The following is a 243793-nucleotide window of genomic DNA, read 5'->3' as shown; positions in this document are numbered from 1 at the left end:
TAACTGTAATGACCTTAAATTGGCCATTAATAAATTTTAAAATATCAGATGTGTAAAAGGTATTAATTTTTTTCCTGAAACAGATGTAGAAGCAGGAAACAATCTTAGGTTCAAGATGAAATTACATAAATTTATGAAGACTAACTTAAGAATTCTCTTCAAATACCTTAGCATCTCTTCAAGCAAGATCTAAGGTTTTCAGGATTTTTTTTTTACAAAATACATGTTGCACAAGCAGCTGGGAAGGGTAAAGGTAAAGGTGTCCCCACACTTACAGTGCAAGTTGTTTCCGATTCTTAGGGTGATGTCTTGCAACGTTTACTAGGCAGACCGTATATATGGGGTGGGATTGCCAGTTCCTTCCCCGGCCTTTCTTTACTCCCCAGCATATGCCGGGTACTCATTTTACCGACCACGGATGGATGGAAGGCTGAGTGGACCTCGACCCCTTTTACCGGAGATTCGACTTCCTCCTTCTGTTGGAATCGAACTCCGGCCGTGAGCAGAGCTTCGGCTGCATTACCGCCGCTTACCTCTCTGCGCCACGGAGGTCACATTTATTATTAGATTTATATCCCACCTTTCCTGCCAGGAGGTCAATGGTGTACCTAGTGCTCCCCCCCCTTTTATCCTCACAACAACCCTGTGAGATAGGTTAGGCTAAGAGACTGACTGGCCCAAGGTCACCAAGTGAGCTTTGTGACTGAGTGGGGATTTGAACCCTCATCAACCAGGTCCTAGTCCAGCACTCTTAACTACTATACTACACTGCCCTTTTTCAAAGGAGAAATGGCAAAAAATATTCATGAACATTTAATGTCTGATCTGATATGTATTATGTCCTCTAACACTGCAAATAAGTACAAAAGAAAATCCAGTACAAAACAATTCCCAGTTATGGATCATCAGTCAGAGTGCTTTTTCCATTCATATTCCATTCATCATGCTGTATCAGGAACTTTTAAAAGACTATTATATGGGGAGGGGGAATTGAGAAAACTCAATGGGCAAGTTTGCTCATACTCAGTTTGAGCAAGGACTTCCCCAGATTAGAGTGATGATAGGTTTTTTGGAACCTGGTTCATTTGCTTGAATGTTCTGGAACAGCCGACTCATAAGTATTTCTTATGTTCTTCATAACAGTACTTCTCAACAATGTTGTTCTTGCTCTTCTTGTGGCATCTGTAATCTGGACTGTGAACTCCGGTATGGAGGGCTGGTGGAACGGCCCTACTTTTTTTTTTTTGTAGAAGTTAATTCTTGATAACACTCCCAGCCCTGTAAAGGTTTGCATTCTTATTTTAGTATGTTCAGTGACTTCTGTTTAAGAACATAAGAAGGGCTCTGCTGGGTTAGACCAAAGGCTGATCTTGTCCATTATTTTGTTCCATAACCAATCTGTTTGAGAAGCCCACAAGCAGCACCTGAGCACAACAACACTCTCCCCATGTTCCACTGGATTACAAAAAGTGTCAGAATTTATGCTTGTCTTAGTGCTGGCTGATGGTAATTGATCTACCTTGTATTCAATGACTGTATCAGGTACATGGATTTGTTTTAATTGCAACCCATTTGCAATGAAGACTGGACAAGAAATGCTTTAAATAAATTAGGCTGCAATCCTAACTATGTGTATCCAGAATTTAGCCTGATTTAATTCAATGGGGCTTACTCCCAGGTAATTGGGATTAGGACTGCAGCCTTATCCATTAATTAATTAAGGCTGCAATGAAACAGACACTTATCTGTGAGTAAGTCCCATTGAACCCAATGGAGTTTACTTCTGAGTAGAAATGTATTGGATTGCAGCGTAAAAGAACTAGTTTTGACCCATTAATTAATTAAAAAGAACTAGTCTCAGCCCTTTCTTTCTAAAACACTAATACTCCAGATATTTAGTGCACTTAAACCCCCCCACATCCCTTCACATTTAATCAAGGCAAAAAAAAGTTTCTCCAGAAATTAACTTCTAGCTCTCGTGATATTCAAGAATAAAATATATTAACATAATTTAAATCCGACAAGTCGGCAATTATGTATGGAGCTCAGTTCCGTGGTCAATCATTTGGGGCGGTGGTGTTACTGTTATTATTATTAGATTTATATCCTGCCCTTCCTCCCAGCAGGAGCCTCCTCCTCTCATTATTAGTACATTACATAAAACCAACGCGAAATACTATTTTGTCTTTTAAAATAGGTTTGAAAAATAAGATGACAGACAAAATAGTTCAGAACTGGAAAGAATAAGAAGCCATAAGAACAGAATAAAGGCTCAAAGCAGAAGAGAAAGAAAACACCACAGCCCGTCCCGCTATATGTAGTCTAGACTCTATTCTTCTTCCTGGTTAGTAGGCGTGTTTTGTCATCAGCTGAGAGGGCGCTTTGCGAACCAGACAGTTTTGTTGTTACAAACATCCGACGCCACGTTCCGCCTTCTGGTTGCCTCCAAACGGCCAATCGGTGTTGGGCGCTGGAAAACAACGTCACTTTTATGCGGCAGCTGTACGAATAGGCATGTGTGAGCGTTAAGGACAGGGATGTTGTCAACGTAGCCTCTACTATCCCTTTCCAAATATTTTTGAACTACCGGAGGTAGCGTTCTATCGCCTTAGGATGTGTCGGATTTGAGTCTCCCGCGCCGCCTCACGGGCCTCAGAGTTTCGGCTCCCCCTTCAACACAAATCAAAGGGCTTCTGGTTACAGGCTGGTTTTTGCCTCACTTGCTTAATCCCTGTGTCCCTTCTCTGGGGGGCAGTGTGAGTGCTACCCATTGAGAAGTACAAAGGAATCCTGCGCTATTGCCCTCCATTATGTCTTCAGCTTCCTCCCTTCCCACAATCCCAGCTGCGGTATTGCAATTTTGCCAGCAAGCTTGGGAGCAGGTGTTTGCAAAAGTGAAGCGGGCTGTCGTGTTCATGGACCCTGCTTGTGCTGAGAGCCTTCACTGGGCGTTTGGAGGAGCCGGGAAGCTACTGGAGGCAGGGGCTCTCAATGTCAAGGAGTTTTCCAGTTTTGAATCCGGTGATTCAGAGCAGCCCAAGGCTGTGTTTGTGGTGGGCAGTTTGCTGAAAGGCAGGACAGTGGACATCATTCGTGACATTGTGAGTCTCAGTAACTTCCAGTATTGTGTAGTTTTCACAGCTGTCAGTCATGCAGTGCACTTGCAGGCCCACAATGCTCCCTGCAGCACTGAGGTCGAAGGTGGCAGCCAGGTGGTCTTTGAACAGTTCGAAGAGAAGCTCTGCCAGTGGATGGGCAACATGAACTACACTGCAGAGGTGCAACATGCCACTTTATTTCTGGCACCCATCTCACCTCACTTGTTTGTAACACCTGCCCTTTCCTTGTTTTTCCCCTTGATGGCTCAGGATTTGAATCGGATCAATAATACTCGACCAGAGAAGAAGAAAATTTCCCACTTGAGTGATGTTGACTTCTCTTCTCTGTCTTCAGAGTTGCAGCTTGAGATCAGATGCTTGGTGTCTAATTTCAACAGCTTATTTGAGTACCTCAGTGTGCGGGAGGAGTGTTTTGCTGTTGGGATGCTAAGTAGGATCATCGCAGGGGATCTGGCAAATTTTGCCCAAGCCAAAACCAGAAGGAAAATTGCACAACATAGAGCTTCTGTAATCTTTATGGACCGGACATTAGATTTGACAGGTAAGAATCTTGATGTTTGGAGTTTAACAATGAGTTACTGTGTAAAGTTGTTTTCACCACACATAAGAATGCTAACCTTTGTATGTGACTCTGCAGTGAGGTATACTTCTAGGGACTTCTCGATGGTACCACTTTTTATAACTATAGTTATCACAATACTGCTGTGGATTGTTTAGAGGACATGGAGTGGGTGAAGGTTAGGAGAAGTAAACCTCAATGGCTGGTTGCGTGGGTGGTGGGAGAAAGAGAGACTGCCAAAATTCAACTGGAGTGCACATTTTATTTATTTATTATTTGATTTATATCCCGCCCTTCCTCCCAGCAGGAGCCCAGGGTGGCAATTTCTCTTCTATAGAAACAGAAGTTCTATTCTATTATTACATTTCTAGTTCACTTTTCCTTCAAGGTGCTCAAGGTGGCAAACAAACATGATTTGTCACGATCCTCCTCCTGATTTTATCCTCACAACAGCTCTGAGAGGTTAGGCTGAGACACAGTGACTGGCTCAAGGTCACCCAGTAAACTTCATGGCTAAGCACAGATTTGAACCCTGGTCTCCTAAGATCCCCTCCAACGCTCTAACCACTACACCATACTGGCTCCCACTTATTCTAAGCTTGGGTGGTGCCTGGGTGCTGGCCTGCTTGCTAGGTGTTTTGGAACTGTACTGCTACTGTTGTGGAGGCTTCAGAACACAACATTCATGTTCATCTACATGAAACCATTGGGTGTGGTCATCCAGAGCTTTGGAGTGCATTGCCATCAGTATGTTGATGACATGCAGCTCTATTTCTCCTTTTCATCTTCTCCAAGTGAGGCTGTCAATGTGCTGAACCAGCGCCTGACTGTGACAATGGACTGGATGAGGGCTAATAAACTGAGGCTCAATCCAGACAAGACTGAGATGCTGCTACTGGGTGATTCTTCTGACCGGATGGTGGATGTCCAACCTGTCCTGGATGGGGTTGCACTCCCCCTGAAGGAGCAGGTTCATAGCTTGGGGGTTCTCCTAGAATCATCTCTATCACTTGAGGCTCAGGTAGCTTCAGTGGCACGGAGTGCCTTCTACCAACTTTGGTTGGTGGCCCAACTACGCCCCTATCTGGACAGGGAGAACCTGGCTTCAGTTGTCCATGCTCTGGTAACCTCCAAGTTACTGCAATGCACTCTACGTGGGGCTGCCTTTGAAGACGGTTCGGAAACTATAGCTTGTGCAAAATGCAGCAGCCAGATTGGTAACAGGGACCAGACGGTTCGAACATATAAAACAGATTCTGGCCCACTTGCATTGGCTGCCTGTATGTTTCCAAGCTTGATTCAAGGTGCTGGTTTTAACCTATAAAGCCTTACACAGCTTAGGGGCGCAATACCTGATGGAACGTCTCTCCCGACACGAATCCACCCATACACTACGCTCAACATCCAAGGCCCTCCTCTGGGTGCCTCCTCTGAGGGAAGGTGGGAGTCTGGCAACAAGGGACGGGGCCCTCTCAGTGGTGGCCCCCAAAATATGGAATGATCTTCCTGGCCTGGTGCCAACACTGTTATCTTTTCGGCACCAGATCAAGACTTTCCTCTTCTCCCAGGCATTTTAGCATGTGTTTTTAAATTGCTTTTTAAATTATTTAAAATTGTGTTTTAAAATTGTGTTTTGTGTTTTTAAATTTGTATATTTGTTTTTAATGTTTTTAATTGGTGTAAACCGCCCAGAGAGCTTCTGCTATGGGGCAGTATATAAATGTAAGAAATAACAATAATAATAATAATGTGCAGAACACTGCCACTGCAGCTCCAATCATTCTTCCAGTTATTGGGCTGAAGGGGGTGATTGGATCTTCATACAGTTTTCTTGCATGTGAAAAGCCCAAGAACCCCAACCTTGGGATAGCAATTGATAGATCACTGATAGGATCAGTAATGTATAACTGACAATGGCTGCTCAATCAATTGTGTATGCTCAACCACTACAGCAGTGGTTCCCTAGTGAGTTATAACCACTGTGTTGCATGGGACAGAGTGAATCGCTACCTAACAGGTCTCACTGCCTGAACTGGTGGAGGTGATCTCAGAGGACAGTCCCAAGCCTTCTAGTCTTTGGGGACATCAACATAAACACCGGGACCACTTTGTCTGGACCAGCTCATAACTTCATGACATAGCAGTCATGGGCTTGTCTCAAATGATATCAGGCCCAATACATATGACAGGAAACACTTTAGATCTGGTTTTCTGTGCTGGAGTGGGGGAAGGGTGTATGTGGGTGGGGGAGCTGGCAATAACTTGGACAGCTCACTATCTGATCAGCTCTGAACTACTTGCTGTTTGTCAGGGATGAGAACCAGTTTGTATGGCCTGCCCCCAGAGGCTTTCTGCTCTCAATGCTTTTCTGAGTCCTTGGGGAGACTTCCTGCAGATTAGGATGACAATCCTAGCTTATTCCTGGAACTGGGAGATAATTAAGCCTGGGGACTTTTACTTGACCTTTGTGGAGTCTCACGGTTTTATGTTGTACCCTATGCTTTTTAACTAGGGTTACCAGACCTCCAGCTTTTGGCTGGAGACTCTGGTTTTTGGGGGTCCTTGTGATGTTCCTGTATTAGTGTAAATAGGGTAAGTGCTGTTTGTATAGGAGATACATGGTAAGTAGAATGAAAGAGGAAGGGGGAGTGAATGGGCAGTAGAATGCTGGATGATTGGCTGAATGTTTAAAATGGCTGACAGTATAAATGAAAGGATGTCAGGTAAATCTGGGTGGATGTGAGGTGGAGGTGGTGAACGTTGGAGTGGATGTTGATAGGTTGTTTTGGTGGGTTTGAGAGAGTTGTTTGTCAGGAGAGCGTGGAGAAGGAGCGGGGTAGAGTTCGGATTAGTATTAGATAAAACCATATGCTTATGTGCCTTATGAAGTAATCTTGTTATCTTTGTTATCTGTGTTATTTAATAAATACTTAATTTGGTTTACCAAAGGCCTGATCCTTGGCTGGGGTTTCACAGACCAGAAGGGAGGGTGAGGTAAATAACCAAGGCTGAAGGGAAACTATAACAAATGGTGGCAGCGGGGAAGGGAAGAATAACACCACAAGTATTCAGAGCAAACAAGAATTATAAGCAGTCTGAGTAAATCAAAGGGATTGGGACAGCTTAAGCACGCAGTCACAGGGGTAACCTAATTGAGGGAGACTCAGGCAGAGTCTCTGGAACTACTGGTTATAGGACGTGACTGGTGGTGCTGCCTAGCAGGGGGATCTGTTGAGATCTGTGCTAGAGCGGGGAGAGAAACCAAAAGAGAGGACAGTCCGGACTGGTGGAGTCCCTGGTGGTGCCTAGTGACAGGCAGTAACCACGAGCAGGTAGGAACCTGACATGGAGAGCCAGGGAAGGACGCCTCACAGGAATTCAGTAAATATATAGCTTTCAGCAACATAAAGAGTACTTTGTACAGGATTGCTTCTGAGTAAACATGCATAAGATTGCGCTACAACAGAAGATCACAAAAGGATTTTGGTATGCATAAAAGTGTACATGTAAGGTTTTTTTAATTCCTTGCAAAATTGTATATTTTTATTTTTCAAATAATTTTTGAACAGAAGTTTTAAAAAGTGTACATGCTTCAGTGTGATACTTTTCTAATTGAGTCAAAGTTTAAATTTTACAGGACTGTGGAAGAGGGCAGCTTATTTGTCTTATTCATAACCTGTTTTGAAAACCTTCCCTATATGATTTTTTTTTCTGGGAGTAAAACTTAACTGCTAATTCCACATACCTGGGAGCTAACCCCGTTGAATTCAGTAGGACTTACTTTTGAGTAGACTTGGTTAGGATTGTGCTGAAAATCAGTGGGACTTTTGAGTGAACATAGAAAAGGATTGTGTTGTAAATCTTTCTCTCCCCCTCCGATCCTTTTTTTTTTTTAAGCAGTAAGGCAGGGCAGGAAATCTATTAATTTGGCAGGAAACTAATAGTTTTTTTAAAAAACTAATAGTTATATTTTTTTAAAAATGTTCTGCAATAGCAAACTGGTTTTGACAATATACTGTTTTATAGGGTGTATGTATTTTTACATCTCCACTGTGTGCGTATATGGAATATTTCCAACAACCCTGTGAGGTAGGGTTGGAAACCAAGGCAGCTCACAACAAGAAATAAAGCCATTTAAAACCCAATAATTGTAAAACAAATATAAAACAGTTGCAAAATGGCTTAAAGTGGCATGCTTCTGAATTTTGGATTGGGTGAGTGAAGTTCCTTATCATCGAATTGCGGTCCCGTGCATGTTTCCCTGTCTGAGTACATTGAATACATTGGGACTTGCTTCTGAGTAAACATGCATAGGATTGCACTATAAATATCTTTACAGGTTGTGTAAATAATAAACATCTTTAACATTCATGCTTATTAAAATATTTCTTCATAATATATCTTGATATGTATCTGATTTCACACTATGATTGTGAATTATTATTTACAAATGATTATTTCTTCTGCATTTTAAGTGTGCCCTTCTTCCTTGGGGTGATCATGGTCCCCCTCTGTTCTTTTCACCCTGAGGGGCAGGTTAGGCTGAGAGATGATGCGTAGCCTATGGTCACCAAGTAAACTTTATAGCTTATTTCCATTTTAAAATTTAATTAAATGATTTATATGTAGGCAAAGTTTATGAAGTAATGGAGATCCACATAATACATTTAAAGCACATCCAACTTGCATTTAAAGCACATGACTTCCCCTAAAGAATCCTGGGAAGTGTAGTTTCCCCCTCACAGTTATAATTCCCACCACCCTTAACAAACTACAGTTCCCAGGATTCTGTAGTGGGATTCATGTGCTTCAAATGTATGTTGAATGTGCTTTAAATGCATGGTGTGGATCTGCCCTTGTATGCTCTGCATTCATTAGTGAATTCAAAAGGACAATTTTAAAATACACGTTTTTTAAAAGGGCTGTAGCTCAGTGGTGGACACATGCTTTGCATGCAAAGGTCCAAAATTCAATCTCTGGAAGAGACTATTGTCTGGAATTTTAGAGAACCAATGCTAGTCCATGTCATCAGTACTGACCTAGATGGTAGCAAATGGCCTAACTCGATACAAAAGAGGAAAGAGACCCACTGGCCGTATTGACTCCAAAATTTATTTATTTATTTTATTTACATTTATATACTGCTTTATTGTAAAAAACCTCAAAGTGGTTTATAGCAGGAATTAAAATAATAAAATTATTGGCAAAAACAGTTAAAGGCAGGTATATAAAAACATTCAAAATAATAAAACCAACAATGAGTTAAAAACAGATAAACAATATCTTCTACATGCCTGGGTAGACTTGCCTAAACAAAAATATTTTTAGAGGTGCCAAAAAAGAGTACAATGAAGGCACCTGCTAATGTCAATAGGCAGGGAGTTCCAGAGCATAGGGGCTGCCACATTAAAGGATCGGTTTCTTGCAACAGCAGAACAAGTACTGTGTGGCACTCGTAACATGGAAAGCGCACCTTGTACTTGGCCTGGTAGCAAATCATCAACCAGTACAGATTTCAGAGGTATTACATGTTGATAGGGTCTCACTCATGTCAGCAATTGTGCCACAGCATTCTGCAATAAATGCAGTCCCTTCTATATGAAGGAGCACCTCCAACATCATCAGGGATGCCGCTCAACAAGATCAGCCTCAAAAGGCCTTCTCTCTATCCCGTCAGTTAAAACAGCTAGACTGGTGAGAACTAGGGAGAGGGCTTTTTCAATTGTGGCCTCCACTTTGTGGAATTCCCTCCCAAATGATCTCCGCCATGCCCCCTCTATGATGAGCTTGCGCCGGGCCTTGAAAACCTGGCTCTTCAGGCAGGCTTTTGGGGTGGGTTAGGTTTTATTATTGTTGAGATTTTTTAATGTTTTAATGTATTTGTATGTTTTTATTTTGTACGTTGCCCAGAGTGGCTAGACAGCCAGCCAGATGGGCGACTAATAAATAAATAAAAAAAATAAGGTTGTGCTGCATGGGGATTTCTGTGACCCTGGCTGACTGGCTGCCAGGATTTTTTTAGTTTTGGTTTTTGGTTAGGAATCCTGACTGGTTGTGGGATGCTTAGTTTTCTGCCTTACTCATAGGAATCTTGTTGTGGTTGGTATGGTATTGCATTTAAGAAATCATCACTGTCTTTCGTTTTTCTTTTTGTATTTGCATTTCATTTACTTTTAAACTCACTCCCTTTCATCCATGGAAGCAATAACAGTGGTTCCATGCACTCCGTTCAACCTTCTTAAAGCCACTGATGATGCACCTCATTGTTTGTTTCTTGCCCAATAGTAGTAAAAGAGAATTCGCATACTGGGCAGCATGGCTGCAATTGTTGTTCCCAAGCTGCTGCCTATGAAGGTAAACCAACATGTGTGCTTCCTCTGTCAATTATATTTACTGGAATTGGGTTGGCTGACGAAGTGAGTTTATACCAGCCCACAGGGGAGACAGAAAAGGGTAGAGAATCTTCTTACTCATTCTCAGACCTTTCTGAAGTGAAGGGTCAAATTTGTAAAGAAATTTGGATGTTAAAAGGTTGGGACAGGACATTTCAGGCAGGGGGTTGCCAACCCTACTTGGATATGGATATCTTTGCAGAGGATCCCTAGTCAAGCTTTACCAACAACAAAATCCAAACCATATCGTCTGAGAAGTAAGTTCTATTGACTTTTGTGGGGTTTAGTTCCTTATTAAGTGTGTTTAGAATTGCCGCCTTTGGGGGCATCCATCTTTACTCCTGACTGCTCCCATCTAACATCTCCCCAACACTAGGCTCCTTTCTTCCTGCAGTGGCCTTTTGGTGACTGGCCTGGCCTGAGGGCATTTAAACCCTTTTTGCCAGAAGTGAGTTGGCTAGATTAAATGTTCCCTACTCAGGCTCCGTCTTTTAGCTAAGATTTCTATCTTAATTTCCAATCAGAGAAATGTTTTTGTATGAATTGTATGCACCAAGCAACTGTGGTTAATGCTTAATATATCATGCTTAATGACATCACTCGGACCCGCCTTCAAAATCTCAGGGTTTGGGATGCTTCTGACCTCGCAACCCTATTTTTAACATCTATATAAAACTACTAGGAGAAGGCATCCAGAGGATTGGTCTGAAATGGCATCAGTATGCAGACAACAACAGCTCTATCTTTCTTCCCTGTTGTATAATCCAAGGGAGAAAGAAAAAAAAACTTAATTAGATGTCCAGTAGTAGTTTTGGGATGAATGAGGGCAAACAAAATGAACCTGAATCTAGACAAGGTGGAAGTACTATGGGAAATCTGTTAATCTGGATGGAGGTTTGCACCTGGATGGATTGCACTTCCCCTAAAGAGCAGGCATGCAGTCTGGAGGTTTTCTTGGACTCCACACTATCTATGGAAGCGCAGGTGGTGGCCAGGAATGTCTTTTATAGGTTTAGATTTGTTCATCAGATGTAGCACTATCTAGAGAAAACAGACCTTACCTCAGTTACACATGCTTTCATTATTTCTAGAGTAATGCACTCAGTGTGGGCTACCATTTCAAGACAATTTAGAATTTCAACTGATACAGAATGCAGTAGCTGGAATGCTGGTGAGGCCAGGCTTTTGGAGCATATTATACCTGTTTTGTACCAGTAACATTGGCTGTCTATTCATTTCCAGACCCAGTTTAAGATAGCGCTTTTAACCTTTGAAGCCTTAGATTGTTTGGAGCTAGGCCTGCACCCGTATGAACCTACCTTGCTTCAGGAACTCTGCTGCCCATTCAGGCTGCATACATACCATGCATTTAAGGCACATGGTTTCCCCCAGAGAATCCTGAGAACTGTAGTTTACCCATCACAGAACTACAGTTCCCAGCACCCTTAACAATCTACAGTTTCCAGGATTATTTGGGGGAAGTTATGCGCTTTAAATGTATGATGTGTATGCAGTATTATTGTGGGATTGTTTGGTAAATTTGTTGTATGTTATTTTTATTTTTTTTAAATTGCTTGTGTTCCACTTTGGAAGGTTCCTGAAAGGCAGATTAGAAATCCTTTTACTAAATAAGTACCAGTGATGATAAACATCATCTTTGCTACCAAAGATTTCTGATAGTAATTCCAATTACTAAGCTGCAATCCTTTGTGTGCTTGCCTGAGAGTATTGTTTGTTTCTACAATTTATATATTTGCTTGAAAATAGATCTTGATGAAATCATGGAACTTGCACCCTTATGGACAGCCATAGGATCAGGCTACATGGGAAAGTGTTCGTAACCAAATCACAGATCTGATAATCTTGCTACTGTGCTTCAACTGGTGTCATAACTTAATTTTGGAAGTGCATATATGATCAGCAAAGAGGAGAGGTGATCAGAACTGTTCTTTCTACTGGAATTTACAATGTAATTTTATACACTTACATTTTACATCACCAGCACTAGGACTGTAGGTAAAACACCTGTACTGAATAAGGCCTTGCATGGATCTCAAGTGGATAAAATCCGGGCATGGCATGGGGTGTGGAAATAGCAAAATTGGTTGTCATCCTGTTTGCATTGTCAGGATCGGCACAGGACCCCAGTTTACAGTCATGAAGAACTGCTCCCTAGAGGAGTCTTAACTCAAAACACAAGATTAACATTAATGTGGATTTCCAATCAGCAATCTGCATATAGTCTTCCTGAATAATAATAATAATAATAAAATTTTATTTCTAGGCCGCCTATCTGGCCGAATTAACGGCCACTCTAGGCGGCGTACATAGACTAAAATATAACATAGAGTAAAATATAACATATAATACAAAACAAAACCCCAGTAGTCTATAGACATCCCGAGCAGCAGATTCACACACACATACACACACACGGTCTCTGGCCCCTTCAGCAGTTGCTGCTTTTGTAGCTGGAGAGAGACAGGGCCCCGCCCTTCCAGGCCAGGTGGAAATCAGCCAGAAATGCAGGGAGCAGGTCTTGCAGAAACTCACACAGGTAGATGGTCTCTGGCCCCTTCAGCAGTTGCTGCTTTTGTAGCTGGAGAGAGACAGGGCCCCGCCCTTCCAGGCCAGGTGGAAATCAGCCAGAAATGCAGGGAGCAGGTCTTGCAGAAACTCACACAGGTAGATGGTCTCTGGCCCCTTCAGCAGTTGCTGCTTTTGTAGCTGGAGAGAGACAGGGCCCCGCCCTTCCAGGCCAGGTGGAAATCAGCCAGAAATGCAGGGAGCAGGTCTTGCAGAAACTCACACAGGTAGATGGTCTCTGGCCCCTTCAGCAGTTGCTGCTTTTGTAGCTGGAGAGAGACAGGGCCCCGCCCTTCCAGGCCAGGTGGAAATCAGCCAGAAATGCAGGGAGCAGGTCTTGCAGAAACTCACACAGGTAGATGAAACGCACATCTGCACCAGGAATACAAAAACGCACAGCTGCACAAGGTCCCCTCCTTCCTATCAGCATTCTAAAGACAGATTGCATGAATTTTGTGATTTATTTGGCTATAGTTTTAAGATGGGATACCTACTCATAGTTCTAGGACTCATGCAAGCACCCCTTGAGTACTTGAAAGCAGCACTGAGAAGGGTAATTTCCTTCAATAATGCTCATTTAAGTCGGTAGGTCTTTTGAGATCCTTTGTAAACAAACTGCTGTGATATTGTTACATTTCTATCCCACCTTTCCTCCAAGGAGCTCAAGGTGGTGTACACCTGTCCTCCCTCTCCATTTTATCCTCTCAACAATCTTGTAAGGTAGGTGGATAAAAATATATGCACTCCTGAGAAGATTTAGCCACCTTTCCAATTACTGCCAAATTACCGTTGTATATAAGAGACCTAGGAACAGTGATCCAATTTTCTGCCACTGTTTGAATGGAATGTGAATTCATTTTATTCTGTCATAGCAAACTTTGTGTTTTTAAACACCTGTCTTTCAAGAAGTCAACTTCTAAAATCTACTTTCTTTGCCATTTTAATATTGGCATTAATATGTTCTTACAGATGCAGTTATAGGATTTTGTTTGTTCTGAACACTTATTTCATCTCATAAACCTTGTGCTAATTCAGTGGATTTTTCTTTTTCAGGAGCAGTTGGTCATCATGGTGACAACCTAGTGGAAAAGATACTCTCTGTCCTTCCTAAACTTCCAGGTCATACGAATGATGTGATGGTCAATATGGTAGAACTTACAAACCTGCAGACTGATGATGCTTCTTGCAGTATTATAGCACCAGGCTGCTTGGCACAACCAAAGTAAGATGCTTCTGTGTATGATAATTTCTTAATACTATGTTTTATTTGAATTATGTACAACTGCCCAGTCTTTGCACAAGTAGATAATTGCTTGTAAACAGGTTTTGCATGCAGATTCCCTTGCTGGGCTGGAAACACCAAATGTAAACTGGATGCATATGTGATTCTGCATTATGACACCAGTCATAATTTGTTTATCTGCTAGTCAGATATTGATCATGTAACTCAAACAACATAATATGATGCTGTTTGAAGTTCATAGGCCATGTCACAAGAGCCATTTTTGTGTAGTTCATTAATGATGTAGATTAAGAACATGTGATGATTATTTACTTTGAGGGACACGTTCCTTCAATATGCAAATTTTTATTATGCATCAGAGTTGCTAGCATCTGAAATTGTGGCTGCCCAGCAGTGATTTTCTTTTGCTGATATATCCCTTTCAGTGCTTGGAAAGTTCATTTGAAAAAGAAACTAGTTCTTATTCAAATTCATTTGATGCAAAAAGGCACTAGTTCACATTTATCCAGATAGCCTTTTTATGAACAAAAATGTCCATCCTCTGCCACTTTTTCCAGAATTTAGAACGTTACAAGCTGCTGTGCTATAGGGTTCAAGATTAAATCAGGGGCCACACACAAATAATGAATGTCAACGGGTGACGTTTTCCCCATAATTGTATTTCCATACTGGAAATTGCTTACTCAGATTAATTTGTGCTAGGCACACAGCTGTTAAAGGCACAAGGCATCATTTGCTTTGTTCCTGTACCTATTGCCGCAAGGTTCTCCTGTTGGAAGAGGACAGTTCTATTCAACAGGGAAGGTAAATGCCTCATTATCCTTTCTGATTGCTTAGAGACATTGATTAAATGACTAAGTGACCTTAACAACAACAGTGCCTCCATATCTGCCTAATAAGCCTTAGAACTTTGGGTCCACATTTTGCTTTCTAACTTGATAGATATCTGATTGACTTACTACTTTTAAAGGAAAGCTATCTATTCCAAAATTAATTAACCTTCAGCTCACTCAGCAATTATGGGACTTGCTTTTGGGTATAGTTCAGAGATTTTTGAACTAGTTCGTTCCAAGTGCTGACCTCTTTAGTCCAAGTTTGAAATCACTTTTCTGTGTATGGGAAGGAAGCATAAATAGCTCTTGGGACAATCACAGATACTGCATTTCAGCTGTTCATGAAATTCTATATTTAATAGTCACATTTTTGAGACTGAACTCAAAGCAACTTACAGAAATAAACATTTAAAAAGTAAAAAAACAAGAGTAAAAACAACCTAAAATCTCACTTTTAATGTGCATAAAAGAGCAGCTCAACCAACCCCACTAAAAATGAACAGAAAGTTAAGGTCCAGAAGCATGGGTGAGTAAAATTGTTTTTGTTTAGTGCCTAAAAACAGATAGTAATGGCACCAGGCCTGCCTCTCTAAGGAGGACATTCTACAATGAGGGAACCACCACTGAGAAGGCCTGCTGTCATGTAGAACCTTTATTTTTGATGTAATATTGCTCTTTCATACATTGTCTCAAGATACAAGAGTGACTTGAATGGTCGCTTTCTATACTCTTAATACACTTAGAGATTTTTTGTGACGATAGTTGTAACTCAGTAGTTGAGCATCTGCTTTGCATGCAAGGAGTCTCATGTTCAATCCTTGGAATCTCCAGGTATGGCCAGAAAAAGAAAGTGCGAAAGTTTGAAGAGACACATGTCAGATTTGCCATTATGATGGAATTAGGAAACTTCCAGATATTGTTGGACTCCAACTCCCATCAGCGCCAGCTAGCATGGGCAATGCTCAGGGAAGATGGGAGTTGAAGTTCAGCAATGTTTAGAACATCATGGGATCTTCAGTTCTGCCCTAATGTGGTGGGTCAACCTCATGGGGTGGATCTAGTAAAAGTGTCTCTGGCTGCCATTGGCTCAGTTGTTCAAATCCTAGATACAGTGCCTTGCAAAAGTAATCAGACCCCTGACCAATGCTATCATATTACTGAATTACAAATGATACATTGTAATTTTGTTCTGTATGATATTTTATTTTGAAACATTGAAACTCAAAATCAATTATTGTAAGGTGACATTGGTTTTATGTTGGGAAATGTTTGTAAGAAACATAAAAATCTGAAACATGTTGCTGGCATAAGTATTTAACCCCTGTGCTGTGGAAGCTCCCAGTTTGAAAGAAATTGCTCTATTGAGGACACAATTATCTTACCATTGGCCTCCACCCGTGATCCATTAAAGTTGCTGTCACATTGTCAGGTTAAAAACCCCACTGTTGAAGGATCATTGGTCAGGTTGGGAATCTGAAGAAAAACGAACACCAAAGAGCATTCTACAGAAGTGAGAGATAATGAAATACAAATGCATAGATTAGGAAAAGGGTAGAAACTAATATCCAAGTGTTTAGATATCCCAGTGAGCACAGCTGGATCAATAATCAGGAAGTGGAAGCTGCATCACACCATCCAGGCACTGCCAAGAAAAGGCTGTCCCTCAACTCAGTGCTCGAATAAGGAGACTTGTGAAAGAAGTCACAGAGAGTTCAACAATCGCTTTGAAGGAGCTACAGAGTTCAGTGGCTGGGAGTGGAGGAATGGTGCACCAGTCAATCATATCAAGAGCTTTGCATAATACTGGCCTGTATGGCAGGGTGGCAAGAAAGAACCTGTTACTCAAAAAGTACCATCTGAAAGCACGTCTTGAGTTTGCCAGGAAGCATGAGAGTGCCCCAGCTGCAATGTGGGAAAAGGTTTTGTGGTCAGATAAGACCAAGATAGAGCTTTCTGGCCAAAACTCAAAGCACTATGTGTGGTGCAAACCTAACACTGCCCATGCCTCAAGACACACCATCCCTACAGTGAAGTATGGTGATGGCAGTATCATGCTGTGGGGATGCTTCTCATCAGCAGGGACTGGGCATCTTGTTAAAATTGAAGGAAGAATGGATGGAGCAAAATACAGGGACATACTGCAAGAGAACCTGCTTCAGTCCTCTAAAAACTGAAGCTTGGGAGGAAATTCACTTTTCAGCAGGACAGTGATCCCAAGCACAAGGCCAAAGCAACATTGGAGTGGCTCAAGAACAAAAAGGTGAATGTCCTATAGTGGCCCAGTCAAAGTCCTGATCTCAAACCCATTGAGAATCTGTAGCGCTGTTTGAAAATTGCTGTCCACAAGCAATGTCCAACTAACCTGAACGACCTGTTAGCGAATCTGCCAAGAAGAATGGGCCAAAATCCCTCCAACACTGTGTGCAAAGCTGGTACATACCTACTCCAAAAGACTTAAAGCTATTATTGCAGCAAAGGGTGGCTCTACCAAATATTAATGTAAGGGGGTTGAATACTTATACAAGCAACATGTTTCAGTGTTTTTTGTTTCTTACAAACATTTCCCAACATAAAACCAGTGTCACCTTACAATAATTGATGTTGAGTTTCAGTGTTTCAAAATAAAATATCATTCAGAACGAAATTACATTGTGCCATTTGTAATTCAGTAATATGAGAGCATTAGTCAGGGGTCTGATTACTTTTGCAAGGCACTGTAGGAAGATAGTGGGGCAAGTGTATAATGGTCGAAGAAAGGAGAGAAAAAGGAGAAATTTAGGGAAAGAAAAGGATGAGTATGAGAGAACAGCTTTCTGGAGGAAGCAATGACCTAGGAAAGGAGTACTAGAATATAAGAATGGCCCAGAAGAAAAAAGGGAATAACGGAAGTTAGTGGGGGGTGGATCTGAGAGGGAAAGGAAAACTGAAATAGACGATGTAGACAGGTTCATAAGACTAGCTGCAGAGAAGGATAAGGCTGGTATCCACATATTGATTTGAAATAATCAGCTACATTTTTGACTGCAGTTAATTAGACTTGTAAAATGCATCCAAAACCGTAACCTGAATAAACATTTAGCATGTCACAGGATCCCCAGCCCCGCCCTAATGTGATAGGTCAACCTCATGGGGTGGGTCAAGTAATAGTGTCCCTGGCTGTCATTGGCTTATTTCAGTGCTGAAATAAGTCCATTTATATTTGAATTGATTTATAGTTTTGGCAACAAACATTGCTATGGGCATTGGCAGCACAGATGTCATTCTTCATAAAATGCTTTTTGAAAGCAATGGAAATTTTCTAGAATTTGTTATTTCTAAATATGTGTGTGAGAGTGAGATATATACATATCCAGTGTGTGAAAGCCACCTTTATAAGGTATTTCAAACTTTAAAAGAGATGTCTCTCTAAGTATTTCAAATCTGTTGGGATAGTGGAAAAAGGAGATCTCCTTACTCTACAGTTTGCTGTATGTAACATTTTTTTAAAAAATGAATGTGTTCCCAGCCAAAACATCTGGGCTTAGTTTATGGAGGCAGCAAACAGATTTAGTGAATATTTATGGTTGGTGTAGTGATATAAAGCAGAGTCTTTCCTTAAATCTTAGGAAACAATGAACTTCTTTAAATATTAAAATTTAAATTATCTGTGCTCTTTACATTATTGGACTTTGAACACAATCATCTGATAAAGTGAAAAATGAAGGAGTATCTTTTGAAATTACTTTAATGATATTAGTCACATGCACATTGTTCTTTTAGCAGGCAATATATTTTTGGAAAGTAAGAATCTTTTTTTTCTTTTTCAGTATATTGTTTATAGATTGTGAAATAAACCTAGCTGTTATGGGTTATAACTATGAAGTTATGTGAACCTTTTAGTAACAATGATATGATGGTAACAAAGGCGGTATTACATCCTATATTTGGGTATCTATGGAAAACTGGCAAAACTGTTATTGGATGCTACAGAGTTGTGCTGAATTCCAATCCAACCATGGGTGGATTGTCAGTGATGAAACAGCATTTGTCTGAGAAACTGGTTCAGAATTCACTCAAATTGCTAAACTATAAATAAATAGTTTAAGATCAGCATGAAAACAAAAAATATGTTTTAATTTTTGTGACGGCAGACAATACTGTGTGTTTTGGGGAAAATCATTTGGTGTATTAATATCCAGAGAAGCTTTACAGTATATATTGGAATAGATTCTTAGGTGTACAAATTAATTCAATAAGTCAGGTTTAAGACCAGAGAAAACAAGAAAGGTAAGAGGTTGGAGTGTTATGTACCAAAAGACAGCTCTTTTCAAATAAAAAACCTTCAGATGGAAGCAAATTCCATATATTCTGTGGTATCAGCATTTGTTTTATATGAATTAAAAAGTGGGGGATGAAAGTAACCAAAAATATTATCAATTACATTATTTAAATCTATGTCTACTCCACATGGACATGAACAAAGTGTTCTGCACACACCAGGAAGCATCCTCTGAATAACTAGCTAGCACATCTGTGAAAATGGACTTGGCAGTGATTACAATCCCTGAATGTAGATTCAGCTGTCAACACCTTGTTTTTGACTGCTCTTTCATCAGCCTTTTCTTTTCCTATTCAGTAACTGTTTGCAGTTTTAAAGCACAAAAGTAGTATGTTTAAAAACTGTTACATACCTAATGAATTATCAAGAAACAGACATCCTATAAAGATCAGAACTTTTTTTTAGCTTAATGCGATCATTACAAAAATTCAATCTGAGATCCCTGATGACAAATAATTCTTCAATGTATGCATTTAATGCATTAATGTTTTTCTTGCTGGATGCTTAAGGTCTAATTGGTCAGGAACAAGTGGGTTTGTGAAATTGAAGGATTATGTTTTTATAGCTTGTTTTTACAACATGTGTAACTGAATCTAAGCTTGTATAAGAAAACATATTTCCGAAACTCAGACCACCAAAGCAATGCTTGCAAGTAAGGGAATGAAATTTGTGGATGCAGCTTGATCAGATTTGGAGATATAGGTGCTGCAGCTGTCTCATAGGCAACCACTCAGAAAATTAACTTTCTAATATTTTGACTCTCCCTTGATATAACTACAGGGCTGGAAGAATCCAAGGTGGGGAACCTGTGCTCCTCCCAGATATTCCTGGACTCCAGTTCCCATCATCCCCAACCATTGTTCATGCTGTCTGGGGCTGATGGCATTTGTAGTCCACCAAATCTGGGGAGCTACAGTTTGTTCACCTCTGCTTTAATGCCTGTTGTTAGGGAGGTATGCTGCATATACTCGTGTCCACTTTCTCTACACCAGCGATTCCCCCCCTGGGGAGCGTTACAGCCTTTCGGAGGGCATTGGTGTGACTACAAACTTTAGGGGGGCATTTGGGTTCATTAGAGGGGCGTTGACATTTGGTGGTCTGATGCAACAGTTGAAGCATTTAAGTTTAATTTTATTTAATACACAAATCATTAATTTTTAAACTGTTTTGTCCCCAGTTAGAATGTATTTAATAGTCTCAATTCATGGAAATAACACTATAAATAGTGTGTGCTTTTTAGTAAAGAAATTCTGAATAGCGGCCAGTGTCATATCAAGGAATGGGGATATTAGCCAAGCCCCGGCACTAGTTAATGTTCCGATGCTGTCTTGAGGGATGTTGGAACCAATCACAAGAGAGTGTTTGATAAGCTGGGTGTATTGGTGGAGGGCACATTCTTCCAGCGGATGCGTGCCGTGTGCAAACGGGTGACACAGACAGTCAGTTATTTGCTAGTTTTCTTCAGGAATGGGACACACTTGCTACCCGTTGTTTCTGTGATGTTTAAATGAACTTGTTTAATGAAACAATGCCGGTAAACTGAATGAGTTTGTTGTTAAGTATATTAAGTATAATAGGAAGCATTGGCATATACTTAATCTGAGGGGGGCGTTGGGCACAAAAAGATTTTGCAAAGGGGTGTTGGGTCGAAAAAGGTTGGGTAACGCTGGTCTACACTGATTATGTCACATCAGCTAGATTGCATAGTACCACAAGCAGCCAGACTGGGCAAAGTTTTCTTCCCTAATGTATGTAAACTGCCATGCATGAAATATGTATACACATTTAGATCCAGGCTAGATTGTTATTCATGTATATTTGTGTTGTTCTAGTCTCTAAATCAAGCATCCAGATCCATTACATTTGAGTGCCCTAGATGAAATCCTAAAATGCTGTCAACTACTTTAATAGAACTTGAAGTTCTTTTTTTAGGCCTCCATCCATTTCCCATATATCCTAAATCAGCCTTCCCCTACGTGGGTCCATCCAGGTGTTTTGCACTACAATTCCCTTCATCCCTAATAATTGCCCATGCTGGTTGGGGCTGATAGGAATTGTAGTCCAAAACATCTGGAGGGAATTGTAAAAATAAAGCCATGCCAATTTGAGCCATAGGATCTTTATCAACAACTGCCAGCAAGGCCTGGGCCAGATCAGGATGCTGAAATGTTGCTTTGTACCTATCTGTGCCTCATATCGATTTAGTTAGTTACAGTGCAGTCCTAACCATGTCTAAAAAAGGTAAAGGTGTCCCCGCACTTATAGTGCGAGTCGTTTCCGACTCTTAAGGTGATGTCTTGTGACGTTTAGTAGACAGACCGTATATATGGGGTGGGATTGCCAGTTCCTTCCCCGGCCTTTCTTTACCCCCCAGCATATGCCGGGTACTCATTTTACCGACCACGGATGGATGGAAGGCTGAGTGGACCTCGACCCCTTTTACTGGAGATTCGACTTCCCCCTTCCGTTGGAATCGAACTCCGGCCGTGAGCAGAGCTTTGGCTGCGTTACCGCCGCTTACCACTACTCAGAAGGAAATCCTGTTGAATTTAATGGGGCTTACTTCTAGGCAAATGGGGTTAGGATTTCAGCCTTAGTTACTAATATATTCTGCTCCGTCTTTCTAGTTCATGTTGAAGACGCTTAAGGGGATCTACATCATATGTTAAAAACACAACTTGCAATATATATTTGAAACTCAAACCAATTGAAACCCATAGCAAAAATAGGTACAAGGTAAAAAAAACACTCTTTGATTCAGAAAATGTAGGGAAAGAGTCAAACAAAAAATGAGTCAAACATCCAGAAGGACAAAGACAAGGTCTTTAAATAGTATTGGGGACCACTAGACTCAGGTGGGCAGAAGCTAGACCAAGATCTACTGGTAGATGCCTGAGTGATTTGTAGCAGATCACATACAAATTCAGGCTCCTTAATCCTTAAACAGTGCAAATAACTTTTTTTTTCTAAATTAGGCTGCTGAAACCGAGAAAGTCAGAAGAAAACACAGGAATGATTTTTTGTGTGACAAAGGACAGTGAGGTCAGTTCTGGGACTGAAAACAAATTCCTGAGCTAAGATGTGCTCAGAGGGGCCCTGTTCCTTAATTCTTAATACCCCATTTGAATCTAGCCTCAGGGTTCCAGAAAAAGTAAAATAGATCTGTCAAGCTTCATAGTTTTTTTTGTATTGGTCATGTTTTCTTGTGACCTTAAATGAAGTCATGAGCTAGTTTTTATTACACATCTTTGTGGTATGAATGTTTTGTATGAAGCAGCCCTTGCAACAAAAAAGTTAAAAAATTGTTATTTCATGATTTTGCCACCTAGTGGCCAGCAAATGGAACTATATTTCTGAGGCCTTCCCTGCTCTACCTGCATAATCCTCCCTCATTATATGTAAAATAATATGGGGATGCTTCCTTGCTGTTTAAAAAATTTGCACAGTGGCATCAAATATTTCAAAGAGATCTGACATAAATTAATACAAGCTTCAGGCTTAATGAAGGTATCATCCTAGCCAGAAAGGAATTGAGCATCTGAGATAGTTAATGCTGTACTTGCCATCTCACTAGTCTTATTTGGTCCTTTGCCCTTCTGTGAGGAATAAAAGATCTAGATATCACAGAAAGTTATGAATTGACTGAGGTGCTTTTGCATGTTGGACAACTGAAGATTATGGTTGGGAGCTGCTGCCATCTACTGAGCGTCTAAAGATACTCTGTTGGAAAATAAATGTGCAACTCTCGTTCAACAAACCATAGCTGAAAGTAACGATGGCTTGGCATTACATTCAAACACAGCCAATATGTAAAAACCTGCAGTCCTAGCCAATTAACTGCTTCATATCATGTGGCTTCCTTATGTTTCACTTTCTGTTGACTCTGACATTAACAGGTTCAACTTAATATTAATGGCCTTGGGTAAAATTAAACAAATGGTGTTTAGATGAAAATAAGAGGAGTGAAAGTCCATGCTTCAGTAAGAATTGCTGAAACATAGTTCTGTTAAATTTTGTCACTGTACTTTTACTAAAGTGAACTGCATTTTTGTTTCATTCTTGATTAGATGTCATCTTCATTATACATGAGCCAGTGGATGATTCTATCTCACTGCCACAATAATTACACATTGTTACAGCATGAGGATTCTACAATGTGCACATTCTTTCTAAAAAATATAAAGTTATTGCATACACTGGCCATTAACAGATATTCAATGTTCTTTCTATTCCTAGATGTGTGTACTTAAAATATTATTGATGAAACGTGCTACTTAGTACATAAATGTATTGTGACCATCTCATCAGGCACAAACTAGAGATGTGAACGTCCTTCATTTTTTATATCTTTTAATATTTTATACCTGTAATATCCACAAATGATGAATCTTAACCTTACAGATTTTCAGTTAAATATTAGCCTTCTATAATGAGTCATCACCTGCAGCTTTTATTTTTATTTAACAAAATTTATTGACAGCTTAATAAAAAATAAATGAATCTAAATAGTTTATGTAGAATAGTATAAAATATTTATCAAAATATTGATAAAATCAGCAAAACTTTAAACAAGTACATATAACAAAAATTTCAAAAACAACTTAAAACAAGTGTACAAAATATAATCATATGTCTGGCAGGCTTGCTGAAACAGTTTATACAGTACATAGCATTAAAAAAAAGTACAGAGGAGGTGCCTCCTGATGTTAATAGACAGGGAGTTCCAGAGGATGGGTGCTGTTACACTAGAAGATCAATTTGTTGCAAATGTGGCACAAGCATTATATAGCACTTGCAAAGGTGCAGATTCCACAGATCAAAGTGGTCAAGTGGACATGTATGAGGTAAATCTATCATTCAGATAAATTGTGTTGTACCTCTACCCAAGATCAATCATAGAAGCAGCAGCACCACCTCTATATTCCTTGCAGTTGTTGTGTTTGTTGTTACGTTGCTGTTGTGTGTGTGTGTGTGTGTGAGAGAGAGAGAGAGAGAGAGAGTGTGTGTGTGTGTGAGAGAGAGAGAGAGAGAGAGAGAGAGAATGAATTGCAGGTGTTTTGTATAAATCTATTAATGGTATAATGCAGAGGTTCCCATCCTAGTGGTCCACAAGGTTCTTTCAGGTGGTCTATGGCCTGCCCACATTAAATATTTGAATTGATTTTTAATTGTATTTTTATTGCTGCTTTTATTTCTTATATTGTATTTTATTGTATTTAATAATTTGAATTCCATGGATTGCAATTTGTAATACAATAAAATACAATATAAGAAATAAAATACAATTAAAAATTATACAGCATCTAGCACGGTGCATTACAATTGCTACAACCAGCGGAAGAATCATTAAGGGAGCAATCCAACTCCCCCTTCTGCTGGGCTGCGGTGAGTTGGATGCTGCAGATCGCCAGCAGTGCCGGGAGGCTCTTGGCTGTGCCGGGAGGCTCTTGGCTGTGCCGGGAGGCTCTTGGCTGTGCCGGGAGGCTCTTGGCTGTGCCGGGAGGCTCTTGGCTGTGCCGGGAGGCTCTTGGCTGTGCCGGGAGGCTCTTGGCTGTGCCGGGAGGCTCTTGGCTGTGCCGGGAGGCTCTTGGCTGTGCCGGGAGGCTCTTGGCTGTGCCGGGAGGCTCTTGGCTGTGCCGGGAGGCTCTTGGCTGTGCCGGGAGGCTCTTGGCTGTGCCGGGAGGCTCTTGGCTGTGCCGGGAGGCTCTTGGCTGTGCCGGGAGGCTCTTGGCTGTGCCGGGAGGCTCTTGGCTGTGCCGGGAGGCTCTTGGCTGTGCCAGCCTCCAGACCTCTGGGGGTCCACGGTGGATAGCCAGCCCGGGGCAAAAGGCCCGAAAACAGGATGCTCTGGAGGCATGGTGGGGGAGGACTTATGCGAGATCCTTCTCTCGTTCAGACCCCTCCCCCAGGTACCTTTCCCCCTTTGAACTTTTGAAATCCCATTCAGACCTGTGGGGAGCGCTTACTCCCTGGGAGGCCTGTTGGCTGGAGCCAGTGCTTTCCAGCCAGCTCATGCACACAGCTCCTGATGGAGCTGGCATTTAGCCATGCTGGAGGCTCCCAAATGGGAGGAGGATCCCACAGAGTTTTCCACTGGCTCCTCCTCTGCCGCCCCCTCCTCCGGCTGCCCGGCAGTTGGATTGCGCCCTAAGTGGTCTACCAAGACCAAAAGCAATTTTCAAGTAGTCTGGGGAGGGGGGAGTTTGGGAACCACTGGTATAATGTCTTTATGGTTGTGTTTTTTAAATGTGTTGTGATTGCTTGAAGACCTTTTGAGTAACAAGCAGCTAACAAATCTACTAAACAGAAATAATAATAAATAGTGGCCAGGACTGGCCGTATTGTTAGGCAGACTAAGGCAGCAATCCAATACATGTCTACTCAGGAGTAAGCTCCATTGGGTTCAATGGAACTTACTCCCAGGTAAGTGTGTATTGGATTGCACCCTAAAGCAGTTGCCTCAGATGGCAGATGTTGGGGTGGTGGCAGTGGGCCTCACTGTTTGTTCTGAGCCTCCCAGCCCCTTCCCTTGGTTCAAAATCAGCTGTGTCTGCTGCAAAGCTTGTCATGCCCCTTGAAACTAGCCTGCTGCCATCAGGTGCAGTGGGAGATCCTATCCCATTGTTGGTGTTGAAGTGAAGGTAAGCAGTCAGCTTCTGGACTTAGAATGGGGAAGGCACTGTCTTGTCTTTTGCCTGAGAAGGCAAAATGTCTTTTGCTGGCTTAAGTCTTGTAAAGAGGGGAGATAGAAAGAGAAAGTGATGTAGATCTAGAAATTAGTGCAATGTTTCTGGTTTGATGTGTGAGTAAAGATCCTGGGTCTGAAAAAGTAGAAAGCTACAGAGTTAAATATATACTATTATCAGTTATATTTCCTGGATTAGCAAAAATAAAAATTCAGCGATGACCTTATGAAGTTACTGCTGGAATTGTAGGGTGTAATAAACAAAGATGGAATGTTTTTCCTTTGTAAACATTTTATTTTCTGGACAGCTGCATTATGTCTCACACATATAGTGACTAAGTATATCGTTATCACAGACACTGAAGTATGCCTTAAAACTTTATCTGGTGTTCTAAATTCAAAGAACGTTTTGTGATTGTGTGTCTGAACATTTTGTATGTGTGCATGTAATGTTCCTTTCAGATAATAATATTAAATAGATAATACAGAGGATTAGGATGCTTGCCCTCTGCCTCAAGTTTACAAGATGTTGGGATGCAGGAAATGTTTACTACAAGCTTAAGATACGGGTTTACTTTTCTGGGTTTGGCAAGTAAAAATACTGCTTTGAAAAGGAGTTGACCACAGCAGGCAAACCTGTGTGCATTTTATCCAATTAAAAATCGCCAGCTGTATGTTGTATGCCTACTCACTCTTATGAAGTTGCTTGGATATGCAACTCTTGACATGTTTTCATATCTGTTATGTGTAAATATCATAGCCCGTATTTTTATAATTAACTTTTATTTTCCTATCTTCTGGCTCACGATTTGGCCAAAGAATAAGTAGAATACAGAGGAGCCCAGATTTCTGTTCAGTACCTTCACCATGACAAGCATTCCATTTTCTTCTGGTGACTGTAACAAAAGAAACCTAACCTCCCTCTCCATCATCCCTGCAGCTGTGCTGAGCTTTGGGTGCATAGCTCAGCTATAAGGAAGCACTCCAAACCCTTCTCCAGCTCCAAGTTGGAAAGGCTGGGTGTTTGGGCACCCAGGGTGGAGGTGCTTTGGTGACCTGCCTGCTTCGTAACAAAACAACCCTTATTCTCCTCCCCGGAGAGGATGCAAGGATCATTGCTGCAGTTGCGCTGAGCTTCTGAAACTGTGAAGATGCTGCATCTTTGTCAACCTCCAAACTTGGGCCTGGAGAAGGGGATTGTCCATTACCTCACACCAGAGGTGCAGTTCAAAGTCGGGGACAAAGCAGGGGATGGGGTAGGATTCTGGTGACCACAAATTTTGACATGGCTACTGAGACCACTCAAAATGTGTAGACTCTTGAGAATTGCACATAGATGAGTCTAAATTTCACTAGTACTTCTAATGCAGCTGGAAACATAGGAGAAATTGTGTGTACTTTGTAAATGTACAATTGCCTGCTCTGGCATGTGTTTAAAACATGTTTTCCAGGGGAAATGAATCATAGTGCATAGTATCTTTCACACTTTTTTTAGAAGCAGCCTTTTGTTTGGGAGTCTGACTTCTGCCATCAGTTGAATAAAACAATACTCACTCACTCCTCAAACTTGCAAACCATTGTTGCCACTTGGATCTGGAAGAACTCCAGGAATGTTATAGCCTTGGGATATTCCCAGATGTTTTCAATTGAAAACCCACTGTCTCCATATACCATGCCCCTGGAATTGTATGTCTAAACCACTTTATCCATTTGCACCAAAAGAATTGTTCTCTTAAAGAAGTAGAAGCCACTGGTTTTCTGAAGATTAACTGATGTATCCAGTTTCTGTTTCCTGATGATCATCTAGTAACTATTGAAGGCTATGTTAAAACTGTCTATCTAAAATTAATCACCTTATAATTGATCTTGCATATATTGCAAAGAGATTAAAGCATCATGGATTTTTCCCCGGCACGTGCTCTTTTGTAGCTATGAAGAAAGGGAATTACAGCTATTAGTATCTATATTCCCTTCTGAACCATAATTTGCCGTGCTTGTACTAAGAAAAAAAGGAAGGTTACCTTTATCTTTAAGCTCAACTGTCAGAAAACTACTTCCTACATACAAACATTGATTCAAAATGAATTGATCCCTTGTGTAAGGGCCTTTTCTTTAGATCAAGGTAACTTAATCCTATCCCTGATAAGAAATCTTACATTACTTGGTATGTGAAACATGTTAGTTAGGTAATGTACCAGAAATCACATTTTCAAATTTTTCTTGCAGTCCTGACTTTTTAAATTTAAGAGTCAAATTGTTGGCTTTATACAGTGATATTTCTGTCTTTCTTGAAAATCTCTTATTCTGAAAAATTATTTTGGATTGATGGATATGAAAGCCTTACCAAGAAAAATTATGTATAGGCACTATTACCTTGAATAGGTTTATGCCAAAAATTAATTTGGTCCACAGTTAGTTCTCATGATGCCTTCTCCAGAGCTAGAAAGATATTTGGAATTACTAGGAGTTAGGACCAAATACGTCTCTCAGATTAATTAGAGTCAGCATCATCTTTGTAGGTTTTGGACAGCTCCATGTCGGGGACTCTTCTAACCCTGGATATATCTGTATGAATGCAGGAAGTCCTTTTCTCTCTATTCTATTGTGCATATAGTCTGTATTTATTACACATAAATTTAGTTGCAGTGTTAAGTAGCAAAGTAGCTACTTCTGGTCATGCAGTCTTATAAATAGGCCTTCTCCGGGTCAACGGTAAAAAAAGTAAAAATTGCCTTCCAATGATCAGGCAAGGAGCACTGGGTTTTTTTTGTTCATTTCAGCCACTAGAGGTATGTATGTTCTGGTGAAACTTTTGTGAACTTATTTGTAAAGCTGAGGTGAATAACTGCTATGGCACTTTATTTTGAAAAAGCATGAAGTGAATGAAATGAGATTTCTGTTATGTTTATTTCCCACCATTCTTTGGTCATGGTAGTCAAGGCAGCATACATTGGGTTCCCAGCGAGGCACTGACCACATCCAGATCTGTTTACCTTTAGCAAGGGCCCTGTATCATGTACCTTCAAAACAGCCCTGGGATGAATAATTTGAGTAATTCATGTGCAGAAAATGTGTGTTACTTCTAAATGGGGCACTGAATACTCAGAAGTTGTTGGTGATAGCTTTATGCATCAAGTTTTGCCAACAGTGGACTAATTGGAGCACTTAATCTTGATATGACAGTTTCTTTAATAGACACAGAAAGTGGGTGAGGGGAAAAGGACTGACATTATTGCTCTGCTTCTAGTGCTATAGCTGTGTCTTTTGGCATTTAAATGAAATAATAACCTCTAACTGTTGAGTGTGTGCCAAAATACACAGCTAAAGTTGAGTCTAGAGCAGATTATGCCATCAAAGTGGCTTGAAGGATTGGAGAGAAATGGGGAAATAAGCTTAAATTACTCAACAAAATACTTACGTTCTCTAATGCTGGCTGGCTAGCTTTTAAATATGTATTTGCATGTTTTCCTTTGAGAAATTATGGGAATTTTAAATACTGTGAATCCAAACAAGTATAATGCTTTGTGACTATTTATTTATTTATTTGTTCTATGTATTATTTGATATATATCCCGCCCTTCCTCCCAACAAGGGCCAAGGGCGGCAAACAAAAGCATAAAAACACTTGAAATCATCATTTAAAAAAGACTTTAAAATATATTAAAACAAAACATCTTTAAAAACATTTTTATAAGCTTTGAAGACATCTTAAAAAAGAAAAAAAAGATTAAAAACATATTGTTTTTAAAAAAGGTTTAAAAATACATTAAAAAGCAATTGCAACACAGATGGGATAAGGTCTCAACTTAAAAGGCTTATTGAAAGAGGAAGGTCTTCAATAGGCGCCAAAAAGATAACAGAGATGGTGTCTGTCTAATATTTAATGGTAGGGAATTCCACAGGGTAGGTGCCACCACACTAAAGGTCCGTTTCCTAGGTTGTGCAGAATGGACCTCCTGATAAGATGGTATCTGCAAGAGGCCCTCACCTGCAGAGTGCAGTGATCGACTGGGTATGTAAGGCATAACACGGTCATTCAGGTAGCCTGATCCCAAGCTGTATAGAGCTTAATAAACTGGAACCTTGAACTTGGCCTGGTAGCAAATGGGCAGCCAGTGCAATTCTTTCAGCAATGGGGTAACATGTTGGCGATACCCTGCCCCAGTGGCCAGTCTCGCCACTGCATTTTGCACCAGCTGCAGCTTTTGGACCAACCTCAAGGGCAGCCCCACATAGAGTACATTGCAGTAATCCAGCCTGGAGGTTACCAGTGCGTGGACAACACTGGTCAGGCTATCCTGGTCCAGAAACGGCCACAACTGTCTTACCACCTGAACCTGGTAAAAGGCACTCCTAGCCACAGAGGTCACCTGGACCTCTAGCAACAAAGATGAACCCAGGAGCACCCCCAGACTACAGACCTGCTCTTTCAGTGGGAATATGACCCATCCAAAGCAGGCAACTGACCAATTATCTGAACTCGGGTACCACCAACCCACAGCGCCTCCATCTTGCTAGGATTCAGGCTCAGCTTATTGGCCCTCCTCCAGCCCACCACCAAGTCCAGGCAGCAGTCAAGGGCTTGCACGGCCTCTTCCGATTCCGATGTTACAGAGAAATAGAGCTGGGTAGCGTTGGCCTACTGCTGACACCTTGCCCCAAATCTCCTGATGACTGCTCCCAAGGACTTCATATAGATGTTAAACAGCACGGGGGACAAGATGGTACCCTGCGGCACCCCAAAGCACAACTGCTGGGGGCCGAAAGACAATCATCCAATGCTATTCTCTGAAAATGACCTTGGAGATAGGATCAGAACCACTGTAAAACAATGCCTCTGATACTCATCTCACCAAGTTGGCCCAGAAGGATACCATGGTCAATGGTATCAAAAGCCGCTGAGAGATCTAGTAAGAGCAACAGGGTCGCACTCCCCCATCCTTCTCCCGATGAAGGTCAGGGTGACCAAGGCCAATTCAGTCCCATAACCAGGACTGATCCCAGACTGGAACTGGTCAAGATAATCTGTTTAATCCAAGTGTACTTGCAATTGCTGCGCCACATCCCTCTCAATCAACTTCCCTGCAGAGCTTGGAAAAGTTACTTTTTTGAAATACAACTCTCATGAGCCCCAGCCAGCATGGCCACTGGATTGGGCTGATGGGAGTTGTAGTTCAAAAAAGTAACTTTTCCAAGCTCTGAGAAGGGGGTATTTGCGACCAGTCGGTAGTTGTGACAGACCAATGAGTCCAGGATGGGCTTTTTCAGGAGTGGTTGGATCACCGCCTCTTTCAGGCAGCTGGAACCACTCCCTCCTGCAATGATGTGTTGACCACACCCTGGATCCATTCGGTCAATCTCCCTCGGTAAGCTTTAATAAGCCAAGAAGGGCAAGGGTCGAGGGGACATGTTGCTGGCCTCATCATCGCAAGCACCTTGTTTATGTCAGGCTGCATCAACTGAAGCCATTCCCAAGAAGTTGCAGCAGACGTTGCACTGGACACCTCATTGGGGACTACAGCAGATATGGATGGGGCATCAAGACTGCTACAGAGGCGAGCAACTTTACCCTCAAAGTGCCTTGCAAACAATTCAAAGTGGGCCTCCGAAGAGTCTAACGCTCCATTTCCTGGAGTTGATGTCAACAGACCCCTGATGATGTGGAAAAGCTCCACCAGACGGCTACTTGAGGATGTGATAGAGGCAGAGAAGTGGGCCTTCTTTGCCACCCTCACCGCCACTCAGTAGGCACAACTATGATATTTTACTTGTGCCCTATCAGCCTCACAGCACGTCTTTTGCCACTTGTGCTCTAGTTGTTGTCTAGCCTGTTTCATTGCTCTTAGCTCACTGGTGTACCAAGGGGCAAACTGGGCTCCACAGTGCCAGAGATGGAACTCAGGGGCAACTGTGTCGAGAGCCCAACCTGCCTCGCTGTTCCACACCGTGACAAGGGCTTCAACAGGGTCACCTGCTCTATCTACTGGGAACTCCCACAGGGCATTCAGGAATCCTGTGGATTCCATTAGTCTCTGGGGGCAGACCATCTTAATTTGTCCACCACCCTTGCAGGGAAGGATTGGAGCCATAAGTCTAAACTTCACCAGGAAGTGGTGTGACCATGACAGTGGGGCCACATCCACCACACCCTATCTTCAGACCACCGTTCCTCCATCTGGAGCAAAAACTAAGTCGAGGGTGTGCCGTGCCCTATACTTCGGGCCAATGACAACTTGAGACAGCCCCATAGTCACCATGGAGGCCATGAAGTCCCAAGCCGGAACACTAGAGGGAGCCTCAGCATGGACATTGAAATCACCCAGGACTATCATTCTGAGCTCCTCCAATATCACAGCCGAGATGGCCTCTGCTGGGCAGCAGGGTGGACAGTACAGCAGCAGCATCCCTAGTTTCCTGTCTCCTTGGCCTGATACCAGGTACAGGCCCTCACAGCCAGCTCCAAGGCAAAGTGGTTTCCTTTTGACAGATACGGAAGTTCTGTAAACCATAGCAACTCCTCCCCCCCATCTGTCCCTGCAGCTTGTGCTGGCGTTGCACCGAGTATCCAGGTGGGCAAAGCTGGGTCAGATCACCTCCTCCCAGCTCACCCAACCAAGTCTCAGTAATGCACACCAAATTGGCACCTTCATCCACAATCAAATCATGGATGAGTGTGGCCTTATTGTGTGCTGATCTGGTGTTAAACAACACACGCAGGCCAATGGGCACAGCATCTGAGTAGCAAGGAACCCATCCATGAGAGGAGTAAGAGGGAGGACCTCGTCTTCTATGGTAATTCATCCCCCCTATGGCTGTACTTCCCTCTACCCGTGATCACTGAAATTGGGGTGGCATTACCCATGCTCCTCCTTACTAAGACTCCTCTTAAACACCTGATATGGACCCAGCAAGTGCTCACCAAAATAACCTACCTGAGCCAATTATCCCAGTAGGCCTCTGCAAGAATTGGGAACAGTCAGACCCACTCAATATTTTTCACACAGGGTACATCTACTCCCCGTCTGTCTCACACTCATGGAGGCCAGCCTTCTGCCAGTTATGGATACTCACTCTGAAGGCATCTGGTGACTTTCTCCTATCAGTCAGTTCACTGCACAGGCTATCACCCTGCACAGAAACTGCACATGAGCCATACGCCCTCCCCACTACCAATCTCCTCCAGATTGGTTAGGAAAACAAAGAAAGAAAAAGAAAGAAAGGAATAGAAGAGAGTGGCGCCCTAGTCCTTGGGACTCCCCAAGGGCTCCCCAAGGGGTGATTTCCCATTGATGTCGCCCCTTCGCTGGCAACCCTGCTGGTGGCAGTCCCGCTGCCCAAGGGCAGCCAGGCTTTTATGCCTCCTGACCCAGCCAGGAGCTGATACAAGAGGCTGCAAGATTAACTGTAGCCTCTCTCTGGAGCAAGGGTCAGGCAGGGGGTCCCAGTCCTTGCAGCACTTAACAGAGACTTCAGCTGTCTCAAAAGACAGCAACCCATAGAAGCAAGCAGCAAGCACCCAGATGCTCAGATACACATTCTCAGGGCAGATCTTCTTCAGTCCCCCCAGTGCTGCAGCTGTTCCCTTAGGAAGCCAGTAATTGTTTGTTGTATCAGATTGCATTTATTAGCCTGAGTGGAAATAGTATTATTTCTTGATCTGTTCTTTGTGAAGGAATTGTTTTCCATGGGAGAATTTTCTACATGGATATTCTTGTCAAATAGGAAACCAGGACGGTCCATAGCCTTGAAACTCTGTAAAAGTGACTAGAAAATGCCACCAGACTGTTTCCCACATATATGTGGCATATCAAGAAGCTGAAAAGGAAGATCAGTCAAGGTTTACTTGTCCCACCTTTATATTATTGACTTCAGTATCCCTGCCACATGCACAGGTGCATTAAGGCATTTCCTTCAATGCACATACTATGTATCTGTGTGTGTGTAAGCCCACATGCTCAATCCCCAACTTTCCCCTTGTTAAATATAGAAGGTCTGCAGGGGCTTCTGCTTGCATTCACTTGAATGTCATAGAACCATCTATGCAGTTACCACCCCTGATAAAGCAGGGTCTCCAATCACTTGAGCAAATATGAGTAGAAGCCTCTGCAGACCAACCTCATTCAACACTGGAAAGTTCAGGGATTGAGGGGAGGCATGATGTGTGTGAGGACGGTGAAGTCCTTCCCCAGCACCACCTGTGAAGCTCTCACTTGTGGCTACCAGCAGACAGGAACGTCAAGTTTTCTTCTTACCCTTTACAGCTCTAGCACAGATTTCAACAAATCCCACTGCTAGGCAGCACCACCAGTCACTTTCTGTAACCAAAACTCCCAGAGACTTTGCCTAAGTTTCTCTATAGCTTGTTACTTTGTTACTGTGTGCCTATGCTGTTCCCAACCCCCTTGTATCTTTATATTTAAAGCATACAACTCTGGGTTGCTCTGGATACTTGACTTGTTACAATATCTCCCTTCACCGCTGCCACCATTAGATACAGATTCTGTTCAGCCTTGGTAATTACCTTGACCTCCCTTCTAGTCTGTATATTCCCCCAGCCAAGGATCAGGCCTTTGGTAAACCAAATAAGTATTTATTTAATATTAGAAATAACAAGATTACTTAAGGAATGTTTCACAAGCGTATGGTTTCATCTATATTCTGTTAGGTACTTGACTTCTTACTAATTGCCTCAGAACTCCGACTCACTCTCAACAACACCACTTCCAAACACCACCTCAACCTCTCTCTCCACCCCTCAATTCACCACCTCCCAGATTCAACTGTCATTCTTCCATTTATACTCCCAGACATTCAAACACTCAGCCAGTCATCCAGCATTCTACTGCTCATGTACTCCCCCCTCCTCTTTCACTCCACTTACCATATGTCTTCTATATAAACTGCACTTACCATATTTACAATATAAGCAGGAACATCAAATTCCCCCCCTTAAAATAACAGCAAAGTATTATTCCTACTCTAGGATTCATACGACGCATTAATAATAAAAAACAAGTCTCTAGGGGAAAATGTCTTTTTGCACCCACGTCTGGGTCACGTCACTGCAGTCCCAGCCATCTGTCTTGAAAGCCCATCGGCTAATACATTGTCCTTGCCTTTTATGAAATTAAAGTCCACCTGGTATTCTTGTAAAGCCCAGGACCACCTCTGCAGCATGGTGTTATTATTTCTCATGGTTTCTAACCATAGCAATGCTCGATGATCCGTTGTCACTGTAAATCTTCGTCCCCACACGTATGGGCGCAACTTGCTCAGTCCCCACATGACCGCTAGGCACTCCTTTTGGACCGACGAATAATTCTATATAAACTGCACTTACCATATTTACAATATAAGCAGGAACATCACAAGGACGTTAAGCTTATGTGTGTGCCCCCACTCCCCATTTTGAGTGTTTGCTTGTTCAGGTGAATGCCCAGGCACAGCTGAAAAATACCTGCTATTGCTATCCCTTTTGTCTTCCTGCTGCCATCACTGAGTTGCAAACAAATAGACTTATTCATCTATTGTCACATAAGTAGCTGGGTATAGCCATGGGGCAAACAGACCAGGAGACTAAGCTTTCAAAGTTAAAGAAATATATAATCATTTATTAACACTTATTATAATATAAAATAATACATTTATCTTCAGGTTGGCTATAAAACAAGACTTTGTTTCATTAAAGCTTCCGTAATGGGTTGTATCCAACACTGCTGTTCCACTTCTGCGGCAGATTTCTGCTTGTGCGACGGAACTCTCCTCTCCTCTCCCTTGCAACAGCTTCCCCCACACACACACTCAAAATCTGCTCCAGAAGGTTGGAAGACCCTTCAGAACAGATCTTGAGGGCACGCAAGGAGAGGAATGGGAAGTCCCTTTGTGCAAGTCCATCTCTGTGCGCACAAAGCGTTGGATACAACCCAATCTTTAGAAAAGTTACATTTACTATTGATTTAAAGGGTGTTACATTAATGATGATAACCATTGCCTTAAAGAGGTGCCTATAGACTGGTTCTATTTTATACCCTTATACCCCCCATTGGCGATCACTCGTGGCGGAGTAAGATTGTCTTCCAAGATAAGGTGTTTAACAGTGGGTTCGTAAGTGACTGTGTAGGCCAATTCTGGATCCACACAGCCTCCCATAGTGAGGACATAGGTTTCCAGATGGAAGATGGTCGCGATGAGGATTTGTTTGATGTGCCTTCCGCTTGGCTCATTTATCCCGTTCGCCCTGTATTTGTGCTTCTTTGAAGTCCACAGCACCTTTGATAATAGCCAATCTCCATTTGGGACATTCATGGGCCAAGACTTCCCAGTTCTCTATGTTCATGTTACATTTTTTAGATTCGCTTTAAGAACATCTTTAAACCTCTTTTGCTGTCCACCGTTATTCAATTTTCCATCCTTAAGTTGGGAGTAAAGTAACTGCTTTGGAAGACGATGATTAGGCATTCGAACAACATGGCCAGTCCAGCGAAGTTGATGTTGAAGGATCATTGCCCTTATACTAAGCTATTAGCCAGTTACCTTTTTTTAGCTCCACCCAGTTCAGTTTGAGGCTGTTCGCAGGACTTCACCTGATGTCTTCCTCTTGCCCACAATTATCTTACAGGCTTTACTTGTCTTTATCAGAAGTCCCCTCTAGACTTCTCACTGTTTCTTGAGATCAACTGCTAACTCCTGACATGCTGCCTTCAGCTCTTCTAAAGGACCACTGCTGAAGGCTTCCTCCCCCTTTGCATATCTTCTTAGCTTCTGCCTTCAGTGATCTCAGCTTTGAGGTATTGGCTCCCCTGGCTGCTACTGCTCTCCACCGAGATTTTCTGTCTTGCCTCATAAGAGTCTCTTCTTTAGTCTCACCAATTCTCTTCTCAGGATCCCAAAGACTGCCCAACTGTCTCTTAAACAGTACTGAGCCTGCCCTTTTGTTGTCTCCAGTTGGAACCCTGCAACCAGTCACTGAAATGCCAAAACTTCATTGGCCTATAATTATGGACTACCAAAGGATTATCCTTTGGGATAATGCTAAAGGGTATATAAGCTGTGTTCTCCAGTCAACTATCGTAACTGAAACCTGATAAATTAGGTAGTCATCTCTTCAGCAACACTGTGAGTTTAAGTGCTTCATGAGAGTATGAACTGAACTCTAATACAATGTATCTCTCTGGCTTTGGCTATGCGCTCTGTGTGGGGCTGCCCTTGAAGACTATTCAGAAACTTTAGCTGGTCCAAAATGCAATGGCCAGGTTACTGGCTGCGGTTCTGTTTAGAACTCTTATGACCCCTGTTTTAAAGCAGTTGCATTGGCTGCCAGTTCATTTCCAGGCCCTATTGGCAATACTGCTCACATTGGCATTTACTATTTTATTTATTTAAAGCCCTAAATTACTTAGGCCCCTAATATCTGAAAAAAGGCCTCCTTCCCTACCGCCTCTTTGGGGTGTTAAGATCATCAGAGTGTTGACCATTGAACGGTACTGTCACTGAGTCAGTTTTCCATCAAGTCTGCAAAACTGTAACTAGGGGGAGTTATGTCTTAGCCCAGTCTGGGAACGGACTGCCAAGGCCGTTGCTATGGTAACCATCTGATAGACTGGGAAAGTTCTAACAGTCTGTAAGTTGTGTCTTCTGAATTATGCCTCTGAACTGAGAGGTTGTCTTCTGTGTTTACCCCCAGAGGGGGGGGGATGACTGAAGAAACTCTACATGTATTTACTCTTAAGCCTTAAGCCATAATGTCTTAATAAAAGACTCTTAACATGCTCTAATGTTCTGAAGAAGTTTCTTGCTCAACTTAACTCCAACGTAATGTATGCTGTTTCACGCAACAACGCACACACCTCCTCTCTCAAAAGTTCAGGGGATGATGGGCAGGGAGAGGACATTATCTGTGGCAGCCCCTTAATTGTGGAATTTCCTCCCCAAAGAGATATGTCAGGCCCCTTCACCACAGGTACATTACAGTTTTTGTTGTGTGCACCTCTTAACTCAGGCCTTTGACACTTGAGGTGCATATTTTTCAGGCCCACCCTATTCTTGTAATTATAATTTGTTTTAAATCATTTTAATGTTGTGTTTTAAATTGTTGTGACACACCATGGGATCTTAGGATGGAGGGCAGGTAACAAATCAAATTATAATAATAGACTTGTTTTGTCCCTTCACACAGTTAACTATTAATAATCTAAATAGTATTTAAAGGACAACATTGATGCAGTTTAACCTCTCTTTCTCCAGAACTACTGACTACTTTACATTTCATTGAGTCATTACCACAGTTTGGTACTTAGCCTTCTACATTGAAACAGAGCTGCAGTTTATCTTAAGAGTAGCATTTCCTGTTAGATTCCAGCGAACTCCAATTGACATTTATTGCAAATCAGGATATATGCATTTTTAATATTTTATTTGAGACAAAAGTCATGTTGGCAATGGATATGATTTCAACCTAAAGCCAAGTTGTAAACTGATATTGCACCTCTTAATCTTCATAAAACATCCTTAAAATGTTGATGAACTATTCAGTACTGTTTACTAAAAATGTGACTGTAGGTGGAATGCCTTTCCCAGAAGAAGCTTGCCTGGGACCTTATGGTTTGGAGAGCACTCTGAAACATGGGGTGGTATTCAGTTGTTAGTCCTACTCAGAGCAGACTCATTGAGATTACCAATTTAGGTTCATTAATTTCAGTGGGCCTACTTTGAATAGGATTTAGTTGAATACAACCCATTATCTTTGAATGCTTTTTGAGCTGTACTATCATATTTCCTTGCAACCAAAGAGATAGAGGAAGGCCTTTTAGTAAACAAAGTTTTCTCAAGTTTCAGAAATTACATCCAACCTGATCCAGCAAAGTGGGCTAACGTCCTAATGTTTGCAAACATGCTTTCTTACCAAATTTTCACTACGGGCATCTCTGATAGTACCAGTAACCTTTTTCAGGGCTTCAGAAGCTGAATCCATGTGACAGGTTTTGGCAAAGTTACCTATGCTGTCCATCTGTTCTGGTGAATCTGTACATGCAGTGCACGCCTAGCTGTGTCTCGGGACCAATCCCTTTTGGTTGAAACAATACATCTCTTGACGTTTTTCAGAACTTTATAGTGATTACCACAATCACAACTGGGTTCAAGATCTCTTCATTTGTAAATCTACATTCATGTTAAATGTTTATTTTTTATTTATTTATTAAACTTGTATACCGCCCCATAGCCGAAGCTCTCTGGGTGGTTTACAATAACTAAAAACAAATACAATTTAAAATACATCTTTTAAAAACAATTTAAAACACCATTTAAAAATTTAAAACAATATAGAACACATGCTAAAATGCCTGAGAGAAGAGGAAAGTCGTCCTCAGTCAAGTTTTCTGGTATATAAATTAGACATCTTTCCCCCTATTCAACTTAAACCTATCTGCTTTACAATTAATACTGTTGTTTCCCTGTTCATTTCCTATCATGTTGAAGTTCATTGTGCATGCAGGTTGCCCAATAAAGCCTTTTATTTTAGTAAGTAACTAATGCTCTTTTTCCCCTAAAGGGAGCTAAATCCACAACTGTAAACAAGTAAAATGAGCTATCTGAATTAAAAATATGCTAGTATTTGACACAGATCCTGGGAAAACACACAATAACAAAAAACAATTGCAGTAAATCAGATGCTTTAAGCATTCTATCTGGAGCTGATAGAAATGTATGAATTACTTAGTCTTAATGACTACTGCAAACTGTTGAACTTACTGTTGTCTGCATAGTCAAAGTAATTGAGGAAATTATTCCTTGCTTACGTTACTTTTAATCTAGGGCATTGTTTGGAACTAAGATGTTGCTGTGTACTTTACTTGGTATCATGCATATCAAAATATTTTGGAAATTTAGGTACTGCATATGTTTTTCCGTCTATTCAATTGTCTGATATCAAAAACTTGCTGCTGCAGCTCTTCTCTAAAAAGTGAGGGAGGATTCAAACAATCAGGTTTATTTTTCCATATGAGGGCTGACATTTGCTGTTGACTTGGAGAATTAAATGTGAACTAAGCTGCTTGAATGTAATAGATTTTTTTGGTGGCTTCTCCAATGCATATCAGTTGCCTTAGATCCCTTCAGAAATTCATTTTCACTGGATTGCTGTCTCTTTGAATAATGAGGAGTTGTGAGCAGGGGAATTGGTTTTCTGAATCCTTATATTGGGGGACCAAATATTTCAGAAAACAGTACCGTATAAGGTTATCTATGCTTGCCTTTTGTAGCCTTTCCCAAACTCATAAAATCCCTGGTCCATTCATGTGAATGCTCTTGCTCAGGGTATCACATATGTACTTTGAATAATCTTAGGCACATCTTTATTCTTTCACATTTTCCATGTCTGAGCCAGGGTCTTCAAAAGAGATCCTAGAGCTGAGCCTTGAAGAACACTGGGAAGCAAGTAGTGTTTATGCAGAGCCTCGGCCTATCATCACTTTGATCATGTTGAGAAAGCTAATGAACATGTGGGCTCTAGTTCAGTTGTCTTAGGAAGCAAGCAACTGTTCTTGGAATATGCAGCTGGTGTTGGCTTCAGAGATTGTCCACCACACAGTGCATTGTAGTCGTCAACCCTTAAGGTATGAAGAGCTGAGTTACAATTGCCAGGTCCAAATATGAATGTTAAATCTATCACCATATATCATTGGGAGGGGGGGACTCTGAATTAACTACTCTTCTTGGGTACTAATTTTATTTTTGACTAAAGGCATCCTGTTCCTTGGTTAGGCAGCTGATTCTGTGTGTAGAAATAAATTTAACTAGGGTCTCTGCTGTTCCCATCTTTGAACTTTTGTAAACAGTAATATGTTTACAAAGCATCATTTTTGATATTGCAAGTCCTCAAATATGCCAGTTTGCCATGTTCTGTATTTGTTTTTTGAGAATACTATTCTCTGCATATTTCTAAACAATTCCCAGTAGTTTTGCAAAGCAAACTTAGCAATAAGTCTTTGCTTTTGCTAAAGACATTCTTGTAGGTATTGATTTTTCTTTTCTTTTAAACATGTAGATCCATGTGATCACAATTAAGATGGACATATTTGAGGCAGAAGATTCATCCTGCACAAAGTAATAATAAATAATATAATAATTTAATTTCTGTGTCGCCTGTCTGGCCAATGGCCACTCTAGGCGACATACATCTTTGTTTCAATAAAATGCATCATAATAAAACAATACAACGATAAAACGATAAAACTATAAACAATGACAGTTCAGAGTACTAGGCAATTTATCATAGTGATTAACTCTCCCCGGAAGTCCCAAAGGCCTGTCTGAAAAGCCAGGTCTTCAAGGCCTGGCGGAATACATTCAGGGAAGGGGCATGCCGAAGATCATACGGGAGGGAGTTCCAGAGAGTGGGGGCCGCCACTGAGAATGCCCTCTCTCTCGTCCCCACCAACCTAGCTGTTTTAGTTGGCGGGACTGAGAGAAGGCCTTGTGTGGCTGATCTTGTGGGGCGGCATAATTGGTGGCGTTGGAGGCGCTCCATCAGATAAACTGGGCCGAGACCGTATAGGGATTTAAAGGTTAATACCAACACCTTGAATTGGGCCCGGAAAACAACTGGGAGTCAGGTAGATCAGGTATTACCAGTAGAAGGCTGATATTTTAGCATGATTCATATAATAGCTCAGGGACTGAAACACATGCAGTATATTCTAGGTCCAATCCCTGGCATCTCTAGTTAAAAGGGCTTTATGTAGCAGGAAACAGTTTATTGGAGCCCTTGAATAGCCGATACTGGATGAAACTGATTTAGTAGAAGGCAGTTTCATATATTTGTATGGTTACATCAGTTAATATGTAGGCACTAGCGTAGTAGTTAGAGTGTTGGACTATGACCTGGGAAACCAGGGTTCAAATCCCCACACAGCCATGAAGCTCACTGGGTGACCTTGGGCCAGTCACTGGCTCTCAGCCTCAGAGGAAGGCAATGGTAAAACCACCTCTGAATACCGCTTACCATGAAAACCCTATTCATAGAGTCGCCATAAATCAGGATCGATTTGAAGGCAGCCATTTTATATAATGAAAGTTGAGGGGGAGTGGGGAGGAAATCTTAACATGTTAATCCTCTCTTGTTTATCTCCCAGTAAAAAAACCCAAAACATAAACACATGGCTTGAAGTTTGGCCGGAGAAAAATCCAAGGGGAAGAACCTCTAATTCTATGGCATAATCTATTCCAGATTTTGTGGGTTAATCTCATGACAGGGTGTTAATCTATAGAGAAACATTCCGAGACATGGGACTTTGATGGGACTCTCTAGTCCGAGAAGTCCAGATTTACCCACACTTGGATCTTATTTCTGTTCCATTACAAGAAAAAAAATCTTTTGCTGGTCATCATTTCCTACCACTCTAAACTGAAAAGTATAATCTTGAAGATGGAAAAGTATACTTCACAGACTAATATCTTTTAAACATTTCTCTAGTTTTAGAAGAGTGGGGTGAAAGGAAGAGGGTAAGACTGAACCGAATTCCAGATACTCAGCCTAAAGTAGTGGTCAAGAGCTAGTGAGAACCTCAGCTGGGCTCCTTGTAGACAACAATCCTGATTTACCTGAAAAGTTGGTTACCTCCTAAGAACATAAGAACATAAGAAGAGCCTGCTGGATCAGGCCAGTGGCCCATCTAGTCCAGCATCCTGTTCTCACAGTGGCCAACCAGGTGTCTGGGGGAAGCCCGCAAGCAGGACCCGAGTGCAAGAACACTCTCCCCTCCTGAGGCTTCCGGCTACTGGTTTTCAGAAGCATGCTGCCTCTGACTAGGCTGGCAGAGCACAGCCATCACGGCTAGTAGCCATTGATAGCCCTGTCCTCCATGAATTTGTCTAATCTTCTTTTAAAGCCGTCCAAGCTGGTGGCCATTACTGCATCTTGTGGGAGCAAATTCCATAGTTTAACTATGCACTGAGTAAAGAAGTACTTCCTTTTGTCTGTCCTGAATCTTCCAACATTCAGCTTCTTTGAATGTCCACGAGTTCTAGTATTATGAGAGAGGGAGAAGAACTTTTCTCTATCCACTTTCTCAATGCCATGCATAATTTTATACACTTCTATCATGTCTCCTCTGACCCGCCTTTTCTCTAAACTAAAAAGCCCCAAATGCTGCAACCTTTCCTCGTAAGGGAGTTGCTCCATTGCACCTGCTAGGCTCAGTGGAGGGTCACAAAAAAGAAGAGAAGCTCTTGCTGGGGCTTGGCCCTTTCAGGATTCACACTCTTTAGGTGGGCAGTTGAGTTTAGGACAGGTAAATTTGACAGAAAGATTCATAAGGCCTCAGTCCAGCTCCAGTCTTTATTGGAGTAAGATGCTCACTTGAAGCTTTCCATGGTGCTATCTTGCTATGGATGGAGCAGAATGCATAACTAACTGCAAACCTAGGATGGCTGTGTTATCATTAAGTACTGGTGTTGTGAATTATCTTTCTGCTTTATCTTAAGTAATGCAGTAGCAAATCCAGAAGTACAGATTCACTTCATGATAGTCATGCCACACCCTTCACAGCTCCCCTCACTCGCTGGCTCTCCATTGTTATCTCCACACTCCTCAGTCCTGCGAGCACCTTCTCCCATGACAATAGATGTCTCTAGGAGCCAATTAGCATGAAAGGGGAGTGTGTTAGCTGCTGAGAAGAGTCTTCTCAGTTGCTGCTGACTCACCTCCTTTCATTATGATTGGCTTCAATCAGCAAGAAAGAACAAGGAAGCATGTTAGCCACTGAGAAGAATCTTCTGACATACTCCCCTATCATGCTGATTGGCTCGTAGGATGCTAGAGACATAGGGACCTGGCTGGGACCCGGCTCCCAAGAAAGCAAAGAGTCTAAGATCCTCTGAGACCCGGGATGACTACAACCCTGTTTATTTTTGTGCATTTCATCTAGAGATGAGGAATCTGTGACACTCTAGATTTGTTGGACTACAGCTCCTATCATCCCTGAGCATTGGCCGATGCTGGCTGGGGCAGATGGGAATTGAAGTCCAACAACAGGCTCTCTGTTCCTCTAAGCTTTACAAAGAGTTGTCAAAGGCTTATCTTCTGCATTTCATAGCCATTTGGCCCCATTGTTTTACATATTTCTACTGTACCTATGTGTGTATATATTTGCCAACTTGAAGATAACATTTCATGGATTTGATGAAATGGGCTCTAGTCTATGTAAGTTTATGCCACAAAGACTAAATCTGTTAGCCGTTAAGGTGCTGAAAGGCTCATTATTTGCTGCAACAGACTAGGACAGCTCCCCTCTGGAAGTTGTTGCTGGGTTCTTTTTGCATCACATCTTCCCTGCATTTCTCCTTCAGCATTAAGTGCCCAAAGAGGAGCCTAAGATGTGCCGTTGTGCACCTTCCTGTAATACTAAAGTGTTGGGGCACAACCAGCTGGGAAGTTCTGCACAATATTATATGTAAAATAAATTGAAGGCTTCCCTGTGAGTTGTGTTTATATTCTTCAAACGATTATCATTGCAGATGAGGGCACCCCAAAGGAACTCGAAACAATTTTTGTACCAAACTGCACTAAGTTCATTGGAGTATAGCTTCCAGAGAACAGTGAGGGTGAGCTACCTAAATAAGATGTGCACAACTTGTGGTTCTCTAAGCTAAATACAGCTCACTAACTATATACAGTGTTCTATTGGAGTGACATTTGTTTTTCCTGCCAGCCTTGGATTGCAAAAGCACAGAGATTGTCAAGTACATGATGGGAGGGGAGAAAGAAAGGTGTCTTTTGCAAGCAAAGGCAGTGGGTGGGATTTCTCCTGCACTCCACCAATGCTCAAAAAGGCACCTTTCTTTCTGCTTGCCTTGGCTGTGCATGCCTGTTCCCAGAAAGAAACACATACACAGCCAAACTGAGCAGAATTTAGCCTCAGCTCCTTAGCTGACAAGTGGGGGCTAAATCCTGTTTTGGCTGCAAGTGGCTGTTTGCACAGCCAAGGCAGAATTGGACCCTGTCCTCCTGCCCATCAGCTGTCATGAATGATGTCAACTGATGGACAGGTGGGCATGGATAGTGGAAAATGGCCTTGTGGACCAATATTGCCCTGGGGGTTGAAGGTTCCTCATGTTGCAGAGTAGCAAAATTAGGTATTTGAGCATCTGAGTGAGCTTTGTATATTTGAATCTTTGCTAAAGATTACACCTTCCCTGGAATTAGTCAGAGAGAGACTTTAAGCTTTAAAATAAGAAATAACTACTTTATTCTGGAAGTATATACTTGATAGGGAAGAGTTCTACATTTAGCTAACTAGCTAAGTTGGAGATACAAACACTAAGCCTAGTGTTTGCCCTCATGCTTGGAGGAGAGGGAGAGACAAAGAGAAGATGTCTGCTCTCCCTCTCAAGAGAAAGGAGAAGGAAGGAGACTGGAAGATGTGGTCAACATCCTAAGCATATCAGTCTAGCAGGAAGGGAGAGTCAGCAGGAGATCAAAGGATAGGTATTAGCCTAGCAATCAAGAGGTCTCCTCTCTAGCTACCATTTTTTAACCCCATGCAGCCTCAAACCACGAGGTCGAGTTGAACCACATATTCCAACACCTCACCCCTGTGGTAGGGCATAATACCTGGCTGTTGGCTTATGTTAGCTTATGTTTTTGCCTCATGTTGTGCAGGCCCCACCTAGACCTTGCTACTCTATATTTTGTATTCTGCAGGTCAGCTTCATTATACATGTTGTTCTATTATCAAGACGGTTACTATTGCTTAGGTGCTTCTGGTTTGGGGTATTAAAGAAATGTCCTTTCAAGTCTTTTTTAGGGTTGTACATTGAATAAATGTGTGTTATATAAGCATAGTGATTAAATTGTGTTAAAATGCATCATTAACACTATTAAAGAATGTCTCAGAGCATTATAAATGCCTGTTGGAGCTGATACTAAAGTTTATAGCTAGCCATGCTGTTTGAACAAGTATATACTCTGGTGGAGTAACTGGGAATTTAAAAAGAACCATTTATTTATCTTACTTGTGTTCTGTCCTTCCTCCAAAGAACTCAGGACTTCCCAACAGTTTTTAGTTTTAGAAAGTGCAGTCATGAAAGTGCAATTAAGAATGCCTAAACTTAATCTAGTTTGGTGTTGCAGTTATTACTCTGAAGGGTTCCAGAGTATTTAAAAGTAAATCTGTAGTGTTGATCATTGTTGACATTCTGAGTAATTTAAACCATCATTTTAACTGTTTTCATCATAATTTTTTGTTCACAAAGTCAACTAAATGAATGCATCGTTATTAAAGTAAGCTACCACATCAACTCCTAGAAATGTAACGATTGAAGATGGAATGACTTTTTTTTAAAAAAAAAGTTGAGCTTTTTCTCTGTACTTGGAAGTAAATGGCCTGTCCACATTACAGAAGTCACTAAGTTCCAGTCAGCTTGCTTGATTTTTAACAGATGTTTGGTGTAAACCTGGGTACTTTTCTTTTTTATACATAGCGATCCAGCTGCAAAAGCTCTGTGGGAGTCATTAATGAATCTCAAACAGAAAGAAGCTGTGATGGAAGTTAGGAGACACCTAGTGGAAGCTGCAAGCAGAGAAAATTTGCCAATCAAGATGAGTATGGGTAAGTCTTGGAGAGTGCCTGTGTGCACGCATGAACAACCAGGTAGTTATGACGTGGAATGTGTTGGCAGTAACCATTCTTCATCTGTGTTGAACCATTTAACAAGTTTAGATATTTCTTAAACTCTAATGTTTCTGAAATTGTTTGGCTTTTAATGAATCCAAGGTTGTTAACATTTGGTGACGGGCCATGTGGTTTCACAATCAATGTTTTCAAGCTTGGTGGTTTATCACTTAGTGTTTTGAAATCAATTTAAAAAGTTAACAGGTGTAGTCTGATTTGCAGGTTGATAATACACTCGTATAAATGTATAATGCCACCTCTTGTCTTTGGCACTTTGAAGTATGAGTCTGGAGAGGGAACAGATTGTTCAGCATCATGTTCCTGTGCCCAAGCATTGAATCTTTTCAAACTCCATTTATGAATGCAGCACAGTTATCAATGTATTCTGTATTCCATGTCTTTGCCTCCAGCCTCCAATATCATAGCTGTCTGCATAGACCAAGGCATAGGTGTATGAGGCATAGGTGACCAGGAATTCCCTGCAGGCAAGTGAACAGGTGACAGAGGAGGGATTGTTCCAAGATAGAAGGCTTCTTTTTTTCTTTCCTAGCCTACTAAGAGGCTAAAGGATTACTTCCCCTCCTCCACAGCCAGCATGGAAACACAAGCTACTAATCTCTTAGCAGGCTATTAGTTTGTTGTTGTTATTCTTGGAGGGGGGGAAGGCTAATTACTTTTGTAAGTTTATTTACAAGGCTGAAATAGGTACTTGGACATCATCTTGCTGGGGTAGCAACTGGATACCCAAGCACCCTGTGCTTCCCATTCTCTTATAATGATGTTGTGTTTTATATATGGCCTTTGCGCCTCCTCTTCTTGAGAGATAATAAACTCTCAGTGGAGGTGGGAGAAATGCAAAGGTTCAGTTTCAAGTGCAATGCTGTGGAAGAACAGGAAGCAAAACATCTATGCATCCTGTTCCTGCAGCCTATGTAAGAACACCTCTGCCTTCATGATGCAGAAGACCAGCATGAGAATATTTCCTGACAAGTTAAAAACAAACAGTTAAGAGGGCTATAAGTACTCTGTGTTGATGACTATTGATTGTTTTAAAACTGAAGATTTTTGTGTAATTGCCATTGAATAGGAAAGCTGAATAATTGAAACACTGATATTTCATTTTCTGAGTGCCTGTTACCTATTTTCTGAATCATCAACTCACCTGGAATTAAAATTTTCATAATCATAAGTTTATATATAAATATGAGTCCAGTTTTTTTTAAATGTCATTGTTCTGTGAGGAGATACTAAGCGATTGTTTAATCATTATTCTGGGTACACTGCAGAATAGGAGACCCAGGCAGATGGAAGCTTACATGATGATATCATCCTCATCCTCATTTGTTTATACATATCCCGCCTTTCAGCCAAAGGCCCTCGAGACGACTTGCAAAAAACACAAATATAAAAATACAATATAAAATACGGCAAAGGCAGCTAGTCGCTCAGCAAAGGCGATGAAACAGCTCACGGATGGATCGGCTTTGGCATGGAAACAAAACACATCTTTGCTGCTGAAGCCACGAGGTATCCTGGCGAGCACATTGTGCGGCACCCTCCTCCCCCGTGCTCTGCCCTTCTCGTTCGCCTCTCGATCGGGTTCCTTAGCCGCCATGAGGTTACTGAGACGCTGGACATGCTCAGGGTCAGTGGGGGGCGGCCGGCTCAACTCCTGGTACATGTCCCAGCAGAGGGGCTGCTGCGCCCAGGGGTCCCACACTGATAGCCTGAAGCACGGCGCAGGAAACTCTTGTACTCGGCCAGGTTTTTGAAGCAGGGCACAGCCCGGTAAGGTGTGTGGGTAAGGCGTGTGCTCTGAGTACAGTGCCAGCAGGGGGATCAAAGTGCGAGGAACTCACGTCCAAATACAAAGTGGGAGATTAGCAAGAAGGTGACTCTTTGGCATGCTCCTGAGAAATCATGCTCCTTTTTCCCCCTGTTGGTGCCCCCCCGTCCTTGCAAGCAGAGGCTCCCGTTTTGCGCGTGCCTCCTCCCCTTCACAAACTGCACTTCCCAGGATTCATTGAAATAAATGTAATAATTTCACACTGCAATTTAGGCATAGGTACAGCTGCTTAGAAATAAATTTGATCTTTCCCCTTGCTCTAGCAATACTCAAAAATCACTTTGTTAGTTAGATAGGTTTTACAGAGCCAGTCTATCATGTCTGAGGTTGCACAACAGTGACCCAAGATATATAGACCCAGATGTAATTGTGAGCAGTACTGAGTTAATTTTGTTATCTGAAAGCATTTGTCCCTTAAGCCATTCAGTAATTCCTTAGCTGTTCCTGAGAAGAATGGAAAAATGTGGAGTAACTAAAGAGTTGATGTTGCCAAAGGCAAGAACATGTAAGTCACCCATATTAGCTCAGTATTGCTTGGAAATAGCTAATGCTGGCCCATTTTGTACAATCTGAAAGTGCCCTTTAACTTTTCCCCCTTCAGCTATTATTATTTACTGAATTTATTAGTCGCCCATCTGGCTGGCTGTGCAGCCACTCTGGGCGACGTACAACATAGGCATACAATACGTAGGCATTAAAAATCTAAAAACAATGAAGATAAAATCTAACCCACCCCAAAAGCCTGCCTGCAGAGCCAGGTCTTCAAGGCCCGGTGGAAGCTCATCATAGAAGGTGCATGGCAGAGATCATTTGGGAGGGAGTTCCACAGGGTGGGGGCCACAATTGAAAAAGCCCTCTCTCTAGTTCTCACCAGTTTGGCTGTTTTGACTGATGGGATAGAGAGAAGGTCTTTTGAGGCTGATCTTGTTGGGCGGCATAGCTGATGATGCTGGAGGCGCTCCTTTAGATAGACTATTAGTTGCTGAAAACAGCGTCTTTGTACATTTAGGAAGGGCAATTCGGAGCCAATTGTGGTGTCAAATGTCTTTCTGGCATGCAGTTATTTTAAACTTGCTTCAGTATCTAAATCCAAAATGTAGCATTAGCATGGGCATTGAACATGCACAGTTTAACTTCAGAAGCTGCTTGAGAATCAGGGTCCCAAATTATAATTTTAGCAGGAGTCATCTACAATCGGTGTAATAAATATTTTGATTCAAAAATTCATAAAAATGTGAAAACTTTCTACATGTTGAACTCTTCAGTGCCAAGGCTGGGTAAAAAGGCTAATCTCTTCACAAGACCTAACAATGATACCAGTTTCAGTAAATTATAATTGTCTTGTAAAAACTGCCCTCAGGCTGCATCTGAACACAACAGTTTCTGTTAGTAAGTTGATAGAGGTGGTTTAAAGATGCACTACTCACTCAATTCCTATATTTTTAAAGATAATTTTAGTCTGTGTGGAGAGAAAAAAAATACAGTAACAGGATCCAACAATCTCACATTATATTCCAGGAAAAAAGTATTATTAGAATTAGTAAAATAACTCCCTGGCCTTCAATTTATTAGACCTCAGACTCTTCTCAACTTCATTTACAACAGGGGGTAATATTTTAACTTTTGTACTTCATATTTAAAGCAGTATCATACCATTTTAAACAGTCATAGCTTCCTCCAAAGAACCCTAGGAACTGCAGTTTGTGAAGGGTGGTGAGAGTTGTTAGGAGACCCTTGTTCCCCTCAGACAGCTACAATTCTCAGAGTGGCTTAACAATCAGTCCTTCTTCCCAGGGAACTCTGGGTTATCATGGAAAACATTATAAAAACAACAAGCCCAGAAATCAATTAAATAAAAGGAGTTATTAAAAAAAAGTTAGAAATGTAGAATATCAGTGATTTATCCATCACTTCAAAATGTAAGTGTTCTTTGCACTTGATGAAAACTGGCTTAGACTTTTAAAACAACTGAGTGGCAAAAAAAATAGCTGTGTTTTTAAGGTTCTATAATTTATCGGTATCCAGAACAAAGCCAGACTGACTGAAAATGGACCTGTTATTTTCTCGTTGGGTTTTATCAGTTTTAGTATTTTAACACGCTTGAGGATATTAGGTTCCAAAAGAAAGTTCTGTTCTGCGTACAACTCCCTAAAACAAAGGAGTCTTGTTCCTTCAGAAGAAGTACTGCTGCTCCCCCCCCCAACCCTCACTTCCTTCACATCCTCACTGGTGATCAGATGCATATCTTAGAATGCTTCTGAAAGTGATGGTTCATGATGCTTTTGTTTAAAGCTTTGCTATTAGCATATTATTTGGCAGCAAAAGACACTTTGCTACAAATGTCCTTCTGTGGCTTCAGAAATGGCTTGTCTTGCTTGGCAGTTTTAACAGAGGACAGTAAATCTAGCCTGAGTCTGAATCCCTTTATTATGTCCCTTTATTGGCATGTTGAATGATGAAAGCTGAAACACCAGGAGGATAACAGAAACAAAGTGCTCTCTTCTGTTGCTCTAACCCTCCATTAATGGAAGAAAGCCCTCTCAGTTCTTTCCTAGTAAACTATGCAGAATGCAACCTGAAAGACTGAAGCATCGCATTAAAGAGCACAAGGCTGACTTAGCCTACAGTAACAATATATTGATACAGCATGCTCTGTGAAAGAGGCTGGGACAGAGCTACTGTAAATCCCTTAAGTAGTTTGAAACTATCAGGCAAAAAAGCGGGGGGGGGGGAGAACATCAAAGGAAGTGGCAGATTTGTTGGGGGTAAAGTATGCCTGAACTTTGTCTGGGAACATGAAAGAATATCCAAAATATGAACAAAGGCAGCAATAGCATCAGTTTTGGATGTTATGAAATGAGGCAAATGGGAAGCACAAGTTACTTGTGCCTCCTGTTCTCTATATCTTTGTAATGCTTGCATTGGAACTTAAGCATCTTTAACTCTTGCATGCACACACACAATGCACAAACTTTTAGTATATCAGATTGCACCAATCCTAATTGGAGATACACAACTTCAAGTATGAACATTCCAGAGAAGCACAGAGAAATGCAACCTACTTAGCGGTGCCTGTCTCCAGTATCATCTCATAGTTTCTGAGGTTTCTCTGAAGTAGAGATGTGAAGGCCCAGAAAAAAACACCAGAAAAAATCAGAACCCCCCCATTTCCCCCTGCTTTTTTCAGAGCCTTCCCCTCCTCCCACCCCCAAATTGTGCTGAGATGTAAAAGGGTATAGAAGCTTGTTTCAATCTGGGCAAACCTTCAGTGTTTGGAAGTCCATCATAAATATGATGGCAAATATGAAGCAGAAATTGACAGTGATAACTGAGAAAATGAGTGATTAAATTTCAATCAGGCATGGTTTCCTCTCCTCTTTTTCTGAGCTCTTTTTATGGAAATGAGTGCTTTAGATCTGCATGACACTGTAGAGGACTAGAGGAGACATAATAATTGCCAGAATACATAATTTTCTTTTTTTGCTAGAACGTTGATGCTTTCTCCTGTTTTTATTGTTTTTTGCCTGCTCCCCATAAACTGGCAAAATGAAGAGATGCTAGGTTCCAGCAGCTTGTGTAAAAAAAGATAAACTAAATTTGTAATTATTATCAGAATAAACTGTACTTCTTATATACCAAACTTGATAATTTAATGCCAAACCAAGTTATACATAATATATGTTATGTTCCTAAAGTAATTCACTAAAACCCTTGCTGTTTAAGAACGTACCTATTATATATGTTACGTGCCTCCAAGTCAATTACGACTTATGGCAACCCTATGAATCAGTGACCACCAAGAGCATCTGTCATGAACCACTCTGTTCAGATCTTGTAAGGTCAGGTCTGTGGCTTCCTTTATGGAATCAATCCATCTCTTGTTTGGCCTTCCTCTTTTTCTGCTCCCTTCTGTTTTTTCCAGCATTATTATCTTTTCTAATGAATCATGTCTTCTCATGATGTGTCCAAAGTATGATAACCTCAGTTTCATCATTTTGGCTTCTAGTGATAGTTCTGGTTTAATTTGTTCTAACACCCAATTATTTGTCTTTTTCGCAGTCCGTGGTATGCACAAAGCGCTCCTCCAACACCACATTTCAAATGAGTTGATTTTTCTCTTATCCACTTTTTTCACTGTCCGACTTTCACATCCATACATAGAGATCGGAAATACCATGGTCTGAATGATCCTGACTTTAGTGTTCAGTGATACATCTTTTCATTTGAGGACCTTTTCTAGTTTTCTCACAGCTGCCCTTCCTAGTCCTAGCCTTCTTCTGATTTGTTGACTATTGTCTCCATTTTGGCTAATGACTGTGCCAAGGTATTAATAATCCTTGACAAGTTCAGTGTCCTCATTGTCAACTGTAAAGTTACATAAATCTTCTGTTTTCATTACTTTAGTCTTTTTGACGTTCAGCTGTAGTCCTGCTTTTGTGCTTTCCTCTTTAACTTTCATCAGCATTCGTTTCAATGTACCTCTAGCCTACAGATATTTCTATCAAACTTTAAAAAGCAGGGAAATTGGGCAGCTATAGTGAATGCACCAGAGGAGCAGGACACCTGACCTCCTCTCTGAAATTTGTACTGCCCTACAAATTTGTAAAAATGCAAACACAATTTGGGATGGTCTTTGGGGAGGAGGAGAAGAGGGAGGGGGAGGGCTGAAGTGGGCATGGGAGGAGGAAGAAGGAAGAGGGGAGGGGAGGAGGAATAGAAAGAAGAGGGGGAGGAGGAAGGAGAGGTGAGAAGAGGAAGGGGGAAGTGAAAGGCAGGCCTCATCATTTGCATGCTTATTGGGTTCAGTGGGATTTCCTCCCCTGTAATCATGCTTAGAATAGGTAAAACTGACTATGGAGGAGGAGGGGGGAGGGGACAGGAGAGGGAAAGAGGAAGGGCAGGGGGAGGGGATTGGAAAGGCGAGGGGGGGAGAAGGAAGCGGGAGGGAAGGGGTAAAAGGGAGAGGATAGGAGGGAGGGGGAGGGCAGGTTTGATCATTTGCATATTTTTTGAGCTCAGTGGGATTTACCATTGAGCAATGTACAATCATGCTTAGGAAAGGTGAAACTGACCTGGAGGAGGGGTAGGTAGGGGGGATGAAGGGGAGGGGTAGAGGGGAGGGGTAGGGGAGGAGCTTGGATGGGTGGGCACTGGGCAGAGGGGAAACCCCTTTCCTTTCCAAAAGGAAAACATTGTAAACAGTATTCTTTTTCAGGATTTTCCTCACTTTTTTATTCTACAGCAGGCACATGTAGTCTCCCACCCAAATTTAAACCGAAGCTGTCGCTGGCCACGTCCACACCAGGCCAGACCAGACAGAGCTACAATCCACAGAAGAGGGGCTGACTGTTAAATTACTCTGGCCACAGGAGCTCTGTCTGGGGAATAGGAGTCTCCTAACAACTCTCAGCACCCTTCACAAACTACACTTCTCAGGATTCTTTGGGGGAAGCCATGACTGTCAAGAGTGAAATAAATGTCTGGACCTGATTAGCCAAGCCAAACAGCTGTGAGTTTGGCTTTTAGAACACTGATGGTACTTACTGTGCATGCCTGACACTATAATAGACTTCAATGTTAAATTTCTTTAATTAAGAATCAGCCAGGCATTTTTTTTAACTTTTAAACTGCAGAAGATGAAGGTGAGAGTATGGGACAAGGTCAGTAATAAGATTACAGGTACTCTGTGAATATGGCTGATTTTTAATTAATTTTAACAAATTATGAGACCACTGACAGAAAAAAGTCTAACAGGGGTCTGGATTTTTTTCCTATTGTTTTACACTTTGAACTCATTGATTCCATCTGAGTGTTTTGTGTAAACTTAGGAGATTGTTAAGCAAGTGTTTCTGAGTTCAGGACTATAAGTTTTGTAAGGTTTTGTTTTGAAATGGGTTTATGGGATGAATCATAATGGCATGGGGGATATTTTCAATTTAACATTGTGGAATGCGAAAAATCCATGCTGGCTTTAGTATACAGCCACTATTGTGGCTGTACAATAAAGCGACTTTGGATTTGTAAAAGATTCTAAAAAAATTGAATATTGTTCCATTCCCCCCCCCCTTGCCATTATTTCTTTGGACAGGGGAACAGGTTTTTTTTCCACGGCTTCATCATTTCAGGGCATCTGTGCTCTGAAGGTAAAATAAGACAATACAAGAGAGATGTGGCTGCCAATGAGACAACTGTCCTATTAAATGCTTTCCACTGTCTCCTCTGTGTCATCCAGCGAAACAGCAACTGTGTGCTATGTCGTCATTGCTCTGTGGTTTTCTCACCCTCACAAGTGATGACAGCTCTTGAATCGAGTGTGTGTGTGGGGGGGGGAGTGCAGTGACGTCACTTTGTGCACTTTTACTTAATAGACATCAGAAGAGAGAGGGAAGGAAGAAGCGGGCTGCTGTTTGTGATGGCAGCCCTGTATCTCTTTAACGAGTTGTTCTTCCCTCAATTTCAAGTTCCTGACTCTCTTCCCTTTAGTTAGGCCCTTGTCCAAAGTGAAGGAACTGCTGATGAGAGAGCATTGAATGCAGTACTTAATGTTGCGTGAGGACTGATGCCATAAATACACATTTATGTGTTTAGACCCATCTCCACGTGCCCCCTTAATCTGAAGCTCAGAGGGTGACCATAACAGTGAGGGCCTATTGAATGGAAACCCTGGGCAAGCTTGCCTGGTGCCCATATTGTTACAGATTTGGCACCAGGGTAAGACATTCATTCTCCCAGGTCTTTTAGGATTTCGTTTTAAGTTCCTGTTATAAGGTAGGTGGTTTTAGCACGGGTGGGGAACCTTTTTAACCCTAAGGGCACGTTCCTTTCTGGACACCCTTCTGAGGTGGGTTGAGCAATAAACATGCCAGTGGTGGGTTGAGCAACAAATGTTGATTTTACCTTTGTACAGTAGGCTAGTTCCTACACACATTCACATACCCCTATCTTTAGCCTCCATCCAGACAATCAAGAGGTATTATCAGATGCATTCAGGGATGCATTCTGGCAAGCCAAAAACGCTTGGAAGTATGAAGGACTACTAAAGGGTATGGCCTGGGGAGAGGTCCGAGGGGCAGATAGAAAGGCCTGGAGGGCCACAGTTGGTCCCCAAGCCTGAGGTTCCACACTCCAGTTTTAGCATATGTATCTGATAGCTATTTAGGTTTTGTGCTGTGTATGATATTTATTGTGCTGGCTTTCAGTTTGGTTGTATGCTGGTTTGTCTCTTAAACCTATAGTGGATTTTTGTGTCATAAGCTTTCACTGTTATGTTTTTATTTGTATTATTTGCTATAGCATCTAGAGCACTGTTTGGGAACTGAATCCAGCTGGCGGCCTGGATTCTGGATCCCTCCACTCTTGGCAGGCCGCTTTAACAGATAGGGAATTTGGTAAGAGGAATTTGAAGTCATTGCCTATCAGCTGATAGGCTGCTTTCTCCAAGCTGCAGCAGGCTTGTTCTCATCTGCAATCAGCTGATTGGCAGTGACAGCAAATTTCCCTTGCCAGTGAACAAACAGGAGCACACTTTAAGCCACGTCTCTACCTGCCCCATAACTTATGTCATGTATGATGTCAGGTGTGGGCTGGGTGGGTGTGATTTCAGGAAACTGCCTTCCAGGCCTGATTAGAACTGTAAAACACAGATTCCCTTTATGTGACATTTCAGAAGTAGAAATAATAATAAATAAACCTGTAGCGAGAGAGAATTTAGCCGTGACAGAAAACGAAGCTTAGTTTACAGCTGAAGAAAAGCATGGATATTGATAAGTTCTACAAAGTTCTACATGCACAAAACTCAGAACTGATGAACCAAGGGAAATAATTTAAGCGGCCTTTGGATTACAGTTTACTTCAGCATTACACACATGATGGGGTAGTGTTCCTGTAGGAAGAAAAGTACTATCTTTAGTGGCTTGACCTTGGAGGGTGAGGAAACATTATTCAGCTGGATGTGATTCGCGGGGCTTAGTTTTCATACCTTTGATGCAGCTTCCAGCTGCAATAAAGCATTGCTTGTCTGAATTTTTTAATCTTAATGTAGATAGAAAACTGAAACCAAAATAAAAATACTATCATTAGGTTAAAAGTATGTGCTGACAAATCTGTAATACATATCATATTTTTGTCCCTAGCTAAATCAATTTTCACTTATACTTATAAACTATTAAAAAAACAGAGGCAAAATCCTGTTAAAAATCCCATGCAGAGACATTACAAGCCAGATATGCTGGTAGTATGTTATCTTTGTGTATTAAATTATGGCTGGCATATGGACACAAAATATTTGGCTGACCTTACTTTTTCTTGTATCAAGGGGGTTTGCTGACAATGGCCATTTTGTTGGCATATCTTCCAACAAAAGTTTGAGATTAGAGATACAACAGCATTCTAATCTCAAACTTTTGTTTTTGGAAGATAGAAAATGCAAATACTTAAAAACATAAATTAATGGCTAAGTATCTTTACATGTCTGGCTGTGGATACTTTTAAAATAAAGCCAATCAAAGAATAATTAAAGGGAAACAAAAGTGTTGATCTTGACAGAGTATTACATATGCATTTAGTATTCAGTGATGTAATTTTACAAATACAGTAGGGCCCCACTCATACAGCAGGTTAGGTTCCAGACCCCCGCCGGAAAGCGGATCAGCTATAGCACGGGGGTCTGGAACCTAACCCACTATTGCACCAGAGGAGAAGAAGATCAGATCTTCCCCTCCTGGGGCGCAATCAGCTCCAGTGGGAGTCTGATCGCGCCAGAAGAGAAGATCGGCTGTAGTGAGCTACAGCTGATCTTCCTCTCCTCAGGCATGATCAGCTGGAGTGTGCAACTCTGACCACCCCCGAGGAGGATAAGATCAGCTGTAGCATGCTACAGCTGATCTTCCCCTCCTCGGGCGCGATCAGCTTGAGCAGGAGTCTGATCACGCGAGAAGAGGAGAAGTTCGGCTGTAGCGCGCTACAGCTGATCTTTCCCTCAGGCACGATCAGCTGAAGTGCGCAAGTCTGACCGCCGCCGAGGAGGATAAGATCAGCTGTAGCACACTACAGCTGATCTTCCCCTCCTCAGGCGCAATCAGCTGGATTGTGGGGAGCTCCAGCCCCCCCTCCAGCTGATCACCCCGCTGGTGCTGTATTAACAGAATGCCGAAAAGCAGGGCCCTACTGTACATTAATTCCAATCCAATACTTGTCTACTGTTGAAGTAACATTTACTTTATTGGACCTGTAGTCACTTTTATGTTGCTTTTGGTCACTATCTTAAAATGCACGTATTAGTATTTTAGTTATTATTCTGATGGCTGCCAAGTGTTTCTGTCTTGAACATCATGCATTGGTTGAATAGTATATAGATTGGTTTCAGGACCCACAAGAAAGGGTAAAAATTCTATTTCAGACGCATGTAAAAAGCAAAGACAGTTGTTAAAGAACTTGGAACGGATTATTGAAAAATGAAAGAATAAACATTATTTTATTAACCAGTAACTTGTATAACATGTTCATAGCAACAGCAAATGCATAGACTGCCACTTTCAAGTGTTACTTGCATGAAGGGAGCGTCATGCAATTACTGGGGTGGGGCACACTCTTGGTTTCACCTTTGGTGTCGGACACACTGCCTCCAGATATCTGCGTGTTAGTATGATTAGACTTTAGTGCAGGTGGGACATTCACTTCCCAGTAAATTGTGTGATTTATTTATTTGTTATATCTATAATCTGTAAAAAAAATCTCTCTGTGTCACCTTAATGACATCTCTTCACTACCTCTCTTAACTGCTTTGGAATATTCTTGTCCATCCCATGCAGTCCCTTGCTAACATTAAAAAAAGTTACAATATTACAGTAGGGTGGTCAGCATTACTGCAGTAACACCTTCTGTATGAAGAAGGTTCTGCAAGGGATGGCTGAGAATTTCACTAAAATAAAACTTGGCGCCAGACTTACTGATTGTCCGCAGGTTCACTATCTTTGCAGGCCAATCCTGAATGTTGTGTTTCCCTGGCTTTTCCCCACACCACATTAAAAGACACACACATTGAACTTTTGTTTGCTAATGTGAAACTGACCAGCCTATGAGGGCTGTGGAGTCGGAGTCGTGGAGTCGGAGTCGGAAGCAATTTTGGGTGGAGTCAGAGTCGGAAGCAATTTTGAGTCGGAGTCTGTAGAAATGTACCGACTCTGGCTTCAAAATAAAATTTAAATATTAATAATTTTAATATAAATCAATATACATTTGCCATTTATGAAGGAGTCAGAGTCAGACAGTAGAAAAATAGGAGCCGGACAATAGAAAAATAGAGGAGTCGGAGTTGAAGGTTTGACGTACCGACTCCACAACCCTGCAGCCTATGTGTTTGCTTTGCTAAGGTTGAACTGACAAGCTTGCTCTTAGCTTTGCAACCTGTGTCTTTTACTTTGCTAATGTGAAACTGACCAGCCTGCGAGTTTGCTTTGCTAAGGCTGAACTGACAAGCTTGCTCTTTGCTTTGCAACCTGTGTCTTTTACTTTGCTAATGTGAAACTGACCAGCCTGCGAGTTTGCTTTGCTAAGGTTGAACTGACAAGCTTGCCCTTTGCTTTGCAGCCTGTGTCCTTTGCTAATGTGAAACTGACCAACCTATGTCTTTGCTTTGGTAAGGTGAAGTTGACCAGCCTGTGTTTTTCCTTTGCGTTAGAGCGATTTCTTGCTTTCTTCCAAGGCTTGGGGGAATCAGATTTGGAAGTGGGGGAAAGACAAGGAAGGAGGATTGGGTGGGTGGGTATTGAGCAGAGGGAAGTCACTTTCCTTTCAGAAAGAAAAACATTTGTAACAATATCATAGTTTTTGGGAGAGTAAAAAAAATAAGAATAAAAGCAAAGGATAACATAAAAATAACCTGAAATGGAACCGCCTGCCAGTTCAATGAAATGCAATCAAACAGACAACAACTACCTGGATGCATGCCAATGCCAAAACTTTCTAAGGATTTAGAGCTTAAATATACATCAAATGCCTTTTCTGATTGTAACTTTTTTCTAGGCTGTACAGTTTCAAAATGCAGGTGGGTGAATCATATGTACAAAAATGCGTGATGGAGTCAAAGAATAGTGCTTGTGAACTAGCTCTGTAGGAAAGTAGAGAATAAGGAGGAGGTAAAATGTAATTGACAACTACAGTTAACAGAAACATCAAAGTGGATGTGAGAAACTCCAGACAGAGATAAGGCTAATTGATTCCCTGGGTAAGTTCTGAAGGCACATAAGCCCACTACCTTGCTGAAGCTAAGCAGGTCTGGGTTTGATCAGTGCCCAGATAAGTGAGTGCTCCACTACCATGGGTTCCATAACAGAAGAAGGGTGGGGTATAAATTTAACAAAATAAAATAATTAACTGGTTGGTCATGTGACAGTTGATCATGGAATATTCTGTACAAAGTGAAATGCACTGCAAGCATTTACAATTTAAATTACTTAAACTACAATCCTAACCCCACTTACTTGGGAGTAAGCCCCATTGAACAGAGTAGGATTTACTTTTGAGTAGACATGGTCAGTATTGTGCTATTTAAGAAGAGGGAAAAATCTAGCCATTGAGTTTAGTTGTTGGAGCCAATCCAGCTACATGTCTTTGTGGTCATAAACCCTTTACCTCTCAACATCTTTCTTAAAGAATTGACTATTCTTCATGTCTTCTGTCCACACTGAGGGCAACTACTTGTGCGTGGGTCAGTTGCAGAAACTTCCAGACCTCTTCTCTGAGTATGGGTCGATACCCCTTCCTCATAGCTTACAGTTTTACCCACATAAATAAGAGAAAGGAAGATCACTTCCTCGGTTCTCTTTCTGACAGCTTCGGATCATGTCTGTAATATCTCCACTGACTTGTTACCATTATTTTCTGCCTCATTGAAGAGTTTTGTTTCTTTTCTGTGTTAACCTAAAGAATAGAAAGTAAAGAAAATCAAGATGAAAAGGACTGTGGTATTTCAGGATGGTGTGGTGGTGTGCCACTGCTGTGATCAATGGCACAATGGGAACTTTTTGAAAAGTGAGCCCTATGCAGTGGAAAGACGTCGCAGCCAAATGATCATTCTCTCTCACAGCCTGTTAGGAAAATAGTGTAACATAACAAATCATCACTTGCAATAGCGTTGTATCCTAGGGTTTACAGTTGCAGGACTTTGTGCCTTAAAATGATATTGTGAGACAGAGTTTTAACATTGAATGATATGTCTGATTCTGATCAGGTGCCATCACAATCAAATTCTATATAATTAACCATCTCCAAATGCAGGCACAGTTCTAAACCAGAAGAAGATGGGTTGGAAAGGAACTGTTTACAGACACAAAAGCTAAAACAGCCTTTGAGGCTTCTGTTCATAACCATTTAGGACCATGGAGGGAAGAAGGCAAAGTGAAAGAGTGGAAGCTTCATTCTGCCACAGTTCCATCTAAAAATAAGCATACAGAAGCACTCTATAAAGCATCGGTGGGTGGGGTAAATCTGTTGGTACAAGAGCTGATATTCTTCTGAATTATCAGTGACTGAGAAATCAGTGTTGGAGAATTTAAGAGACATCATCCCATTGGCTAGAAGTCCACATCTGGGTGAAGAGATAACTTAAGTGTCAGAGGCAATCTTGTCTGTATCTAAAGATGAAGGTTAGTTATAATATCTTTTTTAAAAGCTTTTATTTTATCAAAAAGGTGGAGAAAAAAACAAAAGAAAAAAGTTAGCCCAGTGGTCCTATCCCATAACAACAACAACATTTGAGATTTCAGTGTATAGCTATCAGTGTACATTACATGAATTACATAGATCTGATATCTGAGATGGAAAATCGTAGGAATCCTAGTGTAGCTGAACATGATCTTCTTGGATACATGAGGAATTGCCTTCTCATTCAGTTTTGCCCAGGACTTTAATGAACAGCCATGTGGGATCCTTATTTTGAGCCAAGGGACTGTCACCATTCCAAGAATCATGAAGATTGTTCTACAGTGAAGTGTAGAAGTGACTGGAGAAATAATTTGTGCTCATTGCTTTTATTTTATTTATTATTTGATTTATATCCTGCCCTTCCTCCCAGCAGGAGCCCAGGGCAGCAAACAGAAGTGCTAAAACACTTCAAAACATCATAAAAACAGACCTTAAAATACATTAAAAGAAAACAGTGTTAAAAACATTAAAAAAAACCTTTAAAGACATCTTTAAAAAAGGGTTAAAAACATTATTAAAAAAACATATTAACAAGGAATTCTAACACAAACACAGACTGGGATAGGTCTCAACTTAAAAGGCTTCTTAAAAGAGGAAAGTCTTCAAAAGGCACTGAAAAAATAGCAAAGATGGCGCCTGCCTAAGATTTAAGGGCAGGGAATTCCACAGGGTAGGTGCAGCCACACTAAAGGTCCATTTCCTATATTGTGTAGAACTAACCTCCTGATAAGATGGTATCTGCAGGAGGTCCTCACCTGCAGAGTGCACTGATCGACTGGGTATATAAGGGGTAAGGCGGTCTTTCAGGTATTCTGGTCCCGAGCTGTATAGGACTTTGTACACCAAAACTAGAACCTTGAACTTGGCCCGGTAACAAATGGGCAGCCAGTGCAATTCTTTCAGTAGCAGGCGATACCCTGCCCCAGTGAGCAGTCTCGCCACTGCATTTTGCACCAGCTGCAGCTTCCGGACCAACCTCAAGGGCAGTCTCACATAGAGCGAATTACAGTAATCCAGCCTGGAGGTGCATGGACAACATTAGTCAAGCTGTCCCAGTCCACAAACAGCCACAGCTGTCTTACCAGCTGAAACTGGTAAAAGGCACTTCTAGCCACGGAGGTCACCTGGGCCTGTAGCAACAAAGATGGATCCAGGAGCACCCCCAGACTACGGACCTGCTCTTTCAGAGGGAGTATGACTCCATCCAAAGCAGGCAACTGACCAATTATCTGAACTCAGACACCACCAACCCTCAGCGCCTCCATCTTGCTAGGATTCAGACTCAGTTTATTGGCCCTTCTCCAGCCCACCACCGAATCCAGGCAGCGGTCAAGGGCTTGCACGGCCTCTACTGATTCAAATGTTATAGAGAAATAGAGCTGGGTATCATCAGCATACTACTGACACCTTGCCCCAAATCTGATGCCTGCTCCCAAGGACTTCATATAGATGTTAAACAGCATGGGGGACAAGATGGTACCCTGTGGCACCCCACAGCACAACTGCCAAGGGGCTGAAAGACAGTCAACCAGTGCTATTCTCTGAGAATGACCTTGGAGATAGGATCAGAACCACTGTAAAACAGTGTCTCCAATACCCATCTCACCAAGTTGACCCAGAAGGATACCATGGTCAATAGTATCAAAAGCCGCTGAGAGATCAAGTAAGAATAACAGGGTTGCACTCTCCCTGTCCTTCTCCCGATAAAGGTCATCCATCAGGGCGACCAAGGCCGATTCAGTCCTATAACCAGGCCTGAACCCAGACTGGGATGGGTCAAGATAATCTGTTTCATCCAAGAGTACTTACAGTTGCTGTGCCACAACCCTTTCAATCACTTTCCCTAAAAAGGGGGTATTTGCAACTGGTCGGTAGTTGTAACATACCAATGGGTACAGGATGGGCTTTTTCAGAAGTGGTCGGATCGCCGCCTCTTTCAAGGTGGCTGAAACCACTCCCTCCTGCAATGATGCGTTGACCACACCCTGTATCCACTTGGTCAGACACCCTTGGCAAGCTTTAATAAGCCAAGAAGGGCAAGGGTTGAGAGGACATGTTGCTGGCCTCATCATCGCAAGCACCTTGTGCACGTCATTGGGCCGCATCAACGGAAACCATTCCCAAGAAGTTGCAGCAGATGTTGCACTGGACACCTCATTGGGGACTACAGTAGATATAGATGAGGTATCAAGACTGCTACGAGGCGAGCAACTTTACCCTCAAAGTGCCTTACAAGCAATTCACAGTGGGCCTCAGAAGGGTCTAAAACTCAATTTCCTGGAGTTGATGTCAACAGACCCCTGACAATACAGAAAAGCTCCACCGGATGGCTACTTGAGGATGCGATGGAGGCAGAGAAGTGGGCCTTCTTTGCCACCCTCACCGCCACACAGTAGGTACAGTTATGATGTTTTACTCATGCCTGATCAGCCTCACAGCACGTCTTTTACCACTTGCGCTCTAGCCGTCGCCTAGCCTGTTTCATTGCCCTTAGCTCACCGGTGTACCAAGGTGCAAGCCGGGCTCCACAATTCCGGAGAGGGTGCTCGGGGGCAACCGTATCAAGAGCCTGACACGCCTTGCTGTTCCACAGTGTGACAAGGGCTTCAACAGGGTCACCTGCTCTATCTACTGGGAACTCCTGCAGGGCATTCAGGAATCCTCTGGATTCCATTAGTCTCCAGGGGCAGACCATCTTAATCTGCCCACCACCCCTGTAGGGATCAGAGCCATAAGTCTAAACATCAGGAAGTGATCTGACCATGAGAATGAGGTGACATCCCCCCCATCTCCAGACCACCCCTTTCTCCATCTGGAGCAACAACCAAGTCGAGGGTGTGCCCTGCCCTATGTGTTGGAACAGTAACAACTTGACACAGCCCCATGGTCATCATGGAGGCCATGAAGTCCCAAGCCGGAACACTAGAGGCAGCCTCAGCATGGACATTGAAATCACCCAGCACTATCATTCTGGGCGCCTCCAATACCACAGCTGAGACGGCCTCTCCCAGCTCGGTCAGAGAAGCTGCCAGGCAGCTGGGTGGACGATACACCAGCAGGAACCCTAGTTTAATGTCTCCTTGGCCCAACACCAGGTGCAGGCCTTCACAGCCAGCTCCAAGACAGAGTGGTTTCCTGGTGACAGAGATGGAAATTCTGTAGACCGCAGCAACTCCTCCCCCCCCATCCTTGCAGCCTGTGCTGGTGTTACACCAAGTATCCAGGTGGGCAAAGTTGGGTCAGATCAACTCCTCCAAGCTCACCAGCCCAAGTCTCGGTAATGCACACCAAATCTGCACCTTCATCCACAATCAAATCATGGATGAGAGTGGTCTTATTGTGTACCGATCTGGCGTTAAACAACAACACACAGAGGCCAGTGGGCACAGCAGATGAGCAACAAGGAAGCCATCCATGAGAGGAGTGGCAGCAAGGAACAAGGCACAGATGACCTTGCCCTCGTCTTCTATGGTAATTCACCACATCCCCATGGCTATATTTTCCTCTACCATAATCAGTGAAATTGGGGTGGCATCACCCATGTTCCTCCATACTAAGACTCCTCCTAAACACCTGATATGGACCCAGCAGTGGTTCCGCTCCTATTTGGTGGGTCGTCTCCAGAGGGTAGTGCTTGGGGAGCATTGCTCGGCACCCTGGGACCTCCAATATGGAGTCCCGCAGGGTCAGTTCTGTCCCCCATGCTTTTTAATATCGATATGAAGCCGTTGGGTGCGGTCATCAGGAGTTTTGGAGTGCGTTGCCATCAGTACGCTGATGACACGCAGCTCTATTTCTCCTGTTCATCTTCTTCAGGTGAGCCTGTCGGCGTGCTGAACCGATGTCTAGCTGCGACAGTGGACTGGATGAGAGCTAACAAACTGAGACTTAATCCAGATAAGACTGAGATGCTGCTGGTGGGTGGTTCTCCTGATGGGATGGGGGATGTTCGACCTGTTCTGGATGGGGTTGCACTCCCCCTGAAGGAACGGGTTCATAGCTTGGGAGTTCTTTTAGATCCATCCCTGTCACTTGAGGCTCAGATAGCCTCTGTGGCACAGGGTGCTTTCTACCAGCTTCGGCTGGTGGCCCAGCTGCGCCCCTATCTGGACAGAGAGAAACTCGCTTCAGTAGTTCATGCGCTGGTAACCTCGAAATTAGATTACTGCAATGCGCTTTACGTGGGGCTGCCTCTGAAGACGGTTCGGAAACTGCAGCTTGTGCAGAATGCAGCGGCCAGATTGTTTACGGGGACCAGATGGTCCGACCATATAACACCGACTCTGGCCCACTTGCACTGGCTGCCTATTTGTTTCCGGGCCTGGTTCAAAGTGCTGGTTTTGACCTATAAAGCCTTACACGGCATAGGACCACAATACCTGTTGGAACGCCTCCCCCGTTATGAACCTGCCCGTACACTACGTTCATCATCAAAGACCCTCCTCCGAGTTCCTACTCATAGGGAAGCTCGGAGGATGGCAACGCGGAAAAGGGCCTTTTCTGTGGTGGCCCCCGAACTGTGGAACGATCTCCCGGAGGAAATACGCCTGGCGCCATCGTTAATATCTTTTCGGCGCCAGGTCAAAACTTTTCTTTTCACCCAGGCTTTTTAATTTTAATTAAATATGTTTAGTATACGCTGACATTGTTTTAATTTTTTTAAATAATTTTTAACTTTTTATATGTTTTATATTGATACATGTCTTGTACTTTGCTATTTCTTGTCTTGTGAACCGCCCAGAGAGCTTCGGCTATGGGGCGGTCTATAAGTTTAACGAAATGAAATGAAATGAAACACAAGCCCACCAACAAAACCTGCCAGTGTGAATTATCCCATTAGGCCTCTGCGAGGATTGGGAACAGTCATACCCATTCAAACTTTTTCACACAGGGCCCTTCTACTCCCCCTCCTGTCTCACACTCAGGGAGGGCCAGCCTTCTGCCAGTTACAGACTCACTCTGAAAGCATCTGGCGACTTTCTCCTATAATTCAATTCACTGCACAGGCCCCCACCCAGAGGAGACCTGACCTCTCTGAGATATTGTACTGCCCTACAAATTTGTCAAAATGCAAACACAATTTGGGTTGGTCTTTCACAGTCCAATCCAATTCTTACTACAAGGTTTTTTTTCCTGTTAGTGATTTTTTCTGCTTTGTAATCTGGGAGGTAAGAAATGGGATCCTGTGCAAACATGCTAAGAATGGATTATTTGCATGCTTATTGAGTTCAGTGGGATTTACTCCCCTGCAATCATGCTTAGGATAGGTGAAACTGACCACATGGGATGGGGGGAGGGTGGGGTGCATGCAGGAGGGGGAGGAGGAGGGTATTTGCATGTTTATTGAGTTCAGTGGGATTTACTCCCGTACAATCATACTTAGAATAGGAAGGCGAGGGAGGCCTGGAGTGGGCATGGGAAGAGAGAGAAGGAAGAGGGGAGAGTGGGAAGAAGGGAGGAGGAAGAGAGAGGAGAGGTGAAGGAGGGGAAAGCAGGTCTGATCAGTTGTATGCTTATTGAGTTCAGTGGGATTTACTCTTGTGCAATCATGCTTAGGATAGGTAGAACTGATCATGGGAAAGAAGGGGGAGGGTGGAGGGGAGGGGAAGGTGGGGATGGGGGAGGGACAAGGAGGGGAGGATGAGGGCAGGAAGGGGAGGAAGGAGGGGAGGAGATTGGATGGGTGGGCACTGGGCAGAGGGGAAGCCCCTTTCCTTTCCAAAAAGTATCATTCATTTTCAGGGTTTTCCCCACCTTTTTATTCTACAGCAGGCACATGTAGCCTCCCACCCAAATTTAAACCAAAGCTGTCACTGGCCACATCCACACCAGATGTTTATTTCACTTTAGACAGTCATGGCTTCTCCCAAAGAATCCTGTTAAGTGTAGTTAGTGAAGGGTGCTGAGAGTTGCTAGAAGAGGCCCTGTTCCCTTCACAGTGCTTCAGTCAGAGCGGCTGACTTGTTAAACCACTCTGGCCACTGGAGCTCTGTCAGGGGAATAAGAGTCTCCTCTCAGCACCCTTCAGAAACTATACTTCCCAGGATTCTCTGAGGGAAACCATAACTGTCTAAAGTGAAATAAATGTCTGGTGTGGGCATGGCCCCTGATTAGGCAAGCCCAGCAGCTGTGAGTCTGGCTTTTAGAACACTGATGGTTGGTTCTTACTGAGCATGCCCGACGTTATGATAGACTTCAATGCTAAATTTCTTAAATTAATTAAAAATCAGCCAGGCATTTTTTTAACTTTTAAACTGCAGAAGATGAAGGTCAGAGTATGGGGCAAGGTCAGTAATAGGTTTACAGGTATTCTGTGAACATGGCTGATTTTTAATGAATTTCAACAAATTATGAGAACTCTGAGAGAAAAAAGTCCAAAAGGGGTTCGTTCATTTGTTCATTCGTTCGTTCTCTCTCTCTCTCTCTCTCTCTCTCTCTCTCTCTCTCTCACACACACACACACACACACACACACACACACACACACACACACACACACACACACACACGTTGAACTCTGTATTCTCTCTGACTGTTTTGTGTATTGCCATGAAAATTTAGAGGGTTTTAAGCAAGTGTTTCTGAGTTCAGGACTATAAGTTTTGTAAGGTTTTGTTTTGAAATGAGCTTATGGGAAGCAGCAGAATGGCATGGAGGTATTTTCAATTTAAAATTGCAGAATACAATAAATCCATGCTGACTATAGTATACAGCCACTTTCGAGGCTGTATAATGCAACTTATATCAGAGTTTGAACTACATGCCTTTATTGAGAAGCATAGAAGTAATTTATTTAAGAAAAGAAATACTGTATCTGCTGAAAGAAGTACAGGGAAAAACAAGATATGTCTGTCATCATCTGTCCAGATGTACATTAATACCTCATCAGTGATATAATTTCCTTCTTTCTATATGGTTATACAAATAAATTGTCCTTATGACAAGTAATTAGTTACTGCCAAGGATAAACTACTGGCTTATCCTGTGAGTGAGTGGAAGAAATGTTCTCTTTGGTAGAGAGCTGATCTAGTGAGATGACACCACTGAATGGAGTCATCCAGAGATTTGAAGTTAGGCGTCATCACTATGCTGATGACACCCAACTTTATTTCTTGTAGGATTTAGGTGGGGTTGTGGACATGCTGAATTGAACCAGATGAGGGTCAATAAACAAGCCCAATCAAGACTATGGAGGTCATGCTCAACACGTTCTCGTCAGGGTTGCCCTCCCCTTGAAGGCTTGGGGATGGAGTATGAGGATAGTGACACTAATCTCCCATCCAAGGTTTTATAATAAGATAAAGCATGAGAAAATCTTTGAACACTGGAAAAGTTACATAAATACCAATTATTATTTTAATATGGTATTCCACAAAGTTACTATACTTTCTACCAGACTGGTTTGCAGAACTGAAAGGAACATAAGGAATCACTTATTGTTGATTGTTGGTTGAAAGCTGGGGACCTCTGCAATTGAGCACCAATAAAAGCTGAAGTGAATTTAAACTACTTGGCAGGACTTGTATCTTTAGGAAAGAGGCTACATTCAGTTCCTCAAAGTTTACTCCCTATTAATTGGTCCCTAAAGAGATAGTTAACTAGATTCAAGTTCCAAAATAAAATACTACAGCTACACAAACACCTTAAGTACTGCTGAACTTTTCTTTTTTTGTCACCTCGTTCATCTATAAAATCTGGAGTAAAAGAACCACAATCTCCTTTGGGATACTCAGTTTTAAGGACATGATATTTTTAACGCTGTTCAATCAGTCCTGGAGCACAACATTTTCCTGTAATAATGCTTTTCCTACAGGAATGTCGAGACTACCATGGAGCCTCAATGCAAGGACACTCCTCATGAGATGTTTTGCACTGTGCTATAAGTAGTCTGAGTACAATGTGCATTGTGACAGGGATTAAAAGTTCATGTATGTTTTTGAAAGCACCTTTGAAAATATATCTAGTCAGAAAAACAGAAAGGATCAGGTCCCCCTTTTTTTGAGTTATCTGATGCAAAAAAAGCCCCTCAACCCACCTCATGTGAAAAATGCATGTGCCATTTGCATCTGGTAGAGTCCATGTGCATTTTGTACTTGGGAATTCATCAGTACAAAGTGTCTTTTGTAAAGAATATTCGTTAAAGAAAATTAATAAACCAACCCAGCGCAGGGGAAGGAGTGAGAGAGGCCAAAGCAGAGCGAGATGAGGAGACATATGTTTCCACAGAAGAGAGGGAGTGACAAGGAGAATAGGCATTGATATGAATGCACAAGGATGTGAAGATTTTCAAATTGTGTTAAGGTTTACCTATAGCTCTCATTCTTCCTCTTCAATCAGCATGGAAGTCCTTGCTATTGGCAATTCTTCAAGAGGACTAGTCAGGCTTCAAATTTAAGTTGGGCTTCACTAAGCCTGGAGCTGGATACAAAATGAACACAGCATTATTGGGTATTGTACCAGCAAAGGCCTGCAGTCAGATCCTCTAAGAGAGACAGCCCAGAATGTTCTTTTCCAATGAACACAGGGTATCACAGTGTACAACATATCACAGAAGGCTTTTCCTTCTAACAGTGGGTGGTATCTTTTGATTTATGAACTTAAAAGCTATTTTACACTTTCTCCAAATATAATGTTTTGAGAGAAAGGGTAAGAATGTTTGCATCCTTGTGGTTCTTTTATATTTTGGGAGGTAGGGGGTGTATTAAATAGATTTTCAATAAGTAGCTATATACCATTACTGCTATGGGTTTTTAAAAAAACCCACTTATTGCAAATCATCAGGGTTAACTTTTCAAACCACTATGTCAATCTACCTGACAGCTTTAAAGGAAATAAATTAAAGCATGACTGGAAGTTTGAATGTTTAGTCTGAAAACACACATAGCTGTGGTTGCTTTTTTAGTCTTTGTGGGCTCAACTAAGGACCTTTGTGTTAGCTTGTAGCCATGTTAAAGGGCTGGCAGCTTGCACTATGTTATACTTTGTTGGCTTTGCCTTGATGTTTTGCAGTGAATGCATCTTCTTCTTGCAGAAGGGCAGTCATGCTAGAGACGTGTTGGAAACTAAACCCAAAGACCATCTTCCCCTTGTGCAAGCATGAGAGCTGCTATAGAAGCTGTTCAACTCTGAATGAACTCTTGTGAAAATATTTGCAAAGTAGTGCTAGCAGCTACTTCTCTTCTGCCCACCATTATTTGGATCAGAACAGAAGAGCCTGCTGGAGCTGAATGAAGCTGAATGCTGGAAGATGCAGGACAGATAAAAGAAAGTACTTCTTCACTCAACGCATGGCTAAGCTATGGAACTTGCTGCTAGAGGAGGCAGTGATGGCCACTTGGATGGCTTTAAAAGAGGATTAGACAAATTCTTGGAGGATAAGGCTATCAAAGTCTACTGACTACAATAGCTATGCCCTTCCTCCACAGTCAGAGGCAGTATACTTCTGAATACCAGTTGCTGCTGAAAACCGGGGTGAGGGGAGTACTCTTATACTCAGGTCCTGCTTGTGGGCTTTTGGTTGGTCACTGTGAGAAAAAGATGCTGGACAAGATAGGCCTTTGGCCTGATCCAGCAGGCTCTTCTTTTCTTATATTCTGGATCAGGCTATGGCCATTTAGTCCAGCATCCTGTTCTCACAGTGGCCAACCAGATGCCTATGAGAAACCTGCAAGCAGAACCTGAGTTCCAGTGGCAGTTCTTACATCTTTTGTGGCAAAAGAGAGGATATGGGAGGGTGTGGACTGACTTCCATAGTGTTGTTTATATATGCATGTTGACAACCAAAGTTACTAGATGGCACTATTCTTGGACCACTTGAGAACAACAGAACCATTATGAATCTGAAGAACGCCTTGTATTGAATAGGCGAGAGTGTATTGTCTGACTAGAACATGTTGCATAAGTACTGCTTTATTAACATTTGCAGCTTGTACACTGTTGAGAAATGTCTGCAATTTCTGTCACAGGTAGAGTCACCCCTGAACAGCTCAGCTCACATATCCAGCTCTTCAAAAAGGAATTTGAGGCCATTGAGAACCATTGTGGGATTCTGCAGATTGCACTGGCTGTTGTACAAACACTGCAACACCCCCAGAGTGCCAAATGGGACAGTTTCTTAGCCTTTGAAAGACTACTTGTGCAGGTGAGGTATAATGTGAACTTTATTACTGTTTAAGTAGGAGTAGAAAATATATAAGACTTTTACTACTTGTACGTTTGTGATCTGCCCCCCTTTCTGTCGTCCAAGGAGTTCAGTGTGGCAATTATTTGGTAGTCCACTATCAATGAGAGCAAGTGTGGTGTAGTGATTAGAGTGTTGGACTATGACCTGGGAGACCAGGGTTCAAATCCCCACACAGCCATGAAGCTCACTGGGTGACCTTAGGCCAGTCACTGCCTCTCAGCCTCAGAGGAAGGCAATGGTAAACCACCTCTGAATACTGCTTACCATGAAAACCCTGTTCATAGGGTCACCATAAATCGGGATCGACTTGAAGGCAGTCCATTTCCATTTTCCACCATCAATATACTAGCCAGGCCCCTCCCTTTGCTACCATTAAAATCTGTAGAACACAATCCAGCTGAAGCTAAACCTTCTTCAGTCTCACTGAAGTCACTGGAAGAGTTATGTGCTTAAATCTCTCCCATTGAAATCAGAAAATTGAGGCTGGTATCCTATGTAAGTGCCTTTTGAACTATGAATAGAGCTTATTTCCAGTAAGCATACATAGGATAAGACTGCAAAAAAGTTCCCTGGCTTTGACAGGATTGTGCCAATAGTGTACAAATTATGGTTACAAAGTTGTACCTTTATTTTTTTGATGTTTTTAAAGATGTTTAGTTTTAATATGTTTTTAATGCTTGTTTTGTTTTAATAAATATGTTTTTATGTCTGTTTTTACAATGTTTTAAAGTGTTTTTAGTGCTTTCTTTGCCGCCCTGGGCTCCTACTGAGAGGAAGGGCGGGATATAAATAAATAAATAAATAAATAAATAGAACAAAAATCAATGTACAGACTCAGTACTTTGTGGAAAGTCCACTGAAAAAGCAACTAAATCCCAAGTGAAGAAAAAATGCAGAAGAAGGAAAAGGACAGAAGGCAAGCAAATTTTTAAAAATATACATTATGATGGTTGGTTGTTACCAAGCACTTTCCTAATCATACCCATCTTTAGAGTTAGACCCATTGCCTTCTAACCTTTTTAATATGTTAAGAATTTGAGCCAAAGCAAACGTTTCTCTCCGGGATTGTAATTGCTTCCTATATACACATTCCTTTGCTGCAGTCAAATGACTATTATTTTAGATTACATGATCCATAAAGCTTGCAATTTTCTGAAGGAGGACACACAACCCTATTTCTAGCATGTGGTGGGTTGTGAGAGGGGAATTGTGGACCTAGGGGGAAACAAATATCTCTTTTTTTAATACTCTGGAAGTATGACTGTACTTATGGATAGGGTCATAGTTTAGTGGCGGAGCATGTGCTTTGCATGCAGAAAGTTCCAGGCTTCATTCCCTACATCTCCAGGTAGAGCTGTGAAAATCCCCTGTCTCGAAACCCTAGAGAGCCACTAGTAGTCAGTAATACAGTACTGACCTAAATGGCCCAATATCATGACTCCAGTATACGGAAGTGTTCCACGTATTGCATCTTAATAGGCTATGCCAACTTTCCAAGATCCTTTTTTTTTGCAAGATGTGATGGTGTCCTTTAAGTCAGAATTATGCACCAGTGATTCAAACATATTTCTTTGCTCAAGGTCTTTATATAATAAATGACAAATCAACTGCACTGTTCTAATTGTTCAGCTGCTGTTAGAGTGGTACACCTAGATTAGTCTTTGTGTATATGATGCTCATGGAACAGTAATTTTGTATGGCTGATCAAGGTGGGCCTCTCAACTTCTCAGCCTCATTCTCAGACTGCAAATGTGGGAGACAATTTTTGTGCATTTGGGGAAGGGAAGTCTAGAGAAAGATTACTTTCTTAGATGGGGAAATTATGGTAGAATTATGTGTTGCGCCCAGGGGCATTTCTGTCTCCCCCCCTTCTCAAAGTGTGCTTTGGTAGCAAAGCAGCAGCACTCCAATGGCCACTTTCTTTTTTCGCCCTTCCTCCCAATGGGGACTACTGGACATGCTTTGCCACAGTCTGGAGTTCTAAAAAGAAGAAAAGGGGGAGGGGAGTCCATCCTTGGCCACTTGTTAAATACACACACCACCCAAAAATTGTTTCCCCAATCTTCAGATGCATCTTTGCACACACACCCCATCTACTTCCCTCCCCAAATGCAGAAAAATTTAGCTGAGCAGAATGTATCAGCCATCATGATTTGCATAACATTCTTAAAATAAAATCTCCCATGCTTGGATTGTTCTCTTTGATTTATTACATTAGTACCCTTACCATCCTCTATAGCAGGGGTGGAGAACTGTTTTGGCTCCATAGGCCAGTTATCAGGGTTGGTCTCACAGGTCAAATTTCACAGGTGGGTGGGGTTGTCCACCTGTCAATCATATGTCATTGTGATGTCATGTGACTGACAGGTGAGTTGTACCGCCCACCTGTCAAAATATATTGCAGGGTTCCCAAGCACGCACTTCCACTGAGGGAAGCCAGAGAGTGTTATCATACTTTGGACACATCATGAGAAGACATGATTCACTAGAAAAGACCATAATGCTGGGAAAAACAGAAGGGAGTAGAAAAAGAGGAAGGCCAAACAAGAGATGGATTGATTCCATAAAGGACGCCACAGACCTGGACTTACAAGATCTGAACAGGGTGGTTTATAACAGATGCTATTAGAGGTCACTGATTCATAGGGTCGCCATAAGTTGTAACTGTCTTGAAGGCACATAACAACAACAATCCTAAACAGTTTATATACTTATCGCCTATGTAATCTGATGTCTTGCAGAGGAAAAAAAGTGTTTTGTTCAGATACTCTTAAAAGGCTAGGCATTTTAGGATGGCCTCAAGAGAGAGAAATTAATTTGTAAATTGAATATTTGTAAGACATTTTTGAATTATTGATATTACACATTGATTTTATTATAGTTACCTTTAGATGTGCGTCATTGTCTTATAAGGAAGAGATGCAGATGTTTGTGACATCTGGTGAACATCTAGAGACTTTGAAAAACATCATCACATTTTTGTGCTTGGAAGTATGCACTAATGCCCTTGAGTTTGCTTCTCCTGCTATGAATGTTTTGAAATTGCAAAACTTCCAAAGATAACAGGAACATGTTTCACATAATTGGGAGCGACTGCTTTGCAATGGGTGTTTTCATGTGTTTTTGCATCCCAGTGTTGGTTGACATTTCATTCCCTGAAAATACATCTTGAATGCCATTCTTGTATTTGTGAAAGAACTTTAGCTGCGTTCCCTTTGACCCATATAGGAATCAATTGAACTAATACTCCAATCGAGAATACATTGCCTAGGATCCAAAGAGCTGTTTTCGGCCATGTCCAAGGGCTTGCAGAAACCCAGTGCAACTTTTGACTCTTTTCTTCTCAATAGCTGACTCTATGCTGGTCTTTTAAAGTAGTTGCTTGAAAAGCAATTTGTCTTGCCACATGGAGAGATGGAGGGTGTGTGGCTGTTTTGAAGAATAAACACTACTAAAGCCCCTCCCCCCTTGAGTTTACAGAACTATACCTCAAGAATTATACATGGTTTGTTTGTTTTTATTCTGGCTGTATCATTGGGGGCGGGTATCTAATAAAATCTGAATACTTGTTTTTTCCCCTCTGCTATACACTTTAGATAGATTGTCTCCTTTTTTTGGTAGAAACATTGAAGTTCTTGAAACTGATCATACCGTGATTTTAAAAACTGCTTTTTTTGTCTGCAAGGAAAGCCAAATACATTGGCCACAATCTTCGGCTTATCTGTTTGTAAAGAGGATCTTCCCCTGCTGTATGTGTGCAATCTCTGATGAAAAAGCAAAATTTCCTTTGTCATTTCTTTAAGGCAAAAACTACGTTTGCTCAGGACTTCTGAATTTGAATTTGTCGGCAGAAGGAAGAAATATTTAACCACAGATAGAGATGTAAAATATTAAACCCCCCTTTATATTTGCAGCTCCATTAATTACCTAGCTAAAAGATTCTTGATTTTATGATCTGGATACATAGAAGCTTATAATAATAATAATAATAATAAAATTTTATTTGTTAGTCGCCTATCTGTCTGAGCTAACGGACACTCTAGGTGACGTACAACAATATAAATACAATATACAATCAAAAAACCACAATCATCAATTAATCTAAAACCATCCTTCAATTAATACATCGTAAAAACTAATCCACCCCAGAAATCCTATAGGCCTGCCTGAATAGCCAGGTCTTTAAGGCTTGGCGAAAACCCATCAGGGAGGAGGCATGTCGAAGTTATATAACTACACCCTACATAGAGATGTAAAATTTCTGGAAATTTGGAGCCATGGAAAAAAACTTTTTTTGTTTTTTTCAGAAAAAAATGAAACTTTTTAGAAAAATTGAAAAAATGCAATATTAGCATGTTTTACAGATTGAAAGTCACTTTAGGAACATCAAATGTAATTATGTACAAGTTGGTTTGGCATAATTATCACATTTGGTATATTAAAAGTACATTTTATCCAAACAATTATTAGAAATTGGATTTACTTTTTTAAATTTTTACTTTTTTTGTAACAGATGGATCTACAAGATCCTGAACTGTAAGGAACACCTGAACTGTAAGGATCCCTTTTCCTTTTGCCAGTTTATGAGGAGCAGGCAAAACAATTTTTAAAAATAACAAGAAAGCATCAACATTAATAACAAAGAAAATAATTTGTCTCTGCTAGTCCTCTAGTGTCAAGCAGACATAAAGCATCCATTCCCATAAAAAGGACTGAGAAAAAGGGGTGGACCAAGATTCAGTAAAGCATTTTATTCATCATGCTAAAATAAAACATTCCATAATCCATTTTTTCTCTTTTTTTTGTCCAAAAAAAAACAAAAAACAAAACAGAAAAGGCTTCGGGGAAAAACTGGAAAAAGACTAGTTTTTTCCCTAATTTTTCTGGGAGTTTTGGGGGGCCTTCACATCTCTAACCACAGGCCCAGTACTAGTGGGCAGCTAGGTTGAAAACTGGATGAGGGCCCTTTTGAGTGGTGGACCTCTGCAGCTGAGGCTGGGTGGGTGTAGCTCCCACTGTATGATCTGAACAAGCATTGGGGCGTGGATCACGGAGTGGGAGCCACCCTCCCAGGCATAACCACCCTCACTTCTGGTGTGGGCTGGCCATGCCAAGTACTGCACATGCATGCTTTCCATCACCCAAGATTGGTGGTGGGGGCATCAACAGCCCTAATCTTGGGTAATGGCAGGCGTGTGTGTGCAGTGCGATGATGCGGCCAGGCCTATTTAAATCACTGCATCACCGCAGCCACCACCTTCAAAGGCCTGCTGCAGTCTGGTGCAGACCCAGCTTAACCACTCCCAGAGGTGCCAGCTTTCCTACTGGTGGAGCCATTTCCCCCCAGCAGGCTTGCTTCCAGTTTCAGAGCCATTGTGGAAATAAAATAATTTAAAATGCCCACTAGGGCAGGAATTGGCAGGCTGGAAATTGGAAAATGTTTTAAGTACTTCCTCCTTTTAAGCAGTTTCCCCTGCAAATGATCCTTGGGGTTGGAAACCTGGATTTCCCTAGTGAAGTCTAGTTTTTCCCTTAGATTGTGGTCTTCCTATTTCATGTCAACAGTATACAGCATGGATATACAGTATAACTGTTTTTATTTACCCTGGAACTTAAATAGATCTTACTGTGCACGTGTTAAAGTTATATTTGTTTTCTTGTTTGTTGTATTTATTTTATGATGTACACCACCCTGAAATCTGATATGATGAAGGGCTGTATAAAATGTTTTAAACAAATAGATGTATGATCTCTCTGTTTTGAACAGGAGCTGAGCTCGGGGGGAGGTTGCCATTACATGAAACAAAATTGGCAGCTTTGAAATGGGGCAGCTCCCCCTGTTTGTCATTTTCCACGATTACTACAAGGTAGCATTGAAAGTGTTTGAATGTTAGAGTGCAGAGTGATTCTTGATTGACTAGAATCACCCCTGCGACCAGTATAAGCATTACCCTTGCTCTAAATAGATGTCATTTTCCTTTCGTTCACGTAACCAAATATGATTTGTTAAATCGCGTTATGATATTCTGCTCAGCAGTGATCACTTAAGAAGGAAACAGAAAAAAATGGAGCTAAAACAGTAGCTGCAAAAAGTTGTGGAAAGCCATGTAAAAGGCAGAATTAGAACTTCTTCAAGGTTCCCTTCCTCTTGAAATTGTTATTAAGGACATTTAACATTTGGCTCAGCCTTTATTTTGATTCGAAATTGTTTTCATGGAAGAATGGCAGCAAAATTTGAGTATAGTGTACTTTCGACATTTTTCTTATTATAATGAGCAAGTTAAGGTTTGTCCTGATATATCTTTACACTTTATCCTCAGGTGCAAGTAACACAATCTTATTTGGATATGCAGAATGCTAAAGCCAAAACTTAAAGCATGTTTGGCTGGTGTAGACTGACAAAATAAGGAGGGGAAAACCTTGCTCCTGATTTAACAATAAACTTGAATTCCCTTTTGCAACATGACTTTTTAAATAGCAAGAAGTCCAAAATGAAAACCAGTGCAGTGAATGTCCTGAAAGAAATGTGACTTTAATTAGCCTTTGCAAAGGAGCTTTTTCTGGTAAAAAAAATCTCAGGTTGAAAAGTTCACGCACACAACTTCATCTTGGTTCTTGCAGCTCATATTTGTGATCTTGGGCATACATCTCTGCACAGTTAATGTCAGAGGCTTCTAGTAACACAACTTCAGCTGAACCAAACCACATTCCAGCTTTCATTATCTTATTGAATGTCTCAGCTTTGAGTGGCAAAATATGTCAAGATGCTAACCAATGGGAACATAATTCCCTTTGGCTTAATTTTTGTTTATCACATATAGACCTAACGTAAGTCCTAAATAGAAGAAATATAGGATACCATCCATATGCTAAAAGTATTTGAAAAGATTTATACGCAGACAGCTTTGCATCAAGACTAGAATTTGCTAGGTCACCATATTCTTCTAATAAGGTTAATATATGTGGCAAACCAGTGATTGCTAAGAGCATAGAATATTATATTTATTCTGGATATGCTTATTAATCCCCCCTCTTGCTAAGGAGTCTGACAATGCATGTTCAGATATTTTCACCTGGAGCCTACAGCCAGGATATGAAAAACTACCCAAATAGTTCTGTGCATCAAAAAAGGGATTTGGGTTGTGTTTCCCAAATGGTATCCCCAACTGAAGCAAGCCAATTTTGAAACTCAGTGGTGTATCAAAGGTAGCTTCCAATATGGCCTGGGGATCTGCTGCAAAAGGGAACACAGGAAGCTGTCTTCTACTGAGTCAGCCCATTGGCCCTTGGCACTCAGTACTGTCTACACTGATTGAGAGTAGCTCTGCAGGATTTCAGCCAGGGACCTCTCCTAGCCTTGCCTAGAGATACTGGGGATTGAACTTGGGACTCTCTGCAGGTAAAGCAGATGCTCTACCACTAAACTACACTTGTTCCCCAACAGAAAAATTAATAAACCCATTGGCTTATATTTATATTTATTTTATTTATATTTATATTTCTCTGTTGTACACCGCCCAGAGAGCTATGCTAGTCGGGCGGTATAGAAATTCAACAAATAAATAAATAAAATAAATTGGGCAGCCATTTATTTATTAACTACACCAAATACTTCTAACCCCCCCCCCCCCCGATCCAATATAAAACATCTACATATGAACATTGCCACCCTGGGCTCCTATTGGGAGGATGGGTGGGATACTTAACAACACACCCAAACACCCAACACCAACACACCCAAACACAACCAACACAAACACCCAAACACAAACAACACAACCCACACACACAACCCACGCAAACAACCCACACAACACAAACTACACACACAAACAACAAACACAACACACACAAACAACACACACAAACAAACAAACAACAAACAAACACACAACACAAACACACAACACAAACAAACAGCAGCAGCAGAGTCTGACCTTAGGCACCAGTTAAAACCAGAATGACTTATCCAAACACTTGAGAGAACAGGTGTTTTTTATCCAAGAATATTTAGCTTAGTAGTTCAGTACTTCTTAACCTTTTTTGGGTTCACAGACCCTTTGGAGAATCTTATGACAGCTATGCCCCCCCTTGCCACAAAAATGCACATAAACACATACACACATAATTTTGTATACAATTTATTGCATTGGAAATTGGAGGGTTTTTTGTGCCTGGTTCACAGACCTCCTGAAGGCCATCCATGGACTCCCAGTTAACAACCTCAGCTCTAGTTACATCTGGTGTAAATGGAATAGAGAAAGAGAACTTGTTGTCATCTGCATATTGATAACACCAAACCCAAAGCTCCCTGATGACGACACCCAACATCTTCATATAAATATTAAATAGGACTGAAGAATTGACTGAATGTAGCCTTGCAGCAACTTACAATGCAACTGTCAAGGGGTCATCTGGGAATCTCCCAGTGCCACTCTCTGGAAACAGCCCTGCAGGTAGAAATGGAATCTTTGTATCACCGTGTCTCTGATTTGCAGCCCACTTCAAGAGGATACTATGGTCGATGGTATCAAAAGCCACTGAGACATCCAAGAGATCAATAGGATCACACACTCCATTTCTCAACACAGATCAACCACTAGAGTGGTGAAAGCCATCTCAGAGCCAAAAGTAGCTGTCTGGATCTGGGCCTAGATGCAAACACTTAAAAGGAGTAATAGACCTGAAAAGCTTGGCAGTATATATGTAGGAGAATTTTCCTTGCCCAGAGTGTGTTACATCACTGTCACTCGTATTTCCTCTACTGTTAATTGAGTTGGCCTTTGGGCATTCCCTCTGAAGGATTCATGCTTGCTGATCAAACTTTCATTCAGAAGCTCAGGAAATGAAGCTAAATGTAAATGTATGTAACAAATTCCATAAATAAAAGTAACAAATTGGGTTGCCAAACGTTTGCCGTAAGTCTCAGATATAGCAAATGCCTTGAGGAAGTTTTAGCTTGTGCCCTACCTCCCCTAAGATAATCTGTTCCCTGTCCCTCTTCCTCCCCATGATTAAAATAAGCAAGATTTTTTTTAATGTCTAGTTATGCAGGAAGATGTTGCTTTGTTCTTTTGAAGTAGATATCTGAACGGAACTTCTTATTGAGCTCTGGCATTTGTGCCCCAAACCAGCAAGAGAGATTTCTGTGTGTAGTAGTGCTCCTCTGAATGTTCATGAGATTCAATTATCACTGCAAAAAATGTTTTGGAGAAATGCAGAAAAACATTTACAAAACTTGCTTACCTTCTACTTGCTCATCTGTTAGTAGTTTGATTGCAGGTGCTTAGACTTTTTTAATTAGAAAGAGAGTTTTCAGTGTATGATCTCAGCTGATTAGAAATCATATAATGTAGCCCCGGGAAGGGAAACTGTGTCCCCACAATGTTGTGGGACAACAACTCACATCACCCCTGATCTCACATGCTGGGTGAGATTAACAGAATCCAGCATCATTTGGAGAGCTACAGGTTCCCCTCCCTAACACACCCTTTCTATGTGATGGCATCAGCAAGAGCAAATGAATCACTCATTGATCTCATTTTGAATGGGAATGAAGAGAAATGTGTAAGGCTAATAGTGGCTACTAAGCATAATGGCTATGTTCTACCTTCCCGGTTGGAGGTGGTATAATTTTGAATATCAATTGCTGGACATTGCAGAAGTAGAGTGCTGTTGCACTCAGGTCCCAATTGGAGGTTTCCTACAGGCATCTGGTTGGCCATTGTGAGAACAGGTTGCTGGACTATATAGGTCATTGGCCTGATCTAGCAGGCTCTTATTATATTCCCTTGCCCATTCAGCTGGGCCAATTTACCACTCCGCCACGCTGTTCTGGTGGTTTCATGAACTGCCAGCCAGTGCTGTGTAGCAAGACATTCACTCAATTTTTCTGAATATTTTATTCATATTTTTAAAATACAAACAAAAAATAACCAGCACAAGGAAAACAAACAGAGGTATACAAAAGCCCAAATAATATTTCCTTTGGTAGATTCATTATTGATAGTTTGAATCCTTTCACAAGGAGCTATAGGTCATCGGTGGTTTTGGAGCTGAGTACAAGGAATTTCCGAATGAAATCAAGATAAACCATGTCACTTCAAAGTCATTCTGGAATTTTTTAGTTTATCCGTGAGTTTTTCTGCAATGCTATTTCACAGTCATTGTGATACCCCTGTTAAGAGTTAATCCAGTTCTAGTTTTCCAACATGTACCTATTAATTGTCTTGCTGTTATCATAAAGTATATTGTTGCGCACCACCCTAATTTCTGAATGGAGAGAGATCTCCAGGGGTCCCTGTGCTTTCCTAGGGTTTGGTTTCCTTGGAAAGAAGGTTAGTGGAGTCTGTGGTGTCTTTATGAAATATGGTGTATTTATTTACACACATTCCAACCTGAGCTTAAGATGGAGGGGTTCAAAGCATCAGCAGTCCAATAGATCTTTTCCATCAGGCTTACAGGAGGCACCCTAAAGCCATGATGCAGGGAGCCAGCCTCTCTGCATGTCTCCAGTTCTCAGCCTTTCCTCCAACTCAACTAAAAACACAAGCATCTCTTTCGGGGGGGGCTGTCAAGAGTTTCAGTAACAGTAGAATTTCCCTGGCCCATTCACCCCACTTAATGGGCATTTGGCAGACCCATTAGCCCACCTGTCCACTCTATCAGGAGACTCATCTGACCAACAGAGCAGGCCTTTAAGCTACAGAGCCCACCTCCAGGTGCAGGGTTCCAAATCAGAGGTTGGAAGGGGACTCATAGAAATCATCTATCTCAACCCCCAAACCCATAACAATATTAAGTTTTTATTAAGTAAATTCATATTGACGCCATCAAATATAGCCAAGAGGGCTAATCAGGGAGTAGCTGTAATATGTTTATTCATAATTTGTGAAGTTTCAAAAAATATTACTTGCCAAAAACTTAGGGACAGTCCTCCCAAAGATATAGAAAGGTGAATTCACTCCAGTGTTCTCAGTAGTTCACATAATTGGTTGAGGCAGAATGTGGATGAAAATGTTGATCTGAATGAGCATCTCCATTAACCCTATGCAGTACAGATGGATGACTCCATATGACTGAATGAGGTAAGAACAACTGAAGGAACATTCCTCCAATATGTACACCCTTGTAATCTGTATTGCACCCTTTTGCAATGCAAACATTCTATGGGACACAAACATTCTCTTGAAATGCACCCTGTTCCATGAGCTGCCTTGTGTAATTGTTGTTGACTTTTATGATGCTTTCTGAACAGGCTGTATGCATCTTTATGATGCAAATCAGGTTAGCTATCTGCATCTAGAAGACTAGTTATGAGTTAGCATACATGTCACAAGTTGCCCACAGTTGTAGTTGGATCAAATTTGTGATATTCCAACCTTCTCCCACAGCTCCTAAATACTGTGATAATGAAGTGTTGCTTTGATTACATTTATAAATGCGCGTAGTGAGACACAAAACATTTTTTAAAACTCCCCTTAGTTATATTTGTGTTTCCCTGATGTCCTATTAGTCTGTTTGGATACTTACTAAACATTAATGGGGTTTGGTTTGTGGTTTAATCCTGTAATCGTTATTTATTCTCCATCCTCCTTTGCAAGCTTCAGAGAATCATGGACTGGGTCAGAGATCTCATCAGCCAACGAGCCCTGCAGAAATTGAGAAGACTAAGCATTATTGTTTGTGCTAGAACATATGTCCTTTGTCCATTATGGAGATTCATCAGTTGACTGATTCTAGTGTCAAGACCTGGCAGTCGAGGTGTTTTTGTTGTTGTTGCTTCCCCAAAAGAAGTGAAAAGCATCTGAGATGGTGCTTCTTACTGTACCAATTTGTTTCCTTGCTGAACACTTCTGCCAAGGCTTATGAAGCATAAAACCACACCATTGTATGGAAGAAAATTCCTGTACATGTAAACATTTTCCCCTAAAGATGAAGTATGCTGTATCCTTATGTGTTTTAAGAGTTAGAAAGCATTTACTCACTTTTTTGTCATTGAACTGGGTTTTAGAGAGGAGTTGGTATATGCATGTGTTTATATTATATATTAGTGTATTAAAATAATTAATAAGCATATTCCCTGTAAATAAAACCAAGAAAAAGGACTATCCTGCTGAAGTTCAGTATCAGTTTTGTTGTGTTTGAAAATTTTTTATGACAAGACTGTCCTTCATTTAACACATTGTGCAGAGTGAGCAACTTAGTGCAATGCTGCCATCTACTGTTGGTTTTTTCGGTGGAATGTTCACTCAGCCATATTGTATCTGCATACTCACACATGTATCCATACACAAAGTGAAAGAGGGGGAGTGGGACTGCAAAGGTTAAAACTCACTAGCAATTATTTCAACCTCATGGTGCCATTCTTAACATATCTTTCATTATATCTGACACACTTGTGTGATGTACAAGAGTGTGTAACAAATTGCTTTGGGGTTGTCTTTTCCAATTAATCAGTGTTGAAACAATAAGGAACAGAATCTTAGGCAATACAAAGAATTGCAATCTGGTCTGTGGTCTCCTGTGGTGGTTTTGTGTTTTGAACAGTAAGCATGGGTCCTTTAGTACAAAAATCAGTGTCACAGAATGTTTGTTGGCTTTTTCCCAAGTCAAATAAAACCGCCTGCAAATTCTACTCTCCTGTTTCTTTACCGAAACAATAAAGCTTAGCCCTGCTTAAGAGTTTTAGAGGCACTTTGCTTGTGCGAGTTGGGTTCCTTCTGTTTTGAAAGTTCCTGTATTTGGAATAGAGATTGTTTCATTTTTAACAGCAGTTGGTGACATTTTTGTTGGTAGGGCACCCTTTCTTCAGTGGCAAAACAAATCAAACTCCACTTAGCACATGAATCATTGTTAAAGTCAGCAGTAATCCGGTGTGTAAAATCTGCCCGTAAAAGCTGGGAGGAGTGAGTGAGGATCAAACCTGGAACACATTAAATTAGTTCCAGTATGTCCAGGGCAAGGCTCCGTGTTGCTTGCTTAAGCAGGCAAACCGGAAACAGGCAGTTTATAACAAGCAGTCTGGTTCAAGAACTGTGGGGTTCATTTGAAAAAAGATTTATATCCCTCACTTACATAAACATTACAAATGCTGGCTGCAAGTAGGGAGGCAAATCTTTATCAAAATCTTTCTCAAGAACTTTTTCATTGTGAATAAAATGGACAGCATGTGCTCTTGTTTGAAGATTCGCCAGTATTTACACAATAATCTTTTTTCAGTGTTCTTAGCTAACTAAAACACATTTTGCACAGTTATAGCAGACCACCTACCATTAATTTTATTTTGTTGCTGATAATATTAGAATTTGACAGGAAAAGAGTAGCAGAGAGAACACCATTTTCCAACATTGATTACTTTATAGAAATTTCATGTTTAAAAAGGAAATAATGTGTGCTCTCTCTTTCCTTCCTTCCTAGCTATCTTTTGAGCAAACTATGGTGTATTTGTGGACTATGCCTTTTAAGAAAATATCATAATAATCTGGTTTGAATAGTGTTTTATAAGTTATTATATAAAATGTATGCTATGAGCCCAGATGTCTGGTTTTATTGTCACTTTCACTGTTGTAGACATAGCCAAGCCTCTGTCCTGCAGCTTCCTATCTGTCATGTGGGGAGAATATTACCTACCTCTTACCGCATGTTTGTAATGATTATTGACAGAATTCTTGTGAACATTTTAAAAAGCACTAATATAAATGCTATGTCATTGTGACTTATTTATCAAAAGTCATAGCACTGCCCTGGCGATTGTGATACAGAATATTTTCATGGTCTTATACTATATTTTAGTTGCTTTTTATTTTAACTCTTACTTCTAATAGCATCCTCTGAACCTTATGGTCTGGGGAAGTTGAGAAGCGTGGATGAAAATTTCACATATCCTGTGTTGCAGCTAATACTTGTAGAACTTACTGTCAGCTCCTTCTTGTCCTTGCCTCTCCCTTTCCCCATAAATATATTTGCTACTCCCTATCATCACCACAAAAAAAGTTTGCTTTGAAAGGCTCTTGTTTTGTTCATTTTTTTTAAGCTTGACTTTGTAGATGCAAGAATAGTAGCAGCATAGAGCAATCCAGGCAGCTCCTATAACAGAGGTAGTATTACAATTAGTTCAGAGTTGAGGCATTTCAGCAATAAGGCCAGATATAGGAATTGAGTTAGTATGGTAAAACCGGTACATGCATGCTTACTGTGCAATATGGAGGGGGGAGGACGAAACCACATACAAGGTCATACAACTTTAAAATTATTGCTAAGCTTTAGAGATATATCATTTTCACATGGGGCTTGCCAGTACTATGAGGAAAGTTTGACATCTGATAGTTCCTTCACTCCTCTTATGCCAAAGTCTGCAATCTACTGAATGTATTTTGATTACAGTGCAGTTTTTATTTATTAATTAAGTACATTTATATCCTGCCTTTCCATGGGGAATGCTCAAAACACCTAACAATAAAAATACATAATGGATCGGCAATATAGTGGATACAGCAAGAGCAGGGCGCCTAGTAGGGTGTTGCTCCTTGAAGTAACAACTCCATGGCTCAATTATGCACAGTTCTATAACAATGCACACACCATAGGAGTGAAATGGTAGACCAGATAGATGTCTGGTTATTGCTCTGCCACGGTCTCTGAAGCAACACTGGAGCAGCTTCAACGCCATATTGTTCTTGTTTTACAACAGTGGTGGGGAACCAGCCCACAGACCTCATTGGATCCACTAGACATCCCAATTTGGTCCACAAGGCCAATTTGGCCAGCCACACACACACACCTGTCTATCACTTGATGTTGTATGGTGTCAGGTGCAGGACAGGTAAAGCTGCAGCTTGGTAAAGCACCATGTTCAAAAGGAAGAATGGGGAGCACACTAAGTGGCTTTCCAGTTCTTCCTTTGCAGCCGTGGATTAAAGTTACAGTCACCTGATACAATATGACCTCAAGTGATTGATTGCTAAAGTGGCCCATGGTGCTCTTAGTCACTTCTGGATCTGGCCTGCCAGCTGGATCCAGTTCACCACCCCTGTTTTACAAGATACAGGGTACTTCAGGACCCTTTTCCAAGTCGTACTAGGGAGTTGGAGGGAGGTATGGAGTCTACCAATATTTCCCACCGTAGAAGCCCATGGTCATGATAATAATTTACTTTGCGTGCTTGTACTTTTATTTTTATATCTATGTTGAACAATATTTGAAAAGTTACTTGCAGCAAGGTCAAAGTGCATACAACATCTCCCCTTTTAAAAGAGTAAGGGCTTTATCTTTTGAAAACCTAATAAAATTCTTAGTACTAATCAAAATTCTTCAGCAGGGTGGTTAGTCTGATTAAGGCTCAAGGCCATGAGCCACTGCTTAGCTGAAGCCAGTTGGAGCAGTTGATGATGGTGCAGCCCTGGATCTGCTGTTTTGGGCTCCCTTACATAAGCGCTAATCCTTCCAAGCACAGGTCATTTGCATCTCATCTGTCGTTCTCATGGACAGGTTCATGATTAGTCTATGGTCTGGTTCACATGATCAATTCCTCATTTAATAAACCAGGACATGCACGGCCTGCATGCAGCTGCGTAGAGCTGCTTTGCACTTCCCTTTGCGTGAGAGGCTGAACAAGCCAGGATCCAGCTCTTAACCATAGCTTCCTGTTATTTGCAAACCCGGGACGGTAGTTAATGGCTGACAAACAAGCCAGGATGTTAGGCCAACTTTAAATCATGGAATGGATCAGAAGAAGTGAAATGTTTTACTGCTGCTGTTATTATAAGTGTATAGTTTTGACATTTTATCTGGCTTTAGAAAAATTGTTTTAATGTTGTAAACAACTGTGGGAAAACAGTATATTTTGATCAAATAAATACACTAGCCATAATTTGCAGGTTTTCACATTATTAGGAAGCTACAGCTGAATCCTGGCTCATTTTGCCATTTGTGTGAAGAGAAAAGCAAATGCAGGAAAGAGTCTGTATATGGGTGCACACTGCTCTTTCATATCTTGATTTACTGATTACCAATTTCTATTATTAAAATTAAAGGCCTGCAGGTTGGATTTACAACCTGATCATCATTCTCAGGTTCTTGGCTGAGAGTGCACAAGATTTGCAGCGAAGTAGACTAATGCTCTTAACGTTTGCAGATATTTATGTTATAAAACCCAGACTTGTTTTATAACTTTTTAGGGGTGACTATTAAAAAAAGTTCCAACATTCTATTCCTGTAAACCCTTGCACTAAGCCAATCAATGATAACAAAATGCTGTAAATACAATCACAAATTGTGACAAATACAATGACGTGCTGCCCAGCAGAGCAACTTGAAGAACTTGGTGTGTGTGTGAGAGAGGGGGAGAGTTTGGAAGATTTGGCATCTGGCAATGACAAGTATTTAATTTGTTGTTAGATGAGGGTCATTTGTGTTTAAGCCTTCTATTTATGGTGTAATAAAATCAACAACAGAGTCTGACAGGTTCCACTGAGAAGAAACCAGAGCAATCAAGAAGCTGAAAGTTTAACAAAGGCAGGAAATTGCCACTCAAAAAGGGAAAGAGGATGGGAGTAACTGGTGAGCATAGAAAAGGCTATCTGTAGCACTGATTTCTACAAAGTAATTGCGGGAATAAGTACTGGATATTTCAATAGTGCTGAAAAATCTGAAGGTGATCTTGTTATCTTTACTTAATTGGTGAGTATTTGGACATCCATTTCAAGAGAAAAAATAAATATACTTTGCCCTGTGTAGTAAATCAAGCTTAGTTTGGAAGTGATGGTTGCACTGGGAGGTGACTTCTGGATTGGGGCCTTCTCAAAGCAGTGTCTGGACCTGAGTTAATTCACCAAAGATGGGACAATCAAAGGAGCATGCACTTGTGATATCTAGTTGTGGCATCCCACTTGTGCAGTGGACAAAAAGAACTTTTGCTTGTGGAAACTGGACTTCCCCTTCCTTCCCCCTGTGGGACCCCTTAAATCTGTTATGAAGGATTGGGAGGATTGGGGCCTGCAGGTGGGAGAGAAGAAACCTTTTGTGTCTGCTGTGGATTAAATACAGAAATTTGGAAGCAATGCCTGCGGTTCAGAGCTGTCATAATGCTAACAAACATATTTGGAGACATCAGTGATTTGCCAGCAGATTACCCAAATAATTTGCCATCATAAAGTAGATGGAAAGGGGAAGAATCCTCTGAAATAAAGAGCTAGGCAAGGATTTGTTCTAGAAATGGGATGGCCACCTCCTTGAGAGCAACCTTATTCTTCATAAGGGGTCCAGGAGCTGGAATGTGTGCTCCTGCATGATACAACTGCTTCACTGTCACTATAATAATGTCACCGTTGGAACATGCGTGTTCAGGTATTGCTAGGCATTACACGCAAAATCTCCAAAGATACGCCATGTTAAAGTGTGGATTCTTTCTCTCCAACATACAACTTTGATTTTTCCCCCATTAAAGTGAAAATGGTGGTGCAGTTTTTACCACAGTTTTGACACTTGATAGGTCCAATGGGACCCTAAAAATATTGTGTGTGAAAATGCATAGTATCTTTGAGCAAAGGAATGAAATATTGTCTATGAGCTCTTTGTTTGTCAAGAATTATAAGGTTCTACACACGTACTATATAACATATTGTAAAATAAAACTGATTTTTTACTTTGGGAAGTATGTATTCACTTCCTTATATCCTTATATCCTCCGACCTGCCAAAGCCCAATAGTCTGCGGAAGTCAGCAAACAGATGTCATTGCTTTTCCTTCAGAAGGTAGTACGTTATTCCTTAGCTCCAATTTAGCACAAAAAAGGCTAGCAAGGAGAGAGAAGAACAAGGGTAATCCCCTTCCTTTCACACAGGTCTTAGTATTATGCTAAAATAGCCAAGCAACAAAAGGCAGTAAAGACTCGTCTTGGTTGCAACTACCCTGTGTAGTGTGACTGTTTTTATGGAGCTTTTGAAAAACTCAGGATTGACCCTTCTTTTTATTATTTTTACTGGCCCCTTTGATGACAGACAAACAAGGCTAACCTGAGGCTAACATAACCAGCAGGAAATTTGGGTCACGGGTAGTTACATTTTTAAAACTTGTGTTTTTCAAGGCTGTTCAATCAGTGTAATTGATTGATTTGTTTTTGTTTTTTTTTTAATAATTTTTATTCAAATTTTTCCAAAAACAAACAAAACAAAGTCAAAAAGACATAACAATACATCAACAAAAAAATGAAAATAAAATAGTTGACTTCCGATTTGTCGCAGATCAGCTATAAGTATATAATATACATCAAACCTGTCCCTTAATGTATACATACAGAATCCCTTTTCTCCATAGGCTGTCTTAATTAATCGTCAAATCCCAGTATCATCATTTTATTTTGATCTTTCAACAAAAAGTCTAAGAGAGGTTTCCATTCCTTAAGAAATGTATCTGTCGATTTTTCTCTAAGTAAACATGTCAATTTATCCATTTCTACTAAGTCCATTAGTTTCAATAACCATTCTTCCATTGTTGGTGTTGATTCCATTTTCCACTTTTGTGCATATAATAATCTTGCTGCCGTAATCATATATAATATTATTCTTCCATATTTCTTTTCTATTTGTTTATCCATAAAACCCAATAAAAAAAATTCTGGTTTTGACCGAATATTTATCTTTAGAATTTTTTGCATCTTCCTACCTATCTGTGCCCAAAATAATTTCGCCTTTTTACATGACCACCACATATGATAAAAAGATCCTTCTTGTTGTTTACATTTCCAACAAACATTAGAGACATTACTATACATTTTTGACAGCTTTTCTGGAGTCATGTACCAACGGTACATCATTTTATAAAAATTTTCTTTAAGATTATAACATAATGTAAATTTCAAGCCTTTTTTCCACATATTTTCCCATTGATCCATTTGTATGTTATGACCAAAATTTTTTGCCCACTTTACCATGCACTCTTTTACTTGTTCTTCCTCCATATCCATTTTCAATAAAAGTTTATACATTTTTGCAATTATGTTTTCATCATTTGTACACAAACCTATTTCAAAATCAGATTTATTTATTTCAAACCCATACATTTTCTTGTCCATTTTATATCTTTCTAACAATTGTAAATAGGCAAACCAATGAAAACTATATCCTTCCTTTATCAATTGTTCTCTCTCTTTCATTATGTATTCTCCATGTACATTTTCTAATAGTTCTTGATAAGTTAACCATTTCTCTTTTCCAGACATTTCTCTTCTATAAAAAGCTTCTTGACTTGAGACACATAATGGTATTTTCGAATAAAACCTTGGTTTGTATCTATTCCATATTTTCAACAGAGGACGTCTTATAAAATGATTATTAAAGTCTACATTTACTTTTACTTTGTCATACCATAGATATCCATGCCATCCCCACTTCAGATTGTGGCCCTCCAAATCCAATAGTCTTTTATTCCTCAATAAGATCCATTCCTTTATCCAGACTAAACAGCAGGCAGCAAAATAAAGTCTCAAATTTGGTAATCCCAGTCCTCCTCTTTCTTTAGCGTCTTGAAGTAATTTAAATTTAACTCTTGGTTTTTTTCCTTGCCATACAAATTTAGAAATATCTTTTTGCCATTGTTTAAAAGGTAAATCAGAGGATATTACAGGTATTGTTTGAAACAAAAACATCATTCTCGGTAATACATTCATTTTTATCACAGATATTCTACCCATTAATGACAGTTGTAGTTTATCCCATCTTAGCAAGTCTTTCTTAATCTCTGTCCATAATTTTTCGTAATTATTGTGAAACAACTTTGAGTTTTTATTTGTCATAATGATGCCTAGATATTTCAACTTTTTTTCTATTGTAAAATCTGTCTTGTCCATTAACTCTTTCTGTTCCCTTAAAGTTAAATTTTTCACCAACATCTTTGTTTTTTGATTGTTGATCTTAAATCCTGCTAAAGGTCCAAATTCTTTTAATTTGTCCATCAGTATATGAATTCCTTCCAAAGGGTTTTCTAGTACAATTATCAAATCATCAGCAAATGCTCTCAATTTATATTCTTCTTTTTTTATTTTTAATCCCGAAATCCTTTTATCTTGCCTTATATCTCTAAGCAACACTTCTAAAACCAAAATAAATAAAAGGGGAGATAATGGACATCCCTGTCTCGTACCCTTTTGTATTTCACATGAGTCCGTTAAGTCTCCATTAACAATTATCTGGGCCTTCTGTGATGTATAAATCGATCTAATCCATTTTATAAAGTTGTCTCCAAAGTCCATTTGCTCCAAAACCTGGAACATAAATTTCCAATTCAAATTATCAAATGCTTTTTCAGCATCTAAAAAAATCAGAGCTGCTTGTTTATCATTTCGTTGTTCTAAATATTCCAACACATTCAAAACATTCCTGACGTTGTCACGTAATTGTCTTTTAGGTAAAAACCCTGATTGATCTTCCTGAATAAATTGTTGCAATATTATTTTCAATCTTTCAGCCAAAATCATTGTAAAAATTTTATAGTCATTGTTCAGTAGAGATATTGGCCGATAATTTTTTGTTTTAGTTAAATCTTGGTCCTCTTTAGGTATTAATGTTATATTAGCATTTTTCCAACTATCCGGTATCTTTCCCTCTTGCAAAATAGAATTCATTGTAGACTGTAAAGGTAGCAGGAGTTCTTCCTCCAAACATTTATAATACATTGCAGATAGCCCATCTGGTCCTGGTGCCTTTCCTAATTTAATTTTATTTATAGCTTCAGATATCTCTCTTGACATAATAGGGCCATTAATAACTTGTCTCTGAAAATCTGTAATTTTAGGCAAATTCTGTTTAAATAAATACTCTTCTATTTTTTCAGATGGAATTTCTTGACACTTATACAATGTTGAGTAATATTGATGAAAAATCTTTTTAATTTTTACATTGTCTGTCAGCGTCTCATCTCCTTCTTGTATCTTTAAAATAATATTTTTTTGACGTTCTTTTCTTAATTTATATGCTAACCATTTCCCAGGTTTATTTGCAAATTCAAAAGTCCTTTGTTTAGCAAAATTTAATTTCCTTTCAATTTCTCTAACTGTCAACATTGATACTTGCTTCTGTAACATTTTAATTTGATTTACAATAGAAACTTTAGCTGGATTCTTTTTCAATTCTTCCTCTTTTTGTTTTATTTCTTCCAAAATTAATTGCATTTTCTGTTGTTTCTTTTTTTTTAATTCAGAATTACATTTAATAAAGTATCCCCTCATAAATGCCTTACTTGTATCCCAAACAATATTTTCACTTGTTCCTTTATGTAAATTATATTCAAAGAACTCCTTTAATTTCTTCTTACATTCTTGTACTACTTTATCATTCTGTAATAAAGATTCATTTAGTCTCCATCTAAATCCAAGATTTTTTTTTTTTAAAGTTAATATCACAGGATTATGGTCCGAAAAAGTTTTTGGTAATATATCCATTTTAAAAATATCCTTCGCTAAAATTTTTGACATCCAAATCATATCAATCCTCGAAAATGTTTTATGTCTTTCTGAAAAATAAGTAAATTCCTTTGCATTATCATTTATATATCTCCAGGTATCCACCAATTCTGGATGTTCCATGAGTTCAAAACAAATCTTCGGTAATTTACCTTGTGTCTCTTTGATATTTTTTTCAGAAAGCCTATCAATTTTTGGTGAGATTACCCCATTCCAGTCACCCATGACACACCAATGCTCATATGAAAACTCTGACAATTTTTCCATAAGTCCTGTATAAAACCTTGTTTTATCTTCATTGGGGGCATAAATACCCACTATCAAAATGTTTGTACCTTGTAAAGTAATTTCAACCCCCACAAATCTACCACTATCGTCCAATAATACCAATTTAGGAAGCAATTGTGGGTTAATATAGAGAACAACTCCATTTTTTTTTTTTGGTCCAGCTGAAATAAATTCTTCACCCAAATTTTTACAAATCAAATATTTAGAATCTTTCTTCTGAATATGAGTTTCTTGTAGACAAATTATATCCAATTTTAATTTTTTCAAATAATGAAACACTTTCTTTCTCTTCTGCGCTGTGTTGGCTCCATTTATATTCCAAGTTAGGTATTTGTAATCCATCGTTAAGCGTGTATTTTAAAATTTGCCTGATGCTCCTTTTGATCCATCATCTTCCTTCCCCTCCTCTGCATATCCTTGTTGACTTTGTTTCCCAGGAACTGTATCCATATCTTTGAGTTTATCTTCTTCCATATCTTTTGAAGCTTTTCTCAAGAAGTCCCTTGCTTTTTGAACAGTATTCAATCTATATTTCTGTTGTCTGAATGTAAAAATCACTCCTTCTGGAACGTCCCACCTAAATTGAATTTTGCATTGCTTAAGTTTTTCTGTAAGGAAAGCATATTCTTTTCTCTTACGTAAAAGTCTAATAGGAATTTCCTTCATCACCAGTATTTCCTTACCATCAATTTTAAACGTATATTTAAAGTGTTGCTGTAAAACCATATCTCTGGTCGTTTTCTTTACGAAGTGAACAAGCACATCTCTTGGAATTTTTTTCATTGTTGCATATCTGGAGTTAATTCTATAAACTTTGTCTATTTCAAATTCCATCCTATCTTCATTCAAGTCCAGAAATTTTACTAAAGCATTAACAATTTTGTCTCTAATGTCTTCACCTGTTTCCTCAGGGATTGCACGGAATCTCAAACAATGCTCTTTATTTCTCATTTCAGTCATAGCTAAATAGTCCAAATTTTTTTCTAGTTCCAGATTTAGTATATCTGTTCTATTCTCCAAGGTTTGTACCTTTTCTTTAGTATTTTTTGCATCCTCCTTTATTTGCCCAATTGTCCCTTTAATCTCATCCACTTGTGTTTTAATATAGTCTTTTATATCTGTCAATTCAATTTTCATTTCCTGTTTAATTTCCTGTTTTATAGCATTAATCCCTTCCATTATTTTTTGAAACATTTCTGGGGGTATATCCTCTTCCTGTGTATCAATAGAACCTCTTCGCCCCTGGGCCTTAGTTGTTTTTTTAGTTGTCATTTTCAAAAAGAGGCCTTTAATTTCTAAAATTAATCACTGTTTCAGAACCTAAGGGCAGTCTATTTCTTCTTTTTTTCCCTCCACCAAAAAGAAGAGTTAATATTCCAGGCCTGTAATTGGAATCCAGCCAGCACAACACAGTCCTTATCTGCATCCAAGAATGCAAAACAATTCTGGTTGCCAAGACTAAACAATTAGTAGCATATACGAGCAGCGGATTCATCCAACAAGAAATAGTCCAAAGAGAAAAATAGTCCAAAATATAATAATTACCTCTCATCCGTTTTTAAACTTTAAAAGTCCAAATTCAAGCCAGCTTTTTGTCGTAGAAAAGTAAATAAGTTGTTTATATTTTCTTTCTTCCTTAATTATATTTAAAAGAGAAAAAGTATGACTCACCCAGGTTTCTCAATTGCTGATTCATAAACAAATCCCTTTTATTGCAGTAATTTAAGCCAAATGATAAGGTTTAGGCAGAAGTGGGCTCGCTGGTTAAGAACGTTTTTGAAAAGAAAAAACGCTTCGCTTCATTCCAGTCCAGCTTGCGTGAAAATCCTGACTCCGTCTTCAGCCGATCGGCTTGCCTTCTTATCTCAGGAATTTCCTGATCAATTCCAGCCGCCGACAGCTCAACGAAGTCTTGTGGAAGATCTGATCGGTTCTCCTGTACCTTGGAGAACATTTAAGCCAGTCCAAGATTCCTCTTGGCTGACTTTTAACCTGAAAAAAGCTTCCTCTGAGGCAGAGCTCCCTCAGAGACAACCACCAGCCAGCACCACTTCCCGGAAGTCGTAATTGATTGATTTGTAACAGCAGAGAATTTATTTATTTATTTATTATACTTGTATACCGCCCCATAGCCGAAGCTCTCTGGGCGGTTTACAGTAACCAAAAACAAATACAATTTAAAATACATCTTTTAAAACACAATTTAAAACACAATTTAAAAATTTAAAACAATATAAAACACATGCTAAAATGCCTGGGAGAAGAGGAAAGTCTTGACCTGGTGCCGAAAAGATAACAGTGTTGGCGCCAGGCACACCTCGTCAAGGAGATCATTCCATAATTTGGGGGCCACCACTGAGAAGGCCCTCTCCCTTGTTGCCATTCTTCGAGCTTCCCTTGGAGTAGGCACCTGGAGGAGGCCCCTAAATCATTTAGAGGTGCTAATTAATGACAAGCTGCTATAGGATTTTGTTTGAGGCAAATTTCCAAGCTCTGTGGTGTTTGCCCACACTGTGAAGGAGTTCACTTGTTTTCTATTTTCATATGCTTTACAGTCCAGTTGTAATAAAGCACCCTCTTTTAGACATGTCACATGTTTTATTTTATTTTTTGAAGGGAGGAAAGATTGGGGGGCGGGGGGAAGCAGCAACACAAAACCAGGGAGAGGCAGGTCTCAAGCTGGGGTTTGAAAGCAGTAATTTATTTTATGAAGAGTGTCCAACATCTTTTGAACATAGGTCTCCCCCAGGGTCTTCCTGTGTTAAATCTCATACAGAAAAAAACTCCAGTAAGAAATTGCTCCCCGTTTTTGCCATATGAGAATAAGTCTGCAATCCTGTACGTCCTTAATTCTCTTGGAACTCTATGGGACTTCCTTTTAAGTAGGCATAAGATTGTGCTGTAAGACAGGTGCTGTAAGACCAATGGTTAAAATGTTTTCTATATTCTTCCTAAAATTACTGCTTTTCCACCAGCAGCTTGAGGCCCGCCTCTTCCCGTTATTTTTTCTAAACCAAACAGAATACATACGATTATTTATTATTACTGTTTAATTTGCAATCTGTTCTCTCAGGCTCATGGCAGGTAGCTCTAGCTCTAATTTTTCTTTAAAAAAATGATATTCAACAATGTAGAATAGTTTAGAGAGCTATTTATTTTTCTCTATGAAACTTTAGGACCAGAATTTGAAATCAGTGGCCACAATGTACTGAAACCATTTCATGTGCCTTTTGAAAGTCTGTCCATTTGCCCTAATATAATGCATTTTTGTTATTTTCACTAGTATATGCATGTTTGCACACACTTTTCTCTCAGATAGGCATCAACGGGTGGCATTGGGGGATGAGGTTTCAGACCCTTGGCCTCTCAATTGTGGAGTGCCACAGGGTTCTATCCTCTCCCCCATGCTATTCAACATCTATGTGAAACCGCTGGGAGCCATCATCAGGAGTTTTGGGCTGCAGTGTCACCAATATGCGGATGACACTCAGCTCTATCTCTCATTTAAGTCCTCACCAGAGTTGGCTGTGAATACCTTGTCCAAGTGCCTGGAGTCCGTAAGTGGATGGATGGGAGAGAACAGGCTGAAGCTGAACCCCGACAAGACCGAGGTGTTGCTTGTGGGTGACAAGGGAAGGTTGGGAGATTTAGACTTGGTGCTTAATGGGGTAAGATTACCCCTAAAGGACCAGGTCCACAGCCTAGGGGTCATTCTTGACTCCCAGCTGTCCATGGAGGCTCAGGTCTCGGCAGTGAGCCGGGCAGCTTGGTATCAATTACATCTGATACAGAGGCTGCGACCCTACCTTCCTGTACATCTGCTCCCACGAGTGATACATGCCCTGGTCTCCTCTCGCTTAGACTACTGTAATGCGCTCTACGTGGGGTTACCATTGAAAACGGTCTGGAAATTGCGGCTGGTACAGAATGCGGCGGCACGCTTGATAAAGCATAGCCGTTGCCAGGATCATATCACTCCAGTGTTGGTAGACCTACACTGGTTACCAGTTGTCTACCGGGCCCAATTCAAGGTGTTGGTGTTGACCTTTAAAACCCTATATGGTTTCGGCCCAGTTTATCTAAAGGAACGCCTCCAGTATCACCAATTATGCCACCAGACAAGATCAGCCTCAAAAGACCTTCTCTCGGTCCCACCAGTCAAAACAGCTAGGCTGGTGCGGACCAGAGAGAGGGCATTCTTGATTGTGGCCCCCACCCTCTGGAATTCCCTTCCCTTTGACCTCTGACATGCCTCCTCCCTGATAGGTTTTCGCCGAGCCTTAAAGACCTGGCTATTCAGGCAGGCCTATAGGATTTCTGGGGTGGATTAGTTTTTATGTTGTATTAATTGGATCGTTTTAGAATAATTGATGATTGTGGTTTTTGATTTGTATACTGTATTTTATACCATTGTACGTTGCCTAGAGTGTCCGTTAGTTTGGACAGATAGGCGACTAACAAATAAAATTTTATTATTATTATTATATAGTATATACATCTTTTGGTTGGAGACCTGCACTGAAAATTCAGGGAAGTACAAATTTTGAAGGATGCATACAATTCAGTTTGCATATTGTTTGAGGACGTGCAAATTCGGTAGGCTTCCATTAAAATCTGTTCTGTAATGACTCTCCTGCCATTTCTGCTTCTTATGTAAATCTTGTCACTGATATTATTCATACCTGTATAGCTCTAACAATGGTACAGTATTGGTACTCCCAGACTGTTTACCAGGCCCTTGTTTATTCAGAATGGTTCAGTTCTATGCAGTGATGTAGCCAAGGAAGTCCATGGAAGACAGGGGAATTTGTCAGGAGCTCTGGTACATGCAATGCATTAATTGGGTGTTTAGTGTGGCAGCATCTACACTTTAGACTCCCCCTACACCACACATATATTACATATCAGACAAGCACCATCTCTGTTGTCTTTTTGGCACCTCTTGAAGAACTTCCTTTTTCATTAAACCTTTTTAAGTGGATACTTCTATTCCAGTCTGTTTCTGTATAGGGTCTGAAGTTATTTTTACATATGTTTTTATTGGTAAATTGCTTTGGGATGTTTCATGAGAAGTGATTCAGAAATGAAATAAATATATAAACAAGTAATCTTATAATGTGAAAATAAGGGGTGTTCTGTTTTTGTTTTTGTTTTCTGTTTTCAGAATACTGAAGAGTCAACTTTGCCTAGTGTCCTGAACCAACTGCTGCCTATCATTAAGTCTCATAACAACAGGACAGATAATGATTATACTCCTGAAGACCTCCTTGTATTGCTTGTGTACATTTACTCCATTGTTGGGGAAATCAAAATTGGAAAAAAGTTGGATGAGGCTGAAGGAGAAGTCAAGGAGGCACTTGTCCAGTCTATTTGCGATGAACCTGAGCTACCTGCCTTACTGCAGAAAATAACAGGTAAGCATAAATTCCCTTCCTTGTTCAAGAATGAGACTTCCATCAATTAAAAGTAGGTTTAATTGTGTGAAACATGGAGGATGCTGCTAATACCTGTAGTTTGTTAAGGGTGCTGAGAGTTATTAGGGGACCCTTATTCCCCTCATTTGTTGTTGTTGTTGTTGTTATGTGCCTTCAAGTCAATTATGACTTATGATGACCCTATGAGTCAGTGACCTCCAGTAGCATCTGTCATGACCCACCCTGTTCAGATCTTGTAAGTTCAGGTCTGTGGCTTCCTTTATGGAATCAATCCATCTCTTGTTTGGCCTTCCTCTTTTTCTACTCCCTTCTGTTTTTCCCAGCATTATGGTCTTTTCTAGTGAATCATGTCTTCTCATGATGTGTCCAAAGTATGATAACCTCAGTTTAGTTTCTAGTGACAGTTCTGGTTTAATTTGTTCTAACACCCAAGTATTTGTCTTTTTCACAGTCCAGTTGCCCTCCCCAGTCCTAGCCTTCTTCTGATTTCTTGACTATTGTCTCTATTTTGGTTAATGACTTTGCTGAGGTATTGATAATCCTTGATAAGTTCAATGTCCTCATTGTCAACTGTAAAGTTACATAAATCTTCTGTTGTCATTACTTTAGTCTTTTTGACATACAGATGTAGTCCTGCTTTTGTACTTTCCTCTTTAACTTTCATCAGCATTTGTTTCAAATCATTACAGTAGGGCCCTGCTTACCTGTGCTTCGCATTCCAGCGTTCCACTAATGCGGCGGCAGGAAATTCCCCTTTTTAAAGCCATTTTTGCGATTTTATGGCATTTTGCGACATTTTCTCGTCATTTTCATGCGACGGCCCCATTATAGTCTATGGCGATTTCCGCTTTATAGCGTGGGCCTGATCCCTAACCCGTTGTATAAATGGGGCCCTACTGTACTGGTTTCTGCTAAGAGTATGGTATCGTCTGCATATCTTAAATTATTGATGTCTTCCCTCCAATTTTCACACCTCCTTCATCTTGGTCCAATACCGCTTTCCGTACGATATGTTCTGCGTACAGATTAAACAAATAAGGTGATAAAATACACCCCTGTCTCACACCCTTTTCTATTGGGAACCATTCGGTTTCTCCATATTCTGTCCTTACAGTAGCCAAAGTATAGTTTGCGCATCAGGACAATCAGATGCTATGGCACCCCCATTTCTTTTAAAGCATTCCACAGTTTTTTATGATCTACACAGTCAAAGGCTTTGCTGTAGTCTAGCACAGGGTGATTTTCTTCTGAAATTCCTTGCTCTGTTCCATTATCCAACGTATGTTTGCAATATGATCTCTGGTGCCTCTTCTTTTTCTAAATCCAGCTTGGATGTCTGGCATTTCTCATTCCATATATGGTAAGACCCTTTGTTGTAGAATCTTGAGCATTACTTTACTTGTATGGGATATTAAGGCAATAGTTTGATAATTACTGCATTCTCTGAGATCCCCTTTCTTTGGAATTGGGATATATATTGAACGCTTCCAGTCTGTGGGCCATTGTTTAGTTTTACATATTTCTTGACAAATGTTTGTCAAAATTTGGACAGATTCTGTCTCAGTAGCTTGTAGCAACTCTATTGATATGCCATATGTTCCTGGTGATTTGTTTCTTCCAAGTATTTTAAGAGCAGCTTTCACCTCACTTTCTAAAATTTCTGGTTCCTCCATGAATGAATCTGTCATCCTTGCATCTCTTTTATAGAGTTCTTCAGTGTATTGCTTCCTTCTTCCTTTTATTTCATCTCGATCAGTCAGTGTGTTCCCCTGTTGATTATTCAGCATCTGTACTCTTGGTTTAAATTTCCCTTTCATTTCTTTAATCTTTTGGAATAGGGCTCTTGTTCTTCCCTTTTTGTTGTCTTCTTCTATTTCTATACAATAACTATTGTAATAGTTCTCTTTGTCCCTACATACTAGTCACTGTATGGTTGCATTTAGGGTTGTGACTGTGTTTCTGTCTCCTTTTGTTGTTGCTTTCCTTCTCTCTTTAACCATTTTAAGAGTTTCTTCAGTCATCCATTGAGGTCTTTCTTTTTAACTAAGGTATTGCCTTTTTGCATTCTTCCCTGATAATTTCCCTGACTTCAGTCCATAGTTCTTCTGGTTCTCGGTCAACTAAGTTTAAAGCCATTTGGGGCACATTTTGAGGCTTAAATGAGGCATATATGAAGAATGATTTATAATCAGGTGTAAGTGGATAAACCCAGTGGTTTGGATCTAACAGTGTTCTTGTGTAAGCAGAAGGCACTTTAGTCACACACACACACCCTGGTATTTTCTGCCATTCCCCATGACCATACTACATTCCCCACTGCCCCCAAACATGTGCCACACTTTTGTGGAGGATCACCCAATCCTCAGAAGTGTCCATCCGCTTGTCTTCGCTCTTTTATGGAGGGGCATTCTTGGATAACAGATTGTGCTCAGAATTGCCAATATGGACAGTTCATAACAATCCTGATTAACTAGTGTTTGTATTGTTAGTTGTACTTAGTGGTTGTTTATTCTCTTCACGTATCAACAATAACAAAAACAGATAAAAAGATTGGCTTTTCTGGAGGGCACAGAGAAGGGGGAGGTAAAAAAGACCCATCCTCAGGTAAATCTCTCCTCCAACACCACATTTCAAATGAATTGATTTTTCTCTTATCCGCCTTTTTCACTGTCCACATCCATACATAGAGATCGCTACTGAGACTGAATCTGTCCAAATTTTGACAAATATTTGTCAACAAAAGGAAAACAATGCCCCACAGACTGAAAGTGTTCCATATACAACCCAATTCCAAAGAAAGGGGAGCCCAGGGAATGCAGTAATTATCAAACTATTGCCTTAATATCCCGTGCAAGTAAAATAATGCTCAAGATTCTACAACAAAGGCCCTTACCTTATACAGAACGAGAAATGCCAGCTGCCAAGCTGGATTTAGAAAGGGAAGAGGAACCAGAGATCATATCGCAAACATACGTTTGATAATGGAATGGTGGAAGGAATTTCAGAAGAAAATCACCCTGTGCTTTATAGATTACAGCAAAGCCTTTGACTGTGTAGATCATGAAAAACTATGCAATGCTTTAAAAGCAATGGGGGTGCCACAGCATCTGATTGTCCTGATGTGCAACCTATACTCTGGACAAGAGGCTACTGTAAGGACAGAATATGGAGAAACCGATTGGTAACCAATCGGAAAGGGTGTGAGACAGGGGTGTATATTATCACCCTATTTATTTAATCTATATACAGAACATATACGGAAAGCGGTATTGGACCAAGATGAAGGAGGTGTGAAAATTGGAGGGAGAAATACCAATAATTTAAGATATGCAGATGATACCAGCAGAGACCAGTAATGATTTGAAATGAATGTTGATGAAAGTTAAAGAGGAAAGCACAAAAGCAGGACTACGCTGAATGTCAAAAAGACTAAAGTAATGACAACAGAAGATTTATGTAACTTTAAAGTTGACAATGAGGACATTGAACTTGTCAGGGATTATCAGTACCTCAGCACAGTCATTAACCAAAATTGAGACAATAGTCAAGAAATCAGAAGAAGGCTAGGACTGGGGAGGGCAGATGTGAGAGAACTAGAAAAGGTCCTCAAATGCAAAGATGTATCACTGAACACTAAAGTCAGGATCATTCAGACCATGGTATTTCCGATCTCTATGTATGGATGTGAAAGTTGGACAGTGAAAAAAGGTGGATAAAAGAAAAATCAACTCATTTGAAATGTGGTGTTGGAGGAGAGCTTTGCGCATGCCATGGACTGTGAAAAAGACAAATAATTGGTACTAGAACAAATTAAATCAGAACGGTCATTAGAAGCTAATATGATGAAACTGAGGTTATCATACTTTGGACACATCATGAGAAGACATGATTCACTAGAAAAGACCATAATGCTGGGAAAAACAGAAGGGAGTAGAAAAAGAGGAATGTCAAACAGGAGATGGATTGATTCCATAAAGGAAGCCACAGACCTGAACTTACAAGATCTGAACAGGGTGGTTCATGACAGATGCTCTTGGAGGTCGCTGATTCATAGGGTCGCCATAAGTCGTAATTGACTTGAAGGCACATAACAACAACAATTATATATACTCCCAAATAGCTTGTGGGGTTTAACATGAGTGCAGAAATGAGACCAATTCTCTTAAGAACTTTGGGGAGCTTTGAGCGTTTATGGAAGCATCTGTTGAAAGGAAAGCTTTCAGAAAAACAATGTGAATATGGAGACCACTCTGGACTAGAAAACTGATACTTGGACTTTCCTTTCTAGGACTGTCCCTGCCTCCTCCCCGACTTCCCCCTTTTACCACTTTTTCTCTGTCTAAAATGGAGTAAACAGCGTTTTGGTTCTTCTTACCCGCCTATCACTGGCATCACTGCAGCTTACCAGGAGGGAGAGGACTAGGTGGTGGGGAGGTCAGTGCAGTGGAAACGCACGAGCAGGAGCTCTGGATTGGCTCTGGCAGTACATTTGCACTGCGCCAACCTTGCTCGTGTCTCACACCTCTCCCTCCTGGTGTGATACTGGTGACATGACGTCAGGTAAGCACTGCAACCCTCCCTACTGACCACTACTGCTTCTATGATGAATCTGGGGTGTTAGGAATGATGAGGGTGCCAGAGCATGCTTCTCAGTGTTTTTTATGTGTAGGTGTAGGGCCTGGGGCAAATGGTCACATTTGCTGTCTAAGTAGACCTTGCAGGGGTTTCAAGTGTTACGATAGCTATTGCAGAAAGTGACCTACTGTCTGTATAAGCACATGTATAAGCATGGAATACATTTGTCTTTTTCCTTTGAAGGCGCACTGACATTGAACAGATCCGCACCAACAAAATTCCATTCAACTGTCTGGAGACTACTGAAATAGGCTGTAGAATTCAGGGTGTTGTTGTTTTTAATCAGTTGCTTTCAGAGTTTGGGATTCCAATTCTAAGGTCTCAAAAAGCTTCCCTAAGCACGAGTCTGCCCCAGACCAGGCCTTTTAAGCCTGTCTGACATTGTGGAAAGTAAGCCAATGACTACTAGAGTGGCCATGACAAACCTGCATGGTGACTGTGGCAGCCATCAAGAGAGAGGCAGTTAGAGAATGGTGAAAAGGTAAAGGACATTCAAGGAAACTCAGAGCCCATAGTATTTATAGTTCTTTAGCTGTACTAGCATATTTCTCCTGTGGCCCTTGTGTGACTTAAATTCCAATAACGTTATTAAACGAAACCTTTGAGAGATTCTCACACATTAGCGAAGAATAAGTCAGGAAAGGCCCAGTTTAACATTTTGTATGCAAGTAAGCTTTGTGTGTGTAATTGTATTATAATGGAGACTTTAATTTATATGATTAGAAAGCATGTGGCAAAGAACACAAATAGTCTACTATTCAGTTTTTCCATAGTGTAGATAACTCATTTGTAACAACTTGTAAATTCTGCCAGGCATACAATAGTACAGCATTCAATGCAGCTGTTTATGAGAGGTACAAAATAAACAACTGTTGCAGAACGTAATGCAAATGGAAAAGGCTGGTGTACGTGAGAACAAACGCACAACCATACTGTATCAGATTTCTGGCACATTTAACAGTTGTGTCAGAGACTTCAGAGAACAATCACTTTCTCCCTCACCATTCATTTCTATATATCAGATGTACATAGCTGCTAACGACTTTCGCTAACTATAATAAATCGCTGCATCAATCTCAAACACACATGGCAATGACTAGAACTGGGTGTGTGGGGGTGTGTGTGTGGAGAGGCATAATTCCTTAGGGTTCTTTCACAAATGAACCAGATGTGTTTTTAGTAAATATTTAGTTTTGCTCTTACTTCTGTGTAGAATAATAAAAAGTACCATGTACATGCTGTCACATATGAATATGACAAATGCATGTCTGTCTTTCTATATATGCATGCAACTAGAAGTCTCAGACGGTAACAGTGAATAGACAATGAAGTTGAACACTACATTAGGCCTTTTTAAATATATTTATTTATTTATTGCATTTGTATACCGCCCCATAGCTGAAGCTCTCTGGGCGGTTTACAACAATTAAAAACATTAAAAACAAATATACAAATTTAAAACACCTTTTTAAAAAAGCAATTTAAATGCTGTAAAATACATCACAAGTAATGACATAGCTGCATTTCTTTGGTGTGAGAGAAACATTTAATAACTGGAAATATGTGGCATTTGAAGAATCTTAAAAAAAAAATACTAGAGAGCCACTGACATTTTTGTCCTAATCCAACTAGAGGCATATGTCCTTGGAAGTAGGCTTCTTCACACACATCTCCATCTAGAAGAGGAATTATACATGCAGTTCTTGATGTTACAAACCCCCATGTGGCAGCTGAGGTTGTGCTCATGTAGCCCTCTTCTGATAATTAGCAAAATCTCTGAACATCTTTTGGGAAGGTGGAACAAGTGGCTGGTTTCATTCCCTCCCTGCTCCCTCCAAACAGATATTTGGCATTATTCGGAATGATGTGTCAGGGACTATATACATGCAGTCCTGGTTGTGGGATGGGGCTTTGTAGTGTCATCCGCCCATTAATGTGTGCACACATAGTTCAATTTTGTGTGTGAGTGTGTACATGCGCACCATAGTGAGCTGTCTTTTAATGTGAATGATTCAATACTGTATAGTCTAAGTATTTACTAAAGACACATTTGGTTCATTTGTGAAAGAACCCTAAGGAATTATGCCTCTACACACACAGAGACACACACACACACACACACCCGTTCTAGTCATTGCCAAGGTGGTTAGGATTTGTGTACATCTGATACATAGAAATGAATGAAAAGGGAGAAAGTGATTGCTCACATTTTCTCTGAAGTCTCTGATACAGCCACAATAGAAAAAAAATAACAAAAGTGACAGGAGGATAAATACCTGTTCTTACTGACATCACTCTAAAATATTATATGCATTATAGTTTCATTTGCTCTCGTTGTTTATTTATAGTGGGTTATTCAAATGCAATGGATAGTTGAATGTACTGGGATTTAATTTGTAACAGACTTATATTCTTCATCACTGTTTCCAGCAGAAATCCAGAGCAAAGGTTTAGGGCAAGCACTAATGTAAACTGTAATGGCTAACAGTCTTCTTCAATTAAAAGATTTCCTTTGGCAGCTTATAGAAGAAAATAGGCACTTAAAAGTAGTGCTTGAAATGTGTAACTTACATTGATTTTGAAACACCTGTCCACAGCTGAACACAATTTTAAAACAATGCCAAAACATTAATTTAATTTCACTTTGTTCCAGGCCCATAACTGAGGTGAGAAAATGCCTGGGGTCCTACACTTAATGCATTCCACCTTCCTGCCTTCATTGTCTCCTGACCCGGGGGTGAAAAAAGCAAGCAAGTAGGCAATATGAAGGCCTAGAATAGTTAAACTGGTCTAGAACCAAAACCTAGTGACTTTCCTTTCCAATATGAAAAAAATCTCACAAAAACACAGAGCTAAGAGAATGGAATTCATTTCATCTATAGATAAAAGGGGGGGTTGGAGAATAATCATGAGTATAAAGCTATTAAGATCGGATCTAGATGAACTCTATTGATAAGGAAACCGGTTTAAAGGTCCTGTTCTGCTCCACCTCCAATCTCTGTCACTCACTGTGGCTGCTATAATGATGCCTCTAGAGAAGAACATATGTCCACAAGGACACTACATTTGAAGGGTTACACTAGGATGTCCCCAAGCTGTTCTAAAACATACATTTTTTCCATAAGCATTTTTTCAGCTCTTCAACCATAATGTACTTGCTATGAAGCCTTTGAGATCAGAGATTAAAATGTACTTTAATGTTAGATAGATATTAAATTTATTAGTCGCCCATCTGGCTGGTTTACCAGCCACTCTGGGCGACGTACAACATAAAAACATATAATTCACATTAAAACCTTAAAATTCCAACAATAACACTAAAACCTAACCCGCCCCAAAAGCCTGCCTGAAGAGCCAGGTTTTCAAGGTCTGGCAGAAGCTCATCATGGAGGGGGCATGGCGGATGTCATTTGGGAGGGAGTTCCACAGAGTGGGTGCCATGATTGAAAAAGCCCTCTCCCTAGTTCTCACCAGTCTAGCTGTTTTAACTGGTGGGACGGAGAGAAGGTCTTTTGAGGCTGATCTTGTTGGGCGGCAACATTGATGATGCTGGAGGCGCTCTTCCAGATAGACTGGGCCGAAACTGTGCAGGGTTTTAAAGGTCAAAACGAACACCTTGAATTGGGCCCTGAAAGCAACTGTTAAGGAAAATATTGTGCTCAAAACTAATTTGGGCACGTTATGGTGAACGGAGGGCTGACACATGCAGTTTTTTTTCTTTTTCCCATTGGAAAAGTGCTTCTACTAAAACCTAGAGAAAAGAGGTAAATGTTAGAAGGGCAACCTACATGTTGCTGGACAGCAGGGTGCAAGACTTAGAAATATTAGGACTATTAAATTAGGACAGAATTGGATTTCTTTGGCTGCAGTCCTGTGCATACTTGCCTGCGGTCTCAGTGGAGTTTATCTCTGAGTGAACTACATGCATTACTTTTGAGTACACTACACCTGCATATTACTTTTTAAATTTTCTCTCCAAGAAATAGAATTTTACAGCATGATCCTATGTATGTTTTCTTAGAAGTAATTGTTCAATGGGGCTTACACTCATACTTTGTCTAAGACTGTAACCTTGGAGCACAATCTTGTGCACGTCTGCGTAGGAACTAGCTGCACTGAGCACAGCAGGACTTACTTCTGATAATGTATATTTATACATAGTGTTATGTTGACAAATTTATCTCGCCTCTTTTATGCCCTAAAGTATGAAATAGTACACAAAAAGAAATGTGTGCCTAGAAAATGTCCCATAATACACTCTGAGTCCATAGGATAAGCTAGTCTTTAATTCAAAGAAATAAAAAGTATTGAAGACCGTAAGGAATCTGACCAAAATTATTTAAAAATATATATCTTTTCCCTGTCCCCACTGCATATGATTTTGCAACAAAATCAGTAGCTAGGGGTTTTGGTGAGACTATCAAAACCAGTGGAGTCATGGCGGGAAGAGAACCCTGCAATGCTTTAGCTTGGCTGCTTTAAGTTCAGTCCCTTAATACTAACCGTCATGCTTTTCAGCTTTTCTCTCACATTTGAATAACGCTCCCTGCTTCCCATGTACTTTTTCTGGTGCTCATTGAGCTTCATTAGCGCTTGTGTTAATGTAGGCTTCTGCTCTGGCCTGTGCTTGTGTTCAGTTTTCTAGTATTGGCTTTAAAGCACAGGAGTGTCTAGCTAAACATCTAGTGAGGAATAAATGCAAGGGAAGGGAAATTTATGCACATGCTGAGTGCAGCATGTGAAATGGTACCTAGTAAGTCAAGTAAATCAAAGAGCCTTCTGATTTTAGATACTTTTTTATGGATGGATGAATTCTTTCCATAAAGTGTTTTTAAGGGTTATTGATTATTGATTTTTAAGAGTTATTGACCTAGGCCGGGGCAGGCAGAGCTCCAATTGCTCTGTACTGTACAGAGTAAAGTACAGTACTGTACTGTAGTAATTTAAAGAATTTAAACAATTTAAAGAAGATCTGTAAACGAGAACCTTCAGGTCAGGTCAGCAGTTGCTCAGAGTCGCTCTGATCGCTCTGAACGCTACGGGAGACGATGCTTCGCAACGCATGTGGCACGTGGAATGCAAGTTCAGGCATTCCGTCAGTGTCCGTAATTGCGAAGCGCGCATACATTAAGTGGGGTATGGTGGAGCATGTCCGTAATCGTGAGGGTCCGTTAAAAGAAGGTACGTAAATTGGGGTATTCCTGTATTTTGAACATGATACTTTTTCCTCTTGATTTGAATAAAATTCCTTGAATAAAATATCTTTTATTTCACATATTTTAAAGTATGAGGAATGCAACATACCTGAATTTTTTACTGTTTGAGAAAATGGCTGTGATGTAGGTTTTTTACATTGTTGAGGATTAAATTGCAGCCCATTTTCCCATTACAATGTTAGCGCTTGTTAAAGCCAGTCCAGATGCACTTCTCCAGTTATAATCCATTACTGTCTATTCTAATAAAGATTTGGCCCTTGTGTTAAAAAAAATATACCTAGGCCACAGTCCAGAATTCTTTTTTAGGTATGTCTAAGGGTTTGTACATATCCAGGGTGATTTATTTTCTTTGAACAGATGGTATATCATAAACTTTTTTCACATTCCCATTAAGAGTCAAACATGGCTTGCCAGTAGAAGCTGCTGTTCAAAGTGCAATGTCAAAACTCTTGCTGGACATGCAGTTTTTTGGATTATGGTTATGGAGCAAAAATGGGAAATCCCTACTTAGTGTTTCATTTCTGGTATGTGGTTCCCAAATGATAAGCTGCAGAAGCCATATTTCCAGGCTGCCCACAATAATTGCTTTGAGCACATGTAACCTATGCAGCTAAGGATTTCAAGGTCAAGGATTAGAACTATCAGATGGCTCCTAACCAAAGATACTCTATTGGAATATGCCCTTATTTAAATGGTGGTGTTGGGGAAAACCATGGTAAGTTATGGATCAGGAAAATTCCATAATAAAATTTCAGTGGTTGGGAAAAGTTGGGATAGCACTAATACTTGAGGGAAATTAAGGTAAATTCAAGGTGCCCTAATAACTTAACAGGAAAACGTTGGGACTAAACCCAGAAGAATTTCTAAACAATTGAAGAATTTACTGTCAAGGTATGCCTGTTAGATTGTATTACATTCATACAATTGCTACATGGAATTTCACGGAGTGGAGGATGAGACTGCCCCCACCCCATGAGGTCAATGTAATATATGACCCATGGCTACACAGTCAAACAGCTATATGACCTGTGTTGCATGTTACCGGATATACCCAGTGTGGGCCGGTGTATAGCCCCATTTCCCACCGCAAGTGTAGAATTTTCAGGTAACATGCTGGTAGTTTTGTCCACAGGCTCTGAAAGGAATGTTAATTGAGCAGTCTCTAAGTATGATTAGTTAAAAAATTAAATATAGTGAAATATTAACTCTTTCCTAAATAATATATTTACATAGTTTACAGAAGTGTTTAAGAGGCCAGAGCCCCAGGAACTGAATTGTATTATCCTGTGCTGTTTTATTGCTGCAAATAAAAAATGTAAGGATAATAATGCAAAAGTTATTTGTAATGGGTCTATTTGTTGCCATATGAGAGTTGTGACTTAATCTTTTAAAACAAAAGCTTACTATAATGTTTAACATTTGGAAATACCAGCATCTTAAATCTTGAACAAAGTGTCTTGGCTAACATATGAGTTAACACTCCCTAGATGACCTGTGAGAGAAACAAGAGGTGGATAGTGGCCAGAGGGGAATCCTTTTGAACTGTCTGATGATTATGAAATATGGCCTCTTGTTGCATCATTGTCACTAATAGGCCATCTCTTGCCAATATCTCATAATTAGTAGCTTCAAATTGTAGGCCTATTGTGTAATTATTTAGATGTTACTATGCTGTAAAATCAGTTATCCATCATCTATGAAAGCTTTGATCCTAATCACATTTTATAGGAATTAAGTTCCACTGACCTTGATAGGAATTACTTACTTCTGTGATTTGGAGAATGGGAATGTGATGTGTAAATTGTGACTATGCTTCAAGGTCAGATTTGAGGGGGAAGTGTTAGAGAGTAGTCTTGAGGAGGTACACTCTTAGAATAGTACCACTATGAATTAATGTCCAAAAGTGGATGACGACACATACTTTAGCAATTTATAACTCATCATATTCTGTGCAAATAGCTGTTCACCTCCAAATATCAGGTTTTTCTATTTGTTCAGACTGAATTCCCACCTAAAATTTGCCTTATGCTATGGCTTCCAGATAAGAGTTCTGACTAAGACTTGTGATCTTACGCTTGTGTGAAAGTAAGGCCCATTGAAGTCTGTCAGACTGACCTGAATATGCATATTGTTGCTCGCCACCCCAATCTCCGAGTGGTGAGATTTCCAGGGGTCCCTGCGCTCTCCCTGAGTTTGGTTTCCTTGGGAAGAATGTCAGCGGAGACTGTGGTGTCTTTATGAAATATGGTTTGTTTATTTACTCACATTCCAACCTGAGCTTAGAATGGAGGGGTTCAAGGCATCAGCAGTCAATATCCAGCTTTTCCATCAGGTTTACAGGAGGCATCCTAAAGCCATGGTGCAGAGAGCCAGTCTCTCTGCCTGCTTCCAGCTCCCAGGCTTTTCTCTGACACACTCTCAAAACACAAACCTCTCCTAGCCACCAGGAGGAGGGGGAAGGCTCTCCTGAAGAGTTTCAATGACAGAAAGGATCTTCCTGGCCCATTCACCAGTTGCTGGGCACCTGATAGACCCATTAACAAACCTGTCCACTCTATTAGCTTAACAAAAGAAACTCATCTGACCAGCAGAGCCAGTTTCTCACCCCAAGGCACAGGATTCCAACTCATAGGCTGAAAGGGAACTCATAGGTATTATCCATTTCAACCCCCAAACTCACAACAGTATGATTTCTTGGCTAGTCTTTTGTTGGATCAAATGTGCTAGAAAGATAGCAAGCTTTAGAATTGTGCAATATTTAATTGTTTTAGTAAGGAAAGGAAGTGTGTTATGTATCTGAGAGAAACTTAGTTGGCTGTTCCAATAAATGGATTATTTTGGATTTATCTGACTCTTTGTGGGACCAACAGAGCAACAATTTCCCTCTTTGAACTCTCCTTAGTGAATAACTACTATTCATAGTACTGGTGTTTGTGGCAGAGCTCTAGAGAACAATAGCACCATAATGATCTGACTGTTAAAAAGCATATGCACAAGTATTTTGCCTATAGATTGTAACACAGGCTTGTTATTGTATATAAGGCAAAGCAAGAAATGCTAATATTGGGAATCAGTGCAGGATTTTATTTTTCTATTACACACCAATTTCAGAACAAGCAATTAAATTTTCTTGTGTGAACACTTTAAGTTCTTGCTGGAGGTCTGACTTGTGTTGGCTGTCTGGGCACTTAGAGAAGAAAAGTGCTGACCAAAAGAGTGGAATATAGCACTGATGTTATTGACTCTGATATTCCTCCCTGACTTGGCTCCTGTCCCAAAACACCACAAAAGGCTTGTCCTTCAAGTAACATAGATTTATTCAGTGAAACTTGGTACAGGTTCAGCAAGGGTGTCAGAATACTGAGGGTTGCAATCAAGAATCTGAGAGCAGGATCTGGAGTAGTGGACTGGATGGCAGCAACAAAGAGGTCCCGACAAGTCTCCAAGCCCTTCCTGCCTAGCTTTTAAAAGAGCAAGGTGTGGCGAGCTCATTCGCAGGACTCTTGTCCTGCATGGGAAAACTGCGATCAGAGATGCTTGCACAGATGGAGGAGATGCCAAGTTCTACGTGACAGAACAGGGATCTGCCCGCTGTGAGCTGCCTCCTGCTCTGGCACCCCTCCTGTCAAGGTGGCAGTTCCCTTTGCCCTCACTCTGGGGCATAAACAAAAGCCAGTGTCTTCCGCAACAATCTGAGGGAAAGGTGCTGGGTCCTCAGCCTCTCCACCACCATCCAGTGGCTGGCTCCAGCTCACTTGCCCTCTCTTCCTCTTCCTCCTCATCTGTCAAACACTGCCATTCCAGTTTGGATCCTGTTCAAACTGCATGGCTTGTGACACTCCCTGTGGTGCACACATGGTTTGTATGTAGGAAGTGCCATATTCAATTTCTGGAAATTCCTTTAATTCTTCTTAAAATAGTCTCCTCTAGCCAGGCTAGGAAAGGACTGCTGCAAGTCAGAGGAGACAGTGGTTCAATATTAGTATGGCAGCTAAGATGACCTTGCATAAAGCTGAGCTTGTGAGTTTGGTTGTTCCATTGTAAAAAAAACAGTGTGGATTTAGATCCTGGAAGCCCTAGGTTCAAATTAAACTTACCTGCAAACACGCTAGGTAGCATAGGAAAAATCAGTCTGTCAGCTGTAGTTGATCTTTGTAATAAAACATTAACAAAATGGAAGGCTACATTGTTCGCAAAGAGAAAAAATTCCAAAGTTTTAAAAACAAAACTTCTCCGTGATACAATCATAAATAACGATACAACCCAAATATGTTTTCTGTGAGTGTTTTCTTTTTTTAAAAAAAACTGTTTATATAATATAAATTGATGATGATGGTGAAATATTTTACCACAAGATAACAGAAAGAAAGAAAAAAGTAACCTTTGATTTATTTCCTGAGACTGACCCTTGTATTAAATACACTTAAAGATTTCAGATGTGTATGTTTGATATATTATTTCAAAATTCAGGATTAGTAAGGGTATGTCAAATACGTTAATGTTATAGGCTTTGCACTTATTTTCATACATCAGATTTTTCCCCCCTAACATGGTTTAGCTACAGGCTGTCTACATTGTTAGGATGCTTTTAAATCTTATTAAAGTCAACAGGAGTTGTCTGATGATGCAATTCTTATACGCTATTGGATCCTGACTTCCTGAGTGGAAGGAAGCTCATGGAAGGGGACTTTATTCTCCTCTCCATCACTTGCACCCCCCAATCCTCTTGGTAGGCAAGGGAATCTTCTTGAATTGTATAGCATGGGGGCATGAGGCACAGAGATTGCAATGAGATTTTTCCCTCCATGAGTAGCATGCCACACTTATCTATACCAGTGGTTCCCAAACTGCCCCCCCCGACCACTTGAAAATCAAGGCCCTGATGGACTATTTAATGATTTTTCTGCCTGTGATTGTAATGCACTGTGTTAGATGTATGATTTTTAATTATAATTTTATTGCTTCTTTTATTCCTTATATATTTTATTGTATTATCTAGAGTACAATGTAATACACTATAAAATACAATAATAAAAAATAAAATATAAGAAATAAAAGAAATAATAATATAATATAAGAAATAAAATAAACACACAATTAAAAATCATTTTTCATGTTAAATGTGCTGCGGCTGCTGTTCTTCAGAGACAGACTGCTGACCACCTGAATGAAGCTCGTTGAGTCTGTGGACCGCACTTTGAGAACCTCTGTCCTACACCATTCAGGAAATTGCTCTGACTCTCCAGAAAGGCTTTTCCATGGACACAAAGTGGCAGGTGCAAATGTGAAAGCCCCCTTCTGTGAGCTTGTTTCCACTACAGATCCGAACAATAACCCCTGTGAAGATTGCACTTGGTATAACATCCCCTTCACCTACCCTGGATTGCTTTGCCTTACCAGCAGACAACACTTTAGCAAGCAAAAATAATATTAAGGATGTTAATCTGTACACATTAGCTAGGAAGTAATTCCTAGCTAGGAATTCAGCTGAATTCATTGGGAGTTGTTTGGGCTAAACATGTATAGCTGCCTTTCCCAACCTTTGGGTCCCCAGATGTTGCTGGACTATAGCTCCCATCAGCCCCAGCTAGCATGGTCAATGGTCAGGAATTATAGGAACTGTAGTCCAGCAATATCTGGGAACCCAAAGGCTGGGAAAGGCTGTTGTATAGGTTCAGACTGTAATTCTTGTTTTATTAAGCAGATGCTTAATAATGTTGGTAGTAATTCCAGAGTTTTGAACAGTTCGGTAAGACTTTCCCACAATATATCTTATTTCCTTGTCTGAATATTGAGTGATAGTTTAATTTCTCTGTCCAAAAAAGGCTAGGGAGGGGGTTGTGTGTGTCTGTGTGTCAACATCCTCCAGCACACTGTAATTCAGCTTCAGTTTTGGTAATGGCTGCCTGAGTGGCAAGTTCATTATATTGTGGTTGTCCTTATCTAAAATAAATGTTCCAACCATTGCTTCTGCTAAAAGCCTCATTTTTCTGAAAAATAGATAATTAGCAATGACAGGAATCTCTAGGCTCCCTTCATATTTTCTCTGGAATTGCCATAAAAATGTCTCCTTGTATGACACAAAGGAAAAGATAATGTATTTTCGACTGCAAGAGATTTTTCTGACATATGGAAAAAGGAACATGCTGATAATTTTTTAAACAAAAACCTATGCTATGCTACTGTTTTATAATTTCTGATGTTTTAATTTGTTGTATTGTATTTATGATGACAAATGGGATTTTTTTTAAAATAGACTATTTGGTTTTTAAATGCTCTCACAAAACTAAATTGTCATTTTCATTTTTTTTATAGCTGTAATTTCTGTGAGGGGTTCCTCCCATTTCTTACAGCGGATTTTTTTTTATTTTTGGCTTTTCAAATAATGCTTTATGTCTCAATCAAAAGTTGAACATTATAACACATTTTGGCTCAATCTTTGAGGAGAAGGGCTCCAGCTTGGAGGTCAAGCACATTCTTTGCATACAAAAAGTTCCAGTTGCAATCTCTGGCATCTCCAGTTAATCCTGGAAGAGACTCCTGTCTGTAACCATGAAGACCTGGTTCTCAAATTGCCCATGTGAATTCCTCCCATAGCACCCTTCAAGGCTCCCTGTCCCTCCCAACAGGGCCGATGCCAGGCATGCCGGGGCCCTTGGACACTAGCCTGTCCTGGTGGATGCATGGATGCACACACGCATGCCCCGCCTACCTGTCTCTCCTGTCTTTTTCAGCGCTGGGCTATCATTAACCAAGATGCAAGCTTTCTCCCTGCAATCTATGGCAGTGACCCTGCCATGGATCGCAGAACAGCAGCACTCCTCCTCCACCCTATCAAGGGGCCCCTCAGGGGCCCTTGGCCAGGGCCCAGCCTGGCCGCCCTTTGGCACTGGCCCTGCCTCCCAATTTAAAAATAGAAAATTATTCTGGACAGCCAGGGGCACTTGGGTTGAAACATTTGGCCGCCAGCTGTCTTCATTGCATGTGGGCCTGAGGTATTCTTAGGAAAGGAAGATGGTGGCAGATTGTAAGCCACACTTTGCTCTGCAGTACCCTCCTCCTTCCTTGGTTGCAAGTCTGGGCTCACTGGTGGAGCTTGACACTGGTGGAGGGTAACTTTGCTGTACAGTAGCATCTGTGGGCTTTGATATGTGCCTAGGATAGAGTTCTCAAAGGTGACCTCAATTTGTGAAATGTTTTCCACAGGGAGGTATGCCTGGTGCCATCATTATCCATCTTTAGGCACCAGGCAATTTTTTTTGTTTTTTTCCAGGTATTTGGTTCTTAACATTGGAAGGCTTTTGGAGGGCTGTTGTTGTGTAGCCTTCGTAAGAAGGGTTGCTCCACCACGTTATGCACTGTTTTTGTTTTTGACTTTTATATATTTTTAATCTTTTACTTAATTTTTTATTTAATTTTTTATTAGCTAAGTGCATGTGTGTGTAGAAAAGCTAACTAACAAATTAAATAAATAAAATTCTGTGGTTTTCACTCCCTTCTGCCCCTCCCAGTTCTTCCAGTAGCTCTGCATGCCTCTCCCACCCCCTTTGGTAGTCAGTGGAACTGACCAGGAGACGACTGTCAGTTGTGATGGGCTGCGTTGTGGATAACACACAGTGCTTTCAGAGCATGGCTGGGAAGACCCTGGAAGTGGGGGAAGAGGAGCAAGAGAAAGTCGGTAGTATCGATGGGATGGACAGATCAATCTGATATAGGTCTACTCAGAAGTAAGTCCAACTGAGCTAAGTGGGACTTACTCCTATGTAAACAGTAGGACTGTAGCTTTAGAAAGGAAGAAGCGAAGAATAGATAAGACAGGAATTGGTGTGTGTGTGTGTGTGTGTGTGTGTGTGTGTGTGTGTGTGTGTGTGTGTGTGTGTGTGTGAAAGAGAGAGATGGATGGATAGATGTCTAAGGATAAGATCATCTGCACAAAATTGTTTTTTGTGCAATAGATATGTGGTTGAGCTATGGGTAGTCAGCATAGCTTGGCACTAGTTTGGCAACTGGGAGTCAGACCCAACCTCTGCTTTGATTCAGTTTCTCAGGCAAGAAACTGACAAACTTTTTCCTTATGACTAACCTGGCCCCATGGCAGACATTTTCTAGTATGCCCATGACAAACCATGGTGTGTAGACAATATTGACCTTGGTGGGCCGATGGCAGCTTCCTGTCTGGCTCTCACTACATAATTCATTGTCATTTCATAAGGATATCCATGTAGTCCCAAATAGTTATTTTTTATTGCAATATCATAGTGAATTTTATAAGGAGATTCTTTATTGGTTTTGAATGCTACCCTGCCTCTCCTACTGAACTCCTTAGTCCGTTTACAATTAACTTCTGTCTCATACCTAGATCATTGTGGAGCCCTTTGTTAGTATAAAGAGGAAGTGCCTCATTGCAGTTAAATAAAATGCATTGTACTAAAAGCCCTCTGCAGGCATTCACACGGGGGGTGGAGAGGTTAGGATGAGCACACCACTGCTGCCCTCCTTGCTATTTCCAGTCATTGTGTGCAAGTTGGAGGGTCCCCATCTGAAGTGGGGAGCCCCCAGTACTCCTGGAGGTTCCCTGCACATTTTAGAACCTCGAGTCGTCATCTCCGAGGCCCTTCCTGGCCTCCTAATTTCCCATCTTCTTGGTCTGTCCCTCTTTGCCTAGGTTCTTCTGCCTGCTTTGCCCCTCTTTAGGATCTGAACAACACAGTCAAAGCCCTTCTGGCTGTCCACCCCCTCTGTCACAGCACGGTGGCTGAGGTAATAACTGCCAGAAGCTGCATTACCACCACAAAAAAACTGTATGTTCACTCCTGCCTGGGAGTGAATGTATAGACCACCATAGTCAACCATCTGATTTTATATCTGTTTCAATTGTTTCTCCTAAATAAATAAAACATGTGAAAGTAACAGAGTTGTCATAATCCACTTTTATTGGTCTCCTTTGCTGATGCATTGGGCCTTTATTCTGGGACTTCAACTATTAAAGTCAAAAGGAATATTGGGATTCCAGAAAATCCATCACATCTCACAGCCAAATCTCCCTGCAAGTATTTCACCCCTGATTTCTTTTCCTTGTAAAGGGGCATCTCAATGCTTTTGAAGATTCCCTAGTCAAGGTCAATCCGTGATGGACATACCTTATTCCTGCCCCAGCCCCCAAATTTCAGCAGTTTGTTTCAATAACACCTCTGCATGTGACAGTTATCAGAGCACTAATCTGTGTGAGATGATTACAAGCCCATTGAGCCCAGCAGTAGAGTGCTTGACAAATGGCCAGGGTTCAGAGTCTTTCAATGAATAATGACTTAGTTTTTGTCAGGTGTTTTGGCCTCTGCTGTACAGTTATATGTTTCCAAAACAGATGGAGCAACTCTCATCTGCCATTTTGTCTTTTGAACTTCCTGTTCAGTGGTATGGTTCTCATCAGTGCTGATTCTGCAGAAAGCACCTACTTTTATAAGCTAAAATATCTTGAGTTTCCTTCTTAGCCAGAAACAAAAGAGTTGAAAATTTCTCTAACAGGACCCGAATGTTTAAAAGTATTGTTATTTGAATGAAAGTTTGTAACCAGGATATGAGATTTTAATTGCTGGCTATTAAAGGTTGGAAATAACAGGCTTTGATTTCACTGCTCAAAAGTTTTAATTTTTATTGCTGTGAAAGTGTTTGCTGCTAATTGTCAGGAGCAGCACTGAGCAGGCTGCAGGATATTGTGTGGTTAGATCAGGCTTCTTGGTTGACATGACAGTTACCCTCAAAGAGCAATGGAATGTCAGCCGCACTTATGAGAAGAGTAAATCAAACCGCAACCCATACTCCATAAACTAATAGAGAAGAAGCTAGAGGTGCAACATGCCCGGAACAGTTGTGAAAGCAGGATATTATGGTCCTGAACAGTAGCAGCATAAGAATCTAAGACTGTACTTATTTTCTGACTGCTGACCAGTGGCTTCCGTTTGCTACATATGCATAAGGGTCTCACTAGGTTGTGTTGCCACTCCTTGAAGCCAGGACAAATACATCATTAAGGCTCATGCTGTCCTCCTCCCACATTACAATCTGAGTCTGCTTCTTTATTCTTTGATATTCCCTTTACACTGTAGACAGATAACATTACACAGGCCTTCTTAATTTGAATAACAACATTGTAGGTTAAAAAAACAACTAAGAACTCTTCTGAAGTGCCTCTTTATAGAGGAAAAAATAATGCATCTACTTTGTTAATGATTACCATTAGAAACTGAGAAAGCAGCTTGATCCAAAATGCCCATCTCAAATTGCTATGCTGAATGAGTACACAATATTCTGAAACTGAATATTGATTATTTAGGAAAAGTTGTCAAATAATAATTTGAGGGACAGAGGCAAAGAAGTCATCAGGGCCTGCTCTAACTGGACTGTTCTCTCTCCCCGCACACATAGGACCATTCTACCACCAACCCCCTGCAGGAGAGATCCTGATTTTTTTAAATATTTTGATTTTAAAAGGATCATGGCTCAGTGTTCAGAAGGTCTCAGGTTCAATCCCTGACATATCCAGGTAGGGCTAGGTGAAACTCCTGTCTGAAACCCTAGAGAGCCACTGCCAGATGGTGTAGACAATACTGAGATGGGTTTAACTCGGTATAAGGTAACTTCCTATGTTCCTATGATATTGTTTGTTTTGATTTTTTTTAAATGTAATTTAATGTTCCTTGTAAACCACCTTGGAAAGATTCATATCCTGAAAGGTGCGATATGTATAATTGTTATAAAAAAATCAATGATTGCCTGGTGGTAAGGCTATCCTTGCAATATATCTGTCTTCAATATACAGGAAATGTCAAAGAGTATAGAAGCAGACTATGGCTGTAGTGTGGAAGGCATGGGCCTTAGCTATACATCTTCCTCCTGCTTTCAAGAAATGACAACACTGTTCAGCTCAAGTCCTAGGCTGCATACCCACCATACATTTTAAATCACATTCAAAGGACATTATTTCCTTCAAAGAATCCTGGAAACTAGTTTTTTTAAAAGGGTACTGGAAATTGTAGTTCTGTGAGGGTTAAACTATGGTTCCCAGGATTGTTTGGAGGAAATAATGTGCCCAAAACTACTTTAAATGTATGATGTGTACACAGCCCTAGTAAGACACACCTGCATATATAGGAAACTGAAGCCACTGATACAGCAGTCAGAAAAATAAGAACAGAAAAAACAAACTGCTATGTTTATGCAGGCACACACCTGCAGACAGACACACGTGTAAGCATGTATGTATGTATGTAACAATTTAATGGTCTCTACAATCTGGAATTAATTTGTTTTCAGTGGAAGCTGTACAAACAATTTAATTCCCTAATCTTAAACCTGAAGTAAATCCCATTGATCTTGATTTACTTTACTGCCAAGAAGAGACAGTCCTTGCAGCCTGATGTGGTCTTGTTTTGAACCCAATTGACTTTTTGTTCTGTTATCGCATGAATCTGGTCAACAGCATATGCTCTCTGTGCATACATATATTAGAACTTCTGCTTGTGTGCAAGTTGCCACAATTTCTCACAGACATTCTGGAGCCTGGGCATGCCTGCTCAAAAGCATGTGATTGGTTATCATGCACTGATTAAAGCTTGGATGTCAAAGGAAATGTCAGATTGGTTTGAAAGAAGCTCAAATAAGGAATGAGTAAGGTGTTTTGGCCTGGTCAGTAATGTTAGTGTCAGAAAGAACCATGTCATTTGGCCAACTCATGTGGTTATTCTTTACAGATAATACCAGCATTTCCCATACCACCCTGATCATATGAATTGTGCCTAAATGTATCTAGAATGTGGATACAAACTTTATGTTTTGCTGCATAACATCAGTGCTGCTGATTGTTTAGCACAATCATTTTAGCTCTGTGAAATTTTTAATTTTTGACTCAGTTCTGATCTGTTCTAACTGATTAAAACTGCAGTATTTTAATCACCGCTTCTTAAAATGTTGTATTGTAATTGTTATTTGAATTTATTTTTACTTTGTATATAACTCAGAAAATTCTTTTTATTGGGCACTGATATATTGAATAAGGAACATCTGTTTAACATTCCTTAGTTGCGTGGCGCATATTTTAAAATTTATTCCATTACATTCAGCAAGAATGCTTAAGTGAATAAGCCCTTGTTAATGATAGAAGATAAGATTGCAGCAAAGAGCCCTCAGAGCCCACAAAGATGTTATAAGCAGCAATAGAAAAACCAAAAATGCTCCAGTTATGAGTTGAGTGAAGAGCAGCATTTTAATCCTCATTTGAATTGGAGTGGCAGATGCTGTTAATTTGCGTATGAGTGTCTGTGATCTTTCCCACAGTGTAAAATTAGCCAATTGGTTATCTGATGAATCAGTCAACCCCTTTGTTCTCTGTGAAGATGTGAATACGCTACTTATTTTAACTTGGGCAGAGGCTTCCCCTTTTGCTGGGTTTTCCCAAGCAGATCTTTGGAGATGAATCTGCTCATGAAATAAAGCCATTTTTATGTGTGTGTGTTTTCAGTACACACAGAATATTTGCCAAAGAAGTATTTGTGAGCTTATACTGAGACAACACTACCCTACTTCCTGTTCGGAATAGCTAACTAGCGATAAACTGTAGTGCTGCTCAAGGTAGGAAGAATTCTCTGCCAGAACCTATTTATCACTTCACTGGCTTTGTACCATTAACATCCATCTGAAGTTAAAACGAGAGGGTTATAAGAAGAGTTTTCTCTTCTCCCTTCCTTCAGCCCTGCCAGCGATAGTGTCTTGTTTAAAGATTAAAATAGATGCTCAGTGTTTTAGCCAGTAGATTTTCCCATCTATCTAAAAAGGCAATGGCAGGACTATCTAACTTTGACTCAGGTGCTTGTTGTTGGTATTTTGTTAATACTAAAACCTATCTGTCTTTCCAGTGGAAAAATGGGGCTTTTAATTTGGAATTAAAGTAGGTGCATCTTCCTGGCAGTTTTTAAATGGTTTCAACAATATCTCCCATAGTTTTTATGTTAACATAGCTTGTCATTTTCATATCTGTTTTGAACCTAGTTTCCTCTCTGTCTGGGAAACAGACATAAAACTGCATACATTAAAATAATATGGAGGTACTTAAGGCAAAGATCTTTTATATGTTGAGCCAAAACAACATGCATTTGAAAATAATACAGTAGCAATCTCCCTTCCAAAAATTCAAAATTTTTAAATAGTATTTATTGAGCAATCTGCAATATTTATTTATTTTATTTATTTATTTAAGCAATTTATACCCCGCCCTAGTTCAAAGAATTCAGGGCGGCGAATAAATAAGACAAGTCCAATACAATCCGATATAAAATTAAGAAAAATAAAACAATTCAAATATTAACTTTAAAAGCTTGACGAAACAAAAATGTTTTTAACTGGCAGCGAAAATCCGTGAGTGAGGGAGAATGTCGGATCTCTGGTGGTAGATTATTCCATAAGATGGGAGCTATGGTCGAGAAGGCTTTGTTCCTAATATTGGAACGGCGAATTAAAAAAGTAGAAGGAATAATAAGAGAGTATTCGAAAAATACTCTTGTCGGTCGCTGAGATTTATACTCCAGAATACGGTTTGATAGATATGTTGGGGCTAATCCATGTAGGGCCTTGAAAGTTAATACCAAAATTTTAAACTGGTGACGAAATGAAATCGGTAGCCAATGAAGTTGATAAAGAAGAGGTGTGGTATGCATTTGTGGGCCAGCTCCAGTCAGCATTCTGGCTGCCGCTCTCTGTACCAGCTTAAGCGGACGGAGTGATCTTGCAGATAGTCCAATATAAAGAGAATTACAATAATCCAATCTGGAGGTCACAAGGGCCTGTGTCACTTGCCTCAAGTCCGACGATCCTAGAAACGGACGGAGTTGGCGGACTAGTTTTAAATGAGTGAAAGCACTTTTGGATACTGCTGTGATATGGGGTTCAAGGGTCAGAGCCGAATCAAGAAGAATGCCTAAACTCCGAACTTGGGATTTTAGAGGGAGTGGAACCCCATCTAAGGTAAGTAGATTTTTAACTTCATGAGAGGATTTCTGTCCAATTAGTAGAACCTCTGTCTTTTCTGGGTTGAGTTTTAATTTGTTACTATTGGTCCAATTTTGAATAGCAACCAGGCATTGGTTTAAGGGATGAACCGCTTCCAAGGCATCTGGAGGGAAAGAATAGTAAAGTTGGGTATCATCTGCATATTGATGGTAATGTATTCCGAATTCACGGATAATCCTTCCTAAGGGCTCCATATAAATATTAAATAACATTGGCAATAATACGGAGCCTTGGGGGACACCGTATCGTAATGGCCAAGCCTTAGATGAAACGTTCTCAAGGACAACTCTTTGAAGTCTGCCCTCCAGAAAGGAGCGAAGCCATTAATAATAATAATAATAATAATAATAATAATAATAATAATAATAATTTAATTTGTGGGTCGCCTATCTGGCCAATGGCCACTCTAGGCGACGTACAATTTAACAACAATACATTACATCATAATAAAATACATCATAAAATACAATATAACAATAAAACAATAAAACAGTTCCAGTACAGAGTAGTAGGCTATTGGTCGTAAAAATTTAACCCTCCCCGTAAGTCCCAAAGGCCTGTCTGAAGAGCCAGGTCTTCAAAGCTTGGCGGAATACATTCAGGGAAGGGGCATGTCGAAGGTTATACGGGAGGGAGTTCCAGAGAGTGGGGGCCGCCACTGAAAATGCCCTCTCTCTTGTCCCCGCCAACCTAGCTGTTTTAGTTGGCGGGATTGAGAGAAGGTCCTGTGTGGCTGATCTTGTTGGGCAGCATGGTTGGTGGCGCTGGAGGCGCTCCATCAGATAAACTGGGCCGAGACCGTATAGGGATTTAAAGGTTAATACCAACACCTTGAATTGGGCCCGGAAAATAACTGGGAGCCAGTGTAGGTCGAACAACACTGGGGTGATGTGTTCCCGGCAGCGACAGTTTGTAAGTAGTCGAGCCGCAGCATTTTGTATAAGTTGTAATTTCCGGACCGTTTTCAAGGGTAACCCCACGTACAGCGCATTACAGTAATCCAACCGAGAGGTGACCAGGGCATGTACCACCAGTGGGAGCTGATGAGCAGGAAGGTAGGGCTGCAGTCTACGAATGAGGTGTAATTGATACCAAGCTGCCCGGCTCACTGCCGAAATCTGAGCCTCCATGGGCAGCTTGGAATCAAGAACAACCCCAAGGCTGCGGACCTGGTCCTTCAGGGGCAATTTCACCCCGTCGAACACCTGGTCAACATCTCCCAGCCTTCCCTTGCCTCCCACAAGTAGCACCTTAGTCTTATCAGGATTCAACTTCAGCCTGTTCCTTCCCATCCATCCACTCACGGATTCCAGGCACTTGGACATGGTCTCCACAGCAGACTCTGGTGAAGATTTAAACGAGAGATAGAGCTGAGTGTCATCCGCATATTGGTGACACTGCAGCCCAAATCTCCTGATGATTGTCCCCAGCAGCTTCATATAGATATTAAATAGCATGGGAGAGAGGATAGAGCCCTGTGGCACACCACAATTGAGAGGCCAAGGGTCTGAAACCTCCTCCCCCAATGCTACCTGTTGATGCCTGTCGGAAAGAAAGGAATGGAACCACTGTAGTACAGTGCCTCCTATTCCCGATTCCTCCAGGCGATGTAAAAGGATACTGTGGTCGACAGTATCAAAAGCCGCTGAGAGATCGAGGAGGACAAGAAAGGTGAATTCTCCCCTATCTAATGCCCTCCTCATATCATCAACTAGAGCGACCAATGCTGTTTCAGTTCCATGTCCAGTCCTGAAACCCGATTGGTATGGATCCAAATAATCCGTTTCATCCAAGTGTGTCGACAACTGATTAGCCACCACTCACTCAGTGATCTTGCCCAGGAATGGTAGGTTCGAAATTTCGCGAAAGTTATTCAAAACTTGGGGATCCAAGGAGGACTTCTTTAAGATGGGCTTTACAATTGCCTCCTTGAGTGCTAATGGCATTACACCCTCCTCCAAGGATGCATTGACCACCGCCTTAATCCCCTCGCCCAATTTCTCTTTGCAGCTCACAAGGAGCCACGATGGGCAAGGATCAGTTAGACAGGTGGTAGGCTTCACAGTCGAGAGCACCTTGTCCACATTGTAGTACCATGCCTCGGAGTCCCATACTGAAAAGGCGGTCCAGAAGAATAGTATGATCGATGGTGTCAAATGTGGCTGAAAGGTCTAACAGAACTAAATAGGTGAGATTTCCTCTATCTAATTCAAGTCGCAGATCATCTACCAGTGCTGTTAGTACTGTTTCAGTCCCGTGTTTTCTGCCTTCTATCACATTTTGACCTTAAGAAATTTACTAAATACTTACTTAATGCACTGGTCTTCCTATTCCACTGAATAAATAAGAGAATTTTTATGTTATACAGAGGAAGGTACTCACTGGTAGGAAAACTTCTTGCCACAGCAGGGTCATTTATTGTCAGCCCAAACAAGGTCCTTCTAGCTGCAGCACAATTAAATAAATGGTTGGAAATCAAAGAATCTGCTCTGGTCCATTTGTTGTCCCGTCATCTGGGTCTGGAAGATTGGGGTTTATGTCAGGTAGGAATGTCAGAGAATTCTGACAAAAACAGAAACAGGAGCAGAAATTGCTGATGCCCACTTATTCAGAACAGAGATCATTCCAGTGAATATGATCAGTATTTGCTGCGGTTGTTGCTTTCAGTCTGCAAACAATACAAAATAGATTACGTTTCTTCCCCCCACCCCACACACCATTTGCATTGTGCTTCCTTGCATTGAAATGAATGGGGTGGAATAATGTGATGACTCTGTAATTTACATAATTAATTACAAAACTTACATAATTCGGCAACATGGGACAGCAAGACAAATTATGTAGTTTTTGATGGAAGTCAAACTGCAGTGGAACACAAACAGTGCTGCATGCTGTGAATAGATGGCAGAATGGGAAATTATGCTTTCTTACATCCCTAGTGTGAAGCATATGATTACGTTTACTCACCATGTTATCAGCAAGCATTCTTATGTCCTGTTCTACACTGGGATGCAAGGATTTGTAGCTGTATGATAAAAGAATAGCATAAGGAAGTTTTCAGACACTTCACTACCACTCTCCCAGATTTTAACTCTAGTACTATACTTGCATCAGCCCCTATGCAGTGCCAGTAGATGTCACTGATAGGAGGTAGTCTTGCTGCAAATGATCAAGACAGAGGAGGAGAAAGAAATCTTTGGCCAGGGCTCCCCAAGCTGGGCTAGAAACCAATTATCACAAGGGGAAAAATGATGTTAAATTAAATTACAGTTCATGTTTGAAGAATTTTATGCATATGTATTTCCTTGTACCTATGCAGGATGTCTAGACTTTGTGGAATTTCCTAGAGTCACTCAGAAGCAGTATTAGAACAAAACAAGTAATATTCTGAACCGTGAGCTGCTGGCATAGGCCCTCCTTGGAACAAAAAGATAAATGTACCGGAAATTCTAGTCATCATGGTGCCCTCCAGATGTTGTTGGACAACTCCCATCTGCCCCAGCCAACATGGCCAGTAGTCAATTGTCATGCAGCAACATCTGGGAGGTACTACATTGCCTAACACTGCTGTGGAACTTGTAGTTTGTGGGGCAGAGATATTTACTACTTGTCTCAAGAAAGAGAAGTCACAGAGTTGGTTAGTTTCTGGTGGCATTCCTTAGACACAAAAAAGAAGAGCCAACAGGATTTGGCAGCGCGGGGGGGGGGGGCAGAGACAAACACCATAAAATAATCAGGGGCAGCAGGAGCCAGTGCTGCTGATAGGCCCCAAGATACATGGGAGTTAATGAATTAGCTTCTGGTATTGTAAGTACATAGAAGAATGGACCCTGGGGACAGGAAATAATGTCTGAAGAGAATATTGTATGTCAGTGTTGTGGATAATATGTCTGTCTGTAAAAGCAAATCAGACAGTGAGAAAAGTAAAGTGCTTAAACGGAACTAATAGAAGCTGAATGGTACCAATCCTTCAATTTTTCAAAACAGACAAGGCCTTTAGTGATTGTTACAAATTTTTACCATACCCAGATAAATGACTGGGCTGGCAGAAGATATAGTATTTCTAGTAGGGGACCATTTTGCTATCTGCAACATCTCAAAGAAAATTGAGTGAATTGGTTCATTATTCCAACATTGCAACAAACCTTGGCTGCCACTCATGGTTAGTGAGGAGAGAGCTTAGGCACTAGCCAGGGTTCAGGCAACATGCTAAGCAAACCTTAGCTTAGCTCAGCACAGTGCAGGAGTAAAAAGGACCAGGGAGGAGCAAAGTACCTGCAGGCTTCTTTCTGGGAGTCCATACATTTGTGAGTTTCCAGTAAGCTGTAGTTTGGCTGGCTGTGTCGTGCAGACCAGGCCACTGGAAGGTAAATTGACTGCGTCAGAGTGGATCCAGTGGGCATGGTATCTCAAGCTAGTTTGTACTGTGGTGTGTGCTCTTGAAAACTAACATCATAAAATGGTATGTTCTCTTACATTGCCCCAACTTTTTTGAAAGCCACATTTACTGTGTTTGTAAATCTTTATTGTATTTTTCATTATGTCTAGAAATTATGGTATTATCATGATTTATTGTGAATAATTACATATTGTGGAAAAATTGATAGTTTTCTTGATGGTCTTGACTTTTACCAGTGTGGACAGAACATAGCGCAGCGCACAAACACGCACCACTAAAACCCTCCTGATGTGGAAAGTTTATTGTAGTCTCATTGCTAGCTGATAGCAGACAGCAATAATTTGGGAGCCTCGCGTCTGGAACACAATCTATATCTTGGTTCTTAAAACTCCCTTGGCTTCAGTATCAGAAGTATTTTCAAGGTTTTCTCCTGATAAGTTTCTTCCTAAGGATATTCAGCAATGTAATAAGGAAGGCCAATGGTCTGTTTTCTCAAATAATGTAGCCAAACACCTCACCAGCCATATGAAAGTTACTTGCTTGCCAATGTAACAACATAAGGAATAATTGGGGATGCCACTGAAATCAGAAATGACTGGTACGAAGTGAGACATTTGGTTTTTCTGATAACTGTTTTAAACTGAAATAAATAGGAATGGAAGTTTTGAACATGCTGAAACATATTTACTTTAGATCTTGGAAACATGCCTCTGAAAGTTGTATATAACAGCCTGATCCCATGCGTGTTTACTAGGGATGGGGGAGAAATTTGATTCAGTATGCATTTAAAGCTACATCTATCAAATTAACACTTTATGAAATCATATGAGAACTGAAGCATAGCCATCCTTCAAAATTCACAATTATCCAAATTTTGCAGTGCAGTTTTCCAACCAACCAATGTTTACAAAAATGCATATATTAGGGGAAAGTAGTCCAGAAAGGAAAGGTGGTAAGCGTGAGGAAGCACTAAAGGGGAGGCCAGCATCTTCACAGCCCGGCTGGACTGTGCCCTCTTCTTACCCTGCACCCCCCAGTCACCAACCAATTGGCTCCCTTGTCCAGCCCCAGACAATCCAGGCCTCCTGGGCCACCAAGTGACCTAATGGGGGGGTGATGGAGCTGGTGCCCGGCACCCAATTCCTCTACTGTGTGGTGGGGTGAGGGGCTGATGATCTTTCCCACCCATCCCCACGGGGATCCCCTTGGGGAACCCTCGAGGAAAGAATGCAGCCAAAGGCCACCTCGCCTGTGCTCTTGAGCTGCCTGTAATGCCTTGGATCTGCCGCCACCTCTAGGCCTTGCCACCGCTGTGGGGAGTTGCCGCCACCGCCGCCAGGCCCCACTGGGCCGACAGCCACGAGCCTCGATACCTCCAGAAGGCCTCCCCGGCCAGGAGCCCTGCTGCCACTGCTGCTCCCACTACGGGAGGGCCGAGGCCACTGCCGCCAGAAGGCCTTGCCTCCGCCACTGTAGGGCCTCCCATGGCCAAGAGCTCGCAGCTTCAACCCCGCCGAGCCAGGCGCCTCACTGCCATTGCTGCTCGCAGCGCCAATCCCCACCACCAGATTCCTGCCGCTGCTGAAGGGCCTCCCACGGCCAACGGCTCACCACCTCAACGCCGCCCAAGAAAAGGCAAGGGAAGCCATGTGTGCCGGAGAATGAGCCGTGCCGCCAAAATTCAAAGGAGGGCGGGAGGCTGGCGGAGCGGCCTTAAATGGCCTTCAGCCGCTCCGCCTCCTATTGAGGGTCACATCCCCCACGATGGCGGCCTGGGCTTCGGTTGCGGCCGCAAACTCGCACCTTTGCCCGGCAGGTACCAGGCGCAGAACGGGAATCTGTTAGTGAAAATGACATATAAAATGCAAATTGCTGCAAAATGTGTTTATTAGGAGAAATCAGTACTACAATGCTGAATAATTTTTCTGAAGATTTTTAAAAATTGAATTAAATTGGGCTTACATCTGAGTGAACATGAATGAGTTTGCATAGATAATTTTATTTATTGCTAATCTTGGCAACTACATAAATCATATATGCTGACCATTTTATGAACCTGTCAAATATGTTTTAATGAACCTCTTAACAGTGAAGCTTTGTCTTGTAACAGTGTTTTCATTTGTGCAAGAGTATATAAACATTTCATAAAATTATCATGAAGACATTATCTGTTGCTTTTTCTTACTGAATGCTGGTAACTGCCCTTGGGGTTACTAAATTGTTTTAACAATTTAACAAATAGCTAGATTGGACCAGATTGGTCCAATTAGAAAGCTTTCCCTCAGTGATTCATTGTTTTATTTCACCTGATGGTAGCTTTGCAATAAGCTAAAAACACAGACTTACTGTGCTAGAACCACACAGTAGTTTCGCTTTTCATGGTTTATGAAAACAAAAAAGATTATTTTTTTATTTGTACTTGAAGAACATCAAAAGGTGGTGTTCTTCTTGACTGTGTCTTTGATGTAGATGGTTTTTAACAAAGAAATGTTGGTATTAAAAGCTTCACAAATATTTGCAAATAGTGACCCAGTATTCATTATTTGCTATCTTTGCACTATACCTTTCTCCTTTTGATTTTTCATTTGTATGAATGTGACTAAACAAATACAGTAGCATAAAAGCTAATGAAAAACATATGCGCTTATTCTTGAGGTCACCTTATTTTTTCAGAGCATTTAAAGTTGCAGTCCTATACCCTCTTATTTGGGAGGAAGCCGCATTGAACACATTGTGACTTACTTCTGAGTCGACATCAGAAAGAGTAAGGGAGCAGATGCTGGGGGGAAGGCAAGGAGTGGTGTTTCCCAAAGAAGCCTACTATCCTCTGTTGCACAGTGAACACCTTATCAGTCTACAACAGCATTAAATAATATAGCAATTTTCAACAGATAAGCCTCTGAAGTTAATATAGCTTTATGTATGTACAATAGTGCATGCAGTGCACAGTGCATCCTCCATGCACACTCTGTCTGTCATAATGATAGGCGTTTCACTAGTTTAATGATAAACATCACTGAAAATTTTAGTCCCATATGAGCTTATTATAATATAATGAAATTAGATCTGCTAAAAAGATCTCCCCTTTTAGCCTGCATCTGGAGTGAGTAGCAGGTAATTTTGAGCTGAGACTTCTAGATACTTTGGATTGTTGCATGTTTATAAACCTACATGCTCTGGGAATTTACCTGTTTGTTCTAAATTGATTCCTTCTATGTTCACTGCTTGGTGAGGCTTCTGCAGGCACAAGGCCTTCTTGTGCTTATAGTGCTTTTCTCCTGTTTTTCTTCTCTGATTATATTCCATTTGGAATTACTACTGTTTTCAAATTGAGGGCATGCTGTGGAGATATTGGTTCTGCTAGTGCTTTAAAAAAATTCTAGTAAGGACATCCTGTGAATTTGCCAGACTTCAAAGACTATAGTTAGAAGCTTGAAACAATATTTCTTTGCCATTAGCAGTGCTCTTTAGTTAAATACCAGAGTAAGAATTAAATGGGGAGATCTTCCAAGAAGCTTGTGGTTCTTCTCATGGTGGTCTCTTTCCACTAAGCATTCATTATCCTGTTTATAGTCAGACCAAACAGATAGGTACACTCTAATGAACAGAACTTTAAGCACCACAGATAACACACTATCCCTTGGAGCAACCAAAAATAAATGGTCTTACATTTCACCCTGCCAGTGTAGTTAATACTTTTGGTTCCTATAAGTAATGTTTTGTTTTTTTCAAAGCTTTTATAATTGCAGCTGGCTAGGTTTCTTTCTGTGGGTGGTGAACATTTTCTTGGACCTGTATTTTTCTTTCAAGGCTTCTTGGTAGCTAGGGTGTGTCTTCTGCTAGAAATGTATAGGTATGGAAACAGTTTCCTCCTTGCAGGAGAGCTCGTATTTCTAAAGGCACATTTAATGTTGTTTAACACAAGTTTGGTAATAATTGTCCATTCAGGATAAAACCAGTAGCTTTATATGCATTATGAAGACCTGGATGTATGGTGCATTTGAGCTTTCACTCCAGACCTAGTGGTTTTCATACTTTATACCTTCAGGGACTCTTTTCTACACTGATGTCTGCTGAAGAACTTCTCCTCTGTGTTGTAAAATATTATGTGGCACATTCTCTTAAGACGTGTAGTCAGTCCACATAGAATACTGGCCAAGCATATTGGGCAGCTCATCATTGCTGTGTCTGAACTGATATTGTGCCTAGAACATCACCAACACTGCATATTAGACAGGAGCATGAGTAGCAGTGGTCAAGCTGTCTTTCAGAGAAGTGTGTCTTCATTACTGACCTTAGTGAGGATCCTCTTATATGTTTTCAGGGTTTCCTAGAACACAAATTGAAAATACTGCTATAAAGCATCAGGTGAAGGATTAGGAGTGCAGTGACCTATAAAGGGGGCTGCACTTGGTAGTTCCACCACCCTTAGAGGTTCAGGGTGGCGGCGGCCTGAGTGCCAGAGAGGGCACTCTCTGTGGCAGCCCCTAAGTTGTGGAATTCCCTTCCCACAGAGTTGCATCTAGCACCTTCTTTATACATCTTTCATTGTATTCTGAAGATGCATCTCTTCACCGTGGCCTAGCTAGCTAGAGCTATATTAAGATGTCATTTTCTCTTTTTGCAAAATATTCTCAGTTTGATTTTCCAGTCTTTGGTTTATGTTTCCATTGCTATTGCTATTCCTAACTCCAGGTTCACCAAGACTGGTACAAATTCAAAAAAGAAAGGAGGGGAGGGGAGATTTCCAGTATCGGGGAACTGGATACTGCCCAAATGATGAATCTCACAAGTAGGATCCTCATGAACTGCAAAACATATTGAAGCAGACATGACAGCTGCTGCAAAATGCATCATGTGGCTGCCAATACCTGAACCTTGGATTTCAAAGCCAATGCATTTGACTTTTGGATGGATTATTACCACCCAAGAGCATTGCTGGATACATCCAACCACATCACATGCTCTCCCTTCCTAGTTTCTGCAATTTGGTGTTTTCTTCTGGCAGAAGAAATTCATTCTGTGGCTTTGAGAAAGGATTGTCCTATTTTAAGCATCACGTAAAGGAACGTACTGAAATTCAATCTTTCCTTGTTCTAGCTAAGAAAGAGTGATCAGAGAATTGATAAAGAAGGACTTTAGCAGGAAGGTGTAATATGTTTGCTTATCTTTTGTTTTAAGCATTAACTTAATTCACTAATAGGTAAGAAACCCTTGCAATTAGGAACATGCCTATAGCTAACAGATACGTCTCTCAAGCTTTAAAAAGCAGGGAAATTGGGCAGCAAGGAAGGAGGGGAGAGAGGGGATTGGAAGGGAAGGGGCAGGAGGAGGAAGGAAGGGGGAGAGGAAGGATAGCGGGGAGGATGAGGGAGGGTAGGTTTGATCATTTGCATGTTTATTGAGTTCAGTGAGATTTACTCCTGTGCAATCTTGCATAGGATAGGTGGAAATAACCTGAATATCCTAACAACTCTCAGCACCTTTTACAAATGATACATCCCAGGATTCTTTGTGGGAAGCCATGACTGCTTAAAGTGGAATGAATGTCTGGTGTGCTTTTGGCCCCCCTGATTAGCCAAGCCAAACAACTGTGAGTCTGGCTTTCAGAACACAGTCAGTTGGCTCTTACTGAGCATGCCTACGCTATTATAGACTCCAATGTTAACATTCTTAAATTAATTAAATTTTCAGCCAGGCATTTTTTTAACTTTTAAGTTGCAGAAGATGAAGGTCAGAGTATGTATGGGGCAAGGTGAGTAATAGGATTACAGGTACTCTGTGAACATGGCTGATTTTTAATTTCAACAAATTATGAGATCACTGAAAGAAAGTCCAACAGGGATCTGGATTTTCTCTCTCTTGTTTTACACTTTACACTTCGCATAGTCATTAACCAAAATGGAGACAATATTCAAGAAATCAGAAGAAGGCTAGGACTGGGGAGGGCAGCTATGAGAGAACTAGAAAAGGTCCTCAAATGCAAAGTTCTATCACTGAACACTAAAGTCAGGATCATTCAGACCATGGTATTCCCGATCTCTATGTATGGATGTAAAAGTTGGACAGTGAAAAAGGTGGATAAGAGAAAAACCAACTCATTTGAAATGTGGTGTTGGAGGAGAGCTTTGTGGATACCATGGACTGTAAAAAAGACAAATAATTGGCTGTTAGAACAAATTAAACCAGAACTATCACTAGAAGCTAAAATAATGAAACTGATGTTATCATACTTTGGACATATAATGAGAAGACATGATTCATTAGAAAAGATAATAATCCTGGGAAAAACAGAAGGGAGCAGAAAAAGAGGAAGGCCAAACAAGAGATGGATTGATTCCATAAAGGAAGCCACAGACCTGAACTTACAAGATCTGAACAGGGTGGTTCATGACAGATGCTCTTGGAGGTCACTGATTCATAGGGTCACCGTAAGTCATGGTCGACTTGGAGGCACATAACAACAACTTTACACTTTGAACTCTCAATTCCCTCTGAGTATTTTGTGTATCATCATGAAATATGGTTGTTAAGCAAGCATTTCTGAGTTCAGGATTATAGGTTTTGTAAGATTTTGTTTTGAAATGAGCTTATGGGACACATCAGAATGGCATGGGGGTATTTTCAAATTAACAAGGCAGAATGTGAAAAATCCATGCTGGCTATAGTATACAGCCACTCTCATGGCTGTATAATTAACTTGCAGGGTTTTGAGGGGAAATGCATGTGTATCCAAACAGACAAAAAACAACAGATTTATTTATGTATTTAAGTATTTACTAGCCATACTTTTCATAAAAGTACGTCAAAGTGGCTTACAACATACAAAAACATGATAAAATTTAAAAACCAAAAACTACAAAAAAAGGCATTGGTGGAAATAATAGACCTGGTAACAGCACGAGGGACAAAATCTGGGCTTTTATTGTTTTTCATTTATCTCACAAAGATCCGGGAGGGATATCCTTTTTGTACTAGACTGGTGAGACTGTATCTCACAAATAAAATGAGTGGGGAGAAACTTGTTGACATCTTTTCTTATGCAGATCCAATGAAGTGGTTCAGTTGGTAATGGAAATCTGGAGTGTTAAAACTTAAATATAATTGTGCTATTTTGATATTTTGTTTCACTGGAGTAACAATACTAGGTGAGTAATTGTATCAATTTTTAAGTTTTATGTGATAATAATCAGTAACATTGAATATATTTTTAACGTCATTACGTTCTTGGTTTCCGGTTCTTGCTCAATACATTAAATTGCATCAACTCAATTTTAAACATGTGCTTCATAACAGCACTGTGTAATTTCAAGCCTCCCTTTACCTGAAAAAAGCTGCCTAGATATGTGCAAATTCCCCTGGCATCTTTTATAGAACTACATGAGATCTTTCTGACACATTCCAGTTAAAGTGACTACAGATATATTTCTTGGTTTCATAGCACAACATTCTGTGTTGTGTTACACTGCTGTATGTTGTTTTCCCAAGACTGCAAGCACCTTGGGTATGCAATTTGTAATTTGTTCCATACAGATTTTATAAGCGTCAAATAAATGCAGAGAAGTAACAAGGTTAGGACAAAAGCTCAGATGCCATTATTCAAAGGATTCTGCTGCAGTTTATCATTATGATGGTTGAGGGATGTATGTGAGAGAAAAGAGACTGCTTTTTTGCAAGAATCTTTCAGGAGTTGAAACACATCTTGGTGTTCTTTGGGCAAAAACACACATAGTATTCTTGTCCCTCCCTGCAAGATTCTCCTCCCTCCCACACTCCTTCAGGAGTGAGGTTTCACCCTCTCTGCTCACTTACCCAAGCGCAATACTTACTTTCCCCCACAGAATTGGAGGGTGGGCGTTCACTTATATGAGAAAATGTAAAGGATACATCTGGGAACTTCTCTGAGGAAGTGCAATAATCCTGCACCCTGCCCTGACTCCACCCATTAAGGCTCGATCTTCCCCCTGTCTGCAGTGTCCCATCTTGAATGCTGTTTCTTGGTCATACTAGAATGTTACAGAATGTTAGAAGAGTGTGACAGAATGTTGGAAAGTTGCTTTTTTGTATAAATAGATCATGACCTAGAATCCATTAGTTTTAACTTTGGCTATTTGACTCAGATTCTCTTCCTATCAACACACTGAAAAGCTCACAGTGGTAAATAGTACTTTTTGAGGGATGACAGATTCCTTTTGGCTTGTTACTGCCTTTTTCCTACCAGGCAGAGTAACAATTTTCTCATCACAAGAAAGGTGACTCGGGCTCTTAGAATTTCCCCAGGCTAATATAAGAAATGTTAGGTGTTCTTTTTAAAACAAAACAAAAATTCCTGAACAATTTTTTACAATAATAGGTGAATTCTCATCTTGGTCCAGTAACAGCTTTAAAAATACTCTCTCTTCCAATGAAAAAAATGTACAGTATTAGTGGAAAGACATTGTGGAATTTTTCTGGATGAAACAGTGAAACTGGAAAAGTAAACACACTGCGCAAAAAAAGATTCAGCAATTTTGTCTTGAGGGTAAGATTAAACTTGCTCTGCAATATTTTAGTGTACTGCTGACTAATTTTTTTCTTGAGGAGGGGAACAAATACATCTAATGAAAAAGAGAATTATAATAATGCCAGCACAGGGAGTACTTAATTTTTTTCCAAGCTGTTCTGGATCATATGGTGAATGTGCAGAGGCAAATGTTTTTCACTGAAGTACATCTCCTCAGTTGTAGAATGATTTATTTGTGAAATACACAGAAATTCAGGAAACAAAAATATATGTACAGTCCTTAGAGATTTGCAGAAGAGTAAGTTATTTATATAAATGAGCTTTTAGGAACCAATGCACTCTAGCCAGCCACTTAGGGACCTTTGGCTCTATTGCACAGAGGACGGGCTGTGGAGCTGACGACATCCTGTCACTATTGACTATGAATCCAATGCCTGCCTCCCCTCTGTCATCTCTTCTTACAAAGTTTGTTTGTTTAGTGTTCCTTTCTCTTTCACACACTTTCTCCACAGACAACAGCAAAATAAAGCTCAAGCTCCAAATCCATGAGCAAAAAAGCAGTTATTTTAAAGTCTCTGTATTATCACGTATTTGAATTGCCTGGGGTTTTTATGGCTTTATTAAACATATTTCTTGTTCTTCTAAGTGGCCTTTTATTGGGGACCCAAAAGTTGGGGGGGTTAAATTAATGCAATTCTAAATTAAAAATTAAATCTAAAATGGATACTGATTGTACTGTATGGTACAGGGATGGGGAACCTCCAGGCCAATCATGGCCCCCTTTCCCACTTGGCCCCCAAGGCCATTTTCTCCAAACCACACCCACCCATCAGCTGACATCACTAGCAGGGAACAAGATCATGCAGCTAAGGCATGGGGATTAAAACCCTGTGCAAAGCACCCTTTGAAACAGCTCATGCACATGACCAACTTCAAAGAGGCTTTAAGACAGCTCCTGCACTCCTGTTTGCTCAAATGGGAAGGCTGTCTTAAAGCATTTTCCAAGTCTCCCTGTGCTTTCCTTTTAAGTCTTTGACTTGGAAAAGGCTTTTTCAAGTCTCTCCTCTTACCCCTTTAAGTCCCACATCTCAGGAACTTAAAAGGAAAGACTTGGAAAAGGCTTTTGCAAGTCTCCCCACTTTCCCTTTAGTCCCCAGTCTCAGAGATCTAAATAAGAAGCACAAGGGATTTTGACAACAGGGTGATCCTGCCCACTGTTCAATCATGTAATGTCATAATGATGTAATGTGTTTGACAGGTGGGTGCCCCACCCACCTGTCAGATTTGGCCTGTGAGACAGATCCTGTTAAGAGCCAAAATGATTCCCCAACCCTGGTACAGTTCATCATGGTTACAGAATGGTAGAAAAACATAGAAACTCACTGTTCAAGGCTCAGCCTCTTTACTCTCAGCCTGAACTCTGTCTCTCCTGCTCTGTCCTCAACATTAGCGCTCACCTCAGCTCCTCCCTCCACAGCAAAGCTCTGCTCCTAAGGCACAGCAAGCATTATTGTGCTGTCTTAGAACACAGGCTACATCTTTGTCAGTTAAGAACATAAGAAGAGCCTGCTGGATCAGGCCAATGGCCCATGTAGTCTTACAGTGTTCTTACAGTGACCAAACAGATGCCTATGGGAAACCCACAAGCAGGTCTAGTAGCCATTGATAACGTTTTCCTTCATGAATTTGTCTAATCCTCTTTTAAAGCCATCTAAGTTGGCTATCATTGCATCTTGTGAGAGTGAATTCCATAGTTTAACTATGTTCTGTGTGAAGACTTTCTTTTCTGTGTCCTGAATCTTCCAACATTTAGCTTCATTGAACGTCCATTAGTTCTAATGAGAGAGGGAGGAAAACATTGTCTATCCACATTCTCCATGCCATGCATAATTTATACACTGTTATCATGTCACCTCTTACTTTTCTCTAAACTAAAAAGCCCCAAATGCTGCAACCTTTCTTCATAGAGAAGTTGCTCCATCCCCTTGATCATTTTGGTTGCCCTTTTCTGAACCTTTTCCATCTCTACAGTGTCTTTTTTGAGGTGAGACAACCAGAACTATACACAGTATTCCAAATGTGGTCACACCATAGATTTGTATAACAGCCATACGATATCGGCATTTTTGTTTCAGTTTATTTCCTAATGATCCCTAGCATGGAATTCATCTTTTTCACAGCTGCCACACACTGGGTCAGCATCTTCATCAAGCTATCAGTGGCAACCCCAAGGTCTCATTTCTGGTCAGTCACCACCAGTTCAGACTCCATGAGTATATATGTGAAATTAAGATTTGTTTGTCCCAACATGCATCACTTTATATTTGTTTACATTGAATTATTTTACCACCCAGTCACTCATTTTGGAGAGGTCCTTTTGGAGCTCTTTGCAAGCCCTTTTTGTTTTAACGATCCTGAATAAAGGTGACCTTTGACTACAACAGCAGGACTTTATATGTGTGTTTTCTTCTTCGGGAAAGGGGCTTATTCCCCTGGCCAATCTTAGGGGCAGCTGTCTTCTTTCTCCTGGGATCCCTGCCTTTGGTGTGGAGCTTGCTGCTCACTAAGATGTTACATTTCACATAACATGTGACTGACCTGGGCCTTATGGTCCTCTGTCATCATAGTTCTCTTGTTGTTTTGTCTCAGCAGTCTAATTTTCTGGGACATGAGCTATGGCTTCTCAGGAGTACCAGAGCTTCCATGCTTGAATGTGAGGCTGCTGTGATCCGGCTGGTGAACTTAGAACTTCATACTAGCAATGTGTCCTTGTCCATGTCCTACCAATTTGATTGTGATGATGATAGTTTGTGCCAAATGGTCAAGTTCTTGAAGGAGCAGCTCCAGAAAGAGACAGAGCATGCAGAGAAGTTCCTGAAATACCAAAACAAACAAGGGGGGAGTGTTTTGCTGTAGAACAACAAGAAGCCAGGGAAGGATGATTGGGAAACCAGTCTGGATTCCCTGCAGAGTGCCCTGGTGCTGAATAAGAACCTGAACCAGGCTCTGCTAGATCTGGACAAGTTGACAATAGAGAAAGAGACCCTCATCTATTATTTTATTTTATTTTATATCATTATCATTATCCTGCCCCAAAGGAGCCTGGGACAGCAAACACAAACAAACAACAATTTAATAAGAAAAAGACAAACATATTAAAAACAGTTAAAAACATTCCAAAACACAATTACAATTAAAAGCATTGTAAAACACAGTTTAAAATATTATAAAACACATTAAGAATATTTTAAAACATAGCTTAAAAACATTCTTTCACCAGTGATCTTCAGGTTGCCAGGAACAGTCCCTGTCAGCCATCAAATACCTGAGAGAACTTATGTAAACCTGGGTAAATCTATGTGATTTCCTGAATCTGAATTCCTGGAGGAGCATTATCAAGGAGTAAAGGTCATCAAGCAGCTAGAAGACAACCTCACCAATCTGAGGCACCTAGGAGTGCTCCACAGCGGCATGAGGGAGTATCTGTTTGACCAGCTGCCCTCGAGGAAGAGCAACTGAACTCCACTCTGAAACCTTGTGAAGTGTGTCTACAAAAATTAATAAAACCTAAAAATGATTGGGAGAAGGAAGTTACTAAATGGTGTGAATTGTTTAAATATATTTAGGAGTGAATAAACTGTTAGCTGGCAACTAGATTTGCTGGGGGACAATTTGGAGGAGGCAAGGGTGGAGAACAGAAGGACCTTCAGTTTCTTTACAAGTCTGTGATTCTAAGCATGCTTACTACAAAAAATAGGACAGATTGGTGTGGTTTATATTCCAACTACATGTATTCAAGATTAACATAAGAAGAGCCTGCTGGATCAGGCTAGTGGTCCACATTTCCACCATCCTGTTCTCACAGTGGCCAAGCAGATACCCATGGGAAGTCCCCAAGCAAGACCTGAGCACAACAGTACTTTCCTCTCCTGTAGTTTTCAGCAACTGGAGTTCAGAAGCATGCTGCCTCCATCAGTGCAGGAGACTGAGGTGTATACAGTTCTAAATCAACTTAGTAGAGAACTAAAGTTATGTATTTCTCTAGGGGAAAAAACACATAACATGCACACACCTAATTTTTTGTTACAGTAGTATGTTGGGACTACCGTAACAAATAACAAAATAGACTTACCTTAGAAATTGCCATAAAAATCCTGGCAGCTACCCCATACACTTTTGTAGGAAACAACACTTCACGGAAAGATAGAACTATTTCATTTGGCTATAAAATTGTTTTCTGTAAGTGGAATACTGAAGGCAATCAGTAAAAAGAAATGACGCACTCTGGGTGTGAAGTAAATAAGCAAATTTATTTTGGGAAGGAAGCAAACTTTAGTTGTGGACAACTTTAAAGTGTTGCTTGAAGATCTGATTAGAAAAGTAAATATAACACATTCTGATTTGAAGGAATACAGACTACTGCTCGGAATATAGAGTGTGAAGATTTAGAGAAGAAAATGCATGTTTAGTGTTGTAGTAATTACTGTGAAAAAGTGAACATTCCTACTGAATACTTTTGTAAAAAGTCAAAATATTTTCTACTCCTAAATTATAGTGCTAGAAACTACCCCACAGATATGCTTTCAGTGGCATAGGATGCTCCTATTCATAATTTAATTTAATAGTGCCTACTTAAGATATGAATTTGTATAGTCTTACAAAGGAGAAAAACAACTAGCCTTCAAAAGCTAGCTCACCTGTCCACATACATGCCTGTAACTAACCAGGCAGGCCAACTTTGGATTTTTTTACTATTTAGTTTAATATTTCTTGTAAAAGTCACCATGGAAGGATTTGTATCCTGAAGGATGGGATATAAATAATAGTTATAGGCAAGTAAATAATGTCTTGATGAAGAATATTGATTGTGTGTTTTCTTATATCTTCACAGTTAGTAGATATAAAACAGCAGGTAATGTTGAGGATTAGAGGGTGGGAAAACTGGAAAAGTTCAAGTTCACAAGTTAGGTAGAACTATGTATGAAGAATTAAGACATAGAGATATTGAGAAAGGAAGTGGAGGAAATGAGGCAGTGATGATCTTCATAACCAGTCTTTCATATCATAAGATTTTCATCAAAAGACTAAGGAAACAGTGGATAAAATGGAAGCATAATGAAAAAATCTTAACCTTGATTATATATAGAAAGCTAGAGTCAAATGTGGTCTAAAAACTCTGAAGGGTGGAGAAGTATAGCCCCTAGAAGGCCTTGGAGAGGTCAATGGTGGAAGCTAAATCTCTAGGAGAAAAGCCAAGAAGGGAGGAACAAGACATGATGCTGGTCACAGATTCCCCCGGCGACTGTTTTTCACTGGATTTGTTTGTTTTTATTGAACTTTAGAAGTGTGTTTTGCCACTGTTAGGAGGCAAGCATTATGAATTGTTTGTTCAGCTCCTCTCCGGGTGAATTCAAGAGGAAAGGGAAGTTAACGGTCATAATGCATGGTGCCACGTGAACATCTTTTTAAAGGTGAACGTGAAGGTGACTTTTTTCTCCCATCCACCCCAGGTTATAGTTTAAGTTAAACTAGTTTTTCCAACTCCTGAAAGATGGGTATGAGAAAAAAAATTAAATTGTGTGTTGACAAAACAACTTCTCCTAAACAGTTCTATACACACACATATATATTCATATTAGGGGGGCTCTGCCCCTTGTCTCACTCACCAACTCCCACCTCCAAACAAACACCCCAGGCACCCTCAAACACACACACACACACACAGTTATCTCCAGACACACGCACACTCACAAATGCCCCCAGGCACTCATAAATGCCTCCCCAAGTACGCTACTCCCCTCACCAATCCCCCTCACAATTCCCTTCAGTGCCTCCAGGCGTTGGTGCATGCCAGCCGCCATAGGCCTACTAATGCTCCTTATCTGTTCCTGAGCTGCAATGCTGTCCCACCCTGGCCCTTCTCCCTCAATAAATAGTGCCACTCTGCAGCTCTGCACAGTGCGCCTAGGCCACCTCCCAACCTACAGTGTTAACCTGTGTCCCATCCAGACTTCTGTTGCTGCCACTTGCCTCTCAGCAATTCACTCTCCCTCAGGCTGCTTGCATGCTCATTCCACACCTGCCCACTCGCCTTGCTTGCTCACTTGCCCACTTGCCTTGCTTGCCCTACACTCGGCCGCCCCACTTGCTCGGTCCCCTGTCCCCTGCCTACCATCCTTCTTTCCCTCATGCCTTGCCTCTCTTGCTGCCCTATCCTGCTGCCCTGCCCCGCTGCCCTGCCCTGCCTCCACATGATGCTGCATGACAGCATCATAGTTTAGAAAGAAAGATAAAAAAAAATTAAGCATCATGCTGCAGTTCACAGCACCACAGACTGGTGGCGGTGAACTATTTGATTTGATTTGATTTTAATATTTCTACTCCGCCTTCCGGCCAAAAGGCCCTCAAGGTGGCTTACAAAAAAGCACCAATATAAAAATACACCAATAAAACATATATCAATAAAACATAATAATACATAAATAAAACAATAAACAATAAAAACAATACAATTTATAATATATTTCAAAGTTAATACAAACTATCTCCCCCCTCACTTTGGCAAACTAGGTATTATAGACATTGGGCTACTTTGCCAGGCTAGCCACACACTCTCAGTCATAGTCCTATTCCCATAGTTCTGGGTGTGGCACGGCCCTCTCAGCCTGCGGAAGCCGAGGCTCCTGCTTACGACGGCGGTGGGGTGGCGGTTGTGGCCCTGGAGCTGCCGGTTCGCCTTGTGAGGGTCCCAAAGGTGGAGTCCGATGGGGGGAGAGAGGAAGAGCGAGAAGCCGCCGGAGGCCTTTCCTCGCCGTGGCCTTCCTGCGTCCATTTCTCCTTCTTGGTGCTGGAGACGCCGCTGTCTTCCGCTTACTGCACGCACTTGTTGAGCTTCTTATAGCACGAATGCTTTCCCTCCACACACCACTCCCACCACACGTCCCATCAAGCAGGTAAGGCTGCAGCAGCAGCCTGGCTGGAGGAGTTAGCCAACTGGCCAGCATGCTGCATGGTTGTGGCAGCAGTGTTTATCCAGGTTTATCCAGGAAGAGGTGGCAGGAACAGGTGGGGCTGGTGGGGTGGCAAGAGGAATGGGGTTCTCTGAGAGGGCAGAGGTTGGTAAGTGGAGTGGGGCTGCCTAAGGGTGGCAGGGGGAGTTGGGGTTGGGGGTTGGTAGGGGTGAGGGGTTGGTGAGAAGAGGAAGCAGGGGTTTGAAGGTTGGTGAGCAGGGGTGTTGTGAGCGGCACAAGCAAGGGGCAGAGCCCACCAGTATGTGTGTGTACATGTGTGTGTGCGCATGCATACATGTGCATGAGTATGTGTGTGTTTATCAAGGTGGTCTCATTTTCCTAAAGTACTGATATTCAAAGACCTACTCATGTTGAGAGTTCAGCTCTTGGTCAAGCAAAAGTCTAGAGGCTCATTCCATACCTTTATGTTATAGTTCAGTACTGTTAATACTGCGACAATCGTATTTCTCTCCCATTCCTAGTTCTTAACATTTCATCACAGTTCATGTGACCAGAACCTGGGAAATGTTCTCACTGAAGAAGTAAACCTCTGTGTGAAGATGTGAATCATACCACTATAGACTGGAGGTTGGCACTCACATGATGGAACAAAATCCAGCAGCATAGAAAACTAATATGACAAGAATATGGCTAAGCTAGAACCCTTCCAGAAATTTTGGTATTTTTTTAAATACAGAGATCTTCTTTCTTTGGGAAGGGGTTGAACATTCAGTTCTCTGAAGTCCTACCTATAATCTGAAGTGATATAACCCAGTCAGTGGTTTATCTCCTTAGCAAGAAGTGGGTTTATGCTTATTCTTCTTTCTTGCTCTGCCTCTTTGTTTCCATAGTTTCAGCATGCTTTAGTGTGACCTAGAACCAGAACCCAGTATGCAGTGAGCTATGGAGAGGAAGGAACCAATTTGATTCTCAGAAGCACGGGGCCAGTAAGCAGGTATAGCACTTCCCTCAAAGGTATCCATGAGATAAACCCCTTTACTGTGAATTTTTCCCATACTGATGGAAGAAAGCAAAGTTTTGACCTTGGGAATATTGTTGTGCTAAAGGAAAAACCTTCCCTATACCACAGAGGTAGCCAACGTGAAGCCCTCCGGATAGTGTTGAATTATAACCCCCATAATCCCTGATCAGTGGCCATACTGGCATGGGCTAATGGGAGTTGTATTCCAATAACTTCTGGAGAACATCGTGTTGGCTATCCCTGCTCTATCCTAACACTGGATGACTTGGCCTCAGTGGGAAGAGCTAAAGCTCAGCTTAGTGGTAGAACACATGCTTTGCAGGTTCAATCCCTAGTATTTCTGTGTAGGGCTGGAAAAGACTCCTGCTTGAGACCCTGGGGAGGTGTCAACAATACTGAGCTAGATGGATCAATAGGCGGACTCTGAGGCAGCTTCCTACAGACAGGATTCCACTAGGGGTGGATTCATTGTGTATCTGTATGTAGGGTTCAAAGAAATGCGGAGCACCTTCAAAGGATCATTGCAATTTGTAATGAGGAACATTTTGCTAATTGAAAATAATGCCCACAGTCCAAACCCTTGTGGGGTTCAGCACACACAAAGCTGCCTCACATTCCTTTATGCATCCCTACTGTGTGTCAAAGGCATTCCCAGAGCAACTTGATCAGTTTACACAACAAGGGTATGCTCTAACTTAGATTCCTGCATTGAGCAGGGGATTGGACTTTATGGCTTTATAGGCCCCTTCCAACTCTACTATTCTGTGATTCTATGAGTTCATTGAAAAAGGTTTTTATATTGCAGGGTTCAAGCCTATGGGTGATCATTTTCTGTTAAATCTGTTGCTGCATTGAAATGCCTTAGAAAGGAAGAGTGCTGGAGCTAGTAATGGCAGTTCTGTGTATATTAGTGTAACTGTTTCTTTAAGAAGTAAACCGCTCTCAGGCTTTTGTGGAACACTTGAATGGAAAAGCAGATCAGGCAACTGCTTCAGCTTTTTCCATAGATAACTGTTGTATGAACAATGTATAGGGCCTTTTTCAGAGCAATCAAATGAAAGGTTTTCATTGGACAGTACTGTTTTATGAGGTGAGCTTGACATCCCTCTGTATAAACAGACCTGGCATTGACCATACCCATGAAATGTGAGATCTCACAGCAACAGTTCTTGACCCATATACAAGCAGACATTCTCAGAGCTCTTGCTTTAATTTAATTTTATTCCAGACTTGGATAACCACTGCCAGGGAATTTAGCTCCCAGATTTACTCTTACCATACAAAAACAACACAGTACTATTTGCAGACCCATTGTTTTTAAGTGTGTCAATGCTCAAAATTAGAAATAACTTTGACAGGCATATCTAGAATATATACTGTGACTAAAGCAGTATTTGGCTGGTTTATGTTTTATTTTGGTTCCTGCCATGAGGCTAAATAGAATAGAAAATAAGTGAATGAAATCAAGATGGCTGCTGTGTTTTTCTTATTAAAGCCCTTTACTCTGAGGAATATTTATTATTAGGATTGTTATTAGCATTAACTTTATTAATAAAACTTATATTCTGCATGATCCAGCCAAGAGGCAGAACTCTGCCCAATACCTAACCAAAGTTCACTTAAGCAGGTATTTCTTTTTGCTAGGTACATGTGAAACTCTTAATTCTACATCATATATGGATTCTAAATGTGAACTTTAATGTGTTCTAGGCGGAGAGGCCCATGGGGAAGTAATTTCCCAGTCGTGTAGTCGATGGTGGGCCCATCAGGGATGCTTGCTTTACTAGAGGAAACAACCAGGTTTGCTCTGCATTAAAATTTTATCTGTGTGATGCAAATATCTGCATCTATATCCCTCCCTACCCCTGGATGGCATATTTGTGGGTGTGGAAAGTCTTTGAAAGAACTGAGAATCAGATCAAGGGAAATTTTGAAGACTGAGGTGAGGATATTGGATGTGTGTTGGTGAATACCAGTCTTAATTCTAGACTAGTCCTTGCTTTTATTTAAATTTGCTATTAGAGAAACTTATTCTGCACAGTTAACCTCCATTTAAACTTTGTGTGCCAAGCATTAGCCTGCTGTCTGTAAAAGGGCTTCTTTTAAATTGGAAATAATTCATTCTATGCTGATTAAATAATTTCCGTGCTGTATTGTGTTGTTACAAGAGATATAATCTGAATGGCTGTTATTGTACATAAACAAAGCTGGTAAGTTTTGGCGCCTGTCCTGGGAATCTTGTGGTGTCCCCTGCACCAACACATGCATGCACACACATTCTTGTGGTGTTTCATAAGGCTTTTAAATCAGATAATTTGTGAGAGTATGCACTTTTCTTTTTTAGTAAAAATACCTATTTGTGGGTGATGAATCATTTGGGAAAGGGACTTCTGCCTTTTTTTGTGGCAGGTGCCATTTTCCCCCTTAATACCCCAGAATAATGCTGCAGCCACACAATTCTGGGCTGAAATATCAGAGGCTGTTGAGAAAGTCCATTGTCGTAGTTATTTATAGCAAGGAGAGACCGAAAGAAAATCTACAACTGTTCTGCCAATAGTACATGTGGTTCCCACAAACCCTTACACCCTCTGAAAAATTGTCCCCAATTTTGGAACCATTTTCATTGCCCCCCCCAAATTTTATCCAAACATTGTCTGCCAAAACCTTATGTTTCAGCACTAACAGAGATGTAAAATACAGGAAATTATGTGGTGTTTAATACAAGAGCTAGCAGAATGTGAGGACCAAGGAGAACATACAGCAAGCAGAGGTGAAAGATTAACAGGAGCTAGACCAGTTCTGGGGAATCCTTGGCCCTCCAGATGTTGCCGAACTACAACTCCCATCATCTCTGGCCATTGGCTTTGCTGGCTGGGGCTGTTGTAGTTCAACATCTGGATGGGCAATGGTCCCTGGTCCCTGAGTTAGAATGTATTAGAAAGAAAGTAACCAACTTAAATTGAATGCTAAAAGGCAAAAGTAGCCAATAATGAGAGATCATATGTGTAGAAACATGATTGTATCTGAATGCAAAAAAATATAAGGCAAGTGGTAGAATAACAAATGGTAGCAAAAGGTTTATACCATGAGAATAGGGAAGGCTAAACAAAAGAACATTGCAGTCATTCAGTTGGTACAAAATAAGAAAATGAACCATATATGGATAGAATCGACAGTAGGGAGAACGGTGGGAGAAATTTAGCAATATTTGGCAACGGAAGATAACACAAATGATACTGAAATCTGAGGAGGAGGGGAAAAATTAAAAACCACCAAGATCTCTAACTTAACAGCATCATCATTAGATTTAAAAAAAACACACATGAGGACTGGCAAGAGAGAAGCCTGGAGGAAAAATGAGAAATCCTGTTTTTGAAGGACTAAACTTCAAAGAACAAGCAAACAAGCCACGAGGAAACTGCAAGAAAGGATGAAAGATCAGCAAAGAAGAAGATAGATGAGAGATAATATCCAGTTATTCTTTTCCATCACAATAGAGCTAATTAATACCAAACCACTGAGTCGGAGGATCTTAAAGGATGAAGATAAATAATCAAAAACAAACAGCTTAAACAAGAAAAGGAAGGAGGGAGAGTCATTAATAGAAATGCAGTTAGAAAACAAAGGAAGAGCAGAATCATGAAACCTGAGATCATACAAAGAAAAAATGATCAACAGTATTGAAATCAGAAGAAGAAATGATGATTGAAATCATCAAGAAGAAGAAAATAATACTGATACTGTTGTTTATACAAAAAAAAAAGTACTTTCTGTTATGGTAAGCACCGAAACCATATTGGTGAGGATAAAAATGATAGATAAAAGAAAATGCAGACACTGAAAAGAAATGCATTTCAAGCAATTTAGGGTCAAAATAAGATAACCTGTCTGATAGCTAAGAAGAAAGAATTGAAAATAGTTTTTTTACATTTTGAAAGATTAATGAAAATTGAGCATCTGAAGGAAACTCAGTAGAAGCTAACTGAAAATTTAAAAATGCAAACAGTAAGATTGTTGAGGAATCTAAGTGAAAAAAGGGAAAGGAATCGAGAATACAAGTAGTTGTCTTGGTGATGGCAAAATAATTATCAGTTCAGAAGAGAAGAAGCAGAAGATACAGGAAAGATTAAAAAAAAGAGGTACAGAAGGCAAAATAGATTGATAAAGAAAAGAACAAACAGAAGCTGATTTATCCTGAAACTGCTGGGCAAAAGCTTTAGTTAGAACTGGACAAAAAGAAGAACCAGGTAGGACAAAGTGTTAAAAGCTAAGACAATGCAAAGAGAAAAAGCGTGAGAAATCAATTTTTCCAAATAAAAATTGTTAGCAGAAGAGAGTTGCAGTACACTCAGGACTTGCCCTATTATACAATCATAAAAGTGGCTCCATACCAGCATGGATTTTTCACATTCTGCCATTCTGCTGCTTCCCACAAGCTTATTTCAAAACAAAATCATACAAAACTTATACTAAACTCAGAGACACTTGCTTAACAACTCTCTAAGTTTTCATGGTGATACAGTAGGGCCCCACTTACTGGCACTCTGCTTACCGGCGCTCCGCTAATGCGGCGGCTTTCCTCCCCTCTTTAAAAGCCGCTTTTGCGGCATTTTCGCGGCATTTTTGCATGACGTGCCCCATTAAAATCAATGGGGTTCTGCCTTACGGCGATTTCCGCTTTACGGCGGGGGTCTGGAATGGAACCCGCCTTATAAGCGGGGCCCTACTGTACACAAAACACTTAGAGAGAATCAAGAGTTCAAAGTGTAAAACAAGAGAAAAAAATCAGACCCTGTCTCATAATTTTATTTATTTATTTATTTATTTAATTACATTTTTTAAACCGCCCTATAGCAACAAGCTCTCAGGGCGGTGTACAAAAGATAAAAACAGGTTAAAACACAAATAAACATGAAAACAATACAGTATAAAAAATATATAAACAAAATTAAGACAAAGACAAATTAAAGTAGAATTTAAAATGCCTGGGCAAAGAGGTAGGTCTTTACCTGGCACCGAAAAGATAACAAAGAAGGCGCCAGGCGTATCTCGTCAGGGTTCCATAACTCGGGGGCCACCACCGAGAAGGCCCTAGCTCTAGTTATTACTCTCCGGGCCTCCATATGCGTTGGAACCCAGAGAAGGGCCTTTGACGTCAGGCGCAGTGAACGGGCTGGTACATAGCAGGAGAGGCGTTCCACCAGGTATTGCGGTCCAATGTCGTTAAGGGCTTTATAGGTAAGAACCAACACTTTGAATCTGGCCCGGAAACATATTGGTAGCCAGTGCAGCTGGGCCAGGACAGGAGTTATATGATCATATTTTTTAGTCCAAGTAAGAACTCTGGCCGCAGCATTCTGCACTAGCTGAAGTTTCCAAACCGTCTTCAGAGGTAACCCTACGTAGAGTGCATTACAGTAGTCCAATCTAGAGGTTACCAGAGCATGGATAACTGTGGCAAGGTTCTCCCTGTCCAGATAGGGTCGTAGTTGGGCTACCAGCCGAAGCTGGTAGAACGCATTCCGTGCCACCGAGGCTACCTGCACATACCTAATGTGTTGAAATTAATTAAAAATCAGCCAGGTTCACCTGTAGTCCTGTTACTGACTGTGCCCCATACTCTGACCTTCATTTTCTGCAGTTTAAATTTTTAAAAAAATGCCTGGCTGATTTTTACTTAAAGAAATTTAACATTGGAGTAAGTGATAAGTGTGAGTGATGGAGAATTTTTCTCCATTGGGATCTTTTGCTGGGGGTCCTTAAAAAATATTTGAGGACACAGGCTTGAAGCAAAAAGGTAGGCCTTTATTCTTTACAAGCATATGCAGGGTCAGCCTCCCAGAAACATCCAGGAGAGACTGCACTGAGGTACTGTGTGCAAGCTCTTTTATAGTGTACAGTTACAGCATGTGACAGTGATTCACCAATCTCACGAGTTCCTTCCCACATAACATCACAGTTCCTCCTCTCTACAATCGTTCCAAACCAATCAGAAAAGCATTAGGCAATTCTGCTCCTGATTCCAAGATCCTGTCCATCTTGTTAATATCACCGTTGTTCTGCTGTCCACCTTGACTAATGAATTTTCACGCCACTACCATTGTGAATGTGCTTTCAAGTATCCCTGTACTTTCATTGTTCTCATTGTTCTGATCTGCCACGCTGGCCCAGGTACACCTGGAGATATTTGAACAGGTTCCTTGAGTTAAGTTTGCCTCAACTTAGGGTGCTTGGGAATGTATTGAGCACCCCCAGTTCTATTCCTTTGCCATAGGGGTTCTTATGTCCTTATACTTTCTCAAAAATCCCATTTCCTTTCTTATAAAATACATAGCTCAAGAGAGGGGATTATATTTAAATACACTAAGCTTCATTTTAAAACCACACAGACTCAGGAAAAGACTGGGTGACTCTGGCTAACTAGTATCTTTCAGCCTCAAAGATATAGAGGAGGCAGGCCACCCCAGAGTACCTTTTTCTTAATGAAAACACACTTATAAAGTTGTAAATATAATATAACACACTGGGTTATTTTAAAATAATTGTAAAATCTCACTGTTTCTTTTCATTAAAACATCTAATACTTGTTACAAACTTTTCCCCCTAGATGGCATTATTGCTTTACACAAGAAACCTATCTCTTTGGATCAAAACCAATGTCATATTAATCACTGCTTACCAGTTATATGCTTGCCTATATATTTAAATCCATTTAAAATCTAATAACCATAAAACAAGTATAAAACAGTTGCAAAACAGCTTAAAGTAGCATGATTCTGAATTTGGGGTTGGGTCACTGAAGTTGCTTATCATTTAAGGTTGCAGTCCTGTGAATACTTCACTGGTTGAGTAAGCCCCATTGAATACATTTGGACTTGCTTCTAAGTAAACTTGCATAGGATTGCACTATTAATATCTTTACAGGTTGTGTGAATAATAAACATCTTTGACATGCATGCTTATATAAATATTTCTTCATACTGTCTCAATATGTATCTGATTTCAAACTGTGGTGGTACATTATTATCTCCTCTACATTTTAAGTGTGTCCTCCTTGCTTGGGGTGGTCATGGTCTCCCCCTGTTATTTTTATCCTGAGGGGCAGATTAGGCAGAGAGATGGTGATTAGCCCATGGTCACCAAATAAACTTTGTAGCTGATTTCCATTTTAAGAAATAATTAAAATGGATTTATATGCAGATAAAGTTGAAGTAATGCAGATCCACACAATACATTTAAAGCACATCCAACTCGCATTTAAAGCACATGACTTCCCCCAAAGAATCCTGGAAAGTGTAGTTTCCACCTCACAGTTCTAGTTTCCACCATCCTTAGCAAACTACAGTTACCATGATTCTGTGGTGGGGTTCATGCACTTCAAATGTATGTTGAATGTGCTTTAATGTGCATTCCAACAAAGATGGCGGCTCGGGTGAGTGGTTGAGCAATTGCCTCTCTGTCTCCCTGCCTCCCTGTCTCCTACCTTTTGCTGAGCATACAGCCGAGTTAGATGACCCGACCCAGTGAGCCATTGCGAGGTCGAGGTGGCTGGCTTGGTGTCCGTAGTGACCCGCAGGTGGGGTGGCCTGGGTCCCGACCTTTTCCAGCTGGTGGCGGGTCGGGAGGAGCTGGGCCGCGGCGGCCTGGGCGGGTCTCGCTGCCTGATCTATGACATCGTTTTTCCACTCGGAAGCCCTTCGTTTGGCGGCCTGCGTGCCCTGCTCTCGCCGTTTGGTGATCGATACGGCCTTGGAGACGGGAAAAAACTTCTCGCCCGGCTTCTTGCCCAGCTTGGACGGTGTCAACGCTGTTCCTCTCCGCCGTTCCTCTCCGCGGCACCAGGTGCAGGAGTGTCGCATACGCCACGTTGTTCCAGGTGCTGCTTGTCAGGGGTGCCCAGCAGCCGTCAGATGAGGTAAAAGGAGATTTCTCGCCGCCCGCTTTTTTTTTTCATCCCGCACAGCGGCCCGTCGCTCAAGTCGGCGAGCGAAACGGGCCCTCCCCTCACGACTGTCATCGCCCGCTGTTGCCACTATGCCACTTTGGATTTCCAGCACTGACTATTGCTATGGCCGAGACTGCCGCCCAGTTTGGGACCTGCGGGGTGGCGGTATTCTGAGTCATACGGGTGGGAACCGTAGCTGGACTCATAGCATTCTGTCATTTACCGCCAGCGCTCCTTCTGGCTTTACGCGGTGGATGAGGGCAGCAGCCGGGTCACCTCAACAAAGCTGCGAAGAAAGATTGGACTGTCTATTGGATTGGGACATTCTGGTGCCGTTCTAGGGGTGGGGGACGAGGAGGGGGTATGTGCAGACCGGAGGGAGCTACCGTGGGGAGGGTGGGAAGCCATGATATTAAAAGGCTAGGCGGCAGATCCTGGAAGGGTGCGGGTGGCAGGCCATATCAGTATAGAGGAACAAGGCATAGATGCATAATATCCATCCCCTGTTCCGGGCCTGTCCATCACCAGACAAAGGCTGGGGGATGCAGGACTCCATCCGACCTTCGACTGCTGTTGTGTAACGCCAGGTCTGTGGCGCAAAAGGCAACACTCATCCATGATATGATCCTTGATGAGAACACAGACCTGGTGTGTATTACAGAGACCTGGCTGGATGAGGCCTCAGCTCCTACACTTGAGGCCATGTGCCCAGCCGGTTTCTGTTACGCACAGCAGTCGAGGGTTGGTAGGCGGGGAGGGGGTGTGGCAGTCATCTATCGAGGGTCTTTGGTTTTCGCCAGACCCCCTCTCCATGAGACCAAGTTTGTTGATTGCATGTACTGGAGGTTGGGCCCAAAGGGCAGTTTAGGGATTCTGCTTGTGTACCGCCCACTCCGCTGCACAGCAGACGCCCTGACCGAGGTGCTCGAGGTGCTCTCGGCTGTACGGGTGCTGTCCCCCAACCTAGTGGTTTTGGGGGACTTCAACGTGCATGCCGAGACCATCCTCACTGGAGCCCCTCGGGATTTCATGGAAACCATGACTTCCTGGGAACTGCACCTTAGTAGTATAGGGCCCACCCATGTAGCCGGCCATGCTCTTGACCTTGTATTTGTCTCGGGAGGGGAGGGAAGTGCTCTGAAAATAGGGGCTATTTCATCTAACCCCGTGTCATGGTCAGATCACTATCTGGTGAATATAGACCTCTCAATGCCACATACCCTTCGCAGGGGACAAGGACCTATTAGGATGGTCTGCCCCAGGCGCCTGATGGATCCGAATGGATTCCTGAATGCACTGGGAGATTTGGAGCCTGCCGAAGGATGCCCGGTCGAAGCCCTGGTGATGGAGTGGAATAGGGAGCTCACTAGGGCAGTAGACCGGGTGACTCCGAAACGTCCTCTCCCCCTGAACAGAGCTCAGATAGCACCCTGGTATACCCTGGACGGCTGCGGGGTCTGAGACAGGAGGTGAGACGACTAGAGCGCCGGTGGCGGAAATCCTGCTCTGAAGACAATCGGACACTGGTTAGAGCAGCAATAGCAATCGTGGACAGCACGATGAAAATGTCGACCCAGTGTGCGGCAGCTGTGAAAAAGGCAAATTCCATGCTAGCGATAATTAGGAAAGGTATTGAAAATAAAACAGCCGATATCATAATGCCGTTGTATAAATCTATGGTGCGGCTGCATTTGGAATACTGTGTACAGTTCTGGTCGCCTCATCTCAAAAAGGATATTCTAGAGTTGGAAAAGGTTCAGAAGAGGGCAACCAGAATGATCAAGGGGATGGAGCGACTCCCTTACGAGGAAAGGTTGCAGCATTTGGGGCTTTTTAGATTAGAGAAAAGGCGGGTCAGAGGAGACATGATAGAAGTGTATAAAATTATGCATGGCATTGAGAAAGTGGATAGAGAAAAGTTCTTCTCCCTCTCTCATAATACTAGAACTCGTGGACATTCAAAGAAGCTGAATGTTGGAAGATTCAGGACAGACAAAAGGAAGTACTTCTTTACTCAGCGCATAGTTAAACTATGGAATTTGCTCCCACAAGATGCAGTAATGGCCACCAGCTTGGACGGCTTTAAAAGAAGATTAGACAAATTCATGGAGGACAGGGCTATCAATGGCTACTAGCCGTGATGGCTGTGCTGTGCCACCCTAGTCAGAGGCAGCATGCTTCTGAAAACCAGTTGCCGGAAGCCTCAGGAGGGGAGAGTGTTCTTGCACTCGGGTCCTGCTTGCGGGCTTCCCCCAGGCACCTGGTTGGCCACTGTGAGAACAGGATGCTGGACTAGATGGGCCACTGGCCTGATCCAGCAGGCTGTTCTTATGTTCTTAATAGCTGCCTACCAGGTGGCAACAAAGGCAACAAAGAAGGAATTCTTTGCTGCCTCTATTGCGTCTGCAGAATGTTGTCCCAGGAGGTTGTTCCAAGTGGTCCGCAGCCTGGTCAGTCCAGTTGCTCAGGAACCCATGGAGCATTCTAAAGCCTCCTGTGACATATTTGCTAAACAATTTGCCGATAAAATCAAACGCCTGAAGAGCATGATTCCGTACGACGTGGACACAGGAAGTGAGCTAGAGGCGGCCAGTTGCATTCCGGTCCGGTGGGATCGGTTTAGGCCTCTCCTTTCTGAGGAAGTGGACAAGGTGCTCTCCACTGTGAAGCCAACCACCTGTTTGTTGGATCCTTGCCCCTCATGGCTCATTATGAGCTGCAAAGAGAGGCTGAGCGAAGGGATCAGGGCAGTGGTAAATGCATCCTTGGAAGATGGTGCAATGCCAACAGCCCTCAAGGAGGCAGTAATAAATCCCATCTTGAAAAAGCCCTCCTTGGATCCCCAAGATTTAAACAACTTTCGCCCAGTCTCAAATTTGCCATTTTTGGGCAAGGTGATTGAGCGCGTGGTAGCCAAACAGCTACAGACACACTTGGATGAAGCAGATTATCTAGATCCATTCCAATTGGGCTTCAGGACTGGACATGGAACTGAAACAGCCTTGGTCGCCCTGGTGGATGATATGAGGAGGGAGTTGGATAGAGGAGAATATACCTTCCTCGTCCTCCTGGATCTATCAGCGGCTTTTGATACCGTCGACCACGGTATCCTTTTAGATCGTCTGGGGGGATTGGGAATAGGGGGCATTGTTTTACAACGGCTCCGTTCCTATCTCTCAGACAGACATCAACGGGTGGCATTGGGGGATGAGGTTTCAGACCCTTGGCCTCTCAATTGTGGAGTGCCACAGGGATCTATCCTCTCCCCCATGCTATTCAACATCTATGTAAAGCCGCTGGGAGCCATCATCAGGAGATTTGGGCTGCAGTGTCACCAATATGCGGATGACACCCAGCCTTATCTCTCGTTCAAGTCCTCACCAGAGTTGGCTGTGGATACCATGTCCAAGTGCCTGGATTCCATAAGTGAATGGATGGAAGGGAATAGGCTGAAACTGAACCCCGACAAGACCGAGGTGTTGCTCGTGGGGGATAAGAGAAGGTTGGGAGACATAGATCTGGTGTTTAATGGGGTAAGATTGCCCCTGAAAGACCAGGTTTGCAGCCTTGGGGTCATTCTTGACTCCCAGCTGTCCATGGAGGCTCAGATTTCGGCAGTGAGCCAGGCAGCTTGGTATCAATTACATCTGATACGGAGGCTGCAACCCTACCTTCCTGTTCACCTGCTCCCACGGGTGATACATGCCCTGGTCTCCTTGCGCTTGGACTACTGTAATGCGCTCTACGTGGGGTTACTCTTGAAGACGGTCCGGAAATTACAGCTGGTACAGAATGCGGCGGCGTGCTTGATTAAGAATAGCCGTCGCCGTGATCATATCACCCTGGTGTTAGTAGATCTACCAGTTGTCTACCGGGCCCAATTCAAGGTGTTGGTATTGACCTTTAAAGCCCTATACGGTTCAGGCCCAGTTTATCTGAAGGAGCACCTCCAGTATCACCAATTATGCCGCCTGACAAGATCAGCCACACAAGACCTTCTCTCGGTCCCATCAGCTAAAACAGCTAGGCTGGTGCGGACCAGAGAGCGGGCATTCTCTATTGTGGCCCCCACCCTCTGGAACTCCCTTCCTTTCGGACTTCGCCATACCTTCTCCTTGACAGGTTTGCGCCGGGCCTTGAAGACCTGGCTATTCAGGCAGGCCTATGGGGTCTCCGGGGGTGGATCAGCTTTTAATGTTGTTTAGTTTAATGCTGTTTAATTTTAATTATTGTATTTTTGGGTTTTATATTGTATTTTATTATGGCAATGTACGTCGCCTAGAGTGGCCGTTAAGTCGGCCAGATAGGCGACTCACAAATAAAATTTTATTATTATTAAACAGAGGAAGGGCTGTAGCTCAGTGGTAGGGCACATGGTTTGCATGCAAAGGTCCAAAATCCAATCTCTGGAAAAGGCTATCGCCTGGAATCCTGGAGAGCCAATGCTAGTCCATGTCATCAGTACTGAGCCAGATAGTACCAAATGGTCTGAGTCAGTGTAAGGCAGATTCCTTTGTTCCTAAAAGAAGAAAGAGACCCGTGGCCCGCAGTGACTCTGACTTCATTTATGAATTTTACTTACAGCATATATATACCACTTTATTGTAAAAAACATGAAAGTGCTTTACAGAAGGAATTAAAACAAAGTATTTGCAAAAACAGTTAAAAACAGGTATTCAAAAACATTCAAAATAATGAAACCAACAATGAGTTAAAAACAGATAAAAAGCATTAATAGCTTCTACATGCCAGGGTTGTTGTTATATGCCTTCAAGTCAATTATGACTTATGGCGACCATATGAATCAGCAACCTCCAGTAGCATCTGTTATAAACCACCCTGTTCAGATCTTGTAAGTTCGCTTGCCTAAACAAAAAATGTTTTAGTAGGTGTCGAAAAGAGTACAATGAAGGCACTTGCCTAATGTCTATAGCCACGGAGTCCCAAAATGTAGGTGCTGCCACACTAAAGGATTGATCTCTTATAAGAACAGAACAAGTACTATGTGGACCTGTAACATGGAAAGCACACCTTGAACTTGGCCTAATAGCAAATCAACAACCAGTGCAGATTTCAGAGCAGAGGTTACGTGCTGACAGGGTCTCACTCATGTCAGCAATCATGCCACAGCATTCTGCACTAACTGCAGACCCCAGATCAGGTTGTGTTGCATGGGGATTTCTGTGACCTTGGCTGACTGGCTGCCAGGTTTTTTTAGTTTTGGTTTTTGGTTAGGAACCCTGACTGGTTGCGGGATGCTGAGTTTTCTGCCTTACTCATAGGAATCTTGTTGTGGTTGGTATGGCATTACATTTGGGAAATCATCACTGCCTTTTGTTCTTCTTTCATTTGCATTTCATTTACCTCTGACCTCACTCCCTTACATCCATAAAAGCAATATCAGTGGTTCCATACATTCACCTGAACCCCCTTAAACCCACTGATGATCCACCTTGTTGTTTGCATGATGGTTTGTTTCTTGCCCAATAGTGGTAAAAGAGAATTCACATACTGGGAAGTGTGGCTGCAATTGCTGTTGTTCCCAAGCTACTGCCTGTGAAAGTTGACCACACCATGTGTTTTCTCTCTGTCCATTATTACTCACTGAAATTGCTGTCAAAGTGAGTTTATAGCAGCCCACAGGTTAGGCAGGAAAGGGTAGAGAATCTTCTTAACTCTTATTCATTTTTCAAACCTCTCTCTGCAGCGAAGGGTCAAGCCTGTAAAGAAGTTTGGAGTAGCCATGTTAAAGGGCAGACAGGGCATTCCAGGCAGGGGGTTGCCAACCCTGCTTTGATATGGATATCGTTGCAGAGGGTCCCTAGTCAAGCTTTACCAACAGCACAATCCTAACCATATCTATTCAGATGTAAGTCCTGTTGAGTTCTGTGGGGCTTAGGCCCTTAGTAAGTGTGTTTAGAACTGCAGCCTTCAGGGACATCTGTCTTTACTTCTGAGCACTCTCTTAACATCTCTACAACACTAGGCTCCCTTCTTCCGACAATGGCCTTCTGGTGACTGGCCTGGCCTGAGGGCACTTAAACCCTTCTTGCCAGAAGCAAGTAAGCTAGATTAAATGTTCCCTACCCAGTCTCTCTAAACAGGTGAGAAGGAATGATCCCAATACATCAGCTGCACGTAGGAACACACTTATTTAGCTAAGATTTCTAATTTCCAATCAGAGATTATTATTTTTATTTGAGTAGTATGCACCAAACAACTGTAGTTGATGCTTAACATATCATGCTTAATGACATCACTAGGGTCCCATCCCATGATATCACTGGGCCCACCCCCAAAATCTCAGGGTGTGGGATGCTTCTGACCTGGCAAACCTAGTCATCAGACTAATCAGTGTGCCTGTTAAAATTACTCACAGTATGAACAGAGGATCTCTGCAAGAAAACAAGCCCAAGCTCAAAGTCATGGGCACAAGCTACACCAGCAGTTGCTAATACCAGTGTGTAATGTCAGTGTAGCTTTTTAGGGATGCTATGCCTTCTTAGCAGCTACATCAACAGCAAATGCTGTCACTTTAAACAGTACAACATATAGCAGTTTCACCAATTCTTTCCAGTCATAAAGCAACATGTTAATTGTGCATGGAATGAGTGTATCCATGCAGAGTTATGTCTGAACACCTGGGATGGCTGGCCTCATCATACTCCCATGTCATACATACAGAGTGTGTATTTGTGTACAATATACACTCCCCCAAAACACCACCTTAATCTGTTGGAAACCTACTTCTAACATGCTCCAGTGGTTGACATGACACGAATCTTGTTATACAGCTGAAACACAAGCATGCAAATTGCCACCCTTTTGGCCAGTCAACACATAGAGAAAGAAGAACAGAAAGTTCAGCATCGCACTCAAACAGCTCATATGGGAAGATGTGGGCATGGAGCACACACAGCCAGCCCTTGACAAGTTTTCAAGCCCTCATGGGAGAACTATGTCTGTGAGGAGGAACCTTTTGCATGGGAAATACTAGGATAAGCCACAACTGCCTTGTTACAATTAACTCAGTTGAATAGAGCATAGGAATGAAAAACAGAATATGTTGGTTTGAGTCCCACAGGATGGAATTAAGACAAAACCTACTTTTTTTTGTTTTGCCAGAGGCAAAAGGTTGGGAAAGCAGGCAGGGCCAGAACTCACTGTTATTGTCTATTTGCCATGAAGTCAGGGAGATGGGATTAAGAGCATTTTAAAGCCATATAAAATACATTCATTTCTTTGAGAAATGTTAAAAGCATGCTAGTTTTTTCTGTTTCAGATTCTTTCATCCAGTTTTTCTTTGGTTTTCCTTTATGTTCACTCAGACTCAATAGCCACTTTTTGTGAATGAGAAATAGGCAATAGTTTTCCTGTTGGTGTCATAATAATGAAAGATTAGGAATGCTCCAACAGCCACCAAAATTGCTTTTTAATGAAGGACTCTTCAACTTGTATAGTTGTGTTAGTTCATGTTTTATATAATGCATTGTCCATTAACCTCTCTTTACTTTTTACTCTGGGATCCTGGCATCCAGTTGTTTAAACAGCATTGTCCTAAATTCTGTAATGTGTTCCATCTGTTAACTTGGCACCATTATCCAAAAGGTGTCACTTAGTTCCTATGTGTAATAGTTCACAGAGCCAAGACTTGAAGACCTTGCAAAGGAGCAGGCTATCCGTTTCATCTCTTGGCAAAGTTTATTTTATTTTAGCAAAACAAGATTGCACTGATTTATGAAAATGGGTGGTGCTTGTATATATTTTAAATAGCAGAACTCTCGTGCACACTTTATTTTATTTTATTTTGCTTACTTAAGGAATACAGCATTATAATGCAAAACAGTTTTATAGTATTTTTATCCAAAAACAGAAAGAAATAGGTCAAGGTATTTGGCTGGCTGCTATTGGAAACAGAAAGTTGGATTAGATTAACTTTAGTCCTTGATACAGCAAAGCAATTCTTATGTTCTTACAACCAGAGCAACTCCAGATTTTGAAAGATACTGTTCAGGATCTGTAACTCAGCTGTAGTGCTTGAATATTGTCATCTGGAAAACAGTCTACGTTGCATGACTAAATAAACTAGGAGTACTAAAAACATGGACTGAATGGGATCATAATGGAGAGAGGGTGTGTCACTGGGTGTAGGAACCAAAAAAGTGAATGTAGTAAATGAAAAATAAAAATAATCTAGATTAAATGTTTACTTATTTATTTTAAATGCCTATTCCCCACTCTTCCACCAATGGTCACCAAGGCCACTTATGTAGAAAAGTTAAAATACAAGGATAAAATCTAACATAAAGCATATTCAAATCAACTATTTAAGCATTGACTTTAATAACAGACTGAAAAGCTATGGAGAGTTGAGTAGTTAGATTCTTGCAAAAGCCTGGGAAAATATAACAGTTTTCACTTGGTACTTAACGATCATAAAACAAATCCCAGGTGAATAAGTTGGGGGGGGCATTGCAAAAGGAAAGGCACTGTTCCTGATAGTCACCAAATCTCTGAAGCTACCCTGCAGAGGCAAGCTAGGACAGGGAACTATTTGATACCTCTCCTGCATTCACACAGCTTTCTGCATGGCAGGAGCTACTGTATTAAGCATTTGACTTGCTATATGTGTCCAACCCAAAACTTCTGGAACAGCCCCATAATTTTCATGGTGGCCATGAAGTCTTGGGCCATCCTGACTGTGAGGGAAGTGGGAAGAGAGGGGGGTCATCATAAATATAGACATTCCCAGAGCAAGAAATCTTAGGACCAGTTCCATACAACAGAGAGGATCAAAAATACCATGTCCACCAACAGGGCCAGCACCAGACATGCCGGGGCCCTTGGGCACCAGCTTGCCCCAGGCCCTGGCACATGCACACACAAACGTGCATGCACACTTACCTGTCTCTTGCAGGGATGGAGCTTCTTCCGCCCGCCTGTTTGCTGGCTCCGTCTCTCCTGTCTTTTGCAGCTGCGAGGGCTGCTATGCATGCCCATCGCTGCCATCAACCAAAATGGCAGTGGAGCCTTCAGCCCCTTAGGGAAACCTCAGCCACCATCTTGGTTAATGGAAGTAAGCCCGCACAGCCGCAAAAGACAGGAGAGACGAGAAGGTGGAGCCAGCAAATGGGCGGGCAGAAGAAGCTGTCTCCCTGCAATCCATGGCAGCTACTGTGCCGCAGATCGCAGAAAAGGAGCACTACTCCTCCCCCACCCTATCGAGAGGCCTCTCAGGGGCTCTGTGGGTTCAGGGGCCCTCGGCCAGGACCCAACCTGGCCACCCTTTGGGACCGGCCCTGTCCACCAACTCAGAAAGGGAATCTTAGGTAATGGGTAGACACTCATAATTGCCAAATGGGAAGCTGCAGAAGACAGTGTACCACAGTGGTTTCCCCTTTGCTGATGCTCCACTGAAAGCCTCAGAGGATATAACTGAAGCAGGATAACATGGCCTACTTCATCCAACCACATGGTAATACAGGTCTCAGTGATGACAGGCTCTTACCCTCAGTTGGTTCATTCATTTCCCACCAGTGAATCTCCCCATGCCCATTATATGAGTAACTGAGCAGCCAACCTATCATCCCAGCTGCATAGGGATGCAGCAGGCCCTGTTGTACCTTTCTCAAAGTTTAATTTCTATGTCACATTTCTCTTCATAGAAAACACAACTATGGATCCAGGCTTGTCTCTCTGCAAACCAAAGGGCTCCTTACATTCACAGAAGAAACTGGGATCCAGTAGAGGTTCCCTGTTGGAGGAAAGGGATGGGGTAGTGATTTTCACCAATTTTCCTTTTTAGGTCCTAGTGTCACTTCCATGTCATTTTGGAGAATCCTCCATCTCACAAAAACAGCTTTTTCAGGGGGTTTCAGAGGGAATGGAGAAATTGCCACTTCTCCCTCCTGCACAAGGGGAATGCTGAACGAGAGTCTGAATCAAACCCACCAGTAGTATATGACACGAATGTAAACAATTTAAGCTGTGAAATGGAAGACAGCTGCAATTAGCTTGGGAGGCAGATAAAAGCAAAAGAGAAAGCCAGTCAGGCTCTTCATCAGTTTTATAACCATAGAAGTGTGGTAAACTCAAACAAAAAAAGAAAAGAAAAAGTAATTGTAAAAAGTAAAAAGAGATTTTTGTTAAGCTGACTTTTCTACAGTCCACCCAAGTTAATAACCTGGAAGCCTCATCCAGTACCAGTTTATCCTCATGAGATGGTGCTTCTTTGGCATAACTTTTGTGTACTCCTTGTACCTAATTATTGTACTGGATATTTATCCTCCCCTAACTCTCTTTAGATCACTCCTGAATTTGGACTAAAGTGACCAGCAAGCACCTCGAGGGAAGCAGCAGCAAAAGTAAAGTAGTAGAATTGCCTCATGGGCCTAGGGCCTTTGCTGGCATGGAGTACTATAATTTAAACTGTGATGTGCCAGCCCTATAAAATCTAACCCTTTATGGTGAAGGTTTTTTTTCACCAGTTACCTAGACAATATGACTCTTTCCAGCAAATGCAGTTTGAGACCTTAATCAGTTATAACAAACATGGTAAAATATTCAGTGGTGCAAAGTCTTTTAAAAAGTGTTAAAATATACACTTCTGGTTAAATGTGTTTAACGGATAGCCCATATGGTCATTTTAAAATGTGGCAAGGATTAGTGTCAGTTGAAAAATGCAGTCAGCTTTACTTTCTATCATGCAAGTCTGAAACAATCCCAGTTTGCCTCTTAGGCTACAATTCTATGTTCACATTTGCAAGAGTAAGCCTATTGTGTACAGTAGGGCTTACTTTTGTGTAAACATGCTTAAAAGCATGCTACATATCTCTTTCAAATAGCTTAAGCCAGGGATGAGAAGCCTATGGCCCTCCAGATGCTGTTGGCCTCCATTTCCCGTCAGCCCTAGCCAATGTGGCTGATAATCAGGGATGATAGGAGCTGTAATTTAACAATGTCTGGAGGACCGTATTTTTCCCATCCCCGGTTTAGACTGACGCAGCAGTTGTACAAGTTTTCTAACTTAAAGCAGCACCAGCCATTCTTCCTTTCCCAGCCCTCTGTAGCAGCAATGTATTTGGATTGCATTGCACGGTCTGGACTTCACAGGCAATAGGGGCTTGAAATGATGGCTCTGAAACAGTTCTGCCTAGATTCACCAAGAAGTTCCCTTCATAACCTATGATGTCAATGCACAACTTAAAAGAATCACAGAATAAGTAGTGGAGTTATATCAAGCATGGAGGAGCCTTAAGGAAAATAACTCCCTAGACTGCTTCTATGAAAATATGAAACTGCCTTACACTAATTATTATTATTATTATTGAATTTATTAGTCGCCCATCTGGCTGGTTCACCAGCCACTCTGGGCGACGTACAGAATAAAAACAGTACATTAAACATTAAAATTTTAAAACAACAGTAAAAGCCTAGGCCATCCCAAAAGCCTTCCTGAAGAGCCATGTCTTTAGGGTCTGGCGGAAGCTCATCAGAGAAGGGGCATGACAGATCATTGCTGCATTGCCTGTAGTGACTGGCAGGTTTTTAGACAATGATTTTTTTTCCAGAACCTTGAGATGCCCAGGATTCAACCTGGAACCTTCTGTAAGGAAAGTATGTGCTCGTTAGGGATGGGTGAGAATTTAGATTCAGTTCCCATTTCAAGCAGAATTTATCAAATCCACAATTTCTGAAACAATATAAGAACCAAAACACAGCCATCCTTCGAAATTCGCATTTATTAGAATTTTGGGATGCAGTTCGCCAACTAAACAACATTTACAAAAATGTATATATTAGGGGAAATGTGCATAAAATGAATACCTGAGTGAGAATAACATGCAAAAAGGCATGAAATGATGAGAAATGGCTTGCAAAAATGTGTACCTTTGTCAAAACTGCCTACAAAAATGTTTTTATTTGGAGAAATTCACATGAAAATGGTGGAGAATTTTCATGAGGATTTTTAAAAAAAAAAAATTGCAGATCACTGTAGAAATGTTAGAGAACTGAATTTAACTTTGGAAAAATGAGAAACTGAGAACCGAAACAGACAGATCTTTCCATCCCTAGTGCTCGTACACTTGTAGCCTTTGTGTCTGTTACATCAAGCTATAGCTCAGTAATTTTAGTCATAGCATATAGGAACAACAAGATGTGGCATTTGTTGTTCAGGTTGTTATATTTGGTTTTGTCTTTAAAAAAAACTTGGGTGAAGCAACTGTTATTTGCAGAGTTTTGTTTTATTTTTAGCATTAAAAACTTTTGCAAAGATGGACATAGGGCTGACTCAGGACATATTTCTGCCTGAGGCAAAGTACACACCTCCCTCCAAATTCTACATACAGAAGCTGATTGGCCTAGCAGTTGAATCTTACTTCAACACCAGCAAAGGAACAGAGTCCATCTGAAGCTGGTAGGGTAACTTTGGGGGTAGAGGGGAGGGTGTGTGGCACACATAGCTCCAACAGAGGGGAATGCCTGAGGGGCTCAGGAGAAACAGAGAAGGATTGCCCCCGTTGTACCACACACATGTTGCTTCAGGACTTTTTAGTATATTCAATAAACCTCATCTAAATGCAGCGTCTACCACCCGAGGCAGCCAGCACACTGCCTAATGATAGGGCCAGCCCTGGATGGCCAGATACTCTCATTCTCTCTTCAAAGTACTTCTGTTGAGATCTGTGATTGGAGATAAAATAAGAGCCTGCTCCTCAGTTCTAATCCAATATTAGCGCCGAGGCAAGGGGTTTAAAAGGACACAAATTGCAAAAATAACGTACCATAAAGTAGACAAGTACAATGCCTTCTCCATTCATAATAATATGGGAAACAACTTTTCCCCAAATATTTGTGTTGCCCTTTAGAAGTCATGGCTGCCAATATATCGGTTCATCCTATGGCACTGCTGAAATTTTTAAAAGCCTGCAACAGCATGTGTTGGGCTAGTTGCACATATCCTTATCACCTGATAGTTGCCCTTAGTCCCTGCCAGACACGATTGCCTAGTAATGTCCTGTGTATTTAAACATTACAACAACACGCTGAGAGAAATCCACAGAAAAGCTATTCAAATGCTGCTGCCGTCATATCCAGAGCTTGGAAAAGTTATTTTTTTGAACTACAACTCCCATCAGCCCCAGCCAGCATGGCCACTGGATTTGGTCTGATGGGAGTTGTAGTTCAAAAAAGGTAACTTCTAAGCTCTGGTCATATCTGAATGGTACCTCAGTGACCAGAATTCAAAAATAGTATATATTCTATTGAAATGCAGAGAATTTTATTTTAATCCCATTCCTAGTTCATAGCCAAGAATGTTGACCTAGGTTTAATGGACATGGGGGCATGCAGTTCTATTACCAATCTACTTAATTTCTGCCATATACTGTTTCTGAAACAACTGCAGTTTTTTTGTAACAAGCATGTACAGAATTTATAAATTTTGAAATCTTGCTGGGATTTATCATATCTGTATGTCAAATGTCAGCAATCTAAAGTTTAGCCTAGTTGTACTGAATAAATGAGTGAGATCCACATGTTGCTGATCTTTCGTGCAGGAGCCAGCAGTTTAATTGGTGCTGAAACCCACTGAAAGAAATCAGGTTTTCTTTCACAATAATAAAAAACTTGCTTTAGGAAATAACATTTCTAATTTCATTATCCTTCTCAGAGCTGTAGTTACAGACTCCTCCTGTACAAAGTGCCTGCGACTTTGTTCCACAAAAAAAGCAAACCTATAAATTACGAGAAAAGAATTCAAATTACAACACATTGTGACTTTGTCAAGGGCATATGGAAAATAAATAGCCACATAAATTGTTCCTCATACAGTATTTTGTTTTTCTCTATCATGGACTTGCTCTGAAACTGTTGAACGCCCCTCTTCAGCAGGAGGAGCACAACAACAGTAATGAGCTTTTTTATCTGTAAATAGCCGCCAAGCATCTAAGCTGCAGTTGACTAAGCATCTCCATTCCAGAGGGATGAATTGTCGTTCATATTATTAGATAAAGCTTTGTATATTTTGATGAATCCTTCATGGAAATCTTCAACAGTGCATCAAATGAAGATTAATTCAATGAGATGCTTTCAGTTCAACCCCTTTTTATCTATTAGCATAGAGTGCCTTCTTGTGGCCAAAAAACATTTGATACTGCTTCAGCACTTTCTAATTAATCAAAAGGTTTTCCCCTTTTCTGGTTTTTAAATTAAATACATAAATAAAAATATCTGGCCACATGACTTTCTGCTAATACCCGAAAATATGAAAAGTGTTTCTTAAAAGGATCATGTATCAATGCACAAGAATGTCTAAAACTGTAGTTTCACTTGCTATGTTGTTTTTGAAAGGCTAGAAGAAACTTACATTCCAAGGTGAAATTCCTCCTCTTATTTCTTGGACAGGACCATTGTGAAAGATTTGCTTAAAGTAAATGTGCTTAAAAGAGTATGAGACATATACTGTAGCTGCTGTTCCAGCTATTACTAACTGCCCCTGGCACTTTTAATGATAGCAGCTGACCCAGGTGGCTCGAGACTGATGGCCAACTGTCTCCAGCATATTAAAATATTAGCTGACTCTGTTGTTCCATTCCTTTTTCTCCCCTTTACTCTGTGGCTAATGTAGCTTTGGGGATGAGAGAGCAGAGGGAGCACTTAGACAGAAGAGTAGCCATGAGTTTGTAAATGACAGATTAGGAGTGGGGATGTTTCTGCTGCTGAGGCCATGTGTGTCTCAGGAGAAGGCATGATTTCTAGCACCTAATACAATATGGAAAGCCCATGGCTGAAGTTTTACGAAGGCTGCTAGGAAGCTCTGTTGGGCTCAGATAGATTACGTGTGTGCCAAACCATAAAGGAAGGTAGGGAAATACATGAAAAGGGTGGTAAGGCACCCATTTTTTCTTTCATAATAAGTGTGATTAGGATTTCAGCCTATGAACCTTTTAGAAGAGAACTCTATTGCTGTTTGTTTCACACCTTGAACTTGACATGCTGGGGTATAAATCTACCAAAAAGTAAATATTTTATTAGATTTCTTAGTTGCCCTTTACCATAATGTCCCAGTGTGGATTAGATAAAGCTTTGTATGTCTTGGTGAATTCTTCATGGAAATATAATGTACAATTGTAAAATAAATAAAACAACCATACAACCAGAAAACTAAAGAACAATTAAAAACAGTTCCATATGTAAAACAGTTCCCTACATAAAAAAATCAAACATTTAAAAACAATCTCATATATAAAAACAGTTAAAATAGTTCCAATACAGATGTAGACTAGGATAAAGATCTTCACTTAAAAGGCTTGTTGGAAGAGGAAGGCCAAAAAGACAACAGAGACAGCCTCTGATGTATAATGGGAGGGAATTGCAAGGGGTAGGTGCCACCACACTAAAGTCCTGATTCCTATATCATGCAGAATGGACGTCCTTACAAGATAGTATTTGTGTTGAATGCAACATATATTGTTTTGGTTTTGTAAAACTAAGCCCATGTTACTAATCAAGGCTCCTGCCTTGTGTATTTCACAGGAAAAGATGTGGGAGCTGACCACATGTGTGCCTGACTGGGCACTTTGATTGTGTTGAGCCTTGGTGGCAATGTCAGTTAGTCTACACCAGGTGAGGGAAAGCTTTGGCCCTCCAAATTTGCTTAACTACAGCTCCCTTCATCCCTAGCCATTGGCCATGCTTGCTGGGGCTGATGCAGGTCAGCAACATCTGGAGGAAAGGTTCCCCACACCTGGTCCACATGGAGGGAAACTCAGACCACTTGATACTGCTCCACCCAGCTTTCACAATAAACAGAAAAGATGCCTGGCATACAACGGTTGTAGGAATTGGCTTAAGCCTCCCAGATTATACTGACAGTATGTAACATTTTAAGATTGCTTTACACGGTTATCTCTGTAATCCTGACAACAATCTTGTATAGTAGGAAACCTGAACCTGAGAACAGTGGCTTGCTTAAATCCCTCTAGTGAGTTTGTGCCCAAGACAAGATTTCAACCGTGTTCTTCCTGACTCACAGTTTACACACTTTGTGTCATCTTCCTGTCTGATCCTGGATCCTATGGAGAAGATGGCAAGGTGGGAGGTGAGGCAAGGCAGGACAAGGCTGGAGGCAAGGCAAGGCTGTTAAGAAGTTGCAGAACCACAGATGACCCCAAGTGAGCAACTTGCTCCAACAAGGGTTGGGAGCAAACTGAGGCCTTTTATCCCTGTCACCAGACTACCTCCTCCAGGCTCCAGGTGCTGCTGGACTGGTGAAGTGTGGTGGGAGGCTACCGGTTGCTTAGAGGAAGGCACATGTGAGGGTCTGGACTCTGGCCCTAGTGATCCAGGAAGTTCCTCTGGCAACTTCCATCTGCCAGCCTCAGTCGCAGTCATCCCCTGATCTCCAGCAGCTGGCTCACAGCCCTGAGCTCGATGTAGCTCCATAGTTGGTGCCTTTGCAGCCTACAACTCTGTGTCTGGATTGCCGGTGAATTAAGGTTCATGACACACTTCTACTGTACCAGTGCCAATAGGTTTTCTGCCAATAAAAGTTTAGGCGCGGCCTCAGCTTCATCACTTTCTTTGCCACCACTTCTGTTAGCGATAACTGCATCTGGAGGTGCAGTAACATTTATTTAAAATCTTTCTAGGCCACCTTATAGGAGATATTCTCTAGGTTATTTACAAACATATTTTTTTATTTATTTATTACTTGATTTATATCCCACCCTTCCTCCCAGCAGGAGCCCAGAGCAGCAAACAAAAGCACTAAAAACACTTTAAAACATCATAAAAACTAAATATATATCAATGAACATAGCAGTCCCTATAGTATAAATACATAATTTACAGACAACAAACTGTCGATATGCCAGCAAGGAGCAACTAAAAGTTAATCATCCTTTTAAAAACATTTTTCAGCCCAGCATAAAAATGTCCAAAATGCAATAATGAGCAATCTGAATAATAGTCTAAAAACAAGTGACAACCTTTCTAAACATCTTTATTTTTACTTAATGAAAGCCAGATATTCTAACAATGCAGAATAATCCAACCGAATAGAGTACAAGTGACCCACACTGATAATGAGGAAGCTGGGCTGTCAACACAGGTATGTGTCACTGTAAGCACCAACATAAGGAACCTTTGGAACAAAAGGATGCATATGATAAAGTGAGTGAGAGAGGTCTCCTGTGAATTTGAAATGCATTATCTGGATTCTGCTAAATGCAACTCTGTCAATTTGGCACAGCATAGCACAGGATTTTGTTTTTTCTTCAAAAACTTTTTTTAATCTTTCACAGCTCAGTTGTGAGTGTGATGTTATAGAGATGAGGCTTCTATTGGAAAATAGGTTTCTACGTTTTTGCAGCTTCCCTGATACTCTGTATCAGTTCAAGTGTGGTGGAGTTCAGCTTGTGAAGGCCTCTTCCTGTCATAAATAAGATTACTTTCATTTCACTTGTGGAGTGTGTGTTATTCCTCAGAGTAATGAATTTCCTCTGTGCCTTAGAGCACATAAACATGGTTTTCATTAGGATTCTCCTGGAGGGGCGGGGGGGGAGGACTGTGCAATATTAATAAGATGGTGATTAACTCCACAAATGCAGATGTGCTGTAACTGTACAGCTGAAATAGGCTTGTGGCCTACACACTGCTTTATGCATACAGACTAAACACTAAGTGAAATAATCCTTGATAGTGAGCTGGATTTTGTTTGGAACAAAAGGAAAAATCTGTGGAAAATGTGACTTCTAAGATTGTGTTAGAAAAATAAAGTATCTTAGCTGCAGAACAGGAACAATTTATTTTACATGAAGGGCATGTGTTAATTGCAAATTCTAAAAATATTTTGAATTAATGTTGAAGGAGGATCAGTTTGAAATAATATCAGCATTTTGCTAGTATTTCACAGCTTCAAAAGTTTAGCTAGAAAGTCTTCACATACAACTAGTGCAGGTGGTTTGAAATTCCTGTCAAGGGGTGAATCCATACAGTATCATTGTGGCTTTCTTCTTGCTTACCACCATTTTATAACTTGTAAAAAAAAAGTAAAAAGCACGTTTGTGTAAGAAAGGTTGCGCAGCATTAGCTCTGAAGCTGCTGCAGTTTTTCTATATCTTTCAACACAATAGGTAGATAAATATAAACCCCAACTGGAAATTATTTAATTGAGGGCAAATTTTGAACTGAGCAAGCATTAATGTCCCAGCCACATGCCCCTTGACCAGTGACTCCCACCTGCATGAGCCAAAAGTCTCTGTGAACCACCACCCCTGTGTGGACAGTAGCAGAGGTTTGGGGCAGAGTTCTCCTCATCAGCTTTTTCAGGGGTCGGTTTCTTGCGTGTGATGAAATTGGAGTGAGCAACCAGGGAACACAAAGAGGGGAACTCTGCCAAGGCCTCTTCTGCCACTTAAATTTAGAGTCCTTTGCCTGTATCTGAATGAGCAGGTAAAGTTCCTAATAACAGAAGAGATGTTTCTGTGCTGGCGACCAGGTGGCAAGCCAAGGCTAGGTTGAAGCTTCGGGGTCTCAGCTGCCTCGCCCTAGGGTAAAATCAATGTAAAAAAGAAATATGAGCATGATTCATAGTTTAAGGAGCATTAAATCCCGATTACCTCAAATGGAAAGGTAAGCACATAGCTACGTCTTTCCCATTAAAGTCAATGGGATGCAGAAATTGGTAACTTTGGCCTTAGGTGTCTTGACTTCGTATGTTTATGTTTTGTGTTGGTGTTGCTAGGATGGTGTTCTAACAGGCAGAAATGATCTTGTTCAGTTTTCCTTCCTTCATGCCTGCACATTCTCCTAGAGATATTGTCTTCATTCCCAATTTCCTGCTATTAAATAAATCATTCACAATGTCTCACATTGTCTGATTGTCTCCATCATTAGTTAATCCCCAGTAATTCAACCAAGAAAATGCTGCCCGTTCTACGTGAGAGATGATTTTAACCTGATGCTGACCTCATGAGTATTGTTTCATTTTGTGGCATAAGGATGGCATTCCTTTTGGCATAAAAGAGCATATGGTTTTTATTTAAAGTTATAACTAAAACTTTTGTGTTAAGGACCCATTTCTTGGTGAAGAGATGAAAATTTTTGGATCGAAAACTGATCAACTAAACAAAGAGTCGTCTTAAATTTGCCTTTCTATGTCCCTCAGCTTTTGGGCAAAAACTTTTTGTTGTTAAGAATAAAGCCTTGCGGATTAAAATTTTGCTGTAGTTGCTGTGTAGCATGCCGTTCTCTAATCAAACCCCTCTAGACTGTAAATCACGTTGACTGTGTCACTGTTTTGATTGGAAGCATGAGCCGTACCATTGCAAATCTCTAAGGAGGGTTAACCTCTGCAGCTGCGGAAAGCTGAACTGTTTGCTGCTATTATTAAAGGAACTTGAGAGGGAGGTTGTAGGTAAAGATGTAGTGAAATTCATAAGGTGCACTGAGATTTAGTATGAAGGTTTTATTACAAGATGGCCCCCAATGATATTGAGATGGTAATACAAATGGAATGATTCTCATTGTCAAAACAACAAACATGACATATTAGAACTCCTTTTTATCTTGGGAAAACTGTAATGCAAAGAACCAGGCATTATTTTAAAATGTAAAATATCCAGTAAGACTACTTCATCTGGAATAAAGATGGTTTTCTGGAAAAGCGTGATTTCCCATGTTTTCTCCAGGGTACAATATGAAAGTGTTTTATATCCAGGTTTTCAGGGTTACAAATTCAGGATTTCTGTTTTTTGGTTTGGTTTGGTTTTGTGAATGTGTTCAGCCAAAGTTGACAGCGTTTACTTTCACTCTGAAGGCTATGGAAAAGCTTTAACCTACTGCAACTGTTAACTGCAATTGCTATGGGACTAAATATCACTTTCAAGGAAAAAACTTATTAACCAATTACATTTGCTTGTGTTTGGAAAGACTGCGCCTAATTAAAAAGCACTCCACAAAGAGGGAATGGGGTTAAGACATGGGAAAGAAGCATGCACCACTTAATCTATAACAAGCTGGCTCTCTTAGAGATAATGCAGGAAAATGGATTGGGAGTGGGTTGCTTGCTATCTGTCGTCACAACTCTGGCTTGCCTCAGCTATAGTGACTAGGTATAGTGATCTTGTAGTATCTTGTAGTGCAACCTGTGTGCTGCATCTACAGCTATCCTTATTGGGGGAGTAGCAAGAGCTGCCACCCGCTGCAGAGGACGAGCCTGGGCCGAGTCGCTCGACTGCAGCTGCTGGAGAAGGAGACCTACAGCAGGAAGAGGAGGAGGAGGAAGAAAGCATGCCTGGGAAGCCAGCAAGCAGCCTCCTTCCCCTCTTGTGGCTGTATAATTCAAGATGCTTCCTTTTTAAGTATGTAGTAGGGTGTTTTTCTTTTTCTAAAAAAGAATAAACTTCCTTCTGTTCATGTACTCTTTTATTTTTTATTTAATATTGTATAAATTTGAAATCAGATTAATAGAAATCAGATTGATTCAAAACAAAGAAACAACCACCTCAAACTACAAAGAAATATTCTGCAATAGGGGAAAGAAACTGAATGGTCAAATATTTTCCTGATATTCGATGCTCCAGCACTAATTCGATAGCAGAGCTGAGTTCATGTCCATGAATGCAAAAAAGTGATCTGTTAAACAGTGGTGTGACCAGTACACCAACAGTATCCCAGATTTTTCTTTGTAGATGGTACTGAATGGCAGTGACTCACTTATGGAACAAAAGCTCTATGGGCCATCAGTTGTTGCCAATACCTTTTAGGTGAAACAACCATGAGTCTTGTGGCACCTTCAAGATGAAGACTGCACCATGAAGTGTATGTCAGGAACAGACTTTTAAACATCTAACTACAGGTTGGAACTACACACTATAAGTAACATGGGGTTATTGCAGAAATGTTGGCTCCACACTGAGTTCCTTTCACTCTACATAACATATATTACAATTTGTCTCATGGCTGGATATTATTATATTGTGTGTTTACCTACTTCTGCTCTGCATCATCAGCTGGCAAAACCGGAAAGGTGTTCAGCATAAAGACTTCGGGTATAAGTTGTACGCCATATTTGAAAGAAAAAGAACTCAACATGTGGGTGCCTGTTTTGGAGGAAACTTGGTATTGTAATGTTGTTTTTCCCATGGTCAAGGCTGATCCCCCAAAGCATGGTTAAAAACATCCTCAAATACAGAATTCATGCAACTGGGGAGCAATCTAAGTGACATTCATTGCATGTATGTCTCATCTGCTAGGACGGATATCAGCTTGGACCTTTCCTTCTGTGAATGGAACAGAGTGCATATTTGCAGAAGGAAGCTTTCCTTCCTCACACTACCTTCTGCGCCCCCCTGTGCCTGCCATCCCCCACCCAAAAATTCTAAAGGTTGTGGATTGTGAAGATTCCCCTTTTTTGCCATTAAGTAATATTAAGGAACAAGTTATTCACAGCTTTAGTAGGATATCCTATAATAATTTAGCAGAAACATTTGAATTTAAACAATCTTCTTAGTCATATTCAGTTATTAAATTAATGCTCAGTTGATTCACCCATAAATTTGGGTGCAATATCTTCTCATACTAAACACCACTAAAGATGACATCTTGCTATACGCAGATGATGCTGTCTTACACCACAGTCCAACCCCTCTTTGCCCCAGGCTTGGGGGGAGGATTGGACTGGATGGAGGTATCTCTCTTCCCAGGCCTGCCAGCCTCCACTGGGACAGAGCTTCCTCTTTCACCCATCAAGTGGATGGGCAGACAGAAGTGCTGTTTGATGGGATCTGCAGCAGCACACAAAAAGCCCCCAAATGGAGCATTCAGGGTTAGGGCTGAATCGGCCCAAGATCTGCTGAATTCCCAATCAGTGCCACTACTGTTCCATGACGGCATTGGCTGCAAGTTGCCTCCCCCCCCCCCGGTCTTCTGCCTCGGCCAGCATAAACAGCAGGGCTGCGGATGTGGCCATGGCCCTGCTGCTCCATTAAGCAGCACTGCTGCCTGGCCAGGTTTGGGATGCAGCCGAAATCTCACAAAATACAGTTAGGATTTAAGATGACGGCTGAATGGATTTGCAGATCACCGTAGAAAATTATTTGTGTTAATTATGTGAAGTCAAAGTATATGGGAAGGAATACCAAGTATTCTTGAACCATGGATGACCATAGACTAGAACAAGTTGATTCCTACAAATATATCAGGATCTGGTTTCATGACTGTGCCAGTTGGATTGCGCAGGAGAAATTAGCAAAGACCAAAGCAGAGCGTGTAGTTAGAGCATTACTTTGATTTTTCTTCACAAAAGGAGATATTTGTTCAATCAGCCATATGGGTTTACACCATAAAAATTGTGAATCAGACTTTGGATGGAGCCTCAGTCTAGTTTCCTGAACTTAAATTTCCTTTAGAAAGGAATTAAACTCTTCTTTATTAGAGATATAATGGGCATACCCAAATGGATTGCTAGCCCTTACTTTGGAAATTAGAGATAGCTCATTAATTAGCTTGGCATGGATATATTCTATTTATTGTTGGCTCTGAATTTGCACCTCTGACTGTCCAATGGCTGGCATATTACGTGCTGCTTGACTATTTTGTGTCTATATGGAAAAATAAGTTAATGGGGGAAATTATGTTGCTGGTTTGTCTCCTTATTTGCTGTCATTCGACCTAGTGCAAACCAAATCTATGGTTGAACAGAGAATAAAAGATATGGATGTACAAGAGTTACATGTGTCGGATAATGGACCGTGTACACGACCTAACTGGTCTGCCTCTAACAAATGTATGCCACATCTAAATTGTCTTACTATACCTAAGTATAGATGCATACTTTTGTTGGCCCATTTTAATACTTTACTCTCTTAGATGGCAGATTTGCCAAAGTTCCTTTGAAGGACAGGTCCCTTTTAATCATTCAGAGACTGGAAACAATAACTCATATTTTTGTTTACTGTAGATTTTATCAAGGGGATAGATAACACATAATTTATCCTCTTATGAGGAGGTTTTCTGGTTGATCCTTAGAGACCCTTTTGAGTACCTTTCTTGAGGAGGCTAATAAGTCTATTACAGGCGGGAAAATATCTGAATGTTGTCATATCTCCTAGACCTGCTATGATTGTCAGTTTCTAGCTTGTCACTGTTATAATTAATCATTGCTTCTACTGAAGCTATGATTTTGTAGTTTATATTTTGTGCTTTGTTTATTGATGACAATTTATTTATTTATTGCATATGTATACCGCCCTATAGCTGAAGCTCTCTGGATGGTTTACAACAATTAAAAACATTAAAAACAGATATACAAATTTAAAAACACATTTTTAAAAAGCAATTTAAAAATGCATGCTAAAATGCCTGGGAGAAGAGGAAGGTCTTGACCTGGCGCAGAAAAATAGTGTTGGCGTCAGGCACACCTCGTCAAGAAGACCATTCCATAATTTGGGGGTCACCACTGAGAAGGCCCTCTCCCTTGTTGCCAGACTCCCAGTTTCCCTCGGAGGAGGCACCCAGAGGAGGGCCTTTGATGTTGAGAATAGTGTACGGGTGGGTTCATGTCGGGAGAGGTGTTCCATCAGGTATCGTGGTCCTAAGCCGTGTAAGGCTTTATAGGTTAAAACCAGCATCTTGAATCGAGCTCAGAAACATACAGGCAGCCAATGCAAGCGGGCCAGAATCGGTTTTATATGTTCCAACCATCTGGTCCCTATTACCAATCTGGCCGCTGCATTTTGCACAAGCTACAGTTTCCGAACCGTCTTCAAAGGCAGCCCCACGTAGAGCGCATTGCAGTAATCTAACTTGGAGGTTACCAGAGCATGGACAACTGAAGCCAGGTTATCCCTGTCCAGATAGGGACGTAGCTGGGCCACCAACCAAAGTTGGTAGAAGGCACTCCGTGCCACCGAGGCTACCTAAGCCTCAAATGGCAGAGACGGTTCTAGGAGAACCCCAGAGCTATGAACCTGCTCCTTCAGGGGGAGTGCAACCCCATCCAGGACAGGTTGGACATCCACCATCCGGTCAGAAAAACCACCCACTAGCAGCATCTCAGTCTTGTCTGGATTGAACCTTAGTTTATTAGCCCTTATCCAGTCCATTGTCGCAGTGAGGCACCGGTTCAGCACATTGACAGCCTCACCTGAAGAAGATAAAAAGGAGATATAGAGCTGTGTGTCATCAGCATACTGATGGCAACACACTCCAAAGCTCCAGCTGACCACACCCAATGGTTTCATGTAGATGTTGAACAGCATGGGGGACAGAACTGACCCCTGCGGAACCCCATACTGGAGAGTCCAGAGTGCCGAGCAATGTTCCCCAAGCACCACCTTCTGGAGCCAAGCGGAACCACCGCCATGCAGTCCCTCCCACTCTCAACTCAGTCTTCCCAGAAGGATACCATGGTTGATGGTACTGAAAGCCACTGAGAGATCAAGAAGAATCAACAGAGTCACACTCCTCCTGTTTCTCTCCCAACAAAGGTTATCATACAGGGCGACCAAGGCTGTTTCCGTGCCAAAACCAGGCCTGAAACCCGACTGAAATGGATCCAGATAATCGGTCTCATCCAAGAGTGTCTGGAGCTGGCCCGCAACCACTCGTTCAAGGACCTCGCCCAGGAATGGAACATTTGCTACTGGCCTATAGTTATTAAGATTTTCTGGGTCCAGGGAGAGTCTCTTCAGGAGTGGTCTCACTACCGCCTCTTTCAGGCAGCCAGGGACCACTCCCTTTCACTTCCCTGACCCAGCTGGTTGTTCCATCCCTGCTAGCTTTTATTAGCCAAGAAGGGCAAGGATCCAGCAGAGAAGTGGTTGCACAAACCTGTCCAAGCATCTTGTCAACGTCCTGTATTGCACTGAACAATTGTTCGGTTAACCATTGTAAAAGTTCATTATCCCCTGATGAAGGCCTGTGATTACAGGCTGAAACGCGTTGGGCTTCTTTGAAAAATATTCTGCAATAAAACCATTTTGGGCTTCTTTGAAAAAAATCTCGCAATAAAACCAGTTTTCTATAAAATACTTCAGCATTCTGGTCTTTGACCCCCTTTTTCTACATATCGAATTGGATGCTCATCACTCTTTATCTGTGATAATAATAGCACAACAATAGTTCAATTATTTAGTTGATTATAAATAAGTATATTATTACTAAATAATAATAATAATAATTTAAACATTTATAAGCTGTCTTTCTGGACTATGTCTACCTAAGGCAGGAAATTCTTATTTTCCTTTACTTTGCAAAATATATTTTTATTATGAATTTGTGCATTTTTTCATTCTGTCCAAAATCTGTAAAACATAGTTTAGAACAGCAGAGGTCACTGTTCTTATTATGAATTTTTTTAAAACGTTATGTCAATTTAGCACTGTGAAGTTCCATAGAATGTTACTGGTCCCCTAGATATTATAATGAATGATTGTCTCATCAAGAAAACGCTGTCTTGAACTAAAATTAAAATAAAACTTTCTTCTTCATTCATGTTGGAACCTGGGATTAGTCATACTCATTTCCCTGTGGTTGCTCCCAGAAAGCCCCTTCAGGCAAGAGCAGCTGATGCCAGAAAGGAAAATAGGACTATAGACTGATATTTCCTTTTATTACTAAATAAAATTTACTAAAATTACTAAACTCAGCATGGCGCTATGGTGCCTTGTGGGTGAGTACAGAGCAGCAGTAGCGCTCTCCTTTGTCTGGAGCGTGGGGCAAGGAGGGTTGCTAGGCAAGTTTCCTGTAGAGACTGCTGGAACTGGTAGTCACTGTAGCTACTGGGACACTTATCCAGGTGTGCCTTGTTGAATGTTAGAACCATCCCTAAAGAAAAGCATATATTTGCAGTTCTTTAAGGAGCAGCGCCTCTTGCTCAAAGAAAAAAGCAAATGGCAACCAAATACTTTGACTTAGCTACCACACGCTTGATATTGGAGCACTCACCTATAAGGAAGGGATTACTGAGTATCAGGATCCCAAGTAGATGAGGCAGACAGCTGCACAGTTCACAGTATCTGTTTATTAGTTATTCTCTGAACAAAGCAGGGTGTCTTGATTAGGAGGGCAGCAGTGTTAAGCCTTTGTGGTACAGAAAAGGGTATCCATTTTTCAGAAGCTAAGGCACAAATTAAATACAGCTTTGCATAATGGAATCTTGATGTAGTTACAGTTATGTCAAAAGACAAAGCTTCGTTTACCATTATATTTCTGTCTGATTGTGCAATCTCATATATTAAGAAGGAAGGCCCATTGTTTTCACTGGGGTTTTCACCCAATTACGTGTGTGTAGAATTACAGCCTGAATCTTGCAACTTGCTGTTTGAACAGCTTTCTTTCATGGAACATGCAAATCTCCGCACATAAATTGAAACTCAAGTAAACTTGGCTTAGTTCTACTTGAATTTCACATTGATATAGAAGAATACAACAAAGGGATGTGCCTAGCTTGGATCCATGAACTGAGCAATCTTTGATATTTTCCTCCCAAGACAGATAATGCCCAGAGCTTAGGGTGCTTTTGCCTAATTAAAACAAATTGGGGAAGGGTTATAGTTTCAGATTTTAGGCTATAAATGTCTTTCAAACAGAAACAACAGTGGGGCAGAGCTGTAGCAATAACCTCCCAACAGTGGTGTCTCTGCTGCTGACCAGAAGAAGGAGGGGCATGGCGGCTGCAAGTTCGGGGCTTCTTGGGTGCACCAGCAGGGTACCAGGTTTACCACCACCTTGCCCATTCCACTCATGGTAAGCAGCAGTGGCACCACTGCCAGGAGGTTATCACCATCAGGCAAGCCACTCCTAGTTCCAAGATGGAGTAAAGAATTCAAAATGGAACCTGAGGAACTCAAGCCAATATGCATAAAAGGCACTCCTTGCAGGTCAACATACCACTTCTCCCCACCAGACACAGGCCTGGTGTTGTTCCCACATGAGGATATTTTGTGTATGCTATACACAAAATGGAAAGCAGTGCGACTCCTCTGGCTATAGAAATCCTTAGCTCAGTTTGTTGACTGATATTAAGTATATCTCTTATTATTTGGGATGCTCTAGCACACAATACAGGTTAGTTATCACTTGATGTTTACAAGGCTGTCAAAGAACTATCTGCGTACAACTACAGTTAAAAAGAATGAACTGCAGAGGGCAGTGGAGCAGTGCTTGAGTTTTTGAAAAAAGGGGAAAACCTTTGTATGTGTAGGGAAAAAAACTGTTTTGAGAGCTTTAGACCCTTCCACCAGTGACCGACAGAGGATTTTAAACATTTCATTTATATCTTTTATTTGACTCAACAGACACTATGTGAAATTCATTGTGTAGTGAATGAAACCCCAAGAATGCCATTATTTTATAAGGCTACCTGAGTTCTGTTTCTGGTGGTAACTATCAGAACTTTGGTTTCTTTGACATGGCAATAACCTATGTTTAAATGTAGACTTATGTCCACTCATAGGACTATTAATGCTCCCTGTAGCAGTGAAACATCTGAAAATGATAGCAGAAGAAATGTCTGTACTTCTGTATCTTCAGCCCCAAGTTTATTATAAGCCAGGATTCTCAGAGCTCAGCCTTAAAACCTGGTGTGAATGCCAGGATTCAGTCCTGGTATATCTGAAGAACTAAGTTTTAAAAGAGGGTATCTGAACATATGCAAAGTGTATTTCCCTCACCTGTTAGTATTAGTAAGCTCCTAAACACGGGATTATAAATACGGCTCTCACTTCAGTGTTTGTGGTTTCTAGGCAGACTTTGAGGCCTCACAGCTCTTTACAAATTGGCCACAGCTTGATCCCATATTATTGTAAAAACATGACAAATATTCACATAGTGCTTTCAGATCAACTCTGATTGTTTCTTCTAAACCTTTGCCAAATTTAAATGCAAATAGAATGGAACTGACCTGAAATAGATAATTGCTAAGAATTGATACTTCTGCTCCCCCCCCTTTGGAAAAACAATAGTGTTTGACAATTCTACACACATACAGTATGTTCTGTCAAAAAGTATGTGTATATTCTTCTCTTCTGTGCCTGCCCAGTAGAGATATTCTGTTTTTGTGACATGTTTCTCTTTAAGGGTCTTAACAAAAACTGCTACAAAAACTCTGGCTATTTTTTTTTCTAAAAGGAAAAGGAGCTGTGGGGCATTTTTTAAATGAGAAACTCAACACCTGTATGAAACTCCACAAGGGGGAAGGTAGCAATGATATTGTAGGCACTGATTCTGGGGAAAACTGGATATTGGAGAAAAGACCAGTCCAAAAAGGAGTTAAATCGAGTCTCTCTTAATTCTTTGTTGAGCAAGGGTGGGGAGCCTGTGGCCCTCCAGATATTGCTAAACTACAACTAGCGGTAGCCCCAACCATCATGTCAAATGGTCAGGGATGATGGGAGTTGTAGTTCTGTCACATCGTGAAGGCCATAGGTTTCCCACCCATGTTCCCTTAAGCTTCTTTTATTCTGTTAAAGTAGATTTATTTATTCTTCACAGTAGAGGCAATTCACAGTGCACTATTAGTAGGGTTGTTTGTTTTTGAAACTTTTAAAATTACATTGGCCTGTGAACTGGACATGCACTGAATTGTTCACAAGACTGCAGTGCTTATGGATCTCCACATGGAGCTCTCTCTCCCTTAGAGAGGGAGGCAGATCAGGTATATTCTCCTGTGGCCCCGGGATACCCTTGCAGGAGCCAGAAGATTGCACCTTAGGATGTAAGGAAGAAGTTGAATTAGATTGTGACCTTTTGAAATGGGCAACATCAAAAGGGCTTAAACTGTTTCTCTTCCGATGCTGTTCTAATTTTAATTTAATCTCAAGGAGTCAAAGCTAAAATGTTAAACTATGGCCCAACTTTAAGAATAATAGTTCATTTATTTTCAGTCTACTCTCAAACAACCTAGAGCCAAATTTGGTGTCTTTCTTGGTCGATGATTCCTAGAAATCGTTCCAGTGTTTCTCTGGCAGCCTCTCTAGGAATGCTTTTGATTGTTTCACCTTAATTGGTACATGTGGATAAGATTGCCTAGCAATAGATTTATTGCTGTTTCATTGTTTATATGCTTACTTAATTTTCCATGGCAGTATTCAGTTTGTGGTGTATCTAAATTGTAGCAACCACAGGAACCAAGTAAATCCGAGATGCTCAAGAATAGCTAATTTTCACATGTAACCTAACAGCGAAATTGTTACTTTTCTGGGTCAGACCAAGGTCAATTTTGTCCAGGCTTTTGTCTCCACTGCCAGCAGGGCAAAAGATTCTGCATAACTTGCATGCAAAGCATGATTCTATACCCTGTAGTTTCACCTCACAATTATTGCTATAATTATTATTATTTGTGAAGCACAGAAAACTAGGCATTGTATAAAACATATTACTATCCAATTGGCTTACAATCCCATTTAGACGAAGAACAAATATAAAATAGAACCAAAACTGGAGGAGGTTAAAATTGATCCAATACAGGCTAGCTAAAATACATAGGTTTTTGTTTTGTTTTTATTTAAATAATAATAATTGAATGAATATTGGCTGATACATTCCATTATTATGGAGAACTTAGAGGAGAAAATAACTGGAAGATCAGGGAGGAGAATAGGAGAAATCAGAGATGACAGATAAGCTGGAGTTAGTGTAGGAGTGAATGGGAACCCTGTTCAGCCAGAGAGCCAGATCCAAAAGTGGCCAGCCCTCAGCAGGCCACTTTGACAGGTGGGCATGGACTGAAACTTCAAGCTGTGGCTGCAAAGGAAGAATTGGGACCATATTCTTCCTTTGCAGCCACAGCTTGAATTTGACACATGTTGAATTTGGTGCCTTTTTGGTGCTCCCGTTTCTTCCTAGGGAGCTGTGGCTTGGATTTTTTTTAAAAAAAATTCCCAGGTTGTTTCCCATGCCTGACGTCTTGTGATACCATGTGCGGGGAAACATGAGCATGGTTTGCCCAAAACATCCTGACAGCCCAGCCTCACGCTTGGAGGGCCTAATTAGGCCCATGGGCCAAAGGTAAGGAAGTGATATATAACCTTAAACCTGGTGTGGGGAACCTTTGGCCCTCCAAATGTTGCTATTCTACCAGAGCTTAGAAGATGACTTTTAAAAAGTAATAAATTACAGTTACAATTATGTGGCACAAAAAAGTAGTAATGACCGTTACAATTGCAATTGCTCTGAAAGTAACTGATTACTTTTTCTCAAAGGTAATCACTACAATTACATTTCAGTTACTTTTTTAAAAAAAACACCTACAAGGTGCTGGGCTTGGCTGCTGCACAGCTAAGTAGCCTAAAACAGCATTTTAAAAAAGCACACACATACAGAGGTAGTAGAATAATTCTTTTTATCCATAAGATAGCATTGGTGGTCTCTCCACTGGTAAGGGAGGTGGGGACAGAGGCAGAGGCCACTACTCAGATCTTTGCATGTCAAACCAAGTGCAACACACCCACCCACTTAGCCAGCAGGCATACTCTCACTTAACCACCTCCCAGACCCTGCCCTGGCACCAACTAAGGGACACTCGCCCAAGCAAACATTTTCCCCTGAGATGCAAAAAAAGTTAAAATACTGCAAATGCAGCACAGTAGCCAGAGAGGATGGTAGAGGCCACTCTGTGTGCCAAGTGTAAACACAGTATTCTCTCTCTCCCCCCCTCCCCTGTGTGTGTGTGTGTGTGTGTGTGTGTGTGTGAGAGAGAGAGAGAGAGAGAGAGAGAGAGAGAGAGAGAGAGAGAGAGATCTTTCACTTCCATAATAAATGTCAACTTGTTATGGGGGTGCCATATATGTGAACCAGTCCATAATATATTGCAGATTAAGCCTATCTGGGGGGACAAATATTGTGGAATCTTAATATACTAACAGGGCTGGTTCTAAAGAGCGGCCAGGTTGGGCACTGGCTCGAGGGCCCCGGAGCTACAGGAGCCCCTGAGGGGCCCTCCGCTCCCCTTCCACAATCTGCGCCCCCCCCACGCCCCTCACTTACCTGTCAGCCGGCTTTTTACTTATTTATTTATTTATTTAAAACATTTCTAACCCGCTTTATCTTTCAAGAAACTCAAAGCGGCGAACAATTTCAATATAAAAACATAAATACAATATACATAGTAAACTATAATCACTTACAAAAAATAAATATACTAAAACTACATAATAACATATACATGTTATCATAATCTATTAAAATTAGAACATTACCATTCCTCATTTAAGTTAAACACCATTTCTCCTTAAAAATTTTCCTATTCTTATTCCTATTCCTTATTTAAGTTGAACGCCACCCGGAATAGGAATGTCTTAACCTGGCGACGGAATGCCAAAAGCGAAGAAGTCAATCGCACCTCAACTCGTAATGAGTTCCAAAGTGTAGGGGCGATGACAGAGAAAGCTCTATCTCTAGTTCCCGAAAGATGGACTTGTGAAACTGAGGGAATCACAAGAAGGGACTCATCAGAAGATCTCAGGGGGCGGGAGGGTTCATAAAATGACATCCAATCGGACAAATAAACAGGGCCCAAACCGTATAGGGCTTTAAAGGTTAAGACCAGCACCTTGAATTGAGATCGGAAGCTAACTGGCAGCCAGTGGAGCTGTTGTAACAAGGGGGTTGTGTGGGTTCGAGGACCAGCCCCCGTCAGCATTCTCACTGCTGCACGTTGAACCAATTTAAGCTTCCAAACTGTCTTCAAGGGCAGCCCCACGTAGAGTGCATTGCAGTAGTCCAACTGGGATGTAACTAAGGCATGTGTAACCTTCGTCAGATCAGACATCTCTAGAAACGGGCGCAGTTGGCGAACCAGTCTTAATTGGGCAAAGGTGCTCCTGGACACGGCCGAAACCTGAGCATCCAGATTCAAAGCCGAGTCCAGAAGCACACTCAAACTGTGAACCTGAGTCTTCAGGGGGAGTGTAACCCCGTCCAACACAGGTAGATTCCCTATTTCCAGGATTGTCCCATGATTGACGAAAAGCACTTCTGTCTTGTCTGGATTTAATTTCAACCTATTGACCTTCATCCAATCCATCACTGAGGACAGGCACTGGTTCAGGGGTCGGACGGCATCTTTGGCGTCAGGAGGGAAGGAGAAATGAAGCTGGGTGTCATCTGCATATTGATGATATCGGACTCCAAACCTCCGAATGATCTCACCCAGTGGCTGCATATAGATATTAAATAACAAAGGAGACAGAACAGAACCCTGAGGAACCCCACAGGTTAAAGGCCAAGGGGCTGAGCGGGAGTCTCCGAGTATTACCTTCTGCATCCGGCCCTCCAAGAAGGAACGAAGCCAGCTCAACACAGTCCCCCATAGCCCCATCCTGGAAAGCCGGTCCAGAAGGATACCATGATCGATAGTGTCAAAAGCCGCTGAGAGATCCAGAAGAACCAACAGGGACACACTCCCCCTGTCGAGTTCCCTGTGGAGGTCATCTACCAAGGCGACCAAAGCTGTTTCGGTCCCGTGGCCAGGTCTGAAGCCAGATTGGAGAGGATCGAGATAATAATAATAATAATAATAATAATAATAATAATAATAATAATAATCAATTTTATTTTTAGGCCGCCTATCTGGCCGAATGAACGGCCACTCTAGGCGGCATACATAATTAAAAATACAACATATAATACAGTTTTAACATATAAAACAATTATAATCCACCAACCTACATCTATACACAGTAAACTAAAATTATCTAGGAGACTTGTATACCCGCTGAAACAACCAAGTTTTCAATCCTTGGCGGAAACCTACCAGGGAGGGGGCATGGCGAAGGTCGTATGGCAGAGAGTTCCAGAGGGTGGGGGCCACAACTGAGAATGCCCTCTCTCTGGTCCACACCAGCCTAGCTGTCTTAACTGGTGGGACCGAGAGAAGGTCTTGTGAGGCAGATCTCGTCAGGCGGCATATTTGGTGATGCTGGAGGCGCTCCTTTAGATAAACTGGACCGATACCGTATAGGGCTTTAAAGGTTAACACCAACACCTTGAATTGGGCTCGGTACACAACTGGTAGCCAGTGCAGATCTTCCAGCACTGGGGTGATATGATCCCGGCGGCGGCTGTTTTTAATCAACCGTGCCACCGCATTCTGTACCAGTTGTAATTTCTGGACCATCTTCAAGGGTAGCCCCACGTAGAGCGCATTACAGTAGTCTAAGCGAGAGGAGACCAGGGCATGCACCACCCATGGGAGCAGATGGACCGGAAGGTAGGGTCGCAGCCTCTGTATCAGACGTAATTGATACCAAGCTGCCCGGCTCACCGCTGACACCTGAGCCTCCATGGACAGCTGGGAGTCAAGAATGACGCCAAGGCTGCGAACCTGGTCCTTCAGGGGCAATCTAACCCCGTTCAGCGTCAGGTCAATATCTCCTATCCTTCTCTTATCTCCCACAAGCAGTACCTCGGTCTTGTCAGGGTTCAGTTTCAGCCTGTTTCCTCCCATCCATTCACTTACAGACTCCAGGCACTTGGAAATAGTCTCCACAGCCAACTCCGGTGAGAACTTAAATGAGAGATAGAGCTGAGTGTCATCCGCATATTGGTGACACTGCAACCCAAATCTCCTGATGATAGCTCCCAGCAGCTTTACATAGATGTTAAACAGCATGGGTGAGAGGATAGAACCCTGTGGCACACCACAATTGAGAGGCCAAGGGTCTGAAACCTCCTCTCCCAATGCCACCCTCTGGTGCCTGTCAGAGAGATAGGAACGGAACCACCGTAAAACAGTGCCCCCAATTCCCATTCCCTCCAGGCGATCCAGGAGGATACCGTGGTCAACGGTATCAAAAGCCGCTGAGAGATCCAGGAGGACGAGGAAGGAGTGTTCTCCCCTATCCAACACCCTCCTTAAATCATCCACCAGAGCGACCAAGGCTGTTTCAGTTCCATATCCAGTCCTGAAGCCCGATTGGAATGGATCTAAGTAATCTGTTTCCTCCAAGTGTGTCTGTAGCTGTTTGGCCACCACACGTTCAATCACCTTGCCCAAGAATGGTAAATTGGAGACTGGGCGAAAGTTGTTTAAATCTTGGGGATCCAAGGAGGGTTTTTTCAAGATGGGCTTTATTACCGCCTCCTTGAGGGCGGATGGCAATGCACCTTCTTCCAAGGAGCATTTACCACCGCCATGATCCCTTCGCTCAGTCTCTCTTTGCAGCCCACAATGAGCCACGTGGGGCAAGGGTCAAACAAACAAGTGGTCAGTCTCACAGTAGAGAGCACCTTGTCCACTTCCTCAGAGGGAAGAGGCTGAAACCGATCCCACTGGACCAGATCGCAACTGATCGCCTCTGGCCCGCTTCCTGTGTCCACGGCATGCGGAATTACGCTCTTCAGGCAATCGATTTTATCAGCAAAATGTTTTGCAAATGCGTCACAGGAGGCTTTAGAGTGCTCCATGGGTTCCTGGGCAGCTGGACCGACCAGGCTTCGGACCACTTGGAACAACCTCCTGGGACAACATTCTGCGGATGCAATAGAGGCAGCAAAGAAGGGCTTCTTTGCTGCCTTTGTTGCCACTTGGTAGGCTGCTATTGCTGCTCTAACCAGTGTCCAATCGTCCTCGGAGCGAGACTTCCGCCACCGGCGTTCTAGCCGTCTCACCTCCTGCCTCAAACCCCGCAACCGTGGTGTATACCATGGTGCGGTCTGAGTTCTATTCAGGGGGAGAGGACGTTTCGGAGCCACCCGGTCTATTGCCCCGGTGAGCTCCCTATTCCACTCTGTCACCAAGGTTTTGACCAGGCGGCCTTCAGACAGCTCCAAATCTCCCAGCGCATTCAGGAATCCAATTGGCTCCATCAGGCGTCTGGGGCAGACCATCCGAATCGGTCCCTGTCCCCTGCGGAGGGTGTGTGGCAATAAGAAGTCCATTTTCACCAGATAGTGATCTGACCATGACACGGGGTTCGAAGAAATAGCCCCCATTTTCAGAGCACTACCACCCCCTCCAGAGACAAATACAAGGTCGAGAGCATGACCAGCTACATGGGTGGGCCCACAATTACTAAGGTGCAGTTCCCAGGAAGTCATGGTTTCCATGAAATCCCGAGGGGCTCCTATGAGATCCGTCTCGGCATGCAGGTTAAAATCCCCCAGAACCAAAAGGTTGGGGGAGAGAACCCGCACAGCCGAGATAACCTCCAGCACCTCAGTCAGGGAGTCAGCTGTGCGGCGGGGTGGGCGGTACACAAGAAGAATCCCTAAACTGCCCTTAGGGCCCAACCTCCAGTACATGTAATCAACAAACTTGGTCTCATTTCATCTGTTTCATCTAGGAAATGTTGAAGTTGGGTAGTCACCACCCGCTCCATGATTTTACTTAGAAAAGGCAGGTTGGAGACTGGTTGATAATTACCTAAACACAGTGGGTCTAAGGTAGGTTTTTTCAGCAATGGCCTTACAATCGCCTCTTTCAGGCATGCTGGAAGGAACCCTTGTTGGAGAGAAGCATTAACCACCCCACAAACCCACATGACCAGGCCCCCCCTGGCCTGTTTTATAAGCCAAGAGGGACAAGGATCAAGAGGGCAGGTGGTAGGTCTCATCCCTCCAAGAAGTTTATCTATATCTCCAGGTTGAACAGGTTGAAAGGAATCCATCATAATATGACAAGCAGAGGCCGAAGGTACATCCTTAGAGACTGCATCAATATTGGCGTCCAAGTCGGAGCGGATCTGAGCTACCTTATTCGCAAAATAAGAAGCAAACTCCTGACATCGAGTTGAGGGGTGTTCCGCATTATTCTGAGAATAGTCAGGGTTGAGCAGACTTTTAACCACTCGAAATAATTCTGCTGGCTGATTACTGGCTAAAGATATGGAAGTCGTAAAAAAAGCCTTTTGCGTAGCTCGACTAGTAGCCAAGTATGTTTTAGAGAATGCTTTAACAAGAAGTCGGTCAATTTCGCTCCGAGATTTCCGCCATCGTCGCTCTAGACCCCTACGAGTGCGTTTCATCGCCATCAGCTCACTGGAAAACCATAGAGCTGATTTTGCTCTGGTACGCACGAGGGGGCGTTCAGGAGCGATTGTGTCTACTGCCCTGGTCATCATGTTATTCCAAAGCTCGACCAGAGCATCGACAGGATCGCTTACTCGGGAGACAGGAAATTCCCCAAGAGCTGACAGGAAACCAGCCGGATCCATTAATCTTCTGGGGTGGACCATTCTAATGGGTCCCTTCTCCCCGCAGTGGGTATGAGCCGCAGTTAGTCGAAAAGTGACCAGGTAGTGATCAGTCCATGACAACGGAGCTATGGAAAGACCCGCCACACCTAGATCACTATTCCCCTGTCCCGCGTAAAAAACAAGGTCAAGAGTGTGTCCGGCTGCATGAGTGGGACCAGATATTAGTTGGGATAACCCCATGGTTGTCATGGCGGCCATGAAGTCCCGGGCCTCTCCATAAAGTAAGGACTCAGCGTGAATATTGAAGTCACCCAGCACCAACAATCTGGGGGACTCCAACATCAACCCCGAAACCAGCCTGGAGAGCCCGGGTAGGGAGACTGTTGGGCAGCGGGGAGGACAGTACACCAGCAGAATCCCTATTTTGTTCCGCCCACAAAGCTTTAAATAAAGACACTCAAACCCGATAGACTGCGGGAGAGGGCACCTGGTCATAGAGATGGAATCACGATAGACCACTGCGACTCCCCCACCCCATCCCCTAGGTCTAGCCTGCTGTTGCTCCTGGAAACCCGGTGGGCAGAGATCGGTGAGGTTAACCCCACCGAGCTCATCCAACCAGGTCTCCGTAATACACGCCAGGTCGGCATGCTCATCCAGGATCAGATCCTGGATGATCGAAGTTTTCTCATTCACCGACCTGGCGTTGAAAAGCAGGACTAGTAACCCGGGGGAATTGTCATCCGAGTACACCTGTTTATTTGGCCGAGGTAGTCGTATAGGGGTCGATAACCAACAATAAAGTTGTTTTAGCATTGCCCTTAATGAAGATGGCGGCTGCAGCTTCCCTAAGGTACTGAAACCGCTGCCGCCATCTTAGTTGATGGCAGAGATGTGCGCGCGTAGCACACACATGTGCCATCAACAAAGATGGCGGCGGAAGCTTCATTCCCCTTAGGGAAACCGCGGCCGCCATCTTCATTAAGGGCAATGGTAAAGACTAGACAGGTAGGGGGGCCGCACGTGCGTACGCACACACGTGCTCACCCACCCACCCACTGGTGGGCCAGGGCAAGCTGATGCCCAAGGGCCCCCGCATGCCTGGAGCCGGCCCTGTATACTAACCTGAGATACATCTTTTATATTAATATGATACAATAAATAATTTCTCTTATTCTACCTGGAGTATTGTCTGTCTGTTCCTCACATCCTTCTTTGACAGGGATATGTTGTAGAATAGGATATTCCAACGTTCCCATCAACATTTGATTTTTTCCTCTCAGCAAACTGGATTGAAAAACATATACCACAGATGACTATTAAAACTGCAATCCTATATCTTCTTACCTGAGAATATGCCCTTGAGAATATGCCCCAATGGTGCTTAGTTTTGAGTAGGCACATGTTGGATTGCACTGTAAAATCAGTATGAGGCCAGTAGAAGATCTGAAGTGCTGTAGCTAATTTGCATATGTTGTGTGTAATTGATTTCCTCTACATTTTCATTGATGTAGTATATGCTAGTGAAACCCCTATCCTAGAGCAATTTCTAGAACAATTTCTACCCGTAGGTTTCTTGACTTTGCATTCTTTGTTCCAGTTCTTTTAGTGTTACTTCCAGCACAAGATCTAGACTAGAGCATTACCTTTTTAGATATAATAAACTTAGACTCTCAGGATTCCTAATGTTCTTGTGGGTAACGTAAATACTACTTGGGTGCATGCTAATCGCTTGCTATATGTGGCCCACACCTGCTGTAGACAACTACAAAACAGCTTTAGTCAATAAGTAATACATAGGTACTGTATGGCTCAAATTGGCAGGCTGTTCTTCATCAAAGGGAGTGTTGTTTCACCAAGTGTCTGCTTGAGAGAACAAGTTGCTTACATGGTACTTACTTTTCATTGTACCTTGCTTCTGAATTTCAACAAAAGATGATTGAAAGGGTATTTTATCTCCCTGTTACTTACTATGCATTCTATTCTATAAAGTTCTGTCCATACGCAGGAGAGAACCATACGCACACCTGGAGTTGCCTTTGCACTTTCCACAGTATCTGTTCTCATGGCTGAACAGTCAAGCCAATGGGAATCAGAGTTCTTTAGCCATACAAGTGACTGCAGGAGCACACCTCCAAATGCATGTATTTCTCCCCTGCACATGCATGTGGTTTTGTAGCACTGCAGCTCACATGAATACATGGTAGTTTTAAAAAAGGATACGCACAGCTAGCTCAATACTGTTATGTGAGTAACACAAATAGATGCTCAAATCCTAGGTGTGGTACTGAATTGAATTCTTGGGAAGTATTTTCAGGATGAAATTTACTAGAGCTGATTTCAAATCATGCAGATAATTAACAAAGAGTCTCTTAGATTTTAATGTAATGATTCTAAACTAAAATAGGCATTTAGAATCTGTATCCATGGAGAGAGTTCGGAGACTGTGCTAGCCACCTCTGCCTTCTCCACCCTTGAGCATCCCGCACTGAGCAAGAAAATCTGGAGGCGGGTTGTAAGTGTGTTTGGCTGAACACATTTACAGTCCTCTGCACAACCATATGTCTTGTACAATGGGGTTTTCCAACTGCAAGCAGAATTGTATATATGTTCAATTGAGCACACTTCCAATCCCCCTTCAGACCCAGAGCTTGGAAAAGTTACTTTTTTTGAACTACAACTCCCATCAGCCCCAGCCAGCATGCACTGGCTGGGGCTGATGGGAGTTGTAGTTCAAAAAAGTAACTTTTCCAAGCTCTGTAATCAGACCTTCCCACTCATTGCAGAAATATCAGGGTGGAGGGGGTGGCTCATGCAGTTCCACATCATCGTCATGGATACAGATTCCAATGCCTAAAGAGGGCTACAGTGTTTACTGAAAGCAAGCCTATGATTTCTTGTAAAATAACTTTTTCAACTTAGCTGTCCAAAACAAAAATAGCTTGAGAAAATCATAGTCTCTATAACTGTTCTCATAAACTCTAATGTAGAGTTCTTATGAAAAGACCAGAAGTGTTCTGGCTTTGTTTTCAAAGTCCGGTTCAAACTAGCTGCAGGCTGCTGCTGAACAATTTCATCAAATGCCCTTTTCTATTCTTATAAATGTTTCTGTGGACTGTTAAAGTACTGGGCAGTCTGAAAGTTTTACAGTCTGCTAATGAAAATGTGTTGAGTGTTGGAAACAAGTTGGCACTGTAAATGACAATGGGCCCATCTACGTGGTGGTTTAGTGGGTGTTTGGTGCTACTCACATCCCCTTTTAATTCACATGGTTCACATGCCGTTATCATCATCTATCACACAGTTTTCCTCCTGTAAATCTGTCCTAACCCAATCCTCTGATAACGCTAAAAGGGAAGGGGGGAAAGTCTTCACTCCATATCTCTAGTGCTTGCAGACACTTTGTTCCAATGCTTTTAGGTGGGTGTATCAATCATTGCCCTCTCCAAGCCCACTCCCTCTTTCTCCCTTTATTTCATTTCCTGTGGGCTTACAAACAACTTCCAGCCACTCCTCCTTTCTGCTACCATTTTTATGTTGCTGCAAATGGTGCCTTATTTTTCTTTTCCCCCTAACTTGTGCACAAAAGCATAACACTGCTCAAACAAAGATTTGTATTTCAGCTGTATTGTACCAATAAAAATACAAATAATTGCACTTCTGGGTTGTTGTTTTTTTAATGAAACTAACTGGTAGAACAAACTGAGCATGTTCGATTTCCAGGTAACCAGAGGGAGTGGAAATGTTAACTTAGAGGGCGTGGTCATTAGGAAACTGCATGATTGATCCTTCCCCTCAGTGTGAATAGAAAACACAGTGTTTGCAGCTGGCATTGAGCCCTTTGGACGGTGCAAATAGAAAAACAGGTAAAAACAGTGTCTTATCCATGTGGATAAGCCCAAAGTTTTTCCCCACAGAATGCTCATTTTACATTTTTTTCCTTTCAAAATTGTAGGGTAAACTCTTGGATAGTTGGTATGGTCCTAGAAAGGGGGAAATGATGGTCTAGAAACGTGGGGGAAAGTTGCTGTTTTTTAACGTTTTTCTAGTGGTATGTATGACAGGGCTGAAAGATTGTCCTGACCCTGCATTTCCAAGTGGGAATGAAACTGGGGGATTAGGGAGGACCCACATTCAAATGAACAAAACACAGCAAAGTCTTTCATATGAGTAAGGAGAGCAGGCTGTGTGGGGAGCCTGCTCCCCTTACTTATATGAAATCCAATACTTTTATCAGACTTTAGATGTGAAGGTTTCAGAACAATGTCAAATTTTGGAGGCTTTGAGAGAGGTTTGGGGAAGCGACAAAGGAAGGAGTATGTTAACTGGTTGTTTTTAAAAGTGTTGTAGCTTGGATAATATCATGCACAATAAATGCAGGGGGCTTTATTGAATAACCTTTTCTGGAGGAAATATGGAAAATGTTGGATATTATGGGAAAGGGCTTATTACATGGAAATCTTGCCAATTCACAGGGCTGCTCTTAATGACCCTTAAGATTCCTCCAGCTCTACAGCATTGTGATTTACAACAGCAGAATCCTATGTATGTTTATTTGGAAGTTCCACTGTGTTTGGTGGGACTTATTCTCTAGTAAGCATGTTTAAGGTTGCAGTGGTCACCAGTCAAAAGCATCTCTATCTGCTTAATATTTTTTTTTAAAAAAATTCTAATTTGTGGTTGCCTAACATGCAATGCATCTCATTTCCCCATCTTAAACTCTAATTAGTTGGAGCATCAAGTATTAGTTTTAGGCTAAAGGACTTGTACTAGATAAAACTAAATTACCAGGAGCAGGGAATGTGACAGTCTTCTTAGTGTGATCCTGGTTTGTTTTAATAAATCACAGTTGGCTCAAGCCACCATTCCCCTTGGAAGTTATGGGAAACTGTGGTTAGTTCAGAAGGAGAAGCTTTTTATCTCCTTGTGTCTGCAGGAAGATAAACCATCAAGGCCAGATTTAGGATCATTCATGTCTCTATCTGAAAGGACTTGGTGAAATAAGGGTGGGAGAAAGAGCTACTGAAAGAGTTGGACAGAAAAGTAATTTGACATTTATTATGGGAGAATATAGTTACATTGGGTGATATCTGCTAAGTCACATTCAGAAATCTGTTCTGCTCGCACAATGGCAACATTGGGCAGAGCCTGGTTTTTGTTTTTCATTTTTCTTTTAACTTTTTATAAGCACAACTTGTAACAAAAATAACATATTACATTCTTGACAATTAATACTTATCCCCTTTACACTAGATAATAATGACATAAAATTACCCAAACAAATTAATTTAGTGACAATTTGAGTCTCTGATATACTAAATAGGAGGGCTATTTTGAGTGAAACCACGCTTTTGCATAAACTTGTAAAAGTATTATAGTTAATTGTCCCTCGGTTCCTTAAACTTTGCCAATCTTGTTCACATTTCTTTATCTTCTTTGCCCCATTTTTAACCCGCATAATCCAAGGAATTTTACTCAATGTGGCTATTTCCCACAGTTTTATATACCATTCTCTAATACATGGATTTATTTTCTTCTTTTCAATATTTTGCATGTAGAGTCCTTGCTTCTCAATGCTGCCTTTGCATATGCAGCCAAAGCAGGAGGATTTGTCTCCTGCTCTTCATTTAGACAGACAGAGACACAATTTTATTTTATTTATTCTCAGCCAGAGAACCCACACAGTTCTGATTATTTAAAATTAAGGTAGGAAGGTTTGCAAAGCTGCTTGAATTCTTATCTGTTGAGTGATTTACATGATTCATAATCTATGTAAATCTAAACACCTTTGCTGAAAATGTTCAACTGAATGTCATCCTGAGTGCAATGTGTACTTCAAATCATATCTTCACCGATGATCTCAGATAAACATTTATCCTTTAAAAAGAAAATTGTGAGATTTTCTAATATTAACTTTTTCTTATTTGCCTTGGCTTTCTTTCTTGTTAAAGGCTCATTTTTAATGAATTCAGATTTATTCCTGTGCTTTAATTTTGTATAAAGCTGTGTGAAAATGCGGGGAGCTTGTGAAATGGTGCATTTGTCTGTGCATTGTGCTAAAAGCCATGACTAACTCCCAAGAATTATATTTATTCAGGTCTTTTTCCAAGAAAGATTTTTTTTAAAGATCCCGCTATATTGTTATTATTAGTAGTAGTAGTATAACAAAATACTATTTAATATTAGTAATATTCACTGTGGTTAGCAATAGGAAATAATAATAATAGTAATAATAGTAATAATTCTTAATTCAAAATGTTGGCTGCTATTCCCCCAAGGTTTGGCTGGCTGACAGGCTAATAAGAAGAAAAAGAAGAATGTGCAACCACACAAGGTGGCTGCTTTTTATTGTGTGTGGGTAGCAATTGGATGATGATGATAGTTCAGAAAGCTATGGCTAAATATGCCCAAAAGGTATAATAATAATGTTTAGCAATGAAAATAGAATTTAAAAAAACACAGACAACAAACTTTTTTAAAAAATGTAAATAAGGATGGGACTGGAATTGATTTGGAAAGAAGAGAAAACATACACAACTGAACAAATGTCACACAACTCCCACCAAACATTTCTAAGAGACAGAACTTACAAAAGATTTCTGTGTTTTAAGACTTCATCCCTTCCAAGCACTGTGATTGGAGAGTGTTGGTGGGGTGATAGCATTTTAGCCTTCCTCCCATTCTCCCCAACCTGATGTTCTTTATGATGTTTTAAACGCTCCGTTTCAGAGACAGACTGTCTGGGTTCATTAGGGACTGTTTTGAGCTACAGATGTGTACAGATCTCTACAAATTGATTTGGGACTAGTTGATCCGCCCTGTAGAGATTTGTAGCTGCTTCAACCCAATTTGGACAGGATACCAATAGACCCAAATTGCCCATATTCAACTTGTTATTTGTGATTTGTACAAATGCAGTACACAGCCCTATTAAAAACAATCAGCTTTTAACACTGCCATTAATGTTTAAAAAAGCAACCAGAAGTGGGTTCTTTGGTGTGTACTATGTACAGAATACTTCTCCATCCTTAAACAATAACACTTTATTTGATTATGTTTTTAATATGTTTTTGTATTTTTATTATTTTATTCTTGTGGTAAATCATTTCAGAACTTTTTGTTACATAAATTCAATAAACCTAACCTTCAATAACTGTAGAGAAAGTCTGAGTCATTTAAAAAGGTCTATCAACTTTTAATAGGCACTATCATAGCAAATGTGTCATCCGTACTTTTACTGGCACCCATTTCATCCTGGCTTAGAACAAGTCTATTATCATTATAATCATCATCATCATCAAACCATCTGGTTGTTGATATGCATGTGTGTTGTGTTGTATGATATTTTGGAGTGGAGTTGTATTGTATTGTTTAGAAGTAAACCGCCCTGGGACCTTATGGTGAAGGTAGGGTAACAGATATTATAAATGGTGATGTTTTAAAACATTAGAAATGCAACTTGGCAAGAATTTTAGATAGTGACCCCAAAACATGATGATGCTATAATTTTGTTTTGGGGAGAGGGAGGTTGTGTATTTGATAGTCGTACTACTTGATACAAGCAAATCTATAAACTTGCTACAGCATGTTTATTGTTAGCAGAGAATAACCTCAAATTTCTCATAACAGCCGATGTAATTCTTGAAACTATGTTACCTTTTCAAAACAGCCTCTAAAGTTAAATGACCTTCTAGTCAATTATTTGAGAGTACAAAATCTTTGCGTGTTGTTGCTTCCCAGAGATGAAAATTTAATTTTAGACTGTGAGTAGCCATAGTGTTGAAACCAAGAGAAGATACTTTTTGAAGCTTGCTTGTGAACATGAATTTCAATGCTGTTTCAGATATATATTGAAATGTAACAAGATCAGTGGAAGGCAAATAGATATTACTTATCATTAACTTTGTCCCATTTTCCATGGACTCCCTATGGAAAGAGTTTTAAGGGACTGTGCAAAATGCAGTAAATCCTCTGGAATGCTGTGTACCCAACCCATGTGTTATATATGTAAGACATACTGGAATAAAAGAGACTAAATGGACTTTTGTTGAAAGTTGCTTACTTATGTTTTTTTCTATCTCCTTTATAACAACTTCTTCTGATACCTTGTTTTATTTCTGATAACAACAAGCTTCCATGTTGAAAAGCTAAAGTGGTGACAGCTCTTTTAAAACTTTCTAGGTAAGGTAAAGGAACTGAAATTTCTATTTTCACTGTCAGCATCATAGATCTGGGTTTAACAAGACTTGTCTTAAGCCGTCATATGCAAACTTCAAATTGATAATTGGCTATCATCTTAAACATGAAGGATTTGTCAGACTACCATCTGGAGAACTGAGAGCCCCCCAAGAATATATAATGAGCCATCTCTGCCCTAAGTTGGAGAAACTTTATCCAGTTCCTCTTCTTTCATGTGTGTTGGTAAAAAAAGAAATGGCTTCACCGAGTAAATGTGTTTTCTGTGTACTTTCAGGCTGTGAGTCTTCCCTTGATCTGACATTCCAGAAAGTCATGGTTGCAGTGAATGAGATCTTCAAGGCCCTCAGAGATGTTACAAGAGCTCGAGCTCACATGAAACTGTTTAAATCTGTACATATACCAGGAAGCCAAACCCAACAGGCAAGTTGATGTTTTTCTAATCAGTGAGTTACTCTGTGTTGTTCTAGCCTTTCCCAACCTTTGAATCCCCAGATGTTGTTTGACTACAGCTCCCATCAGCCCCAGCCAGCATGGCCAATGGTCATGTATGATGGGTCTTATAGTCCAGCAACATCTGGGAACCCAAAGATTGGGAAAGGCAGCTCTCTAACACACAGAGAAAACTACATTTAGCAAAATGTGACTGATTTTATGGGTGTTCTAATGCAGAAAGTATTCTACCCATCTACAAGTGGATTTATAGAGTTGTTTTTGCCGTCCAGCATTAAGAGAAATTGCTTAATCTGTACTATTTCTATTGAATGATGGCAGCTATGAGGTTACAATCCATCTAGCACTGCTTCTAGAGTAGCCTCACATCAATTGCTGGGAGCTTATATATACTCATAAAGATCATCTGCTCTATACAATACACATACATTTAGCAGTCACTACTGATACATATATCCAGGTCAAAAAAGTTAGGAACCAAATGTTAGCATCTCTTATTAATGCATTTTGTGTGCATGAAAAAGGAAGCCTTCTTTCTTATATAACAATGAAGTTATCAGATTTTGGAACAAGCAGTTGTTGAAGCTGTCTCTGCCCCTTTTACTGTGCTTTTGGGTGACATGCTAACGGTTTGCGGCCTATTGCCGAAATAAAACACAGACACCATTGCTTGGGTAAATAATGGGCCACTTTATTTAAACAGAATCAATTGAATAATGAACCTGCAGAAGGGAGATTAAGGGCGGGGCATTCTGGTGATCCAGGCAAAGCCTGTTAGCAGCTATCGGGCGACCATGCCCTGCCTGAGCCTGGGGCTGCCCTGTGCCAGCCCTCCAGCTCCAGCCACACCCTGAAGATGTGTAGGGGGTCCAACCCGCATCACCGCCCCTCGGAGCCCTGAAACTCCGAGCGGATGAGGCACGTTGGCCCCAAAGGCGGCCCGTACCCTGTCCCCGGGCCGTGTAGCCCTGAGCTGCAGGCCTCCGGACCGCCTGTCACCCCCAAAGGTGCCTAAAGGTGTCACCTAGCTGCCCTTTCCCTTTAACCTTTCCCCGCACTTCTTCGCCACAGAAGGGGGACAAGCCTCTGCTTAGTCCCCCTTTACCCCACACCCGATAAGAATCTGGTGTAAACCCTTCTGCAGGTCCCTTAGAAAGATGTCGTTGCCCGTGTCCGTCAAATGGACGCCGTCAGGCCGAAACAGCTCAAGCTTGTTGTGGCCCACCTCAGGGTGGTGGATGACAGAACCTCCCAAGTCCCTAAGGGCCCTCTGAATTTGCCTGTTCACCTTTTTCCGTGCCCTGTCCATCCCTCGTGGGTCACCGGCACAATTCCACCTCCTGCGCGGCAGGATGTCTGACCACACTAAGTGCACCCCCGGCCAGCGACGTGCAATGGCCCGGAGGTCACCGCATGCCTGTTCAATTAGGGCCTTGCCCTTTAACAGACCCAAGTCGTTGCCCCCGAGGTGGATGACCAGCACCTGGGGCACTGCCACTTCCACAGCCGGTTGAAACAAGGCTGGCAGGAGCCCGTCCCAACGCATCCCCCGACGTCCCAGCCACCGCACTGCGGCCCATTGACTGAGCCCCAGCTGCGTGCCAAAGCGAGACTTCGCCGCCCTGCGGCCCGCCCAGAACATCATACTGTGGCCACATAGGAGGATGCGTGGCTGCTCCGATCTTGTCCAGCGATCTGTTGAAACAACAACGACATTGGGTAACAATGGGGGGGGCCAACATCTAGCCGCTGGCATCGTGTGTGTCAGCAAGTGGTCTAACGTAGGCCTTGTACGCGTCCGAGGACCACCCGCCCACAGCCTGAAGCCTGTCTTTAGAGAAGCCCGATAGGGCCGCCGTGGAGGCCGCGCCTATCCGGAAGGAGTGTGTCCCGAACTTACTGGGGTCCATGCCTAAATTCCCCTGTGCGGCCTTCGCCACGGACCAGAACTGGTATCTGGTAAGGGGCTGGGAGTTCCTATGTATGAATAGGTACCCTGACTGCGACCCCCTCGCTGCCACAAAACCGTGCAGGGCTGTTACTGGGCAGAGTTCTTGCTGCCGGCATGGGGCTAATACCACCAGGCGCCCCTTACCATGCTGGTCCGTTTTAGACCGCCTGAGCCGCAGGAGGGCCCGCTCTGCCCTCCAGCTGAGGTCGGAGACTAGCAGAGCTCGGAGGGAGTTATCCATCTTAGAAGCCGCCACCACCTCCCCAATTCGGAAGGCCCCCAAAAACAGAGTGAGGGCCGCAGCATGATATAGCAGGGCCTCGAAAGGGGAAGAACACAAGTGCTTCCACTGTCCCTGCAGGCCAAACAATAGCTCCGGGGAAAAGGGGAGGCGTGCATCCGGGGGGCAAGGGCGCTCGCGGGACCAACCCTCCAGCATCCGGCGCACCCTAAAGTCACCCGTGTAGTCCTGAAAGCCCCGTGCCTTCGCTAGGAAAGCGAGGCCTGAGAGCTTACCTTTGATGGTCCTGACTGAAAGGCCTCTCCGTTTCCCCTCCACGCAGAACTCCATAAGCTGCTCGACCGGGATGGGCCACTCCTGGGCGTAACCCCTGGACTCTCTGAAGTTTGATAGATCCCTACCTGCCCCCTGGTAGCTGGCCAAAGTGCTGGGCGCCACAGAAAGGCTTATGGCCCTTTCTGATTCAATCCTCCAATCTCCCATAGCGCTGGGGGGAACGCCTCCGGCAGAGCCCTTGCCCACGGTGCCAGCTGGCAAAACTTCTCCATCTGGTTCCGTGATAGAGCATCAGCAATACTATTGTCAATACCCGGAACGTGGCGCGCCAGGAACTGAATATTATAGCGAAGACATTGGAGCACGAATGCTCGCACCAGAAGCATAACGTTGGGGTTTCTAGAGGACAGGGTGTTAATAACGTGCACTGTGGGGAGGTTGTCGCACCAAAAGTGGACTGAGGAATTACACAACTTGTCGGGCCAGAGGTGTACGGCCACGACAATGGGGAAGAACTCCAAGAACGTCAGGTCTCTGGTCAGGCCAGCCAGTGTCCAGCCCTGCGGCCAGCTGCCGTGGCACCATGAGTCATGAAGAATGACCCCAAAACCGAAGGCACCCGAGGCATCGGAGTGCACCTGTAGCTCAGCCTCCAACAGGCGATCCCTTCTCCATAGGGAGACCCCATTAAATTCCCGCAAGAAGGTGGACCACACTGTCAGGTCAGCCCTAAGAGCGGCTGTCACCCGTGTGCGGTGGTAGGATCGTGATAGGCCAGCCATGGCGTCATATACGCACCGCAGGAAGGCACGGCCGGGCGCTACAACCCTGCAGGCAAAGTTCAGATGGCCTGCCAGCCGTTGGAGAGTGGCTAATGTCACCTTATTAGAACTGGCCACCTCTGAGATCTTCTCCCTGAGGGCCCCCAACTTGTCATGAGGGAGCCTGCAGCATTGGGCCACCGTATCTATCTCGATGCCCAGAAACGTGATAGCGGTGGATGGGCCCTCGGTTTTCTCGGCCGCGAGGGGGACGCCCAGCTCCCCAGCCAGCCCCGCGAAATGTGCCATGAACGCCCTACAGGTGCCTGATTCCGCAGGGCCCGCAAACAGGTAGTCATCCAAATAGTGTACCACTGATTGCAAGCCTGCGCGCCTCTTGACCGCCCACTCCAAGAAGGAGCTGAAGCGCTCGAAAACAGAGCATGATATAGAGCAGCCCATAGGCAATGCCCTGTCCACGTAATATTCACCCTCAAAAGCCAAGCCCAACAGCTCGAAGTCCTGTGGGTGGACCGGGAGGAGGCGGAAAGCAGACTTGATGTCACACTTTCCCATAAGGGCCCCAACCCCGCAGTCCCTGACCATTCGCACAGCACAGTCGAATGATGTGTAGCGGACTGAGCACAGCTCCGCTGGGATGAAGTCATTGACTGACTCACCCTGTGGAAAGGACAGGTGGTGTATCAGGCGAAATTCGCCTGGTGCCCTCTTGGGGACGAGGCCCAACGGGGAAACTCTGAGTGAGGGGATGGGTGGTGCAGCAAAGGGGCCCAAAACCCGGCCGGCTACTACTTCCTTCCTAATTTTTTCTCTCAGAACTGATTCCATGCCTTCCACTGACTTAAGGTTGCGAGACATGAAAGGTCGCCTGGGACCCAAATAGGGGATCCGAAAACCCACTGTGAAGCCTTCGAGTAAAAACTGGGCATCTTGGACTAGGGGGTAAAGGTGGAGTAAGTGTTGGAGCTCGGCAATTTTAATTGGGCTGGGGCCCCTTTCCCTGAGCTGCGCCTGCAGCCCCTGTCTTCCTTGCGCCAGCCGAATCCCTGTTTCCACCCCTGAAGGGGCGGCCCCTGGGGCAGCTAGTGCAGGCGTGGGGGCCCCCACATATGGCACATTCATGTCTGAACCTGCACGGGCTCCGACCGCAAAGGCCACGCGAGCTGAACTCCCAGCAAAGCAGGCGGGGTTGAACCCCCTGCCCCGCAGGCCCGCGGGAAGCAGTTGCTGATGCCTGGCGCGCCAAGAGATGGCCGCTGTCCGCCCTATCACCTGCCATGGGTCTAGAATGTGCCATAAATTGCAGCCACAGGTCAGCCTCCTTTTTGTCCCAGGGGAGGGATGTATCAAAAGCCGCCCTCATACGGAACGCCTGGTCGTAGTCCAGCCATGCCGTCCCTTGAAACTCAGAGTAGCCCCGGTATATGATATCGAGGTATTTGATCAGTACCGAGGCCCTATGAGGCTGCCTCTGTATTACCACCCCCATGTACGTAAGGAATGCAGGCAGCCAGTTAGACCAAGAGCGCTCTACCCGTCGGCGCTTGGGCCTATCGGGCTCTGCATGTTCCCCTTTATCCTTATCCTTCCCAACCGGCTCCCTGTACAAGAGCGAGAATAGGTCCACATACTCTCCCCTCCATATTCTGTCCTTCGTAGCAGGCAGAAGATGAAAACCCAGTGGGGCAGACGTTTCCCCAAAAGGTATGGCCCCCTCTCTGACTGATCCCAGGGGGTCGGATATCTCTGCAGGGGGGTTGGCAGACAGGGCGGGCTGATGCCCTCCTTCCGTCGCCGTCCCAGCAGCAAGGTGCCAGACCTGCTCGCAGGCCTCCCTTAGGGGATGCTGCTGCTGTGGCGTAACCTCCCCCCCGCCGGCGAGGGTCCCTGCCTGCCCATATCCCTCGGTTACCGCTGGTGGGGAAAAGGGCCACTAGGGGTGCCCCCAGGGGGCCCAGCTCCACTGCCGCTGCCCTTGTTGTTGTGGCATGATAGAGGACTCACCCTGTGTGCTTTCCGCCGAAGGTCCTTGTGCGGGCTGCATTGTTGGGGCTGCTTGCAAGGTGGGAGTTGCGCCTGGCTCTATGCTGGGCGTCCTCGCCTCAGCCCTGAGCCCGGCCTCCAGCACATCCAGTCGCGCTAAGATGGAAGCAACAGCCCCTGCATTAGCACTGTTCACTGGCCGCTGCGTTTTCTCCCGAGACCGTTTGGGTGGTGGGTCCTTCCTCCCTGTCACAGGTTGGTCCCGAGGTGCACTAGGATGGCCTGAGCCATGCTCTAGGGCTTCCAACCTGGCTAATATGGCTGCCCATTGTGGCCCCTCCCCACTCCTTGCCCCCTCTGCCGCTGGGGGTGGGCATCTCCCCCCTGCTCTGGGGGCCTTTCCTTTCCCTTTTGGCCCCCCTTGTCCTTTCTTAGGTGGCATACTAGAGGGAGATAGGGGCCCCGCTTACAAAATGACGTGATTTCAAGACGTTGTGAAGGGGCCCGCCTGCTTATTCAATACCCCCTCCCGGCACCCAATTATCCTGGAGGGGAGCCTAATTGCCCTGCACGTGGTAAGGATTGATGGTTGGGGTCGTGCCCCACCTACCCCGGCGTTAATTAAAATTAATAATTAAATTTAAAAGTTGCCGGCCAAAGGCCGCCTAGCCTGTGGTCCTCGCCGCTGCTGGATCCGATCCTGCACTGCCGCCTCGTAGTGACTGCCCCAGGATCCTCGCCGCATAGGCCTTGGTGCCAGCCGCCGCTGCCTCCCTGTCTCCCAATGAGGCTGGGGGGGGGGCTCACTGCCGCCCAGCCACCCTGGCCTCAGGAAGCCTCCGGAGGCCCACGTGCGCCGGCAAAGAAGCCGCACCGCGCCGGAGCTGCTGCTGACCAAAAGGAGCCGTGCCGAAGCTGCCGCCGAGAAAGAAAAAGAAAAAAGAAAAAGCCGCGCCGAGCCGAAGCTGCTGCTGCTGCGGCCGCCGAAATTTGAATTGGATGGCGGGAAGCAGGCGGGGCGGCCTTAAATAGCCTTCAGCCGCCCCGCCTCCCTGCCGCGTCACACGACGGCGCGCCAGCGCCGTGTGCGCACGCATCCCTTCCAAGATGGCGGCCGGGACATCGACAGCGGCCGCAAGCTCGTCCCTCTGCCCGGTAGGTCCCGGGCACAGAACAGGATTCTAGACATTTGGTCAATGTATTCATATTTCTCAGCCCTTAATTTCACATAACATTATACCATTGCTAAGCACTGATGGGTATTTTTCTTTTTCTTGCTGTAGTTTTAAGGGACTGTGCAAAATGCAGCCTGGGAGGAATTCTGCTCAGACAAAAGGCAGCTCCTTCTCAAGCTTCCCTTAAAAGCTGGATGGCACCCTTCAGTGCAAAATGAGAGGACATTCCAGGTGCTTCTCTGTTTATCACTGGGGTCTATACAATGTCATTTCATTTCATGTTAAGAGCTGTCTTCCTCCTGGAGGGGGCAAATAATAGGGATGTTCAAATCAATACCCCTTATGCACTGAAGATTTGAGCAGGTTTCCACCACCACCATTGCATATAGTGGCCACACACCCTACTGGTTGCATGCCTGGCATGTGTGAGAAGGGGACCCACATGTGATATCCGTGTAGAGCTCCTGCACACGGGGATGGGGGATCCTAGACCAATCAAGGTCCTCCTTTGCATTTACAAGCTCAACAGGCACAGCAGAAGATGGAGCTAGACCATGCTTTCTTTAATACATGAGGTGACTGTCTGAAACCTCCCATCCCATCTGAGCCACTGTGCATAAAGAGAGGAGAATGAGGATCAGGTGGAAATTTAGATCCCAAGCCCTTTGGAGGGGAAAGATCCAGCCTCACACGCTGAAGAGGATGCCTGTGCCTGAAGCTGAAGTGTTGGTCACTGCTGACTCCAAAATAAATCATCTGTTTGTCAAAGTTTGGTAAACCCTGAAGTTATCATCTGATGGTGGACTGTATTCATTGTCATTACTGTTAAGAGACTTCAGTCAACCAATGCTCATATCAATGCAAGACAAAGTGCCTCCAGAGTTACACAGGGCTAGAAGCGAGTGAACAAATGTTATTTCTCATGACCAGTTGACTTTTGGCAAAAGCAAATACACCAGGCAGCGGCCAGGATTCTCTGGGAATACATTCCTTCTGTACATTTTTTTCCCAACATCAAATTTCATTAAAGTTCAAATGGTTGATTTTTTATTTTCAGAGAAGCTCAATATTTGTATCTTTGTTGAACCACTCAATAGGAATGAACACACAGGCTGGATAGTCCAGTTTGGATCACCACATAGGCAGATTAGTAGGAAAATAATGCAAAATTAGCTTGTCTCATGTTGGAAATATCTCTGTGTGCTCTCTTCAGACAAGACATTGGTGCGAACAAGGCACTATCTTCTTCAGTCAGCAGGTTGCAAGCAGTCTCCGCTAATTTGTCATTTTATTTTTAGCAGTTGACCATGAAAATATGCGGTAAATGTCACAAGTGGATTGTGCACTATGAAATCTCTTGTATACACTTATTTTCAATGTGTTATATTTTCCAGGCCTCTTATAAACCTTTGCTGAAGCAAGTAGTGGAAGAGATATATAATCCTGATCGACCTGACCCTGTTGATATTGAACATATGTCTTCTGGGCTGACAGACCTTCTGAAAACTGGATTTAGTATGTTTATGAAGGTACAACTGCTATCCAAATGTTCACAATTACATCTTAATAAATCACATCAAAATGAGTAGCCATTTTGGTAAGAAGAAGCCAGTTCATCTTACCTGGGACATTTTAATCAAATAGTTCTGCATAATGTGCAAAAGTTATTAAAATGAGAGAGTTTTGCTCAGTTTTCAACTTCTGTTTCTCTTTATGAACTTGAAGATGTGGAGGAACAGGACAGTCATGAGAAAATGTCAGGTGTGTTTTTGTTTTGCAGCGCATAAAGAAATTGAGGGCAGGAACCATTCTTAGGATTTTTTTACAGTAGAATGATCAGTGAAATTATTTGTTTTAAACTGTTTTTAATGTTGCGTTTTAAATTGTTGTGACCCGTCCTGAGACCTTCGGGTGAAGGGTGGGTTAATAATTATAATAATAATTAGTAGTTAGTTGCAAAATAGGGGCATGCATTTCTTAGCCCTTTCTGTAGAAAAAAAGTTTTCTTTTGTTTCTGCATTATAATGTTGAAGTTCACATACAGCTTTCAAATCCAAATAATGTAGCCTTTTGTTCTGGTAGTTTTACTGTATTTGCCACCCTTCCAGTCTGCACACAGATTTGGAAAGTTAGAATTGGGGTGTCAGACAGGGAATAGAAGAGGCCCTCTGCTGCTGCCCAAATTTGGGAGGAGAGTCAGAAGATCTCCCTGTCTCTCCCTGCCCCCAAAGCCAAGCCCTGAATAAGGGTTGCCCATATGCATTTTCATCCTCCCCCCCCCAATGAAGCCATGAGCAAGGGCTGCATATATGCATTTTCTTCATGCCACTTGAGAATACCTTTGGGAGTAGAGGGCAGCAGTATGCATGCATGGGTCATGGGGTGGAGGGGATTGTCTTGCCTGACAAAATACACTCACTTCCCCTCAACTAACCTAGAGGATTGCTGTGTGACACTGGAGACTCAAAGTTAAGTCCTGTCTAACTCTTCTAGAGTTCTTCAAAAGTGTCAATAAGCATATGGACAGAGGTGATCCAGTACATGTCGTGTAGTTAGACTTTCAAAAAGTTTCAGAGCCCCTTACCAAAGACTCCAGAGTAAGCTTAGCAGTCATGCGATAAGAGGGCAGATTCTCTAATGGATTGGTAATTTGTTTCTCTTATGGATCAGTAACTAGTTTAAGAACAAGAAATAGAGCGGGAATAAATGAGCAGTTCTCACAATGGTGGAATGTAAGAAGTAGGGTCCCCCAGGATCTGTGTTGGGACCTGTGCTGCTTATCTTGCTCATAAATAATCTGGAGTGAGGGATGAGCAGTGAGGTGGCCAAGTTTGCTGATCACACCCAATTGTTCAGGGTGGTAAGAATAAAAAGGGATAAGTAAATGAGCATTAAAATGGCAAATATGATTCAGTGTAAGTGAATGGCAAGCATACTTCAACTGATGCATATTGGGGCAAAAAATCCTAACTTCATCTGTACACTGGGCTCTGGCAGTGACTGACCAGAAGTTGTGGTGGATAACTTGAAGAAATGTTGGTTCAGTGTGTGGCAGCTACAAAAAAACTTCCTTTTTCAGCAAACTTCTGATTCTGGTGCTACCTAATATATTGATGGTGAGTGCTGTTCTTTCTTGTTTGCAAATGCAAACTATTTATTATCAGTCCATAATGAATAGCTTCAGCCTTCTATCTCATACTATGCTTCCAAAAACCACTTATTCATTCATTCATTTATTATTTATTTATTATTTGATTTATATCCCGCCCTTCCTCCCAGCAGGAGCCCAAATTTACTCATTTGGCTGTCTGTGCTGAAATTCACTAGGCCTAAAGAGGATTCACTAATAGGCAAAAAACCTTGCGGTTTAAGAATGTACCTGTAGCCAGCAGATATTTCTATCAAACTTTAAAAAGCAGGGAAATTGGGCAGCTATAGTGAATGCACCAGGGCAGCAGGAGTCCTGACCTCCTCTCTAAGATATTGTACTGCCCTACAAATTTGTCAAAATGCAAACACAATTTGGGTTGGTCTTTCACAGTCCTATCCACTTCCTGTGTAGCTTGGAAGAATTTGGTAATGTGCCAAGGGGAGGAGAGGAGATTGAATGGGTGAGCAGGGTTTTTCCCCACCTTTTTATTCTACTGCAGACATATGTAGCCTCTCACCCAAATTTAAACCAAAGCTGTCACTGGCCACATCCACACCAGACCTTTATTTCCCTTTAGACAGCCATGGCTTCTCCCAAAGAATCCTGGGAAGTGTAGTTAGTGAAGGGTGCTGAGAGTGGCTAGGAGAGGCCCTGTTCCACTCACAGACCTTCAATCAGAGCGGCTGACTGTTAAACCACTCTGGCCACTGGAGCTCTGTCAGGGGAATAGGAGTCTCCTTTCAGCACCCTTCACAAACTACACTTCTCAGGATTCTTTGGGGAAAATCATGACTGTCTAAAGTGAAATAAAGGTCTGGTGTGGGTGTGGCCCCCTGATTAGCCAAGCCAAGCAGCTGTGAGTCTAGCTTTTAGAACACTGACACTTGGTTCTTACTGAGCTTATTGAGTTCAATGCTAAATTTCTTAATTAAACATCAGCCAGGCATTTTTTTTAACTGCAGAAGATGAAGGTAAGTGTATGGGGCAAGGTCAGTAACAGGATTACACGTACTCAGTGAACACGGCTGATTTTTAATCAATTTCAACAGATTATGAGAACTCTGACAAAAAAAAGTCCCAAAGGGGTCTGGTTTTTCTCTCTCTCTTTTTACACTTTGAACTCTCGATTCTCTCTGACTTTTTTGTGTATTGCCATGAAAATTGAGAGAGTAGTTAAGCAAGCGTTTCTGAGTTCAGGACTACAAGTTTTGTAAGGTTTTGTTTTGAAATGAGCTTATGGGAAGCATCAGAATGGCATGGGGAGTATTTTCGATTTAACACTGTGGAATGCAAAAAATCCATGCAGACTATAGTATACAGCCTCTCTCGTGGCTGTATAATACTATTACAGTCAAAGGATTTGTCTACTTCACAGGCCTAAGAGTTTAATTTAAGCGAAAAAAGAAATGGGGAAAGAATCAGCAAGGATTGATGGAGTGTTTAAAAAAAAGGTCAAAATTAGCTTTATCCACTGAAGTTTCTGCAGTATATTTTTAAACACCTGTCCTGGTGAATATATTAAGTGGTACTCAATTTTTTTTAACAAAAAGGTTAAGGCTCTTAAGAGCAAGCACCAATAATAGCGAGTTATGCAGTGAATTGGAAACAACAGTGATTATGTTAAAATGACATTTCTTAAAATAGCTTTCCAGGAGGAGGAGCAGGATCAAAAATTACGTGTTTATGAATTATACATGCAAAGAACAAATCTTCATGTTTCAGCAAATTATGAATCACTTCTTTTTCATCACCTCGCGATCAGCATTTTCTCCCTGAAGTGTCTGAAAAGCATCCCCTTTTGGACTAGGAGACAGGTACCAAGATATTCTCCCCACCCTTCTATCAGATGGGTTTTTTTAAATCCAGCAAAAGAATGGCAGGTTGTGGAGGGGGGGGTAAGTTTGGGACTTAGTACTACTTTTATGTGTTTTTTAATAATCCCAGCTGGCATCATTATATCTATTTTTTTAATTAGAGCTTTCATAAAGGTTTCTGCTGGAGCCAGTTCAAGACTGGGAGAGCAGGGACCTCTCCCCCCTTATGGGTTAAAAAAAGATCCGATCACAAACTTCCAGAGACTATGTGGAGATGCTTCACAAGTGAAGTGGACTATGTGTAGACCTTCCATCAGCCTGATTTTTATTTCCAGAACAAACATGCACTATCCACTAGGCTGTTTTATATATATATATATTCCATTTGTTTATTACATTTATACCCCACCTTTCCTCCAAGGAGCTCTAAGTAGAGCTCTCACATTTATCATCACAACAACCCTATGAGGTAGGTTAGGCTGAGAGTTGGTGATTGGCCCAACTCTCATGAGATTCATGGCTGAATGAGAATTTGAACTGGATCTCCCCACTCCTAGTCTGATTTTAGAACCACCTGCCCTAAAAAGCAAGAGAAGGCAGTTTCCTATGCTATCAAATATCAGAACTAAACAACAACAACAACACCATCACAGACCTGCATGACATTTTACAGGGAAATGACATCATTATGCTTGCTTGACATTCACTAATGTGGTGTATGATGTCTGTGACTGAAAGGACCCTGAAATAACAATAATGACCAAATAGTTTGCTGGTGAGAATGTGAGTAAAAGTATTATTTAGGGTTTCCACAAATTTGCTGTATCCCCTGGTGGTGACTGGCCCAAGGTTGAGCTTCATGGCTGAGTAGAGATTTGAACCAAGTCCTGGATCAGCACTCTAACCAGTACACCACACTGGTTGCATATAAGCTGGACCCAATGGAGAACTGGTCATGCCGACGTGAGGTATGTCAGTAAGCTTTTGTTTTAAATTCCAAGTCTTGATATCATTGACACTTCCCTCACTTAGGAGTATGAGCTGATAAGAACATAAGAAGAGACAACAGACCATCTAGTCCAGTATCCTGTTTTCAGAGTGGCCAACCAGCCTTTGGGAAATCCACAAGCAGAACCTGAGCACAACAGTGCTCTCCTCACTGTCGATTCCCATCCACTCGTATTCAGAGGCTTACTGCCTCCTAGAGTGGAAGGAGAACATAGCCATCATGGCTAGTAACCACTGATAGCCTTATCCTCCATGAGTCTGTTTAGCCTTGTTTAAAACCACCCAGGTTTTGCTACCTCTTACAGGAGCAAATTCCAGCAGCTGTAATCATTCGGATATTGTTTCCAATACGATCCAAGACTTTTCACCACCATTTCTGAGATAATAACATTTGTGCAGATTTTGTCCTGGGATCATTCCAGTCCTTTAACTCTGCTGTCTGTGCCTACTTTCTCTGTTATAAATATGTGATGCCCTTCTTTTCCACTGGTTGCATGCCCTCTCCCCCCACCCTTCTGCTTAATCAGTTTTTTCATGATTAATGAAGTTGCACAACTTGTGGGGAGTGATTAATATCTGTTCAGGAAAGTGACAGCCAAGCAAGCAGCTCCTCATATGTCTCCCAAGGGACAGCCCTGTATTCACTTTGGCAGCCACACCAGGAGGAAACTGGCAGTAGAGATAGGAGAGACGGGAAGGAGTCCATGAAGAAAGGCAAATACATTGTAAACACTGCAAACCAAAACCACTCAAAATGCAATTAGGAAATCCTGTAGTACAGACCCACAGCCATAGACATTATCTAAGCTCTTAGAAATCTATATTGTTAAAGGGGACACCAACAAACCTGGCTTGGGGCAGGAAATATTACCTATAAAGGAACCCCAAGAGATATTCTGCAAATCATGCTCTCTACCACTAATGGAAATTCCATGAAACTGTTCTGCTATGAATTTTCTTGGTCGACCTGAATCATAGAATAGTAGAGTTGAAAGGGGCCTTTAAGGCAATTGAGCCCAAGCCCCTGCTCAATGGAGGAATCCAACTTAAAGCATATCCAACAGGTGGCTGTCCAGCTGCCTCTTGAATGCCTCCAGTGTTGGAGAGCCCACCACCTCCCTAGGTAACTGGTTTCATTGTCATACATCTAACAATTAGGAAGTTTTTCCTGATGTTCAGTTGAAATCTGGCTTCCTGTAACTCTGTATTCTGTGTCCTACATTCTGGGATGATCAAGAAGAGATCCTGGCCTTCCTTTGTGTGACAGTCTTTCAAGTACTTGAAGAGTGCTATCATATCTCCCCCCAGTCTTCTCTTCTCAAGACTAAGTATGCCCAGCTCTTTCAGTCTGTCTTCATAGGGCTGTTTCCTGTCCCCTGACCATCCTTGTTGCCCTCCTCTGAATCCTTTCCAGTTTGTCTGCCTCCTTCTTAAAGTGTGGTGTCCAGAACTGGAAGCGTTACTCAAGATGAGGCCTAACCAGTGCTGAATAGAGGGAACTAGTACTTCACGCAAGTTGGAAATTATACTTCTGTAAATATGGCCTAAAATACCTTTTGCCTTTTTTACAGCCACATCTCACTGTTGGCTCATATTAAGGTTGTGATCAACAATTTCAAGATCCTTCTCGATATAGTATTGCTGAGCCAAGTATCTCCCCCTATAACTGCATTTGGTTTCTTTTTCCTAAGTGTAGAAGTTTACACTTACCCCTGTTAAATTTCATTCTGTTGTTTTCAGCCCGATGCTCCAGCCTATCAAGTTCACTTTGAATTTTGTTTCTGGCCTCCAAAGTATTAGCTATCCCTCCCAATTTTGTATCATCTGCAAATTTGATAAGCATTCTCTGCACCTCCTCATCCAAGTCATTAATAAAAATGTTGAAGAGTACTGGCCCAGGACTGAGCCCTGCAGTACCCCACATATTACCTCCCCCCACTTTGAGAAGGAACCATTGACATTGTTTGAGTACGATTCTGTAGCCAACTGTGGATCCACCTGATAGTTGTTCCATCCATTCCACATTTAGCTAGTTTGCTAATCAGAATATCATGGGGCACTTTGTCAAAAACTTTGCTGAAGTCGAGATATATTATATCCACAGCATTCCCACAGTCTAGCAGGGAGGTTACCCGATCAAAAAATGAGATAAGATTTGTCTGGCAGAATTTGTTCTTGGCAAATCCATGTTGGCTTCTAGTAATCACTGCGTTGTTTTCAAGGTGCTTACAGACTAACTGCTTTATAATCTGCTCCAGAATTTCCCCAGGGATTAATGTCAGGCTGACTGGTCTGTAGTTCCTCCTTTTTGCCCTTTTTGAAGATAGAGACAACATTAACCCTCCTCCAGTCATCTGGTACTTCACCCATCCTCCACCATTTTGCAAAGATAATAGACAGTGGTTCCGAGAGTTCTTCAGCCAGTTCCTTCTTTACTCAAGGATGCAGTTCATCGGGCTCTGGAGATTTGAGCTTGTTCAAAGTAATTAGGTATTCCTTGACCATTTGTCTATCAACCTCAAGCTGCAATCCTGACCCTTCAACATGTACTTCACATTTGTCAGCAGGGTCATAGACCCTCTTTTGGGAGAAGATTGAGCCAAAGTAGGAACTGAACATTTCTTTGTCATCTATTGTTATATTGCCATCATTGAGTAGCTGCACCACCATTTCTTTTACTATGGATGTACCTGAAGAAAGTTTTTTTTTAGCTTTTATTTATTTATTTAAAATATTTCTGTCCTGCCCTTCTACCCCACAATGTGACACTCAGGGAAGCTTACAATAAAATCACACACATACATAATAAAATTATACAGAATAAAAAAACACAAGACAAAACAGTAAGTTACAATACATAAAATACAATTATTTAAGTTAAAATACATAAAATACAATTATTTAAAATACTTAAAATACCACAAAATGCAATAAGCACACACACATACACACAAACCGAGAAACCTACATGTATATATATATGAGTACATACATGGGGAAACAATAGTAAAAACCACAAGATAAAAACTAAAAAAGGAAAATTAAAAATAGAAAACATAGAGACAGTGTCAGACTCACCTATCAGACCCTCTCAAAGGCTCTCCAGAACAAGATAGTTTTTACAAGTTTCCAGAAAACCATCAGGGAGGGAGCAGAACGGGCTTCCTGAGGCAGTGAATTCCAAAGCCTAGGAGCCACAACTGAAAAGGCTCTCGCATGTGCCTGTCAGTCTGACATCTTTAATTCCACACATGCAGAGGAGACCAGAGGCAGATGATCTTAAATCCAAGGCAGGAGCATATGGGCACAAGCGGTCCTTCAGATACATTGGTCCAAAGCCATTTAGGGCTTTAAAGGTCAAAAACAGCACTTTGAATTGGGCCCAGAAACAAATTGGGAGCCTGTGGAGTTGGTAAAGCACAGGGGTAATATGCTCCCTGTGCCGTGCTCCAGTTAACGTCTTGGCTGCTGCATTTTGAACCAACTGTAGTTTCCGAACCGTTTTCAAAGGCAGCCCTACATAGAGTGTTTTACAATACTCAAGCCTTGATTCATCAAAGAATGTGTTACTGTGGCCAAGTCAACTGCTTCCAGGAACAGACACAGCTGGTAGACCATTTTAAGATAGCAGGACAGGATCCAAGAGAATTCCCAAACTGTGAATCTCTTTCTTCAAGGGAAGTGCAACCCCACCCGGAATAGGTTGCAACCCTATCCCTGGCGCAGTTTTCCCCTTGGCCAGCAACACTTCCATCTTATCTGGATGAAGTCTTTCACAGCCTCCAGGCACAAGGATGAGCACTCTCTCTCTGCAGTCAGAAGGTAAGGAGAGGTAGTTGAGTGTCATCAGCATATTGATGACATTGTACTCCAAATCTTCAGATAACTTCTCCCAGCGGTTTCATATAGATGAAAGGCCAAAGGCCAGGACAAGGAGCAGTAGTCTCCCATCACTACTTTCTGGGTCCTGTCCATCAGGTAGGATCGAAACCACTGCACAGCAGTGCCTCCCAAACCCATCTCAGCTAGATGGCCCAGAAGGATACCATAGTCGATGGTATCGAAGGCTGCCTAGAGGTCCAGCAGCACCAACAGGGATGCACTCCCCCTGTCTGATGCCCGGTGTAGTTCATCAAGCAGGGCGACCAAGGCAGTCTCTGCCCCATGACTGGTCCTGAAGCCTGATTGAAAAGGGTCTAGATAATCTGATTCATCCAGGAAAACCTGGAGGTGAGTAGCCACCACCCTCTCAATCACCTTGCCAAGAAAAGGAAAATTAGAGACTGGGCGGAAGTTGTTCAGTTCCGCAGGATCTAATGAAGGCTTCTTTAACGAAGGTCTTATCACAGCCTCCTTCAACAATGTTAGCATAGAACCTTCCCTTAGGGAGGTGTTAATCAAATATACCAACCAGCCAGCCTCTCCCAATCTGGCAGATTTAATTAGCCAGGATGGGCAAGGGTCAAGGGAGCAGGTAGTGGCCCTCCTTTCTCCCAGAGTCCTGTCCACATCCTCAGACTTTACAAGCTGAAAACTATCCATAGAAAACTGACCAGAGGAGGCCTTGGGGACATCTGGCACAACAGTAATTAACAAGGAGTCCAAGTCAGCCCGAATGTGAGAAATTTTATCTTCAAAGTGCCTCGCAAACATGTCACAACGAGCTACTGAGGGCCCAGAGTCTAATATGGGGCCAGAGTCCAAGAGACCCCGAACCACCCAGCAAAGCATCGCCAGACTGCACTGAGCAGACGCAATGGAGGCAGAGAAGAAAGCTTTCTTCACTGCCATCACTGTCACATGATAGGCTTGAAAATGAGCTCTAGCCAGTGTTTGGTCAAAAACAGACTGAGTTTTTCTCCAACAACTCTCTAGCCGTCATCCTTGCTGTTTCATCAGGTTCAGGGTTCAAGTAAACCAAAGTGAATTATGGACCTTCCCTGATGAGAGAGGGCGCTTTGGAGAGATCGTGTCCACTGCCCGGGACATCTCCATATTCCAGAGATTGACCAGGGCTTTGGCAGTATTGCCAGCCATGCTGGGAACATCCTCCAGAGCATTCAGGAAACCATCAGGATCCATAAGTCTCCGGGGGGTGGACTATCTTAATTGTCCCTTCTCCCCTTCACCCCTGCAGAGGATACCGGGGGCACAAAGTCTAAACCTGATCGGGTGGTGATCTGTCCTTGACAACAGAGTCACTAAGAACCCCTCCACCCTCAGACCACCATCTTCCTGTCCTGAACAAAACACAAGATCAAGCATGTGTCCTGACACATGCGTTGGTCTAGATGATATTAGAAACAACCCCATGGTGTCATGGCAGCAGTGAAGTCCTGAACTGGACCTATAAGTCTGACCTCGGCATGTACATTGAAATCACCCAGAACAATCAGCCCGGGGAATCTCAACACCAACACCAGTTCCACCAGCTCAGTGAGGGAAGCTGTTGGGCAGTGGGGTGGACGGTACAGCAACAGAGTCTCCACTCTGTCTCCTGGACCCAACGCCAGGCACACACATTCAAAACCAGAGGTGTTAGGTACAGGGTACCTGATAGAGGAGATGGATTCCCTGCAGACAATTGCGACCCTGCCCCCTGGATCTAGGCTGCTGGAATACCACAAAACCTAGTGGGCAGAGCTGGTTAGCATCCCACGCTAACCTCAGCTCATTTTCAGCTTTAGCCATCCTGACACCATCCCTGCAATTCTGTGCTACCTGTCTGTACTCTTCTGTTGTGGCCTGGCCTTCCTTCCTATGTGTGTTCTTTTTTTGTTTTCAGGTCATTTCTAAGCTTTTTGTGAAGCCACATTGACTTCTTCTGCTGTCTTCCTTTTTTCTTTGTTGCAATTGTTTGCAATTGTGCCTTTAGAATTTCCTTTTTTAGAAACTCCCACTCATCTTGGACTCCTTTTCTCATTAGGGTAGCTTGCCATGAAACCTTATTTATTGTTGTTCTGTATTTATTGAAATCGGCTTTCCTGAAGTCCAGGGTACGCATATGGCTATTCTCAGCTTTTGCTTCCTTTAAAATCAAGAACTCAAGTCTAACATGGTCACTTTCCCACAGAGTTGCCATAACTGCCATTTCATCCACTGTGGCTACAATCCAATACACATTCACCTGGGAGTAAGTCCCACTGAACCCAACTTAGATTACTTCTGAGTAGACGCATAACTGGATTGCAGCCCAAGTCACCTTAGAATCAAGAATAGGCGATCCTCCAGTTCCTTCCTTCACTTTCTGTAGGAGAAAGTTGTCAGCAACACAAGTCAGGAATTCCCTGGAGGGGCCGTGTTTGGCAGAATTTGCCTCCCAACAGTTATCAGGGTAATTGAAGTCCCCCATTACTACTACATCATGCCTCCTTGAAACACTGGCAGTCTGCTTATCAACTAGTTTTCTAGTTGGAAGTTCTCCATCCCCTGACACCTCAGGTGTTAACATCTGGTTCTGTAACACAAATCCCTAACTTTCCCTGCTGAGCCTTAACATTTTCATAGTAATAGTTCATACTGCACAACTATGATCCAGAAACAAATTTGTTACATTGGAGTCAGCTAAACTAAGTTGTACAGTCACATTTTATACCACAGAAGTAAATTAAGGCCTGATTAAGTGCAGTTAGTCTGAGTTAGAACAACACAGCACACTCCAGTTAATTTAAAAAAGAGAGAGAAAAAAAACTTTCAAGCTCCTCCTCACCGTGGTGCTCATCCAGCCCAGTGTCAACAGATGAGGCTGCTCCCATGATTTATTCCAAAAGGGCAGGAGAAACCATATCTAAATTCACCCAATTTAAAGGCTACTTTATGGAATTAATAGCTTAGGAAACTGTTGAATTTAATACACCATGAATCTCACCGGGTGACCTTGGGCTAGTCATTGTGTCTCAGCTTAAACTACTTCACATGGTTGTTATGAGGAAAAATTGGGAGAGGGAGAACCATGTTTGTATGCCACCTTGAGCTCTTTGGAGGAAAGGTGGGATATAAATGTCATAATAAAATAAATAATAAAAAATTACTAGATCTGGTGATGTCTTTAAAACATAAGGCCAGAAATGAGAAGCAGGCTGCAATTCTATATACACTTATTTGGGAGTCAGCCCAATTGGACTTTCACTCTGGGCTTACTTCTGAGTAAATGTGTAGGATTGCATTGTTAGACATATATATAGAGAATCTGTATATTGTAGGGATGGGAAACCTGTGGCTCCGCAGATGTTACTAGACTACAGCTCCCATTATGTCTGGCTGATTGAGGATGATGGGAGTTGGAATCCAACAATATTTAGAGAGCCACAGGTTCTCCATCCCTGGCTTATTGACAGTTATTAGCCACAGTCACTAAATGGAACCTCTGTGTTTAGAGGCAGTATATTGAGTAAACAATGTTGGTGACAAACAACAGAGGATGGAAATGAGTTTCCGATGGTATCTGTAGGGCTGCTGTTGGAAACAGAATTTTGGTCTAGGTGATCTTTGGTCTGATCTAGCAAATCTATTCTTATGGTACAGAAACCCTACACTGTGTTGAATCTGGCAGCTGCACTTTCGTATCCAGCAGCCCAAGGCAGAATTGTTTAATCCCACCCCTCTTAACAGACTTAACCTTCTGAGGCACTACCACAAGAAGGAGCAGAAACCCAATGCACTATGCTTGCAGGATGAGGAACAACATTTATTGCCAAAGAAACTGGCATGATGCACACAAGAAGAGAATATGGAAACTCCTCAGAGTAGCCAGTCTCATTAAATGGAAAATTCCATTGCAACCTCAACTATGATAATAAGGTTATAAAAGCTTGCCATCAAAAGTTCCCTTTTGGTGTTTCAGTGTGGGACTTTGCTGCATTTAGCCACACGGCACTAATCTGTTCAAAAGAGAAAGACTTGTATGATTGTATTTAATCACATCAAAAATCTCAATTGTATTCCTGGTCATCAAACAGTTAAATTTGCATTCAGATATTGTCCTGTTCAAAAAAGAAAGAAAAAGAAACATAGTTATAGCGTGAAATGTTCCAAAATCTCTTTCATAGCCGTTTTAATTGAAAACTTGCATGTCAAGCAGTCTGCATTTTAATATGCATTTCTGGAATTCATGGCTTGACTTTCAGACCTTTGAAAAGAGATACTGTTTTATATATACACCATGTGTTTGGATGCTATCTATTTTTTGACTTAAGGAAAGTCTTGCGACATTTTCTGTGTTCATATACTCACGAAAGCATGCACAGCTTAGTTAAAGGCCATATGTTTTCTTGAGTACACAGTAAGTAACCTGAAAATCATTTTCTGACCACACATGCATGTAAACATGTACAGCACAATCCTGTGTATGTCTACTCACAAGTAAGCCCCATTAAATGTATATATGATCTGTTCCAGGACAAGATACCATGTTGGCTGATACGAAACAAAGGCCTAGATGTTTGGGTGCTGAGTAAATATGCATTGGATTGGACTGTACATTTAGCAAATAGCCCAGAAAGATCTCTTGAATAAACAGTTTCCTATTTTTATATAATTGGATAATAATGGCCTACAGACTCTAGAAAGCTGGCATAAGTTATGCTGGCGTAAGTTACCCCTCTTTCAAACTCCCTGCAGGAGGGATTTGGATGAATTCAATTTGCACCACTCTTTTTGCTAACTAAGGCTGCAAGTTAGTACATGTCTACTCAGAAGTAAGCTCCATTGGGTTCAGTGGGACTAACTCCCAGGTAAATGTGTATCAGATTACAGCCTAAGTTTCACTGGGTTGCTAGATCACATGACCAATCTGAAAGGGGTTTGGAACAAGTGCAAGTCTCTCCTTGCCATGCCACTATTTTGAGACTTACGCTGGAGTTGAGTTACACCAGCTTAATTTGTGCCAGCATAGTTTCAGCTGAAGCCTGGCTTAACCAGAAAAGCCCAAGATCCACCAAATCCAAACTCTCTGACCCCAGCAGATCTTGCATTTGGATTCTGCTGTTAAAATATACATCTAACTGGGCAAGGGATATGTAAAAATGGTATTATGTAATACTAGTCAATACTCTGTAGACACTAATTGAAGGAAAATATTTAAAAGCCATTATATCACTGGCTAACATGCGCCACTTAAGATTTTTAAACATTATGTTACTGTACTATAGCCAGATTTTGGAGTTGTAATAATAGGGGTGGCGATTTCATACACAGTTTGGGGAAATGTAAATATGTGGAACTTTTGTAGAAAAATATAGTTAAAATACAAAGGATACATAATATCATGAAGACCTATGGCAATTCTTCTAGGCTACTGAAGAATTCTCTTAGTAAATGTCCATCTAAACTCCTGTATATTTTCCTAATTTAATTTAAACCCAACTCTTGCTAGCAAAATACTAGAAACAGACAATTACCTACAATTAATGAGCTGGGAAACTGGCACGCCACGTGGATGAATAAGCTTAGACTTTACAGACATATCTGGGAAGGCAGGACTTGCTCAAGAGATTAACTTTTACAACAGTGGCATCCTTTCAATATATATTGGAATAGAAAGGCTTCAGTTGGAAGAAACTGTCAGAGTAGTTGTTATGGTATAATGATGACTCTAGGTGAGAATTGCTTTTGATTTTATTTGTATTATTACATTTTTTCAATTAAATATTTAAAAATGTTTTTAAACCATCTAAGTTTTCTGAAATTAATTTACTCACCTGATTATGCCTTATTTACTCATTGTTCACTGTTTGGTTCTCAAGAGCACTAGTTTCAAAGATGTGTTAAGGATCAAAATGTTTCTAGGTTCTGTCTTCATAGTTGCACAGGTTTCAAATCCTTTGAAACTATGTGACCGAGGTCAGGTAAATCTGCTGGCCTTTAATTTAGAGGCTTTCTATTGGAGAAAAGGTCAAACTGTTGGACTTGCATTATTCCTCTCTCTCTCTCTCTCTCTCTCTCTCTCTCTCCCCCTCCCCCTCCCCTCTCTCTCCCCTCTCTCCCCCCCCTCTCTCTCTCTCTTTCTCTCTCTCTTTCCCTCCCTCTCTCTCCCCTCTCTCCCCTCTCTCCCCTCTCTCCCTCCCTCTCTCTCTCTCTTTCTCTGCACCATATATTGCAGTAAATAACTGTAATCAAACCTATATAATTTAATTGTTTGTATCCAGAATTTAGGGCTGTCTTGGTGGCTGAATTTTAATAATTTTAGAGATCAATTCTAGACTTCTCTTGTCAATTTTTGCTTACTGCCATGTGTCATTGTATTAGCCATGGAAGTTCCTAAGGAAAGTTAGAGCTGCTTTTAAGATTGATTATGGTTGCTCTAGAGCAGCGATAGCCATTTGCCAACATGGTGCCCTCGAGATGTTATACACTACAACTCCCAACAACCTCAGACAGCATGGCCAATGGTCAGAAAGGATGGGAGTTGTAGTTGACAATATCTAGAGGGCGCCACATTGGCTCCCCTAGCTCTAGATTAAGTGTAAGACCCTGGTCAGCAACTAGTTTTTAAGAAAGCCACTTGGATAAGACAAGTAGAAGTGGAGCACCAAGGTCTTCCTTTGCCCCAAATTGTCTTCTGACAAAAACGTATTGTCACAGATGTTCCTCAGCCACACCAATCTCTTATCTTAGCAAGGGAGGTGGTAGCAGTTGGCACCACTCAATGTCAGATTTATCCAGGGACCTCAAAATTGTTGACTCCTGGAGCGGGTATTCTAGCATTAATTCTTAGTAGCCAATAGTTGTGTTTGCAATCTTCATAAATATTTATTCTTAAACATATGTCAACTAAGCTTATAAAAGTCACTGAAAAGTACAGTGGTTAACATTGCTGTATTGCTCAGCAGTTTTGGAATCTTATTTGACCTACTTTTCAGTAGGGCTTTTGAGCTTTTTCATGAACTCTGTTTTTATTTACAGTATGAAAATAGCTTGGTTCTCGCTAGGACAAACCTATCAATGCTGTCATTCTCCATATTATTTTGTAGTGGAAGTAAGATATTAAGGCAGGGAGCAGAAAGCTGCTTTCCATGGTTATTCTCTTTTACAAGGAAATCAGTACGTACATAGCTTGTACACTATGACAGTGCACCAGACAGTGTGCTGAGTCTGAACATTGATGAATATCATTTAGCACTCACTCTGTTTCAGACCACATTTTGGAAAGTTCAGAACAACGTGCAGCCTGATCCTATGCAGATTTAGGTAGGCATGCCTAACCCCATTAAAATCACCAGTGGTGGCTGGTACCCAATGGGACTGGTAGGGAGGAAGGCAGGGAGGTCAACGGTAAAGAGGAGCTGGAGCCAGTGATAGGCGGAGCCAGAGCCATTGTCATGCAGAGTATTTATATAGCCACAAGAGTGGCTGTATACTATAGTACGCATGGATTTTTCACATTCTGCAATGTTAAATTGAAAGTACCCCCATGCCATTCTGATCCTTCCCATAAGCTCATTTCAAAACAAAACCTTACAAAATCTATAGTCCTGAACTCAGAAATGCTTGCTTAACAAATTTTCATGGCGATACACAAAACAGTCAAAGAGAATCAAGAGTTCAAAGTGTAAAAAGAGAGAGAGAAAAACCAGATCCCTTTTGGACTTTTTTGTGTCTCAGCATAGTTCTCATAATCTGTTGAAATTAATTAAAAATCAGCCATGTTCACAGAGTACCTGTAATCCTATTACTGGCCTTGCCCCATACTCTGACCTTCATCTTCTGCAGTTTCAAAATTTTAAAAAGTGCCTGGCTGATTTTTAATTAATTTAAGAAATTTTGGCTTGAACAATGATAATGTCAGGTATGCTCAGTAAGAACCAAGTGTCAGTGTTTTGGAACTTACGTCTTGATGAATCTCCCCTTCTTCTCCCTTGTCTTCCTCACTGAAATCTGAGCAGTTCATTATCTCTCAGCGTGAGCTACCTCACAGGATTGTCATGAATGTCAAACAAGGCATAGATAGATTTTAATTTCCCTTGAGCCTTTCGAACAGACAAGAAAGACATATGTATCCTAACATACTCTATAGCCTTGTTTCTTCCGACTCAGAGCAAGAAAAAAGAGAGAAAACATCACCTGCACATTGTCTGTCTGCCCCTCCCCTCTTCTGTTGGTGGCCGTTATCTGATTGCCAATTAACTATGTTATTTCACATTCTGAATATGTTCAAGAGCTGTGCACCTGGGAAGACCACTTGACTGGAATTTTGATCTTACTAATAACGATCTCATTGAGAGCCTTTAGATCAATCTTTGCCACTTAACTGCATACAATTATGGCTTTTTGTGTTGAGATCGAGGTGGAAAGTTTGAATAGGCTTTTTCTTTTTCCTTGACTTGGAGACAAAGCTAAGAGATCTTCAGTTTTGAAAATGTATTAATAACTGGCACATACTTGAAATAACTACTATATGCTATATTAAGAGTATTTTGCTTTTAATAATACCAACATAATATAGGTATTTGTTACTCATTATGGCTTTGAGTCTGTGCTGTGGCCGCAATCCAGTGCAGACATTTTGTGTTCTTAAGTCAAATGTCCTTAAGTGCATTTAAGTCTACCTGCATGTTTTACAGCTCTTCATCATCTTAACATAAAAACTGGTTTAGGCACTGTTATTCCCACTTTACAAACAGGAAGCCATTGCTGAGAAGTTATGACTTGGCCAACAGCATCCAGCAAGTCCCTGTCTGAGCCAGTCTTTTGGGTCCAATTCTGGACTCAGTATCTCTGGACTCAGTATCTTCAGTTCTTGTTCTTACTCTTTTGACATAACATTTTAAGGCTCTGGTCCTGTTTCTTCTTCAGTACAATTTTCCTCTGTCAAAGAATGAAGAAAAACAAGATGAGTTCTATCCCTTATTTTTCATTATGGCCCACCTTTTCACATAAGATGGCAACTGAAAATGGCTCCCCCTAATGAAAAATGCTAAGCAACCAGGCACCAGACTTTCCAAACGCATTTGACAGAAAGGGCATTATTTTAGACTTGACTTTACAGCAGTTAAAAAAAAAAAGAACATTGCTATCTTTATGGAAAGCTGATATGTGACTATAAAAAACAAATGTTTTCGTTATATTCTTATCAGGCGCCTACAGTGGCTGTAATGTAGAAATTTCACTTTGCACGAGAGCCAGACAGAGACTTATTTTAAATAAAACTGTCACTGGCATATTTTCATTGGAGAGACAGCAAGAGATAATCCACTTCAATAAATATTTATTGCATAAGCCATTGAAAATACAGTAAAATGCCTATTAGCAAGACATAAAACATGGATGAATATACTATGTTTAAAATGCAATCAAAATTAAAACAAACCTTAAAGCTTCCTGGGGTTACTCTTAGATTTAACTTACTCAAATTAATGAGTCAGCTTTACAAACCACTGACATTTGGCTCAAGAAATAATCAAGCAAGCTGCCTTTTAAAAGTTGCTTTAAAAAACAAAATTCCTAATCATCAGCCTAAAGGTGATTCAGGAGGCTGTCATGTGAATGCTTTGTTGCTGTCAAGCAATGAGAATCCATTTTCCTCTTCCCTCAGATCTGATAAAATGCTTAGCCATCTTAGGGGTAAAGCTGCATGGCAATGCTGCATAGCTGGATGTTGAAAGTGAAAGACAAAGGAGTAAACTAGAAAAAAAGGGGGGTCCCTGCTAGTGGGTCCACCACCAAGATCTATTAGATTGGCAGGCACAAGAGAGAAGGCCTTTTCAGTAATGGCCTCCTGCTTGTGTAATTTCCTCCCTAGGGTATATGTATGCTGTCTACTAGCTTTGAAACAAATCCTGAAAAAAACCCTGCTTTTTAAAATGTGGCACTCTCAACAGTTTTAACTGCTTCTGTTTTATGGTGTAATGTTTTAGTTTTATATTTTGTTTTTGATGTCAGCTGCCTTGGGAGGATTTTCATCTGAAAGGCAACATATACTTTAAAAAAAAATTAAATAACTCAAGTTGTAACATCAGTAGAACTTGCATAACTATCTTATCCTGTTATTTTAATAGGTGAGCCGTCCACACCCTAGCGATCATCCTCTTGTGGTCATCTTCATGATTGGTGGAGTGACAGTATCTGAAGTCAAAATGGTAAAGGACCTTGTAATGGCACACAAGCCTGGAGTACAGGTACAAAACTCTTAAGCATCTTAAAAGCAACAGCATCCCTACGTACTGGCATAGAACTATCACATTCAGCCTCTGTTGATGTCAAGAGTTTTCTCAGATGACAAAATACTTGATTTTGGGCTTGAATGAAATGGCATTCTGCAGAAAAATAAAAAGTAATCACACAGATGCCCCCTATTATCCACCAAAGCCATTTCCCTGCTTCAAATGTGCCAGAGGGCAAAGCAAACCTGGAAAGCTCCAAGTGTGGCCTCCTCTCAAACTGCAGAAGAATGAGGTGGTAGAATCCTGAGGCAGTAGAGTGGGCTGAACCACTTCAAATGACAAGTAGGAGGTGCCATTGTTAAATGCTCCCTCATGTAATAAAATAAAATAAAATCCCCGCAGGTTGAAAATTAGCACTTCAAGGAGAATTGTTCATAGCCAGCTTTCTCTTTATAGTGCTAGGGTTTTTGTTATTATTTACATTCAGGGAGTATTTTTGTGAAGGAGCATTCCAAAACGTTGGTCATCCAACTGCAGCTTCAGGTGGTTCAGTTTATTCTGCCATCTCCTTCCCACTTCATTCTGCTGCATGCGTGGACCGGAGTGGGGCACGTGAGATAGAATACTGAGTCTTAGGAAGAAAGGACAGATACTGTAACTCTGCCATCTACTAACTATTTTGCTCCCCAAGGAGACAAATAACACTCCAAACAACTGTGGGTGTGGAGGGACATTCTGTACTTGGGTTAGCCAACAAGATAGCCTCCAGGTGTTGTCGGACTTGAACTCCCATCAGTCCCACTCAGAACTGTCATTGATTAGGGATGATGGCAGTTGAAGTCTATAATGCAGTCTGTTGTCAGATACACAGTCCTACCACACTAGTGAATGACTCTACCAAGATGTGAGGACCTAGGAAAGATGCAAGCCCAGCAGGGAATGGCAGAAGCCAGTACCAGCTCAACTGGAACGAAGAACATGGAGACCTGAAGCTAGAAAGGACTCTAGAATTCTGCACCTTGAAGAGAGAGTATTTTACAAATCAACCTCCTGTTGGAATCCCCCAACCCTTTGTAAATTATCTGAGGCCTACCCAGCATCTTTCAAGAACTAGGAACATGGACAGAAGGCTGATTTCGGAAGCTGCCTAGCACACTTGTCAGGCTCTGCCAACATTTATCAGCTTTTGGTGCTGGTTGCTCAGTGAATTTTTGTGTGTATACAGCAAGGGTCAGCTTAATTGTCTGTAAAGCTGCAAATGCAAATTTTGTGCAGCTTCACAGCATAACCACGTCTTCTCCATGAGTCAGTGGCTACAGCTGAAACCTTTTTTTACAGTCACAGAGAGATCCCCAGCTCTTTCTCTCTCAAAGTCTGTATCGATAGGGAGGACCAATTTATCTTAGAGGAAGGCCTCACAGTAGTTTTCTTCATGGATTCACCAGGGATCCAGGCAGACATCTTACTCTATCCCCATGGTACATAAATAATATGCTTGTGCTCTATATAAATGGAATGCAAACACTTCTGTCATAAATCATGGTGGCCACATGTTTGATTAGTGAAAATGTTGGAGTTGGAAGGTGGGGGTCGAAGTAATGCAGGGTTGGAGAAGATGCCTTTTGCGTGTTAATGGCATTCTTGTGTTAAGAGATCATTTAATAGTTCCAAAGACTTAAATGCCTTCTCAAGCAGCACATTTTCATCTGATAACTTGCCTTTTTACATTTAACTTCTCAATTATCTCCTTAGCGTAGTGAATCAAGTTCTTTGCTGTCCCAGGCAGGTCTTGAATTTGGAGTACACTGATGGACAAGTTAATCCAGACTCCAAATGTATTACTATGGCTTGAAAGATAAGCAGAGGTTTAATGAGTGAGAAGAGTTAAAACTATGTAGCCAGGTTTTTGGTTTACTATCTGAGAGGGATTGAGGTTTGACAAGGAGTGACATGGAATCTGGTGTTGCTTTGCTTCGACTTGACCCCACCAATGATGGGTCAGCCTGTGAGACAAAGAATTCAGAACATACACATTGTTTTTTTATATCCCTATATAAAGCTGTTATATTAGAGATTAAAGGGCTTTAGAGTGGGAGGGAAGGGGAACTCTGTGCCCCCCCCAAAAAAAGAGTTCTCCAAGTCTTTCTTCCATGAAGTTTCCAAATTGTTTGAATTTACCTGGATTTTTCTGGGTCTCTGAATATTGACCACCTGTTCAGGATTATGTTTTCAAAGATACTGGCATTTTTTGAAGCTGTTTATGTGAAACCTCTTGTCATTCACTTTTAAACATTAGGTCAAGATGAAAACATTAGTATTGGCATACCATTCCATTCAAACAACACCTTGCATTTCACAGTTAATACAGATGTTCCCTTTAAATAGGAATTGGATTAGGGATGTTAAAACTGAAGTATTTTCAGCAACAACCAAAGAGCCTGTCAACAGATACTGATCACTTCCAATGTTTAGTTGGAATATAAACACATATGGCTCAGTTCGCATGGCAACTGTCAAATACAGAGGAGGAGGAGATGATGATGATGATGTTGACGACGACGATGATGATAATAAGAGAACCTTTCACAGAAATGCAAAGAGAAAATAGCTTATTTGTGACATTCCTTTTTTTTTTAGGGTTGTGCTGAATACCTGTGAATATCTCAGAGAAGTACAAGGCTACCCTGCAAAAACAACATAATGATTACGAACTGGAATTAGTAATTACTGGAATTAATTATAACCCAGAGAAATGGAAAAAAATTGCACTAGGCCTATCTTAATACATTTAATATGTCTGAGTGCTAAGGTTACAAGCCTTGATCAATAGATCAACTAGTCACTGGAAAAAATTTTTAATCAGGCTGAGAGTTAAGGGCACACTTCATGTTTTTCATCTGTTTTCATTTTTCATGTTACTGCATGTTTCATTATTACTTTTGGGGGGGGAACAAAATATTAAAGATTACCTTTTCTTCCAGCAATGAATGAGAACTTAAAAACAAAACAAAACTGTATGCGCTCTTTCACTGCCATTAAGTATCTCAAGAAAGCAGCTGTACTGAGATTTGGGTACTTTGCAGACATGAATGTATTTGGATAATTGATTAATCAGTTAAAAGGAGATTGCTAATCAACCAAAAATGTTTAATTGGTTGACATCCCTACTGCGTATGTGAATAAATTTATGATTGAGCACCGAGTAGCAATTTTTCTCAAGAAAATTTGTCACAGCAGGCATCCCGATCCAAATGTTGCCTTCCGTCAATCTTCCAGCCCAACTGGATGGCAGGCAGGCAGGGTGTGGAGGCACAGTGGTGAGTAACAAATTGCTTAGACTGAGGCAATACAGCAGATCTAGACTGCCCAAGATCAGTTGATTTCCTGGACCAGGTGGATCCAGTTCTGTGGCATTAGTATCTCTGTATTGCCTGGACTCTCCTCTTCCTACCAGTGGCATAGGAAGTAGTGAATAGATGCCTGAGCCACAGAGGTCCTGGTTCCAGTTCTACAACTCCTGACACAGATTAAATACTATCTCTTACAAATGGCAAATTTTGTATTCTGTTCTGTATATGGGAGGGGGGAAATCATTTGATTTTTTAAAATTCAACATAAGCAAAAAAGAAAGAACAACTTTAAACTTGAATAACTCATTGACAAAATATTAACACAGTTGCAGGAACGAATTGCAGGTAGACCTGGAATGGAAATTAATTAAAGCAAAGAACACTACTATAGCCCCATAGGTTATAGATATAAATCATTCCTTCTACAGAGTTAAATGCTTTTGACTATAATGCTTCCAGTAGTAGCTTACCTATAATTATATGCTGAGCACATAACAGCTCTAGCTAAGCTGTATTTGCCCACAGAAACACAACTACTGGTTATTAATTGTGCCTGACACTTTTGTATATCTGATAGTGGTGACAGGGATTAGTTTCTGTGATTCTTTATGGACTTCTCTCTTTCTTTTCAGGTAATGGTGTTCTCCACGGCTCTCCTGACTCCACTTAGCCTTCTGGAGTTGCTGTTTGCAACAGACCGTCTCCAGCCAGACATTGGTATTTGAAAAACCGAGAATAAGATCAGCATCTGGCCCAACCTGCAGGAAAAAATATCAAAACCCTTGACCTATCCCTTGAGACATTCTTGTGGAAAATGAGAGACCCTGAAATTACTCCTGATCTTGATCTGAACACTGGGGAAATTGATTTGGTAGCTGCCTGTACAAGAAAAGTACCTATACTAGTACCCAGAGCTGTTCATCAAAACCTACACTGTTCATTGCTTCAGTGATGTCAAGCCAACATTCAGTTCCTCTCTCTGTAGTGATGTGTTTAACTGAAATCCTTTCTCTCCAGCTTAACAGTTGGTTCTTCTTGCTGACAGGTGCAGACAGAGTAAAGATTCTGTACTGCCCATAGCAGTTTCGTAGAAAGATCAGAGAGCACTTGATGGCAACAAGAGCTTCCATTTCCATGCTGAACTTTTTCCTTCATTCGTTTTCTTTTATACTGTGCTTTTCCTTTATAGGTTGGCTTGCAATATTAAGCGCCATTGGAGAAAACGTGTATCCTTGAGCATTTTGGGTCATAGCCAACGTGTCCATGACAGCAAAGTGTGCCTTAATGTCAGTTTCACAGTTCTGTCATGCAGAGCATGCTAACTTTAATACTTGGTAGTTTTTATAATGGCAGCTTAGTTACTAGCCAATAGGCTTTATGTGGAAAGACAGAAGAGTGGAATTACCTAGTAGTTCTTCCCCAAAACTTTCCCACTGGTCCATTGTGGAGCTCATCGAAGTGGTACTATACAGAAGGTAAATGTGAAGCCTTTGATGGCTAAGCATGCATTCATGCATCTCAGTGTGGCTGGAGATTCTGTGTGTTGGAATACTTAATTACCCAAATGAAGGTGTGGAATTACTTCAGAGCTATCGGAAGTGCACAGCACCATGGGTTTCCATCTAGACCCACAGGGTTTGTAGCAGTCTAAGGAACAGTTTATACATTCAGTAGATTCACATAATAAGAGCTTCTGGACCTTTAGCTCAAAGGCTTCTGGACTTGTAGCTCCACTGGGAAAAAAACCTCCATTTAGAAAACTAGTATGTCAGGGAGAATGGTTCAAGTCTTCCCCAGACATGGTTTGTTTTCTGTATGAAGGGAGTATCCCCCCTTTCCGTTTTATTTATTTATTGGACTTCTGGCCTGCTCCATCCCAAAAGCTCAGGGTGGTAACAGTATGCTAATACTTCTACCTTATTCTTTGCCACCAAAAGCCATTCAAATGTTAAACCAACCAACACTGCACCTTTTCCGCAGGAGTCTACTAAATGTAGAACATTCATGGAAGAAGCCACATGGGAATAGCTTGTTGGACCAGTCAAGGGTTTATTGGATGCAATATAAATGTTTACTTTGTGTCTTTTTTTTATATAAGGAGCAGATTATAATTTATAACAAGTTTAATGGTAAGGATATAGCTCATTTTTTTCTTACAGTCAATTTTCTGGAAAACAGTGGTAGAATAGTTTAAGATTAGAAAAGAGTGCCTGAGAAATCAAGCTGAGATGATGACATTTTCTTTCCTTTCTGAATTGCAAATTTGATTTTGCTCCAGCAAAGTAGTGATTCTTTGTAGAGTTTTACAGTGGTAGAATATAGTGAGACACTGTCTTTTAGGTAACCCATTCCAGCAGATTTGCTTGATGTTACATAGAGCACCAGCTTAGGCCTTCTCCAATCTAGTCAATGCAGATTGCCCCATTATTAAAGGTGTTTCATTTCATGGCCGTCATGAAGATCACCTACATTTGCTCTTTTCTGTTAGCTGGATTACAGTCAAATGTGTTTTTGTGAACCATTACTTGGAAGCATGGACAAAATTTTATTACATGAAAAATACTTTTTTAGTATTATGGCAATAGGCATTGGATGTGCTGACATGCTTTATTTAATGGACAGGTGACAAATCAGATCTGTAAAGGCATTTGTTTTGACATGCTTAGGAAGGAGAAAGGCAGCAGTCTCCATGGTTACCATTACAATTCTGCCACACTGTATTAATAGATTCAGTTTTTGGAAATTATGCAATAAGGCAGATGACAGAACTCTTTTTTTTCTTTGCATCTCCTTGATGGGATTCGGCACATAGAACAGTTTTCTACCTGCTAGTGGTTGCCCCAAAGGCTGGTGGGAAGCTAGACCTCCATCGAGAGGCTGCTCCTGTCTACTATTAATGATGGCTGTGTCATGGAGACAGCCAAGGCTTAAGTGGAGCATGGGTTGAGACTCAAGACATAAAAGTGGGGTTGATTCACAGGATCACTGTGCATTGCATATTACAGATAAGTTTGTATTATGCTTATACCGAATTTATGATATAATTGTCACTAGTGAAATATTAATAAATCTCAAAAGATGAGGAATATAGATTTAGGCAGTAGTAGCAGGCCCATCAGCAAAAGGAGGGCCTTCTTCTTGATAAGGGAGGTGTTTGTGGCCCTAGGACGCTCCAGTACTTTGACAAAGCCTTACTATACAACAGCCTTTTTTTAAAGGTCGGAATTTCTAGTACACAGTCTTCACAGTCAACCCATAGAATGGTGCCAATAAGCAGGTCAAAGAACGAGGACAGGTGCCCTGGCACAGGAACTACTGTAGCTGCTGCACTACAAGTCTCTGTATGGGAGGCTGTTGGAAAAGGCAAGCACTAATCATCTTTTTGTGTTGTGTTACTGAAATAACTGAGACTCTAATCCCTATAATCGGTCCTAGACCCGGTTGATGATTTAAGATATCTTTTAGCCCCTTAATGACCTTAGGTGGTTTCACTGTCTCTCATGAGTCTTACCACCACTCTCCCATTTTCTAGGCAGCTGGATACAAAAATACAACAATCACATGAGAAAACATTGATTTAATTGCTGGAGCAAAATGAATAAGTTGTGTGCCATCTGAAGAGTTGCTGTCAACATACAAATAAATAAGTTACAGCTTAAGGAACAAGCACTGTGGTTTTTTTAAAGTGCATGAGCTCATAGTCCTCAAATCCAAATCCTATGGACCCTGTGTAACGCATCTGATAATTCAGTGTTTTAAAACATATTAAGTCTGTTGTTTGCAGTTACAACAGTGGAATTGCCCTCATGCCCTAGTTGGAGATATGTCTCAGCTAAAATGGATTAGCTTCATAGACTATGGCAAATAATTGTATTGGATTGAAACAGGAAGTTTTATCCATGCTCAGAGCAAGTAAGTGGGAACTTAAAATAATCATAATTGGTGAAATCCAAACCAAAAGACTTATTTGAAAAGCTGCAGCATTGTATCAAATGATCAGTCTCTGAAGAGTGATCATGACAAAAATGTCTTACAGGAAGTAAGAGAATAAATGTTTATCCAGCTGTAAAATTACACTAAAGAATAGCCATGGTACAAAATGCCTCATCACACTATCAGAAATGCAGTCAATTAATAATGCCTCCCACATTTTATACTGGTTTCTTTTACTGATTCAATGAAATACATGTGCTTCTGAACCATGAGTTAAAAAACTTAAGGCTCCAGTGAAGACTATAAAAGAAGCCAACCTTGCACCCAGTACCAGCATATAGCTAATTGATGTAATGCACAAGTTGATTCTAATCAGTAAGACTGCATTCAGAGGATTTCTTCCCTGTCCTCCATTACTGGGTGAATATCAGGATAATGCAAATGTCAGCATGACCTAACTTCCACCACAGAACATGAAATCCATTTAGTCAATCAAATATTCATGTTTGCAATAAGGAAGTACATGCTCCACCACTTCTTTGGGAGCCAATTCAAGCTTCAGTGTTGTTCCTTCATTACAAAATTATTTATGTCCACAACTATTCAAACAACATCTGAACTCTTTCCTTCTTGTCCCCATTTGGATGCTGTAATGCAAGTGATTAACATTCCAAGTTGGAACTACAGGACTCTGCACTGGGAATGAAAAAACTATCCCATTTGCTTTGATCTTTCAGACAGATGTGACAGTCCTCACTTTGGCAGATAAAGCTTGCTTAAACCTTCTCTTTAGATCCTGCATGTTGGGCGACTTTGGTCTTGGAATGAGAGAGCTTCGCCTCTTCTCTGGGGTGCTGGTGGTTTGTTGCTTACATACATCTTTACACAGGCTATGGAAAGCATTGAAGACCTCCTTGTAGTTCTCACTAACAGACACCTCATAGAAAGTGCAACCCAGCATGCCAGCCAACTGGAGTCCACGTTGTGGTTCCACCTGTTTAATATGGAGGAGGTCTGCTTTGTTTGCTACAACCACCACAGGTACTCTGTTTCCTGGGTGTAATTGCCGTATGTGCTGGTGGAAGTGACTGAGTAGTTCATAGCTCTTATAGTCTGTGATCGAAAAGACTATCACAATTGCATCAGCCCAGCGAATACATCTGTTGAGCTGCTCATTACAATCAAGGTTGTGTCCATGGACCTGGAAAAAAAAGAAAGAAATAAGTGGGGAAATTATTTGTCTGCAAAGGAAGACCTCCAACCTCTGTTACATTTTATATTATGAGATGTTAACATGCCTCTAAACATTTAAGTCATTTTCTCCCTCCATAAAACATGTTAATCCAATTGCAAAAAAAAATGCTACACTAGAGGATTCTAAAGCCTGCCATATTCAGGTTTTACTCTACACAGAGAAAAAGACTTTGTGGTGCCACAGAATGGGAAATTAACTGGCTAGACAGTGAGTTGAGAGTGGGGGAGAAGAGAACAAACGTATGAGCTGGAACCATTTAAAGTTGGAGAAATGCCCAGTTCAAAAAGGCAAAAATTGACCTTATTCATGCCTATACATTCAAACTTTCCATAATATAAGAGCACTCCTAGCAAATTTTAATGAGCGCAGCTGCCAATGCTGTGACTTTTAGTTTCTTTTGTGTGTGTTTATGAAACTGAAGTTGATTAGGCTATAGCAATAAAATGTCTTTCCAGATTTCCAGTGCACTTTGGTAGAATAATAAAAATGAAGTGTTTCTTAGTTTGCCAAGAAACTGTTTTTAACACATTAGCAAGATTTTTTTAAGAAAGTCAGCCTTCCTAAACATGATGGTTGTGTCTTCAAGTGGACAAAAGTTTAGCTGAAATTATGGGTTGTTTTCTTTTACTGTCAAGGGTCTATATACAGGCCATTTATCAAGCTCTCACTGTTTACAACTTTAGTTACTAGCAACAAAAGAGTTTTTCACTGTAGCTAGACTTCCACTGCTGAAAACTGCAATCCTTTGCATATCTACTTGGGAGTAAGTCCTCGTGAATTCAGTGGGATGCTTCTGAATAAATATATGGAGCACTGCACTTCTTGCAAGGTACCAAAACTGAAGTTTTAAATTGTGGAAGTTATAGAAAGACAACTCACCTGTATGCCAGGTGTATCTTGGACTTGAATTGCAAACAGCTCTCCATCAATTTCAATCTGTCTGCTGTATAAATTACCTAGCAATAAAAATGCACTTCATCATACTAGGTTCAGAGATGTGACTGTACTATGCACTATAAATGTAGATTCATTAACTTCTGCACAATGAAAAAGGGTCTTTATTACTGAGGGTAGATCTGCCATTGGTAAAACTGGTGTTCTGGCTCATTAGGCAAACTTTCTATCATCAGAGGAAAGAAGACTGGCAGCACAATCCTGTGCATGTCTACTCAGAAGTAAGCCCCACTGAGTTCAATGGGCCTTACTCCCAGGTAAGTGTTGATAGAATTGCATTTAGGCAATCCTCATATTATTTATTTACTCAGGCTGCAACAAGGTATGAAGGGTTAGGGCAAACACATAACAGAATTCTTAATACAATTAGTTAACATTGCCAAAAGGTTCTTATACAGGCTTGCTTGTGAATTTTAATTTTATAAGTGAAAGTCAGAGCTAACGTTTGGAGCAAGATAGTTTAATTAGTGTTAAAGGACTATAGGCACACCCCTGTCAAAATAAAGCACATTTAAGTTCCATCAAGTCCAGGCAAAAAGTTAAGCATGTCCTTAAGATCTCTCACATTGCAATCAATGAGATTTAAAAATACTTCACTTTGGCTGGAGTGTGCCCTCCTCCTTCCTTGTCAATGTGGGATTTTGCATGCTCAAAGAACTACTTCACTCAAATCAGCCTTGTGTGAAAACCTTTAAATCTGTATGTCTTCCCCTCCCCCATTTCAGATACAATGTTTTGTCTAATGGGAAGGGGGAGCAGCACTTTCACCTTATGCAAGAGACTTTAACACCTTTGCCAAAACTGATTCTATATTAATTATCTTTTCTCTTCCCACTAATTGCTTTACCTGATGCAAACGTACATGACTGTAAGCTATTACAAATGCTTAAAATTACAAATTGCTGGAAAGGGGCTAATTCCTCATCTTCCAATACATGCAAGTAGATTTGAAGCACACATCTGTTTGGAAGATTTCCCTGTGTACAGGATAAGTAATTAGATGCTAACAAATGAGTGCATAAAATATGAAGCTGCATCTTTATTATAGCAAAAGCTGAATGTTGGGTTAGTTTGAGACTTTACCAGGAATACCACTTTCATAGGTGTACACATTGCTTTATGCCAAGCATGGGGTGTCTGTGGCCTCCAGATATTGTTGGGACTCCAAACTCCCTTCAACCCCAGCTACCATGGCCAATGAGCTGGGATGATCGGAACATCTGGAGGGCCACTGAAAGCTTATTTCTCTGTTCATTTATCTGCATTATTGAGGATCATCTCCACCCCATGTGCAGTCACTTGCTCTCCTGCAATTTCTTGAAAGGCCCCTATTTCTTATTCTTCAGGAAAAGCAGACAAATGACTTGGAATTTAAATTCAAATTTATTTACATAAATAAACTGAATACCCAAAGATAGGAGTGGAATTAGGTTATAGGGCTAAAGCCAGATCCTTTAACTTGGAACTCATTTCATTCTACTGGAAGGGGAGAGCACGAGAGAGGGTAAGCAGGTAGGTAGTATAGAAGAGTAGCCAATGAAGGCAAAACTTCAGAAGTCAAAGAATGCGGGGAGGTTAACTCCCCAATTTAGCTGTAGTGTAAAAAAAGCAATGCAGTGCTTTTCTTGCACTAGTTAAAGTAGGGCAGTGCATAATATTTCTTTTTGTCCTCTTGATAACATAGCAAATGGCCCAACAGTGTGCGCAGCCAGATAGACACTGGAGTTTCACTATTTCAAAGTGACTTCAAGTGAAATCCCCATTGTACAGACTAGCTTTCTGGAAACAAGATACCAAAGGCTTCACTGAGTTTGTAACTGGGTCAAAATACACTGCAAAGCACACCTGTGAATACAGCATTACTCATTTCTTACCTGCATTGCGTTCATAGTCTCCAATGAACCGTTTTGTGAGAAATCTCACCACCAAGGCTGTAATAAACAGAGATGCAGGTTAAAAAGAAGATGAGGTAAAGCCATCTCTCCTTGTGTTTAAGGCTCAATGACCCTCCCCCAGTTTCTGTCTGCCTGCCCCAAAACCCAGCAATAGGACATCCTTGCTCAATAGGTCATTAGGGAGTGCATCATTTTCTAGAGTTACATTTGGCTAGCAGTAGCCAACAGATGAAACTTGGATATCAACTTGGATATCAAGCAAATTAACGGCAACAGTCCTAAGCATATTTTACAAGGAAGGACATGACACAAAATCCAGTATGACTGGCTTCAGAGTAAACAGATTGAAGAGTGGACTGTAAAAGATGATCCAAGATATAAACTCCCAACCTTTGGTTTTTTAGTCTGAAGTAACAGGCATTTTGACACCTAATTGCTGGCTCTTCTTAACTCTCAGTGAAAGCCAAGTAAAGATTCTCTGGCATCACCAAAGTGGGGCCAACTATAGAAGCAGGTTTAGGGGATGTCAGTCTATTGTGTTTTGTCACTGATCTTCATCCATTCTCCATCCGGCAGCAGGTGGTCTACCTAAGAGCAGAAAGAGGCTACTCAGCCAGCTCTTTCTTGCCAAATTAGCGGTGAGGGCTTTTGATCTTTGGAAGGGATGTCATCCTCATAGTCTAACCATATTTTGGACCATGTAACATTAGATGGTGTCTGAGCCCCTTCTGACAACGGCGGTAGGTTTGCTCTCTTGTCCCTGCAGGACGTTTCCGTGCCCCCAGAATTTCTCTTCCTAGGGAAGGATTCTTTGGGGACGGAAGAGAGAGCGGCATCGCTAGGGTCTTCCATCTCATCCTGGTCTCTGTGGTTGTGATATGACAGTAGTATGTGAATGATGCCTAGCAGAATGTCAATGTGCGCCTCTCCGCTCCGATACTGCCCCGCGGGCCCCGGCTTCCTCCATCTCCACTTACCGGTCTTGCCCACACCACTGGCTCCTACCACGGCGATCTTGATGAGACGGGGCCGGCCGGAGCCGCAGCTATCTCCGCTGGTGGTGTTCCCTGGCTGGGGGTACTCGGCGATGGTCCCCATGTTCTGGATCAGGCGCATCGCAGCTGCCCTCGGGGAGGCGAGCAGAACTGCAAGCCACAGGGTGCCGTCGGCAACGGGGACGGCCAAGGGTACCTGGGGCCAAGCCGCGATGGGGACTGAGAAGGAGGAAGCGAGAGGACGGTCGCAACGAGCCACCGACGAAAATTTGTAGCCACTCTGCCCTTCCTCCACTCTCCGGCGTCTCTTTTCTCAGTTCTCACAAACTCCTCCTCCTGGTTCCCGGGAAAAGCCCCGCCCGCTTCCTTGTCCCTTTGCTCAGCCAATAGAAAGCCAGCCGCCGCTAGCGCCACCTTTGTCCCCTTCTTGCAACCCGCCGTGTGGCTGTACGATCCTTAACGCCTCAGGCAGTTCTACTGTCTTTAGCAGGGCTTGCTCCTTAGTAAGGGCGTTGAAGATTGTTCTGATCCCCGGGGAGGGAATGGGGTATGTCGGCTTCGGAGGCGACCTGCTGCGGGATGCAAACGCGTAAGGCGCCCTTCTTCTCTGCTCCGTTCTTCGGGGAAGGGGCGAAGAAAGGAGGGAAACTTACTGAGGGGAAACTTACTGAGGGGGAAGCACCATTCCAGGTAGCGCCGTCCCCTTCCGAACTGCCCTCAACAGAATCCTTTCCACGGAAAGCGCGGGAATTGGCGGTCAATGACCCAGAGCGGAGTCACTCGCCCGGCAGTCCACATGGTCTGGCGCGTGTGTTGCCCGCCAGGCTCACTCCTGAGTAAACAAATACTGGCCGAGTCTAGTGGAAAGACTCCTAGGACCACGTTGGAGGTTGAATTTCTCATTTGCCAGAGGGCAAAAGGATGGGAACCCGTGAGGTTTCCGGGGGTGGCTGTGCGTGGGATGTTAACAAGGAACTCGCCTGCCCGCAACACGACCCCCTGCCTTCATCTCCTCTCTCAGTTAAGTCCGGAGCAAATGGTAGGGAATGTATTACAGAAAAGCACCATAAATAAACCTGGCACTGTGAAGAATATCCATGCCCCCAAAGAGTATGGAGAAGGGCCTGTAGCTCAGTGGGAGAACAACTGCTTTGCATGTAGAAGGCTGCAGGTTCAGTCCCTGGTATCTCCAGTCAAGTAGATGGTGATAGGAAAGACATGACCTTGTAGAGACCTTGTCAGCAGAACAGAGACAAAATTGGGCTAGATAGACAAAGAAATGTGGTGTAAGGCAACTTCCTATGTGAAAGACGCATTTTTCCAAGGGAGTGGGGATGAATGTGACCCACTAGGAGATGCTCAGGAGCCATGACTGGGGGAGCCAATCTAATGGGTCTCTGGTTCAGTTCCAGTCCTACACACGTTTACTCAGAAAGCAAATCCCATTAAATGAGATTCACACTCAAGATTCCTCTCTCAATTCCATACCAGGCCTCATACCTGAGGTGCTATGACTGACAAGTCTCTTTGTTTACAATGAAGCACTCCAAATGGGCTGGAGTATATGTGAAGAACCAGTCCCAATGGACTCAAATCCTTCATTTTTGCTGGGTTGTTAGGGGGCAGCGCTGTGAGATCACAGATTAGAGATCATAAGATTGGAGATAAGCCTTTGTTTGCTCTTTATAAGGCATCAGGGAGAGGCTTGTCTGTCTGCTGTCTTTTAAGCTTGTGCCTGCTCCTGTGCTTGAAATTTGTATCACCTGACATCATTCAGTGACAAGTGATTGTCAGGTTGGTGCCCTCACTAACTGTCAAAAATGGCCCTTGGCAGGTAGGCCAGTTCTGGATCTGGCTGTCAGACTGAAAAAGATTCCTCCTGACTTAGACAGACAATCTTCTTTTTTTCAGAGAGATGAAAGCAGTTTGAAAGAAGGATCTCTTGTGCCTGCTTGTATCCCACTTTCACTTCTGGTCTTGCAAGGTTTTCTTACATTGTTTCAAAAGCCTGACTGACAGGGGGACTTCAGATAATACACAGGTACATTGTAAAAACTCCCTTCAAGAGAATTGTCTCCACCCTATCAGTGTAACATATGTAGCAGGGATGCATTTACCATGGTTGCTCTGAATGGAGCAGAGCTTTTAGGGCTTCCCAGAGGTATCTAGCTGGCCAGCACTGGGAATGAGCTGGTGGACTAGATGGATGCTTGGTCTGATGTAGCAAGGGTCTTCTTGTGGCATGTGATGTGCTTGTAGCACCATATTCACATTCGTATTAGTATTAGTACACAGTTCTAAACAGCTTGTTCTACACTGAGGTCTTTTGTGAGACTTGTGTGTTCAGATAACAAATGGTTTGTGCTGGGCTGCCTGATCCTTTGGAAAGATTACCAGGAACGCAAAGAGACAACTTTGTTATCCAAAAATATCATCTCCCATCTGCTGCTAGCACTGTGCTGTTCAACTCCGAGCATACGTTTTGACAGGCAAGCCATGTGAATGAACCATGCACATGTGCTGATCCCTCCTGTGTCATCACTTTTTTTTTAACTCCTCCAACAACCTGCGCAATTCTGGACAAATAAACACAGGCAAGCCAGGTCAGTGCTGCAGAGGTGAGAACACGTGTCTTTGCTTGCTTTGTCTAAGCTGATGTGGATCAGCTAACCGTGGGATGAAACTACTCATGGAGACCGCTATATTGGCTGCTTTAGCAGAAAGCTCATTCAAACAACCCCAGAACAAAAGAAGGAAAGGAGCCAGGACCGAAAAGAAATTAAATACAAAAGGAGAGCAACTTTGCTTTGTACTGGGGAAGCTCAGCTGGCCAGGCTTATTGTTTGAGATAGGATCTTCATTATGAACAGGGTGGCGGGGAGGAGGGAAGGAGGGGGCCAGGTAAAACATGCATACATAAAAGCCAGTTGGCTTCTAGAGCAATCTTAATAGCAGACATGTTTTTCTTTCCACAAAAAAGGCCTGCTAATGTTCTGCAGCAACATTAAGATTTTTATCTCTTTGTAAGGCTTTTGTGGGCTTTTTTTCCCTTTCCAATTTTTCCTTCTTATGTAACACACACATGTTGGGCCGAGGAGTAGCAAAACAGCTGCTTTCCCCCCCCCCTGTGGCTCAAGGCAGCCCATGTACCATTCGTATTTATTTTAAACTTCGATCCCATCTTATCTTACCAAGAGCATTTGGGACAAGCTGCACATGTTTCAAAGCTTGGGTTATTTTAAAAGCGTTTGGATGGGCGGAAAGTCCCAAACTCATATAAAGATTACCTTTAAACATATATATTGAAGGAGCTCAGGATGAACCTACCACCCTAAATTTTATCCTCACAAGAGCAGACAGGCAGGTTGAGACATGGTTATGACGTTGCCCGACCAAAATAATGTGGTCAATAGAGTGCTACAGCCGGTAAGAAAGCTCTTGCATCAGCTACCAAGTCAGAATGTACAAGTCATATCGTACTAGACGCTCTGTAGGAGCTAGTTACAAAGGACAGCTGCAGGGCTGGTGTCAGGTCAGCATCACTGGGCACCTGCTAAGGCTCATGCTTCAATAGGAGGGCAGCTGCCAGTGCCTGGAGACTCCTGGGCCTACTCTTCCTCCTCTGTGTGGTTTCTGCCTCTTCACCTGTCTTCTTCACAGAAGCATTTAGTGAGAAGAGAAAGGAGGAGGAGCAATAGTCTCTGCATGCTTTGTCCTCTCTCTCTCTCTCTCTCTCTCTCTCTCTCTCTCTCTCTCTGTCTCTGTCTCTCGGAGGTGGTGTGGATTGAGGGCAGAGAGAGAAGGAAGCAAATGGGCCATGGCAATAATAGCAAGGAGGAGGTGTTGGGTGCACACAGGCAGAAGGGCCCCCTGGGAGTATCTTGCCCAAGGCCCCCTCAAAACCTGGCATTGGCACTGACATTTGGTTCTCGGCAGGAAGTGCAGGCAGTTCCCATCAGGGCACTCTATTGCTGTAGTTGAGAACACTCCTGTTTCTCAGAATTGGATGCTACCAGACAAGCAACCCTGCACCACTGCTTGCTATAAACCTCTCTGAACTGCTGCACTCTTTGGGCATGTCATTGCAGAGGGAGGCTGGCAGGTTATCCCTCTGTCCTGCCCGTGGTACTTGCCAACACTTGGAGCTTATCCCAAGTGTTTGGCACTTGTACACACAGCGGCCCGGTTCGCCTGTCACAATAAGCCAAACTACAGCTTGCCAGGACCTTGAGAAAATTTGGGCTCTGGGAAAGGAGCCCACGGGTGCTTTGCTTCTCCCCTGTCTGTTTTGCTGCCATGCTAAGCTAAGCCAAGTTTTGATGTAGCGTGTCATCCAAACCAAAATGTGTGGTTATGCTGTTGCCTCGCTGACCATGAGGGGTAGCCAGGCTTTGTTGTCAGCAACCACTTGCAAGGAGAGAGCTTAACCATGAGCCCAGGTCCAAATGACATGCTGAGTCAAACCTTGGTTTAGCTCAGGGCAGGAGTTTTAAAAGGCAGAAGAGAAATGAAGTGGGTGTGAGCTGCTCTCCATTAAATAAATAAATAAATACTACTGAAGGCCATGTCATCTTTAAAGGACATGAAACATGGCAGATAAACAGCTTTCAGATAATCCTAACCTCACCCCCCATCTCCCTGCCAAAGTACAGCATTTTTATAGATGGACAAAGGATGGGTGGTAGCACAGATGGAGTCAATTTGTAAACATTAATAAAAACAACTTTCTGGGTAATCTTCAACTGTGATGTCCCACTTGTGCAATGGACTTTTGCTAGTGGAAATGGGATTTCCCCTTCCTTTCCCTTCAGTGCCCCCCCGTGAAGTCTCAATCTGTTCCACAGGGTTTGGAGACCTTGTGGAGCATATTGGGAGCACAGAGGGGAGGACAGGAAAGGGAAGTCCTATCACGTCCCCTGGTGTAACATTGCATCTCTCATGCTCTTGACTAGGTTTGTGTATCTAGCCAAGAGGTTTCATGGTGCATCATAGGAATGGGTGAATCCGTTCATTTTAGTTTCTTTCTGTTTCTCATGTTTCCAATCTTAACTTCAGTGCTCTACATTTCCACATCAGTTAGCATTTTTGTAAAAGTCATCATGAAAATTCATCATCATTTTAGGGCAAATTTCTCCCAATGTAAACATTCTTGTATGCGATTTTGCCTAATATACACATTTTCTTTTAAAAAACAATGTTTTTAAACCCTTTTTAAATATGTTTTAAAAGCTTTTTTTAAAAAATGTTTTTAAAGTTGTTTTGTTTTGGTGTATTTTAGGGTCTGTTTTTATGATGTTTTGGTGTGTTTTTAGTGCTTCTGTTTGCCGCCCTGGGCTCCCCAGCGGGATATAAATCAAATAATAAATAAATAAATAAATTTTGGCTAAGCAATTTCCCCTAATATAATGTATTTATTATATGTTAATTTTACTTATATGCATACATTACCCTAGTATATGCATTTTTGTACACACGTGTACACATAATTGCTTGGTTGGAAAACTGCATTGCAAAATTCAGAGAAGTGTGAATTTCAAGGAATGGCTGCGTCTTGGCTTGCATATTGTTTCAGAAAGTGCAAATTTGGTAGGTTTGCCTTTAAAGGCAAACTGAATCAAATTTCTCCCCCATCCCTACATCTAAATTGACTGTTCAGTCTTTTGCTTAAGTTCATATTCTCAATCTTTGTATCTCTTATCCTCTGAAGAATCACTGTCCCCTCTAATCATGGTGGTTGCACCAAACACAACCATTCCATTTGCTTGCTTGCTTTGATTGAACTCCAGTTTTACTATGTTTCTGATTATGTGATACAGATTCTGCTCCTGTACTTAACTTTCCCGCCAACATTTGGAAGAAGACAACCCCAAGTCTCCACTACTTAACATGTGGCCTTAAAGCAGTGGTGGGGATAGAGTACAAATGTGCTAAAAGACAAAAAATGCAATGAGTGCTGACAGGAATTTCCCTCTGTCAAGATGTACTTTAGGAAAACATTGCTTCGTGCTAAAAGATGTCAAGCAAATATAAGATATGTTCTCTCTCTAGATAACTTCAGCAGCTTCTCTGATGAAAAAGGAGGTCATCATCCCTTTCAAATTATAAGAGCTACCCTTTGTTACCAAAGAGCATCCAAATCTAATCCCAGCACAACCATGACAAAAAGGGGGGGGGAGAAAACCTTAGTATATTGATAGACAGGACAAAGAATAACTTTTGGGGTATTCTCAAAAGTATCAATGATTTGAGGAAAATGGCATTTCAGACAGACTTTGTGAGGATTCACTGTTTTCAAATGTAGTGGTCCTTCCTTGGTTAATTTTTCTGAAGCTATACGTGGATATACTAGGGATTGTTAAGACCCATAGCCCACTCTGGTGATAGTCCATTAAAACTGGAGTTCCCTCCTCCCAATTCTTTTCCAAAATTGGTTAAGCCTTTGGGAGCAATCACACACTCCTGTTGACATCAGCAGCATGCTCTTGTGGCCTTTGGGTAGGCTAGCGAGACACAAAGGAGCAGAGCCTGCCCAAGATATTTTGCTGCCTGAGGCAAAGGACATGATGGTGGTGCACACACCCCAAATTCCACATACAGAAACTGAAAGGACTAGTAGTTGAATCTTACTTTGACACTGGCAAAATAAGGGTAGCTTAGGGAGCAAAGGGCAGGCCACACCGAACACACAGCTCTGTTCCCCAAGAGAGGAGAATGGCTGAGACGCTCAGGAAGAATCGCTGCAAGGTGACTGCACACCACCCAGCATCTGCCACCACACTCTGTGCAATGTTAGGGTCTGCCCTGCATGGGAGATTCATGATGGAAATAATGTCAATATAGTTGCATTCTTAATGGTAATACAGAAGCTTTTTGAGTTAGGCAAGAACACTGGCTGCCCGCAAGAAGAGAATAAGAAGCAAGCAAGTTGTTCCATGCCAGATATGTGTATGGGACAGAGAGTCCGTTTAGCAAATGCAATCCAGATGGCTCAAAGAAGCAAGCCATGCCATGCCACAAACTACGGCGGGAAACAAATATGTAAAGCCTCCAAGGCTATTGCCCCGTGTGTATTTCTTTGTAGCTTCATCGATTTTTCATCCCAAGTGCTGCTACATATATTCAGTTATTGAACAATGCCCCATCTTTGTATCAGCAGACCTACTGTTTGGGCGGTTGCTTCCAAATAATACAAATGTATATAAATCAAAAGCATTTCACTTTATTGACACAAATGAGAAAGTGGACCAACAACAGCATGCACTAGGGATGGAAGATAAATTTGTTTCCATTCACATTTAAACTTAACCCACTTAATTCACATTTTCTGAAATAATACAGGAACTGAAACCCAGCCATCCTTTGAAATTCACATTTCTCCAAATTTTGCAAGGCAGTTGTCCAGCCAAGTAATATGTACAGAAATGCATATACTAGGGTAAAGCGTGCATAAAAATGCATATATTAGTGAAAATAACATACTAAATTACTTTGTATCAGAGAAAATTGTTCTGCAAAAATGTGTAGACAAAATTGTATACAATTGAGGCAGTTTGGTCTATGACCGTAAATAAAAATCAATCAATCAATCAATCATTTTTTGAGGAATTTTCATGAGAACTTTTTTTTAAAAAATCCTTAGACTGATGTAGAAATGTGGAGAACTGAATTTAAGATTAGAAAAACAAGAATCTGAGAGAAACTGGATAGATTTGCCCATCCCTACATTCAACACACCAGTAACAGGCCAGCACTTCATGTAATTACGCATACACAAAAATTAAAACATGGAAAATTTGATACTTCATTGTGCAAAAATGTTTCTGTTCCATAAATCCATAATGTAACAAATCCATTGTAGGGAGAAGTAACACCATTTTAGATAAATGCATGAGTCATATAGTCTCCTACAGCAAGCATTCATTTTCTCTATAACGAATGGAGCATATCCAAAAATAGAAGTAACACTTAAAATAATTCTGCTTCTGGAGGAACTACAAATTCCAAGCACCAAAAACACAAAGGTTGGAATGCCAGGTCATCTCTATAGAGAATTTAATGTGAAAGCCAGCCCATTGCACTGGAATGTAAATCTAGGTATTCAGTCGCAACCAAGATTCTAGTGATTCAAAAAATATACTTTCCTACTTGCTAGTTTTACCATTTTCACCCTACTCATTATGTTCATCATTTTCTTCCTAAAAGACTTGAGAATTTGTGATGCACTGACAGAAACAGAATAAACTCTAAGCATGAATATACAGAGATTTCAAATCAAGAAATAAAGAAACCACCTTAGTTACATTTGAATGCAATTATAAATCAAGCAGTTGAGTCAGCATTCTTCATCATATGGTTTTGCGATTGGAATTGTATAAATGCTCAGTGCTCATTTTGCAAACACCTGTGGCAGCTTTGCTATAACAAATATCAAAACACTGCAAAATGAATAGCAGTGTTTAATTAATTAGGGTTCCGTTTTGTGCACAGCAAAGTCCAATTAGTTAACTAAAGTCATTCATCATAATCCCTCAAGGATGATCTCTGAGTAGAAGTAAATATCTGCTTTCAGATTCCTTGTTGAAGGCTGGAGGACCCAGGACTGTACATGCGGAGCACTTGTGTACTGCCAGATTATCAGTTCTGGGAACTGCAGTAAGGTTGATTTCTGGGGGGTGGGGAAGGCCAACTTGACTGAGTTCAGCAACCCCTTCCTCACTCCTCCCATCTCAACAGGAGATTAGTGTCGATCATTTGTTTTGTGGTGGTCATAAGGTAAAATTGATCTGTGGAACTGGCACTTTTATAAGTACCACAAAATGTTTGTTCTGCACTTGTAAGGAATCTATCTTTTATAGTGGCAGACAGCATCTACACTCTGGAACTCCCTGCCCACTGGCATTAGGCAGGCACCTTCACAGTACTGTTATCAGTGCCTGCTTTAAAAAAAATTGTTGAAGCAAGCCTACTTGGATATGCAAGGTTGACATACATTTTAATGTGTAATTTTGTCTTGTAATGTATCTTTTTTAATGGCTGATTTTATTTATATTTTTATTTTTTTAAGTTAACTTGT

At 41.7% G+C, this 243793-nt stretch overlaps 2 protein-coding genes and 1 pseudogene across 2 annotated transcripts; 2 read left to right on the top strand and 1 right to left on the bottom strand.

The window, feature by feature from the left end:
- Nucleotides 1–2431: 2431 nt before the first annotated feature.
- Nucleotides 2432–229375, top strand: SCFD2 (sec1 family domain containing 2). Its single transcript, XM_061583924.1, has 9 exons — nucleotides 2432–3660; nucleotides 13710–13878; nucleotides 46214–46341; nucleotides 70918–71093; nucleotides 98045–98294; nucleotides 195683–195828; nucleotides 203661–203795; nucleotides 222234–222353; nucleotides 226321–229375. Exons 1-9 carry the CDS (start codon nucleotides 2811–2813, stop codon nucleotides 226411–226413), a joined length of 2067 nt encoding a protein of 688 aa, XP_061439908.1. The 5' UTR covers nucleotides 2432–2810; the 3' UTR covers nucleotides 226414–229375.
- LOC133364058 (ferritin heavy chain A-like) lies at nucleotides 137805–138648 on the top strand (annotated as a pseudogene).
- Nucleotides 227742–235047, bottom strand: RASL11B (RAS like family 11 member B). Its single transcript, XM_061583926.1, has 4 exons — nucleotides 234703–235047; nucleotides 233705–233761; nucleotides 231756–231832; nucleotides 227742–230822 (listed from the first exon to the last, which is right to left on the bottom strand). The coding sequence occupies exons 1-4, from the start codon at nucleotides 234839–234841 to the stop codon at nucleotides 230355–230357; spliced, it is 741 nt and encodes a 246-aa protein (XP_061439910.1). The 5' UTR covers nucleotides 234842–235047; the 3' UTR covers nucleotides 227742–230354.
- Nucleotides 235048–243793: the final 8746 nt, after the last annotated feature.

This window comes from Rhineura floridana, chromosome 9 (assembly GCF_030035675.1).
Source record: "Rhineura floridana isolate rRhiFlo1 chromosome 9, rRhiFlo1.hap2, whole genome shotgun sequence".
Lineage (NCBI taxonomy): Eukaryota > Metazoa > Chordata > Lepidosauria > Squamata > Rhineuridae > Rhineura > Rhineura floridana.
Note: the sequence above shows the minus strand (reverse complement) of the source record. Positions and strands in the feature narration are given on the sequence as shown.

Excerpts from the sequence above, each read along its gene's own strand:
- SCFD2 (XM_061583924.1), top strand. The coding sequence starts at position 2,811 with ATGTCTTCAGCTTCCTCCCTTCCCACAATCCCAGCTGCGGTATTGCAA. Across the intron at positions 13,879-46,213 it reads GGCTGCTTGGCACAACCAAA|CGATCCAGCTGCAAAAGCTC; the intron begins GTAAGATGCTTC and ends TTTTATACATAG. Across the intron at positions 203,796-222,233 it reads GATTTAGTATGTTTATGAAG|GTGAGCCGTCCACACCCTAG; the intron begins GTACAACTGCTA and ends TTATTTTAATAG.
- RASL11B (XM_061583926.1), bottom strand. The coding sequence starts at position 234,841 with ATGCGCCTGATCCAGAACATGGGGACCATCGCCGAGTACCCCCAGCCA. Across the intron at positions 233,762-234,702 it reads CAGTGGTGTGGGCAAGACCG|CCTTGGTGGTGAGATTTCTC; the intron begins GTAAGTGGAGAT and ends TGTTTATTACAG. Across the intron at positions 231,833-233,704 it reads AGACTATGAACGCAATGCAG|GTAATTTATACAGCAGACAG; the intron begins GTAAGAAATGAG and ends TTTTATTGCTAG.